The following is a 260,645-nucleotide window of genomic DNA, read 5'->3' as shown; positions in this document are numbered from 1 at the left end:
CCAGTCTCAGATATTCATCCTAAAATGTGATCAGTAAAGTCTCCGGGGGGAACACGGAGATCCCAGGAATATGATGTGTCCTGGTAAAGCTCAAAGACAAAGTTCATCTTTCAGTTTAGGAGAGGTGGGACGCACCCGGGAGAAATGATTCTGTGTACAGAAACCAGAGTCAAAGCATCTTGTGACATCACACTGACCTCACAGCTCCTCCTCCCATTGTCTCTCCATCCAGAGTCAGGCAATCCTATGACATCACACTGACCTCACAGCTCCTCCTCCCATTGTCTCTCCATCCAGAGTCAGGCAATTCTATGACATCACACTGACCTCACAGCTCCTCCTCCCAATCCCCCCATCCTCTTCTTTTTTATGATGGTCTTAGGATGTGGGTGGACCCTCTGCATCCTCACAACCAAAGCAGAATGGTTGATCCTGTATTTTATGTAATGATGTCAGAATTCTTTACGCCTTATGAAGTGGGGCGTTATTAAAACACAGCTGATTGGAGAGGTGAGGAGGATTCTGGGAATGTCATTTCATTTTACTAGTTGTGAAATCTGCTGCCGGGAGAGGTGAGCGGTGCTGGGAATTCTGGGACATTATCCAGTAACAGACAAGGGATGTGTCTGGATGGTGACGGTATCATTGTGTGTGTCAGGTTCCTATAAGGTGTCAGGATGTCACTGTCTATTTCTCCATGGAGGAGTGGGAGTATTTAGAAGGACACAAGGATCTCTACAAGGACGTCATGATGGACAATCAGCCGCCCCTCACATCACCGGGTAAGAGGAGACTTTATTGTAAAGGAGAGAGCAGTACGGAGGGTCCACCTAGATCCCCCATCATCTGATAAACACATAGAAACAATGTATTCAGTCAGTGTGTGTGTTTCCTACAGATGGATCCAGTAGTGGGAACCCACCAGAGAGATGTCCCCGTCCTCTGTATTCCCGGGATTCCACACAGGAAGGTCCCACCATCCCTCACCATCATCAGGTAGATGAGGAACAATCACTGATAGTTATGATTTATACACAATTTGTTTGATACAATGAATTTTTTATTATACAGTATATTCAGAGTGGAGACCTCGGGGATTATAATATTGACGTTAAAGAAGAGTATAAAGAGGAGGATGAGGACTATGGAGTGATGGAGCCAACTTATACCAGGAACCCACCAGACAGATGTCCCCGTCCTCTGTATTCCCGGGATTCCACACAGGAAGATCACACCATCCCCCACCATCATCAGGTAGATGATTGACAATTTATTGATAGTTCTGATTTATACACAGCATGTTTGTTACAATGAATGTTTTATTATATATTCAGAATGGAAACATCGGGGATGATAATATTGTTGTTAAAGAAGAGTATAAAGAGGAGGATGAGGAGTATGGAGTGATGGAGGAGATTTCACAAAGACACAAGGATATGATGGAGCCACCTAATACCAGGAACCCACCAGAGAGATGTCCCCGTCCTCTGTATTCCCGGGATTCCACACAGGAAGATCACACCATCCCTCACTGTTACAAGGTTGGTGGGACGGAGCATCTAGAACATGGACTTGTGGAGATGATGTGTGGATTTTTCATGTGAGCCTATATTTTACATATGATATATTTTTTCTCATTTTCTTGATGAGCATCTAGAACATGGACTTGTGGAGACAATGTGTAGATGTTTTATGTGATGTCACAATAATAAATCTTCTATCTTACAGATGATATTCTCTCTCATTTTCTTGGTTTAGAGTGGAGATCCAATCGATATAGAATTTGAGGTGAAATCAGAAGAAGAAGAGAGGTATGTGAGGGATGATCAGCAGTCTATGGAGGAGGATGGAATAACGGGGACATTTATAGAGGAGGACACTCCTACAGAGATCAGCACAGGTGGGTCATTAACACTAAATACATTCCTCCACCCATACTGCTCACTGATTGGTCCAGAGTAGGGCGGGGGCTGGGTGATATCAGCCTGTAATCCCCTGGTCACTTTCCTGAGCTGTGTTCCCCGTCCTGTATTCCTGGATTTCTCTCAGATAATCTTCCTTCTCTGTGCTGCAGACAAATTGCATGTAACTAGACTGGATTTAGGGAGATTCTGGAGTTCAGCTGACAGCAAAATGTTGATTCATGGGCATTATTGACCTTGGCACCCAGGGCATGTGATTTGGGCCTTCTTCCCCATGCTTGGGTCTAGTAAGATCTCTGACAGAACAATTCTCCCTGGGCTACTTGCTCTGTATTTTGCTGGCTGTGCCGGGTGGAGGGATATGTCTGTATAGTCTCAGACCCAAGTCACTGAGTGCAGTCTCAGGAGATTGGAGGCAGCGGTGTGGAACCTCTGCAACTTGTCTCATGTAAAAAAAGAATCTACCACTGATTAATGAATACCAATATTATGAGTCCTGACCCCTGCACTATATACTCTACGTTGTACATTACATCATTCTGATGTTATATAATCCTATCTGCTGTATTGTATGCAATATGTTGTACGTTACATAGTCCTGTTTTGTTAAACCCGTTTTCTACCAGCTGGACATTTTATTTCTGATGATTTAATTGGAGCACAGACTTTTACATGTTGATAATAATGTGAAAATATCCACAAACTTTGGAACCTTAAACAGAAAGTGATAATGAGGGAGGAGTCAATAACCCAATGATGGTGGTCTTCAGGATCAATCCAGTCTTCATCTTGGTTGTTCTCCCCCCATCCTCACTCTCTGACCTCTGGTGGGGCTCAGCCCCGCTGTTATTCTTCACTAAATCATGGACTAAATAAGGAAGTGCAGTACTGCTTGTGTTGGGAAGATGGCAATGAGTGATAGAGGGGGAGGGGACACTCGTCCTATAATCCCCTCATCACTGTCACTCCTATAAAAGACAGTTCTCGTTGTTTCCTCACTCTCTGACTAAGGTCCATGAATAAAGAAATGATCTGGTAGGAGATCAGAGGACCCATTTACTAGTTACCTTGAGGGGGGAGTTGTAAGATCCTCAGAGACAAAGCAGCCTGATGTGGGCGGAGTCCTGGTTTAGGGGAACCAATCAGCTCATGTCTAGTAATAATCTTTGTATTTCTATTTTAGTAGATGGACGGGAGATGAGGAAAACCTCAGAGGATTGTCTCACTTTGTCTCCAGACTGTAAAGTAGAAGATGAGGACATCACACAGTATAGTCCAGGAGAAAACCCGACTACCTCAAATGTCCTTCCGGCACCACACAGTGTAGATGGACCATCGTATTCCTCTTATCCTGAGGAACCTCAGACTGTGAGGGACGGCGCCGTCCTTGCAACAGAGAAGAGGTTTTCCTGTACTGAATGCGGGAAATGTTTCCATTCTAAATGCAATCTTGATGTGCATAAAAGATCTCACACAGGGGAGAAGCCGTATTCATGTCCTGAGTGTGGAAAATGTTTTGTACAAAAATCTGATCTTGTCACACATCAACGGTGTCACACAGGGGAGAAGCCATATTCCTGTGCTGAGTGTGGAAAATGTTTTTCAGACAAGTCCAATCTTTACAAACATCAGAGATCTCACACGGGGGAGAAGCCTTATTCCTGTCCTGAGTGTGGAAAATGTTTTTCACGGAAATCTTATCTTTACACACATCAGCGATCTCACACAGGGGAGAAGCCGTATACCTGTCCTGAGTGCGGGAAATGTTTTTTGCAGAAGTCCAGTCTTTCAGTACATCAGAGATCTCACACGGGCGAAAAGCCATATTCCTGTCTTGAGTGCGGGAAATGTTTTTCACGGAAGTCCCATCTTTACACACATCAGAGATCGCACACAGGGGAGAAGCCGTATTCCTGTCCTCAGTGTGGGAAATGTTTTTCACAGAAGTCTGATCTCTACAGACATCAGAGATCTCACAAAGGGAGAAGCCACTTTCCTGAGGGAATTGTTCGTCACTGAAGTCCTGTCTTCCTGTACATCGGGGATCCCACACAACCCTCGAGGTGTATTAGTGCCTTAAGTGCGGGAAATGTCTTCTATATGAATGTTGCTGGACATCACAGCTCTCATGTGGGGAAGAAGCACACCCTGATATACACCTCAGATATACTCCATGGCTGATCTTCATCATGTAAGAAACAGTTGATAAGGAGATCAGAGATCACCAAAGACATGGATGAAGTGTTGTACCGGGTTGGCCATTGATAGCAGTAGAAAAATAAAAATGGAGTCATTACCTTTCATTGGCTGAGTACATTTTGTGGTGTAAGATTTCACAAACACTTAGCCCTTGTACACACAGTCGGACATTCCGACGGAAAATGTCCGATCGGACCGTGTTGTCGGATAATCCGACTGTGTGTGGGCTCCATCGGACTGTTTCCGTCGGAATATCCGACGGACCAAGTTTTCCAGCTTGGCTATAAAATTTTCCGACAACCTATTTTTCTAAAAAAAAAAAAAATGTATTTGAACACATATGAAAAATATGTGTCCATCTGTGAGGAATGTTGGTGGTATATATTATATATTGTGATTTTCTATGATCATCAGCTCCATCTAATGTCCATAATGTGGTATTCAAGATTTTTTTTTCTAATGGAGATATTTCAGGAAAAAACTTCATTATGGCCACTAGATGGAGCTGACGATTATAGGAAATTCCTTGTTAATCTGCAGCCAGCATTTGTAACGTCTGGAGAAATGCTTGTTGTGGTGATAACGTGAACTGGGCACCCCAAAAGCTCTGTGAGAAGAAATAGGGCAGCCATGTTGTATAGAATTTAGAGGTGATGTGTATAGCATGTCCATGTGCACCTAAAAGCTGGTTATAGATTGGGGTGGTTGTCACCTATCTGCACAGCTTGTTGGCAGAATTTGGTGAGGGACACATTGGATGCCCTCAGCTGTTATTGTGCTCTTGCTGGGCATCCATTGTGTCTATGCCTTTAAGAAGGAGTTGGCTTCCTCCAGGCAAACCTTCCCTTAACCACTTGCTTACTGGGCACTTAAACCCCCCTCAGTCCCAGACCAATTTTCAGCTTTCAGCGCTGATGCACTTTGAGTGACAATTACGCGGTCATACAACACTGTACCCAAATGAATTTTTTATCATTTTTTTCCCACAAATAGAGCTTTCTTTTGGTGGTATTTAGTTACAGCTCGGAGTTTTATTTTTTGCTAAACAAACAAAAAAAGATGCAAAAAAAAAAAAATATCATGTTTTAATAGTTTGTTATAAAATTTTGCAAACGGGTCATTTTTCTCCTTCATTGAAGTGCGCTGATTAGGCGGCACTGATAGGCTGCATTGGTGGGCACTGATGGGCTGCATTGGTGGGCACTGATGGGCTGCATTGGTGGGCACTGATAGGCTGCACTGGTGGGCACTGATAGGCATAGTTAAGGCGGCACTAATAGGCACAGATAAGGCGGCACCGATGGGCACAGATAAGGCGGCACTGATGGGCAAAGATGGGCACAGATAAGATGGCACGGATGGGTGGCACGGATAAGTGGCACGGATGGGTGGCACGGATGGGCACTGATAGGTACCACAGATAGATGGGACTGATGGGCACTGATAGGTGGCACTGATAGGTGGCTCTGATAGGTGGCACTGCTGGGCACTGATGGGCGGCACTGCTGGGCACTGATGGGCGGCACTGCTGGGCACTGATGGGCGGCACTGGGGTGCAGCACCTGAGGCAGATTTTGGGTGGCACTGTGGGTGGCACTGCTGGGTGGCACTGTGGGTGGCACTGTGGGCACTGCTGGGTGGCACTGTGGGCACTGCTGGGTGGCACTGTGGGCACTATGGGCACTGCTGGGTGGCACTGACAGGGGGGCACTTACTTTATTTCAGGATGGCACTGCGGGTGGCAGGTGGGCACTGGCAGGGGGCAGGTGTCCTTTTAAATTGCTGGCCGTGATCGGGACTGATGTCCCGAACACGGCCGCCGGCGATCGGCTTTTTTTTTTTCTCCTCGCGCTGTCAGCGCGAGGAGGAATACTAGCCGATTACCGGCTCCGTTTTATCACATGATCAGCTGTCATTGGCTGACAGCTGATCACGTGATAAGGGGTCGGGATCGACCCCTTACACGGATCGGTGATCAGGCGAGTCTCACGGACTCGCCGATCACAGAGCGCGCCGCGCGCGCCCCTCAGGGGGCGCGCAGGCCGCTCGTAACCGGGACTACGTCAATAGACGTAGTCCCGAAAATGTGGGTCCGCGCTATTGCCGTCATTTTGCAATAGCGCGGATCCCAAGTGGTTAATCTACCCACTGCTATATGTCCTCCAACCTGGAGACTCTGAAGACTATAGAGTTAGGACCTCAGTATACAGAGGACATATATTTGAAATGTGTGCAAATAGAACCTGTTTTTAGTGTGAATTGTTAGACAGGGCAATTTGTTTTTTTTGTTTTTTTGCAGGCTGGCTGGTAAGTGTGCTGGGAAATGTTTATGTTGTGTGTGATGTAGAATAGGAGACACCTAACAGCAGTGATCTGCTTTCCATAATCCCGGGAAGACACATCTTCTGCAATTTACAAACAAACAAATTTTAGCTGAATTCCAACACATCCTTATCAGTCCATTGAGAGGACACTGCAGAACTTCTTATCCAAATCAACCAACAGCACAACAAAGCATGGCAGACAGGCAACCCTTTTATTTAGTCCTCATGAAACTCATTACCAGAAGCTAACACAATACACATCCCAGTCTGACTAATAGTCATCATAAACCCTTCAAGTCCAGGCTTAAGTAATTAGAACAGCAAGCTGATATCCGCCCTCGCTAATACTATCAGATTCATTGCCTGTCATAAATAGTTCAGCAAGTAGACAAGCCAAGTACACATTTCTGGATGGAGGCGTGGCCTTATGAGACATGTGAGCAGACCTGCTGCACGGAGCTCCCACTGGTGATCCTTCCTATTATCCTCTCCTTGCCACTGTTTTCGCTCGAATTTTGACTACAAAGCTGCCGCTGCTTCCTTGATATATCTGGACCCCCTGGCTAGAGGTTTTGAGCTGAGGCTGAACTGAGGGGATGCTGCAGCCGCGGTGGCCCAGGATGTCCAAGATGGTGCTTGGCAGTCTCAGCCTCAGAGAACACCACGAGGCAATGACAAGAAGACTGAACAGGGGAGTAAGTTCAACAAACCTCCGAAACCCAAAGAGCAGCCCAGAGACATTTTCCATTATACCCAGAAGCTGTCTGGCCCCACTGATCCCCCCTGGCTACAGCACAGCATGTCATACACTCCTGAGCCTGCAGCCAGGGAAAATACAGACATGCTAGATGACACAGTGCCTCTGGAGTCTGTGCTTGATCCTATGCCTGATTTGTTTGATCTGCCTGCAGAGGAAACGTCTCAACCCACATTTAGTGAGATCCTGCATGCGGTGCACAAATCCACTGCCTCAGTGGATGATTTAAAAGAGAAGTTTGGGGGGCCGAGGGAGACAGTGTCACTCCTCTGTCCAGAAGATCAAGGAGAGAACCATTGCTGTAGAGGGCAGAGTCAGTGATATGGAGGATCAGATGCCACATCTCACCAGGGATGTGAGAATAGCTACACGGCAAGCCTTTCAGGCTCTTAACAAAACAGATGACATATAGAACTGCCTGAGATGCAACAATGTCCATATAGTGGGGTTCCCGGAGAATATGGAGGGCAGGGACGCCACTGCATTTGTCAAAGGTTGGCTCCAGGAGGTGTTTGGCAAAGGGGCCTTCTCGCCAATCTACACTGTGGAAAGGGCCCACAGGGTGCCCCCGTGGCCTCTTCTACCCAGCAACCCACCCAGAAAAATACTAACCCAGCTCCTGAATGATAAGGATCGGGAGGTTGTGTTACGCCTGACCAGGGAAAAGGGGGCCATACACTTTAATGGCACCAAAATATCATTCTTCCCCGATTTCAATGCATAGGTGCAATGCAAACAATCGAAAATTCATAGATGTCAAAAAAAGGCTTCAAATGCTAGTTATCCTACGCCATGTTATTCCTGGCTAAGGTGAGAGTGACAGCCAGAGGTCAAAACCAGTTCTTCAAAGATGCACAAGATGCAGCTGTCTGATTGGATCAGAATGAACAAGACCTTCGTCACCGCGGACATGAGGAGGGCGCCGGGTGACATCCTGATTGGAATTACAAAAAATTTCATTGATGGGCACTAAGTTACCTTTACAGTTTGGCCCCCTTTTTCAGAGGAACTATACCTGCTACTCACCCACAGTGAGTGATTACGCATGTTTCAACTTTCTTGGCTACATCACCTATACAGGCCCACACGTGAGATGCTGACCTGTCTGACGTTTGTAAACTATTTGTGGAGGTCATGGGCTTCATGGCCTTTGTTTCGGTGCCCGGTTGGCACGAAAAGAGTTAACAGTAATCCCACCATACACCATCTGAGAGGCCTTAGATTGATCCAGTTGACACCGACCAACTCCCAGGATGCCTTACAATTCAGAATGTTGATGTGATTTTCAGTTCTATCTGCTGTACAGTTACACAATACCGACTACCTCCTATTTGCTATGTCTTCCCAATGTGCAGCACTCCTAGCGGACATGATATGTTTAGGGCATTTACTGCTGAATGCTCAAGGTTGTCGAGGTGCCCACCATGGTTCTTCCACTAGCGGAATACCAGTATTCACTGGGCATGCTTGTTTATATTCATGTACATGTCTGCTATGTCCAGGGGTTAATGATCCACTAAAGCGTACCATGATCATATCATGTCTGTGCAAATTCCACCTGTTGGGTTTCTGCGGTATGCATGGGTGGGTAAATCCTATCACTCCACTCACCCTGCTTATTCACGCAGATTGAGTGTATTGATACATAAAGCGTTGTCATATCAGGAACTGGACTCTGGTGGATGCTGTAGGCAGATTTGTATTCTTGTATATTATTCACTGTAACCCTGCTTCTAGGCTTTGTTTAAATCCCGCCACCATTCTCACGAAGTACTGCAGATGCTGTTGTCATACCTGGCAAATAAGCCTGATGTTCCGGTTTTGATTATGTTGATTATGGGGGACTTTAATTGCTACCTAGACCCCAGACTAGATAGACACCTCCACTCACCCCCCGCCAGGGGAGGCAGGAGTATTGCTCTAAGCCGCCTGCTTGCTGAAGTGGGTAGGACTGAAAAATGGCTCATAGGCAACCCATAAATAAAACAATTTTCATGTTTTTCAAAAACCCATGGCTCCCTGTCATGCATTGATGTGTGTGGGCACCCCAAACCTGGTTAGTTACACCTCAAAAGTGGAATACTTTCCGAGAGGAGTATCAGATCATTCCCCCTTAGCTCTGTGGATGGTCACACAGCATCCCACCTCTCTGCCTAGGGCCCTGTGGAAGTTTAATAACTTTTGGCTTAAGCTGTTCATCTCCCAGGAATGTATAGCCGCCCAAATTGATGAGTTTTTGCGGGTCCCATTGTCACTATACAGATCATATACAGCAGGGGGAGACATTTAAGGCATACCTTAGGGGGTTGTTCATTATGGAAATTGAAATTGTCAAGCGGAACTCCTCTACTCTGCTTGAACAAGTAGGGGATCAGGTACAACAGCTGGAACTGTCATATGTTACTGATCCATCAGACTCTGCAAGGGAGACATGGATGTTGGCTTAGGACTCCCTGGACCGTCTGAGATCCTCCTCTGCAGAACATAAGAGTTTTTTTTACAAAACTTGCTTTCTATGAGGAGGGGAGAAAAGAAGGGACGCCTACTGGCCAAGATTTGTAGATCCCAGCAGCAATCCCCGGCTACTAAGTCTATTCACTCATATAGTGGTCAGGTGGTCAACAACCCAGAACAGATAATCTCTGAGCTGGCGTTCTTCTATGCTGACTTTTATGGGTCGAAGGAGGCTTACTCAGATGCAGATCTTGACACCTACCTCTCCAACATAGACTTGCCATCCTTTTCTAATATGGCTATGCAACAACTAGATGCGCCCCTAACTCTGGAGGTACTCCAGGAGGGTGCCTGTTCCTTTACCATATGCAAGGCCCCAGGGAAGATGGCTTCCCAATGGAGGTCTATACTTAATACTGTGACCAGTTACTGCCGAGGCTGTTGGAGGTGCTTAACGCCTCACTGGAGGAGGGTTGCCTTCCATCTTCAATGGCCAGGGCAAATTTCATACCCCGGCTCCTACAGACCCATCTCTCTCCTCCAAAGTGATGTTAAGATCCTGGATAAGGACTTGGTGCTTCAGGTCAACAGGATTATATCCTCCATTATCCACCCTGACCAGGCAGGATTTATGCCTCATAAATCCACAGCCACCAACATTAGACAACTCTTTCTTAATGTGCAGCTGTAGGCTGATAACGGGGGTAGTAGGGCTCTATTATCCCTTAATGCCAACAAGACATTTGATAGTGTTGGATGGTGGTATCTATGGGCGGTGCTGTCCAAATTTGGTTTTGGTGACCGATTCATTGCATGGGTCAGATTGTTATATGCAAAGAAGAGATAATATTTTGTTCTGTTTTATGGTCTTACAAATATCTTGTTTGTCTATTGTATGGATTCTGACCAAATCATTTTGGGCAGTAACACCTGTGTCGTAGGTGGAGTCCTTTAGTTCTCCCATATTAGAGGAGTGTATGGCTCCCATGGTTCAGAAAAGCAGGATCTCCCATTCTATGGATAGCTTAGGACCCACTGATAATGGGGTACTTTGTCGCAGTAAGTGGGCTTAAGCACCATATAGCAATATGGTGTGACTAAATCCCCATATTTTTTGAAAATGTTTAGGTGTTTTAAATAGCCTTGCAGGAGGTAAATGTATTTTTTGCATGTGTGCGCTGTAATATTTTGTTCAGATTGTTATATGCATCCCCACAGGCGACTATAAGAATAGCTGGTCGGATGTCTCATGTATTTTCTTTGGGCAGGGAAATGAGGCAGCGGTGTCCACTGTCTCCCCTGCTCTTTGCTATCCCTATCGAGCCACTGGCAGCCCTGGTAGGGGCCAACTCACAGATTAATGGATTCAGGTATGGTGATCTACACATAAAGATCATGTTGTATGCAGACGACATGATGCTTTTTCTGGGGGACACCACTGCATCTTTAGAGGCTGTGATGAATATGATTTCCAGTTTTGGACATTATTCTGGCCTGACCATAAACTGGTCTAAATCAGCTTTAACCACTTAAGGACCGAGCCTCTTTTTGAGATTTGTTGCTTACAAGTTAAAAATGTTTTGTTTTTTTTTGCTATAAAATTACTTAGAACCCCCATACATTATAATTTTTTGCTCTAAAAATATTCAGAGTGCTTAATACCCTTTTTAGACGCCTACTGTGGAATTAAGTTAAGAATTAAGTTGGAGCAGCTACAGTAACTAAAGAACAGCGGAGGGTTGGCAGTACCCAACCCCTGGCTGTACTATCTGGCGGCCCAGCTGCAGCATCTGACTAGCTCCGTGGCCCATGATCCAGTGGGTTCGTTGGCACGGTTGAATCTAATGGGCACTGGGGCGGAAATTGTTCCGATGGGCCTGGAGGCGCAGGTGTTTCACAAATCCAATAGACAGGCGACCTACCCTTTTACTAATCCAAAAATTATGGAACAAGGGCAAACAGATGCAGGGGGTACAGGGGTTCACTGAATACAGCCCAATCTGGAATAACCTCTCCTATGTTGAATTGGCTAAGTTGCCTTAGGGGCCTAGGTGGGGAGCCTTTGGGGTGTCTCTTTTGTCCCACATATTCTGTAATGGTAAGCTGAAGTTCTTCCCTGAACTACAAAGTCAGTTTAATCTACCTCCCTCTGTGTTTTATTCCTACCTTCAGCTCAGGCATGCAGTGGGCACATAGGGAGATGCAGGTGGCTGGGTTATGTCATCTACCCCTATATTCCACCTATTGTAGTTTAGCACTGAAACTATTACTATCGCATTGTTACCAGATTTTGCTGACTCACTGAGGGCGCACCACATTGTGGCAGTATCTATGTGGTAAAGGGACCTGGGACCGCTCACGGGAGAGCACTGGGATGAAGCATTGCAAGCAATAACTATCTGCTCTTTAAATGTTGCACAAAAAGTATCACAATTATACATTGTATTCGGGGTGCATTACACCCTGCAAAGCTCCACAAGATGGGCAGGCTGGTGGAACTCTTGTGTGGTAGGTGTAGGCAGCACAATGTTATCCATCTACTCTGGCGATGCCCAAATCTTCACCGTTACTGGAGCCAGGTACTTGGAACACTCAACTGGGTTTTCCAAACTGCTGTACCTCTAAGCCCAACTCACTGTATACCGGGAGTTCTGGAAATGGTGGTCCCGGAGGAGATGGTGAGGACAGCTTTCTCCAGGATGTGGGTTTCCTCCGGGTACTCCGATTTCCTCCCACACTCCAAAAACATGCTGGTAGGTAATTAGATCCTGTCGAAAAAATTGGCCAAATATGTTGTATGTGTTTGTAAGCGCATTGGGGCCCCATGGGGGTAAAGGACCGCGCTATACTGCAAATGGACACCAGCGGCAAAAACACCCTGAGGCGATTCAGTTTACATAGGTAGCGCTATACAAGTCACTCATTCATTCATTCATTCAATTAGTGATGTCCAGGCTTCTACAATACCCTACAAGATAATTATGCGTTGCCTATGACACAATGTAACAGTTGTACTAATTTTATGACCAAGTTTTGATGTTTATAAGACCTTGGTTAGTATGTATAAAACATAGTGGATAATGTAGCGCTAACAAGTGTACACATATATTGATACATAAGTGAAGCCGGGCAAAGGTCAAATATACAAGAGTAACACATATAAAAAATGTGAGAAAGTCCAATAAATGAGGAAATCTATTGAAGAAGGCTTGTGCGTCAACCACCAAATGATGATGAATCAAAGATGGAATAAGCCAGCACTGTCCGGCATGAAAAACATCAAAGATGGTACATCTTCTACAGAGGGGAGAGGTATATATACTCTTACAGGTGGACTCAAATGTCAGCGACAAAGAGTCATAAAGGCAAAGGTGTCAAAATTAGCGGATCAACGGAACTCCAAAGGATCCAGGACCTCCAAAGAAGAATTCAGGAATGTTATGGATGACCACCAAATGTACCTCCGATGGAAGGAGCACCAAGGCTGGATCTGGGATGTCAAAGAAAAAATGCTTCCATATGGTGTAGGTCAAAAAGTAAGGTTTTTTTTTCTAAAAAACGGCATGCAGCAATAAAGATAAAAAAAACTGTGATCACGAGTTAAAATTCAGGGCAATGTGAGGAGCAATAAACCTAGCCCGATGCGTTTTGACCAAAAAGGCCTTCAACTGGGGCATATATCAGCTTCCTCACATTGCTGATATTTATAGACTACATAGGAAAAGGACCAATAATGGAGGACCAATCAGCCTTCAGAAATTCAGAGACCACTAATTGAAGCAGAGACGGTCACCTCACTGCATGAGCTCCAAGCCTCAATGTGAGGACCAGTGGTTTTAGTATGTATAATACTTTTGATGGCACTACGATAAACCTGATATGTACATTTTTGCAAGTGCAATGTATGTACATAGGAAATTGTTTACACATGTTTGATAAAAAAAATTTGATAAAAAAACGAACCTGCCTGCCTAATCTAGCATAATATATCTCCGTCCTCATTAGCCTTCCAGACCTCGAGCTATGCCATGATAAAGGTAAAATCTATGCCCAGAATTTTGTGAAACCTATGGCAGGTAACTAATTTCTTCGCTACAAGAGTTGCCACCACCCTAGGTGGATTAATAACATTCCACACAGCCAATTCTGCCGCCTTAGGAGAAATTGCACCAGGGACAGTGACTATGACCACCATGGTGCCCTCCTTACACAAAAATTCTTGACAAAGGATACCCAGCCATGCTGGTAGAGGAAGCCTGTGAGCATTACCGACAAGTCATTAACACTAACCGCACCAAGACTACCTCTAATACCAAACCACCCACATGCTTTGTTACTCAATTTCATGCAAGGTTTAAACAGATGGAGAGAATTCTATTCAATCATTGGTCCATACTTCTTGAGGATCTTCATCTCAAGTCTGGCATAGCCATCCATCCTAAGGTAGCTTATCGGAAAGCTTGCAATATCAAGAGCAAACTTGCCCCCAGCAAAGTTAAACATACCAAATCGACTAATCCATTGGTACTAATTCTCTTAATTGGCATGTTCCAGTGTAAGAAACCACTCTGCCTGATTTGCCAGTTTGTCCACCATGGACAAATGACATTTATAGCTAAGGGCAAAACATATACATTTAAAGAATTTTACAATTGCTCCACTGAATATGTAATCTATTGTCTCACATGCCCTTGTGGCCTCCTATACGTAGGAAGGACCATCATGCCCCTTATAGCACGTTTTGGATAACATAGGCATTTTATTGAGAAAGGACGAGACCATCAGAGTGTCTCCAAGCATTTTCTTTGCCAACACAAAAAATCTATGTCGGGATTGAATGTTTGGGTCCTGGAATCTATCCCTGGGACATTGCCTGCAGCTGAAGGGTTTAGACGCTTTTGCCAACAGGAATCCTATTTGATTTATTCTTTAGGGACTTTGGCACCTGGAGGGTTAAATTAAGAAATTGATACCCTCCTGTACCTATAGACTGTGTTTCTCCTGACGGAATTACTCATAACATTTCCATACTTTTTTTTCTTTCGCAGCTGACCCTTATGGTCCATTTTCCACATTCGATATCCTTCACATAGTAAGTAACATTCCATGTTACTGTTACTTATAGTATGCTGCACACATAGGCGATATTGATAGCGATTACACCTCTCTCCAGAGAATGGACACTGTATTTTAGCATTGATGATCGCACCAGAAGATTCTCTACCATTTAGCATATGATTGCCTTGTCTTTTTTCTGTATGGATGTTTGTATATATTCAGCGTATAACCATGCAGTGTGAACACGAGACCATTTATGTGTACACACCACACATGTATGTGTGTGTGTTTGTATTTTTGAATACCATTACTTGTACGTAACATTTCATTCAGTATGGGCCTCAATCGCTCTTAGGCCGCGTACACACGGGCGGACTATCCGTCCAACTAAGTCCGTCAGACAATCCGACAGACAGTCCGTCCTACTTTTGAATGAACGGACTTGACCACACACGACGAACAGACAGTCCGCTGAAAGCTTGCGCGATGACGTGTACAGCACGTACGACGGGACTAGAAATACGACGTCCAATACACTGCAATGCAACCTTCGGCCGTGTAAATCCTTTCTGAGCATGCGCCATACTTAGTCCGTCCAACTTGCCTACTCACGAGCGGACTGTCCGCTGAAACCAAGTTTGGACGGACAAAATTATGGAAATTCCGAAAGACTTAGTCCGCCAGACTGTCCGCTGAAAAAGTTCGCTGAAGCCCACACACGAGCGGATTGTCCGCTGAAACACGTTTCAGCGGACCAAGTCCGTCAGACAGTCCGCCCGTGTGCACGCGGCCTTACTCTTTTTGAACCCCTGTCCACGTACATACCTTTAATCATGCTCCCCCCCCCCCCTTTTTTTGTTACTATTGGTACACTTCGCATACCTCACTTCCACACATAGATTTATATGTATAACGATTTTAGTTTAAACTTTTATCTACCATATCTATTGTTTATACATGTGTGTGTGTGTAGATATATTTCTCTTACATATATTTTATACTAATGATGGATTTTTTTTAGATGTTTTATGTATGCATATATCATATTGTATTTTATTATTGTTTTCTGTGTGTGTGTATATATGTTTTAATGCATTTTACATCCAATGCAAGTCCATACATTTTACATACAGATGCAGGTACACACGTGCACCCTTTGGTGAAGGTGCATGTGTGTATATAACATATTAATTTAATTCCCATTTTGGTTTTAAATATAATTTTCTATTTTGACATATTTTCTTTTTAGTCTTTACCCCCCTTTTTTATTTTATTTTTTATTTTGATTCCTGTTCTTTGGCCACGCCTCCTGGTCCCGTCCTTTGGCCCCGCCCCCTGTTCCCTCGTTGGTCAGATCATGACATAAACATAAAAATACGAATAAAATTTTCTTTAATATTAATGACATTTCTCTGATATATTACATCCTTTAGTTATAAATCAACCATAATCCAATTCCTTTGTTCTTAAATATGTTGCTGTTAGTGGGATTATGGTGTGCTAGTGCCTGTTGTCCCACAAGCAGCTTGGCACATAAATAGCTCCTCACTAGCAGTACCCCTATATCCAACCCTTCTCACTTTGTGGAGTCCTCCCCCGGAAGTGATTCCTTGACCTGTGACCTCAGCTCCAGCTTCTTCCTGATGGCCATAGGATCTGATCCAGGCTGAGCAGCAACAACGACTGCAGTTTCCCATCTCTGCATAGAAAAACGGATCCAAATCTGAGGCTTCCCTACGGACCACTGACACACAGATGAGCCTGATTTTATTCACCTTTCTGTAAGTGCATTAATTGTTGTGTCATTAAAATCCTACTTAAATTATTGCACTTAGGTGGCGCTACCTTCTTGTTCCATTATCTCCATCCATACACTATACGCGGACGCTATGTAAGCAGCCTTATATATTGTGGGGCATGGACTTAGTCCCCCTGAGCCATGATTGGGCTCTCTCAGCAGAGCGCGCTGTGATTGGCCAAAGCATGCAGGTCAGGTGCATGCTTTGGCCAATCGTCCTACAGCAATGCACTGCGATGAGACGTTCTGCGCCGCTCTAATTTCCCGTAAACGCCCCATAATATTCGCTGTTCGGTGAACGGGTGACTCCCCCCAATCTTCGGGTCGAACTTATGTTCAATTCGAACATCGAGCTCATCCCTAGTCATGACAAGATCCCGGCAGAAACTGACCATACTTACCTGCCTGGCTTCAGCTGAACAGTTCTGGTGATCAGTCTTCAAGCCTTCCTCCAAAAGGATCCTGTATCTCCAAGCTCCAGCCTCAGCCTGCAGGCACCTGCACCCTTTCGTTGCCCCAGCACTCCCTGACTTCACTACCAGGGGTGTTGGGACCGGAACTGTGCAAGAGGCCACCCTCAGCATTGTGGACTCTGCTGTAAGGTACGTGACACGGACCTGGATGTCCCGTCACAGATCAATTATTCAAACATCACAGACTGGCGTTAGCTTTAGATAAAACAGCCCACAGAAATTTATGAGAGTTTGCAAGCATGTAAATTTGTTTTTCTGAACGGTTGGCTGAATTCAAAGATGGAAGTGACATTACTTGTGAGAAAATATTGGACTTTCAGAAATGAAATCGGCATTCAGGATGGCATACTTTACAAGGGGCCAAGAGTCATCATTCCTAAATCTCTAAGATCGGTGACAAGCATTCATGCCAGTCACATTGGTGGAGAAGCATCCTATAGGCAGGCACAAGATATCTTATATTGGCCCAACATGCAAACTGAGATTAGAGACTTTGTTAGCCGTTGCTCAGTATGCAATGAATATGCACAGGCACAACAGAAAGGACCCATAATGTCACATGTGCTGCCCACCCGGCCTTGGCAAATTGTAAGCATCGATTTACTGAATTATGTCGGGCAAAACGTTCTACTGATTGTGGATCACTATTCAGATTTTTGGGAGATTGAGCACCTTCCTGACCTGTCTGCTGAAACTACAATCAAGCGTTGTGAAGTACAGTTTGCACGTTATGGCCTGTCGGACAGAGTCATCTAGGATAATGGACCTCAATTTGCATGTAAGCAATTCAGGCAGTTCTCCACAGATTGGGGGATTTGAACCTCTTATCTCATCCCCGCGGCACCCACAAGCTAATGGCAAAGCAGAATCAGCTGTAAAGATAGTAAGGAATCTTTGCAAGAAGTCCCAATATGATGGTAAAATGACCCGTGGAAAGTCATTCTACATTGGAGGAACAACCCAACCGAAGGCATGGACAGTAGTCCTGCACAGCACTTGATGTCAAGGAGACTGAAGACTTCATTACCTGTGGCAAACAAATTGCTTGAACCTTGTGTGGTTACAGGTGTACTGCACTGGCATAGGAAACAGATCTACAAACTGACATTTGATGTGTCTGTCAAAGACTTACCCGAGCTAAGCATTGGAGAGTCAATCCGTATTAAGCTGCTGCCTGGAGACAGGACTGGTCACTGGAGACTGGGCACCTCTGTTCAGGGAGTTGCTCCTCACTCATATCTTGTGGATGTGGAAGGCAGTTTGTGAGAACAGCTCACAGCACTAGCTTATGAGCATCCTGCACATGATCCTCCTGAGGTGCTCAATGCCCCTGTCCTACTGGACCACCTAAACAAGGCAGAGCCAATACTACGGTCATATCTGAATAATACCATTAGGATGACATAATGAAGCCACATATACCAGTAAGTTCTTCTGTACCAAACACACCAGACAAAAAAGAGAGCAGCTCTTCAACACCTTCTGGAGCTGAACAGCATTCCCCAGGCAAAATCACTGTGGTCTTGTGCAGTGTTCGAGTTTCAAGACCGCCAAATATAATCAATCTGTAGTGTATCTACCAGTAACACAATATGTTATGTTTAAGACTGTTCACAATCTGTTTTTAGGTTGTTTACACAATTTTAGATTGAATGTAAAAAAATAGAGATGTTATGGACTTCTTATACAAATACAGTGACTCTATTGTAATATACTCTATGGTAATATTGCATTGTTTCCTGTTCTGTGTTTGCTATTCCTTTTATACAATTCAATGCGACTCCTCAGACAGCTTGCAGTGTCTTCATTTCTATACTTGAAACAGATATGTTCACACTACGAGACGTTTCTTGAGCTGCAGTTCCTCTGAGCTCCATAAGGTGGTGATCTCACCTCTACCCAGTAAAAAAAGTCTCTATGGAATACAGACAGGAAGTGATGTCAGATAAAGACGACGTTCCGTTTGGTAATACGTAGAGAAGACACTGCAGGATCTGGTGGCAGAGGAGGTAATATGTAGATTAACCCCTTCAGGGGTGATCAGTTGATGATGAATATATCTTCCTTCCAAAGCTGGCCATTCATGGTTCAGGTTTATCGTTCAGCCAGTGGGATGAGAGGAGAAATCTGAACCAATTTCCCTATCCGCACATTGGAGGGGGATGGGGGAATCCTCCCCTCTGCACTATTGTATTCTGACAATGGGGGGCGCTCCTCCGCTCTCAGAATACACAGATCAGTGATGAAGCTTTTGGCTGCAGCTGCTGATGGAGTGACTTTTATCTTGCAGTGACCACACATGGATGGAAATGTGACTGATCCCTGCTGAACCAGCTGAATTTCCATGTATCTATCGTCACCTTAAAGTGCTGGTAAGGTTTTTTTTTTAAAACAAACAAACATATAATACTTACCTTCACTGTGCAGCCAGTTTTGTACCTAATCTTCTGGTGGCTCTTGTGGCTCCTCCCCACATCAGATAACCCCCTAGGAGATGCGCTCTCATGAGGGTGTTACCCTGGCATGCTCAGAGTCCAGCATTTGGCGTCCATAGCCGCCGAATGTATGACTCGGCCCCGCTCCCGCATCATTGGATTTGATTGACAGCAGCGGGAGCCAATGGCTGCGCTGCTATCAATCTATCCAATCAAGAGCTGAGAATCCCGGGCAGAGAGACATCGCTCCCTGCCGGATCAAGTTCCAAGGCTCAGCTAAGTAAAATGGGGGGCTGGGGGGCCGGTCACTGCCGGGTGTTTTTTCACCTTAATGCATAGGATGCTTTAAGGTGAAAAAAACACGAGGGTCTACAACCCCTTTAAGTGACTTCCTCCCCTCCCCCTCATCTCCTTCATTATGTAAGTCATGCTGAGATCATCTCCCATTGGCTGAGCAATATTCTCATTTGTCTCTGAGCTCCTTCTTGCTATTCCTCGTCCTGCCTGTTGTTTCCTTGGATTGATTTTCTGTGTAGTGACCCCGGCTTCATCTCTTGGATGCGCTCGTCTGTTGCTTGTCCTGACCTTTATCCTGATTCCTGGATCTCCTCCTCATCTCTCCTCCATATCCTCTTACACAGCTTTTCTCCACACCTGCAGTGATCCTGTTGGGTGGAAACTTGGCACCAGCACTCAGCAAAATCCATCCCCACCATTAGGAGCTCTGGGGGAAATTGTCTGCTATTTACACTCCGTTCCTCCACACGTCACCTGATCACATGAGAGCTTACTTTCACACATTCCTGACAGATTTCTGTATCTGTATGGTAAAGGTCAAAGTTCACTCTTCAGTTTAGGAGAGGAAGGACGCACCCAGGAACAATGATTTGGTTTGCATGAGAGCCTCATATAGAGGACCCCTAAAATCTCCACATCCAAATGTCCCTCCATCCAGAGTCTATATGTCCTATGACATCACACTGACCTCCCAATGTCCCTCCATCTCTTTTTGTTTCTAATGCTCTTAGGATGTGGGCGGACCCTTGGCATCCTCACTAGCAAAGTGGGACTGTTGGTCCTGCATTGTATGTAATGATTTCAGAATATCTGCAACAAGCTTTGAACCTGCATAGTCTGTGTGGGTAAATTATACCTCAGTCTGAAGTGGGGCTTTAATAAAATGGAGACCTGAATGATGAGGTGAGGAGGATTCTGGGAATATCATTTGATTTTACTATTTGTGTTCCGATCCTTAGAGTTTTCCTCCTGTGAAGTCTGGAGATCATATGACATCACATTGCCTCCACCTCCCTCCCTGATAGAATAGAGAAATACAAAGAAGATTCTAGAAGTCACCAGAGAGATGATGGAGGAGAGGTGAGCGGTGGTGGGAATTCTGGGACATTATCCAGTAACAGACAAGGGATGTGTCTGGATGGTGACTGTATCATTGTGTGTGTCAGGTTCCTATAAGGTGTCAGGATGTCACTGTCTATTTCTCCATGGAGGAGTGGGAGTATTTAGAAGGACACAAGGATCTCTACAAGGACGTCATGATGGACAATCAGCCGCCCCTCACATCACCGGGTAAGAGGAGACTTTATTGTAAAGGAGAGAGCAGTACGGAGGCTCCACCTAGATCCCCCATCATCTGATAAACACATAGAAACAATGTATTCAGTCAGTGTGTGTGTTTCCTACAGATGGATCCAGTAATGGGAACCCACCAGAGAGATGTCCCCGTCCTCTGTATTCCCGGGATTCCACACAGGAAGATCACACCATCCCCCACCATCATCAGGTAGATGAGGAACAATCACTGATAATATCATTAGGATCTGTACATTATCTGCATTGTTACCATTGATGACATTTTTATTATATATTCAGAGAGGAAACCTGAGAGATTCTAAAGTTGAGGTTAAAGAAGAGATAAAAGAGGAGGATGATGAGGATGGGGTGATGGAGGAGTCTCTAAAAGAACACAAAGATCTGTACCAGGACACCATGGTGGAGTCATCCAGCTACAGAAACCCACCAGAGAGATGTCCCCGTCCTCTGTATTCCCGGGATTCCACACAGGAAGATCACACCATCCCTCACCATCATCAGGTAGATGATTGACAATTATTGGTAGTTCTGATTTATACACAGCATGTTTGTTACAATGAATGTTTTATTACATCTTTCAGAGTGGAAACCCCAAGGATGATAAAATTGATGTTAAAGAAGAGTATAAAGAGGAGGATGAAGAGTATGGAGTAATGGAGGAGTTTTCAGAAGGACACAAGGATAAGATGAAGCCACCTAATACCAGGAACCCACCAGAGAGATGTCCCCGTCCTCTGTATTCCCGGGATTCCACACAGGAAGATCACACCATCCCTCACTGTTACAAGGTTGGTGGGATAGAGCATCTAGAACATGGACTTGTGGAGACAATGTGTAGATGTTTTATGTGATGTCACAATAATAAAGCTTATATTTTACAGATGATATTCTCTTTAATTTTCTTGATTTAGAGTGGAGAGCCAATCGATATAGAATTTGAGGTTAAAGCAGAAGAAGAAGAGAGGCATGTGAGGGATGATCAGCAGTCTATGGAGGAGGATGAAATAACGGGGACATTTATAGAGGAGGACACTCCTACAGAGATCAGCACAGGTGGGTCATTAACACTAAATACATTACTCCACCCATACTGCTCACTGATTGGTCCAGAGTAGGGCAGGGACTGGGTGATATCAGACTGTAATACCCTGGTCACTTTCCCTAGCTGTGTTCCCCGTCCTGTATTACCTATAAAGGTAAACATAGCCAGAGTTCAGGAACCAGGAACGGATAGTCAGACAAGCCAAAACATCAGGGAGCCAGAGATGAGCGTAGTAGAACAGCAAGCAGGATCTGGATCCAGAAGGAATGTCAGCCAAGCAAGTCTTTAACAGGAACACAGGAGAGCATCTTTATGCCGCGTACACACGATCAAACAAGCGGGTGGAAAAGTCCGGCAAACTCAAGTCCGCCAAACAATCCCCCCGTGTGTAGCCTCCGGCATACTTTTTTGACCCGAAAGTACGGCGGACTTAGAATGTAGTTTTGCACTCCAATCTTCCCGCCGGACTCGCATTTCGGCAGACAATCCGGCCGTGTGTATGCCAGTCCGCCGTACTTTTGAAATGAACTGACTTTTCCCGCCCGGAGAAAAGTCCGCTCATTACGAGTGGGTCTCCAGGTAGGCGGGGCCCGCGAAGGAGACGTCGCTGGCCCCGCCACCTGGTATGGACTTAAAGGGGAACCCCAACGCCGAAAAAAATCGGCGTGGGGGTCCCCCCAAAGTCCACAACAGACCCTTGTCCGAGCACGCTACCCGGCTGGCCAGGAAAGGAGGGGCGAGCGAGTGCCCCCCCTCCTGAGCCGTACCAGGCCGCGTGCCCTCAACATGGGGGGTGCCTTGGGGAAGGGGGGGCCGCGTGGCCCCCCCACCCTAAAGCACCTTGTCCCCATGTTGATGAGGACAAGGGCCTCTTCCCGACAACCCTGGCCGTTGGTTGTCGGGGTCTGCGAGCGGGGGGCTTATCGGAATCCGGGAGCCCCCTTCAATAAGGGGGCCCCCGGATACCGACCCCCCCACCCTATGTGAATGAGTATGGGGTACAATGTACCCCTAACCATTCACCTGTAAAATAAAGTACAAAAAAAACACAACACACAAGATAAAATAATTTATTGCGCAGCTCCGGGGGTCTTCCGTCTTCGGGGGTCTTCTCGCCGGACTCCTCCGCTATCTTCTTGTAGCTCTTTTACTAGCGGAGGAGTCCGGCTTTCTTCCTCGCCACCGCCCTCTTCTTCCGACTTCGGGGGTCTTGTCCCCTCTTCTTCTGCCGGGCCACCGCGCCTTCTTATAGCTCTTTTACAGGCGGTGGCCCGGTCTTCTGTCGCCGCTGCCGCCTTCCGTTCTTCTTCTTCTTCTTCTCCTGGAGATGTTGACTCGACGCTCTCTCCGGCCGCAATGCCAGGGACGCGCTGCGCTGCAACTTATATAGGGACAAGGGGCGGTGTCCCATGGGTTGGTCACATGGGTTGATGTCAAATGGTGACAGTCCCAGCATCCTCCGGGACTGTGACATCGTAAGGGGGCGGGGTCACCATGTGACACCAACCCATGTGACATCAACCCATGTGACACCGCCCCTTGTCCCTATATAAGTCGCAGCGCGTCCCTGGCATTGCGGACGGAGAGAACGTCGAGTCAACATCTCCAGGAGAAGAAGAAGAAGAACGGAAGGCGGCGGCGGCGGCAGCGACAGAAGACCGGGCCACCACCTGTAAAAGAGCTATAAGAAGGCGCGGTGGCCCGGCAGAAGAACCGAAGAGGGGGGACAAGACCCCGGAAGTCGGAAGACGAGGGCGGCGGCGAGGAAGAAAGCCGGACTCCTCCGCTAGTAAAAGAGCTACAAGAAGATAGCGGAGGAGTCCGGCGAGAAGACCCCCGAAGACGGAAGACCCCCGGAGCTGTGCAATAAACTATTTTATCTTGTGTGTTGTGTTTTTTTTTGTACTTTATTTTACAGGTGAATGGGTAGGGGTACATTGTACCCCATACTCATTCACATAGGGTGGGGGGCCGGTATCCGGGGGCCCCCTTATTAAAGGGGGCTCCCGGATTCCGATAAGCCCCTCGCCCGCAGACCCCGACAACCAACGGCCAAGGTTGTCGGGAAGAGGCCCTTGTCCTCATCAACATGGGGACAAGGTGCTTTGGGGTGGGGGGGCCGCGTGGCCCCCCCTTCCCCAAGGCACCCCCCATGTTGAAGGCACGCGGCCTGGTACGGCTCAGGAGGGGGGGGGGGGGATGCGCTCGCTCGCCCCTCCTTTCCTGGCCGGCCGGGTAGCGTGCTCGGACAAGGGTCTTTTAAGTCCATACCAGGTGGCGGGGCCAGCGACGTCTCCTTCGCGGGCCCCGCCTACCTGGAGACGCGCTCGAAATGAGCGGACTTTCCTCCGCGTGCGTGGGCGAGTCCGTTCAGTAGGGCGGATAGTACAGCGGACTTAGTACGCCGTATTAGTCCACTGAAAAAGTGCCGTGTGTGGGCAAGTAGCCCGTTCGGAAAGTCCGATGGACAGTCTGGCCGGAAGTCCGCCAGACTAAGTACGTCGGATAGACGGCTCTAAGTACGTCGGACAGACGGCTACGTGTGTACGCGGCTTTAGAGATGTGACCAGGGTGAAGGCAGAGAGCATCTGGACTGGATGGCTTAAGTAGGCAGGACTGACGAGCAGGATATCATCAACAGGTGAGTCACTGTGGAGAGATAGAAGCTGGCAATTAGCCGACAGCTGAGTGGCCAGCTTTGAGAATGAAGGGCTTAGCCCACTATCCCCTCCTCAATGATCCCCCCACCCCCTCAGAGGACCACCAGGCTTGAGGGGGAAAATGCCTATGGAAATCACGGAGGAGGACAGGGGCATATATGTCCGAGTATGAGACCCAAGAGCGTTCCTCTGGACCGTACCCTTTCCAATGCACCAGGTATTGTATGCGTCCAGGGAACCTACAGGAGTCAACAATGTACAGGGTGAGGACAAGGCACCGAGGTGGTAAAGCGGTTTCAGACCAAAGGTTTTAATATGGGGCCATGAAATACATTCGAAATACGCATATTAGAAGGAACAGTGGAATAAAGACCACAGAGATGCTCCTCTAATGCAGGAATACCCTGTGGAACAAATGAGTCAGGCAACATGGACGGTTGGAAACCATAGTTCGCCATAAACGGGGACAATCGGGAAGCAGAATTCAAGGCATTATTGTGAGCAAACTCCACCCAAGGTAAGAGGTTTGACCAGTTGTTATGATGGTCAGAAATATAGCAACTTAGGAATTGCTCCAAGGACTGATTGGCTCGTTCTGCAGCCCCATTAGACTGCAAGGTATACACAGAGCAGAAAGCAAGCTGAATTCCCAACTGTGCACAAAAGGCTCGCCAGAACCAGGACACAAACTGACTACCCCTGTCCGAGACAATCACCTTGGGTAGCCCATGTAAGCAAAAGATCTCCCCGAGCAAAAATGGAAGCCAGTTCCTTAGAAGTCGGCAACGTCTTAAATGGAACACAATGACACATCTTTGAGAACCGGTCAACCGCCATAAGGATATCTGTGTTGCCCTGGGAGTAGGAGGCCCACTGATAGGTGTCTTGGAGTCTACCTCTGAGCACACACGGAGCAGGCAGCTATGAAGGCGGTTACATCAGCACGACTAGGCCACCAGAATTGTTGGGAAATGGCCCAAAAGAGTTGATTCTTCCCAGGGTGGCCAGCAGCCTTGGGAGAATGGTAAGTCTGGAGCGAACACAGGAGCAGAAACAAAGGCAGCCTTGAGACTCTCAAAGGCCTTAATGGACTCCGTAAACCAACTCTATGGGTTACCGTCCTTTCTGGTCATATCAGTCAGGGGCTTGACCAGAGATGAGACGTTACAAATAAACTCCTGATAATAGTTGGCAATGCCAAGAAAACGCTGCAGAGGATGTAAATCCATGGGTTGGGGCCACTGTAGGACTGCTGAAAGTTTCCCTGGGTCCATCGAAAAACCAGCAGTGGAAATGACATAACCCAGGATATAACCTGTTCACAATGGAATTCGCACTTCTCCAGTTTACAACAGAGATTGTTCTATCCTAGTTTCTGAAGCACACGACAGACATCGTTAATAAATTCCTAGAAAAAATTCCTAGAAAACTGCCGGGGCGTTACAAAGGCCAAAAGGCATTACGAGGTACTCATAATGGCCTGTTCTGGTATTAAACGCAGTTTTCTGCTCATTGCCCTCCTTAATCCTCACGAGATTGTATGCTCCTCTCAAATCAAGCTTTGTGAAAGCCGTTGGTCCCTTGAGGCGGTCAAATAACTCCGTAATCAACAGAATCAGAAGCATTCTTAATCGTGAAACGATTGAAACACCTATAATCAATACAAGGTCTCAGTTCATCACTCCCCTTCTTCACAAAGAAAAAACCAGCAGGAAACAAGCATTTGTGGATGAAACCTTGAGAAAGTATGTCTACAACATACTCCTCCATGGCCTTTTCCTCCCAAGACCGACAAGGGTAAATCCAGCCACGAAGGGGTATGGCACCAGGTTGAAGGTCAATTGCACAATCATAAGACCGGTGTGGAGGCAAACTACCTGCTTGACCTTTGTCAAAGACATTGCTAAAATTGCGGTACTCCTCCGGCAGAGAGGAGAGTGAAGAGGTGCACAGGACCTTGGCTCCTTTCTGGAAGCATCTCTTACTGTATTGTGGTGACCAGGAGAGAACCTCAGCATGGAGCCAATCAAAAGAGGTGTTGTGCCTCTGTAACCAAGGATAACAAATAACCAGTGGAAATTTAGGTGAGGAAATAACTTGGAACTGGATTATCTCATGGTGAAGAGCCCCTACGGCCATGGACAACAGAACCGTCTCATGAGTCACATGGGCAGGCTGTAGGCTTTTCCGTCAAGAGCCTTAATGGCAAGTGGAGTGTCACACAGCTGCAGCGGAATCGAGTGCTTCAATACAAAGGCAGAAACAATGAACAGGCCTGCAGCCCCAGAGTCGATTAGAGCATGTATCACAACGGATGACTCAGCCCAAGAAAGGGTAACCAAAACCAGGGGCTTATCTTTCTGGATAACTGGGGACGAAGCAACGCCACCTAAGGTCTGTCCATGACAGAACCTCAAGGTTCGGGCGTTCCCTGGACAGATAGGACAAGACTTCAAAAAGTGACCTGCCTGGCCACAATAAAGGCATAATCTCTCCCTCCTCCTAAGGGTTCTCTCATCCGCAAAGAGACGCGTGAAGCCCAAGTGCATGGGTTCATCTTCACAGATCGGCTCGGTACAAGGAGGCATGGGAGGTGAGAGAGGCAGGGGTGGCACTGCAAAGTTTGGAGACAAATGTACAGGAGGCTTCCGCAAGTGCTCTGTCAGCGAATCCCTGTGAGACGTCCGGTGCATAGTTTCCCTAAAAATGTCTAACAGGCACGCGCATGCGCACAATAGGTCATGGGCGCACATGTGCACGGGCATTATCCCTCTTGTCGCCAGATGGTTGATTTAAAGGGAGTCTTGCCTCCTATCCTTTGCTGACTGATCTTCAGGTGTGTCCTGTATCCTGATCTGTTCCTGTGTGCTTCTAGTTGCTGACCTGGCTTATACAGGTGTATCCTGTTCCTGTTCTGCTGCTCACTTCTGACCCGGCTCCGTTCTTGACTCTGGCTCTGTCTATGATTTGGTACCCCGCTGCCCGCATGCTGACGACCCTGGCTATTCCTGACACTCTGCTTCTGTCTATGATTCTGACTTCTGTTAACTCTCGGGTGCCTGCCTAGCTGTCTCCTGCTCCAGCTTTGCACATCGCTGCATACTCCAGTCTCTAGGATCCTGACAAGCTGCCGGCCTGAAATCATCCTCATCAGGCACTCGTTTCCCTCCTGTCCTTCGGCTTCTTCTGTCTCATCCTCAGTGGGGCCAGGACAGGAGATATATAAGAGAGGCCAACCTCATCAAGTCAGTCTCCTATCAGGTACATGACAGTATCAGTCAGCCAATGATGGCGTCTGAAAGGGAGGCCTCTCCATTGGAGGACATTTGTCAATCGATCTCCGCACTATCTTACACCATGCAAGGTCTACAAGGAAAACTTAATCGCATGGACGATCGATTGTCATCTGGCACAGAGATTTTTCCATCTTTGGGTCCTCCTGCTACCACAGATGAAGCTACTCAGACTGAGACCAGCACATCCAGAACCCTGAGTGCCTATCCCTGAACGCTTCTCTGGGGATTACAAGAAATTTCAGACTTTCCGCAACTCTTGTGAATTATACTTCTCCCTCCTGCCACAAACTTTCTCTACACAAGATGTTAAAGTGGAATTCATTATCTCTCTTCTTCTGGATGAATCCCAATCATGAGCTTATCACCTTCGTGAGCAACATGACCCAGCCCTGGCATTTATGGCATTTATGGACTTTTTTTCTCTGCCATGTCTCAGCTATACAGTGACCCCTTCCGTCATAGCAAACTGATCCATGCAGTGATCCTGCTCATCCAATCTGGAAAAAAATCTTACCAACAAGTAGATTGACTGTATCTTCTGAATTCATGGCCTTCGCCTACTGTCAGAAACCATGAATCAGAATGAGACAGAACAGTTAAATCACACTTATTTTTTATTTATTTTTTTTATTCAATTTTTTTAAGCATACAAATAACAACAAGCCACTCTTGCAACCAACACCCACCGGCTATAACACAGTTTCCGGTGGACATTTACATCCAAAACAAAAAGAAAAAAACAAGCGTGGAGTTAAGCCCCCCCCCCCCCCAAAATAATAGAACTTTTTCCTAGATATATACCGTTCAAGTTGGCCTCCAAACTGGAGGAAGGCATTAGGTGACCTCACACCCGCGTTGTCCGACATTTTGGGTCGTGATTCTAAATACAGTCCAAACGAGCAGGATATCATCAACAGGTGAGTCACTGTGGAGAGCTAGGAACTGGCAATTAGCTGACGGCTAAGTGGCCAGCTTTGAGAAGGAAGTGCTGAGCCCAGCCCTGACACAGGGACACTTGTTCTATTGTTTGCTGGCTGTGCCGGGTGGAGGGATATGTCTGTATAGTCTCAGACCCAAATCACTGAGTGCAGTCTCAGGAGATGGGAGGCAGCGGTGTGGGACCTCTGCAACTTGTCTCATGTAAACATTTAAGCTTCCACTGATTACTGAATACCAATATTATGAGTCCTGACCCCTGCACTATATACTCTATGTTGTACATTACATTATTCTGATACTATATAGTCCTATCTGTTGTATCTTATACAATATGTTGTACATTACATAGTCCTGACTTCTACTCTCTCCCCTCTACCCACTGCTATATATACACATAATATGTATTCTCTTTTGTTACACCCATTCTCTACCAGCTGGACATTTTACATCTGATGATTTGATTGGAGTACAAACTTTTACATATTGATATAAAAAAGTGATAACACCCTCAAACTTTGAAACCTTAACCTCCCTGACGGTATTCCCGAGTCTGGCTCGGGGTGGAATTTCAGAACCAAAAGCGGTAACCCCGAGCCAGACAAGGGATTGCATCACAGGATCCAGGAAGAGCTTACTTACCTTGTCCCCTGGATCCTGCGATGTCTCCCTGCATTGGGAGCGGCTCGTCCTCCGCTCGATTCATCATGGAGCTGGGGTCTGTTCCCTGCGAGCGCTGCGACGCACGGGGATGGAGAACGGCGCCAAATTCAAAAAGTGAAACACACACTATACATACAGTACACTGTAATCTTACAGATTACATTACTGTATGAAATTATTTTACATCCCTTTGTCCCTAGTGGTCTGCCCAGTGCCCTCCATGCAGTTTTATATTATATATACTGTTCTTTCTGCCTGGAAACTGGAGATTGTCCATAGCAACCAAAACCGTCCCTTTACATCAAAAGTGATTTTAGACCAGCTATGAAACAGCGATAATAAATTAGAATCGCTTGCAGAATTGAGTGATAGCGATTTATGGGGAGATCCGTCATCAAATACTGAAAAATAATGACAGCGACAATTCTGCAACTGAGCAAATGTCAGTGTTTTTGATTTGATTACATTATTGAATAATTTTTATTATTATTATTTGGTATAATTATTTATAGTTATTATAATTTATAATTTTGTTTTTCAAACTTTATCATACCCGGGATGTCTACTGGACTCTTGTTTGGACAGATTTAAGTGAGTTATTCCTAAGAATTACAGGACTACAATATAAAATGCCAAATTTCCATGCAAAATAGTGGTACCGCTTTCAGCACCAAAAATCTGAAATAATCATACCGCCAGGGAGATTAAACAGAAATAATGAAGGAGGAGTCAATAACCAAATGATGGTGGTCTTCAGGATCAGTCCAGTCTTCATCTTGGTTGTTCTCCCCCCTGTTGTGTAAATTTTTATTAATGTATGTTGTTAGATGTCCCACAGTGTCAGTTTTGCTGTAATGCGCTTATGCTTGTGTATTCACACATACAGACGTTGGTGGAAGACCATTGGAACCTTCACGTGGACACGGCAGATCTGTTTGCTCTTTTAGGGATGATTGTTTATGCCTCACCAAGAGACTGGCCACGTCATGGCGATTGCATTAATGCTCCTAGCAAATGTATCTGCGTACATGGGAACAATAGCATAACCATACAAAAATCATGGCCCACTGAGCCATGATAGAGTACGGCTCACATCATTGGTAGCAGTGGGAATGTGCACTTGATCGTATTCAGAGCCATGTAAGTAGTGTTCAAGAAGCTGGCCACATGGCTCTGCACACGACCATCTGCACACGTCACTACTGGAATTCTGTTTGAATATATACATGTGTGTGATTGGTTCTTTTGAAAAAATACAAGCGTCTGATTGGCTGATTCTGAAGCCACCACCTTCCTTTGTTATTCATGTTTACAGTATAAATAAAAACAGCTGATCCTCCTAGGAAGTATTTTTTGCTAAGCTCAGCGTGATACTTGGAGATAAACAAGCACGCTTTCCCGACATTATACAAGAGAGCTATGATTATGCTTATTAGCACATGGAATTATTTGCTTATACACCCCCGTCCTCACTCTCTGACCTCTGGTGGGGCTCAGCCCCGCTGTTATTCATGACTAAATCATGGACTAAATAAGGAAGTGCAGGACTTCTTGTGTTGGGAAGATGGCAATGAGTGATAGAGGGGGAGGGGACACTCGTCCTATAATCCCCTCATCACTGTCACTCCTATAGAAGACAGTTCTCGTTGTTTCCTCACTCTCTGACTAAGGTCCATGAATAAAGAAATGATCTGGTAGGAGATCAGAGGACCCATTTACTAGTTACCTTGAGGGGGGAATTGTAAGATCCTCAGAGACAAAGCTGCCTGATGTGGGCGGAGTCCTGGTTTAGGGGAACCAATTAGCTCATGTCTAGTAATAATCTTTTTATTTCTATTTTAGTAGATGGACGGGAGATGAGGAAAACCTCAGAGGATTGTCTCACTTTGTCTCCAGACTGTAAAGTAGAAGATGAGGACATCACACAGTATAGTCCAGGAGAAAACCCGACTACCTCAAATGTCCATCCGGCACCACACAGTGTAGATGGACCATCGTATTCCTCTTATCCTGAGGAACCGTATTCCTGTCCTGAGTGCGGGAAATGTTTCCCTTTTAAATCCAGTCTTGACGTGCATAAAAGATCTCACACAGGAGAGAAGCCGTATACCTGTCCTGAGTGCGCGAAATGTTTTTTTATGAAGTCCCATCTTAAAAGACATCAGAAATCTCACACGGGGGAAAAGCCTTATTCCTGCCCTAAGTGTGGAAAATGTTTTTCAGACAAGTCCAGTCTTTACAAACATCAGAGATTGCACACAGGGGAGAAGCCTTATTTCTGCCTTGAGTGTGGGAAATGTTTTACACAGAAGTCCAGTCTTTACAAACATCAGAGATCTCACATGGGGGAGAAGCCGCATTCCTGTCCTGAGTGCGGGAAATGTTTTTCACGGATGTCCAGTCTTTCCACACATCAGAGATCTCACACGGGGGAAAAGCCGCATTCCTGTCCTGAGTGCGGGAAATGTTTTTCACGGACCTCCAGTCTTTACAAACATCAGAGATTGCACACTGGGGAGAAGCCGTATTCCTGTCCTGAGTGTGAGAAATGTTTTTCAGTGACGTCCAGTCTTTACAGACATCAGCGATCTCACACGGGGGAGAAGCCATATTTCTGTCCTGAGTGTGGAAAATGTTTTTCACAGAAGTCCCATCTTAACACACATCAGAGATCTCACACGGGGGAGAAGCCGTATTCCTGTGCTGAGTGCGAGAAATGTTTTTCAGACAAGTTCATTCTTTACGCACATCAGAGATCTCACACGGGGGAAAAGCCATATTCCTGTGTTGAGTGCGGTAAATGCTTTTCACAGAAGTCCAGTCTTTCCACACATCAGAGATCTCACACGGGGGAGAAGCCGTATTCCTGTCCTGAGTGCGGGAAATGTTTTTCACTGAAGTCCACTCTTTCCAGACATCAGAGATCTCACACAAGGGAGAAGCCACTTTCCTGTCCTGAGTGAGGGAATTGTTCCTCACTGAAGTCCTGTCTTCCTGTACATCAGGGACCCCACACAACCCTTGAGGTGTATTAGTGCCTTGAGTGCGGGAAATGTCTTCTATATGAATGTTGCTGGACATCACAGCTCTCATGTGGGGAAGAAGCACACCCTGATATACACCTCAGATATACTCTATGGCTGATCTTCATCATGTAAGAAACATTTGATAAGGAGATCGGAGATCACCAAAGACATGGATGAAGTGTTGTACCGTGTTGGCCATTGATAGCAATAGAAAAATAAAAATTGAGTCATTACCTTTCATTGGCCGAGTACATTTTGTGGTGTAAGCTTTCACAAATGCTTAGAGGTCTATTTTCTAAAATATTATAAATGTGATTTACCCACCATTGATGAATATGGGTCATATTTTATGTCATACAGGGATTTCCTATAATCTTTGGCTCCATCTAGTGGTCATAATGTGATATTGCATTATTTTTCCTGATACAGGTATTTCAGGAAGAATACCTTTTTATGGCCACTAGATGGAGCTGATGACCATGGGAAATTATTTAAAGCGGGAGTTCCACCGTTTTTTTTTTTTAAAAGCCAGCAGCTACAAATACTGCAGCTGCTGACTTTTAAAATAAGGACACTTACCCGCCCAGCGCGCCTGCGATGTCGGCACCCGAAGCCGATCTCTCGATCGTCTCTCGGGTGCTGCCGCCGCCATCTTGGTTATGGCAATCAGGAAGTGGAGCTTTGCGGCTTCATTTCCCGGTTCCCAACTGCGCATGCGCGAGTCGCGCTGCGCAATAAGGATGGTCCCCGCTGTCTCTGGGATCCGTGTGTTTCCCAGCAGACAGCGGGTGACCTGCAGACAGCGGGGGACCTGCAGAAAGGGGCGTAAATATCCGTAGATTCTGCGGATAGCTATGCCGGAAGTGGGTGCAGATACTTGTACTGTACAGGTACCTGCACCCCCCCTCCCCCCAGAGAGGTGCCAATTGTGGCGCCGGAAGGGGGGAGGGTTCCAATGAGCGGAAGCTCCACTTTAGGGTGGAGCTCCGCTTTAAATGATGGAAAAAATTTCTCACAACTGGACAAATGCTTGTCACCCTCGTCCAGCAAACTTTTTTTTTATTAGTAGACCCCTTACTTTTCTTCATCAGACATGATTTCATACTAATACCGGAGATCATACTCGTACAGTTATGAATGCAGTAGGCATCGAAGAACATACGTTTATTAAAACAACAGTATTAATCCAACCGTTTAATATCAACAGTGATAACCACTTACTGCTCGCTGCACTTTCTTAGCCCCTATACACACGGTCAGAGAATCCGTTGGAATGTGTCCTATCGGACCGTGTTGTCGGATAATCCGACTGTGTGTGGTATGTATCGGACTGATTCCGTCGGACCCAATTTTCCAACTTGTTGGAAATATTTCCCGACCAACTGGGCCGGTCGGACATACTCCGATCATGTGTAGCGAATTTTGATCGGACCAAGTGCCACGCATGCTCAGATCAAATTCCTACATCAAAGCTATTGGCTACTAGCCTGAACGTAGTCCCATCGTAACAAAATTACGTCATCACGTTCTGAATGATCGGATTTTTCGACATAATTAGTCCGACCGTGTGTATGCAACAGTTTCGGACAAGATCCGATGGACAAAATCCGATGGACAAAATCCGACGGATTTGGTTGGCAGAATGTAAGACCATGTGTACAGGGGCTAATACATTGTACACAAAACCGCAGCATTAGAAAGACCAGGCCTGATCTCTGCTAGCACTAGCAGGTGAATTTTATTTGTAGCGGTTCAAGCAGTCCCTGACAGCCAGGAGCTCTTTTTCCCATGAGTCGCACTAGGTACCTGTAAATTTAGTGCCCAAAATGTCCCAACAAAGGTACCACTAGTGAAGAAGCCTACAGGATTCAGAGTATGTCAGCTGACAGCGAAAGGGAAGCCTCACTGACAGAATGAGCCTCACAATATGAACCTGTAGAAAGCAGCGGTACCCTAAGATCAGGCGTACCTGACCCCGGGTAGCTGTAGTGCCCAGAATACATGACTCGTCCAAGTATTAGTGCCTCACTACCTTCTGGTGAACTGGCAGGTACCAGTAGCTTAGTACATCCTGGCATTTTACAAACTAGCAGTCCAAGCTAGTGTGGTGGTGAGTCCTAAAAATGCAACCCTCAGCATTTTGTGAGTGGTTAGAGTAGGGACAGGTTACCCACCTTCTAGGGACAGTGAATAATGGTAAGGAAAGGTTTTGGATGAGTAGGGATAAGTCAGAGACATGCTATCCTCTATAGGAATCCTCCCAAGTTGGGCACAGACTCACCAGGCCGCATTCCACCCTCTGAGGAAGACGCAGTCAGTGCATCAGAACCTGCTCCACTTACATTGCCTCACAGAACTGTGAGTGCCCCAGTCAGGTGTCTTCCGCTGCACTGTTCGTACCATTGAACCATTACTTAAATACAAGTTTTATTATCTGAACTGGACTGAGGGTGATTGCTGCCACCACACTGCAGCCACCCACATCCTTATCACATATCCCAGGAGGCTGTAGGAACAGAGATACAAAGCTCCAGGTGGGCAGAGGTTGGGTACATCATCAGGGGCTGCCTGAACTCAGAAGAGGCAGCTGGGCGCCTGATGGCATCAGAGAAGAAGATGGCTGTTTGGGACCTGGGCTGTCGCACCTAAGCAGCAGAAAAATGCTGGTTTTGCTTGGTAGGTGAAAATGTAGAGCAAGGGCTTTCCTATATTACGGATAAAGCAGGATTTAACAAAAGCAGGATGGGTGATATTCCATTTTAAGTTAATCCTCACATCCCTCCCAAGGACACAATTGTCTATTGCATTTCATTGTCTCCCTCCATTGGCCCAATCCCTAATGCCGCGTACACACGAGCGAATTGTCCGGCGTACTTAGTCCACCGAAACGCATTTCAGCGGACAATTTGATCGCGTGTGGGCTTCAGCGGACTTTTCCAGCATAAAGTCCGGCAGACTTAGAAAGTAGTTTTGCACTCCAATCTTTCCGCCGGACTTGGGTTTCAGCGGACAATACGTTTGTGAGTATGCTAGTCCGGCGGACTAAGAATGACGCATGCTCAGAAGCAAGTACGAAAAGGAAGCTATTGGCTACTGGCTATTGAACTTCCCTTTTCTAGTCCCATCGTACGTGCTGTACGTCATCGTGCTAGCAAACACCGGACTTTCTGTGTGTCCGTGTGTGGCCAAGTCCATTCGGTAGAAAGTCCGCCGGACTATCCGCCGGATTGTTTGCCGGACTAAGTACACCGGACAATTCGCTCGTGTGTACGCAGCATTAGTCTGCTCTGTCCATCGTCCACCCTCTACATTGTAAACACCCCAGGACATCACCCATGTGCACAGCTGGAGCTCATCTTTCCAAGAATCATTCCACTGATGGAATGCACACCCCCAGATTAATACAACACATGTACTAGAGGTCCAAACAGAGCACTCCAGGCTGCCGCAGTGCACACCCCCAGATTAATATGACACGTGTACTGGTGGTCCAATCAGAATGCTCCAGGCCCCAGCAGTGCACACCACCAGATTAGTATGACAATAAACAATATTAACCACTTAAGGACCGCCGTATTGCCATTGTACGTCATCACAATGGCACAGGCAGGCACAAGCACGTAGATGTACGTGCCTGCCTTCCAGCGGGTGGGGGGTCCGATCGGACCCCCTCCCGCTGGATACGGCGGTCCGGTTCCCTCCATCTCGAGGAGATGTCATTCTCCTCGGGGCGGCCTTTTTGACCGGACTACGAGGAGAAGACTAAAAGTAAGTGCACCAAAACAATACACTGACACATAGGTACACAAACCCCCCCCGACTCCCCCCCCCCCCCGTCACAGTGTCACTGATTGCATTGATCATTTCTTTACTGATCACTGCATTCAGTGTCAGTTGTAACAGTAAAAACTGTCAGGGCAGTTAGTGTTAGGTCCAGGGTAGCCCCCTATCACCCCCCAATAAAGATTTAACCCCCTGATTGCCCCTAGAGTTAACCCTTTCACCCCCTTTTGCCAGTGTCACTAAGCGATCATTTTTCTGATTGCTGCTTTAGTGTCGCTACTGTCGCTAGGTAGCTAGTTATTTTTTTAGGTTCACCGCCAGGTTTTTATATCGCTAGGTACCCCGATATACTACCCAATAATGGTTTTAACCCCCTGATTGCCCCTAGTTAACCCTTTCACCCCCTTTTGCCAGTGTCACTAAGCGATCGTTTTTCTGATCGCTGCATTAGTGTCGCTACTGTCGCTAGGTAGCTAGTTATTTTTTAGGTTCACCGCCTGGTTTTTATAGCGCTAGGTACCCCGATATACTACCCAATAATGGTTTTAACCCCCTGATTGCCCCTAGTTAACCCTTTCACCCCCTTTTGCCAGTGTCACTAAGCGATCATTTTTCTGATCGCTGCATTACTGTCGCTAGGTAGCTAGGTAGCTAGTTATTTTTTTAGGTTCACCGCCAGGTTTTTATAGCGCTAGGTACCCCGATATACTACCCAATAATGGTTTTAACCCCCTGATTGCCCCTAGTTAACCCTTTCACCCCCTTTTGCCAGTGTCACTAAGCAATCATTTTTCTGATCGCTGCATTAGTGTCGCTAGGTAGCTAGTTTTTTTTTTAGGTTCACCGCCAGGTTTTTATAGCGCTAGGTACCCCGATATACTACCCAATAATGGTTTTAACCCCCTGATTGCCCCTAGTTAACCCTTTCACCCCCTTTTGCCAGTGTCACTAAGCAATCGTTTTTCTGATCGCTGCATTAGTGTCACTAGTGCCGCTAGGTAGCTAGTTATTTTTTTAGGTTCACTGCCAGGTTTTTATAGCGCTAGGTACCCCGATATACTACCCAATAATGGTTTTAACCCCCTGATTGCCCCTAGTTAACCCTTTCACCCCCTTTTGCCAGTGTCACTAAGCGATCGTTTTTCTGATCGCTGCATTAGTGTCACTGGTGTCGTTAGGTAGCTAGTTATTTTTTTAGGTTCACCGCCAGGTTTTTATAGCGTTAGGTACCCCCATATACTACCCAATAATGGTTTTAACCCCCTGATTGCCCCTAGTTAACCCTTTCACCAGCGATCACAGTATAAGTGTCACTGGTGATGCTGGTTAGCCAGTTAGTTATTTAGGTTCCCCATCAGGTTTTTATATAGCGCCAGGGACCCCCATATACTACCTAATAAAAATTTGAACCCCCTGATTGCCCCTAGTTAACCCTTTCACCACTGATCACCGTATAAGTGTTACGGGTGACTCTGGTTAGTTTGCTTTTTATAGCATCAGGGCACCCACCATTTATTACCCAATAAAGGTTTAACCCCCTGATCACCCGGCAGGTGATATCAATTAGGTTTTAGGGTCAGGGTCTGCGTCGCCCCAGGCAGCGCTAGGTTAGTGCCAGTACCGCTAACACTCACACGCAAAGCATAAACCTCCCATAGTGGTATAGAATCTGAACAGATCAATATCTGATCTGATCAGATCTATACTAGCGTCCCCAGCAGTTCAGGGTTCCAAAAAACGCATTGTTAGCGGGATCAGCCCAGATACCTGCTAGCACCTGCGTTTTGCCCCTCTGCCCAGCCCACCCAAGTGCAGTATCGATCGATCACTGTCACTTACAAAACACTAAACACATAACTGCAGCGATCGTAGAGTCAGGCCTGATCCCTGCGATCGCTAACAGTTTTTTTGGTAGCATTTTATATTTAAATCCGGAAGGCAGTGCTTGGTTTTCGGGGTCCCGTACGTGGCTAGGCTCCCAAAAAGTCCCCCACATGTGGTATCCCCGTACTCGGGAGAAGCAGCAGAATTTATTTTGGGGTGTAATTTGACTTATGCCCATAGCATGTGTGAGCAATATATCATTTAGTGACAACTTTGTGCAAAAAAAAAAAAAAAGTTTGTAATATTCCCGCAACTTGTGGCAAAATATAAAATATTCCATGGACTCAACATGCCTCTCAGTAAATAGCTTGGGGTGTCTACTTTCCAAAATGGGGTCATTTTGGGGGGTTTTGTGCTATTTTGGCATTTTATGGCCTTCGAAACTGTGATAGGTAGTGAGGAGTGAAATCAAAAATTTGCACCCTTAGAAATCCTGAAGGTGGTGATTGGTTTTCGGGGTGCCGTGCACGACTAGACTCCCCATACTCGGGAGAAGTAGCGGAATATATTTTGGGGTGCAATTCCACATATAACCATGGCATGTGTGAGCAATATATCATTTAGTGACAACTTTTTGTAAAAATATTTTTATTTTTTTTGTCATTATTCAATCCCTTAGAACAAAAAAAATAAATATTCAATGGGCTCAACATACCCATTAACAATTTCCTTGGGGTGTCTACTTTCCAAAATGGGGTCATTTGGGGGGGGGTTTGTACTGCCCTGCCATTTTAGCACCTCAAGAAATGAGATAGGCAGTCATAAATTAAAAGCTGTGTAAATTCCAGAAAATGTACTCTAGTTTGTAGACGCTATAACTTTTGCGCAAACCAAAAAATATACGATTATTGACATTTTTTTTACTAAAGACATGTGGCTGAATAAATTTTGCCCTCAATGTATGACTAAAATTTAGTTTATTCGATTTTTCTTATAACAAAAAGAAGAAAATATCTTTTTTTTTCAAAATTTTCGCTCTTTTTCCATTTATATCGCAAAAAATAAAAATCGCAGAGGCAATCAAATACCATCAAAAGAAAGCTCTATTTGTGGTAAGAAAAGAACGCAAATTTCGTTTGGGTGCAATATTGCATGACCGCGCAATTACCAGTTAAAGCAGCGCAGTGCGAAATTGGAAAAAGACCTCTGGTCCTTAAGGTGTTTGTTGGTCCGGGGCTGTAGTGATTAACCACTTGGGTACCGCGCTATTGCAAAATGACGGCAATAGCGCGGACCCACATTTCCGGGACTACGTCTATTGACGTAGTCCTGGTTACGAGCGGCCTGCGCGCCCCCTGAGGGGCGCGCGCGGCGCGCTCTGTGATCGGCGAGTCCGTGAGACTCGCCTGATCACCGATCCGTGTAAGGGGTCGATCCCGACCCCTTATCACATGATCAGCTGTCAGCCAATGACAGCTGATCATGTGATAAAACGGAGCCGGTAATCGGCTAGTATTCCTCCTCGCGCTGACAGCGCGAGGAGAAAAAAAAAAAGCCGATCGCCGGCGGCCGTGTTCGGGACATCAGTCCCGATCACGGCCAGCATATCCAGCGGACACCTGCCCCCTGCCAGTGCCCACCTGCCACCCGCAGTGCCATCCTGAAATAAAGTAAGTGCCCCCCTGTCAGTGCCACCCAGCAGTGCCCATAGTGCCCACAGTGCCACCCAGCAGTGCCCACAGTGCCACCCAGCAGTGCCCACAGTGCCACCCGCAGTGCCACCCACAGTGCCACCCAAAATCTGCCTCAAAGGTGCTGCACCCCAGTGCCGCCCATCAGTGCCCAGCAGTGCCGCCCATCAGTGCCCAGCAGTGCCGCCCATCAGTGCCCAGCAGTGCCACCTATCAGAGCCACCTATCAGTGCCACCTATCAGTGCCCATCAGTCCCATCTATCTGTGGTACCTATCAGTGCCCATCCGTGCCACCCATCCGTGCCACTTATCCGTGCCACCCATCTGTGCCATCTTATCTGTGCCCATCTTTGCCCATCAGTGCCGCCTTATCTGTGCCCATCGGTGCCGCCTTATCTGTGCCTATTAGTGCCGCCTTAACTATGCCTATCAGTGCCCACCAGTGCAGCCTATCAGTGCCCACCAATGCAGCCCATCAGTGCCCACCAATGCAGCCCATCAGTGCCCACCAATGCAGCCTATCAGTGCCGCCTAATCAGCGCACTTCAATGAAGGAGAAAAATGACCCGTTTGCAAAATTTTATAACAAACTATTAAAACATGATTTTTTTTTTTTTTTTTTTTGCATCTTTTTTTGTTTGTTTAGCAAAAAATAAAACTCCGAGCTGTAACTAAATACCACCAAAAGAAAGCTCTATTTGTGGGAAAAAAATGATAAAAATTTCATTTGGGTACAGTGTTGTATGCCCGCGCAATTGTCATTCAAAGTGCATCAGCGCTGAAAGCTGAAAATTGGTCTGGGACTGAGGGGGGTTTAAGTGCCCAGTAAGCAAGTGGTTAAACTTAGCGCTTCTCCTATATAAACAAATACAGTGGTGTGAAAAAGTGTTTGCCCCCTTCCTCATTTCCTGTTCCTTTGCATGTTTGTCACACTTAAGTGTTTCGGAACACCAAACCAATTTAAACAATAGTCAAGGACAACACAAGTAAACACAAAATGCAATTTGTAAATGAAGGTGTTTATTATTAAAGGTGAAAAAAAATCCAAACCATCATGGCCCTGTGTGAAAAAGTGATTGCCCCCTAAACCTAATAACTGGTTGGGCCACCCTTAGCAGCAACAACTGCAACCAAGCGTTTGCGATAACGTGCAATGAGGCTTTTACAGCGTCCTGGAGGAATTTTGGCCCACTCATCTTTGCAGAATTGTCCTAATTCAGTTACATTAGAGGGTTTTCGAGCATGAACGGCCTTTTTAAGGTCATACCACAACATCTCAATAGGATTCAGGTCAGGACTTTGGCTAGGCCACTCCAAAGTCTTCATTTTGTTTTTCTTCAGCCATTCGGTGGTGGACTTGCTAGTGTGCTTAGGATCATTGTCCTGCTGCAGAACCCAAGTTCGTTTCAGCTTGAGTACACGAACAGATGGTCGGACATTCTCCTTCAGGATCTCTTGGTAGACAGCAGAATTCATAGTTCCTTTTATCACGGCAAGTCTTCCAGGTCCTGAAGCAGCAAAACAGCCCCAGACCATCACACTACCACCACCATATTTTACTGTTGGTATAATGTTCTTTTTATGAAATGCAGTGTTCCTTCTACGCCAGATATACTTGGACACACACCTTCCAAAGAGTTCCACTTTTGTCTCATCGGTCCACAGAATGTTGTCCCAAAAGTCTTGGGGATCATCAAGATGTGTTGTGGAGAAATTGAGACGAGCTTTGATGTTCTTTTTGCTCAGCAGTGGTTTTCTCCTTGGAACTCTGCCATGCAGGCCATTTTTGCCCAGTCTTTTCCTGATGGTGGAGGCATGAACGCTGACCTTAACTGAGGCAAGTGAGGCCTGCAGTTCCTTGGACGTTGTTGTGGGGTCTTTTGTGACCTCTTGGATGAGTCGTCGCTGCGCTCTTGGGGTAATTTTGGGCGGCCGGCCACTCCTGGGAAGGTTCACCACTGTTCCATGTCTTCGCCATTTGTGGATAATGGCTCTCACTGTGGTTCGCTGGATTCCCAAAGCTTTGGAAATGGCTTTATAACCCTTTCCAGACTGATAGATCTCAATTACTTTCTTTCTCAATTGTTCCTGAATTTCTTTGGGTCTCGGCATGATGTGTAGCTTTTAAGGATCTTCTGGTGGACCTTACTGTGTCAAGCAGCTCCTATTTAAGTGATGCCTTGATTGTGAACAGGTGTGGCAATAATCAGGCCTGGGTGTGGCTAGAGAAATTGAACTCAGGTGTGGACAACCACAGTTATAGTATGTTTTAACAAGGGGGGCAATCACTTTTTCACACAGGGCCATGATGGTTTGGATTTTTTTTCACCTTTAATAATAAACACCTTCATTTATAAATTGCATTTTGTGTTTACTTGTGTTGTCCTTGACTATTGTTTAAATTGGTTTGATGTTCCGAAACACTTAAGTGTGACAAACATGCAAAGGAACAGGAAATGAGGAAGGGGGCAAACACTTTTTCACACCACTGTATAAAACAAACTAATAAAGTGCTAGTGCATCATAAAGTTCATATTAGTGCAATCATAAGTGAAAGTCCATCTTTGCAAATAAAGTACTAAACGTAGTTAGTTCCTGCTTGTGAGGATTCCAGTGCCACTCTGTGCTCCCCTCCTGGGTCCCCACTCACCAGAGATGATTTAAAAATGCAGTCTTTGTCCTTCATCAGTGCATGGGATATCTCCTTCCTGCTCCTCCAGTTACTAGGATTACATTGTGATGGTATAAAGTGTGCCATATACCAATGAAGAGAGAGATGTATATAGCACAATACTGTTTGGTTTATTGAAAAGGCTAAAAACAAATACACTTACAGCATAAAAAGATCATATGGGCATGTAAATACAAATCGCCGTGTTGACATGCGTTCCAGCCGTCAGTTGTGTCGTTTATCTCGTCACCCGCTTGATGCGTTTCACCCCTCCCACTGGGCATCTTCAGAAGTTTTGGGCACTCGCGATTGGCTGTCTTTTATGTGCTAAATCCCACCCACTACACCCAAACCTCCTACTCCTCTCATAGAGCTCTCATAGAGCTTAGTTAATGCTTATTTCTACTTCTGCTGGAAGTGTTGCGGCCACCATATTGGTACTCCCTTTATATTAATATTTTTTATGTTGTGGGCCCTGCATTCATCTACACTCTTTATATACATGATGTATCTATATTTTGTCATCACAATGCCACATATCAACTAGATATGCATGAACTGTTAGCGCTATGTAAATTGTGTATAGTAATAATAATCAGCGTAGCCTCCCCAGTGCCAATCAGTGCACCTTATCAGTGCTCCATGAGCACAGCTTATCAGTGCATCGGTGCAGCCACATCAGTGCAGCAAATCAGTGTGCAACCCCATCAGTGTAGTCCCATTAGTGCAGCCACATCAGTGCAGCATATCAGAGCTCATCTCTGTTGTCGCCCCTAGATAATCGTCCACCGTGTGATGCAGACGCTGCCAATGGGATGTGGAATATGACAGCCCTTGGCGGCGAGGACAAAAAAATTGAGAAAGGCATCACTTAGGCGGCCGTCTTCTCCACCACTCCTATGTTGGCCCACAGAATCCTCAAAACGACATTTTCCATGACACTGTACCCTATCAGAGTCAGGAAAAGCATTTGATAAACTCCTCTTTAAGGTGTCCTCAAGAGATTTCATCTTCTACACTCTCTGTGGGGATGGGATGAGTTCTGAGACTTTCCCAGTGATCAAGGAGGGTTGCCAACCATTAGTGATCCTTCTCCTTTGCACCATGTATTCTTGGGTCCTTTCGCAGGCTTTAAAGCATGAGGCAGCCCATGCACCACAAATTTGAGGAGGCATGAGAACCAGACTCCTCAGGGTCACTGAGGATTACAGTATCTGCCACTGCCTCCTCCCAGCCATGTACTACTCCCAAGGGTCCTGGGGATGGAAAACAATATCTCACTGACGCATGTCTTCTTCTACTTCAATGCCTCAGAAACTGCCAGAATCCTCCTCCTCCTCACTCTCCTCTTGCGTGTTTTGTGGCAGGGGAACAATAGTGTCTGCATAAAGTGAGCCTTGAGAGGAAAGGAAGTCCTTCCTCTTCATCACCCTGCTCTGCTTCGAGTGCCCTGTCCATAATGCCATGCAGAGTCTGCTCCAGAAGGAACACAACAGGGATTGAGTCACTGATGCATGCATTGTCACGGCTCACCATCCTTGTGGCCTTCTCAAATGGTGACAATACAGTGCATGCATCCTTTATGAGCAGCCATTGGCGTAGGGAAAAAAAGCCAAGCTAGCCTGAGCCTGTAGTTGTGCGATACTCACACGGGTACTCGTTGATGGCCCTCTGATGTATATGCAGCATTGCTAAAGTCGAGGTCCAAATGGTGGGCATTTCACAAATCAGGCGGTTTATGGGCAGGTAGAATTCCTGCTGTATTTCAGCCAACCGAGCACTGGATGTGTATGACTGCCTGAAATGGCTACAGACTCTTCTGGTCTGCTTTAGTAGATCTTCCAAACCTATTTAGAAAATGCTGCATCACCAAATGGAGTACATGTGCCAGGCATGGCATATTTGTCAACTCTCCCTGTCTAAGGGTGGACAGGAGGTTTGTGCCGTTATCACACACCACCATTCCTGGCTCCAGCTGGCATGGTGTGAACCAACTCTAGGCCTATCCCTGCAGAGCTGTAAGAATATCTGCTTCAGTGTGGTTCCTGTCCCCTAGACACACCAGTTGAAACACTGCATGGCACCTTTTAGCCTGACACATTGAATAGTCCTTTGAACGCGTATGGGGTACTTGAAGTTCATAGGACAATTCAGCAGAGGAGGGCGTGGAGGAGGAAGGGGAGAAGTAGGAGGAGGGGGTAGAGCTGATGAATCTGGCATCAACACCAGCTGTATGGAGACATGGGGGGCACAATAACCTGCAGCACTGAGACCTTTCCTGCATCCTTCTGAGTTGCAAGCAGAGTTACTCAGTGTACTGTGAACAAAATATATTGTCCCTGCCCATGCTTGTTGGACTACGTGTCAGCAGTAACGTGGACTTTGCGGCTGACTGCCTCAGCCAACGATGCCACAACATTGCCTTCCACGTGATGGTAGAGAGCTGGAATTGGCTTATGTGAAAAGAAATAGAGACTGGGAACATGCCATTGTGGTAAAGCACATTCTGCAAATTCACGGAAGGGGGCAGAATCCGCCAGATGAAAAGTCATAAGTTGTAGAGCCAGCAGCTTTGACAAGCTTGCATATAGATGCTGAGCATGTGAGTGGCAGTGACTATATATTTTTTTTTCGCTGCAGCAGATGTGGCAGAGAAATTTACCAGCTATAGTCTACAGCTGGTGGTGTGCTGCTGGCAGATGTGCTGCAAGTACCTGGGACACCCTGTGCTATACCATCATCCCTGTCAGTGGAGGCTGCTGAGAGGTCATGAGGTAAAGAAGGGGCAGACTTAGGTAGGTAAGGAGGAGGGACATATTTGTACCTCTTTTTTGTGTCTTTTAGGTGCTCTTGCCAACGTGGCAGAGTGGTACCCAAATGGTGTTTTTGCCACACTTAATGTGCTTGATACAAACTTTACAAACTTCAACAGTGCAATCGGCTGCACATGTACTAAAAAACCCAGATGGCTGAGCTGTGGGAAGTGGGTCGGGAGATAACAGCTCCACAATGTGATGGAATAGGGTGGCTGCTCTCTACTCTTCCATGATGGCTGCCTCGTTGGGGTTGTGCCTCACCCTCACTTTTCTCCTCTGCTCTATCCGGCACTCAAGTTGAGTCAGTGACCTCATCATCTCTTCCATCCTTATTACCACTGGAGACAACCTGGCAATATGCTGCGGCTGGGGGAACATGACTGCCAATTTGTGTACCAGTGTTCTCCCCTCTCTGTAGGCTCATGTTCCTGCCTTCCTCAACCTCAGAACCAACATCTGAATCGAGTAATGGCTGTGCATCATCAAGGAGCAAGTGGCTGACGCTGTGTTCAAATAACTCAGCTGACTCCTCCATGCCTTACGCTGGGGCTATGGCAGGAACAGCTGTGTACATAAAATTCACCAGTATCACAGTGAAGTTGCTTAGCCAACAGGCTCAACACCAGGTACAGGACCCAGCTACTAACAGGTTTCTACCTCCCCCCACCAATACCCAACCAAAACCTCCCCCTTCCTCCACTCCCCCGGGTTTTTCCTTCGAGTCCCCTTTCCCTTCCATCTTTTTTGCCCTCCCCTTCCTCACCCCTCTACATCATCCTTCCCTCTCCTGGTGCACTATATAATTTTTATGGTTATCATTCCACCAACCATTGTGTATATATATATATATATATATATATATATATATTTTTTTTTTTTCTTATCTAGATTTGTTATCCGCACAATCCCCTGTGTCCGCCGCAGGGGGGAAACCTTTGAGTAGCTGGGTCCTGTTCCTGGTGTTGAGCCTGTTGGGTAAGCAACTTCACAGTGATACTGCTGAGATTTATGTACTAATATGCTTTTGTATGTTTTGCCTTAAATTATTTGTTTTATAGATTATTCCTCCTGACAAAGCAGTCTGTGTACTGTGAAACTAGTAGAGGACTGGTTAATCTATGAAAAAAACTCCATCATCAGATACTTCTTGGGGAAACCTTTGAGTATTTGTACACTGTTTTGGAACTGTTATTGAGATCTATGTATGATTTTTATATATAATAAATGATTTTTACCCTAAAATTATTAATGTGTATCAGTACCGAGATAGTCCACCAAAACTGTTTTTTGGGTTAGAGTGCATGTTTGGACAACCTCAGCAACTGTCCTCACTCTCCTACCCTCCCCCCCTCTTTTCCTATATAAATTCTGGCTGTGTTATCTGAGGCTATACTCAAACATTTCTCCTACCTAGATTCACACTAAACTGATATTCTACACTGACAATAGAATCAGAATAGCACACTAAGCCCTTGTACACACGGTCAGAGATTCCGACAACCAAATCCATCGGATTTTGTCCGAAACTGTTGCATACACACGGTCGGATGAAGTTGTCGGGAAATCCGATCGTGCAGAACGTGATGACGTTATTTCATTACGACGGGACTACGTTCAGGCTAATAGCCAATAGCTTTGGTGTAGGAATTTGATCTGAGCATGCGTGGCACTTTGTTTGATCGCAATTTTCTACACATGATCGGAGTATGTCCGATCGGATCAGTTTGTCGGAAAATTTTACCAACAAGTTAGAAAACTTGGTCCGTCGGATACTCAGACGAAAACAGTCCGAAGGAGACCACACACAGTCGGAATATCCGACAAAACGGTCCGATCGGACACATTCCGTCGGAATCTCCGACCGTGTGTACAAGGGCAAAGAGCCCTTTCACACTGAGCTGCGCTGGGCTTTTCTGTTGTTTTAGCGGTGCTTTTCAGCCTCTAGCGGGCCGCTTTTAACCCCCGCTAGCGGCCAAAAAAAAGGGTTAAATGCATCTGAAAAGCGCGAAGCGCTTTTTAGGCGCTGCCCATTCATTTCAATGGGCAAGGGTGGTGTATACACTGCTCCTCCATCACTCCAAAGACCGCTGCTTGCAGGACTTTTTCTAACATCCTGCAAGCGCACCGCCCCAGTGGGAAAGGACACGGGCTCTCATACCGGGGCTGCAGGGGAGGAGTTTTTCAGGCGCTTTACAGCTTTTTTTTAGCCCAAAAGCGCCTGAAAATGCCCCAGTGTGAAAGGGGTCTAACTGTCTAATATCACTGAACAGATCCCTGTTCTATGTCTCTCCACTCCATATCACACTGAAAATGGCCGCTATTGAAAGAATACTTTTATAGTGTGGGGTGAGACTAAGAGCAATGAGCCATGATTAGCTAGAGTCATCATGACAGTGTCCAATCATGGCTCTGACAGTGCTCTGTTCCCTGATTGGGTGAAGCTTTCATTGCCTCAGCCAATCAGGGCTTTCATTGCGGTGGCGCAGAGAATTGTGGTCGTTCGGTGGGCCGGGCAATCGGTCGAACGACCCGATAACTCATGCTCGGGCCGAACCGTTTGCCCATCCCTATTCCTGACCCAGAAGCGACGTGTATGATGTCATTTCCAGGTCCCAGTTGACAGTTTCCCCGCTGTCAAGGCAGGGAAAGAATATAATGCAGTGTGATCTGTATTACATTACATTCAGTAGAACACAGGGGGGACATTGGGGGTCTTTTAGACCCTGGATATCTCATTAAAGAAAACCTGTCACAAAATTTTTTCACATTGGGGACTATTTGTCCTCCATGTCAGGGTTACTCAAACTTTTTTTTAGTCAAGGCACCCTCCAAATTTACGGACAGTCTTGAGGTGCTCTATTCTAAAATGTAAAAACTATTCTAATTGATTTATATAATGCAACAACATCAACACACGTAGGACACCCAACGTTATAAGTGATTTATTCTTCCAAAGCAAATACACTTTTGGAACTGGTACTGACTAGTATTCCAATGTTTCTCTTCTCCCTCACTTTTTCTCCATCACTCAGCTAATGAGACCCCAAAGCTGATGGAGAGAGGCGGAGGAGGGTCACACAATAATGATATTCAGGCAACAGGCACCCTCCTTATCAGCTCGTGATGTCATTGGTCATTATTAGGAGGTCGGCAGCTAGAAGGTTGTAATGGTGAACAATGAAAACCTGAGACTTTGTGTAACTAAAAGGCTTCATCCACCCTCCGGCTCGTATATAATTTTGAGGCAATTGTTCGGCATTTTGCCAAGGTGCCCCTAAAGCAACATCAAGGCACCCTGGTTGAAAAAGGCTGCTCGATGTAATGAAAAAAAATTTTTTTTTTAATTGTACAAAATTAAATTTGAACCCAGGCACATACCCCCCCCCCCCCAAAAAAAAACTCAGGCCCCGCCCCCACACATACGCATGTACAAACATAAACTCACACATTGGGACGGCCACGCCTGAAAACATTGATTGCAATACACATTACACATCGCCACGCAGGGCAGAATGAGAGCAATAATTCTACACCAGACACTACTCCATAACACTAAACTGATGACCTATAGGGGGCTTTTAAACCTTCACCTATAGAAAATATAGGGTAATGAAGTCTGTCACCATTTCACAGGTGCACACAAATTTAAGGTTTGAAATGTTGGGTATTTATTTACTCGGTGCAACCTCAGGTTTCATATGTAACCAAAAAATTGGGTAATTTATTGTGTTTTTGTGCCCCCTAAAATGACCTTTTTTTTTTCAGAAATTTTGCGTCTCCTAGACTTTTGCGTTAATATTGGGACATAAAAAATTGGAACTACCACCATTTAATTCTCTAGGGTGTCTGCTTTCACAAAATATTACATGGTTTGGGGGCTTTATATAATCTTCAGGGCTAAAATTATTTTTTAACTCCTTCCCGCCCGGCGTATAGCAGAATGACGGCCAGGCGGGGGGGTCCATTATCCTGACTGGATGTCATATGATGTCCAGAAGAATAAGTCGCTCGGTGATAGGTGGTGTGTTGTGTTGCTGACACACCGCATCTCCAATCTCGATAAAGAGCCGATGACGCAGGCACTTCATAAATTACACTTGCATTTATTTCAATGTAAAACAGCATGTAACATGATAAAAATCCAACCAGTCTCACGTATGTCACCGCCAGGCTCTACCTCTACGCGTTACGCCACCTACCTCGTGACTTCACCTGGAGGGCAAAAAAGAGGTAGAGCCTGGCGGTGACATACGGGAGACCAGTTGCATTTTTATCATGTCACATGCTGTTTTATATTTAAATAAATGTGAGTGTAATTTATGAAGCTGGGATGGTGAGGTTTCATTCCATTTAACACCTGGTACTGTACTATTGGAGGCACTTTATTTTTACATGCATGGTTTGGAGTTGCTGGTGATTACCACGGAGGCAACCATTAAAGGAGACGTACACGAGGTGCAAAGCGTGTTCGATACCTGCAGGATCTGTATGGGAACCATTTGAGACCAATGCGAAGCCATTTCCTGATGTGAATGAATATAAGTTCTGAGCGTGTTTGACCCTATTCAGGGTCTAGGAAAGAGGTGAGCGGCCATTGCATTTGGTGAAGTCACAGATTGCTGTCTCGGTTCAGAAGCACTTTTTCTTATTCTTTTCTTTCTTTTTACTTACTATTATTATTCTTATCTTTATTATAATATCATTTTATATTGGACTTTATTTAGCACATGCGTTTATATTTAACATTGCCATTGGATTCAATACACCTCAAGGGTTCTGTTCGGTCCCTGATGTACAGGAAGACAGGACTTCAGTGAGGAACAATTCCCTCACTCAGGACAGGAATACGGCTTCTCCTGCATGTGAGATCTCCGATGTTTGGTAAGATTGGATTTGACTGCAAAACATCTCCCACACTCAGGACAGGAATATGGTTTCTCCCCCGTGTGACATCTTTGATGTGTGTAAAGATGGGACGTCTGTGAGAAACATTTCCCGCACTCAAGACAGGAAAGTGGCTTCTCACCCGTGTGAGATCTCTGATGTGTGTAAAGACTGGACTTCTGTGAAAAACATTTCCCACACTCAGGACAGGAATATGGCTTCTCCCCTGTGTGAGATCTCTGATGTCTGTAAAGATGGGACTTCAATGAAAAACATTTCCCACACTCAGGACAGCAATACAGCTTCTCCCCCGTGTGAGATTTCTGATGTGTGTAAAGATCAGACTTCTGTAAAAAACATTTCCCACACTCAGGACAGGAATATGGCTTCTCCCCTGTGTGAGATCTCTGATGTCTGTAAAGATGGGACTTCACTGAAAAACACTTCCCACACTCAGGACAGGAAAGTGGCTTCTCCCCCGTGTGAGATCTCTGATGTATGTAAAGATCAGACTTCTGTGAAAAACATTTCCCACACTCAGGACAGGAATGCGGCTTTTCCCCTGTGTGAGATCTTTTATGTTTGTAAAGACTGGACTTCTCCGAGAAACATTTCCCACACTCAGGACAGCAAAACGGCTTCTCCCCTGTGTGAGATCTCAGATGTCTGTAAAGACCTGACTTCTGTGAAAAACATTTCCGGCACTCAGAACAGGAATACGGCTTCTCCCCTGTGTGAGATCTCTGATGTGTGTAAAGATCAGACTTCTGTGAAAAACATTTCCCGCACTCAGGACAGGAATATGGTTTCTCCCCTGTGTGAGTTCTTTTATGTACTTTAAGATTGTATTTAGAACAGAAAAACTTCCCGCACTCAGTACAGGAAAAGCTCTTCTCTGTTGGAAGGACGGCCCCGTCCCTCACAGTCTGAGGTTCCTCAGGATAAGAGGAATACGATGGTCCATCTACACTGTGTGGTGCCGGATGGACATTTGAGGTAGTCGGGTTTTCTCCTGGACTATACTGTGTGATGTCCTCATCTTCTACTTTACAGTCTGGAGACAAAGTGAGACGATCCTCTGAGGTTTTCCTCATCTCCCGTCCATCTACTAAAATAGAAATACAAAGATTATTACTAGACATGAGCCGATTGGTTCCCCTAAACCAGGACTCCGCCCACATCAGACAGCTTTGTCTCTGAGGATCTTACAATTCCCCCCTCAAGGTAACTAGTAAATGGGTCCTCTGTAGGGCGGAAGCTAATGATTATTTTCATAATTGATTAGTTGGCCGATTAATTGGATAAAAACCTCAAAAAAAGGTTGGTGTATAATTTAGTTAATATTCTTGAATATCTATATGCAGCAGTAAATATTAATATCCAGATATTCTCAGAGTAAATTAAATATCCAACTATATAACAGACAGACAGATCTATTATTAGAGGGAGAATCTGCTGCATATCAGAATCAGAGATCAACATTATTAAAATGTAAAAAAGAGGTAAAATGCTGTTTTGCAGATGATCAGACAGGAGTGTAATATAATATGATGGATGATAGACTCCCTTGTCATAGACAGGTAGGTGGGCACAAGCTCCCTGCACCTGATGTCACTTATGCTGGCCGTACACAAAGTGGGGTCAAATCAGCTTTCATTTCGACCATAGTGATGGGAAAATTCGAAGGAGCAGAACAGAAAACTTTTCTTGATCGAACAAATGCTTTCAAATAGTGTATGTGGTTTTTGCTCATAAGTTACATTCATTTTAAAATTAAATGTTAAAAGCAAGTGGACTTTTCAAACTTCACTCGTCCATTCATCGAATGTACAAATAATTTTCATACAAATATTTGTGTGAATATTCTTGTCCAAAAATCAATACGTGTATGGCCAGCATAGGACATTTAGAAGCAGCAGCATGATTTTTTTTATTTTTTTTTAAACGGATTATTACCCGTTAACGCTCTTTTCCAGGAGTCTTCCAGGACGGCTTACAGAGAGAGAGAGGCTCCTCCCGCCTAGTACAGGAAACACATGATCCACATTGAAAAAGCCCGCCCATAGGCCATGGCCTCTCAGTATTAACAAATAACCAGAGGGCACAGATAAAATAATAAACACTTCCATTGGTGCGACCCCCTTAGGGTTACATAATTATTCCTATGAAACAAGGGGGGGTGGACTCCATCCTGGAAGACTCCTGCAAAAGAGCGTTAACAGGTAATAACCTTGGTTTTTTTCCCAGTCATCTTCCAGGACGGCTTACAGAGAGGACCAATTAGAACTACCCGATCAGGGCGGGACCACAGCCTGCAGCACTCTCCCACCGAAGAAATGATCTTGATTTGCAAGCACATCCAGTGTATAGTGCTGTACAAATGTATGAAAGCTGGACCAGGTTGCCGCTTTGCATATCTGGAGGGGCGAAGCTCCAGCCCTTGCAGCCCAAGATGTAGATACGGCTCTTGTGGAATGAGCATTGACTCCTGTTGGTGGTGGTAGAGATGCTGTCTTGTATGTTTATGATTGCCGACTTCATCCACCTGCCGATAGTATTTTTTGACCTTTGTTGGGACCGGCGACTTTTGTACAAAAGTCCTATGGTTTTCTGTACACACGATCAGACTTTGCTCCATCGGACTTTTGTTGCCAGAAACTTTGTCCGTTCGCACAGCCAACAAAAGTCCCATGAAAACCAAAAAAGCTTGTCCGATGGAGCGTACACATGGTCGGATGTTGCTCCAAAACAGCTAATTTGCATGTTTGTTGTCAAAAAGTCTGATCGTGTGTATGGGCCTGAAGTACAAACTGAATGGAAAGAAAACACCCAGGTGGATGGCAAAAAATTCCTCCCTTAGATTTTTTAACACAAACACCCACCACCAGGACCTGTGATGCTATATGTGACTCAATCCTCAACCAGAGGGAGGTTACACCAATGCACCTACAAAAAAGGCCCACATAATCCCCCAGTGCCCGTCACCACAGGAGGGTAAGAAAAGAAGATAGGAGCGCCCTAGGCCCCCTTTTTTTTTACCTTAGGGCCAAAGTCAAGTGATTGTGCCCCCAGACCTTCATCTGCAGTCCCCTGCTCTTCCATATCCACCACCCAGGAAGCAACCCAGGGCCATCTTCTGCCAGTGCCCTTTATTTATACTGGCATGGAGAACCCGTGACATCGCTGTGGATCTGGCGCCGTCCCTGTGGATAGTGTGCCTGCCTTCCTCTCCTCAGTACAGGCTGGGTTTTCTCCTGCGGGTGCACCAAGATGGCCACCACATGACTTCCAGTAACTGCATCACTTCCTGCCTGTGCGCTGGAAGGGACTTCATCTGTCCGTGCCAGCAAGATGGATTCGGCCACACAAAGGTGCCAGCATGGAGACAGGCTTACCGTGCTCCCCACACTCCAGCATTGGCGGGAATGAAGGCTAACCCTTGCTATGAGAGACCAGCCTGCTGTCGGTATGCTACCACCAGGGATGAACTCATCTGAGCACACATCCTCCTGCACCAAGAAGGCACCTTACACTGAAGGTACAACCAACAGAGAGATGAGAGGGGGTCCCTTCTTACACATCCACGAGTCCCTAGCGGAGGGGCCCAGGATGACCCAAGCCAACCAGCTCCCCAGAAGCACAGTTAGAGGGACCTGGGGGGGGGGGGGAGGCCCCTGCTACCTAGCAGGTAGGCCAGGCAAAATAACAAACAACTTTCTGTAAATTCCTGTCTTATCGGCGGAAACACATACCCTGTTTTCCCGAAAATAAGACCTAATGTGATTGTCGGTGATGGCTGCATAAATATAAGCCCTACCCCCCCAAATAAAGTCCTTATAGGCCTTATTTACAGGGTAGGGCTTATTTTCGGGGAAACAGGGTAGGGCTTATTTGGTGGGTAGGGCTTATATTGCAGCCATCACCGACAATCATGCTAGGTCTTATTTTCGGGGAAACAGGGTAATACTGAGGGGCCACGGCCTATGGGCGCTCTTTTATGGATCATGTGTTTCCCGTACTAGGTGGGAGGAGCCTCTCTCTCTGTAAGCCATCCTGGAAGATGATTGGGAAAAGAAATAGTCCTTTATAGTACAAAAAACAGCAGATAATCACTACTATAAGGGATTCATTTATACTGTGAAATAGTGAAAGTAATATATCTAATTACACACAGACATATATATATATATACATATATATATATATATATATATATATACCCTGTATTTATCGGCGTATAACACGCACTTTTTTCCCCTTAAAATCAGGGGAAAAATCGGTGGTGCGTGTTATACGCCGATCCCCCGCCGTTCCTAACCTTCTCTGCTGCTCTCGGCGGCTTTCAGGTACTTTCGGCCATTCTCGGGTATTTTCGGACACACTCGGCCATTCTCGGGTATTTTCGGACACACTCGGCCATTCTCGGCGGCTTTCGGAAAGCCGAAAGCAGCTGAGAACGGCCGAAAACAGCCGAGAACGCCCGAAAATACCCGAAAGCCACCGAGAACGGCCGAGAATGAGTGCCGTCAAGATACACAGGACATCCGCTCTGTATCTCGGTGGTGCCATTTTTAAAATGGAAAAGACACAGATAAGGCTGGAAATAACCGACAAGGCTGCAAACGACTGACAAGGCTGCAATGCAAGGCTGCAAATGACTGATAAGGGAACAGTCATTGAAAGTCATTGATAAAAAATAAATAGGTCTGGATTATGCAGGCCTCAACCTAAAGAAAAAAGTTATATGAAAACTGTTACCGTGAGGCTCTCCGGCATAATCAACCAGGGCATATAGAGTCTAGAGATAATAAATGATGGCACTTGTGCCACATTAGAGGAGCAATCGATCCCGGTGGCCCATATACTGTAAAACTTTTCGTATCTGTCCTTCCACTTTGCCATCCATTCCTCTGCCACCATGATATTATTGACCAGACGAATCCAGTCAGATAGTCCAGGGACATGAGTCGACTTCCAATGTACGGGAATCAAGTGCCCGGCTGCAGTAAAAGGTGGGGCAAAACCGATTTACGGTGGATTCTAAAAGGCATGGATGGCACGTGAAGTAGAAACTCCAGTGGGGAGTCACTCATATCAATGTCCAGTATAACCTTTATCTGGGCTTTGATGTCTTTTCAAAAAGGCCGAAGCCGTGGGCATTTCCCACCATATGTGTAGGTAGGTACCATGTAGCCCACAAACCCTCCAACATACATCGGGAGCTGCCCGGTAAATTCTGGCCAGTGCGGCCGGAACTCTGTACCACCGAGTTAACAACTTAAAGCTATTTTCTTGCATCTTTGTGTACACAGAGCTCTTGTGGGTAAGGTTGTAGAAGTTATCCAGTTGTGTCTACGTATACTGCAGGTCCCTCTCCCACTCCCGTATATAGACCGGCCTACTCTGAGACTCAGCAGACTGTAGCACCTCATAAAGGATTGAGATAGAGTGAGGGAGGGACAGGGTCTGCAGATTTGCACAATTTCTCAGAGTCAGGGGTCTAATGGTATGAGGAAAACTATGAACAAAATGATGCAACTGTCTGTAACGCCACTCATCCATTGGAAATTGACCAACCTGAAAGCAGAGACAGTCCAAGGAAACTAGGCCCCCATTCATGTATGAACCTTCCACAGTGAATCACCATAGGCATAATGGGCTTTAGGCAATTCGCTAAGATCTTCGCCAATATCTTAATATCAGTGTTATACAATGAGATCGGTCTATAGCTACCTGAAGTTAGGTCATTAAAATATGCAACCATATGATTAGAAAGGAGTGGGGAGAACTTCCGATAGTAAGCATTGGTAAACCCGTCGAGACCCGGACTTTTACCCTGGGACAGGTACAGAACACAAATTGCAGAGGTCCCACACCGCTGCCTCCCACCTCCTGAGACTGCACTCAGTGACTTGCGTCTGAGACTATACAGACATATCCCTCCACCCGGCACAGCCAGCAGATAACAGAACAAGTAATCCTGGGGGGGATTGTTCTGTCAGAGATCTTACTAGAGCTGGGGACGGGGCAGAAGACGCAAAGCACACACCCCAGGTGCCTAGGTCTAGTAACATCTATGGTTAAAATTAACATTTTGCTGTCAGCTGAACCCCAGAATCTCCATAAATCCAGTCTAGATACATAAATTGTGTCTGCAACACAGAGAAGAAAGATTATCCGAGAGAAATCCAGGAATACAGGACGGGGAACACAGCTCAGGAAAGTGATCAGGGGATTACAGGCTGATATCACCCAGTCCCCGCCCTACTCTGGACCAATCAGTGAGCAGTATGGGTGGAGGAATGTATTTAGTGTTAATGACCCACCTGTGCTGATCTCTGTAGGAGTGTCCTCCTCTATAAATGTCCCCGTTATTCCATCCTCCTCCATAGAAGGCTGATCATCCCTCACATACCTCTCTTCTTCTTCTGATTTCACCTCAAATTCTATATCGATTGGATCTCCACTCTAAACCAAGAAAAAGAGAGAGAATATCATCTGTAAGATATAAGCTTTGATATTGTGACATCACATAAAAAATCCACACATTGTCTCTATAATTGTGATTTATAACCTCCTTCCTACCAACCTTGAGGTAACAGTGAGGGATCTCCTGATGTTCCTGTGTGGAATCCCGGGAATACAGAGGACGGGGACATCTCTCTGGTGGGTTCCTGGTATTAGGTGGCTCCATCATATCCTTGTGTCCTTCTGATAACTCCTCCATCACTCCATACTCCTCATCCTCCTCTTTATACTCTTCTTTAATATCAATATTATCAACCCCGAGATTTCCACTCTGAATATATAATAAAACATTCATTGTAACAAACATGCTGTGTATAAATCAGAACTACCAATAATTGTCACTCATCTACCTGATGATGGTGGGGGATGGTGTGACCTTCCTGTGTGGAATCCCGGGAATACAGAGGATGGGGACATCTCTCTGGTGGGTTCCCATTACTGGATCCATCTGTAGGAAACACACACACTGACTGAATACATTGTTTCTATGTGTTTATCAGATGATGGGGATCTAGGTGGAGCCTCCGTACTGCTCTCTCCTTTACAATAAAGTCTCCTCTTACCCGGTGATGTGAGGGGCGGCTGATTGTCCATCATGGCGTCCTTGTAGAGATCCTTGTGTCCTTCTAAATACTCCCACTCCTCCATGGAGAAATAGACAGTGACATCCTGACACCTTATAGGAACCTGACACACACAATGATACAGTCACCATCCAGACACATCCCTTGTCTGTTACTGGATAATGTCCCAGAATCCTCCTCACCTCTCCTCCATCATCTCTCTGGTGACTTCTAGAATCTTCTTTGTATTTCTCTATTCTATCAGGGAGGGAGGTGGAGGCAATGTGATGGTCATATGATCTCCAGACTTCACAGGAGGAAAACTCTAGATCTGAAAACCAATAGTAAAATCAAATGATTTTCCCAGAATCCTCCTCACCTCATCATTCAGGTTTGCATTTTATTAAAGCTCCACTTCAGACTGAGATATAATTTACCCACACAGGACCCCCACACTATGTAGGTTCAAAGCTGGTTTCAGGCATTCTGACATCATTACATACAATGCAGGACCAACAGTCCCACTTTGCTAGTGAGGATGCCAATTATCCGCCCACATCCTAAGATCATCAGAAAAAAAGCCAGATGGAGGGACATTGGGAGGAGGAACTGTGAGGTCAGTGTGATGTCATAGGACATATAGACTCTGGATGGAGGGACATTTGGATGGGGAGATTTGAGGGGTCCTCTATATGAGGCTCCTGTGCAAGCCAAATCATTGTTCCTGGGTGTGTCCTTCCTCTCCTAAACCGAAGAGTGAACTTTGACCTTTACCATACAGAAATCTGTCAGGAATGTGTGAAAGTAAGCTCTCATGTGATCAGGTGACGTGCGGAGGAACGGAGTGTAAATAGCAGACAATTTTCTCCAGAGCTCCTAATGGTGGGGATGGATTTTGCTGAGTGCTGGTGCCAAGTTTCCACCCCCCAGGATCACTGCAGGTGTGGAGAAAAGCTGTGTAAGAGGATATGGAGGAGAGATGAGGAGGAGATCCAGAAATCAGGATAAAGGTCAGGACAAGCAACAGACGAGCGCATCCAGGAGATGAAGCCGGGGTCACTACACAGAAAATCAATCCAAGGAAACAACAGGCAGGACGAGGAATAGCAAGAAGGAGCTCAGAGACAAATGAGAATATTGCTCAGCCAATGGGAGATGATCTCAGCATGACTTACATAATGAAGGAGATGAGGGGGAGGGGAGGAAGTCACTTATGGTGACCATAGAGACATGGAAATTCAGCTGGTTCAGCAGGGATCGGTCACATTTCCATCCATGTGTGGTCACTGCCGGATAAAAGTCACTCCATCAGCGGCTGCAGCCAATAGCATCACTGATCTGTGTATTCTGAGAGCGGAGGAGCGCCCCCTATTGTCAGAATACAATAGTGCAGTGGGGAGGATTCCCCCATCCCCTTCCAATGTGTGGATGGGGGAATCACTTCTGTTTTTTCCTCTCATCCCACTGGCTGAACGATAAAACTGAACCATGTATGGCCAGATTCGGAAGGAAGATATATTCAACATCAACTGATCCCCCTGAAGGGGTTAGTCTACATATTACCTCCTCTGCTGCCAGATCCAGCTAATGCCTCCTCTCTACTACTTCTCATGTGGAATTTACTGACATCACTTCCTGTCTGTCTTCCATAGAGACTTCCTGTCTGGGTAGAGGTGAGATCACCATCTTGTGGAGCTCAGAGGAATTGCAGCCCAGAGAAACATCTCGTAGTGTGAACATGGCCTTGTGCTGTGTGTGTATGTACTGTATATCCTTATAGATGGGTCATCTCCACTCCCACCAAGGGGGATAGAAATATATTACTGCTCGGGGGAGGAGACATTTTGGCCCCTTTGATTTTGCAGTAAAATTGATGTCAGATTTAGTCATGTAGAACATCTGTTATATTGATACAAAGAGCCCCAGCCGAGAGTAAAGGGTGGAAATGGCTCCTGATCCCCAGATTTGGGCAATTATGTCACCAATATAAATAGAATATAATAGGGATGGCCGAACTGTTCGCCCGGCGGCCGTTTTGCGGCAAATTTTGCGTGTTCGCGATTCGCCCGATCGGCGGACTATTGCCGCTGTTCGCCTGGTGGACATATGTGTTTACAGTGTGAAAGAACTTTGACCCATGATGACACATCCATCATGGGGTACAGGACAGCCAATGGAGACATTTCAGCACATGGACAATTGGACATTCCCCCTAACTTATAAATAGACCTGATCTGGCGGCCATTTTACATTCTTTCTTGTGTCATTATAGGGAGAGGTTGCTGTGTGGAGCAGGGAGAGACTGCATTGACACAAATCGCTAGCTATTAGGTCCACAAAAGTCCTTTTAAGGACTGGTATGGTGTAGGTGTAGTACAGGATATAGGGTTGAGTGCACTGCTGTGCTAGTGATTGTTGCAGCAGCCTGTCTTTTGTCAGTGCAGAGAGGGACAGGACACTGTGTGCAGCAGGGACAGTCAGTTTAATCACTAGCTGTTACTATTAGGTCCACAAAGGTTCTTTTAAGGACTGGTATTGGTGTACAGTATATAGTTTTCAGTGCACTGCTGTGCTTGTAATTGGAGCAGCCTATCTTTTGTCAGTGCAGCTGGGACAGTGAGGCCGCGTACACACGCGGGGACTGTCTGCCGAAACTAAGTTCGTCAAACAGTCCGCTCAAACTTTTGAATGAACGAACACGCCCACACACGGCACTTTTTGAGCGGACAAATACGGCAAACTTTGTTCGTCGTACTAAGTCCGCGCAACTTTTGAAATGAACGGACTCGCCCACACACGAGGCAACAGTCCGCTCATTTCGAGCGCGTGTGCAGGTAGGCGGGGCCCGCGACGGAGACGTCGCGGGCTCCGCCGCCTGGAATGTACTTAAAGGGAAACCCCAACGCCGAAAAAAATCGGCGTGGGGGTCCCCCCAAAGTCCACAACAGACCCTTGTCCGAGCACGCTACCCGGCCGGCCAGGAAAGGGGGGCGAGCGAGCGCCCTTGTCTGCGTACCCTCAACATGGGGGTGCCTTGGGGAAGGGGGGGGCCGCGCGGCCCCCCCACCCCAAAGCACCTTGTCCCCATGTTGATGAGGACAAGGGCCTCTTCCCGACAACCCTGGCCGTTGGTTGTTGGGGTCTGCGGGTCTGCTTATCGGAATCCGGGAGCCCCCTTTAATAAGGGGGCCCCCGGATACCGGCCCCCCACCCTATGTGAATGAGTATGGGGTACAATGTACCCCTACCCATTCACCTGTAAAATAAAAGTACCCAAAAAAAAAACACAACACACGAGATAAAATATTTTATTGCACAGCTCCGGGGGTCTTCCGGGGTCTTCTCGCCGGACTCCTCCGCTATCTTCTTGTAGCTCTTTTGCTAGCGGAGGAGTCCGGCTTTCTTCCTCCCCGCCGCCGGCCTCTTCTCCCTACTTCGGGGGTCTTGTCCCCCTCTTTGTTTCTTCTGCCGGGCCACCGCGCCTTCTTATAGCTCTTTTACAGGCGGTGGCCCGGTCTTCTGTCGCCGCCGCCTTCCGTTCTTCTGCCGGGCCACCGCGCCTTCTTATAGCTCTTTTAGAGGCGGTGGCCCAGTCTTCTGTCGCCGCTGTCGCCTTCCGTTCTTCTTCTTGTTCTTCTTGTTCTTCTTCTTCTCCAGGAGATGTTGACACGTCGCTCTCTCCGGCCGGAATGCCAGAGCCGCGCTGTGCGGCCACTTATATAGTGACAATGGGGCGGTGTCACATGGTATATGTCACATGGGTTGGTCACATGGTGACCCCGCCCCCTTACGATGTCATAGTCCCGATGTGACATCAACCCATGTGACCAACCCATGTGACATATACCATGTGACACCGCCCCATTGTCACTATATAAGTGGCCGCGCAGCGCGGCTCTGGCATTCCGGCCAGAGAGAGCGACGGGAAAGCTGTACGCAGGTAGACCAGGTCAGCCTTGATATCCGCGATCAGGTCCCTGACCGTTCGGACACCCAGGTCGTTACCTCCTGCATGAACGACCAACACATCCGGCGGTCTGTCCAAACCAACATATCTTTCCACTTCTGGGACCACCCTGCCCCACATCATACCCGGCCTACCCAGCCACCGGATGGACGCCTCCCGCCTGGAGATCCCCAACTGTCTCCCACCTGGTCTTGCGTCCCCTCTCCTGGTCCCCCAGCACACATACGAATGCCCCAGGATCCAGACGAGGCGTGTAGGCCCTCCATCTGAAACAACAAACAGAACATAGTGATCATTTACCAACCACTGTACAAAACCCTTTTTTTTTTTCTTTATTCACAAACCAACTGCGGTCTAACATAAGTACGAAATCGTTTGGATTCCTATCTCCCCAGCCTCTGCACTTCCGCTTCATCCAACCCGCGTCTGGCGGCCTCCGTGGCCGCCCCGATATGGAAGGAGTGGGAAGCGTATGCTGAACCATCCAAGCCCAACCTTTGTAAGCATTTGCGCAGTACCGCCACAAACTGGTATTTCGATAAGAAAGACCCATCCGCATGAACCAATAAAGGACCACCCCCTGCCGGTCTTTCACGTACAAAACTCCCAACTGCCCGTACTGGGCATGCCACACAGCCCGGCAACGCGTACAACGACAGTCGAACCCCCACACCTCGCTGGTCCGTTTTTGACCTCCTCAACAGCACCAATACTTTATCACCGAACACTTCTACATCGTGTGCCAACAAACCACCCCCAACAGCCCTAGAAGGGCTCACCAATTCCCCAATCCTGAATGCCCCAAAAAACGCCAGTGAAAAAGCCGCCAAAAACAACAACCTTTCGAAGTGTGACGAGCATACCGATCCCAATTGTGCGCACAACGCCAAAAGATTCACAAAAGTAATAGGCCGCCTCGCATCCTGACTCCTATGCTCCGTCCGATATCCCTTAACAGCCTGTTTCACCCAAAAATCCTTCGTCCAATCCACCATCCCACGCAGCTTGAACCAAAACGCCAACCCTGTCAATTTCCTATTAATGGATGAAACCAACTTCCCCTCCTCCATGTTCCTGGGCACCCAATACTACACCAAAAGCCTCAGCGCACGCTCCTCACCCCCCGACCTCTGCCTCCCGAACCAAAGTCAGCCATACCTTATTATAAGCCGACCATGTGGCCGCACTTACGGACCGCCGGATCCATCCCGCGGCGATTCCAACGCCAAATCCCAAATCCAGCCCGGGCAGGGGACTCCCTCCTTCTTCGTGTCCGGCGCCAGATTCCTGAACCTGTCCCACTGGAACCGAGACAAAGAATCAGCCAGGGCATTATCAACCCCCGGGATATGCACAGCATATAGCAAAATGTTTAACTGCAAGCAGCGCAACACCAACTGCCGCATCAGCCGTATGACGGGTTGTGAAGACGCCGACATGCTGTTGATCACCTGCACAACCCCCATATTATCGCAATTTAGCCGCAATTTCAAGTTCCGGCAAGCCTGCCCCCATAGTTCCAACGCCAGCACCACCGGAAAAAGTTCCAGCAGCACCAAATTCTTAAGGAAACTCGCCTCCACCCAAGATTGCGGCCATGGCTCTGCGCTCCAATGACCTTGAAAGAACGCTCCGTATCCTGTGGATCCCGCGGCGTCAGTAACCAATTCCACGTCGAAGTTACTCACCGGGCCCGACATCCACACTGACTTGCCATTGTACTCAGTCAGGAATCAATACCACACCAAAAGGTCTTCCCTATGTTCCCTAGACAATCTGATGAAGTGTGTAGGCGCCCTCACCCCGGATGTGGCCGCCGACAGCCTGCGACAAAATATCCTCCCCATGGGAATGATCCTACACGCAAAATTAAATTTACCCAACAACGATTGCAACGCACGCAACTGAACCTTTTTACAACCATGAATCTCCCGAATTTCCCTCTGCAAGTCCCTGAGCTTCCCCTCTGGCAATCTGCACTCCATCGCCATGGAGTCAATCACTATGCCCAAGAAGCTCAGCTCCGTACGTGGGCCCTCCGTCTTATCAGCTGCCAAAGGCACCCGAAATCTCTCCGCAATGTGCTGCAACGTGGACAGCAGAATCGCACACACATTAGAAGAAGGAGGGCCCACACAGAGAAAATCATAAGTAAAAGAAAAGAGACGGAAATCTAAGTGTGTATGAAGAGGCGGAGCTCTGAGTGTGTATGAAGAGGAGGAGCTCTGAGTGTGTATGAAGAGGCAGAGCCCTGAGTGTGTATGAAGAGGAGGAGCTCTGAGTGTGTTTGAAGAGGCGGAGCTCTGAGTGTGTTTGAAGAGGTGGAGCTCTGAGTGTGTATGAAGAGGCGGAGCTCTGAGTGTGTTTGAAGAGGTGGAGCTCTGAGTGTGTAGGAAGAGGCAGAGCTCTGAGTGTGTTTGAAGAGGGGGAGCTCTGAGTGTGTATGAAGAGGCGGAGCTCCTGCTGGAACAGCGGTCGGAGGAGGAGCCGGAGGAGTCTAGGAGGGAGACTGAAGGAAACCGCAGCAGACTTGCAGGAGTGAGCGAGGAGGATCCAGTTCCTTTGCCATCGGAGGTGGCGTGAGTGTGAAAGATATCTTTCATACTTAACAACTGTCCCCAATTTCCCAGGACATTTCCGGGATTTAGACCTTTGTCCCGGCCTTACCAATTCCTGTGAAATGTCCCAAGAAATCTTTTTTTCCCCCGATTTTTTTTTTTTTGCTTCCCCACCGCCACTAGAGGTCTGCGACTGACACGGCTCAAATCTGTCTCCGTCACCATTTTACAGAAGACCAGCGTGAGGAGGAAACAAGTAGTGGAGTCTGGGTGGCAATTAAAGTGGCTGCCAATAGAAATGGAGCATTTCTTTTGGCAGCCACTTTCGTACCAACCAGGCTCCGCCTCTTGGTTCTGTAAATGCTGCAGAGACAAACAGACTATCCTGAGTGGCTCAGAGGCCCAATCGAGCATCCTGGCTCCTGGCGCCGGTCTATCCCTGATTGGGACTGCTCTGTATCCCGTTAACTGGCTGCCTCCTTCCACAAGTGCGCCACCCAGAGAGTCAGTCACAGTCTGAGCAAGCAACTTTTCAGGCGGCTGCATGCTGAATCCTCCTCCACTCCCCATCCAGGTGCATAACAGGAGGAGGGTGAGTTGTCCTTGGGTGGGTCGAGTTGTCCTCAGGGGTTCTGTACTGATAGGGGGCTGAGTTGTCCTAGGGGGTTTGTACTGGTGGGGGCGTTGTCCTGGGGGGTTTGTACTGATGGGGGCTGAGTTGTCCTGGGGGGGGTTTGTACTGATGGGGGAGGTGAGATGTCCTGGGGGGTTTGTACTGATGGGGTGAGTTGTCCTGGGGGGTTTGTACTGATAGGGGGAGGTGATTTGTCCTCAGGGAAGTTTGTACTGATGGGGGTGGGGGACGTCCTGGGGGTTGTACTGATGGGGGGGTGAGTTATTCAGGGAGGTTTGTACTGATGGGGGGGGTGTTGTCCTGGAGGGGTTTGTACTGATGGGGGAGGTGAGTTGTCCTGGGGGTTTGTACTATGGAGGGAGGTGAGTTGTCTTGGGGGTTTGTACTGATGGGGGCTGGTGTGGTTTGTCCAGGGAGGGGGGTCTGTACTGATGGAGGAGGCGGTGGTATATCCTGAGGAGGGTCTATACTGATGGTGGGGGAGTCTATACTGATAAAGGGGGTCTGCACTGGGGGGATCTATACTGATGGAGGTGGGTCTGCACTGAGAGGGTCTATACTGATTGAGGGGAGTCTATACTGATGGAGGAAGATCTGCACTAAAGGGGATCTATACTGAGGGAGGGTGGTCTGTACTGTGCGAGGGGGGGTCTGTACTGTGAGAGGGGAGTCTGTACTGCAGGAGGGGGGTCTATACTGAGGGAGGGTGGTCTGTACTGAGGGAGAGGGGGTCTGTACTGAGGGAGGGGGATCTATACTGAGGGAGGACTATAGTGAGTGGGGGTGACACCATGTTTTTTCGCACTGGGTGCCACCAACCCTGGTGACTCCACTGGTAACTGGGTACACCTGATGTAAGCAGAGACTCTACTGGGGGACCTGATGAAACGAGGGACTTTGCTGGGAATGCCTGGTGAATTACGGAAAATTACAGAAAGGTAGGTATTCAATTTTCCATATTCCATTTTCCTGGTGCCTAGCTTGCTACAAGGAAGGGAATGTTGAAGAAAACAGAATTTTTAATTGCAAAATCAAAGGTGCCAAAATGTCTCCCCCCGATCAATAATATATCTCTATGCCCCTTGGTGGGAGTGGAGATGACCCCATCTATAAGGATATACAGTACATACACACACATAGCACAAGGCGATGATCATATTATGAGACATTTATCTGGGCTGCAGTTCCTATGAGCTCCACAAGGTGGTGATCTCACTTCTACCCAGACAGGAAGTCTCTATGGAATGCAGACAGGAAGTGATGTCAGGTACACGCAGGACGTTCCATAGGAAGCAGAGAGAAAACTCTGCTGGAACTGGCTGCAGAGGAGGTAATACATAGATTAACCCCCTTCAGGGGGATCAGTTGATGATTAATATATCTTGCTTCCCAAGCTATCCATCCATGGTTCAGTTTTATCGTTCAGCCAGCAGGCTGAGTGAAAAAAACTGAACCAATTCCCCCATCCACACATTGGAGGGGGATGGAGGAATCCTCCCCATTGCACTATTGTATTCTGACAATGGGGGGCGCTCCTCCGCTCTCAGAATACACAGATCAGTGATGAAGCTATTGGCTGCAGCCGCTGATGGAGTGACTTTTATCGGGCAGTGACCACACATGGATGGAAATGTGACCGATCCCTGCTGAACCCGCTGAATTTCCATGTATCTATGGTCACCTTAAAGAGGAGTTCTGCCTGGGGAAAAAAAAAGTCAGCAGCTACAAATACTGTAGCTTCTGACTTTTACCTGTCCAGGGAGCCCGCAAAGTTGGCACCCCAGCCGATTTTTGTATCAGCTGTCGGGTGCTGCTGCCGCCATCTCCACTAAGGGAAACCAGCAGTGGAGCCTTTCAGATTCACAGCCTCTTCCCTACTGCTCATGCTCGAAGCGCGCTGTGCTTTCTAATTGGCCCGGTGGTGGAGGAAGGAGGAGAGGAGCCGAGCTTCCGAGGGAACAGCACCGCCATCCAGAAGTGGGCACCGGAGGGGGAGGAGGAAGCAAATAAGCGGAGGTTCCACTTTTGGGTGGAACTCCGCTTTAGGTTGAGTTGTCCTTGGGGGGTTTGTACTGATGGCGGGTGGGCTGTCCTGGGGGGTTTGTATTGATGGGGGGGATGAGTTGTCCTGGGGGGGTTTGTAGTAATGGGGGGATGAGTTGTCCTGGGGGGGTTTGTACTAATGGGGGGGTGGGTTGTCCTGGGGGTTTGTATTGATGGGGAGGGAAGTTGTCATGGGGTTGCTTGTACTATGGGAGGTAGGTGAGTTGTCCTGAGGGTTTGTAATGATGTGGGGTGGTTTGTCCAGGGGGGCTGTACTGATGTAGGAGGGTCTGCACTAAAGGGGGTCTGTACTGAGGGAGGGCGGTCTGTACTGAGGGAGAGGGGGTCTGTACTGAGGGAGAGGGGGTCTGTACAGAGGGAGAGGGGGTCTGTATTGAGGGAGGACTATAGTGAGTGGGGGGTGACACAATTTTTTTTGCACTGGGTGACGCCACTGGTAACTGGGACACCTGGTGTAAGAAGAGACTCTCCTGGGGACAGCTGATGCAAGGAGGGACTCTGCTGGGCACAGCTAATATAAGGAGGGACTCTGCTGGGACACCTGATGTAAGGAAGGACTCTACTGGGGGCACCTGATGTAAGGAAGGACTCTACTGGGGGCACCTGATATAACGAAGGACTCTATTGGGGGGCACCTGATGTAAGGAAGGACTCTACTGGGGGGCACCTGATGTAAGGAAGGACTCTACTGGGGGGCACCTGATGTAAGGAAGGACTCTACTGGGGGACACCTGATGTAAGGTAGGACTCTACTGGGGGACACCTGATGAAAGGAGGGACTCTGCTGGGAATGCCTGGCGAATTACGGAAAGGTAAGTATTACATTTTCCTGGTGCCTAACTTGCTACCAGGGAGGGAATGCTAAAGAAAACAGAATTTTTAATTGCAAAATCAAAGGTGACAAAATGTCCCCCCCCCGAGCAGTAATATATTTCTATCCCCCTTGGTGGGAGTGGAGATGACCTATCTATAAGGATATACAGTACATACACACACACAGGGCAAGGCCATGTTCACACTATGAGACGTTTCTCGGGGCTGCAGTTCTTCTCAGCTCCACAAGGTGGTGATCTCACTTCTACCTAGACAGGAAGTCTCTATGGAAGACAGGAAGTGTAGTCAGGTACACAAAGGAAGTTCCATATGGGAGGAAGTAGAGGGGAGACATTGCTGGAAAGGAGGTAATAAGATCTTATTTTCTATTTACACCCAGTAACCCCCCCGTCATGTCGGTCCTCTTCCTCCATAGTCACTGTGATGTCTTTTATCTCCAGCAGATGATGATACACACATATATAGTGTGGAAACCTAAATTAACCCCTTCAGGGAGGATCAGCTGATGATTAATATATTTTGCTTCCAAAGTTGGCCATACATGGTTCCGTTTTATCGTTCAGACGCCGGGATAATACGTGAAAAAAACTGAAGTGATTCCCCCATCCACACATTGGAGGGGGATGGGGGAATCCTCCCCGCTGCACTATTGTATTCTGACAATGGGGGGCGCTCCTCCGCTCTCAGAATACACAGATCAGTGAGGAAGCTATTGGCTGCAGCCGCTGATGGAGTGACTTTTATCCGGCAGTGACCACACATGGATGGAAATGTGACCGATCCCTGCTGAACCAGCTGAATTTCCATGCATCTATGGTCACCTAAAAGAGGAGTTCTGCCTGGGGGAAAAAAAGCCAGTAGCTACAAATACTGTAGCTGCTGACTTTTAATATTAGGACACTTACTTGTCCAGGGAGCCCGCAATGTCGGCACCCCAGCAGATTTTTGTATCAGCTGTCGGGTGCTGCTGCCGCCATCTCCACTAAGGAAAACCGGCAGTGGAGCCTTTCAGATTCATAGCCTCCTCCCTACTGCTCGTGCCCAAAGCGCGCTGCCCTTTCTAATTAGCCCGGCAGTGGAGGAAGGAGGAAAGGGGCCACGCTTCCGAGGGACAGCGCCTTCTTCCCAGAAGTGGGCACCGGAGAGGGGGGGAAGCAAATAAGCAGAGGTTCCACTTTTGGGACTTCCTCCCCAGCCCCTCATTTCCTTCATTATGAAAGTCATGTTAAGCTTGCCTGAGCAATATTCTCATTTGTCTCTGAGCTCCTTCTTGCTATTCCTCGTCCTGCCTGTTGTTTCCTTGGATTGATTTTCTGTGTGATGACCCCGGCTTCGGCAGCAAAATCTATCCCCACCATTAGAAGCGCTGGTGAAAATTGTCAGGTATTTACACTCCGTTTCCCCGCACATAATTTGCTCACATGAGAGCTTACTTTCCGGGCGCATCATGGCAGCATACACAGAGTTGTGGCTCCAGAACCTGATAGGACTGGTTAACTATACGTTTTCAGCTAGGCCCAGCACAGTAGTCCCTTATTTTTTCCCCCAGATTGGGACTGGGACTGGATGGATCGCGTACTACCCCTTACCACATTTGTTCCAGCCAGGTTCAGCCTCTCCTGGGTGGAAGTCTCCTTTCTGTACAGCCTCTAAACAAGCTCTACGGAGGGAACCCTACGTCTCGTGGTCCCAGGGGTGTACTGGCCAGCATTGCAAAGCACTTTAAACAAGCCTGGTTGATTGCAGCAGTTCTCCTTTACTATGTTTCTGCTGTTGTTCTCATGAGCCCTGTAGGCCTCCTGTGATCATCTGCCCTTTTCCATGATGGTGTCCATGCCTGGAGGCTTCTGGGAATGCCGACAGGAAGTGACAACAGCGGGCACCTCCTTTGCTGGTTTTCAAGATGGCGCCGGTGTCTGATGGTCACATTGAGCATGCTCGGCAATGATATCACTTCCTGGTTGGCGCCACTTCTAAAAAACATTTTTTTTTTGCTTCACAGAGGCTGGGACCCTGCTTCTCTTCTGGTCTGTACCTTTGTATCATTTTTCCTGGCACAATGCACGTAAGTGTTTGGGGCCATGTTAGCTTGTCACTATGTTTTTCTTGTATTGTCTATTCATGGGCTTATTCGGCCCTAAGCTGGCGGTAAGTAAGGTCTAATTCTATCAGACAGCAAACCAAAAACCCCAGGGGGGTCCCTCCTACAGATGAAATCTTCCGGATAAGTACAGAGAGGCCAGATCCTACAGGCCAGGTAGGAGGAACTGGAAGAAGAAGAATCTTCTCCATTAGGCCTCTAGAAATCCAAGTCTTCTTCGGGGGCTGACCCTTGCGGTGGTAGGGGCCAGGCACAGACACTACACACAGGTGTGGGCAGAGCATGTGACTGTTCAAGGGAAAAACCTCAAGCGATCATATCCGATCAACCTGTCTTCCCTCAGTTGAGAGGAGAAAGAAGATAATGGTCAAATACATCATGGACCTTCTTCAGAAATGCGCTTTCTCTGAAGTGCCAATATCTCACCAGGGCAGAGGATTGTACTCCCCTTTGTTTCTAGTAAGGGAAAGGCAAGGGATTGTTACTAGACATGTGCGATTAGTTTCGTACGAATCTGAAATTCGTACGAATTTCCCAAAATTCGTACGTTCGGGAGGATCCGAAATAGGAATTGCCATGCGTCTGAATTCTGTACGCAATACAAACTTTTGTTTATGAATTTCGGATTTCAGATCAGTTGTCGTCGCATCGACAACTCAGTCATTATGCTTATTATGAGGGGCTCCTACCATCCCTGTGCTATGCTGACTTCCTCCTGGGGCTGTACCTCTGCTGTGCTCATTATGAGGGGCTCCCACCATCCCTGTGCTATGCTGACTTCCTCCTGGGGCTGCTTATTATGAGGGGCTCCCACCATCCCTGTGCTGTGCTGACTTCCTCCTGGGGCTGTACCTCTGCTGTGCTCATTATGAGGGGCTCCCACCATCCCTGTGCTGTGCTGACTTCCTCCTGGGGCTGCTTCCCCCTCATAATAAGCAGCCCCAGGAGGAAGTCAGCATAGCACAGGGATGGTGGGAGCCCCTAATAATGAGCACAGCAGAGGTACAGCCCCAGGAGGAAGTCAGCATAGCACAGGGATGGTGGGAGCCCCTCATAATAAGCAGCCCCAGGAGGAAGTCAGCATAGCACAGGGATGGTGGGAGCCCCTCATAATGAGCACAGCAGAGGTAGAGCCCCAGGAGGAAGTCAGCATAGCACAGGGATGGTGGGAGCCCCTCATAATAAGCAGCCCCAGGAGGAAGTCAGCATAGCACAGGGATGGTGGGAGCCCCTCATAATAAGCAGCCCCAGGAGGAAGTCAGCATAGCACAGGGATGGTGGGAGCCCCTCATAATAAGCAGCCCCAGGAGGAAGTCAGCATAGCACAGGGATGGTGGGAGCCCCTCATAATAAGCAGCCCCAGGAGGAAGTCAGCATAGCACAGGGATGGTGGGAGCCCCTCATAATAAGCAGCCCCAGGAGGAAGTCAGCATAGCACAGGGATGGTGGGAGCCCCTCATAATAAGCAGCCCCAGGACGAGCAGGCGAAAACTGGACCAGCGGTGCATGGCAGCAATCCGCTTCTCTCTTTCTCATCTAATGAAAAATCGTATTTCGGATAGGAAATTCTTCAACGGAATTTCGTATTTTGGATAAAAACCAAACTTCCATCAGCATCGACTGTCATTATATTGAGGTATATTTTTGCCTTTAAATTCATCGTAACGGACGTTCATACAAGTTAATGATCCTAACGACAATTCGTATTTCGTACGAAACGAAACGGATTTTCGGACACGAAATACGAAGTACGAATTAATTTTAATACGAACCGTAACGGAACAGAACGAAACGAATTTATTGACGGCGCCTATGTCTACTGGTCAGGAAGCGGGTAATTGGTTAAACTTCCCTTATCTACAGAGTTCTTTCCTTTGATAAAAGAACGAAAAGATACTTTGTTTCTACTTATTTGCATGTTGTAATAAAACTTGGCAGGCTGCCTGGATTTTTTTTTTCCAGCTGTGAGAACTCTCTGCACTTTTTAGAAAATTCGTGACATGCTGTTTTGAAGATCGGGAAGGGAAAAGACTGCAATTTCGATTCTTAATGATTAATCATGCAGGTCTACTAGACCTAAAAGGCCTCAACAGGAGCATTTGTCTGGACTCTATCAAGATGGAGAGCCTTCACTTAATACTGCTGGCAATAAATCTCAGTGACTGGATACTATCTAGACATATCCGAAGCATATCTCCATGTGCCAATTCATCCTGCTTTTCAGAGGTACTTGTGCTTCGGCATCAATCACCAGCACTTTCAATGCCTACCTTTTGAGCTTTCTACAGCCCCAAGAACTGTTACAAAGGTTCTGCTCCAGGGTATTGCGCTCATGAGAAAAAAGGGGCTGAGGGTCCACCATTATTTGCATGATATTTTGCTGCTTTCCAGCAGCAGGGATATTCTAGTTCTAGTGTAACCTTGGAGACTCCTATTTTATACCCTTCAGACCTTTAGGTGGATAGTAAACAGGAAGAGCAGCAACTTATGCCCTGCACAAAGGATAGTCTTTCTGGCCACATTACTGGACATGCAAGCCAACATGGTCCAACTTCCAAGGGAGAAGATAGGCCCTTTAATTCACAGAGTAAAAAAAGCATCATTGGCAGTAACTCTGCCCGTCAAATCTTGTCTCATCATACTAGGGTCATTGATCTCCACCTTACCTATGATTTAATGGGCCATATGCTATACAAAAACCATCCAGAGTTCCTTTCTTCCACAATGGGATGAGATATTAATGCAACAATCAATCATCATCCCCTACAGAGTGAAACAGAGTGGTGGACCCAGGTCTGCAACCAGCTGAAACATTGCCGATCATTCCCACGCAATCAGAGGTAATGACTTTGGAAGCCAGTCTATAGGGATGGGGTGCACATTACCAACAACAAGGCAGCCCAGGGGCGCTGAGCGTTCAACCCCCAGGTAATCATTTTAAATAACCTGGAACTCAGGACAGCTCTGCAAACCTTGCTAACTTTTGGTCCTGCATTGGAGGGCAAGAGGGTACTCCTATATCAGGACAAAAAGGTCACGGTAGCTTACATTCAGAGACAGGGGTACCAGGAGACCCACTTTAGTGAAAGAAGTCCGTCCCATTATGGACTGGGCCCAGACACACCTAATAGATCTAATTTCAGTATACATTTCAGCAGCAGAAAACAAACTGGCTGATTCATGGAGTCAGAATTTTCTATATAACAACGAGTGGTCTTTGAGCCCCCAGACCATTTCCTTTCTAACCCAAAGATGGGGCGCCCATGGAAAAAGACTTGGTGGCAACTTCAATGAACACCAAATGCTCAAGGTTTCTCCCGAGAGCTCTGGCTTCCTTGGCAGAGGGCATAGACTGCCTTCACCACCCTTGGAGATTCAGCCTGGGTTACATATTCCCTCAAATTCCTCTAATTGCAAAGTTTTTGGTGAGGCTCAAGAGGTCCTCGAACACAGTCATAGCGGTAATTCCATTTTGGGCCAGGAGGCCATGGTTCACGATGCTGCTGCAACTCAGTGTGGAAGATCAGATACCTCTTCTAGTATCCCCGGACCTTCTGGCTCAAGGGCAGTTTCTGCACCCAACTCCAGAAAGGCTACACCTGATGGCCTGGAAACTGAGAGGCAAAGGTTCACAGAGTTCGGTTGCTCCAACCAGGTGGTAACAGCTTTTCTTCAGGCTAGGAAAAGCTCCACAAACCGCACATATCAAAAAATATGGCAGCGCTTTCTCTCAATTACCCAGCGGCAGTCCTGGAATACGGCATCCCCGGAAGTGGCCCAAGTTCTGGAATTCTTGGAAATGGGGCTCGATAAGGGCCTGAATTCAAGTACCTTGAAAGTCCAGGTGTCACCCTGTCAGCCATTACAGGAATTAAATGGGCCACAATTCTCCTAGTCATCTTAATTCATGAGAGCATGTATAAAAATCAGGCCACCCAGAAAACCGATATTCCCTGCTTGGGATCTGTCAGTAGTCTTGGAACCATTATCACACTCTCCTTTTCATTCACCACAGTCAACCTTAGTATGGAACTTAACGCTAAAGGTGTGTTTCCTCATCGCCATAACTTCAGTGAAGCGAGTATCTGAAATTCAAGCTCTTGTTACTAAAGAGTCTCACCTTATATTCTATCCAGACAGAGTAATCCGAATACTGTCAAAGCGGGTTCCAAGGTAGCTCCTGCCTTCCATTTCAATCAGGAGATCATTTTGCCATCCTTTCTCAATGATTAACCACTTCAGCCCCGGAAGAATTTACGCACTTTCTGACCAGAGCACTTTTTGCGATTCGGCACTGCGCCGCTTTAACTGACAATTGCGCGGTCATGCGACATTGCACCCAAATAAAACGACCTTTTTTTCCCCCCACAAATAAAGCTTTCTTTTGTTTTTATTTGACCACCTCTGCAGTTTTTATTTTTTGTGCTATAAACAAAAAAAGAGCTACAATTTTGAAAAAAAAGCAATATTTTTTATATTTGCTATAATGAATATCCCCCAAAAATATATACAAACATTTTTTTTGGTAAAAAAAAAATCCCAATAAGCGTATATTGATTGGTTTCCACAAAAGTTATAGCGTCTACAAAATAGGGGATAGATTTATAGCATTTTTATTATTAATTTTTGTTTATAAGTGATAGCGATGATCTGCGATTTTTATCGGGACGGCAACATTATGGCGGACACTTTTGACACTATTTTGGGACCATTGTCATTTATACAGCGATCAGTGCTATAAAAATGCACTGCTTACTGTATAAATGGCACTGGCAGGGAAGGGGTTAAACACTAGGAGTCGATCAAGGGGTTAAGTGTGTCTTAGGGAACGATTCTAACTGTGGGGAGGGTGGGGGGGGGTGGGATACCTAGGACATGACAGGGAGCAGTAGATCTCTGTCATGTCACTAGGCAGAATGGGGAAATGCCTTGTTTACAATGTAAACATCCTTTGTAATAGAAAAAAAGCATGAGAGGACCTCTTAAATGTGATATTCGGGGTGAAAAATATCTCATATTTACACTAAAATGCAATAAATAAATAATTTTAAAAAAAAAATGTCCCTTTTAAGCCCCTGTACACACGGTCAGAGATTTCGACAACCAAATCCGTCGGATTTTGTCCATCGGATCTTGTCCGAAACTGTTGCATACACACGGTCGGACTAAGTTGTCGAAAAATCCGATCATTCAGAAGGTGATGACGTAATTTCGTTACGATGGGACTATGTTCAGGCTAGTAGCCAATAGCTTTGATGTAGGAATTTGATCTGAGCATGTGTGGCACTTTGTTCGATAAAAATTCTCTACACATGATCGGAGTATGTCCGATCGAACCAGTTGGTCGGGAAATATTTCCAACAAGTTGGAAAATTGGGTCCGATGGATATTCTGACGGAATCAGTCCGATGCATACCACACACAGTCGGATTATCCGACGACACGGTCCGATAGGACACATTCCGACGGATTCTCCGACCGTGTGTACAAGGGCTAAGAGCTATGGGCGGAAGTGATGTTTTGTCGTCGCTTCCGCCCTGCGTTATTATGGAGACAGGTGGGGGGCGATCTTCCCCTCACTCGTCTGCGTGCCCAGCAAGGGTGAAGATCCGATCGCCTCCACCGCTGCCGATGGCTCCGGTAAGAGGCGGAGGACACCAGAGCATGGCGGGAGGGGGGACCCTCTCCCGTCACCGATAAAAGTGATCTTGCGACTAATCCACCACAGAGACCACTCTATATCGGAAACCGGATCGCCGGCTGAAGAAGAGGATACCGGGGTTATGGCAGCTAGCTGCTGCCATAGCAACGATTTCCCCCTTCAGGACATATATCATTGTGCAGCGGTCCGGTAGTGGTTAATAAATGTGAGTTTTTTTTCTTTCACCCACCCGACTGGCGAGATATTTCCCAGTGTATTCTGCCATTATGCACCAGAAAAATTGAAAATTGTACACTCACCTTTCCGTAATTTTCCTTTCCTGGTGCATCTTCATAGCGGCATACAGATTCCCACCTTTAAGGTGATAGTTACAGAGAATGCTGTGCTGGGGCCTAGATGAATACGCATAGGTAACCAGTCATATCAGGTTGAGGGGGCAGAGCCACAACCCTGTGTATGCTGCCATGAAGATGCACCAGGAAATTAAAATGTGAGTGTACAATGTTCTGTTTTCACAGATTGCTGATAGGCTTTTGTATGGTAAAGGTCAAAGTTCACTCTTCAGTTTAGGAGAGGTAGGACACACCCAGGAACAATGTTTTGGCTTGTGTGGGAGCCTCATATGGAAGCCCCCTCAAATCTCCCCATCTAAGTGTCCATCCAGAGTCAATACGTTCTATGACATCACACTGACCTCACAGGTCCTCCTCTCAATGTGCCTACATTCAGAGTCTATATGTTCTTTTTCATCCAGAGTCAGAAAATGCCACTAGCAAACTGGTACTGTTGATGTCAGAATGCCTGCAACAAGCTTTAAACTTGCATAGTTAGGTAAATTATATCTTGGTCGAGGTGGGGCTTTGATAAAATGAGACCTGACCAAACAGGTGAGGAGGATTCTGGGAATATAGTTTGATTTTACTATTTGTGTTCAGATCTAGAGTTTTCCTCCTGTGAAGTCTGGAGATCATATGACCATCACATTGCCTCCACCTCCCTCCCTGATAGAATAGAGAAATACAAAGAAGATTCTAGAAGTCACCAGAGAGATGATGGAGGAGAGGTGAGGAGGATTCTGGGAATTCTGGGACATTATCCAGTAACAGACAAGGGATGTGTCTGGATGGTGACTGTATCATTGTGTGTGTCAGGTTCCTATAAGGTGTCAGGATGTCACTGTCTATTTCTCCATGGAGGAGTGGGAGTATTTATAAGGACACAAGGATCTCTACAAGGACGTCATGATGGACAATCAGCCGCCCCTCACATCACCGGGTAAGAGGAGACTTTATTGTAAAGGAGAGAGCAGTACGGAGGCTCCACCTAGATCCCCCATCATCTGATAAACACATAGAAACAATGTATTCAGTCAGTGTGTGTGTTTCCTACAGATGGATCCAGTAATGGGAACCCACCAGAGAGATGTCCCCGTCCTCTGTATTCCCGGGATTCCACACAGGAAGGTCACACCATCCCCCACCATCAGCAGGTAGATAAAGAACAATCACTGATAGTTCTGATTTATACACAGCATGTTTGTTACAATTAATGTATCATTATGGATTCAGAGTGGAAACCTTGGGGATGCTAGTATTGTTGTTAAAGAAGAGTGTAAAGAGGAGGATGAGGAGTATGGAGTGATGGAGGAGTTTTCAGAAGCACGCAAAAATAAGATGGAGCCACCTAATACCAGGAACCCACCAGAGAGTTGTCCCCGTCCTCTGTATTCCCGGGATTCCAAACAGGAAGGTCACACCATCCCCCACTATTACAAGGTTGGTGGGACAGAGCATCTAGAACATGGACTTGTAGAAATGATGTTTGGATTTTTTTTATGTGACCTTATATTTTACATATGATATTTTCTTGTTTTAGGATGCAGATCTGATAGCTATAAAAGTTGAGGTGAAATCAGAAGAAGAGAGGTATGTGAGGGATGATCAGCAGTCTATGGAGGAGGATGGAATAACGGGGACATTTATAGAGGAGGACACTCCTACAGAGATCAGCACAGGTGGGTCATTAACACTAAATACATTCCTCCACCCATACTGCTCACTGATTGGTCCAGAGTAGGGTGGGGACTGGGTGATATCAGCCTGTAATCCCCTGGTCACTTTCCTGAGCTGTGTTCCCCGTCCTGTATTCCTGTATTTCTCTGGGATAATCTTCCTTCTCTGTGCTGCCGACACAATTTATGTATCTAGACTGGATTTATGGAGATTCTGGGGTTCAGTTGGCAGCAAAATGTTGATTTCCACCTTAGTAGTTACTAGAACCTGAGGTATGTGCTGTGGGTCTTTTGCTCCATGCCCGGGTCTAGTAGGATCTCTCGTAGAACAATCCCCCCAGGATTACTTGCTCTGTTGTCTGCTGGCTGTGCCGGGTGGAGGGATATGTCTGTATAGTCTCAGACCCAAGTCACTGAGTGCAGTCTCAGGAGATGGGAGGCAGCGGTGTGGGACCTCTGCAACTTGTCTCATGTAAACATTTAATCTTCAACTGATTACTGAATACCAATATTATGAGTCCTTACCTTTAAATGCTCCTGACCCCTGCACTATACACCCTATGTTGTACATTACATTATTCTGATACTATATAGTCCTGTTGTATCCTATATGATATGCTGTACATTACATAGTCCTGACTTCTGCTCTCTCCCCTCTACCCACTGCTATAGATAAAATGTATTCTCTTTTGTTACACCATTTCCTGGACATTTTATATCTGATGATCTGATTGGAGCACAGACTTTTACATGTTGATAATAATGTGATAACATCCTCCAAATTGGGCACACTTATCCTGTAATCCCCTCATCACTGTCACTCCTATAAAAGACAGTTCTCATTGTTTCCTCACTCTGACTAAGGTCCATGAATAAAGAAATGATCTGGTAGGAGATCAGAGGACCCATTTACTAGTTACCTTGAGGGGGGAATTGTAAGATCCTCAGAGACAAAGCTGCCTGATGTGGGTGGAGTCCTGGTTTAGGGGAACCAATCAGCTCATGTCTAGTAATAATCTTTGTATTTCTATTTTAGTAGATGGACGGGAGATGAGGAAAACCTCAGAGGATTGTCTCACTTTGTCCCCAGACTGTAAAGTAGAAGATGAGGACATCACACAGTATAGTCCAGGAGAAAACCCGACTACCTCAAATGTCCATCCGGCACCACACAGTGTAGATGGACCATCGTATTCCTCTTATCCTGAGGAACCTCAGACTGTGAGGGACGGCGCCGTCCTTCCAACAGAGAAGAGGTTTTCCTGTGCTGAGTGCGGGAAATGTTTCCATTCTAAATCCAATCTTAAGGTACATAAAAGATCTCACACAGGAGAGAAGCCGTATTCCTGTCCTGAGTGTGGGAAATGTTTTTCAATGAAGTCTCATCTTGACAGACATCAGAAATTGCACACAGGGGAGAAGCAGTATTCCTGTTCTGAGTGCGGGAAATGTTTCATAGAAAAATCTGATTTTGTCATACATCAGAGGTCTCACACGGGAGAGAAGCCGTATTCCTGTCCTGAGTGTGGGAAATCTTTTTCAGTAAAGTCCAGTCTTTCTAAGCATCAGAGATTGCACACGGGGGAGAAACCGTATTCTTGTCCTGACTGCGGGAAATCTTTTTCAGTGAAGTCCAATCTTGACACACATCAGAGATCTCACATGGGGGAGAAGCCATATTCTTGTCTTGAGTGCGGGAAATGTTTTTCACAGAAATCCCATCTTGACACACATCAGAGATCTCACACGGGGGAGAAGCCGTATTCCTGTCCTGAGTGTGGCAAATCTTTTTCAGATAAGTCCAATCTTTACAGACATCAGAGATCTCACATGAGGGAGAATCCGCTTTCCTGTCCTGAGTGAGGGAATTGTTCGTCACTGAAGTCCTGTCTTCCTGTACATCAGGGATCCCACACAACCTTTGAGGTGCATTTGTTCATTGAGTGCGGGAAATGTCTTCTATATGAATGTTGCTGGACATCACAGCTCTCATGTGGGGAAGAAGCACACCCTGATATACACCTCAGATATACTCAATGGCTGATCTTCATCATGTAAGAAACACTTCATAAGGAGATCAGAGATCACCAAAGACATGGATGAAGTGTTGTACCGTGTTGGCCATTGATGGCAGTAGAAAAATAAAAATTGAGTCATTACGGTACCTTTCATTGGCTGAGTACATTTTGTGGTGCAAGCTTTCAAAAACACTTAAAGGTCTAATTTTTAAAAAGTTGATTGCACGAATGTGACCAGCATTCACCCAGCTGTGACAAGTTTTGGATATATTTTATTTCACGTGATCATTGGCTCCATCTAGTGGCCATAATGTTGTGTTGCATTATTTTTATATATGGAGGTATTTCAGGAGAAAAAACATAATTATGGACATTAGATGGAGCTGATGATCGTAGTGTAGCACCCTCTAGTGTGCTACTAGCAGTTGTGCAGGTAAACTAAAGTCTGATCCAAGGCTAAGCCTGCGCCATGGAATCTGGGCAAGATTTATTAGAGGTCAGGGCTGGGTGAGTAATCTAGGCAGCTCCTTGGTGTCTCCCCCTGGGTCTAGATTACAGGTCTAGATCTACATTGGAAAATATTCTAGAAATTAGGGGGCGAAAGCTAAGAGGATTGTCTTGCATATTTAGGGGCCCTTAGCCAATCTCCAGGAAATGGGCCTTGCAGGGAACTAAGGAGCCGTCATTTGGTCTATACAGATCACCTTGTAGACGGATACATTTGGGAGATAAAAGTAAGAATTATTTGGATGGTTTTGGTCATACAATAATAGGATGTGGATGTGAAGGGGGTAATAGGAGAGTTGCTGTATATTTAAGAAGTACTGCCCCCATGGAAAACCATTAAGTTTGGACTGCTTAGTGTTTGCTACAATTTGGAGGTTCTGGGACCCGCTTGGCCTGCTGGATCAGAAATTTATTTTTCTCTGTTGGGTTTGTTTGGTTTCTGAACTGGGTTTGATTAGTTTTAGATCTGCAGACAAGGAATGATAAATGTGATTCTTCCTTTGACTTGTTTGCTCTGAGGCAGTGCTGTGAGGTCAATGTCGGGTAATCATGATGTCCAGGAAGGGGAACTTGCTGACTTTTGGCAGGAGTTGCCGGTTAATCAGGATAATTGCCAGAACTCCGACTGCAAGGCTCCAATCTCCGACAGCCTGCTGACTGACAGGAGTGATGTCACTGTCTGCAGTAAGAGAAGGGATTGGATTCGATAGCAAGAGGATGGTGCTGGTGGAGTACAGAACTGTGGGGGAGGAGTCTGTTCTCTTCCCTCTAATGGCATGCCATTGTGGATAGGAGGAGGCAGGAGGGTTTGTTCTCTTGGTCTTTGTTCATTTTGCATCCTGCATCCGTTTTCTTGAACAAAGAGAAGGTGAGGTGAAGACTTCCTTCACTTGCTGGTAGGAGTTCTTTAAGAAGGTTATGAAAGTAAATGCAGGTGGGGTGGGAGGACCATCAGAGACCACCTCAGAGTCTTGCAGTTTGAGTACCCCCTCAGAGGCCCCCACAGCCCTTCAGCCCTACTAATCGCTCAGAGTTGTTCAGTCCCATTACTTCATAAGAGGCTCCCAAAGTACTTCATCTTCACCTCCTCTTCAGGGGTCACAGATTCCTTCTGATGCAGTAAACAATCAGAGGCTCCCAGAGTCCTTTAGTACCACTATCTCCTCAGAGACCCCTCAGCTTCTTTCCATCCCTCAGAATCCTCGGTATTTTCCTCCTTCAGACATCAATGATGGAACATATTCCTCATGGCAGGCTGGGGAATGTTTTTTTACCTCCTGACCAGCAATGTAAGGGGCTCTATGCGCCATACTCCTGACCCCAACATTTTGATGGCTGCATATTGTAAGTATTGCCCATTTGCTGCCTGCGTAGAGTAATAATTGCCCTTTGTAGGCCATGTATGGTCAGGATGGTCATTGTCTTGTCTATGTATTGTTGGTGCTGTATGTTTAGAGCAGGGATCCTCAAACTACGGCCCTCCAGCTGTTGCGGAACTACACATCCCATGATGCATTGTAAAACTCTGACATTCACAGACATGACTAGGCATGATGGGAATTGTAGTTCCTGAACAACTGGAGGGCCATAGTTTAAAGACCCCTGGTTTAGAGGAACATATTACTAGAATTTATCTCCAAAATTAAGAAAATGTTCCAGCCCCATAAATGGGGAAATGCTCTGACCCTGAAGGGGTTAATCTACAAATAATAAATGTTTGGGCAGCACTTGCACTATGGACAAAATATCTAAATCCACAACAATTCCAATAAAACTTTTTGATAACAAAGTGTCAGACAACTCCTGGCATAACCTGGCAGCACTAAATGGCTGTAGATGACTAGGTGTGCTGGGCTCTGTGGCCTCATAGTGGTTGTGGTGCCTGTGAAGCAATAGACACCTCTATAGCAGTAAATGGGGAATATCGGCATAAGGAGCAGAAGAGCCAATCCACCGCCAGAGTCCCGGCTGCAATTACTCCAGTGGATGGTGGGCCAGATACCACTTAGATGTAAACAGAGAGGGCACTTCTCCTAACCTGGTGACATCTGACGTGCTTGAATTGGAAAACACTGAACTTTGTCCAGGAGGGCTATAGGCAGGTGAAGAGGTCCTAAAAAAAATGCTCCTACCTCACCCATATTCCTTAAAGTGGAGTTTCACCCAAAAGTGGAAGTTCCACTTTAAGCACTCCTCATCCCCTTCTTTGTCCCATTTGGCATGTCATTTTTGCAGGGAGGAGTGGGTACCAAGTTTTGATAGGTATCTGCTCCCACTTCCGCCACCTAGGTGACTTAGACAGAAGTTTTCCTCTCCCCCTCTGCAATCTTTTGGGACACGTCACAGGTCCCAGAAGATTGAGGAGGTGCAGTGCATGCCCGGCTGTAAAGCCGCAAGCTGTCACAGCCAGGTACCCACACTTGTAATGCCAGTGTCAGGAAGAGGCAAGGGAGAGAACTAAGGGTTCAGGTGGCGTCATCGCTGGATCCTGGGGAGTGTGTTTTTATTAAAAGCCATCAGATACACTTTTTGTAGCTCCTGACTTTTAATAAACACAAAAACGACTGGAACTCTTTAACCATTTATGGCCCAGAATAGCTTAATACATCTTCTATATTACCATATAACACTAAATTCATACAAAAATAGGATTTTTGTACTCACCGTAAAACCCTGTAATTCGCCGACCGACGCAGCTCCTCTCTGTAACCAAAGGGGTTGTTAGCCCTATCACTTGAGATACTAGGCAAGTTGTAATACAACACTTCAGGGGGCGGCCCCTAGGCTACAACCCACAGCCTGCTCAGGCAGAACTCAGTACGTCAACAAGCAGTATAACGTAAAGAGAAACAGGAGGGGTGGGTGCTGTGTCAGTCGGTGAATTACAGAGAAAAGGATTTTATGGTGAGTACAAAAATCCTATTTTCTCTTATATTCACCGCCCGACACAGCTCCTCTCTCTGTAACCAAATGGGACGTCCCCAAGCAGTGCCAAACGAGGGGTGGGAAAAACAGCATAAAAACTTCATGCACCATGGAAAGTGGGAACTAGTGAAACTAAACCCACAAAAAAAATTGCAGAAGTAATGCAACAGTGCATTAACATAACAGTACTGCGTTTTTTATCGAAAAAACAGGAAAAAATAAAGATTGCATATTTAATTGCAACTACACAGCTGCCTGCAAAGCTTTGCGACCAAAACAGGCATCAGCCGATGCACTGACGTCTACCTTGTAGAACTTGGTAAACGTATGGACAGACGACCAGGTCGCTGCCTTACACACCTGAGCAACAGGCGCTTGGTGTCGGAAGGCCCAAGACGTTCCGATTGCCCTTGTAGAGTGGGCTGTGACTGGAAACGGGGGCACCTGCCCCTTCAAGGCGTAGGCTTGTACTACAATCTGTCTGATCCACCTGGAAATGGTGGCCGACGAGACTGCCATACCCTTCTTTGGACTAGCTACCGAAACAAACAGTGAGTCTGACTTCCGAAAGGGAGCCGTGGCAGACAAATACACCTTCAGAGCCCTAACCACGTCTAGAGCGTGAAGGGCCACCTCCTTAGGGTGCTTCGGCTTAGGACACAACGATGGTAATACAATGTCCTCATTGATATGAAAACCCGAGACCACCTTCGGTAGAAAGGACGGTTGCGGACGCAACAGCACCTTATCCCTGTGGATGACCAGATACGGCGACTTGCAAGACAAGGCTGCCAGTTCCAAAACCCTCCTGGCCGATGTGAAGGCCACTAGAAAGACCACTTTCAGGGAAAGAGTCAACAGGGGAATCTCCCTGATGTTTTCAAACGGCGGTTTTTGAAGCGCCGACAACACCAGGTTGGTAACCTGGGGGTAACGGTGGATATCCCATGGGGGTAACGGTGGACTCACTGGAGGGACTACATGTCGTACCCCCTGAACGAAGGTACTCACTAAGGAGTGCGATGCCAGGGGTGGTTGAAAAAAGACAACCAAAGCTGAAATTTGCCCTTTGATGGTGCTTAATGCCAATCTCTGGTCAACTCCTTGCTGGAGAAACAGCAGGATCCTGGATATGGAAAAAGAGCGCGGATGCCATCTGTTCTCCTCACACATGGAGATGTAGGCCTTCCAGGTACGATGGTATATCTTCCAAGAAGAAGATTTCCTCGCCCTCAACATAGTTGGGATCACTGAGTCTGACAGACCCCGGTACCTCAACACCTGGCTCTCAATAGCCATGCAGTTAAAGCCAGCGATGGTAAAGCAGGATGAAAGTTTGGACCTTGAGATAAGAGGTCCTCTCGCAATGGCAGTCGACAGGGAGCGCCTGCTACCAGACGCACCAGGTCCGCGCACTAGGCCTGCTGAGGCCAACCTGGGGCAACCAGGATTACTGGAATCCCCTGGGCTTCCATTCTGCGGAGCAGACGTGGAAACAGTTTCGGTGGAGGAAAGGCGTAGATCAGCTGGTACTGATCCCACGGAGCCACCAGCGCATCTGACGCGTCTGCCCGCTGATCTCTTGTCCTGGACACGAATCTTGTCACCTTCCGATTGAGACGGGAAGCCAATAGATCCACATCTGGTGTTCCCCACTTCAGGCACAGCTGCCTGAATATCTCCGGATACAGTGCCTATTCTCCTGGGTCCAGCATCTGGCGGCTCAGATAATCCGCCTGCCAATTTTCCACCCCCGGGATGTAAATGGCCGACAAGGCCGGTATGTGTCGCTCTGCCCACTGAAGTATGTGAGTGACCTCCTGAGCAGCGGCTGAGATTCTTGTTGCCCCCTGGTGATTTACGCACGGCACAGCCGTGGCATTGTCCGACTGAATCCTGATCGGATGCCCTTGAAGACTCAATGACCATGTGTGGAGGCACAGCCTGATCGCTCTCAATTCGAGCAGATTGTTCGGCAACTTTGATTCTCCCGTCGACCAGAGGCCCTGAGCCGACTGAATCCCCATCACTCCACCCCAGCCGGATAGACTGGCGTCCGTAGTGATCACCGTCCATTTCAGAGGAAGGAACGATTTTCCGGACTGAATCACCGGGGACCTCAACCACCAGATCAGGGACTACTGAGATTTGTCCCATTTCAACAAGATCTCCTTCTGCAGGACTCTGGTATATAACTGGGCATAAGGTACTGCCTCGAAGGAGGCCACCATAAGTCCCAGTATTCACATGCAAAAGCAGGGCGATGACCACTTGCGGTACAACAGTAGTTTGACCGCAGATCTGAGAGTCTGCAGTTTGTCTGAAGGGAGAAAAACTCTCGCTTCCCTGGAGTCCAATAGCAAACCTAGGTACACCAGATGCTGGGTCGGCACAATCACCGACTTCCTTAGGTTCAACAGCCACCCAAATTCTTGCAGGGTCTGCATGGTGATCGCCACATCCTCCTCTAATTCTGAGGCAGAAGATGCTCTCAGGAGGAGATCGTCCAGGTAGACCACGATCGCGATCTCGCGTTGTCGCAGCAACGCCAATACTGGAGCCAGTACTTTGGTAAAGACTCGGGGGGCTGATGCCAGGCCAAAGGGAAGAGCCACAAATTAGTAATGGGCTTCCCCGACTGCCAAAAGGAGAAATTTTTGATGCCGAAGGCATATGGGTATGTGCAGGTACGCATTCTGGATGTCCAAGGACGCCAGGGAGTCCCCTTGATGGAGTGCAGCGACTACTGAGCGAACTGATTCCATTCCGAACCTCTGCACTTTTACAAAGTGATTGAGGGCTTTTAAGTCCAAGATCAGACGTACCCCTTCCTTCTTGGGAACCACAAACAGATTTGAGTAGAATCCTTGGAAGCGTTCCGATTCCGGAACTGGTACAATCACCCCCTGATTCAGCAAGTCCCTTACCACCCCCAACAGGGCCTCCCGGCGAACCGGGGATACGGGTATGCTGGAGGGGAAGAATCTGTTTGGCGGCCAAGAGAGAAACTCTATCTTGTAGCCTGTGGAAATCAGATCGCAGACCCATTGGTCGGATAACCGGGAGGATCACCGGGCTGCAAACTCCCGAAGGCGACCCCCCCACCCGAGACATGAGTGGGGACAAACCTTAATACGGTAGCACTTTTGTTCGCAGGCTTGTTAGGCTTGCGGTTCCAGGGACACTTTTGACCGTCCGTGGGCGTCCTGCCGGGCTGGGGACATTTTGTCGAAGCACCGGGGCGGAAGAAAAAGCCGATTGTGAGCGGAAAAAGAGGGCCCTTGCCTACGGTGTGGCTCCTTAGCCTTCCTGGCCTGTGGAAGTAGAGTACTCTTACCACCAGCGGCATTTTTAATAATGTCATCCAACGAGGCTCCAAAGAGCCGGTCACCACAGAAGGGAAGATCCGTCAGGGCTTTCTTGGATGCCTGGTCAGCAGACCAGCATTTTAACCAAATCAGGCGCCTCAGCACCACAGCTGACACTGTAGCCCTGGATAGCAGAGGGAGAGTATCCAGGGGCGCGTCACAAATGTACTTAAGGCCTTGCACTAGTTGGTCTGCCAGTTCCACGCAGACAGGGGAGACCTGTTGCTCTTCCAATTCGCGGTGCAAAACTTTAGCCCACTCAGTCAGTGTCTGCGACACCAGTGCGGATGACAGTACAGGTCGCACGGCTGACCCCACAACTGCAAACAAGGAACGAGCCACCGTCTCGGCCTTCCTATCCGTGGGATCCTTGAATGCAGGAGTCCCCTCAACCGGGATCGTGGTTGCTTTATTTAACCTGGATACTGGGGGGTCCAGGACCGGAGGAGCTGACCATTTCTTGAGAAGGCTTTCCTCAAAGGGGTAACCCACCGCCATGTATTTGGGGACCGAAAAGGTCCATTGCAGGTGACCCCATTCCTTGTAAATGAACTTATCAAAATAAGTCAGATACGGGAACACCTTAGGTGAATGTGCTGGCTTGAGGGACCCAAAAGGGACCGGTACATCAGCAGAGGGATCCGCTGGCTCCTGAATCTTCAGGGTATCACGCACAGCTGTGATAAGTGCTCCAACTAGCGCTTTATCGCGCACGGACCCGGACGGGGACTCATCCTCACTGTCCAAACGGTCCTGGTCAGTGTCATCTGACAAGACAGAGCAGGGGTCACCAGCCTCACAGGTACCGAGTCTGCGTCAGAGCTCTCCCCAGAGGACGGGGGGGGGGGGGCAGGGGACGCTTTTTAGCACCTTTCTTCCCATGCACCGCCTCTATCTTGGCAACAAACGAATTGAGGACCATTGTAAGGGTGTCTATAGGGACCATGCAGTCCGCAGGTGACCCGGTTGCAATTGCCTGGATTTCGGGGGAAGAAACACCAGTTTCTGAAGCCATGCTGACCCTACCCTGTCTGCCACCCGAAGGGGACTTAGGACAGTGACAGTCCCATCCTTCTGCTGCCGCTGGCTGAGGGGCTCTAACCCGCTGGACTCAACACCCTGGGCCGTTCTGCGCTGTATTACCGCAATGCCTGAAGGTCCTGTGTCAGTGGCCGGCCGGTCGCACGATCGGTGAACGATCTGTGGGCGATCAAACACACATGTTCAGAGCACAGGAAAACCTTCCCAGCGCCCTGTGATGACCAAACAGGAAGCAGAGGGCACAGGGGCAGCTGCTAGAGCACAAAAACCTGGTCCGGCTACAAGAAAATGGCCGCCGGTGTTCTCAATATGGAATCACCAGGAAGATTGCCGACAGAAGCCAGTCTGACCCTTGCCCATAATTAAAATGGCCGCCGAACAGCACTATGAGGGACTAGAGAGAACATGTGGCAGGCACAGAGCAGCACCAACACAGGGGCATGACTACACAGGCATCCAGCGGGACTAAGCTTCAGGACCCAGGCACCCAGCACAGCTAAAACCCCAGGTGAGAACCCAGACACACCGCTCAGCACATGTACAGCCCCCCCCCACCCCGTGATGGGGGAAAGGAGGGAGGTAGGGACTGGGGAGAGAAGAGAGGGGGGGTGAGGGGGGCCCCCGAATCGAACTCCCAGGGAATGCCCAGCTGCTCCACCCTGCCAGGCAGGGAGAGCTGTACTTACCAGTCCTGAAGCTGGGAGACATTCCACAGTAGTCAACTCCTGATCAGTACAGGAAAGACTACTGGCCTCGGCATACTGTGACGCAGACATCAGTAGCCGGTCATATGTACGCCCTGGAGCATAAAGCTCACTGACCACCTCTGGAGCTGAGGTATGTCGTGGCCTGCCGAGCCTTAGCTGCGACCTGCACACGCTCACTGGCCGGACTGAGGAGACTACAAGGATAAGTGAACCAGCCTGTCACCCAGCCGGCTGTTGATAGAAGATCACAGGATCATTCATCTTGCGCAAAAAGCCAGGCTTCTGCATCAAAAAACACAGGCCTATGGGCCCACAGGGTTCCTAGGTCTATCTCCTTCGCTAGGCAAGAAAAAACTGAGTTCTGCCTGAGCAGGCTGTGGGTTGTAGCCTAGGGACCGCCCTATGGGCGGAACTAAAAGTTCTGAAGTGTTGTATTACAACTTGCCTAGTATCTCCAGTGGTAGGGCTGACAACCCATTTTGTTACAGAGAGGAGCTGTGTCGGTCGGTGAATATAAGAGAAACTTTATTTATAATCATCAATAACTGGAAAAACTATATAAAATACATAAATAAATAAGCATAAACTCCGACTTAGCCCAGCGACTTTAAGTACGACTTCAATTAACAGAGATCCAACTTTGATCCCCAATACCAGGCACTGTCTGGTATGAATCTTTAGGGGGAACTCCACACCAAGTTAAAAAAAAAAAACGGCATGGATTCCCCCTCCAAGAATATATCAGGCCCTTCGGTCTGGTATGGATTTTAAGGGGAACCCCTATGCCAAAAAATGGCGTGGGGCCCCCCAAATCCATACCAGACCTTTATCCGAGCACACATCCCGACAGGTCAGGAAATGGGGTGGGGACGAGCGAGCACCCCCCCTGAACCGTACCAGGCCGCACAGAGGGTGGGTGCTTTGAGGCAGGGGGGCCCTGCGCCCCCCACCCTAAGGCACCTTGTCCCCATGTTGATGAGGACAAGGGCCTCTTCCCAGCAACCCTGGCCGTTGGTTGTCAGGGTCTGTGGGCGGGGAGCTTATCGGAATCTGGACGACCCCTTTAACAAGTGGGCCCCACATTCCAGACCCTCCCCCTATGTGAATGAATATCGGGTACATTGTACCATTCACCTAAAAAAAGTGTCAAAAATAAAACACAGTACACATGTTTTTAGAGTCATTTATTAGGCAGCTCCGGGGTCTCTTCTGACTTTTTCTCTCCTCTTCTGCCTCCTCCGCTGATGTCTTTTGCGTCCTCCAGTTCTTCTCTTTCTACCCACTGTCTTCTCGCTCTTCTGCTGGCTCTTCTTTTGCTGTGTGCTGTTGCCAAGTTTCCTACCCCCAGGGTCACTGCAGGTGTGGAGAAAAGCTGTGTAAGAGGATATGGAGGAGAGATGAGGAGGAGATCCAGGAATCAGGATAAAGGTCAGGACAAGAAACAGACGAGGACATCCAAGAGATGATGCCGGGGTCACTACACTGAAAATCAGTCCAAGGAAACAACAGGCAGGACGAGGAATAGCAAGAAGGAGCTCAGAGACAAATGAGAATATTGCTCAGGCAATGAGAGATCATCTCAGCATGACTTACATAATGAAGGACTTACCTCATTTAAGGCGAGGCTTAATAAATTTGCTTTGAATCTAGGAGCCAGCTGAAAAAGTTAGGAGACAGTTTTTTTTAGGGCAGTGTGGGTTGTCAGGGGCCGGGCAGGTAATCTGTGAAGTGCAGAGCATAAGACATGGGGTGCAGGAGATGGATGCATGTAATGTAGTGCAGAACACAGGACATGGAGTGCAGAGTACCAGAGAAGGATGTAGGTCACTGCAGAGGCGTAGTGTACAGAATGCAGGACACTGGGTGCAGGGTGCAGAACACGGGACAGGGGGTGCAGGGTACCGTAGAAGGGTGTAGGTCACCACAGAGGTACAGTGTGCAGAATGCATGACATAGGGTGAAGGGTGCAGAACGTAGGACATGGGGTACAGGATAACGGAAAAGGGTGTGCAGGTCAAAGCAGGACATGGGATGCAAGACAAGGGAGCAAAATGCAGGACATGAGGTGCAGTGGAAGGGTACAGGGTGCAGAATGTAGGACATGGGGAACAGAGTGCAGAATACAGGACACAGGGTGTAGGTTCCAGAATGCAGGACATGGGGTACAGGGTACTGGAGAAGGGTGCAGGTCATGTGGAGCAGAATGCAGGACATGGGGTGCAGGTTATTGGAGAATGGTGCGGGACATGTGGTGCAGGGGAAGGGTACAGTGTGCTGGACATGGGCTGCAGGAGAAGGGTGCAGGACATGTGGTACAAAACACAGGACATGTGGTGCAGGTGCAGAACATTGGCCATGGGGTGCAGGACATATGGTGCAGAACACAAGACAAGGGGTGCAGTGTGCAGGACATGGGGTGCAGCACATGGGGTTCGGGTTGAAAAACATGAGATGCAGAAAGCAGGACATGTGGTGCAGGGTGTAGAACACAGGACATGGGGTGCAGGGTGGAGGTCACAGCAGGACATGGAGTACAGGAGAAGGGTGGCGTTCGCAGGACATGGGGTGCAGAATGCAGGCCATGATGTGCTGGGTGAGGCATGCAGGACATGTAGTTCAGGGTGCAGGTCACTGGAGGACATGGGGTGCAGAACATGGGGTACAGGGTGCAAAACACAGGACGTGGAGTGCAGGACAGTAATACAACCCCCCGTCCTCCTGCATGTCCTGTACATGTCCCTCAGCAGTGTGTGAGAGCAGAGTGGATAGAGAGGACATCTTGTGTACATAAAGCAGCATGTCCCTCCCTGGCTGGTTTCTTAGCTGGCTTCTTTGCAGGCTTGTCCTGGTTACTCCTGTAAGGACCCTGTAGTCCTGTTTCTCAGCACCTTGTGGGGATCTTTGTGGCAGTGCCGAGGTGGTGCCATGTTGGAGATTCGGTCCAGTTCCTTCTTCTCTGTTCTGCCGGAGGGCTCTGCAGGGACACAGGCAGCTGTGGGTGGAAGCAGGAGCCGATGGTGACAGTAATGCGGCCGTGGAAAGGAGAAAAATTGGCAGCGGGAGCTGTGAGATGAGTCCTCTCATGCCCCTGTCCTGCCCAGTACGCCCCTCACTTCCCAGGTCGGGTGCCATCATCTCCCACCTCCTCCCCTCACCCTCCTGCCTGGTCCTGCTCCGAGACACATTCCTGTCTGAATAATTGTGGTGGAGAGATTGGCTATACACTATACATAATCAATCTCACCTGCACTAACAAAACACCTCTCTCCAAACAACAGGAAGTTTTCCACTATCTAACGGATCTCAACCAGTGTCAGGCTGCCCCAGTCAGCTCTTTAGAGAGGGTTGCGGGAGAACTAACACTGGGAGACACTGTAACAATACATATTAAAATACATCTTCATAAAATTTCCACAATAATGTGTCCGGGTTTCAGGCAGAAACATTATTCAGACCAACAGTGAGAATGGGCTAACAAGAGCCCAGGGGCCAGGACGCCATTTCTAGTCACCATGGTGACCTGGGATTTGACCATAGAGACATGGAAATTCAGCTGGTTCAGCAGGGATCGGTCACATTTCCATCCATGTGTGGTCACTGCTGGATAAAAGTCACTCGAACAGCGGCTGCAGCCAATAGCTTCATCACTGATCTGTGTATTCTGAGAGCGGAGGAGCGCCCCCCATTGTCAGAATACAATAGTGCAGCGGGGAGGATTCCCCCATCCCCCTCCAATGTGTGGATGGGGGAATCGCTTCAGATTTTTCCTCTCATCCCGCTGGCTGAACGATAAAACTGAACCATGTATGGCCAGATTTGGAAGCAAGATGGTTCTGTTATCCTGACTGGGCGTCATATGGCGACCAACAGGATTACATGCCGGGGCTCACAGCGCGACGAGTCGGTCTGATCGTGATAAGAAGTCTCTGACAGAGGCTTCTTACCACATGATCAGCTGTGACCAATCACAGCTGATAGTCGCGTGAACCAGGAAGAGCCGGTAAATGGCACTCCTCAGTTCATACTGACAGGGAGAGCCGATCGGTGCCCAGTCAGTGCCCCATCATAACCCCCTGCCAGTGCCCAATAAACTGCCAATCACTGCCCACCACAGTGCATATCAGTGCCCACCATAGTGCCCATCAGTGCCCAGAATTAACACCTGTCAATACCCGCCCAATCAGTGCCATCTATTAGTGTCCATCAATGCCACCTGTCAGTGGCAATCAGTGCTGCCTATCAGTGCCCATCAGTTCCGCCTGTCTGTGCCACCTATTGATGCCCATCAGTTCTACATATCAATGCCTCCTCATCAGTGCCCACCAGTGACAACTCATCAGTGCCCACACATTAGTGCCCGTCAGTGCTGACTCATTAGTGTCAGTCAGTGAAGGAGAAAACAGAAACAAAGAAAACCTTTTTTTTCAAAAATGTCGGTCTTTTTTAGTTTGTTTAGCAAAACACAAAAACCGCAGAGGTGATCAAATACCACCAAAAGAAATCTGTTTGTGGGAAGAAAATTATAAAAATGTAGCTTGGGTACAGTGTAGCATGACTATGCAATTGTCATTCAAAGTGCGAGAGCGCTGAAAGCTGACAATTGGTCTGGGCAGGAAGGGGCGAAAGTGCCCGGTATTGAAGGGGTTAATCTAGGTTTCCACACTATATATGTGTATCATCATCTGCTGCAGATAAAAGACATCACAGTGACTATGGAGGAAGAGGACGGACATGACGGGGGGGGGGGGGGGGGGGTTACTGGGTGTAAATAGAAAATAAGATCTTATTTCCTCCTCTGCTGCCATTTCTAGCTCTCTAATTCCTCCCGACTCACCTCTCACATGGAACTTCCTGTCTGTATCTGACAGCATTTCCTGTTTGTATCTGACATCACTTCCTGTCTGTCTCCACATTTGACAGGAAACATGTGACCCCCATCCACATTTTTTATTTAATGAACTTTAATCTAACAAACGTTCAATAGTATATCAATGTATATATACAAAATTTAGTCTAGGAAGGACACAGGTTATATATATAAATCAACATCACAAAATAATATCTATATGGATACATGTATAATTCGTATCCAATTAATAATTATTTATCTAAACATATGTAGCACTGTTAAGGAATCCAATGTACATAATGATAATCAGAAAATGTCTATTTGCTTATGTGTATACATGTTCCCATGCTCCTTACTTATTATGTACCATACAGATTGACCCTGTTCTGCGGTAATATGGCGTCTATACCCTACATCCCCCGCGTTAGAAGAATGCATTCGAGATAAGGAAACCAGCTTCAACCAAACTTCAAGCATCAAGTTTCTTCGTTTCTCTTGTATTGTAACCAATAAGATGTACCAATTAGACTGACATAGTAATGACGTATCTTTCTGTATAAAATATAAACACCGCCCACCAATAAAGCAGAATTTAGAAGTAGCCGAGCTGAACATATCTCAGAGAGTGTTTACTTCTAATGTGCATGCACATTTATACTTTTTTAATTAGAAATAGCAGCAGATAACCAAGAACTAATTTGTAGTTCTTATCCATTTCAACTGGCGCCCGTGTGTGGGGCGGCTTTCAGGCCACAATCGAAGGGAGACCGTATTTCAGATTTCAGGACTGAACGGCTGGCCAGATCAGAGAAGGGGGTTAAGCGTGCAGCCCTAACAGTACGGTAAGCATATTTATCCTTACCATTTGTACGACTTCTCTGGTTTGGCTGGTTGATTTTGTCTTGTTGGCTCCTTTCGATTGTTCAAAGAGGCAGGTAACTTATTTCTCGCCTGAAGCCGTTTTAACAAACCTGCTAATGGTTTTCTGCTGACTATTATCTGTTCAGTGTCTGTCATTCTGAAGGGCTGCAAATTTAGCAGACTGAAAGTGCAGCTGCAGGCGTGTGTCCATCCTCACCCCTAGATTGTATCTCTGGTGGTGGGGTGGAATTCTGCAGGCGTTTATAGATGGGGTTACTCGAGGTTGGCTGTGTAGGACCTCTGAGGGTTAATCTCAAACTGTGAATTAGGGCAGTTTGAAAGAAGACTTGCGGAAGCGGCAGTCTTGCAACCGTCTATACACGTTCTTATCGGGTGAGATTTTCCTGAGGGTTTATCTCAAACTGTGAATTAGGGCAGTTTGAAAGAAGGCTAGCTGGAATTTGGCAGTCTTGTGACTCAGGTGAGCTTTTCCCGAGAGCTATCTTTGCAGTTCAAAGAGTGTCAGGTGTCATGTCCTGTACTGTGTGTGTATTTGTCCATTACTGTTTGATATACACGAAGAGGGTTGGAGAGAAGGTGGCTACCTGGAGTTAAGTTGGGCCATAAGCCACTGCTCCACACCACCTCTGATGTGCTAGTTTTGACCCTCGAAGAGATAGAACAGTCAGGAGTGTGGGAGGAGACAGATCTCTCACAGGGATGCGAGCCCCCACCCTAGGAATTCTTTGATAAGACAGCAGTCAGAGGAGTATTAACCAATTTGTTGCCTGTATTCTCCTCTTAAGCCGTCCGCTGAAAGAGAGAGAGAGAGAAGGGAATGCTAGAATGTGATATTAGAAGAGGAGAGAAGATGTTGCAAGAAGCAGAGGAATGGCATGTGCTGATAAGAAGACAAAGGGGAGTCTGTGTGATAACGGCTTATTGGATGTGGCAGAAGCATGGTACAGGACGGCAAGGGCATTGCACAAAGAAGGTTGGATAGAAGAGGAAATCAAGAAAGATGCAAATTGTACTATGTATGTGTATCACAGAGTTGATAATGTGGCTGTACCGCCCCCATATACAAAAACTGGAACGAAGGAGGAGAGGGACAACCCTGCTATCCGCCTAACGCCCACTCCCTTCTCACCACCCCAACCCGAGCACAACCCACTGTGACCACTCCCAGGAGGCCATCTTGGTACACCCAAGCCCTCACTTCAGGCACAGCCCAGTGCACTTCCTGCCGGCGGCCATCTTGGTACACCCAATAGGCCCAGCCATGGCATATAACCAGTTCTTCCCGTTTTAAACCAGGATGGTTCCTACCACACACCTGTCTTCCCTAATATGGAAGCACTACCTTCACAGGCCGGATATGTTAATGATGAAGAAGCGTCCGAGTGGGAAGACCAACAACAGGCAGCAAGGCCACCTGCTGATTTAACCCCTAATCCGGCTCCGGACTCACAGTTCCGAGAGGATTGCAAACATATGCTGACAACCATGAGAAACAGTGCCCATTCTCAGCCCCCCGCCCCAACACCAGTCTCGGTTACCAGAAGGGGCACTGGTGATGTATGTCGCTTTTACCCCATCACAAGCAGCAACCTTAGTGACAAGTCTGCCTGACCCAGAGAAACAGCCAATGCTCTTCTACCGCAGGATAGTGCAGATACAAGAAGCTTACTCAGCTGCCTGGAGAGACTTGATCAGCCTATGCCAAATTAAAGCAGGACATGTCTTTTGGCCAGTCATGCAGACAGCCTTCAATGATGCCTGCCTGGCAAGTGCCACTTCTTATACCTCAGGCTTGGAGTTCTGTGCACAACTCCGCGACTGGGCAAAGGAGAAATTGGCAGATCAGACCACCACAATCCAAGATATTGCCCAAGATAAAGGGGAGTCTGTGGAGAAGTATCATGCTAGACTCATACAGGCCTTTGAACATCTGGGCTTCTCCCTCTATGAAAAGACACACACACACGTGTTATCATCTGCTTTTGTCTCAGGACTCAGACAGGATATCAGAAAAAGCCTGATGGTGGCCCGCCCTGAATATCGCTCAATGAAAATGTCCAATTTACTGTTGGTGGCCAGAGGGATAGAAAACCAATAAGGAAAAAAAACAACGCCCCTCATGGTAACACAAGACGAAGATCCCGCCTACACTCGTCCACCACCACTGCCCAATACCAGGGAAAAGGTCATCTGTTACAACTGTGGAAAGCGGGGTCACGTCAGAAGAGTATGCAGAACCCCAAGACATCCGAGACAAGACAGGGATCCCCGTGAAGGGCAACATGGACATGAACCTCCACCACCACGCCCCAACTCATGCTAGGAAATGAGAAAACCCATGTCACCCCTTATGACAGTGTCCTCAAATGAGACTGGGGGACCCCTAGCAAAGGTCACGTTACCTATACAAGGAAAACCTACCACTTTTCTCATTGACACGGGTGCAGCCAGGAGTGTGTTGAGAGCTGAGGACCTACCTGATAATTCTTTTCTTTCCACTATTGATGTTTCCTGCGTGGGAGTGGATGGGGTGCCCCGCTCCAGTCCACTCACTGAGCCTCTCCAAGTGGGGACATTTCCTGATTTGCTTACCAGATTTGTGGCGTCCTCTACATGTCCCTTGAATCTACAAGGAGCTGATGTGCTGTCCAGACTACAGGCGTCATTCATCTTCACACCTGAAGGGGGCGGTGAAGTTACATACTCCCCTATCCTTGTAAGACTCACCTGCTTTGTGTTCTCTGCCTCTCCTGATGACACTTCATTAAGCAATAACTCCAAGTTCAATACCAAAAGAAGTACTTGACGGAATTCCTACGTGTCTATGGTCCACAGGCCCGGAAGACATTGGTCACTTAAAAGTGCCACCAGTTTCAGTCAAGCTCAAAGAGGGCGCATCATTGCCCCGGAAACCACAATAACCTCCCCTAAAGTTAGCTCAATCTGCAGCTATTTTGAAGCATGTCAAGGCCCTCGTGTCAGATGGAGCCCCGATACCCTGCACATCTCCATGCAACACACCTCTGTTCTCTAGGAAGAAGAGAACCCCTAAAAGAGAACAAGCTGGTTGCGGGGGTGTCCCTGACTGCAAAGTACCTCACAGTGGTGGACCATGCAAATGCTCTCTTCAGTGTCCACCCTCACCCCTCCTGCTGGTACCTTTTGCATTCACCCACGAAAAGACAGCAACGTACCTAGACAGTTATGCCAAAAAGGGGCACAGAACTCTCCAAGCTAGTTTGCAAACGCTATGGCTATCATCCTTGACACATAACAAGAGGATCACCTGGAAGTGACTCTCCTCCAATATGTTGATGACCTTCTCCACTGTGCAGCTGACTTACCCACTGTTGAAGTCACCTCAGAAAGCCAGTTGGGCTATCTTGCCACACAGGGTTGCAAAGCCTCAAAGCCCAAATTGCAGTGGTGCTCAACATCTGTAATTGTTCTTGGACACTGTCTTGTCCCATGGGACAAGACACCTCACTGAAGACAGGGTGTAAGCAATCTCTGACATCCCACTGCCACAAGGCCAGAAGCCCCTTCATTCCTTCCTTGGACTAATTTCGTATTGCAGAGCATGGATTCCAGAAGGCTCCCTACTGATGCAAGCTTTGTATGATGCCCTGAAAGCAGACCCCTTCCAGATGTCTCCTGAAGCAATATCCAACTTTGAGGCCTTCAAGCACACCATCTTTGGTGCTAGGGCTCCCAGACTACGACAAAACGTTCAAGCCCTTTGTATCTGAACATCTGGGACATGCTACAGGTGTACTCGCCCAATCACACGGCATCTGCCAATGCCCTATAGGATATTATTCCTGTCGGCTGGATGCGATAGCAAGAGGAGGCCCATCGTGTCTGTGAACTGTCTTTGCTGCACAAGCCTTGTTTGACAAAACTTTGGACTTGGCTCTCGGACTCTGCCTTGTTCTGCTTGCTCCCCATGACATTGCTCCCATACTCCACCAAGATCCAGCCGAAACATCTGTCCATTGCCAGACACTTGAGACTCCTGTGTTCCTACCTTCTAGACAGCATTACTCTATTACGTTGTCAAACACCGAAACCTGGCAGAGCTGCAAGCACTTACTACAGCATGTAAATTGGCAGAGGGAAAAAGAGCCAACATTTATACGGACTCAAGATATGCTTTCAGCGTTGCCCATGATTTTGGTGTTATCTGGAAGGACAGAGGGTTCCTGATGGCTGCAGGAACACCTGTGAAACATAGCTCAGCCATCAAGGACTTGATGGACGCCCTGCTTCTCCCAACCCAAGTGACTATTCTAAAAGTAAAAGCACACAACAAACTCAACTTGAAGGAAGCTCGAGGCAATCTAGCCAATTCAGCGGCCAAACAGACAGCCAATGGTCCACGGGAAGTGGACAGTAGGGTGGTAGAAGAAGACCACTCCATGCTTACCCTACAGACTCTCCCAGTGGACAGGGTTTATCTGAAATAATTACAGGAAGCAGCAAGTCTGGATGAGAAGGAAAGCTGGAAACGGAGAGGAGGAACTCTCAGAGATGGACTATTCGAGTGCAACAAGAAGCCTTGTCTACCCAGGAGTATGTACCCAGCCATGGTGCAATGGGGAAATGGAACTGCCCACTTGACAAAGACTCTTATGAACTTATGAGTTACTTCATTGACCAACAACTTCTGCAGATCATGCACTATCTGCAACAAATGTAACCCAGAATGTACAGAAAAGGCACAGAAGAAGCACCTGGCAAAAGCTCTATACCCCTTCCAGAGGATACAAATTGATCACTCCCAAATGCCAAAGGAGTGGCAGATTCGAATACGCCCTAGTGGAGGTGGACATGACTGCCAGGACCACAGCTAAGGAACTACTGAGTGAGATAGTATGTAGATTTGAGGTCCCAGAGGTGATAGAGAGCGATCAGGCCCAGCCTTCACAGCAACCCTTACAAAAGATTAGGGCAGCATTGGGGGTTCAGTTGGCTCTACACACCCCTTACCACCCTCAAAGTAGCGGGAAGGTAGAAAGGATAAAAGGGACACTAAAAAACAGGATGTTAAAGATGGCCCAAAAGACTAACATGAGTCGGCCAGACAGTTTGCCCATTGCCCTGTTCAGTGTCAGACACACTCCTCGGGGGTAACATGCCCTATCCCCTTATAAAATTTAGTTTGGTTCAGCCCCCAGACTTGGCTGTCACTTTCCACAACAGTTACAGTTGCAATCTGATGTGTTGACTAATTATGTAACCGCATTATCACGAGAATTAACCCAAATGCATGTCCAGGTGTTTTCTTCCATTCCAGATCCTGAATTAGATACAGGAACACACCAACTACTGCCTGGAGATTGGGAGCTGGTAAAGAAATTTGTGAGAAAACATTCTCTTGAACCCAGATATGATGGTCCATTCCAAGTTTTGCTGACCACAGCCACCTCAGTCGAACTGGCCGGGAAGAATACCTGAATACACGCTTCCCACTGCAAGAAAGCTCCACCCCCAATGACAAGATCCCGCCCACTTCATGACGACCATGCTGCATATCCTTTTTCTGTTTGGTCTAGGGGGGGGGGCCCAGGAGGTGACCATCACAAAAAAAAAAATTATAACATAATTACATTTTGGTATAACTCTTCAGGTACACATGTGACCACCTTTACCTTTGATTACTGTGACATAGTACCTTGTCCGTTTGACTCTTTCATGGCAATGCCATTGGTACAGTGACATCCCTGATGGTAAGGATATATATGTGTGTTTTACAGACAGTTACTGGGGCCAGAATTGTGGTTCCTGGGAGGGACAGTGGGTTGAAACATAGGACCAGATTAGAGGGTATCTGGACCGGTGAATGTGCCCTTGAAAAGGTCATTATGCCCCTCCATATCCTAGCAGAAGATACCCCTGATACATACACTGACCCAGCACACAGTCAGAGGAGGAAGCAAACAGCTCTCTTCGGAAGCTTTGACCCTCATGTATACATAGATGCTATAGGAGTTCCAAGGGGGTCCCTGATGAATTCAAAGCCAGGGATCAGGTAAAAGTTGGTTTTGAGTCTTTGATCCCCATAATAACTGAACAAGAATGTAGATTGGATCAATTACATATACTACAACCAACAAAGATTCGTGAATTACACTAAAGATGCCCTCCAGGGAATTGCTGACCAGTTACCCCCCCCCCCCCCCACTTCCTACATGATATTCCAGAACCGGATGGCCTTAGACATGGTGTTAGCTGAGAAAGGAAGTGTCTGTAAAATCATAGAAAAAATGGGAACCTGTTGCACCTACATTCCTGATAATAAGAACTCCGGTATTACAGACCCAAGGGATCAATATTTTAGCTGGATGAGTGGGTGGCAGAAGGTGCTCGCCCAGATAGGGGTAACGGTACTAATAATCCTGGTTCTTTTACCCCCCGATTGTATGCTGTATTCTACCTTTCGTAAAGAAGTTAATGAGCAAGGCTGTAGACAACAGCCCACCTACATCTTTCCACCAAGAAGAAGAGGACCCTCTTATGATGGAGGATGACAAACCCTTCCCTCCTCTACAGTCACTCCCTGTCCATAATCTCACAATCCTCTAGGGTTATAGGGGTAGATAGCACCTGATTGCCCTTCTCCAGCTGTATCGAGGGGGGTAGTGAACTAGTTGCTGCCTAACTCTATATACAGCTTAAAAAGAGTTGCTGAGGAGAATGGGCCAGGTGAGTAGGACCTTTAGATGAGGGACAGAAGAAAATAGCCATTTTAGGGGGGACTGTTAAGGAATCCAATGTACATAATGATAATCAGAAAATGTCTATTTGCTTATGTGTATACATGTTCCCATGCTCCTTACTTATTATGTACCATACAGATTGACCCTGTTCTGTGGTAAGATGGCGTCTATACCCTACATCCCCCGCGTTAGAAGAATGCATTCGAGATAAGGAAACCAGCTTCAACCAAACTTCAAGCATCAAGTTTCTTCATTTCTCTTGTATTGTAACCAATAAGATGTACCAATTAGACTGACATAGTAATGACGTATCTTTCTGTATAAAATATCAACACCGCCCACCAATAAAGCAGAATTTAGAAGTAGCCGAGCTGAACATATCTCAGAGAGTGTTTACTTCTAATGTGCATGCACATTTATACTTTTTTAATTAGAAATAGCAGCAGATAACCAAGAACTAATTTGTAGTTCTTATCCATTTCAGCACTAACCCCCGAAGGAGCTGCTGGTTATTTTTGGGCTTACCAGTTCCTTCTGTTCTCCTTGTTGTACGTCTAAAGCCCCGTACACACGAGAGGACTTATGTCCGACCAGGGGCGGATCCAGAGTCTAATCTCGGGAGGGGCACTGCTATAAAATATGTTTTTTGGGGGGCAATTTATATGGGAAATGGCTGGTATTGGCGCTTCAATCATTACGGCACCATGGTTGTTATGGTGTCAGGATGATTGAAGCGCATTATTTCTATTAATACATTGTAATATAAAATTAAATGGTTCAACTCACCATATTGCAGAATCAGTGGGAGCCCTGAGGATGTCACTTGCCATGTCGCCTGCCACCAAATGTGGATTGTCACTTGTCACCAAATGCGGATTGTTACTTGCCACGTCACCTGCCACACATTGCGGATTGTCACTTGCCACGTAGCCTGCCACACATTGCGGATTGTGACTTGCCACGTCACCTGCCACACATTGCGGATTGTCACTTGCCACGTCGCCTGCCACCAGATGCGGATTGCCACGTAGCCTGCCACACATTGCGGATTGCCACTTGCCACGTCACCTGCCACACATTGCGGATTGCCACTTGCCAGGTAGTCTGCCATACATTGTGGATTGCCACTTGCCACGTAGTCTGCCACACATTGCGGATTGTCACTTGCCACGTCACCTGCCACACATTGCGGATTGTCACTTGCCACGTCACCTGCCACACATTGCGGATTGTCACTTGCCACGTCACCTGCCACACATTGCGGATTGCCACTTGCCACGTAGTCTGCCACACATTGTGGATTGCCACTTGCCACGTAGTCTGCCACACATTGCGGATTGCCACTTGCCACGTAGCCTGCCACACATTGCGGATTGCCACTTGCCACGTAGCCTGCCACACATTGCGGATTGTCACCTACTGGTGGTCTTTTGTTGGGTCCCAGAGTGAAGATAGGCAGCAGAGAGATGATGCAATCTCTCTGCTGCACACAGCTTCCTACACAGTGAGGGTGGAACTGGAGGGATGCAGGGCAGTGAGAGATGATGTCATCTCCCTGCTCCCCTGCCTGCTGGCTTCCTGATTGGCCAGCAGCCCTCCTAAGCCGCCCAGCTGCCCCCCCTCACTCGTCCACTAAGCGCGGGTACCCGCGGAACCGGCCGCGCGGGTACCCGCGGAACCGACCGCGATTGGACCCGCGGAACCGGCCGCGGGTACCCGCGGAACCGCCCGCGATTGGACCCGCGGAACCGGCCGCGATTGGACCCGCGGAACCGGCCCGCGGGTACCCGAGGAACCGGCCGCGATTGGACCCGCGGAACCGGCCAAGCTGGCGGTATTCTCGGAGGGGGCAATTGACCCGTTGCCCCCCCCCTGGATCCGCCCCTGTGTCCGACAGACTTCCGAAGGAGTTCCGTCGGAGTTCTGCTGGAATTCCGACGGAGTTCTGACAGACTTTTCGGCTGAGCGGACTTGGCCACACACAATCACACTAAACTCCGACGGATTCGAACGTGATGACGTACGACTGGATTCGAATAAGGAAGTTCATAGCCAGTAGCCAATAGCTGCCCTAGCGTCGGTTTTAGTCCGTCGGAATAGCATACACACGAGCAAATTTTTCGAAGGGACAGGGTCCGGCGGAGTTCCTTCGGAAAAATTTGAAGCATGTTCTATATTCTAAAGTCCTTCGGACTTTGGCGAGTCAAAAGTCCGTTGCAGCCCACACACGATCGAATAGTCTGACGGACTCAGTCCATCGGACTTTGGATGTTGAAAAGTCCGCTCGTGTGTATGGGGCTTAAGGGTTGTCCTGTGGTAGATGGCCCAGTAACTTGAGACTGACAATAGGTCCACTTGAATGGATTTTATTTGCAAAACTCAGACAATTGAACAGCCTTTCAACTTGGGATCAGAGGGTTGGAAAGGAAAGTTCAGGTACTCTTATGCCGCGTACACACGGGCGGACTGTATGGCCTACTTAGTCTGTCGAAACACATTTCAGCGGACAGTCCGCTCGTGTGTGGGCTTCAGCGGACTTTTTCAGCGTGCAGTCTGGCGTACTAAGTATTTCGGATTTTTCGAAATTCTGTCCGTCATACTTTGGTTTCAGCGGACAATCCGCTCGTCAGTAGGCTAGTTCGACGGACTAAGAATGGCGCATGCTCAGAAAGGATTTACACGGCGGAAGGGTGCATTGCTGTGTATTGGACTTCCTATTTCTAGTCCCGTCGTACGTGCTGTACACGTCATCGCGCAAGCTTTCGACTGACTTTTTGTGCATCCGTGTGTGGTCAAGTCCGTTCATTCGAAAGTATGACGGACTGTCCATCGGATTGTATGACGGACTAAGTAGGCCATACAGTCCGCCCGTGTGTACGCAGCTATAGTGTCAAAGTAAAAAAAACGTTGAAGAACTTGCATACTTTGACTGCATCCAGAGAATAGCCATTTGCAACGGGATGATCACTCAGGTTGGACAGTCCTTCTCTCACAAGGCCTAGCAGCCAACATGGTACTTACTCATGAACAAGTCTCTGCCACTGACGTTGTTGTAGAAACGTACAAAATAATGTCTCTGCCACAGACGTTGTTGTATAACCCGTAGGAAAACTAAGCTTGAGAACACTTGTCGGATACCTGGATCTCTCAGCCTGCTTGGCAATATCCACAAGACCGGATTCTCTCGGTTACTTCAGCCCTTCCAGGCTCTTGCTAAGAAAACCAACCCATACGTGGTGTTCTTCTGAAGAGTACTACCCTGGAATGCTTGAAGTAGACTGGGTCTCTCCCGAACTGGAGACGGCACCCAACCACCTCAGAATCCTTCCTTTAGTTTCCTTGCCTCGGGCTAGCCAGCCCTCAGACATTGTAAAGTCTGGTGGATCCGCTCCCAAGGCCATAGACTTCCTGGGGGTTGGTCAGGAGGACCAGGACCACGGGGCGGGCTCCGAGAGAGAGTAACTTAAGCACCTGACCAGACCATAGTTCCATGCCTGCCAGAGGAGACAGTGCCCCCTGTGGCCAGGCTGAACATCTCACAGTCCAGTCAGACTGATCCCAAGGCCCAATTTAGATAATTGTACCCAAACCAAACTGCAGTTTAGGCAACCTTAACGCCAGAAAAAACGCATAGCGTGTGCTCTTCAAGAGCCGCCGCTACAAATAGGTTAAATTCTTATACAGTTATAATTAAGATAATATGTTTTTCATAATACTAATTCAATTCTTAAACACTTCTACTTATAATCACACTTTCATATATATTTTCTTTATAACACAGTTCTTAGATCATTAGATACTAAAATTATAATTATCTTTTGTGACTTACAAATATCATAGATAATCTAAATGATTTATCAAAGATATGGGTGACTCTAGTATATATTCCTTGATTCTTCTAACATCCATTGCAACATAACATATTCTATGTCCTTATCATATGTAGATACATGTATTTGTCATTTCACTTTGGTTTGTCATCCTGACGTATAATTAACTGGAGTCTCCTGCCATTGTTTTGGGGAACAAGCCTAAGTTGCAGTTTGACAAGGAAAGCAATATCATACATGATTCAAATGACTTATAATCACCATATAAGTATTTTGAAATATTTCTGACTTGCATATCCATTCACATCTCTCTAACACCATGTGCTGAGATAGACTTTGAGCAGTCCAATAAATGTTTAGATGGCTTAGCTGTGTCCGCAAGTTCCTAAAATTTCACACAATGAGTTGTTAGCCTAGGTGTTAGCTATTTAAACAGTTCATTACTCTAACACGATATTTTAGGCCATGGGAGGGTAATTTCGATGTGATAGAAGTCCAACAACCTTTTGTCTTCATGGCTGTATGTGTCGCTTGACCACTAAAACCAGTTAAATATCTCCTTGTTTTGGAATGAGATACACTATTGATCCATCGAGTTTCTGTCTCCATGCAGGCTTGTAAAAGTTTTCAATAGTTCATGTAGCAACAACTTGGAAAACGTGAGATCATGTATTTTGCTTTAAAGGTCTCCAAGAGGGTAACAGTTCAATGATATAAAAATGATGATTCATCCGTTTTGAGGTCTAAGCAAATCTCATATTTCTGCCAGTAAATATTAAATGTATTTCTTCATGAATTCATAACGGGTTAAATGTGTGTTACCTCAGTGTGTTCTAACTGTGTGGGGATGGGAGTGACTAGGAGTAGAGCCATATAATTTTTCGTACTTAGTAGTACTTAGAACTCAGAGCTCCGCCTCTTCATACACACTCAGAGCTCCGCCCCTTCATACAGACTCAGAGCTCCGCCTCTTCATACACACTCAGAGCTCCGCCTCTTCATACACACTCTGAGCTCCGCCTCCTTATACACACTCAGAGCCCCGCCTCTTCATACACAGTCAGAGCTCCACCTCTTCATACACACTCAGGGCTCCGCCTCTTCATACACACTCAGAGCTCTGCGTCTTTATACACACTCAGAGCTCCGTCTCTTTATACACACTCAGAACTCCACCTTTTTATACACAACCAGAGATCCGCCTCTTCATACACACTCAGAGCTCCGCTTCTTCATACACACTCAGAGCTCCGCCTCTTCACACACACTCAGAGCTCCGCCTCTTCACACAAACTCAGAGTTCCGCCTCTTCACACACACTCAGAGCTCCGCCACTTCACACACACTCAGAGCTCTGCCTCTTCATACACATTCAGAGCTCCTCCTCTTCATACACACTCAAAGCTCCTCCTCTTCATACACACTCAGAGCTCCACCTCTTTATACACACTCAGAGCTCAGCCTTTTCATACACAACCGGAGGCCTGGCTCTTCATACACACTCAGAGCTCCGCCTCTTCATACACACTCAGAGCTCTGCATCTTTATACACACTCAGAGCTCCTCCTCTTCATACACACTCAGAGCTCAGCCTCTTCATACACACTCAGGGCTCCGCCACTTCATACACACTCAGAGCTCCGCCTCTTCATACACACTCAGAGCTCCACCTCTTCATAAATACTCAGAGCTCCGCCTCTTCATACACACTTAGAGCTCCACCTCTTCATACACACTCATAGCTCCGCCTCTTCACACACACTCAGAGCTCCTCCTCTTCATACACACCCAGTGCTCCACCTCTTAATAAACACTCAGAGCTCCTCCGCTTCATACACACTCAGAGCTCTGCCTCTTCATAAACACTCAGAGCTCCGCCTCTTTATACACACTCAGAGCTCCGCCTCTTCATACACACTCAGAGCTCGGCCTCTTCATGCACACTCAGAGCTCCACCTCTTCATACACAATCATAACTCCGCCTCTTCATACACACTCAGAGCTCTGCCTCTTCATACACACTCAGAGCTCCGCCTCTTCATACACACTCAGAGCTCCGCCTCTTCATACACACTCAGAGCTCCCCCTCTTCATACACACTCAGAGCTCCACCTCTTCATACACGCTCAGAGCTCCGCCTCTTCATACACGCTCAGAGTTCCACCTCTTCATACAAACTCAGGGAGGAGAGAAAGGGGAAGGATATACAGTACATACACACAGCACAAGGCCGTGTTTACACTACGAGAGGTTTATAGTGCTGCAGTTCCTCTGAGCTCCACAAGGTGGTGATCTCACCTCTACCCAGACAGGAAGTCTCTATGAAACACAGACAGGAAGTGATGTCAGATACAGAGAAGACACCCCATTTGGAGGGACGTAGAGTGAAGACAATGCAGGATCTGGCGGCAGAGGAGGTAATATTTAGATTAACCCCTTCAGGGGGATCAGTGAATAGGATGAATATATCTTCCTTCCAAATCTGGCCATACATGGTTCAGTTTTATCATTCAATCAGTGGGCTGAGTAGAGTTGCCACCTCATCCCTTTAAAACCAAGCACATATGAATTACATGGGTTCTGTGGCTGTTTAAGGTAGTAATGGAACTCATTTGGTGCCTTATCTGCAATAAATTATCCTCAGAACCCGTTAGATTCATATGTGTTCAGGTTTAAAGAGATGAGGTGGCAACCCTAAAGCCCCATACACACTATCAGATTTTCTGCTGATTTTTTCCTTAAGATTTACCAAAACACTATAATAGAAGGTCAAACCTTATGAGTTTCAATTTGTAAGCAATCAGGCAGGCCCTTGCACTACATGGTTTTGGTAAATCTGAAGAAAAAATCCGCAGAAAATCTGAAAGTGTGTATGGGGCTTAAGGCTGAGTGAAAAAGCTGAACCAATTCCTCCATCCATCCACACATTGGAGGGGGATGGGGGAATCCTCCCCGCTGCACTATTGTATTCTGACAATGAGGGGTGCTCCTCCGCTCTCAGAATACACAGATCACTGATGAAGCTATTGGCTGCAGCCTCTGATGGAGTGACTTTTATCCGGCAGTGACCACACATGGATGGAAATGTGACCGATCCCTGCTGAACCAGCTGAATTTCCATGTCTCTATGGTCACCATAAGTGACTTCCTCCCCTCCCCCTCATCTCCTTCATTATGTAAGTCATACTGAGATCATCTCCCATTGGCTGAGCAATATTCTCATTGGTCTCTGAGCTCCTTCTTGCTATTCCTCGTCCTGCCTGTTGTTTCCTTGGATTGATTTTCTGTGTAGTGACCCCGGCTTCATCTCTTGGATGCGCTCGTCTGTTGCTTGTCCTGACCTTTATCCTGATTCCTGGATCTCCTCCTCATCTCTCCTCCATATCCTTATATGTCACATACACACGAGCAGATTTTCTGTCAGAAAAATCTTGGATGGTTTTTCCGATGGAATTCCGCTCAAGCTTGGCTTGCATACACACGGTCACACAAAAGTTTGCTGAACTTTCGACCGCCAGGAACGCAGTGATGTACATCACTACGACGAGCCGAGAAAATGAAGTTCAATACTTCCGAGCATGCATCGTATTGTTTCCGAGCATGCGTAGAAATTTTGTGCGTCAGAATTAATATAGATGATCAGAATTTCCGACGAAAACTTTTTCCGACCGAAAAATTGAAACCCTGCTCTCAAAATTTTGCCAGCAAAAGTCAAGATATAGCTTACACACGGTCGCATTTTCCGACCAAAAGTTCTCATCAGTCTTTTGCTGGCCGAATTTCCAATCGGGTGTATGTGGCATTACACAGCTTTTCTCCACACCTACAGTGATCCTGGAAGGTGGAAACTTGGCACCAGCACTCCGCAAAATCCATCCCCACCATTAGGAGCTCTGGAGAAAATTGTCTGCTATTTACACTCCGTTCCTCCGCACGTCACCTGATCACATGAGAGCTTACTTTCACACATTCCTGACAGATTTCTGTATGGTAAAGGTCAAACTTCACTCTTCAGTTTAGGAGAGGAAGGATGCACCCAGGAACAATGATTTGGTTTGCACAGGAGCCTCATATAGAGAACCCCTCATATCTCCCCATCCAAATGTCCCTCCATCCAGAGTCTATATGTCCTATGACATCACACCGACCTCACAGCTCCTCCTCCCAATGTCCCTCCATCTGGATTTTCTTCTGATGCTCTTAGGATGTGGGGGGATCCTTGGCATCCCCACTAGCAAAGTGAGACTGTTGGTTCTGTGTTGTATGTAATGATGGCAGAATGCCTGCAAAAATCTTTTAACCTGCGGAGTCCTGTGTGGGTAAGTAATACCTCAGTCTGAAATGGGACTTTATTATAATGCAAACCTGAATGGAGAGGTGAGGAGGGTTCTGGGAATATCATTAGATTTTTCTATTTGTGTTTAGATCAAGAGTTTTCCTCCTGTGAAGTCTGGAGATCATATGACCATCACATTGCCTCCACCTCCCTCCCTGATAGAATAGAGAAATACAAAGAAGATTCTAGAAGTCACCAGAGAGGTGATGGAGGAGAGGTGAGGAGGATTCCGGGAATTCTGGGACATTATCCAGTAACAGACAAGGGATGTGTCTGGATGGTGACTGTATCATTGTGTGTGTCAGGTTCCTATAAGGTGTCAGGATGTCACTGTCTATTTCTCCATGGAGGAGTGGGAGTATTTAGAAGGACACAAGGATCTCTACAAGGACGTCATGATGGACAATCAGCCGCCCCTCACATCACCGGGTAAGAGGAGACTTTATTGTAAAGGAGAGAGCAGTACGGAGGCTCCACCTAGATCCCCCATCATCTGATAAACACATAGAAACAATGTATTCAGTCAGTGTGTGTGTTTCCTACAGATGGATCCAGTAATGGGAACCCACCAGAGAGATGTCCCCGTCCTCTGTATTCCCGGGATTCTACACAGGAAGGTCACACCATCCCCCACCATCATCAGGTAGATGAGGAACAATCACTGATAGTATCATTAGGATCTGTACATTATCTGCATTGTTACCATTGATGTCATTTTTATTATATATTCAGAGTGGAAACCTGAGAGATTCTAAAGTTGAGGTTAAAGAAGAGATAAAAAAGGAGGATGATGAGGATGGGGTGATGGAGGAGTTTCTAAAAGAACACAAAGATCTGTACCAGGACACCATGGTGGAGTCATCCAGCTACAGAAACCCACCAGAGAGATGTCCCCGTCCTCTGTATTCCCGGGATTCCCCACAGGAAGGTCACACCATCCCCCACCATCATCAGGTAGATGATTGACAATTATTGGTAGTTCTGATTTATACACAGCATGATTGTTACAATGAATGTTTTATTATATATCCAGAGTGGAAACATCAGGGATGATAATATTGAAGTTAAAGAAGAGTATAAAGAGGAGGAAGAGGAGTATGGAGTGATGGAGGAGTTTTCAGAAGGACACAAGGATATGATGGAGCCACCAAATACCAGGAACCCACCAGAGAGATGTCCCCGTCCTCTGTATTCCCGGGATTCCACACAGGAAGGTCACACCATCCCCCACTGTTACAAGGTTGGTGGGATGGAGCATCTAGAACATGGACTCCTAGAGATGATATATAGATTTTTTATGTGATGTCACAATAATAAAGCTTATATTTTATAGATGATATTCACTTTCATTTTCTTGGTTTAGAGTGGAGATTCAATCGATATAGAATTTGAAGTCAAAGCAGAAGAAGAAGAGAGGTATGTGAGGGATGATCAGCAGTCTATGGAGGAGGATGGAATAACGGGGACATTTGTAGAGGAGGACACTCCTACAGAGATCAGCACAGGTGGGTCATTAACACTAAATCCATTCCTCCACCCATACTGATCACTGATTGGTCCAGAGAAGGGCAAGGGCTGGGTGATAATCTTCCTTCTTTGTGCTGTAGACACAATTTATGTCTCTAGACTGGACTTATGGAAATTCTGAGGATCAGCTGGCAGCAAAATGTTGATTTTCACCATAGGTGTTGCTCTACCTAGGCACCTTGGGCATGTGCTTTAGGTCTTCTGTCTCATGCCCAGGTCTAGCATGATCTCTAATAGAGCAATTCTCCCAGGATTACTTGCTCTATTGTTTGCTGGCTGTACCAGGTGGAGGGATATGTCTGTATAGTGTCAGACCTAAGTCACTGAGTGCAGTCTCAGGAGATGGGAGGCAGTGGTGTGGGACCTCTGCAACTTGTCTCATGTAATCATTTCATCTTCCACTGATTACTGAATACCAATATTATGAGTCCTGACCCTTACACTGTATAATTGATATTGCACTTTACATACCCCTGACCCCTGCACTATATACTCTATGTTGTACATTACATCATTCTGAAACTATATAGTCCTGTCTGCTGTATCTTATACAATATGTTGTACATTACATAGTCCTGACTTCTGCTCCCCACCCTCTACCCACTGCTATATATACACATAATATGTATTCTCCTTTGTTACACCCATTTTCTACCATCTGGATATGTTATACAGTATCTTATTATTTGATTGCACAGACTTTTACATGGTGATAATAATGTGATAACATCCTCAAACTTTGGAGCCTTCAACAGAAAGTGATAATGAGGGAGGAGTCAATAACCCAATGATGGGGGTCTTCAGGATCAGTCCAGTCTTCATCTTGGTTGTTCTCTCCCCATCCTCACTCTCTGACTAAGGTCCATGAATAAAGAAATGATCTGGTAGGAGATCAGAGGACCCATTTACTAGTTACCTTGAGGGGGGAATTGTAAGATCCTCAGAGACAAAGCTGCCTGATGTGGGCGGAGTCCTGGTTTAGGGGAACCAATCAGCTCATGTCTAGTAATAATCTTTGTATTTCTATTTTAGTAGATGGACGGGAGATGAGGAAAACCTCAGAGGATTGTCTCACTTTGTCTCCAGACTGTAAAGTAGAAGATGAGGACATCACACAGTATAGTCCAGGAGAAAACCCGACTACCTCAAATGTCCATCCAGCACCACACAGTGTAGATGGACCATCGTATTCCTCTTATCCTGAGGAACCTCAGACTGTGAGGGACGGTGCCCTCCTTCCAAAAAATAAGAGGTTTTCCTGTACTGAGTGTGGGAAGTGTTTCCGTTTTAAGTCCAAGCTTAATGAGCATAAAAGATCTCACACAGGAGAGAAGCCGTATTTCTGTCCTGAGTGCGGGAAGTGTTTCAGTTCTAAATTCAATCTTAATGTTCATATAAAATCTCACATAGGGGAGAAGCCGTATTCCTGTCCTGAGTGCCAGAAATGTTTTGTACAAAAATCAGACGTTGTCATACATCAGAGATCTCACACGGGGGAGAAGCCATATTCTTGTCCTGAGTGTGGAAAATGTTTTATAGGAAAATCAGACCTTGTAAAACATCAGAGGTGTCACACGGGGGAAAAACCGTATTCCTGTCCTGAGTGTGGGAAATGTTTTTCATTGAAGTCCAATCTTTACATACATCAGAGATCTCACACGGGGCAGAAGCCATATTCCTGTCTTGAATGTGGGAAATGTTTTTCGCAGAATTCCCATCTTTACACACATCAAAAATCTCACACGGGGGAGAAGCCGTATTCCTGTCCCGAGTGCGGGAAACGTTTTTCTGTGAAGTCCAGTCTTTGCAGACATCAGAGATCTCACACGGGGGAGAAGCCGTATTCCTGTCCTGAGTGCGGGAAATGTTACTCACAGAAGTATGATCTTTCTAGACATCAGAGATCTCACACGGGGAGAAGCCATTTTCCTGTCCTGAGTGAGGGAACTGTTATTCTCTGAAGTTCTGTCTTCCTGTACATCAGGGATCCCACACAACCCTTGAGGTGTATTAGTGCCTTGAGTGCGGGAAATGTCTTCTATATGAATGTTGCTGGACATCACAGCTCTCATGTGGGGAAGAAGCACACCCTGATATACACCTCAGATATACTCCATGGCTGATCTTCATCATGTAAGAAACTGTTCCAGGCGTGTTGAAATAAAAAAAATTAAAAACTACTTGTCCAAGGGATTAAATCAGGGTGACAATCTTCTTGCCCCTTATGACAATCTAGTTGTCTTGATTAAAATAAAAAATAATTTTAACCAAAACCGTATATAAATCTGAGGGGCTTTTAGGAATGTCTGGGGCTTTTATAAGTTGGGTGCTCAGTACAAGCGCATGCTGAACAGACAAATCACGCTCCGGTGTCCGCTCTGTTAAAGGTAAAGTGCACATTTTATGCAGGAAAAAAACTTTAATTTGCTATTTTTTTTTTTAGGATCCTGGAAAGCAGTGATGTGCTGATGGCTGGTGCTATGCAGGACTCCTGCAAACTGTTTGTATAATCTAAACAAGGCCAAGGATAAATCCATGGGGCCAACCACTGGTTGCATCTGAGCCACCTGGAAGGGTGCTCCTGGTGAGGATGGGTGCTGCATTGGGTCTGGCCAGAGGGTTGGGTCCCTGGCCTAGATTGGTGTAGCTCTAGCTCTGGTCAGTTTTTCGGGAGAGAACACCGGCTCCTCCTTAACAGGGGGGTTGTGATTAGTATCTCCTGAATGTAATTAGGTAGGAGTGATGGGAGCGACGGTTGAGCCTTCTGGTCAAGGGCTCTCCCTAAGCTCTTAGAACTTCAGGCCTTCCTGCCTGGGGTGGGGGCTGCACTGGCCTGGGCTGTTGGTCAGGGTTGGGACGAAAATCCTGTGGTGAATGTGCCGCTGTTGGTCAGGGTTGGGACGAAAAGCCTGTGGTGAATGTGCCCCTGAAGTGGCAGTTCAGGGGTGCAATACAATCACTGTGAGTGAGGGTCACTTTGATTTATGGCACCATGGTCACTTCAACATACATACGTTTTTCACACCTGCCTCTAGGGCCGAGCCTTTTGGCTAGGACCAGGGGAAATTTTTATTCCTTTAATAGTTGAGATATTTTGGCTGATTTCTCTGCCTTCAATCTAGCTCCATGTTTAATGAACAATCCACGCAGCACACCTTTTAATGTTTCCCATTTTTACATAGTTACATAGTTAGTAAGGTTGAATAAAGACACCAGTCCATCCAGTTCAACCTGAGTGAGTGTCTACAATTGTCCCTATCCCTGTACATTGCACACTCACATTGGTCCCTACCCTCAAGGTGCCCACAATCCAAGGTCCCCATTCATATACTAGGGCCGATTTTGGACAGAAGTCAATTAACCTCCCTGCATGTCTTTGGAGTGTGAGAGGAAACTGGAGTACCTGGAGGAAACACACGCAGGCACAGGGAGAACATGCAAACTCCAGGCAGGTAGTGTTGTGGTTGGGATTCAAACCAGCAACCCTTTTTACTGCTAGGCGAGAGTGCTAACCACTACACCACTGTGCCGCCCTGTATGGGAATTGACGTATTATCCATTTCATGAATCTGAAAAATTTCCTTTATCGCATCTCGCACATCCATTTCACACATCTTATCCCTAAGCAGGTTATCATTTAACCTCCATGATCCTTGCGGGTTTCCTATTTTCAGTCACCGCCAATTCCATAGTTTTTGGCGCGTGATCTGCCCACAGGAAACTCCCGATTTCAGAGGAGGGAGTCATCAACAATCCCATTTGACTAAAGAAATAATCCAATCTACGGTATGTGTTATGTATAGTCGAATAATATGAATACTTTTTCTCTGTCTGATGTTGAACCCTCTATAAATCCACCAATTGTTTTTTTTTTTTTTTTTTTCAAGTATCTGTTTAAACCAGGGGTCTGAAACTGGCGGCCCTCCAGCTGTTGCAAAACTACAAGTCCCATGAGGCATTGCAAGGCTGACAGTTACAAGCATGACTCCCAGAGGCATGATGGGACTTGTAGTTTTGCAACAGCTGGAGGGCCGTCAGTTTGAGACCCCTGGTTTAAACTCTTTCAGTTGGCCCTTATTTTTATATTAACGATTTGAAGTTGTATCTCATTTAGAATCCATTACAAAATGTATGTCTCCTCCAATAATTACCATTCCTTCTGCTTTTTCCATTGCCTTCGTAAAAACCTGTATTCCAATCTTAAACTGATCATAATTTGGCAAATAAAAATTAACAACTGTAAAGATCTTTCCATACACTGAAATTTTTAAGATTAAAGACCATCCATCTCTACCCTTCCATATTTGTAAAATTTGATGAGGTAAGGTTTTCTGGATTGCAATGGAAACTCCTTGAGATTTGTAATATGGAAATGAATCCCGGATCAATGTTGCTGTCTGAATGCTGTCTATTTATATATATCGGGAATATGGTCTGACCGAAAATGTGTTTCCTGTACTGTCAAATCTTGGGTGAGAACCTCCTTCCCTCAGCTAGGACATTGAAAATAGGTCGTGGATCGGTACTCCAGCATGACAATGACCCAAAACAAACGGCCAAGGCAACAAAGGAGTGGCTCAAGAAGAAGCACATTAAGTTCCTGGAGTGGCCCAGCCAGTCTCCAGACATTAATCCCATAGAAAATATGTAGAGGGAGCTGGAGGTTTGAGTTACCAAACATCAGCCTGGAAACCTTAATGACTTGGAGAGGATCTGCAAAGAGGAGTGGGACAAAATCCCTCCTGAGATGTGTGCAAACCTGGTGACCAACTACAAGAAACGTCTGACCTCTGTGATTGCCAACAAGGGTTTTGCCACCAAGTACTAAGTCATGTTTTGCGAAGGGGTCAAATACTTATTTCATCCTCCATTGAGAGTGACATATGTGGCGAAACGAGTATGAGGAGGTAAAGAGCTGACGTCACCACGCCATCTCGTGAGAAGGACGGGCGTTGGAATGTGTTACGCTATGGTCTGTGTTCTTTTTTGGGCTGATTGTCAAATCACCTCCCACGGATCTATGGTATCCATAGAGGGTTACATCAAGGAGAAGGGATCTCATCGCTCCAGGAGTACACATGCAGGCTGTAAACTGTCTCTTTGCCTGGGAAGCCACAGGTGCTGGCTATTACTACTAGCAACAGACGAAAAACAAGCTCTGGACTGCCGCACTCTTCAGAAGACCACTTTCTTTTATTGGAAAATCACATCACAGCTCAACAAACACAGCAAACAAGGAAAAATTGCTGACGTTTCGCACTAGCTGTAGTGCTTATTCATAGCAATTTTTCCTTGTTCGCTGTTTGTTGAGCTGTGATGTGATTTTCCAATAAAAGAAAGTGGTCTTCTGAAGAGTGCTGCAGTCCAGAGCTTGTTTTTTTTTTCGTCTGAGGGTTACATCAACTTATATGCTGAATCCTTATCATGGAAAGCAAAGGCCTGGGCTGGGTTAAAGCCCTAATTTTCTTACTATATGGTAAGCGTATTTTCTATGAGGTGGTGGGACATTTATCTGTGATAGCATCAGGGTGTTGCCTTTCTTTGAAATTTTTAAACCACATACAAACATTGGAACTGTTATTCCCTGCAATTGGATATATGGACTGTAATAAGCGCAATTATTCTCCTTCCTATTACGTTTGTGCTAAATCTCACATTTAATCGCTGCTTTTTGGACTGGTCCATCCAAAATCTATTATTGTTTCTTTTTATGTTTTTTTCTTAGCGCAGTTTTTCTCCTTTCTAAATACTTATTCCACTCATTAAAATGCAAATCAATTTATAACGTTTTTGAAATGCGTTTTTCTGGATATTTTTGTTGTTTTTCTGTCTCGCACTGGTAAAATAAACCCACCATTAAAATTATAGACTGATAATTTTTTTGTCGGTGGGTAAACGTACAAAATCAGCAGGGGATCAAATACTTTTTTCCCCTCGCTGTACGCATTTATTTGCAATTATGTGCAGACTAAACCCTTGTTTTAACGCATACTGTTAGGTTGATTCGGTTGTAAGCAGGCTGGTCAGTGAGTAAGCTTGGATTTTTCCTTGGCCTTGTTTGTATCATATGTTGCCTTCCAATGCTGCTTGCTGTAATGGCCAGTTATACTGTAGGTGGGGGCAGCGGACACTTTTTTTGTTTTACTGTTATATTAGTCAGGCAACGCATTCACACCTTTGCAGCCATTGTGCAACGTGCTGGGTGTTCAGTGTGCCCCTGTACCTTTTAAGCCCTTGTACACACGGTCGGAGAATCCGTCGGAATGTGTCCTATCGGACCGTGTCGTCGGATAATCCGACTGTGTGTGATATGCATCGGACTGATTACGTCGGAATATCCGTCGGACCCAATTTTCCAACATGCTGGAAATATTTCCCGACCAACTGGTTCGATCGGACATACTCCGATCATGTGTAGAGAATTTTGATCGGACCAAGTGCCACGCATGCTCAGATCAAATTCCTACATCAAAGCTATTGGCTACTAGCCGGAACATAGTCCCATCGTAACGAAATTACGTCATCACGTTCTGAATGATCGGATTTTTAGACAACTTAGTCCGACCGTGTGTATGCAACAGTTTCGGACAAGATCCAACGGACAAAATCCGACGGATTCGGATGTCGAAATCTCTGACCGTGTGTACAGGGGCTAAGAAGGTACACACTGAAGGATATACAGTGCCTTGAAAAAGTATTCATACCCCTGGAAATTTTCTACATTTATTTTATTTGGGATTTTATGTGCTAGACCAACACAAAGTGGCAAATAATTGTGAAGTGGAAGGAAAATGATAAATGGTCTTTAACATTTTTTACAAATAAATATATGAAAAGTGCGGAGGACATTTATATTCAGCCCCCTTTACTCCGATACCCCTAACTAAAATCTTTTGGAACCAATTGCCTTCAGAAGTCACTTAATTAGTAAATATAGTCTACCTGTGTGTAATTTAATCTCATTATAAATACAGCTGTTCTGTGAAACCCCCAGAGGTTTGTTAGAGAACCTTAGTGAACAAACAGCATCATGAAGGCCAAGGAGCACACAAGTTGTGGAGAAGTTTAAAGCAGGGTTAGGTTATACAAAAATATCCCAATCTTTAAACACCTCACGGAGCACTGTTTAATTCATCTTCCGCAAATGGAAAGAGTATGGCACAACTGCAAACCTACCATGATATGGCCGTCCATCTAAACTGACAGGCCGGGCAAGGAAAGCAGTCACCAGAGAAGCAGCCAAGAGGCCCATGGTAACTCTGGAGGAGCTGCAGAGATCCACAGCTCAGGTGGGAGAATCTGTACAGAGGACAGCTATTAGTCGTGCTCTCCACAAATCTGCCCTTTATGGAAGAGTGGTAAGAAGAAAGCCATTGTTGAAAGAAAGTCATAAGAAGTCCCGTTTGCAGTTTGTGAGAAGCCATGCGAGGGGACCCAGCAAATATGTGGAAAAAGGTGCTCTGATCACGAGACCGAAATTGAACTTTTTGGCCTAAAAGCAAAATGCTATGTGTGGCAAAAAACTAACACTGCACATCTCCCTGAACCTCCTCACCGTGAAACATGGCAGTGGCAGCATCATGTGGTGGGGATGCTTTTCTTCACCAGGGAAGCTGGTCAGAGTTGATGGGAAGATAGATGGAGCCAAATACAGGGCAATCTTAGAAGAAAACCTGTTAGTCTGCAAAAGACTTGAGACTGGGGCGTAGGTTCACCTTAAAGCGACCCTAAACATACAGCCAGAGTTACAATGGAATGGTTTAGATCAAAGCATATTAGAATGGCCCAGTCAAAGTCCAGACCTAAATCCAATTGAGACTCTATGGCAAGTCTTGAAAATTGCTGATCACAGACGCTCTGCATCCAATCTGACAGAGCTTGAAATATTTTGCAAAGAAAAATGGGCAAAAATAGCAATCTCTAGATGTGCAAAGCTGGTAGAGACAAGGGATGAGCCCGATGTTTGAGTTGAACGTAAGTTCGACTCGAACATCAGTTCAGTTGTTTGCCTAGTAGCAAACAATTTGGGGTGTTCACGGCAAATTCGAAAGCCACAGAACACCCTTTAAAAGTCTATGGGAGAAATCAAAAGTGCTAATTTTAAAGGCTATAATGCATGGTATTGTTATAAAAAGTGTTTGGGTCCTGCCCCAGGGGACATGTATCAATGCAAAAAAAAGTTTTAGAAATGGTCGTTTTTTCGGGAGCAGTGATTTTAATAATGCTTAACGTGAAACAATAAAAGTGAAATATTCCTTTAAATTTCGTACCTGGGAGGTGTCTATAGTATGCCTGGAAAGTGGCAAATTTTTCCCATATTTAGAACAGTCCCTGCACAAAATGACATTTCTAAAGGAAAAAAAGTAATTTAGAACTGCATAAACAGATGGCCCCGCCCCGTCTGACACCCCAGGAAAGCCATAGGGATTTCCTGTGCGTCAGAAGGGCGGGGTCATCTGGGAACATCATGGTGTGGCCCCTCCCTCGGTTATAAAATAACCGTCAAAGCGAAGACGCATCATACGGCGGAAGCCTCCGGTGGAGGCGGGTCAGTCACGTTTTTTTTTTTCCGGTCTGTCGGCGGAGCAAGAGAAGAAGAAGACTTTGTGGGACATCTTTTTTTTATTTTTTAATAAAGGACTTGTTCCAAGCCGTGTCTTGCCATTATTACCATTTTGAAACTTTTTTGTGAAATGGTAGGGGTACATTTGTACCCTGTTACCATTTCACACGGGAGGGAGGCCAGGATCTGGGAGTCCCCTTGTTAAAAAGGGCTTCCAGATTTTGATAAGCCCACCGCCCGCAGACCCCCACAACCACCGGGCAAGGGTTGTGGGGATGAGGCCCTTGTCCCCATCAACTTGGGGACAAGGTGCTTTAGGGGGCTACCCCAAAGCACCCTCCCCATGTTGAGGGCATGTGGCCTGGTATGGTTCAGGGGGGGCGCTCTCTCATCCCCCCTCTTTTCCTGCAGCCTGACAGGTTGCGTGCTTGGATGAGGGTCTGGTATGGATTTTTGGGGGCCCCCACGCCATTTTTTTTATTTTGGCATGGGGTTCTCCTTCAATTTAGGTCTAGTATGGATTTTGAGGGGACCCCCCACGCCATTTTTTTTTACATTTTGGCACGGGGTTCCCCTTAATATCCATACCAGACCTGAAGGGCCTGGTATGCAATTTGGGGGGACCCCCACACATTTTTTTTTTAATTTTGGTTAATATTCATACCAGACCCAAAGGGTCTGGGTGGATCCCATGCCGTTTTTTTTCAAAGACTTCTTTTGTATTGCCGGGACCGACAATTCATTATAGCTGCGAGTAGTATTAAATGACTTTTTTTCCTTTAGAAATGTCATTTTGTGCAGGGACTGTTCTAAACACGGGAAACATGTACCACTTTACAGGCATACTATAGACACCCCCAGGTACGAAATTTAAAGGAATATTTCACTTTTTATTGTTTCACTTTAAGCATTATTAAAATCACTGCCCCCCGAAAAAACTGACATTTTTAAAACTTTTTTTTGCAGTGATACATGTCCCCTGGGGCAGGACCCAGGTCCCTAAACACTTTTTATGACAATAACTGGCATATAAGCCTTTAAAATAAGCACTTTTGATTATTCATGTTTGTGTCCCATAGACTTTAACGGTGTTCGTCCAAATTTTTTGCCTGTTCGCATGTTCTGGATTCTAACTGAACTGAGGGGTGTTCGGCTCATCCCTAGTAGAGACATCTTCAAAAAGACTTGCAGTTGTAATTGCAGCAAAAGGGGGTTCTACAAAGTTTTGACTCAGGGGGGCTGAATACAAATGTCCCCCACACTTTTTACATATTTATTTGTAAAACATTTAAAAAAAACATTTATCATTTTCCTTCCACTTGACAATTATGTGCCACTTTGTGTTGGTCTATCACATAAAATCCCAATAAAATACATTTACATTTTTGGTTGTAACATGACAAAATGTGGAACATTTCAAGGGGTATGAATAATTTTTCAAAGCACTGTAAGTTAATCAAAGCAACTATATTTAACCAACCATTGATTTAAGCCTGAAAATTAGCATTTGGCTATTAGATGGCACTAAGTATCATAAAATAGTGATGGACGAACTTCCGACGGGACGTTTCGCGAACGCGGCCGATAGTTCGCGAACCGGAACGTTCGCGGCGGGCCCCATTGACTTCAATGGGAGGCGAACTTTGCAAACCTACAGGTCAAATTTGCAGCCACAAAATAATTACTAGCTGTGCAAACATAGTCCCACCACATGGCCAATGACATAACACATGTATGAGGTGAATCAGGGATCGACAACTACAAGCATTCTTTTTTTTATATGGGAAATTGTTGTGACAATTCAGGACTGTGGAGCGCATGAAGGCAATGGAGGAGAGGGAAGGTCAGGGTAGGCAAAGAAGAGGGTGCAGGAGATAATCACCAGCAGCGTGACATACAGCAATGACACCTGCACCGTGACAGAGTCATCTGACACCAGCACCGTGATAGAGAGCACTGACATCAGCAGCGTGACATAAAGCACTAACACCAGCACCGTGATATACAGCACTGACAGCAGCACCGTGATAGAGAGCACTGACATCAACAGCGTGACATAAAGCACTAACACCAGCACTGTGATATACAGCACTGACAGCAGCATCGTGATAGAGAGCACTGACATCAGCAGCGTGACATAAAGCACTAACACCAGCACCGTGATATACAGCACTGACAGCAGCACCGTGATAGAGAGCACTGACATCAGCAGCGTGACATACAGCAATGACACCTGCACCATGATAGAGTGATCTGACAACAGCACCGTAATAGAGAGCACTGACATCAGCAGCATGACATACAGCAATGACACCTGCACCGTGATAGAGTCATCTGACAACAACACCGTCATAGAGAGCACTGACATCAGCAGCGTGACATAAAGCACTAACACCAGCACCGTGATATACAGCACTGACAGCAGCACCGTGATAGAGAGCACTGACATCAGCAGCGTGACATAAAGCACTAACACCAGCACCGTGAAATACAGCACTGACAGCAGCACCGTGATAGAGAGCACTGACATCAGCAGCGTGACATAAAGCACCGACAGCAGCACCGTAAGCAGCCCCAGGAGGAAGTCAGCATAGCACAGGGATGGTGGGAGCCCCTCATAATGAGCATAGCACAGGGATGGTGGGAGCCCCTCATAATGAGCATAGCACAGGGATGGTGGGAGCCCCTCATAATAAGCAGCCCCAGGAGGATGTCAGCATAGCACAGGGATGGTGGGAGCCCCTCATAATAAGCAGCCCCAGGAGGATGTCAGCATAGCACAGGGATGGTGGGAGCCCCTCATAATAAGCAGCCCCAGGAGGAAGTCAGCACAGGGATGGTGGGAGCCCCCCATAATAAGCAGCCCCAGGAGGAAGTCAGCACAGCACAGGGATGGTGGGAGCCCCTCATAACGAGCATAGCACAGGGATGGTGGGAGCCCCTCATAATATGCACAGCAGAGGTACAGCCCCAGGAGGAAGTCAGCACAGTACAGGGATGGTGGCAGCCCCTCATAATAAGCAGCCCCAGTAGAAATATGACACCGCTCAACCTCTTCAAAGAGGAGGGTACGGGCATATAGTACGGTGTGCTTTTTTTGGACAAGGAAGTGAGCCAAATGAAGAAAGAAGGTCTCTGTGCTCGATTAAAAAAATTGTTTATAGACATATACATGGTCTACTGGTCACATGTGTTGAATTCCTCCAAGATCCATGCCTCATTCATTTTTAGTAATGTGAGGTAGTTAACACTGTCGTGAGCTAGGCGAGTACGCTTATCGGTCACGATCCCCCCTGCTGCGCTGAACGTCCTTTCGGACAGGACACTGGATGAGGGGCAAGCCAACAGTTCGATTGCAAATTGGGCAAGCTCTGGCCAGAGGTCAAGCCTGCCCACCCAATAGTCCAGGGGTTCATCACTCCTCAGAGCGTCCACATCGGCCGTTAACCCGATGTAGTCGGACATCTGACGGTCTAGGCATTCCCTGATGCTGGATCCGGATGACACCTGTCGATGGGTCGGCTGAAAGAATGACCTAATTTCCGAAGTCACCAACACATCTTCAAACCGGCCTCTTCTTGTAGGCGCTGTTGGATTGGTACCCGCAACTCCTTCTCTGGGAGTGGGAATTTCTCCTCTGCCAGCGCACGCAAAGGCAGAATGCAGCATTTCTCGAAGCAAGGCCTGGAAGTGCTTCATTCTGCCAGCCCTCTGTGACGGCGGTAACATTTCCGCCATTTTGTGTTTGTACCGGGGGTCTAAGTACGTTGCCACCCAGTACTGGTCCTTGACCCTTATGCTTTTTATACGGGGGTCCCTGTTAAAACACTGGAGCATGAAGGCCCCCATTTGCACTAAAGTGGAAGCGGTGTGGTGGCCTGGCTCCTGCTCATCATCCAGGATAATGTCGTCCTCTTCATTCTCCTCTCCCCATCCACGCACAACAACAGGGGTCCCAGAAAGGTTTAACGCATGCTCTTCTTGCTCCTCCTCATGCGCCCCGGCACCATCCTCCTCTTCAGACTCCTGTTGTTGACTTGTCTCAGATAGAGTAGCCCCCCCTGGAAATTCATCCAGCATTGCGACTTCCTCATCTTCCCGCTCCTGCTCCTCCACAGCTTGATCAATGACACGACGCAATGCACGCTCCATAAAGAAGGCATAAGGTACCATGTCACTGATGGCGCCATGGCTGCGACTGACCAGTTTGGTGATCTTCTCAAATGGGCGCAGCAGTCTGCATGCGTCGCGCATGAACAGCCACTGGCGCGGTGAAAAAAAACCCAGCTCCCCAGAACCTGTGCTGCCGCAGAGTTCATACAGGTAGACGTTAACTGCACGTTTCTGCTGGAGCTGCCTATCAAGCATATAGAAGGTTGAGTTCCATCGCGTCGGGCAATCGCAAATAAGACGTCTGACCGGCAGATTGTGTCGCCGCTGAATGTCAGCAAGGCGAGCCATGGCCGTGTAAGATCTTCTGAAATGGGCCGAGATTTTCCTTGCCTGCCGCAAGATGTCCTGGACCCCAGGGTATTTGACAAGGAATCGCTGCACGGCCAAGTTTAAGACGTGTGCCATGCATGGCACGTGCGTGATTTTGCCCTGTTTCAATGCGCTAAGCAGATTGGCACCATTGTCACACACCACTTTACCAACTGTCAAATTGAGCCGTGTTAGCCACTGATCTGCCTGTGAACGCAAAGCTGAAAGGAGTGCCGGGCCAGTGTGGCTCTTGGCTTCCAGGCACAACAGACGCAGCACGGCATGGCAACGTCTCACCTGGCATGTCGAATAGGTTCTGGGGAGCTTGGGCGGCGCAGCGGAAGAGACGCTAGCAGCGGAAAAGGAGGAGTGAGCTGAGGAGGAGAGGGAGGAGGATGGAGTAGGAGGAGGAGGAGGAGAAGAAGAGTCAGGCCTGCATGCAATCCGTGGTGGTAAAACCAAATCTACACGGGTGCCACAGGTTACATGCTTGACGGCCATCAGAAGGTTCACCCAGTGGGCAGTAAAAGTGATATACCTTCCCTGCCCGTGTTTGCTAGACCACGTGTCTGTGGTCAGATGTATCTTGGCACAGACACTGTGTGCCAGAGATACATTCACTTGCCGCTGAACATGGCCATATAGCTCTGGGATGCCCTTCTGTGAGAAATACTTCCTTCCTGGGACCTTCCATTGTGGTGTTCCAATGGCCACAAATTTGCGAAAGGCCTCCGAGTCCACCAGTTTATATGGCAGTAGTTGGCGGGCTATGAGTTCTGACAAGCCAGCCGTCAACCGTTGGGCAAGAGGGTTATCCGGCGTCATCATTTTTTTACTCTCGAACATTAGGCCCACGGAAGCCTGCCTTTTTGCAGAAAAACGTGAGCTTGGCGTAATGGAAGGTGGAGTGGAGGACAATTGTGAGGAGAGAGGAGAAGGAGAAGTAGAAGACGAGGCTGGACGGTGAGAGCCTGGAGTGTAGCTTTGTGTGTTCCGTTGCTCCCACTCGGCTCGGTGATGGCTGCTCATGTGCCTTCTTAAGGCGGTCGTCCCTAGCTGAGTGTTGGGCTTACCGCGACTAATGCGTTGACTGCAAAGATTGCAGATGGCAACGCTATTGTCAGCAGTGGACACGTTAAAAAAAGCCCACACTGCGGAGCCATGTGCCGGTGTCCTGGGAGCGCCAGATGTGACCGTACATGGTCGATGACTCGCTCCTGATACATTTGCAGTCTGCTTTGTCCCTCCTGTGCAAAGTAAGTTATTCCTGCTTCTCCTCCCTATCTGCTGGTCCATATCTCCCTCTGAACTCCCCTCCTCTTCCTCTCTTGTGGGCACCCATGTGACATCAGTAGACACGTCATCATCAACGTCACCTTCCCCACCGCTATAAGTAGAGATCTCGGAGTAGGCAGCAACACCAGGGACCAACCTCCTCCTTGGGCTAATCTGGGTACTGTCGTCAGACTGCTGAGTGGCGGTTGTTGCTACCTCCTCTTCCTGATCCAATACCAAGAGTGGCTGCGCATCAGAAATGTCTTGATATGGATCAGAAAATAATTCCTGTGACTCAAGCGGAAGGTATGTGGGTGTGGTGGTGTTGTTGGTGGTAGTGTCTTTGGGGGTGCACATAGCAGAGAGTGAAGAAGAGGGTGCAGATCAAGAGGATGAGGAGGGTGCAGAAGAGTAAGGCTGAGTGAGCCACTCAACCAAGTCTGGTGCGTCCTTTAAAGTAATTGAACGCACCTTCTGCAACTTCCCACTTTGGCTCAAGCCTGTTGCTCCTGCCCTACCCCTACCACCCCTGCGGAAGGGCCTGCTTCTTCCTCTGCCTGTCATTTTTTAAATGACCCTGTGACAAAACTCTCAGTCCCTATACCGATGAAGGACTGCTGCAGTATAGGGCAGCGGTCAGCAGTAGTGCACCTCAACCCTATGTATTGTGGACCTATACCAGTCCTTATAGAATGGCAGACTGTACCTCACTCAACCCTATGTACTGTAGTACCCTATAACTTACCAGTCCTTATAAGGACCTTTGTGGAACAAGTAGGTTGTGACTGATTAGCAGACTGTACGTCAGTCCCTATACCGATGAAGGACTGCTGCAGTATAGGGCAGCGGTCAGCAGTAGTGCACCTCAACCCTATGTATTGTGGACCTATACCAGTCCTTATAGAATAGCAGACTGTACCTCACTCAACCCTATGTACTATAGCACCCTACACCAGGTTATTACCAGTCCTTATAAAGGACCTTTGTGGAACAAGTAGGTTGTGAATGATTAGCAGACTGCAGCAGAAGGGCAGCAGTCAAGTATAATATTCTTTCTATATTTGGAAGAAAGAATATTATACGTGTACAAGCCTATTACCATACCACTGATACCAGTCCTGAAAAGAACCTTTGTGGACCTAATATAGTAACAGCTACTGATTAAACTGACCCTCACTGCCTCACACACTGCTTCCTGCCTGTCCCTATATAAACTGACAAAACAGAGGCTACTGGAACAATAACTGGAATATCACTTTTGTGGACCTGATAGTAACAGCTAATGACTAAACTGACTGTCCCTACAGCAGACACACCGTCCTGTCCCTTTTTCTAAACTGACAAAGACGCTCAGGCTGCTGCAACAATCAGTAGCACAGCAAACCTATATACACCTAACACCTATACCAGTCCTGAAAAGAACTTTTGTGTACCAAATAGCTAGCGATTTGGGTCACTGCAATCTCTCCCTGCTCCACACAGCAACCTCTCCCTATAGTGACAGAAGAAAGAATGTAAAATGGCCGCCGGATCGGGTGTATTTATAAGTTAGGGGGAATGTCCAAGTGTCCATGTGCTGTAATGTCTCAATTGGCTGTCCTGTACCCCATGATGGATGTGTCATCATAGGTCAAAGTTCTTTTACACAGTAAACACGGAAGTCCGCCGGGCGAACGGCGGCAATAGTCCGCCGATCGGGCGAATCACGAACAGCCGAAATTCGCCGCGAACCGTTCGGCCATCACTATCATAGAAGTTATCTCCATCTAATGAAAAAATTTTACATTTTTCATGTAACACTGGTATTTTTAAGACCGGACCGGGTGAGAACTCTGGAGAAAAGGTACATAGAGGGACTATATGTAAATATGTACCCACAGAGGAGTTACGGGACTCTGAGATAGACTCTCTCTCTGATATATCGGGAGATGATGACCTTTTTGAGACTATGTCCCAGGAGATGCTGTGGGCAAATGCTGATGATGTTGCCTCAACCTGTGATGTATCTGGCTGGCTAGCCATAAATTCGGGGAGTACATTGCCTCAGGCGGAAACCCCGGTCACTGTCAGCGAGACTTTGCCCAAGGATGCTAGTTTATTCGGGCCAAAGAAGTTACCCATTTATGCTATGGTGGCCATTGTATTACACAATGGTCACACTTTCACTCTCCTCTCCACTATCCCTTTCCTAACTTTTTATTTATTTTATTTGTGTTGTGTGAGTCACGTTTGTCACTTCATGTTTTGATGAGTAGGCTGTCGGTCCTCGGACCTATCCTGAAAGTCTTGTGGGAGGGTGGACATATGCCTTTTGGCTTGGTCCGCCCTCTATTGGGGGGTCTCCCTTCGGGGAAGCCCCATAGTACCTAGTACCTAGGAGGTTCTGTTTCGGCAGACCTTCCGGGGAAAGGAGGTCGTCCGGCTTCGGCTGGATGACCACTGATGAGTCTGGTACCTCAGTCCCTGTCTGGAGCCTAACGCCCCGGGGGATCAGGGTATGGTCCTTCCTAGGGAGGACATCAGACACCCATCTGCACTTTTTAGTGTGTCACTCTTTATGTGTGCGCACTTTTTTTATGCACCGGGTGGAAGTTTTTTGGGTGTGTTTTGCATGCCATGGGCTTTTTCAATTGAAAAAATGTATGCTATGGTGCAAAAGTCACCGATTTCATGTGTGCCCCCTGGATTGGGAAGTGCCTGATCTCTGCCGAGACTCGCCTGATCACAACGGTTACTAAACAAACGGGTGGCCATGGAGTATGGGCTGGAATTTCCTTACGTCCCCAAAGAAGTTATGCAGGAGATCGAGAGGAACAGAGAAAATTGGTACCCTGATGATGTTTGGGATTATTTAAAAGTGCCAAAGCCCTTCAGAAAGCCAGGGCGTTCTCCCAGCATGGATGATTGGTTTACTGGCTGTCTTCTACATTGGAGTTACGGGAGACACATCTATGCAGTAATCATTTGCCGGCCGGGTAAAGATAACATTGTGTACTTTATTACAACTGTGGATGCTAAAGGGAAAGCTGTAACTTTGCCTGATCCCCGCTTTTATTGGTGATCGATATTGGTGTCAGTTCTGGAAAGAACAATCTCTTAAAATGCAAGAACTGTGAGGAGTATAGCTAGGTAGTGTTAGCTCACAGAGAAAAGCTTCGGGTCAAGATTATCTACCAGCCACAGTACTTGCATAAAAGGACTTGTGTAATAATGTTTCTGCCACTAGATGGTGGAAGTTTGCACAACAGAGGTTGGACTTTTGCACTTAGTCTCTACAGACAAAGCAGGCGAAATAAAGTATAATTTCCACGGAAATGGGGCTTTGCTTCTTATTGTGTATACTGATTTGTACATTCTTGTTTTTTTCTGTGTGTTTTGTTTCAGGATTCAACTGGATCTACTATCAAGCTGCTGGAGAGTGGGTGGCCTAGATAGATAGTTAGGTGTGGGGAGTTATGTTGCTGTAACCGTTCTATGTGTGAAACTGTTAATTATATTATGTTTTGTCGACTTACCTTTTCCTCTTCCTATCCAAAATTTTGGAGTTCAGGTACTAGACTCTCAGGACTGAGAGTCTTTATTTTTTTTTCCAGATGATGGGGACATTGTCTAATGCAGAGGGGGGAGTATGTAGCGCTGGTATTTTTAATACCAATACTAGTGTATTTTTGTAAATTTAAGTTGTCTGAAGCTGCAGTTTGGCTCAGACTAATTATATCAAAGTTCTGGTTTCTGTACCAGTTCAGCTGGGTTGTGCTAGTTTCCACTTGGCTGTGGGTGTCGCTGTCACCACCTGTAAGTGTTGAAAATGCAACAGACTGAATGCATTGGGTACCCCTTTACTCAGAAATAGCCCAGTGGGAGTGGTTCACCTGCTGTGCATTCTGGGTAAGGGTACTTAAAGGGGTTGTAAAGGTACATTTTTTATTTTCTACATAGGTTCCTTTAAGCTATTGCATTGTTGGTTCACTTATCTTTTCCTTCGATTTCCCTTCTAAATGTTTTTTTTTCTTTGTTTTCTTTGTCTGAATTTCTCACTTCCTGTTCCTCCTCAGTAAGCTGTTCAGTAAGCTGTTCTGGCTGACTAACCACCAGCTCGGATGATGGTGAGAAGTTTACTGAGGAAAAACAGGAAGTGAGATATTCAGACGAAGCAAAAAAACATTTAGAAGGGAAATCAAAGGAAAAGGTAAGTGAACCAACAATGCACTAGCTTAAAGGAACCTATGTAGAAAATAAAAAATTTACCTTTACAACCCCTTTTAAGGTACAGGCGCCAAATTTTTGGGGTTCGTCATCCCAACCTCATGGCCCTCCTGGCCTGAGGTGTGTACTGCCTGTTTTTATGATGCTTCGGGGCCGGCTGGCCCGAGGCTTTGTAACTGAGAGGGTAAGCCCAAAAGTCTTGGGGCCTACCGATCCAGGGGTCGTCCTGTGCTGTCTTGCCTGTGGGGAGAAGCTAAGCGACTGGAGAATCCAGGGGAGGACTTTTTCAGGAGAGGACCGAGCAACAAGGCTGGTCTCTGGAAGGGCCTGGAGGACGCATCCCGGGTCACCTATCACACAGTATCGCTGGATCGGCTGAAACTGGTACAGTGTGACAACTCTTTAGTTTCTCAACAAGTTCCTAGTTGTGCTTTCCTGTGGCAGAAAATTGCACAACAATTTTGTTGAATTGACAAGTCTGTGCATCCCACCAGCTGCTAGGTCGGTGAGAGAGGCCTATCTGGTGATTGCTGGATCCAGTCTGTGGAAGCTGTTTGTCCTCTGGATCAAGTGAATACCTCTAACCCGCAATTACAAGGTACCTGAACTTCCCTTAACCCTCTATCCCTCTATTGCACAACTTCATGTTTCTTGAAAAATAAATCTTTGGAAAAAGGACTAAGGCCGCGTACACACGGGCGGACTATCCGTCCAACTAAGTCCGTCAGACAATCCGACAGACAGTCCGTCCTACTTTTGAATGAACGGACTTGACCACACACGACGAACAGACAGTCCGCTGAAAGCTTGCGCGATGACGTGTACAGCACGTACGACGGGACTAGAAATACGACGTCCAATACACTGCAATGCAACCTTCGGCCGTGTAAATCCTTTCTGAGCATGCGCCATACTTAGTCCGTCCAACTTGCCTACTCAGGAGCGGACTGTCCGCTGAAACCAAGTTTGGACGGACAATATTACGGAAATTCCGAAAGACTTAGTCCGCCAGACTGTCCGCTGAAAAAGTCAGCTGAAGCCCACACACGAGCGGATTGTCCGCTGAAACAAGTCCAAGTCCGTCAGACAGTCCGCCCGTGTGTACGCGGCCTAAGTGTCGGAGCTAACATTCTTTATTCCATTCCACAAAGGGACACCTAAGACGGACACAGTGGTACAGGTGAGGTAACGGTAAGCCCAATAAAAACCAGCAGCTCCTTCAGGGGTCAGTGCTACATTCATTTGATGGGAAAAATTTTAACCACCTCAGCAGATCCCTTAATTCCTTCACTCCCCCCATTCACACAGAAGGAATGTACATTTTCACCACACAGATTGCTATGCCAATCTTTTTGATGAATAGATCCCAAAATGTCAGATGTTTATATAAAGATGGGAAGTATGTAGCACATAAATGAATAGACCTCCTAGCAATGTTATTGCCAGCCTGCAGCTAGGGGGAGCTCAAAGGTTTAGAGTGTGACCACAGCAGAGTGATCCCATCTAGCTCTCATTAACCCTTTCACTGCCGGAGCTGGTTTTGCATTATTTTTGCACACATGGCAAAATGCAGATTTTGGGCCTGAAGATTAGATAAAACCCCCAAACATATGTTTTCTGAAAGCAGAAGCCATGGAGAGTAAAATGGTGGTCATTTTTAAGGTGTTCCTTGTACACAAATGTCACCTTCATATACGGGTTTATTTTCTACTTTCCTCATTTTCCATGGTGTGATCTTTTCTACAATACTTTGTTATAAGTACAAGTTATAAGTACAATAGTATAAAAATGAGTGTAATAACCACAACAACACCTCTCCATTCACATTGGTGCCATGATGAAAATATACAAACAGTAAAAAAAAGTGAAAAGATGTGCAAACATCACATTCCAAACATTCCTCAAAGTCCATTAATAAGTGTGAAGAAGAAATCTCTCCACTCCCTTATATATACACCACTTAGTGCTTGTGTCACCACCCCCCCCCCCCCATCCTGCTTTCACCTAACAACTGTACATTTATTTTCTCCATCAGCTCACCCCCCACAGCTATGACTAAGCACCGTGTTCGGTGTGAAACATGTCAGCGGCTGTGCAGTTAGTCTGTTTACCAGCCTAGATGCTATGATTGTAATTACATTTTTGAAATAAAGTTGAAAAATTCGGAGTGCGGCTATCCAGCTACATCTTTTCTACTTCAGCTCATCCCCCACAGTTATCACCTTTTTGTATCACTTGACCTTCCCTTCTAGATTGTAGCCTCTAATGATGAGGGCCTTCTGATTCCTCCTGAATTAAATTGTATTGTAAATGTACTGTCTGCCCTCATGTTGTAAAATGCTGCACAAACTTTTGGCGCTATATAAATCCTGTATAATAATAATATATGACTGCCTAATCCAGCCGTTCTCACCCAGGGTTCCTCCAAATGATTCTAGGGGTTCCTTGGGCTGTATATGGAAGTGTCACCTACCAGACGTTTCTGGATACTGAAGTTTATCATCATTGCACAACACAATTTTTTTCATTTAATATATTTTGTTTATTATAATTTTAATTTTAACAAGAGTAGAAATCAATAAAATAGTAAAGGAAGAAATCCAATTGGTCAGGAAAATGACTTGTCTTGGAACGTGGAGTAGTTATTTGTGTACAATAATATGCACAACAATAATATGTTACATTATTATAACAAAGTATTGTAGAAAAAAAAAATCACACCATAGAAAATGGGGAAATTAAAAAATAAGCCCGGATATGAAGGTGACATTTCTGTACAAGGAACACCTTAACAATTACCCCCAATTTTATTCTCCAGGGCCTCTGATTTCAGAAAATATATGTTTAAGGGTTTTATCTAATCTCCAGGCCCAAAATCTGCATTTTAACATGTTTGCAAAAATAATACAATTGCTCTGGCAGTGAAAGGGTTAATGTGAGCTAGATGGGATCACTCTGCTGTGGTCACACTCTAGACATTAGAGCTCCCCCTAGCTGCAGCCTGGTAATAACATTGCTTTCAGGTCTATTCATTTATCTGCTACATACTTCCCATCTTTATATAAACATCTCCTGATATTTAGGGGTCTATTCATAAAAAAAAAACATTTGCATAGCAATTTGCTCAGTGACGATTCATATACATTCCTTCTGTGTGAATGGGGAAACAAAGAATGTTATTAGGCTGTTTGCTGAGGTGGTTGAATATCTTTCATTGATTTAAAATGGAAAAAGTTGCATTTGGACACTAGATGGTGCTAATTGCTATGATACTTAGCGCCATCTAAAGGCCAAATTAGGTATTTTTGTTTTAAATCAATGATTGGTTTAATCCTGTGGTTTTATTTAATTTATGTCCTTCAATGTCTACTGTACTCATAAATGCATGAGTATGATCTCAGGTATTTGTATGAACCTCCCTGACATAGTTAACTAAGGGGTCTATGCAAAATAATATGTTAGGTGAGTGTGACAAACATGTGTCCAGCCATGACAAATTCTTGCCGTATTTTAATAAACACAAATAGTGGCCATAATGAGGTATTAGTTCTGTAGCACCTCAATCAGGAAAAATAGTTCAATACCGTATTATGACCACTAAATGGACCCAATGATTATAGGAAATCACTGTATGAAATAAAATAAGACCAACATGTGACATGGATGAATGAATGTTTGTCATATTTGTTAATTTATTATTTAAAAATTAAACATGTAAGTGAAGTGGTAACCATTGAGCCAATCACTTTATCAAACCACACATAATATCTCCCTTTAAAGTGAAAACAGAAACGATTTACACAAAATCAAACCTCTACCCAGACGAGATATGTAGAAATATAAAGACAAGCGGTGTTCCCTCTTATGCCGCACTCCGCCAAGCCACCCAAACCCACACAGGAGCAAAGGAAAGAAGTTCTCACCTAGTACATCTCCGGCTTCTCCTTCCCTCCTAATGGGGGATGGGAGAAGGATGGACTGAAGACAGAGAGATGCGCTTCGGGGTTACCACTGGTAAGTAGAGCCTTGAAATGAAGGACATCAACTTCACAATTTCTGTCTTGTCTGTGTAAAGTTTGCCGATAGATATATCCGATCTCACAGCTTCTAGCTCTGTAACCCGCTATATCATTATCAGTAAACCTCACACAGACAAGAAAGATATTCTGAAGGTGATGTCCTTCATTTCAAGGCTCTACTCACCTCTCTACACCCCAAAATGTACTCAGCCAATGAAAAGCCAACACCATACAACACTTCATCCATGTCTTTGGTGATCTCTGATCTCCTTATCAACTGTTTCTTCCATGATGAAGATCAGCCATGGAGTATATCTGAGGTGTATATCAGGGTGTGCTTCTTCCCCACATGAGAGCTGTGATGTCCAGCAACATTCATATAGAAGACATTTCCCGCACTCAAGGCACTAATACACCTCGAGGGTTGTGTGGGATCCTCGATGTAGAGGAAGACAGGACTTCAGTGAGGAGCAATTCCCTCACACAGGACAGGAAAGTGGCTTCTCCCCCGTGTACAATCTCTGATGTCTGTAAAGATGGGCCTTCCATGAAAAAAATTTCCCGCACTCAGTACAGGAAAAGCTCTTCTCTGTTGGAAGGACGGCACCGTCCCTCACAGTCTGAGGTTCCTCAGGATAAGAGGAATACGATGGTCCATCTACACTGTGTGGTGCCGGATGGACATTTGAGGTAGTCAGGTTTTCTCCTGGACTATACTGTGTGATGTCCTCATCTTCTACTTTACAGTCTGGAGACAAAGTGAGACAATCCTCTGAGGTTTTCCTCATCTCCCGTCCATCTACTAAAATAGAAATACAAAGATTATTACTAGACATGAGCTGATTGGTTCCCCTAAACCAGGACTCCGCCCACATCAGGCAGCTTTGTCTCTGAGGGTCTTACAATTCCCCCCTCAAGGTAACTAGTAAATGGGTCCTCTGATCTCCTACCAGATCATTTCTTTATTCATAAAAAAAATAAAAAATGAATAAAATAAATAAATAAAATGAGTAAAACAAAAAACTAAATTATGGCGTCGGATCCCCCTAAAATCCATACCAGACCCTTATCTGAGCATGAAGCCTGGCAGGTTAGGAAAGGGAGGGGACCAGTGAGTGCCCCCCCCCCCCCCCGAACCATACCCAACCCCACCTCAAAGCAACTTGCCCCATGCTGATGGAGCAAGGGCCTCTTCCCAGTGTAGTGGAAATATTAAAGCTTTGCCTATAAGCAAATAATTCCATGCGCTAATAAGCACAATCATAACTCTCTTGTATAATGCCAAGAAAAGCGCGTAACACAGACAGAAGCTGGTATCACGTTGAGCTTAGCAAAACCCTGCAATAGAATGCTCTACTGCTTTTATTTATACAGTAAACATGAATAACAAAAGAAGGTGGTGGCTTCAGAATCAGCCAGACACTTGTATTCTTTCAAATGAACCAATCACACACATGCATATATTCAAATAGAATTCCAGTAGTGATGTGTGCAGATGGTTCTGTGCAGAGCCATAAAAGTGTCCCACAATTTGAACACTACTTACAGGGCTCTTAACACGGTCGTTTGCACATTCCCACTGCTACCAATGATGTGAGCCGTACTCTATCATGGCACAGTGGGCCATCATTTTTGTATGGTTATGCTATTGTTCCCATGTACGCAGATTTGCTAGGAGCATTAATGCAGTCCACATGAAGTGGCCAGTGTTTTGGTGAGGCATAAATGAACATCCCTAAAAGAACAAACAGATCTGCCGTGTCCACAGAAAGGTTTCCACAGCCAATGGTCTTCCACCAACGTCTATATGTGAGAACATGCTCGCATGAGCATATTACAGCAAAACTGACACTGGGGGACATCTGACAACATACATTAATAAAAATGTCCACAACACCAGCAACCCTAGACTGTGGTTGTCAGGGTCTGCAGGCAGGGAGCTTATCGGAATCTGGAAGCCCCCTTTAACAAGGGGGTCCCCAGATCCAACCCCCTATCTGGGGCTACCCATTCACCCCAAAAAAAGGAGTGAAATGTCCTTTATTAAAAAAGAAACCCAAGCCATCTTCTCCCAGTGCCATCTTTTCCCGCCGCCGGTTACCCGCTAAAAACATAAAAAGGCCACTCTTCGTCCGTTGTGTTGTCCCCCCCGCTGTCTGGCACCTCTTATATAGCCATGATGTCACCTGGAGAGCCATCATCAGGGGGCGGGCTCTCCAGGTGATGTCATTGGATGGCCACGCTCCATGGTTATATAAGAGGTGCCAGGCAGCAGGGTACATCATAATGGAGGAAAACAGCCTCTGGAGAAGAGCAGCCTTTTTTGTTTTTAGTGAGTGAGGAAGAAGACAGCTCGGGGAGAAGACGGCACAAGGAGACAGCTCGGGAGGAAGATGGCGCAGAGAGAAGATGGCTCTGGGCTTTTTTAAAATAAAGGACTTGTCAAAAACTGGCTCTTGTTTTCTTAACTTTTCACTGCTTTGTGGGTTGAATGGGTAGGGGTACGATGTACCCGATACCCATTCACATGGGGGGGAATCTGGGGGCTTTAAAACGGTTTAAGAAGGGATGTCAGCGGATCAGATGTAAGCCGATATTATCCGCTAACATCCGTTTTTCGTCCGTTCTGTTTTTTTGCCGGATGAAAAATAGAGCTTTCATCCTCTCAAAACAATGGATGTTGTCGGCAGCGGATGAAAACGGATGCAAATGAATGATCATCCATTGTCATCTGTATTTCCATAGGAATACTTTGATGTCCGCTGGTAGTTTTTAATAAATTAAATGTTTAAAATAATCCACTCACACATGTCTGAGCGGGAAGCATGTCAGTCTGTGAAGTCCGATGCCAGCGTTCTCCTGATCCACGCTGCTCTGATCACTGAATCACTGGAGGAAGCCGGTATAAGGATACAGTCAGCCTGGGACACTGTGACCAATCAGAGCGTTCTGGAGGCTTAACCACACCTCCATCATCAGAGGCAGACAGTTCGCATGAGTTTCCTGCGGCTCTCTTTATCCTTACACCGGCTTCCTCCAGAGGATTCAGTGAACAGAGCAGTGTGGATCAGGAGAAAGCTGGCATCAAACTTCACAGCCTGACGTGCCCCCCACTGTGACATATGTGAGTGAATGCAGAACAGATTGTTTTTAAACATTAAATTTAAGAAAAACGACTGCACCAGCGGCTACCTGACACCTCTTTCTCCCTATTGTCTCCTCTGTAATTGTTCCCTGCATCCCACTGCATCGATTTACTGATGATCAGTGCCCTGATTACATTCCTAGAGGTCCCCCTGCATGGAGATTAGCTCTCCTCGCCACACACTCTGTCAGTCGAGGAGCGCTGATTACCAGCATCTCCGTGTTTACATGTGACCGGCTGTGATTGGACACAGCCGATCACATGGTTAAAGAGTCGGCTCTTTACAGACATCGTGGTTACTACCAACGTTGCGTGGCTGCGATCGCCAGGCTGCGTGCCCCCACAGGCGATGCCGTTCTGGGACGCTGTCGTATGATGTCATCCTAGAATGAGAGTCGCACCGCCCCGCCATCATTTGACGGCGGGCGGCAAGCAGTTAAACCCCTGGTGGTATTTCTGAGTGTGGCTCAGCCGGGATCGCATCGCAGGATCCAGGAAGAGTGTGCTTACCTTATCCCCTGGATCCTGCAATGTCTCCCCGCACTGTGAGCGCCTCGTCCTTCGCTCGATTCATCACGGAGCCAGGCTCCATTCCCTGCGAGCGTTGCGACGCACGGGGACGGAGAACAGCGCCAAATTCAAAAAGTGAAACACACACTATACATACAGTATAATGTAATCTTACAGATTACATTGCTGTATGAAATTATTTCACATCCTTTTTGCCCCTAGTGGTCTGTCCAGTGCCCTGCACGTAGTTTTATATTATATATACTGTTCTTTCTGCCTGGAAACTGGAGATTGTTCATAGCAACCAAAACTGTCCCTTTACATCAAAAGTGGTTTTAGACCAGCTATGAAACAGCGATAATAAATTAGAATCACTCACAGAATTGAGTGATACCGACTTGTGGGTAGATCTGTCATCAAACACTGAAAAGTAATGACAGCGACAATTCTGCAACTGAGCAAATTTCAGTGTTTTTGATTTGATTACATTATTGAATAATTTTTATTATTATTATTTGATATAATTATTTATAGTTATTTATTATATTATATGTATTGTATTCATTTATGATTTTGTTTTTCAAATTTTATCATACCCGGGATGTCTACTAGACTCTGGTTTGGACAGATTTAAGTGAGTTATTCCTAAGAATTACAGGACTACAATATAAAACGCCAAATTTCCATGCAAAATAATGGTACCGCTTTCAGCACCAAAAAATCTGAAATAATCATACCGCCAGGGAGGTTAAAAGGAACACTAAAGGTTTTTTAAAAAAAAGAAAAAAAAAGCAAACATGCCATACTTGCCTGCAATTTTAAAGATGTAAACCCTGATGGGTTTTACTTCCTCTTTTGCTCCCTGCAAATTAGACAAGCCCTGCAAATTAAAAGCATAATGATGCATACTAGCCCATTATGTGACACTTACCTGCAAACAAATCCATTGCTGTCCCCTGTGCAGGCTGCATCCATCTTAGCCCCTCTTCCTTCCGGGGCCGCGGACTTCGGCTCTGTGACTGGCCAGAACCGCTATCAGTCACAGCACACGCTGGGGGAAGAAACGGCACGGAGGTTCGTTTCTTCACAGCGCATGCTCTGATTACATCATCGGCACACTAAAAGTGAGATCTCTCCGAAACGGTGCACGTTTAGGAGATATTTCCGCTACCTATAGGTAAGCCTTATTCTAGGCTTACCTATAGTTAAAAGTCACTAGGGAGGGTTTACATCCACTTTAAGTGTATTATTATTATTATACAGGATTTATATAGCGCCAACAGTTTACCCAGTGCTTTACAATATAAAAGGGAGACAATACAGTTATAATACAATAAAATACAAGAGGATTAAGAGGGCCCTGCTCAGAAGAGCTTACAATCTAATAGAGTATGAGTACGATATCAGGTATTAGTATGAAGACATGTCTGATGCAGGGGACTAAGTAGGGTTGCCATCTTTTCTTCAAGCCAAACCCGAACACTTTTGCGGCACAGGGCAATGTTTTATTTATTTTTTCAGTAAACACTACAGGATTATAAAATACCTGGGATACATTTGGGTGCCCCAAGGAGAGTAGTAATGTGGCGCGCAGAGCGCGCCAGTGGGTGTGGCCAAATTGCTCTTGCTGACATCATCACCCCACCCTTCTGTGACGCCGAACCTGCCACCCAAACAGCCGCCCACAGCGGCAACAGATTTGTGTATGACTATCTTGGTTACTTAGGGAGCCACAGCCTGGTCTGAAAAATGTGCATGGGTTTCAGGTGGACTGAAACCCGGACACATGATTCAAAACCTGGACTGTCAGGGTGAATCCTGGACAGGTGGCAACCCTAGGACTAAGTGGTCAACTTATAGAAAATTCATGGGACGAATGTGACAATCATTCATCCAGCCATTACATGTTCTGGCCATAATGTAATACAGTGATTTCCTATGATGATCAGCTCCATCTAGTGGTCATAAAATTTTATTTTTCCTGACATACCTCCATTAGTAAAAATAACACAATAACGCATTATGGCCACTAGATGGAGCCAAGGAAATCAGTGTATGAAATAAAATACATCCAATATTCATCACAGCTGGGTGAATGCTGCTCACATACATTCAACTAATTGAAAATAAAAGAAGCCTCTAAGTGTCTGTGAAATCTTACACCACAAAATGTACTCAGCCAATGAAAGGTAATGACTCCATTTTTATTTTTCTACTTCTATCAATGGCCAACACGGTACAACACTTCATCCATGTCTTTGGTGATCTCTGATCTCCTTATGAACTCATAATGAAAATGAAAGTACTATGGGACTAACTAACAAATATCAAAATATATACGAAAAATAGAAATGTATTTGTATTGAAAAAGTGGTGCATACATCTCCATCACCGGGATGTTGGCAACCTCTAGGTCTATTTGGGTGGATTTCTATAATCCTTATGAACTCAGTGATGAACAATTCATATCGCCTGATACCCGGGACATGCAGTTTTGAGGGCTGGACAGGTCGTTTTTTTAAAAACATTTAGCCCTGCTGTGGGCGAGCAAGGAGCAGATTTACATGTTGGATGGAAGCATTCGGGTGGCTGAGTGAATGTTTCCACACCCCCGGTAAAGTGCCCCCATCCACCAACACACACACCTGCTATGTATCCCGGGCTCCTCTTGCCCATCTGTGGACCCGGGACCAGCATAGCGGGTGATGATGGGTAGAGGGGAGGGAGGAGAGAGAACACACATCCGCTCTCCTCCCCTTTCTGTTCCTGACCCGGTGTTTCATCACATATGGTGACCCATCGCATTTGGCTACCCGCTGGAGTGCACATGCACGACGCCTCCATATGTGTTCCAAGACTTTTAAAACTTTACGTTTTAAAAGTGACAAAAACACTTTTTAACACTTTTTATTTTTTTAAACAATTTTTAAAAAGTGTTAAAAGTGACAAAAGTTTTATAAGTGTTGGAACGCATATGGCGGCGGTAGCCAAATGTGATGGGTCGCCATATGTGACGAAATATCGGAAGCGACGTGCATGACATCACTTCCGGGTCCCTGTTGACAGTTTCCTCGGCCATCAAGGCCGGGAAAGAATATAAGCATAATCTGCATTACATTCAGTGGAGCACAGGGGAGACATTGGGGGGGGGCCTTTTAGACCCTGGATGTCTCATTAAAGAGAACCTGTCACCAAAAAAATCATCAAAGAGGGGACTTTTTATCCTCTATGTCAATGTTTCTCAACCTTTTTTTCAGTCAAGGCGCCATCCAAAATTATGGACAGTCTTGAGGCACCCTCCAAACTTATGGAGTCTTGAGGTGCCCCAATCTAAAATGTAAAAACTATTCTAATAGTTTTACATAATGCAACAACATCAACACACATAGGACACCCAACATTGTAAGTGATTTATTCTTCCAAAGCAAATACACTTTTGCAAACTGGTACTGACTAGTATTCCATTGTTTCTCTTCTCCCTCAGTTTTTCTCCACACTCAGCTAATGAGACTCCAAAGCTGATGGGGAGAGGCGGGGAGGGTCACACAAGGATAATATTCAGGCAACTGACATCCACCTTATCAGCTCATGATATCATTAGTCATTAGGAGGTCGGCAGTTAGAAGGTTGTAATGGTGTACAATGAAAACCTGAGACTTTGTGTAACTAAAAGGCTTCATCCACCCTCCGGCTTGTATACAATTTTGGGGTAATTTTTAGGTATTTCGCCAAGGCGCCCTTAAAGAGGGATTCCACCCAAAAAAATATATTAAAAGCCAGCAGCTATAAATACTACAGCTGCTGACTTTTAATAAATGGACACTCACCTGTCCCGGGTTCCAGCGATGCCGGCAGCCGAGGCCGATCGATCACTCGGCTCTCGGCTGCTGCCGCCATCATTCTAGGTGAGGGAATCAGGAAGTGAAGCGAATCGGCTTCACTTCCCGGTTCCCTACTGCGCATGCGCGAGTTGCGCCGCGCAATAGGAAATCTCCGCGCTGTCACTGGGACCCGTGTGTGTCCCAGCAGACAGCGTGGCAGGGAAGGAAATGGCGTAGACTCCCACGGGAGTCTATGCCCGGAAGTGGGTGTAAATACCTGTCTTTGACATGTATCTCCACCCCCCTCCCCCCTGAAAGGTGTCAATTGTGACACCGGAGGGGGGGAGGGATCCGATCAGCGGAGGTTCCACTTTAGGGTGGAATCCCACTTTAAAGAAACATCAAGGCACACTGGTTGAAAAAGTGAAAGGTTGAAAAAGCTTAATGTGATGAAAACAAAAAAAAAATTAAAAATGTTATTGAACAAAATGTAATTTAAACCCAGGCACATAACCCCCCGAAATAAAATCTGAGGCCCCACCCCCAAATATATGCATGTACAAACATAAACACACACATTTGGGCGCCTACGCCTGAAATTGATTGAGCTACACATGTTACATTTCACCGGGCACACCGGAATTTATACAGAATAGAGTTCTCACGTATAAGTGGTATATGGTATAGCGCCAGGTCTATTCCCCCCCCCCCCCCCTCCCCATCTTTATTTTTCCACCTGTTTGAGTGGAAATAAATAGAGGCTGCTCTTACCCAAATTTCTTTCACACTTTTTCTCAACCCTTTTTTCATTTTTTATATTGATTGGCCCATAGCGCGATCTAACCCCCCCTTAACACCGGAATGAGAGCTATAAGTCTACACCAGACCTCCTCCGTAACTCTAAACAAGGAGACAAGGGACAAGGAGATTGTCATAAGGGACACAGAGATTGGGACCCTGATTTAGTCCCTTGGACAAGTCGTTTTTTCAAAAAACTTCCATACCCCTGGAACTTTTTCTTACATTATGAAGATCAGTAAATAAATAATATATAGGGGGCGCTATTACTTACAAAATTACTGTGATTAAATTCACTATCCCTAATGATCAATAATAATTTTTACCACTAATCACCAAAATACAACATAATACAATGATCCATGATTAACTCCATTGGATATTCATATTTTTAAAACCCCAAAATACCATGCAATAACACCCCAGTTACACCAGATATTATAAGTATGTATATATGTATAAGTCCTTTAAGCGTAAAGTGATTCACACACAAAAAATGATGATAGATCTTTGAAATAGAAGAATGACTCCAACACCTTCCACGTGATCCTTCACCACAGCCTAGGTAATCGACACCCAAAAGTGACTGTAATACCAGATGTTATTGACTAATTTACTGAAAATAATCGCCTCTGCAGGATTGTGCCTGCTCACATATGACGACTTGAAGATGATTAAAACCTTCCTCCTCACAGACAAATATGGGATATGAAAAACAGATATAAAGCCTCCATAGCGTAACACAGTTTTTTTTTTTAAAGTTATAAAAATTGTTTAGCTAAATGGCTCCTTACTTCTAAAAGTGCCTTTACCCCAGCACTGGGGCTGCTGGCATTTATGGGACGAGCTGTGATGGAAAAGTTTCCAGTGAGACACCAATGGTTTGAAGAACCCGTCAAGATATTCTCCAACTCGGGGAAAAAAGGGAGTCTATCCCACTAATTATAGGTTGGCCAGGCGGTTTCTCTTTGTTTTTATGCACTTTAGGCACTATGTGAAGTACTGGAATTTTTGGGGCATTTATCATCAAATAATCTGCTTCCTTCTGGTTAAGAATTTTCTTATGCAATCCTTCTGCTATCTAACTGGACAGTTCTATTTCTAATTCTCCTGTAGGATCCCCTTTTAGTTTCTTATAAGTATCTTGATCACTGAGTAGTCTCTGTATTTCTTCATAGTAGTATTCTTTAGTAACAACCACCAACCCTCCTCCTTTGTCTGCCGGTCCGACAACTATTTGTTTATTTTCCTCACTTGATTTTATTCCTTCCCAATTGTTTTTACTGGAGGTGCATTTTTTAATTTTTAGTTCGCTAACCTCGTCCTGTACCATATTTCTAAAAACTTCTACATAGTGGTTTGCTCCCTTTTGGGGATTAAAAACAGACCGATTTTTCAAACCACTATGTACAAATCTAGTATCCTCGGTAGGTAGGTGGTGTAGAATTAACCGTAGCATTAGCAAAATGTTTTTTGATATTTAACTTTCTTATGTATTTTTCAAAGTCTATAAACAGATAAAATGTATCCACATCCTTATTCGGCTGAAATACTCACTGACGGGTTTGTTGAAAAGGGCTATAGAAGGCCTTCGGGACTGAAATATAGAATAGCTCGGAAGGTACCTGATCCTCCAGAGAAAAAAATTAACCTTATCAAAGTTCCACTTTATCCAGGGCACTTACAGTCATAAGATCTAAGTGGATGGAATCACGACCCTGATCCCTGTATAACCCCAGCTCCCCACACCTTTCCCTCTCCTATTCTATTCCCACTTTCTCCTTTCTCTCTTTACCTTCCTTACGCAGGATTTCTAACAATAAGATACTGGTCTGATGTTCTCTTCACCCTAGAGTTTTCGCCTTCTGTTAATCTTTGTTGAACTGACTGGAATTTAATAGTACTGAAAAAGTTTTCCGGAGAAGGCCTGGGAGCTCCAGAGTATGTCCATCTGTTTCCCTCCAGGGGGCACAACTTCTGAGTGCTCCCGGGGGGAGTGGAGGGACGCAGGTGGGGGCCTCACCAGCGGGAGCCCCCCCGAGCTATCCCACTCCACAGTGTGAGCCCATAGGGGTGGAGTGGTGATCTCGGGGGCTCCCGTGGGGGACACCTCCGGGTTTAAAGCAATACTTTCTAACCTCCCACTCCGGCCTTCTTTTATATCGTTGCTGAAAGGTTGAGCTTCGACAATATCGAAGCCTTATAGCGACAGACACCAAGACTAAGGAGAGCAAACCTGCCTCTAGCTATATGATGGTGGTCTACTCCACTTATCTAGTCGCCACTTGCCCTGGGGAAATCTTGATGGAAATTTTTTTTCCCTTTTTAAGGCCTTTTCCGTTCATGTCAAGTACACATAGTTTAAGACAGGGATTGGCTCCACCTCTTCAAACAATTTTTATGTTTTTTTTTAAGGTCCCGAGGGCCCAAGTACAGTCATGATACGATTTAGGTTGTTTATTACTGATTTACTATGGTTCTAGATCCCTAAACATATTTCTTACTTAGGGGCTGTTTATCTAGAGGAGATGCACCTTCGCACTCCAAGTCTCCCACGCTCTACTCTAGTCTCTCAAGAATGGGCGTGCGAGATACTGTTATACTTTGTTCTAAATTGGTTACTGAATCCTGTTTAGATTCTATCTTCTTTTATTTCATGTGATTGCTATATGATTGCTGTAGATGATACATGATGTATTTGTCAAAACTCAAAACTCAATAAAAACTATTGAAAGGGAAAAAAAATAACCTTTCTAGATGGATCAGGATTTCATTTCTGCACTAAGTGTAGACCATGTAAAATAACCAGGAAACCGGGAGGACCCAAAGAAAATTGCAGAATTTCAATCCTTGGTAACTGGAGAAAAATTTAAAATTAAGCCCCTTATAACATGTAATTCGGACCATGAGACCTTGGTGTTGGAGTGTCCATGTTCACTCCAATACATGGGTCGCACTATGAGACAACTGGGAGTCAGAATAAATGAGCATTTGAACAATATAAAAAAAAGGGTTTCCAAATCATAGTGTGTCTAGACATTTCAAAATGTACCATAATAGTGACCCCTCACTTTGTACCTTTTATGGAATAGATAGGATTTCAAAACATATGAAAAGAGAAATATCCAAAAATGAAACCAGGTGGCTGTATAAATTGAGAACAATGCAACCGTATGGCATGAATATTGAATTAGATCTAAACTGTTTTTTGAATGATGATTAAAAAATGGAATTACGTACCGGTAATGTCCTTTTCCAGGAGTCTTTCAGGACAGCCACCTTAGAGAGACACCGGCTCCTCCCCTCTGAGGAAACACCGCCTTCAATTTCATAATTTAAGCCTCCTCCTCCCTTCGTTCCTCAGTTCTTCCAGAGTACCTCCGGCCAAACTGGGGAGACACAAGAACACGTCAAACAAATAAACTTTTTAAGTCTTACCTGACGATCTCATGTAATGAGTTCCCGATGATCTGCAACAATTTGGGTGGGAACCGGTGCTGTCCTGAAAGACTCCAGGAAAAGGACATTACCGGTACGTAATTCCATTTTTCCCCAATCGTCTTTCAGGACAGCCACCTTAGAGAGGATAAGCGAGTATATTACCTTAGGGTGGGACTACTGCCTGTAGCACCTTACGACCAAAGGCTTGGTCTTTGGCTGACAGAAGATCCAGTCTATAGTGTCTCACAAACGTAGAAAAACTGGACCACGTTGCAGCTCTACAGATCTGTTCCGGAGACGCACCAGCCCACTCTGCCTGAGAAGTTGCCACGGCCCTGGTTGAGTGTGCTCTAATACCAGCTGGAGGATCTAATCCCCCTGCCACGTATGCCTGCCCAATGGCTAACCTTAACCATCTAGCTATGGTACGTCTAGAGGCTTTGGAACCCTTCCTGGCCCCTGAAAATAAAACAAAAAGTGAATCTGTCTTTCTGAACTGACTTGTGCAGTCTAAATAATAAAGAACACATCTTCTAACATCTAGTCTGTGAAACATGTGTTCCTGTTCTCTAACTGGATTTGAACAAAATGTAGGTAGCACAATCTCCTGCATCCTGTGGAAACTAGAGGCTACCTTAGGCAAAAAGGCCGGATCTATCTTCAAAACCAGACGATCCGGAAAAACCTGAAAAAAGGGAGCCCTGACAGAAAGGGCTTCGAGTTCACTTACTCTTCTTGCTGTAGTGATCGCCACCAAAAACACCGTTTTGAGAGTGATCAGCTTTAATGAGCAAGATTCTAACGGCTCAAAAGGTTCCCCTGTGAGAACCTGTAAAACTAAAGAAAGATCCCAAACCGGGAAGGGGGAGCTTGAAGCTGGTCTTTGCCTACCTAGGGCCCTGAAGAACCTTACGACCCAAGGATCTGACGCTAGATGTTTCTCTAAAAACACGCTCAAAGCGGAAACCTGAGCTTTTAGTGTTCCAAGCGCTAACCCCTTATCCGCCCCTGCCTGTAGGAACTCTAGAACGGCTATAGGGCTATGCACGTTGAAGGAACCCTCTGAACACCAGCTGTTAAACCGTTTCCATACCTTTAAGTAAATGGACTGGGTTTCCTTTTTCCTACAGTTTAGAAGAGTGGCTACCAACCGGTCTGAGAAGCCCTTGGCTTTTAGCAATTCTTCCTCAGAAGCCACGCTGCCAGGTTCCATCGTCCTACCTGAGGGCAGAACACCGGACCTTGAGACAGGAGATCCTCCTGCACTGGGAGAATCCAGGGGGGTTCTACAGACAGGCCCTTCAAGATCGAGAACCACGGCCTCCTGGGCCAGTGAGGTGCAATTAGAATGAGGGTAGTATTCTCCACTTGAAATTTCCTTAATACTGCTGGAATGAGCACTGGAGGGGGGAAAGCATAGCACCTGGAGAAACCCCAACTCTGTGCTAGTGCGTCCACCGCCAATGCCCCGTCCCCCCTGTTTATGGAGAAGAACGTTGCTACCTTCGCGTTTTCCCTTGCGGCAAAGAGATCTATTGCAGGAATCCCCCATCTCCGGGTGATCATTTCGAATATTTCCTGCTTGAGAACCCAATTGCCTTCTCTCAGAGTTCTCCTGCTGAGAAAATCTGCCACCTGATTTTGTTCTCCCTTCAAGTGGATTGCTGAAAGGGACAGGATATTTGCTTCGGCCCATCTGAGGATGGCTTCCGCTAGGGCCCATAAGGACTTGCTCCTGGTGCCCCCCTGTCTGTTGATGTAAGCTACCACCGAGGAGTTGTCCGACCTTACCCTTACGTGATTCCCCCGGAGCTCCTTCTGAAAGGTTCTGAGAGCTAGATCTACTGCCCTCAGCTCCCTCCAATTCGAGGATCTCCTCGAGTCCCTCTTTTCCCAAATACCCTGTATTAATTGGGAGTCTAGGTGTGCCCCCCAACCTGAGCTGCTTGCATCGGTCGTGACCACCCTGGAGGTTGGCATGACCCACTCTAGACCTTGGGACAAATTCGCTCCCTTCCTCCACCACCAGAGGGACCTCTTTACCTGATCTGGAATCGAAACCAGAGAATCCAAAGATTCCTGGCTGTGATCCCAAACCTTCAGCACAAATAATTGTAGAGGGCGGTAATGTAACCCTGCCCACTGAACCGCTGGAAGAGCGGATGTCAGCAACCCTAGCGCTGACATGATCTTCCTTATGGAGATCTGGTGGTTGCCCTGAAGAAACAACAGAGCCCTGTCTATCTTTTGAATTTTTTCCAAAGGAAGAAAGACCCTTTGTACTGTTGAGTCCAACTCGTACCCTAGGAAAGTGACCCTCTGGGAAGGGATTAAGTTGGATTTCTCCAGGTTCAGGAGCCAACCCAGGCTTACTAACAGGTTTCTTGTGACCTGTAAATCCTGAATTAATTGTGCTGGGGAAGGGGCAAACAGAAGGAGATCGTCGAGATATGCGATCACCGAGATTCCCCTGAGACGCAGAAATGCCAGAACTTCTGCAATCACTTTGGTGAAGATTCGGGGGGAAGAGGATAGTCCGAAAGGAAGCGCTCTGAACTGAAGGTGTAGTACTTCCATTGGAGTTCTCACTGCCAGTCTGAGAAAACGCTGGTGGGACTCTGCGATTGGAATATGCAGGTATGCATCTTTCAGATCTATTGATGCCATGAAGCAGTTCGGAGGTAGGAGTGCTTTTACTGAGTAAACCGAATCCATCCGAAACCTTCTGTAGGTAACTGAGACATTCAGGGGCTTCAGGTTCAGGATGAGCCTGAACTTTCCCGAAGGCTTGCGAATCACGAAGACGTGAGAGTAGAAGCCTCTGCTTGTCTCTCCTACTGGAACCCGTACTACCACCTCCTGTTCTTCCAACTCCTGAAGAGAGGAAAGAAGGGCAGATGATTTTTCTGTGCATTTTGGCAGCTCGGTGACAAGGAACCTCAGAGGAGGGAGTTCCGAAAACTCCAAATGGTAACCTCCTCTGACGATCCCCAAGACAAACTGATTGGAGGAAATCATTTCCCACTGTGGGAGGAAGGCCCCCAATCTTCCTCCCACCGTGACCCTGTCACTGAGATTTTTTGGGCTGTTCAGGAGGGCGAAAAATTGCTCCCCCGGGGCCCTTGCTTTTGAGTCCCCAACTTTTCTTCTGCTGAACCGTACGGGGTGGTACAACCCTTTTCTGGGGACGAGTCTTTCTTTTGGCTTGTTCCCCAAATTTCCTTTTAACAGGAAAGGCCTTTCTTTTGTCTGCTGTGCGATCTAGCACTGTTTCAAGACCTGGTCCAAACAGTAGATCTCCTGTAAAGGGGATTCCACAAAGTTTAAGTTTGGATGCATTGTCTCCAGGCCAGGTCTTCAACCATAAGGCTCTCCTGGCAGAGTTGGTCAGGGCCAAGGACCTTGCCGACACCCTCACGGATTCCGCCGAAGCGTCCGCTATGTAGGCTATCCCTTTAAGAAGCATGGGAAAGGAGGATAGAATAGTCTCCTTTGCTGTCCCTGCTTCAATGTGTGCGCTAATCTGGGTGAGCCAATACTCCATGTTGCGGGCCACCACCGTGGTTGCCATGGCTGGCTTAAGATTTCCCTGTGACGAATCCCAGGCCTTCTTAAGAAGGTAATCCATCCTTCGATCCATAGGGTTAGACAGTACCCCCATATCCTCAAAGGATAGATCAGTGTGTCTGGACACCTGGGAAAAAGCAGCGTCTAGTCTGGGAGATTTATTCCAGACGAGAGTCTCTTCCTCCGAAAAAGGAAACCTACGTCTTAATGCCCCAGAAAAGAAAGGTTTCCTTTCGGGATCCCGCCATTCCTTCTTGATGGTATCGATCAAGACGTTATGCACTGGGAACACCCGCTTCTTTTGTTCCCCCATGCCCTTGTACATCCGATCATGGAGTGACAATGTCTTAGTTTCTTCTTGAATGCCTAAAGTGGTATGAATCGCTCCCAAGAGCTCATCCACATCCTCCAGGGAAAGCTTATACCGCGAGATTCTGCTGGATTCCCCATCCAACATCTCTGCGTCAGACTCCCCCTGGGAGTCTGAAACGACACTGTCAATTTCCTCCTCAGCTTCCTCCCTGGGACCCTCTGAATTCTCTCCCCTTGCAGGAGGAACATCCACAGGGCTGGATGGTACACTCTGCTGCGCTGGTGTAGGAGTGCTCGGAGGCTGGGGCCACTGAAAACTGGAAAAAAAGTTTTGGAAGGACTGAAAGGTACCAGAGAGTTCCTTCATAGAAGCTACCAGATCTGCACCCTGCTCTACTGCCTGTTCCTTAAGTAAATCCTCAATACATTGTTTGCAAATAGCTTTAGACCAAGAGTCTCCCATAGACGTTCTACATGAAGGGCACTTCTTCTTAGAACCATGGGGGGACTTGCTCGTGGCTTTCTGAAAGACACAAAACACAGGAAGGGGCAGCATGAGCCTAAAAAACAGCAACACCAGCGCTACATAGAGGACCACCGGGAGTGCCCCCCCTAGGATCAACCATCACCAGGATCCCAGACACACTACCCTTCCCCCCGACCACCAAGGAGGAACACCAGTGGAGCTACTGGATACAAGTAAGGGAACACCTCCCCAGGTTTCCTCTTACCTTCGAGTGGCTGGTGCTATTATCTCCAGGAGTTTTTGAAGCCTCTGCCTCGGACATTCTCCCGTTGAGGAAGCGTGGTACGAATGCGCCTCTAACAGCTACCTGTGCAACTGTGAAAAGAGAGGCTGCACCAGCCGAACGCTAGGTTCCCTTTCACGTGCCGCGTCCGGAACCGGAAGACGCGGATCGAACGAAGGGGTCCGCCCCCACCGGAACTGACGTCGCCCGCCTACCGGTCCGGCTTCCAGCTCCCAGCCGGCTGCGTACACAGGGGGGCCCTGGACGCCTTCGTTCAGCACCCCACTGGGCGAAACGCAAGGATGAACCTCTCCAAAGACTTCCTGCTTTCCCCAAGCGAAGATTGGAGTGCGTGTAAAGGTCAGTCGAGTATTCAGCTTCCCCAGCCGACTGGACTGTTTGTTCCGTTGAAACCCCCGCGGGTGAACGAACGGACGACCCCATAAACTTCCCGCTTTCCCCAAGCGGAGTTTAGGGTATATGGACAGTACGAACACTTCAGCTCCCCGCTGATAGGACTGTCCTGGACCGACCGATGAACGGTCGGATAGCCGAACGGGGCCAGGGCTCCGCTCGGATGGCTTCAGTTTCACCAACCGAATTTAGCCTTAAGGTTCCTTGGCGATGTCTCCCCGCCGGAGGAAACACCATAACTGAGGAACGAAGGGAGGAGGAGGCTTAAATTATGAAATTGAAGGCGGTGTTTCCTCAGAGGGGAGGAGCCGGTGTCTCTCTAAGGTGGCTGTCCTGAAAGACGATTGGGGAAAATTAATTAAGGTTGGAAAAGGTGAGGGTGTTAACATGAGAGGTTCAAACAACTGACATAAAAAATTAGGTGGCTAAATATTGAAAGAGAGGCAAAATAATAAATAAAAAGAAAACTAGCTGCGCCAAAAAGTAAAGATTACTAAAGATTAAACCCTTATGAACAATGATTCCATATAGTCAAAAAAGTTTTTTATAACCGATAATCTCCAATATCAATCATCAGTTAATAAAGTCAGTTATCATCAGTTAATAAAATTTGGAGGAGATGACTTCCACATAGCAACAGTTCATTCACAAAAGAAGGGGTTATTGCAAGAACACAATCCTCTCTGATAACTCTTATTGTAACACCACGGTGATTCACACATATACAGGTGAAAAAGGGATGCCCTACCACTGAGATGCAGATATGCTTACCAGATGGCAAACAATAGGGAGCATTTAAATATAATTTTTCCACATCCTTAGGATTGGACCAGGAACTATAGATCACCTTGGAACAGACCCTCTAAACAGTCACTGTGGACTCCCTGACACCATACTTCTATCATCAATTGGGTATATCACTATGGTGACTCAAAGAGAAGGGAAGCCTCCCATAGTGTAAAACCATTAAAACATTTTATTAAATACGTTCAATTATTGCACTTGTTCTTTGTATAGTTGTATTGCAACTAGTTCCCCATTGACAACGTCATCTATGACAAAACGCATCTGGTAAGGCACGCAGTGACGCCACCACGTCATACGCGGGGAGGACGGGCTTTTGAAAAAAACGCTCTTTGAGTCACCATAGTGATATACCCAATTGATGATAGAAGTACTGAGGCTGCGCATTATAATTAGGTCAATTCAAAACGTACATATTCGAGTATAAATAACGTGACGCATAGTGACCTGGCACGCCTCCCTTAAGACGTTAAACAACAAAACCTACGACGGAAGCAGTGCTTGGTCACGTTATTTCGAAGGATATCTGGTTCCCTTGGTTAGCGGCGCGGAAGGTGTTGGAGTCATTCTTCTATGTCAAAGATAATTCATCGTTTTTTTGTGTGTGAATCACATTACGCTTAACCCCCCTGGCGGTATTCCCGAGTCTGGCTCGGGGTGGAATTTTCATACCAAAAGTGGTATCCCCGAGCCAGACTCGGGACTGCATCGCTGGATCCAGGAGGAGGTTTACTTACCTTCTCCCTCGGATCCAGCGTTGTCTCCCCGCTGTACGAGCGAGCCGTGTCTCGCTCGATGCATCACATCGCCGATCTCCGTGCCCTGCGAGCGTTGCGACGCACGGGGACGGAGATCGGCGCCAAATTCAAAAAGTGAAACAAACAGTATAATGTAATCTTACAGATTACATTGCTGTATGTAAATATTTCACATCCCCGTTGTCCCTAGTGGTCTGGCCAGTGTCCTGCATGCAGTTTTATGTAATAAAAAGTGTTCTTTATGCCTGGAAACTGGAAATTGTCCATAGCAACCAAAACTGTCCCTTTACATCAAAAATGGTTTTAGACCAGCTAGAAAACAGCGATAATAAATTGGAATCACTCGCAGAATTGAGTGATAGCAATTTGTGGGGAGATCCGTCATCAAATACTGAAAAGTAATGACAGTGACAATTCTGCAACTGAGCAAATTTCAGTGTTTTTGATTTGATTACATTATTGAATAATTTTTATTATTGTTATATTATTATTTGGTACAATTATTTATAATTATTAATTATATTATAATTTATGATTTCATTTTTCAAACTTTATTATACCCGGGATGTCTGCTAGTCTTTGGTTTGGACAGATATAAGTGAGTTATTCCTAAGAATTGCAGGACTATTTATTCACGGTAATATTGTAATTAATAGGGCCCCCTATATATTATTTATTTACTAATTGGTCGTTTCTCACTCTTTGTCAGGGGAGCAGTACTAGAATAATTTTAATAATTGTATATTAATTTAATTATTTGGCGCAGAGTTTTACACCAATTTTCACATGATGAAGATCAGCCATAGAGTATATCTGAGGTGTATATCAGGGTGTGCTTCTTCCCCACATGAGAGCTGTGATGTCCAGCAACATTTGTTTAGAAGACATTTCCCACACTCAAGGCACTAATACACCTCAAGGGTTCTGTGGGATCCCTGATGTACAGGAAGACAGGACTTCAGTGATGAACAATTCCCTCACTCAGGACTTCTCCCCCATGTGAGATCTCTGATGTTTGTAAAGATGGGACGTCTGTGAAAAACATTTCCCGCACTCAGGACAGGAATACGGCTTCTCCCCTGTATGAGATCTCTGATGTCTGGAAAAACTGGACTTCTTTAAAAAACATTTCCCGCACTCAGGACAGGAATATGGCTTCTCCCCTGTGTGAGATCTCTGATGTGTGGAAAGATTGGACTTCTGTGAAAAACATTTTCCACACTCAGGACAGGAATGCAGCTTCTGCCCCCTGTGAGATCTCTGATGTCTGTAAAGGCTGGACTTGTCTGAAAAATATTTCCTGCACTCAGGACAGGAATACGGCTTCTCCCCCGTGTGAGTTCTTTGATGTGTAGAAAGACTGGCCTTCTGTGAAAAACACTTCCCACACTCAGGACAAGAATACGGCTTCTCCCCTGTGTGAGATCTCTGATGTGTGGAAAGTTTGGTCTTCACTGAAAAACATTTGCCACACTCAGGACAGGAATATGGCTTCTCCCCTGTGTGAGATCTCTGATGTGTGCAGAGACTGGACTTCCGTGAAAAACATTTCCCACACTCAGGACAGGTATACGGCTTCTCCCCCGTGTGAGATCTCTGATGTGTGTAAAGACTGGACCTCTGTGAAAAACATTTCCCACACTCAGGACAAGAATATGGCTTCTCTCCCATGTGAGATCTCAGATGTTTGTAAAGACTGGACTTGTCTGAAAAACATTTCCCGCACTCAGAACAGGAATACGGCTTCTCCCCTGTGTGAGTTCTCTGATGTGTGTGAAGACGGGACTTCATTGAAAAACATTTCCTGCACTCAGGACAGGTATATGGCTTCTCTGCGTGAGATCTTTGATGTTTGTAAAGACTGGACTTATCTGATAAACATTTCCCGCACTCAGAACAGCAATACGGCTTCTCCCTTATGTGAGATTTCTGATGTGTGCAAAGATGGGACTTCTGTGAAAAACATTTCCCGCACTCAGGACAGGAATACGGCTTCTGCCCCGTGTGAGATCTCTGATGCCTGTAAAGATGAGACTTCACTGAAAAACATTTCCTGCAATCAGGGCAGGAATACGGCTTCTCCCCTGTGTGAGATCTTTTATGCACACCAAGATTGTATTTAGAATGGAAACTCTTCCTGCACTCAGTACAGGAAAACCTCTTCTCTGTTGGAAGGACGGCCCCGTCCCTCACAGTCTGAGGTTCCTCAGGATAAGAGGAATACGATGGTCCATCTACACTGTGTGGTGCCGGATGGACATTTGAGGTAGTCGGGTTTTCTCCTGGACTATACTGTGTGATGTCCTCATCTTCTACTTTACAGTCTGGAGACAAAGTGAGACAATCCTCTGAGGTTTTCCTCATCTCCAGTCCATCTACTAAAATAGAAATAAAAGATTATTACTAGACATGAGCTGATTGGTTCCCCTAAACCAGGACTCCGCCCACATCAGGCAGCTTTGTCTCTGAGGATCTTACAATTCCCCCCTCAAGGTAACTAGTAAATGGGTCCTCTCTAGGGCGGCAACTAATGATTATTTTCAAATTGATTAGTTGGCCGATTATTGTTTCGATTAATTGGATGAAAACTTCAAAAAAAGGTTGGTGTATAATTTAGTTAATATTTTTGAATATCTATATACAGCGGTAAATATAAATATCCAGTTATATAGTTGGATATTTAATCAACTTGTAGAATAACAGACAGATAGATGTATTATTAGAGGGAGAATCTGCTACATATCAGAATCAGAGATCAACATTATTAAATATATAAAAAAGATGTAAAACGCTGTTTTGCAGAAGATCAGACAGGAGTGTAATATAATATGATGGATGACAGACTCCCTTGTCATAGACAGGTAGGTAGGTACAAGCTCCCTGCACCTGATGTCACTTATGCTAGCCGTACACAAACTCATTTTTCTTTCAAAAAAACATTCATCCAATTTGCTGACCATTAGTGGGGTCAAATCAGCGTTCATTATCGACCGCAGTGATGGGAAAATTCGAAGGAGGAGAACAGAAAACTTTTCTCCATCGAAAATTTTTTCACATTGTCTATGTGATTTTTGCTCAGAAGTTACATTCATTTTAAGATTGAATGTTAAAAGCAAAAAAAAAAAAAATGATACGTGTATGGCCAACATAGGACATTTAGTAGCAGCAACATGATTTTTTTTTTAATCATCTGTTATGATGGGGTTAAAAAAAAAATAGTCCTTTATATTACAAAAACAGCAGATATACAGCAATATTGGTATTCAGTAATCAGTGGAAGATGAAATGATTACATGAGACAAGTTGCAGAGGTCCCACACCGCTGCCTCCCATCTCCTGAGACTGCACTCAGTGACTTGGGTCTGAGACTAAACAGACATATCCCTCCACCCGGCACAGCCAGCAGACAACAGAACAAGTAATCCTGGGGGGATTGTTCTGTCAGAGATCTAACTAGACCCGGATATGAGGCAGAAACCCAAATCACATACCCCAGGTGCCAAGATCTAGTAACATCTATGGTAAAAATGAACATTTTGCTATCAGCTGAACCTCAGAATCTCCATAAATCCAGTCTAGATACATAAATTGTGTCGGCAGCACAGAGAAGGAAGATTATCGGAGAGAAATACAGGAATACAGGACGGGGAAACACAGCTCAGGAAAGTGACCAGGGGATTACAGGCTGATATCACCCAGTCCCCGCCCTACTCTGGACCAATCAGTGAGCAGTATGGGTGGAGGAATGTATTTAGTGTTAATGACCCACCTGTGCTGATCTCTGTATGAGTGTCCTCCTCTATAAATGTCCCCGTTATTCCATCCTCCTCCATAGACTGCTGATCATCCCTCACATACCTCTCTTCTTCTTCTGATTTCACCTCAAATTCTATATCGATTGGATCTCCACTCTAAATCAAGAAAATGAGAGAGAATATCATCTGTAAGATATAAGCTTTAATATTGTGACATCACTTAAAAAATTCACACGTTGCCTCTAGAAGTCTATGTTTTTATAACCTCCGTCCCACCAACCTTGTACCAGTGGGGGATGGTGTGATCTTCCTGTGTGGAATCCCGGGAATACAGAGGACGGGAACATCTCTCTGGTGGGTTCCTGGTATTAGGTGGCTCCATCACATCTTTGTGTCCTTCTGAAAACTCCTCCATCACTCCATACTCCTCATCCTCCTCTTTATACTCTTCTTTAACAACAATATTACCACCCCCGAGGTTTCCACTCTGAATATATAATAAAACATTCATTGTAACAAACATGCTGTGTATAAATTAGAACTACCAATAATTGTCAATCATCTACCTGATGATGGTGGGGGATGGTGTGACCTTCCTGTGTGGAATCCCGGGAATACAGAGGACGGGGACATCTCTCTGGTGGGTTTCTGTAGCTGGATGACTCCACCATGGTGTCCTGGTACAGATCTTTGTGTTCTTTTAGAAACTCCAACTCCTCCATCACTCCATCCTCCTTTTTTATCTCTTCTTTAACTTCAACTTTAGAATCTCTCAGGTTTCCTCCCTGAATATAGAATAAAAATGACATAAATTGTAACAATGCAGATAACGTACAGATCCTAATGATACTATCAGTGATTGTTCCTCATCTACCTGATGATGGTGGGGGATGGTGTGATCTTCATGTGTGGAATCCCGGGAATACAGAGGACGGGGACATCTCTCTGGTGGGTTCCCATTACTGGATCCATCTGTAGGACACACACACACTGACTGAATACATTGTTTCTATGCGTTTATCAGAAAATGGGGGATCTAGGTAGAGCCTCCGTACTGCTCTCTCCTTTACAATAAAGTCTCCTCTTACCCGGTGATGTGAGGGGCGGCTTATGGTCCATCATGATGTCCTTCCCAGCACTGCTCACGTCTCCTGTCAGCAAGAGGAAAACTATATATTTGAACACATATAGTAAAATCAAGTGACATTCCCAGAATCCTCCTCACCTCACCAATCAGATCTCCATTTTTATCAAAACTCCACCGGGATATAATTTACCCAGACAGGGCCCCCCACTCTGTAGGTTACAAGCTTGTTGCAAGGAATTCTGGGACCAACAATCTTGCTTTTGCTTGTGAGAGGGACATTGGGAGGAGGAACTGTGAGGTCAGTGTGATGTCATATGATTCTCTGACTTGGATTGGAGGGCGCTCTATGAGGTATCTGTACACACAGAGTCATTTCTCCTGGGTGCGACACACATCACTTAAATAAAAGATGACCTTTGTCTTTGGACTTTGCCAAGACACATCATATTCCTGTGATCTCCGTGTACTCCGGAGACTTTACTGATCACATTTTAGAACGAATATCTGAGATTGGGATCATTGTGGAGACATTAGTTTTCAGGACATTTACTACAAATTATATTTATTCCACTTTCTTCCTATTTGAATCTTATAAAATAAAGAAATACATATTCCAATCCTCCCTAAATAAACCCCCATCCCCCACCACTAATAAAAGTCATATAACGGAAAATTGTATCATGCTTGCCATACTTTTCCTTTTCTGGTGCCAGTCCATGGCAGCATACATGCGATAGAGCTCCGCCTCTACTCCGCCTTCAGGACTAGTGAATAGCATAAATGAAAGGACATTGTCCCTCCCCCAACATTCTTCGTAATATAGAATACCGAGGGTTAGGAGTGTATGCTGCTATGGATTGGCACCATGAAAGGAAAATTACGGTAAGTATGATACAATTTTCCGTTTTCCTGGTGCCTCCATTGCAGCATACATGTGATAAATAACTAGCTCACACGGGTGGGTTTAATGCTTTAACGAAAAAATCTTTTAATCAGATACAGAAGTGCTCTTCTCCCGAACTCTACGGTCGTAAGAGCTCCAGGATCAACACGATAATGTTTAAGGAACGTGTGTCGAGAAGACCAAGTGGCGGCCCTGCATACTGTTTCCAAAGAAACGTTAGCCCTCTCTGCCCAAGAAGCTGATATCGCACTTGTTGAGTGAGCATTCACCTGAGCTGGAGGTTCCAAGTTCTTCACCCTGTATGCCTTCTGATATAGCTTGACAACCCAGGATGCCAAGGTTCTGGTTGAAGCTTCCTTCCCTCTATTTTTGCCCCATGGGATGATGAGTAATCTTTTAGAATTCCTGAAACTTGCTGTGGCTTCCAAGTAGGCCCTGAGGACTTTGGATATGTCCAACTTGTGACAGGAGTTTGATTCTGAGTCCATGAAAACTGGTAATGCCCATGGCTCTGACAGGTTATCCGTTGAGGTGACCTTCGGCGTAAACCCTCTGAGAGGGCGAAGTTCTACCCTATCTGGAAAAAATTATATATGTTCATCCCCGATGCCCAGGAAGTGGAGCTCTGAAATCCTCCTGCCAGATGTAACGGCCAATAGAAAAGTTGTTTTTAAAGTTAAATTCCAAATTGAAACCAGCACAAACGGATGATTAGATAGAATTTCCGATACTAAAGGAAGATCCCACTTTGCGAAGGAATGTCTGGATGGAGGACGCATCTTCAATACTCCCCTAAGGAACGTAACCACTAGAGGGTCTTCTGCCCACTTGGTGTTGGTTGCTGCAGAAATTGCGGACACTTGTACCTTGAGAGAACTCTGGCTGAGCCCCAAATCGAGACCAGTTTGCAGGAAACTTAGCACATCAGCAGTGGAAGGCGAGATAGGATCAAATCCTTTCCCTGTGGCATACGATAAGAACTTGTCCCAAATTCTTCCATAGATTGTGTTGGTTGTATGCTTTCTAGCTTTCATCGGGGTGGATATGACCTCTTGGGAACAGCTTAATGATTCAAACCTCCTCCTTTCAACTTCCATACACGAAGATCCAGCTTCTGTAGGTCTGGATGGGCCAGCCTGCCCTGGGTCAACAACTGTGGGAAGGGAGGAAGTCTGATAGGAGGACCCACACTGAGGTGCATGGCTAGTGGAAACCACAGTCTCTTCGGCCAATAGGGTAGCACTGCTAGCACTTGGACTGGTTCGTTCAGAAGTCTGAGGAGAAACCTCAAAATTTGTGGGCGAGGAGGAAAGGCGTAAGCTGTCTTGAAGGTCCATGGACAAGATAGCGCATCTACCCCTTCCACCTGTGGATGTGGAAGGAAAGAGAAAAATCTCCTGATTTTGCAATTCTCCTGCGTAGGAAAAAGATCCACCTGTGGGGTCTGCCATAGATAGGAGATTTGGTTGAACACAGAGAGACCACTTGTTGTCCCCAAAACTTCTTGATAAGACATCTGCCTCAGTGTTCATCTTGCCTGGGAGATACATTGCACTGAGGTCTACCAGCTTCCTCTCTGCCCAGAGCATCACAGGTTCCACCTCCCTGAGAAGTCTTGCTGTGCCCCCTTGTTTCTGAAGGTACGAGACCGCCGCCTTGTTGTTCAAATGTAGAAGTACTCTCTGTCCCTTAACCTGAGATGCAAAAGAGGTTAAGGCTAGAAATGCTGCTCTCATTTCTAGGACGTTGGACACTATCCCTCTGGTGGGAAAGGGTCATCTTCCCTGAATCCGGAATTCTCTGCAATGGGCACCCCACCACTGGCCACTCGCATCTGACATAATTGTGGTCCATGAGTGGGAACCCAAAATGATGGAACAAGGAGAGATTCTCTGGATTCGTCCACCAGTGTAGACTCCTGCTCATTAGCGTTGTTAAACGGATTGTCTGAGACAGATGTTGCCATCTCCATTGTATTAAGAATCCCATCTGGAAGTGTCTCAGATGCCAGTGAGACCATGGGACTAGAGGTATGCACGAGGACATTGTGCCAATAAGGCTAAGAGACTGCAAGGCTGATAGATGGGATCTCTGTATGATCTTGGATACCTTGTGAATGATGCCCTCCATCTTCATCTGGGTTAAAGAGATTGTGCCTAGGAGCATATCGAACATTGCTCCTAAGTAAACCATCTGCTTTGTTGGAACCCATTGGCTCTTCCGATGGTTCACTAGTCACCCAAACTCCATCAATGACTGAAGAAGAATTTCCCTGTGGACTATAAGCTGGCTTGGGTTGTTTGACAGCAAGAGAATATCGTGCAGGTAGTGATAAATCCTTAATCCTTTATCTCTCAGAGGGGCCAAGACGGATATCAACACTTTTGTGAACACCCGAGGGGAGGTGCACAGCCCGAAGGGCAGAGCTTGAAATTGCAGGTGGACATGACCCACTGGGAACCTTAAATATTTTTGGAAGGATGGTAGAATAGGGATGTGGAGGTAAGCATCCTGCAGGTCTATCGAGATTAACCAATCTCCTGGTTGTATAGTTTGGATGATCTTTTGGAGCGATTCCATCTTGAAGCTTTCGAGATGGATATATTGATTTAGCTTTTTCAGATCTATTACAGGTCTCCAGTCGCCTGTCTTTTTCTGCACCAGGAAAAGGGTGGAATAAACACCTGTAAATCGCTCCGATGGGGGGACAGGTATTACTGACCCTTGACGCTGCAGGGACTCCAAAAATTGGTTTAAGGCTAGGGCTTTCTGTGGAGAGGATGTTAACTGTCTCTTTGAAGGACGTGTGAGGAGGCTGCAGAGAGAAAGTCCAGAAGTGACCGTACCAGATCGTTGATAGGACCCATGGGTCTTGACACTTGGAGGTCCAGATGGGGAAAACGTTTTTTTAACCAGGCTCCCACTGGAGGCGTCTCCGCCCCTCTGATGTCAAAAAGACTTTGTCCCCTCCTGGGGAGCGGTGAGGGACTTGTTCTTTCTGGCTCCCAAAAAAGAAGTCTGGGTGCCTCTCCATGATTTCTTGTTGTCCCTAAAGGGTCGAGACTGCCTGAAGTCTCTAGAATTTGATTGCCGGAATCGTGATAAATAGGCCTTTGTTCTTCCCCGGACCTTCCTGTCCTGAAGAAGTAAGCCAGATTTTCCCCCTGTTACTCTGGAGATTGCTTTGTCAAGTTTCTCGCCAAAAAAGGATTTTCCATCAAAGGGAATCTTTCACCAATTCTGCTTTGATGCTAGATCGGCTGTCCAAGGCTTTAGTCATAAGGCTGCTTTGCCATAACAGAGTGCAGCATTGAATTGGCTGAACACTGGATTGTGTCAATTGCAGCTTCTGCAACAAAATCTGCCACCAACTTAAGCTCCTCCAGAGCTTTGATTATGTCATTTTTGGGAACGTCTTGGTGCAGGGCTGTCTCAACATTTTCCATCCAAGACCTGATGGCATTGGAAACGGATGTCAGCGCAATCGCTGGTCTGCAAGCCGCCCCTGCCACTAAATAACTCCTCTTGAGGTCTAGGTCAATACGTCTATCCAGGGGATCCTTGAAGGACATTGAATCCTCCATTGGCAGTGTTACATTTTTTGCCAGACGCACTACAGCCGCATCAACCACTGGCATTGAGCTCAAGGACTCAGTATCTGAATCTGCCAGAGGATACAGTTTGGTTAAAGGGGCTAGATAAAACTTCTTGTCAGTTTTGTTCCACTCATCCTCTATGATCTCCCCCATTAATGGGAAGAAGATCTGCTTTCTCTTGAGGAATGGGAAATAGGTTTTTGATTTTTGAGGAGGTTCTTCCGGGTCTTCGCAGGTAATGGCGCTCCTCACTGGTTGTACAAAGGGTTGAACCAGGGAGAAATTGAAACCAGATGGTTCAGTATCATCTGAGGACTCCTCTGATGAATCTACCGGTGTAGTTTGTTTAGCCATTTTCCCTGATGGAGGCAAAGGAGTACTAACAGCTGATGGACCTGGTATGTTGGGATCTACATCCAATACTTGTGCAGCTTGTGAAACCGGATGAGCGGGAATCGTGGCCGTCAATTCAGAAATAGTGTCTCTCATGGTTTGCTTAAGTAGGTCAACCACCTGTTGGCCTTCTAATTCCCGGTTAGCTGCGTAATCCCTGAGACTGTCTCTGCAGACAAGCTTATCAGGGAGTGGAACCTCGCCACAGGCCCAGCATTTTTTCCTTGATGCCCGCGGTGGAGGCGAAGGTGAATGACGATGTCTATAAGATCCTGATTTTCTGGAAGATTTATGGTGAGAAGAGCGTGACCTCCGCTCGGGACTATCATCATTGTCAATAGCGCCTTGAGGATTTTCTGGACCGTTTTGAAGGAACAGGGCTGACACAAACCAAGTTTGTTTATCAGTGGCACACTCTTTTTTTTTTTTAAATACTCACATACAGGTGGTCCACATACCTATTGGATACAAGAGGATCTTGGCTATGAGACGAATGGCTCATGGTGAATTATGGGCAAGAGGATCAGCTGAGGAAATAAAGAAAAAAAAAAGTAGAACCCCAAAGAGATACCTAAACAAAATTCATAATGGCAGTGAGATTTAAAGTTGATACATACCTGTTTGTTGAAATGCTTTTGAGCTGCAGGGCACACACTGGTTATGAGGCCCAGCCCTGAACTCACAAAGGCATCAACTTTTATAGGGCAAGAGGGTGGGAACACTCCATTAATTAATTAAATAAATTAAAACCTGAAATCTTTTTAATTTAGCCCTTACTGGCAACAACTACTGGGTTGGGCAGACTGGGAATAAAAGTCTTAAAGGGGACAAACTTTACTTTGGTCTGAACACCTCACTAATTTTTCTCCTATTTATTTTTCTTAAAGAAAAAAAATACTTGTCACTAACAATTAAACCCTGCCACTCTTATTTAAAGGGAACAAAATCTAACCTGACCCAAGGAACCGGAAAGAAAGCTGATCCTCCTGCTGTCTCCACCAACATTCGTTCGTTCTTGAATTTATCAACAGATTGCGTTCCTGTGAGGAAACTCTGCAAGACCCCAAAAGATCCTCAGAAGGGGTTCCCAGTCTTATCAGCGCTAATAGCGGCCCAAGAACAGGGACTGCGCACAGGAGAGGCTGAACCCGGCGGACGCTGCCGACTGCAGAGGTATGGACATACTGCTACTCTTCACTAGTCAAGAGGTATGAGGAAAAAAAAGGAGAATGTTGGGGGAGGGACAATGTCCTTTCATTTATGGTTTCACTAGACCTGAAGGTGGAGTAGAGGCGGAGCTCTATCACATGTATGCTGCCATGGAGGCAGCAGCAAAAATCCATTAGTATAGACTGATGAGGTGAGAAGGTGATTGGTGGGAAAGGTGACACATCTCCAAAATTAGGAAAATGTTCCGGCCCCACAAGTGGGAAAGTGTTCGGACCCCAAAGGGTTTAATCTAAGTTTCCACACTATATATGTGTGTATCATCATCTTTGAGGGATAAAAAACAACACAGTAACTGTGAAGGATGAGGACAGACATGACGGGAGGGTTACTGGGTATAAATAAAACATAAGCTCTTATTACCTCCTCTACTGCCACTTACAGTAACGTCTTCTCTCTTCCAGCAATGTCTCCTCTCTACTTCCTCCTGACTGACCCCTCACCCGGAACTTCCTACCTGTTCCTGAACTCACTTCCTGTCTTCCATAGAGACTTCCTGTCTAGGTAGAAGTGAGATCTCCATCTTGTGGATATCAGAAGAACTGCAGCCCAGAGAAACATTGAGCTGTGTGTGTATGTACTGTATATCCTTATAGATGGGGTCATCTCCACTCCCACCAAGGGGGAAAGAAATATATTACGGCCTAGTCCAGCCTTTCTCAGCCAGGGTTCCTCCAAGGGTTTTTAGGGGTTCTTTAAGCAATAAACAATTTCTGTAAATAATAACGGCCTAGCACTAGACGAGGGTGGGTTTCCCTGCGCACCAAAAGGCCACTTAACTAAAGCTTAACATTTATTGTAAATCATAAAAGGTGTGTAAATTACGATATCAGGTATATCTATAGGACGAGGTCAATGCCATTATATATGAATTAATGTTTTATCTCTATGTGGTAATATTAACCACTTCCCGCCTGCCATATAACAGAATGACATACACAAAGTGGTTAAGTTGTCCTGACTGGATGTCATCATATGACATCCAGCAGGATAAGCCACGTTCACGCTGTGGGGGTGCGCAGTTCGGCGATCGTTGGTGTGATGTCTCAATCTGATCATAGTGTAAACAGAAAGAGCCATGTATCGGCTTTTCCTGCACTCATGCTGACAGACGCGAGTAGAAGAGAGCCGATTGGCTGCTCACCTGACAGGCGGGGGTCTTGCGCTGATAGATGCCCACCCAGGTCCACCAGGGATGCCCAACATGGCTGCCCACCCAGGGCCACCTGGGATGTCACTCAGAACCACCAAGTCTGACCATTAGTGGCGCCAATTGGTGCCCATCAGTAATGCCTGCCAGTGCCTCCTCATCAGTGCTGCCTATCAGGGCCATCTATTAGTGCCCAACAGTGCCACTTATGAGTGCCCATCAGTGACATCTATCAATGCCCATCAGTGCTGCCTATTAGTGCCTCATCATCAGTGCCACCTCACTAGTGCCTGTCAGTTCAGCCCCACCTGCGCCCATCCGTGAAGGAGAAAACGTACTTATTTACAAAAAAAGAACATAAACAAAGAAAAGCTTTTTTTTTCTTTTCGGTCTTTTTTATTTGTTTTGGAAAAAAAAAAAAAAAATCCCAGTGGTGATCAAATACCACCAAAAGAAAGCTCTATTTGTGGGAACAAAGTGATACAAATTGTGCTTGGGTCCAGTCTTGCATGACCACTAAATTGTCATTCAATGTGCAACATCGCTGCAAAGCTAAAAATTGGCCTCGGTGGGGGGGGGGGGGGGGGGGGTGCCCTGTATTGAAGTGGTTAACATCTACCAAGTTTAAATAGTGAAACTTCTCTCGATATATACATATAGACAATATGAGGGTTATAATCTCCTCCTACATTCAAATTAAGGCTCCAGGCTGTATAGAGGATGTGTAAATTCAAGGTCCACTCACCAACACCACCTGGTATCAAGAGATGGGGGTATATCTGTCTCTCCTCCCATCTATTGGCCACATATAAAAATGAGATGAACAGAAAAAGAGAAAGTATGCCAGTAAATGTCTTACTGAAGATATGGGCTATCGGTCTTCTGCCCTATGAAATGATCTCTCAGATATGTAATACGGGTACAACTCATCCATGTGGACACAAATAACCACTAATGGACAAGCCCCATATATCATCATATCCACAAAAAACTTCTCTCTTAATCAAGACTGCATTAATTGAAACAAGGCATGGGGTGAGATATGCATTGTATATATACCTCGGGGGGGGGGGGGCTTATGTGATGTTTTGACAATTATAAGTGTATGAGTATGATCTCAGGTATTTGTATGAAGACATGTCTGATGAAAAAGGGATCTACTAATAGAAAATTCATGGGATGAAACATTCATCCAGCCATTACATATTCTGGCCATAATGTAGCAAAATGATTGACACTTACCTTGGAGGTGAGCCTGACATGCAGAGGGAGACCTCTTGTACAGCCCTGGCTCCAGAGTCACTGGAGTTGTGACTGTAGGAGCACAGTGAGGTGTGAGTGCCTGAAGAGTTCTCTTGGCTGGAGATGATGGCAGCTGAACAAGAGCTGGCTTAGGTGCTGTGGATGCAGGATATAGGATGCAGGTGCGCTTGCGGATGCAGGACAGTGGATGCAGGAGCACTGAGGGACAGCAAATGCAGATGCATTAAAGATGCAAGACAGCAGGCAGGAGAAAGGTCAGACAAGCTAGGTCATACACAGTGGATCAGTAAGCAGAGACGGCAGACAAGGGATGGTCAGAGTTCAGGCTGGGTTGGTAACAGAGGATCAGGCAGACAAGTAAAAAGAGCAATGTTAAGGAAGCCAAGGGTCAGGATTGGAGACAGCAGCGAGGTCAGGAAGCGGGGTCAGTATTAGATCAGTTGCAGGCACAGGAATAGGTCACAGGGTAAAGCTGCAAATCGAACAGAAAAGAACTATAGCAGTTGAAGCCCCTTTTAAAGGCCACTGGCCGCCAAGGAATAGATCCCCACGATCTGCGCACGTGCATTGGCGTGAGTCTGTTCGCCGCTGGATGCCTATTGTTCCTCTGGGATCCTGTGTGCCTTAGACTAGCTGCAGAACTATGATCAGTCTGTTCATGACAGTGATTTCCTATGATTGTCATCTCCATCTAGTGACCATAATGGGGTATTTTTCACAATACCGCATTATGGCCACTAGATGGAGCCAAGAAAATCAGTGTATAAAATCGAATACATCCAATATTCATCACAGGTGGGTGAATGCTGTTCACATTCATTCAAATATTTTTTTTTAATAGACCTCTAATGGTGCGTACACACGACCGGACTTTTCAACGGACTTGGTCTGGCGGACTGGAATCCGTCTGACAATTCGATCGTTTGTGGGCTCCAGCAGACTTTTTCTTCCCAAAAGTCCGGCGGACCTAGAAATTAAACTTGCTTCAAATCTTTCCGACGGACTCGAGTCCGGATGAAAAATCTGGTCGTCTGTGTGCTAGTCCGAGGGACTAAAACCGACGCTAGGGGAGCTATTGGCTACTGGTTATGAACTTCCTTATTCTATGTCATCACGTTCAAATCTGTCACACTTTTGGAGTGATTGTGTTTGGCCAAGTCTGTTCGCTTGAAAGTCCGGCGGACCTCAGCTGCAAAGTCCGTCGGATTGTCCACTGGACAAAGTCCGTCGAAAAGTCTGGTCATGTGTACGCATAAGTGTTTGTGAAAGCTTATATCACAAAAATAGTATTTTTATAACAGCTTACCTGTAAAATCTTTTTCTTTTGAGGTACATCACAGGACACAGAGACTCAGTAATTACTGATGGGTTATAGGGTATCACTAAGTGATTGGACACTGGCACACCCTAGACAAGAACTTCAATCCCCCATATAACCCCTCCCTCTATTGGAGTTACCTCAGTTTTGTAGCAAAGCAATATAAGTGTATTAGAAGAGGGGAGGGACCTCTGTGTCCCGCGATGTACCTCAAAAGAAAATGATTTTACAGGTAAGCTGTTATAAAAATCTTATTTTCTTTCTCGTACATCATGGGACACAGAGACTCAGTAATTACTGATGGGATGTCCCAGAGCAATGCTATCTGAGGGGAGGGGAACCACACAACATAGGGTGTAATCAGACCTGAGGACCCTGTACCACTGCCTGCAGCACACTATGCCCAAAGGCGATATCCTCATGCCTTCTCAAATCCACCTGTTAAAATTTGGTGAATGTATGGACTGATGACCAGGTTGCGGCCTTGCAGATTTGAGCCATGGAGGCCTGGTGATGCAATGCTCACAAAGCACTAATAGCCCTAGTGGAGTGCACCTTGATTTGAAAAGGCGGAATTTTTTGCTTCAAACCATAAGCTTGAACAATTACACGTCAAATCCATTTAGCAATGGTAGATTTCGACGCTGCCTGTTCTATTTTAGGACCCTCTGGCAATATGAACAAAACACCAGTTTTGCGAACCTCAGCAGTCACCTGAGAGTGACTGCTCTCACTACATCCAAAGAATGTAGTGACTTCTCTTCCATAGAGCAGGGATTTGGAAAAAAGGAAGGCAGAACAATATCTTGGTTTAGATGAAAACCTGAGACCACCTTCGGTAGAAAACTAGGATGAGGGCGTAACACCACTCTATCCTTGTGCATTATCAGATATACAGTTCTTTACAAGAGAGGGCCGCTAATTCTGATACTCTTCTGGCAGAATAAATGGCCACCAGAAAAATTAGGGAATTTGATGTATCGGTTCAAAATGCTGGTCTGTAAAGCTTACAGAACCAAATTCAAATCCCAGGGGTTCAGAGGCGCCCTAACTGGAGGATTAAGGCGCGTTACCCCTTGTATAAAGCTTCGGACCAAAGAATGCAAAGCAAGTGGACGTTGAGACAGAACTGATAAGGCTGAGACTTGGCCCTTGATGGTACTCAAGGCCAGTTTCATCTCTAACCCATTTTGCAGAAATTCGAGGATTCTGCTTCTGACATATTTTTTGGGGTGCCAACCCCTGGATTCACACCAGGAGACATATGATTTCCAGACTCTGTGATAAATCATTCTGGAAGCTGGCTTTCTTGCATTAATCAAGGCAGATATCACAGGGCCCGAAAGCCCACAATTCTTCAGAATGTGGGTTTCAAGAGCCAAATCGTTAAATTTAGCATTTGTAAGGTAGGATGGAATACTGGTCCCTGGGATAGGAGGTCTGGATGGGACTGTAGGGTCCAAGGAGAGCCTTCCGCCATCTTCACTATTTCTGCATACCAAGCTCTTCTGGGCCATGCTGGAGCCACCAGAAGCACCGACTTCTTTTCCTGCCTGATCCTGCAAATAAGTCGTGGCAGTAGCAGAATAGGAGGGGATGCATAAATCAGAGAGAACTGATGCCACGGAGTTACCAACGCATCTTTCCTGCATGCAAGAGGATCCCTCGTTCTTGACACAAAGTTGTCGACCTTGTTGTTGAACCTGGACGCAAAGAGATCTACATCCAGAACCCCCATCTCTGGCATATGGCCAAGAAGACGTCGGGGCGAAGAGACCATTCCCCTGGGACTAACTGCTGGCGGCTCAAGTAGTCCGCCTGCCGGTTCTCTACCCCCGTAATGAAGACTGCCGATATGCATAGCACACGTCTTTCTGCCCAGATTAAGATCTGGTTTACTTCTTTCTGAGCTGCACGACTCTTGGTGCCCCCTTGGTGATTGAAATAAGCCACTGCTGTGGCATTGTCGGACTGGATCTTGTCAGGGCAACTCTGCAACCTGAGTGTCCAGGCTTTCAGGGCTAGATACGCCGCCCGGATCTCCAGAATGTTGATGGGTAAGGCCCTCTCGGTCTTGGACCATCTCCCTTGGACAGTTAACTGTTCCAGGACTGCCCCCCAACCCGAAAGACTGGCATCTGTTGTTACCACTGTCCAGGTAACTGGTAAAAAGGATTTTCCTTTCCGCAGATTATCGGGCATCAACCACCAGCTGAGGCTCTGACACATTGTAAGGGACAGATGCATCGGAAAATCTAACGCCTGAACCTTCTTGTGCCAGGCCGATAGGATGCTGTTTTGCAGCAGCCTTGAATGAAACTGAGCGTAGGGAACTGCTTTGAATGAAGCCACCATCTTCCCCAACAACCTCATACAAAGACGAATAAAAGGACCCTTCTTTGCCCTGACTACCTGAATAAGTTCTCTTATAGCACTGATCTTTGCTTGGGGTAGGAATACCCTCTGCTGGGCTGCATCTATGACCAGACCCAAATACTCTAGTCTTCTTACTGGTTTTAAAAAAAGGTCTCCTCCTTGCAGGATGGATACTACCGATCGGATGGATTCCATGCGAAATGACCGTATCTTTAGAAATTGGTTTAGATCTTTGAGATCTAGAATGGGTCTGACATCTCCGTTTGGCTTTGGTACTGTGAAAAGGTTTGAATAAAACCCCATTCCCTGCTCTTGCATGGGAACTTCCATGATACCTTTTTGCGACAATAGTCGCTCCAACGCTAGAAGGAGAGACTTTTTTTTCTCTGGGTCTCTGGGTACATTTGATCTGAGGAAACGAGGAGAAGGGAATTCTCGGAATTCTAGTTTGTAACCTACAGTTATTGTGGAGACCACCCATTTGTCCCGAAATTCCTCCTGCCAGAGCCCTGAGAACTTTAGTAGTCTTCCCCCCACTCGAGTGAGCGGGGGTGCCCCTTCATAAGGAGGTCTTAGCGTTTTGTCTTGAAGACCTTCTCTCCCAGGACTTCATTTGTCCCTGGGGTTGACTCTGAGTTTTAACCTTTGAGCCTGACGGAGGAGGCCGTCGTGACTGCCTGGAGGCTGAAGACCCTGGCACTGGAGAAAGAGCCCGTTTAACAGAGGGATGTTTACTCCTTTTCTTGACTGGTAAAAGGGTGCTTTTGCCACCAGAGATCCTTTGGATATAATTGTCAAAATCCTCTCCAAACAGTTTTGCACCACAAAAGGGAAATCCCGCCAGGAGTTTCTTACATGGTGATTCGGCTGACCAATTTTTCAGCCATAAGATTCTACGCATGTGTACCAATCCAAGTGTAAGGGGAGAGGTCTGAAGGATAGAATCTCTGATAGCATCAACAGCAAAACACAAAGCCGCTGGTAGGTTAGCTAACCCCCGGGCTTGCTGTTCAGGTAAAGCTTTAAGCACCTGTTTAACATGGTCTCTCAAATATTGACAGACTCCAATTGCTGCCACTGCAGGTTGAGCTACTGAACCTGCTAAGGAGAAAACGTTTTTTAATAGGAATTACATTTTCTTATCAGTTGGATCCCTAAGCATCTGAGTGTTGTCAACAGGACAAGTTAGGCTTTTGTTTACGAAGGAAATGACGACGTCAAAACTGCCTGTATACCCCACATCTTAGTACATTTTTCCTCCATAGGATAAAGTGTAGAAAACTTTTTAGGAGGAAAAAAATGATTATCTGGGTAATCCCATTCAGAATAGATAAGCTTTTCCCATAAACCATGAACAGGAAAGGCATGTGCAGTTTGTGGAGGTTTCAGTGAACCCAGAGAAGTAGTGGGTTCTTTAACTGACTCAGGTACGGGTAACTTAAATGTGGAATGACCAATCCAGCAAGAATTTGCACCAACATTTTTTCATCCTGAGAAGCTGAAGAGGGCCCTTCTCCACTAGACTCCTCAGAAGTAGAATCATCAGTCTCCTCCCGATCCTCTGAGGGGGATTCCTCTCCTTTATCCCAGAATTCCTCACTCTGAGTGTCCTGGGTGACAGAGTTGGGCCTAGTGCGTTTTCTTCTACTGAGTCAAGATGTGATTAAGGCCACTAATCTTTCCTCTAAACTGTTTATGGTTGAGGAAAAAACCTCCTGTGTAATGTATACAGGGGCTGAAGTGCCAGAAGCAGCGGCAGCCCCTGACCCCGACGGCTCTCCCTGGCGAGCCTCCCCGGGTCCTGTAGGGGGGGGAAGGTGCTGCAGAGGGGGGTCCTCAGAGCCTGAAGGGGCCCCTATTCTTCGGGGTACTTGTACCTCTTCTACCCATAGTGCAAAGAAACAAAAGGTAGAGGTACCAAAAAAAAATGCACTGACTCCTGAGCACTGTAGTTCAGCAACTGCCACTGCTACCAAGACTCAGTCATGCTGAGTAAATGCTGCCTGGGAATGCCTGTGTCCTCCACACTCACATGCGCCTGTCAGCTCTGTGTCCCTCCATAGGCTGTGTGCATCTGAAAAAGAGTGCAATTTAAAGCCTGTGTAGCCTAGTGCGCCACCCCCGCCCCCCTCCTCCAACCACTTCCGCCCCGGCTCGTTTTTTTAAAAACGAGCGTTTCCCACATGAGCAGAGGCTCTAACCCTGCTGACAAGAATGGAGGGGAGGCTGGGGCTGAGGAGAGGGAAGGACCAGTGGACGTGAAGTCGCTGTAATGGCGGTGGTGCGGTATGTTACCGCTCTCTGCCCAGGCCTGTCTCAGTCCCCTAATCCGTGGAGGGAGAATCCCAGAAGGAAAAAAAACCCTTACCTTCATCCTTCCTGGAGCATGGCTGGAGGAGCATAGAGCGTGGACACCAAGCAGACAGATCAGGCATGAAAGGTATGTGCTCTTGGCAGCCCCCGGTGGTGACTATAGGCATAGCATACATTTATTTAAAAGGAGAAAAACAACTAGAATTAGAAAAATTCTTGAGGAGTCTCCCTTACCTTATCCAGCTGCATGGTTTGAATAACAGACCCAATTTTCACCTCTCACGGTGGGCTCCGTTAGGAAATAAACCTTCACAGACTGGGGCCCCCTTAAATAGGGAGATCCGCAGTTCTGGCCCTGTAAAGCACCCTGCCAGGAATATGTCTGAAAAAAACAAATACTGGGTCCCAGGGTCCAGCTCTCTAAAAAGAGAAGCGTTACAGGTAAAACCTCGTTTCTTCAGACACGAGGCCCGGGTACCATCCAATTCGGTCTGGAAAAAACACTTTGAATGGATCCGGTTGCATAGTTTGCCCCAGTAAGGATACTCCAGCGGAGCTCAGCACATCTTTACTTGTGACCAACACCTAAGACACTGACGAAAAAACTGAGGTACCTCCAGTAGGGGGAGGGGTTATATGGGGGATTGAACTTCCTGTCTAGGGTGTGCCAGTGTCCAATCACCTAGTGATACCCTATAACCCATCAGTAATTACTGAGTCTCTGTGTCCCATGGTGTACGAGAAAGAAATGTACTCAGCCAATGAAAGGTAAGGTAATTTTTATTTTTCTACTGCTACTGTATCAATGGGCAACACGGTACAACACTTCATCCATGTCTTTGGTGATCTCTGATCTCCTTATGAACTCAGGGATGTACAATTCCTATGGCCTGACACCCGGGACAGGTAGTTCTGAGGGACGGACAGAGACGTTTTTTTAACATTTAGCCCTGCTGTGGGCAAGCAAGGAGTAGATTTACTTTTTGGATGGAAGCATTCAGGTGGCTCAGCGAATGTTTCCACACCCCCGTTAAAGTGCCCGAACCCCGACACACACCCGATATGTATCACAGGCTTCTCTTGCCCATCTGGGACCCGGGACCAGCATAGCGTGTGATGGGTAGAGGGGAGGGAGTACACACAACCGCTCTCCTCCCCTTCTCCCCCTCCTCTATGTCAGTGTTTCTCAATGTTTTTTCAGTCAAGGCACTCTCCAAAATTATGAACAGTCTTGAGGCACCCCAATCTAGTCTAATAGTTTTAAATGATGCAACGACATCGACATACGTAGGACACCCGATGTCATAAGTGATTTATTCTTCCAAAGCAAATAGACTTTGGCAAACTGGTACTGACTAGTATTCCAATGTTGCTCTTCTCCCTCATTTTTTTCTCCATCACTCATCTAATGAAAGTAGAGTAGAGGAGAGCCAATCAGTGACTCACGTGACGGGGGGGACCTGTACTGATATTCAGCATTGATTATCGGTACAGGCCCATCAGCAGTGATCACCAGTGAAGCCCAGCAGTGCCCACCTTTGATGCCAATCAGTGCCCATCAGGGATGCTTCTTGTTCCTGACATGGAAGTGACATGTATGACATCACTTCCGTGTCACTGTTGACAGTTTCTTTGGCCATCAAGGCCAGGAAAGAATATAATGCAGTGCGATCTGTATTACATTACATTCAGTGGAGCACAGGGGAGACATTGGGACTTTTTGTCTTCTATGTCAGTGTTTCTCAATGTTTTTTCAGTCAAGACACCCTCCAAAATTATGGACAGTCATGAGGCACCCCAATCTAGTCAAATAGTTTTACATAATGCAACAACATCGACACATGTAGGACACCCAATGTCATAAGTGATTTATTCTTCCAAAGCAAATAGACTTTGGCAAACTGGTACTGACTAGTATTCCAATGTTGCTCTTCTCCCTCATTTTGTTCTCCATCACTCAGCTAATGAGACCCCAAAGCGGATGGAGAGAGGTGGGGGAGGGTCACAAAAGGATGATATTCAAGCAACTGACATCCTCCTTATCAGCTCATGTGGTCATTCGTCCGTAGAAGGTTGGCAGCTAGAAGGTTGTAATGCTGTACAATGAAAACCTGGAGGCTTTGTGTAACTAAAATGCTTCATCCACCCTCCAGCTTGTATACAATTTTGGGGCAATTGTTTGGCATTTTACCAAGGCGCCCCTGAAGAAACCTCAAGGCACCCTGGTTGAAAAAGGCTGCTCTATGTGATGAAAACCCCCCTTTTTTTCTAATTGTACAAATTTAAGATTAAACCCAGGCACCTAACCCCACCCAAAAAGACTTTTGCGATAATATTGTGTAACAAAAAAATGGAACTACCACTATTTAATTCTCTAGGGTGTCTGCTTTCAGAAAATATATGTTTTGAGAGTTTTATATAATCTTCAGGCCTAAAATTATTTTTTTAACTCCTTCCCGCCCATCCTATAGCAGAATAATGACCATGCGGGGGTTCCATTATCCTGACGGGACATCATATGACATCCAGAAGAATAAGCCGATTGGCTGCAGGTGATCGGTGGTGTGTTGTGTTGCTATGACACACCTCATCTCCAATCTTGGTAAAGAGCCTATGATGTAGGCTCTTTACTAAGGATGAGCCGAAGACACCCCCCTGTTCGGTTCGCACCAGAACCTGCGAACAGACCTAAACTTTGTGTGAACTTTAGAACCCTATTAAAGTCTATGGGACTCGAACGTTCAAAATCTAAAGTGCTAATTTTAAAGGCTAATATGCAAGTTACTGTCCTAAAAAGTGTTTGGGGACCTGGGTCCTGCCCCAGGGGACATGGATCAATGCAAACTGACGTTTTTTCAGGAGCAGTGATTTTAATAATGATTAAAGTGAAACAATAAAAGTGTAATATTCCTTAAAATTTCGTACCTGGGGGGTGTCTATAGTATGCCTGTGAAGGGGCGCATGTTTCTCGTGCTTAGAACTGTCCCTGCACAAAGTGTCATTTCGCAAGGAAAAAAAGTCTTTTAAAATCACTTTGAATTGTCGGCTCCCGTAATACAGAGAACACTCAACGAGTGTTCTCTGTATTACGGAGCCGACAATTCATTCATTCATAAAAAATTTTTTTTAAAAAGCGTGGGGTTCCCTTAAATTCAATTACCAGGCCCTTCAGGTCTGGTATGGATATTAAGGGGAACCCTTCGTCAAATTGAAAAAAAAATGGACGTGGGGGTCCCCCTAAATATCCATACCAACTTATAAACAAAAATCCCCTGGGGGTGGATTTTAATTTTCAGGTACAACTTAGTAAGACAGTAAATATTTTATTACATAAAGCAAAAGTAATAAATTACAATATGCATAAAAGAAATATGTCTAGATAACAACTGTATAGAAACACCATTTATGGCATTGTAAACAACATGAGCCTATACATCATCTAAGTACATGTAGTCACCCTACGCGTTTCGGAGCTGCTATAGAGTCTCCTTCTTCAGGGATGTGGGTGTAACAATTACAGAGAATCTGATGGGTAACAGAAGACAGAACGTTAAAACATTGAGGTAACCACACAAATACTTTGGTAGGAACAGGAACAGAAAATTGAAAACATACTCACAAGGCTCAAAAGAACAATCAGATGTATACCAACATTATTATTTGTTAAAAACAAAAAGCAGTAGATGGACTCGCATTGGTTGGTTGACTTTGCCAGTGCTCGGGATTCTCAATGAAAAAGTCAAAATAATGAGATTACACAAGTGCGCTCAAGATCTTGTGTCATTAATGGGGTCAAAAGAAGTCCAAAAGGAGATCCAAGCAAGACCACCCTGGAGCACCCCTAAAGAAAAAGGATAAACCAAGAAGAATGGTAAGAAAATGGAGGTGAAGAAAAAAAAAAGGAGGGGAAAGGGGCCAATTTGCAGAGAAACACTGGGGCTGAATAAATATTGCTGGGTCAAAGATGGGAAAAAAATAAAAAAATAAACAAAAACACTACACTTGGATAAGTCAAATAAAGTAAGAGTACTAATAGGAAGGGGTTACATGTGTGTACACACATATCCAATGTGCACACACACATGCACAACCGATATCTAGGCGTAAATGTCAATATGCATTGAACGTTAAATTTATGGTGAGCGAGCCCCAAATGATTTAAATAAATCATAACAGACAGTTTAAAAAAAAAAAAAAAAAGATTCCACTTCCTCAATAGGTAAATATGGGGCACAAGAGCAGCTCACAGATGAAGGATTCTTACTTGTAATTATAGACAGATGTCCCCAGGCAACTCGTCCGACCGGCGTCCCGCATGTAGAGTCTGCAGGACGCCAGAAGGTAGAGTGCCACATATAAAGGCGAGAGAATTCCCATCAGCTGGCGCTAAGACAATTGCGCCAGCTGATGGGGGAGGGAGGACCCAGCTGACGTCAGCCCCCTGAGTGGTGTGCGCGGGGCCCCCGCCCTCTCCGTGCCCGTCCATGGAGTAAAGACGCCACCACGGGGCCCCGCCCACTACACCCAGCGCCATGTAATTGCCACAAAAGCAGACAGCGCATGTCCGCGAGAGCGGCAAGATGTCGCCCGGACAGCGCACACTCGCCCCCGCCCACGGCGCGCACACCAAGGATCACAGCGCCGGAGTAGGGCCCCGCCCACTACACCCACCGACACACAATTGCTGCCCGGGCGGACAACACATGTCCGCTCAGGCAGGAGAATGGGAGACAGGTGGTAAAGACAGTGCCAACCATGATTCCAGTGCCAACCAATAACCGCCGCCCATAGAGACAATCTAGAGCGGCTTAGTGTGCCGGGCGTACCCCGCAAATGGCATGATGGGGACTTGTCGATGTACTCGGACCACATATTGTGTTGGTACCGGTACATCGACGACATCTTCATCATCTGGGACGGCCCGTGTGATCTCCTAGAACAGTGGCTTCTGAGAATCAATAAGAACGATTTTAATTTACATTTTACTATGAACTCGGATCCTGACCATATCACTTTTCTTGATGTGGAGGTCTACAGGGGTGAATCAGGCAGAGTACTGAGTAAATTATATAGGAAACCAACAGCAGGAAACTCTATTCTATACACGTCAAGTTTTCATCCTAAACCCCTAATTAACTCCATCCTTTACAGCCAGTACCTTCGAGTTAGGCGCAATTGCTCGGATGAAGCCGTCTTTTCCGGGAGGAGGCGAATCAGCTCCGCAATAGACTTCTTATGCGTGGCTATTCCCATACCTCCCTGAAACGTGCCTTCAAATGGGCTTGCCTTCACACTAGAGTTGACCTGATACATCGTAACCAACCTAAAAGGGAAACCGATGAAACCGGAATCATAACTAAGTTTTGTAATCAACAGGATAAGATTAAGAGAATAGTTGAAATATATTGGCATCTCCTTACCTGTGAACCCTTTTTAGGCAAATATGTGACATCCAAACCTTTTTTACTTTCAAACGAGCTACATCTATTGGTGACACACTTGTTATGCCCCGTACACACGAGCGGACTTTTCAACATCCAAACTCCGACGGACTGAGTCCGTCAGACTATTCGATCGTGTGTGGGCTGCAACGGACTTTTGATTCGCCAAAGTCTGACGGACTTTAGAAATGAAGCATGCTTCAAATTTTCCCGACGGAACTCCGCCGGACCCGGTCCCCTTCGAAAAATCCGCTCGTGTGTATGCTACTCCGACGGACTAAAACCGACGCTAGGGCAGCTATTGGCTACTGGCTATGAACTTCCTTATTCGAATCCAGTCGTACGTCATCACGTTCGACTCCGTCGGAGTTTGGTGTGATGGTGTGTGTCCAAGTCCGTTCGGTCGAAAAGTCCGCCAGAACTCCGCCAGAACTCCGTCGGAACTCCGGCGGAACTCCTTTGGAGGTCTGTCGGACATAAGTCCTCTCGTGTGTACGCGGCATTAGAAGTGAATTTCAAGGTGAAACCAGCCTTACACATTGCAAATATAAAGGCACCTTCGTGTGTGGCAAATGCCACTATTGCAGATTTATGCTGACACAAAAAAAAAAAACACTCTTACCCAATGCAAAAATCTTTTATCCAAGTCACTTTGCCAACTGCCGCACATTTGGAGTAATTTACTTGCTCCTGTGTGAGTGCAATTGCTTCTATGTTGGCAAAACCAAACAAGAATTTTGGAAACGCGCATAGAGACATATTACTAGCATGCGCACCTGCGATCCAGATCTTCCTTTAGGCCGCCATACTAGTTTAGTACATGGAGGTAAATTGCCCAAAATTAAATTTCTTATTTTAGATAGAGTTCACCCAAACCATCGGGGGGGGGGGGGGGGGGGGGCTGACTGGAATACAATTCTTTTGCAGATGGAATCCAGATGGATTCACTCTCTGAAAGCCACCCAGCCTCCGGTTCTCAACGATACCATCTGGTTCAAGCCATTCTTGGCAGGGTTTGTTTCAGGTGGCAGGGAACAATAGATAACTATCTACTCACCAACGTTTACAATGTATTTATATATATGTATATATATTTGGTGTTTCATGTTACTCCATGCGTTTTTTTTGTTTTTTCCCCTATGTTTATATTTATATATATATATATATATATATATATAATATTATATTGTTTATTAATTAATGCGTATTAATTTATTGCTGGTTTTATCTTTGCCAGTGCCCGGGGTGTTCCAAGTTTTTGCCCTGTACCTTTAAGGAAGCATATGGCTGAAAGTATTTCAGGCTGTTTCCACATATTACTATATTATATAACTATTTTTCCCCTTTTTATTGTGAATTTTTCCCCCGGGCAGCGATTGTGTCGGTGGGTGTAGTGGGCGGGGCCCCGCTCTGGCGCTGTGATCCTTGGTGTGCGCGCCGTGGGAGGGGCCACGTGTGCGCCGCCCGGGCGCCATCTTGCCACTCTCGCGGACATGTGCTTTCCGCTTTTGTAGCAATTACATGGCACTGGGTGTAGTGGGCGGGGCCCTGTGGCGGTGTCTTTACTCCATGGACGGGCGCGGAGGGGGCGGGGCCCTGCGCACTCCACTCAGGGGGCTGACGTCAGCTGGGTCCTCCCTCCCCCATCAGCTGGCGCAATTGTCTTAGCGCCAGCTGATTGGAATTCTCTCGCCTTTATATGTGGCACTCTGCCTTCTGGCGTCCTGCAGACTCTACATGTGGGACGCCGGTCGGACGAGTTGCCTGGGGACATCTGTCTATAATTACAAGTAAGAATCCTTCATCTGTGAGCTGCTCTTGTGCCCCATATTTACCTATTGATGAAGTGGAATCTTTTTTTTTTTTAAACTGTCTGTTATGATTTATTTAAATAATTTGGGGCTCGCTCACCATAAATTTAACGTTCAATGCATATTGACATTTACGCCTAGATATTGGTTGTGCATGTGTGTGTGCACAGTGGTAACCCCTTCTTATTAGTACTCTTACTTTATTTGACTTTATCCAAGTGTAGTGGTTTTTTTTCCCATCTTTGACCCAGCAATATTTATTCAGCCCCAGTGTTTCTCTGCAAATTGGCCCCTTTCCCCTCCTTTTTTTTTTCTTCACCTCCATTTTCTTACCATTCTTCTTGGTTTATCCTTTTGCTTTAGGGGTGCTCCAGGGTGGTCTTACTTGGATCTCCTTTTGGACTTCTTTTGACCTCATTAATGACACAAGATCTTGAGCGCACTTGTGTAATCTCATTGTTTTGACTTTTTCGTTGAGAATCCCGAGCACTGGCAAAGTCAACCAAGCAATGCGAGTCCATCTACTGCTTTTTGTTTTTAACAAATAATAATGTTGGTATACATCTGATTGTTCTTTTGAACCTTGTGAGTATTTTTTCAATTCTCTGTTCCTGTTCCTACCAAAGTATTTGTGTGGTTACCTCAATGTTCTAACATTCTGTCTTCTGTTACCCATCAGATTCTCTGTAATTGTTACACCCACACCCCTGAAGAAGGAGACTCTATAGCAGCCCCGAAACGCGTAGGGTGACTACATGTACTTAGATGATGTATAGGCTCATGTTGTTTACAATGCCATAAATGGTGTTTCTATACAGTTGTTATCTAGACATATTTCTTTTATGTATATTGTAGTTTATTACTTTTGCTTTATGTAATAAAATATTTACTGTCTTACTAAGTTGTACGTGCCATTAAAATCCACCCTCAGGGGATTTTTGTTTATAAGATTCTATTTCGGATGTGGCACAATCAATTTCACACAGTCCTGCCGCACCACCCCTTTTCAAATATCCATACCAGACCCTTCAGGTCTGGTATGGATATTAAGGGGAACTCCGCGTCAAGGGGAAGGGGAACCCCGCATTGTGGGGGTCTGCCCCCCCACCCGCAGACCCCCACAACCAGCCAGGGTTGTGGGGATGAGGCCCTTTTCCCCATCAACATGAGGACATGGTGCTTTGAGGGGTCACAGACCCCCAAAGCATCCTCCCAATGTTGAAGGCATGTGGCCTGGTACGGTTCAGGAGGGGGGCGCTCTCTCGTCCCCCCCTCTTTTCCTGTGGCCTGCCAGGTTGCATGCTCTAAAAAGGGTCTGGTATGGATTTTTAGGGGGACCCCACGTCATTTTTTTTTCATTTGACGCGGGGTTCCCCTTAATATCCATACCAGACCTGAAGGGTCTGGAATGGATATTTAGGGGGACCCCACGTCAAATTTTTTTTTAATTTGACGGGGGTTACCCTTAATATCCATACCAGACCTGAAGGGCCTGATAATTGAATTTAGGGGAACCCCACGCTTTTTTTTTTATCAATGAATGAATTGTCAGCTCCACTTTTATTGTTTCACTTTAATCATTATTAAAATCACTGCTCCTGAAAAAACATCAGTTTTTAAAACTTTTTTTTGCATTGATCCATGTCCCCTGGGGCAGGACCCGGGTCCCGAAACATTTTTTAGGACAGTAACTTGCATATTATCCTTTAAAATTAGCACATTAGATTTCTCCCATAGACTTGTACAGGGTGTTCCGCCTTTTCGAATTTGCAGCGAACAGCCCAAATTGTTCACTGTTCGCTGAACAGGCGAACAGGCAATGTTCGAGTCGAACATGAGTTCGACTCGAACTCAAAGCTCATCCCTATTCTTTACCATGTGATCAGCTGTGTCCAATCAAAGCTAATCACACTGTAGCCAGGAAGTGACATTATCGGCTTTCCTTTATTCATGCTGACAAGGTGCGAGTAGAGGAGAGCCAATCAGTAACTCACCTGACAGGGGGGGATCTGCAATGATTTTCAGCATTGATTATCAGTACAGGCCCATCAGCGGTGATCACCAGTGATGCCCAGCAGTGCTCACTTTTGATGCCAGTCAGTGCCCATCAGGGATGCTTGTCAGTACCTCTTCATCAGTCCTGCATAATAGAGCCGCCAAATTTACAACATTTTATAACAGAAACAAAGAAAAAATATTTTTTTTTATTTAGTTTTTCTTATTTGTACCACAAAAAATAAAAACCCAGTGGTGATCAAATACCACCAAAAAAGGTCTATTTGTGGGGAAAAAAAGATAAAATTTACAGTGTTAAATGACCGCACAATTGTCATTCAAAGTGCGAGAGCACTGAAAGATGAAAATTGGCCTGGGCAGGAAGGGGGTGAAAGTGTCCTGTATTGACTGGATTAAACATGTGGGAACCCCCCCCTGGAAAAACAGGTCCGGCAGTGAAAGGGTTAAAGGAAACGTTCACCTTCGGGAAGATGCTACATATTGCTGTTTCTGCAGCGGCACAGCGATCCGAGACCTCTGTGTGACAGCCGTGCGGGGAGAAGTTCCCCGTACCGGCTGTCACTTTATGAAAAGAGCGCGGCCATGCCATTCATTCACAGAGATCTGTCCTTTGCCGATGTCAGCTTGTAGTTTTCCATGAACTCCCACACCGCTGCTGAACTCTATGGTAGATGAGGAACAAGGAGATTGTCATAAGGGAGAAGGAGATTGTCACCCTGATTTAGTTCAGTTGGAACTGTTTCTTACATGTTGAAAATCAGCCATGGAGTATAACTGAGATGTATATCAGGGTGTGCTTCTTCCCCACATGAGAGCTGTGATGTCCAGCAACATTCATATAGAAGACATTTCCCACACTCAAGGCACTAATACACCTCAAGGGTTGTGTGGGATCCCTGATGTACAGGAAGACAGGACATCAGTGAGGAACAATTCCCTCACTCAGGACAGGAATACGGCTTCTCCCCTGTGTGACATCTCTGATGTTTGTAAAGATGGGACTTCTGTGAAAAACATTTCCCACACTCAGGACAAGAATATGGCTTCTGCCCTGTGTGAGATCTCTGATGTGTGTAAAGATTGGACTTCTGTGAAAAACATTTTCCGCACTCAGGACAGGAACACAGCTTTTCCCCCGTGTGAGATCTCTGATGTGTGTAAAGATCAGACTTCTGTGAAAAACATTTCCCACACTCAGGACAGGAATGTGGCTTCTCCCCAGTGTGAGATCTCTGATGTTTGTAAAGACTGGACTTCTCTGAAAAACATTTCCCACACTCAGGACAGGAATGTGGCTTCTCCCCTGTGTGAGATCTCTGATGTGTGTAAAGTTTGGACTTCTGTGAAAAACATTTCCCACACTCAGAACAGGAATATGGCAGCTGCCCTGTGTGAGATTTCTGATGTATGGAAAGATTGGTCTTCTGTGAAAAACATTTCCCACACTCAGGACAGGAATACGGCTTCTCCCCTGTGTGAGATCTTGTATGAACATTAAGATTGTATTTAGAATGGAAACACTTCCCACAGTCAGTACAGGAATACGGCTTCTCCCCTGTGTGAGATCTTATGTGTTCATTAAGATGGCATTTATAACGGAAACCCTTCCCACACTCAGTACAGGAAAGCCTCTTATCTGTTGGAAGGACGGCACCGTCCCTCACGGTCTGAGGTTCCTCAGGATAAGAGGAATACGATGATCCATCTACACTGTGTGGTGCCGGATGGACATTTGAGGTAGTCGGGTTTTCTCCTGGACTATACTGTGTGATGTCCTCATCTTCTACTTTACAGTCTGGAGACAAAGTGAGACAATCCTCTGAGGTTTTCCTCATCTCCCGTCCATCTACTAAAATAGAAATACAAAGATTATTACTAGACATCAGCTGATTGGTTCCCCTAAACCAGGACTCCGCCCACATCAGGCAGCTTTGTCTCTGAGGATCTTACAATTCCCCCCTCAAGGTAACTAGTAAATGGGTCCTCTGATTCTGATTCATGGACCTTAGTCAGAGAGTGAGAAAACAACGAGAACTGTCTTTTATAGGAGTTACAGTGGTGAGGGGATTATAGGATGAATGTCTCCACCCAGGCATGAGGTAGAAAATCCAAGGTATGTGCCTAGGTTGAGTAACGCCTATTTTTAAAATGAACATTTTAAAATATTTGTGTCAATATTTTCATCCAAAAATCGATCTGTGTATGGCCAGCATAGGACATTTAGTAGTAGCAGCATGATTTTATTTAATCATCTGTTATGATGGGGTTAAATAAAATAGTCCTTTATAGTACAAAAAACAGCAGATAATCAATACAATAAGGGATTCATTTATACTGTGAAATAGTGAAAGAATATATAATAATAAATATACCCAGAAGTAGGATATATGGGGATTTTACCTGGGAGTCAGACATGAAGATATATGGAAGTTGGAGGGGGGACTTTTATATTAAAGTAGTAAAAAGCTGAGACTTTTTTTCATGGATATAATCATTTTATATATAATGCACAATACTGGTAAACTTTTACTTTATGCAATAGTAATGCCTTCTATTACCTCCAGTCTATCAGCCTCCACCTTCTCTGGGGTCAGATGCTGATCTTCCCTGTGCAGAGATCTTAAAGCGGAGTCCACCCTAAAATGGACCTTCCGCTCATCGGAATCCTCCCCCCCTCCGGCGCCACAATTGGCACCTTTCAGGGGGGAGGGGGGTGCAGTTACCTGGATAATCCAGGTAACTGCACCCACTTCCGGGATAGCTCTCTGCGGAAAGGGCCGTAGATTACGCCCCTTTCCGCAAATGCCCCGCTGCCTGCTGGGAAACACACAGATCCCAGAGGCAGCGGGGACCGTCCTTATTGCGCAGCGGAACTCGCGCATGCGCAGTAGGGAACCGGGAAATTAAGCCGAAAGGCTCCATTTCCTGATTTCCTGATTCCCATAGACAAGATGGCGGCGGCAGCACCCGAGTGACGATCTAAAGATCGGCTTCGGGTGCCGACATCGCGGGCGCGCTGGACAGTTAAGTGTCACTATTTTAAAAGTCAGCAGCTGCAGTATTTGTAGCTGCTGGCTTTTAAAAAAAAAAAAAAGGGGGAGTCCCGGCGGACTCCCGCTTTAAAGTCATTGGACATATTGGATTTTTTTTTAACCACCTCAATGCTGGGCACTTTCACCCCCTTCCTGCCCAGGCCAATGTTCAGCTTTCAGTGCTGTCACATTTTGAATGGCAAATTGCGGGGTCATGTAACACTGTACCCATATGACATTTTTATAATTTTTTCACACAAATAGGGCTTACTTGGTAGTATTTATCACTGCTGGGATTTTTATTTTTGCTTTAGAAAAAAAAAGAAACTGATAATTTTGAAAAAAACTGTTTCATAGTTTGTTATACAATTTTGAAAACAGGTAATTTTCCCCCTTCATTGATGTGCGCTGATGAGGCTGCACTGATGGGCACTGATAGCTTGCACTGATGGGCGGCACTGATAAAGCGACACTGAGAGGTAGCACTGATGGTTGACACTGATGGGTGGCACTGAAGAGCACTGATAGGTGATACTGATAGACAGCACTGATGGGCATTGATTGGCATTGTGGGCACTGGTAGGTGGCACTGGTGGGTACTGATAGGTGGCACTGGTAGTCTCAGAAAATGCAGCCATGGCTCTCTGTGTGAGGAACCCAGGTCCCTCTGTGATCAGCTTTTTTTCCCCCTCACGCTAACAGCATGAGGGAAAAAAAATAAAGATTATCAATCTTCTGTTTACATAACGTGATCAGCTGTAATTGGCTGACAACTGATCACATGGTAAGGGGCCAAGAGGGCCCCTTACTCCAATCTGTGATCACAGAGTCTCATAGATTCGGTGATCACAGAGTGCGCCGCTCGTGACCCATGACCTGCAGGGACACACAGGCAGCGCATGCACAGGAGGATGTCCATGGATGCCCTCCCGGCATTAAGGCCCATGCTGTAGCCATCTTTCAGCTATAGCACGGGTGGCAAGGTGTAAAACTAACTTGTCATACTTAATTGATCTGTGCAATGGTTTTGCACAGAGCAGTACCGATTCTCCACTTCTGACCCCCTATACTTCTGGCTCCTCCTGCCTTCAGAGTTCCCGTATAGGAAGCCGCAAAGTATAGTATAGAGTTACCCTATAGGAAGCCACATAGTATATTATGACATTCCCATATAGAAAGTCACAAAGTATAGTATAGATTTCCCCTATAGGAAGCAGCAAAGTATAGTATAGAGTTCCCCTATAGGAAGGTACAAAAATGTCCGCCTTTAGAATTACTTACTTCCTTCCTTCTCTTGCACAGGACTACATGTTCAATGAGGCATTGCTCCTCATGCATTCAAGTTATCAGGCATTTACTGACATGTATGGATGGTGTACTGAGCTGTATTTTCTGATATGTAAATTAATTATGCATTCTGTATACAGGCCAATTAATCGACTGACCAACTAATCAATTAGGAAAATATATATTTTCATACTCAATTAGTTGTTTAAGCTCAACATCTCTGATCTCCTACCAGTTCATTTCTTTATTCATGGACCTTAGTCAGAGAGTGAGGAAACAACGAGAACTGTCTTTTATAGGAGTGACAGTGATAAGGAGATTATAGGAGGAGTGTCCCCACCTCCTCTATCACTCATTGCCATCTTCCCAACACAAGTATTACTGCACTATTTAGTCCATGATTTAGTCATGAATAACAGCGGGGCTGAGCCCCAGCAGAAGTCAGAGAGTGAGGATGAGGGGGGGGAGCAAACAAGATGAAGACTTGACTGATCCTGAAGACCACCATCATTGGGTTGACTCTCTGTTTAAGGTTCCAAAGTTTGAGGATGTTACCACATTATTATCAACATGTAATAGTCTGTGCTCCAATCACATCATCAGATATAAAATGTCCAGGTGGTAGAAAATGGGTGCAAAAGAGGTAAGGCCTATCTATGTAAAATGTACAACTTATTATAGAGAATACAACAGTTAGGAATTTATAGTATCCGAATAATGTAATGTACAACATAGAGTATGTAGTGCAGGGATGAGGAGTAAGTAATATACAATATAAATTATACAGTGTAAGGAAATAAACATATTGCTGACAGCTGAACCCCAGAATCTCCATAAATCGAGTCTAGATACAGAATTTGTGTCTGCAGCACAGGGAAGGGAAATTATTTGAGATAAATACAGGAATACAGGACGGGGAACACAGCTCAGGAAAGTGACCAGGGTATTAAAGGCTGATATCACCCAGTGCCCACCCTACTCTGGATCAATCAGTGAGCAGTATGGGTGGAGGAATGTATTTAGTGTTAATAACCCACCTGTGCTGATCTCTGTAGGAGTGTCCTCCTCTATAAATGTCCCCGTTATTCCATCCTCCTCCATAGACTGCTGATCATCCCTCACATACATATCTTCTTCTTCTGCTTTAACCTCAAATTCTATATCGATTGGGTCTCCACTCTAAATCAAGAAAAAGAGAGAGAATATCATCTGTAAAATATACAGTAAGGTTTAATAGTGTGACATCACATATAAATTCCACACATTGTCTTTATAAGTGTGTTTTAAAACCTCTGTCCCACCAACCTTGTAACAGTGGGGGATGGTGTGATCTTCCTGTGTGGAATCCCAGGAATACAGAGGACGGGGACATCTCTCTAGTGGGTTCCTGGTATTGAGTGGCTCCATCTTATCCTTGTGTCTTTCTGATAATTCCTCCATCACTCCATATTCCTCATCCTCCTCCTTATACTCTTCTTTAACATCAATATTATCATCCCCGAGGTTTCCACTCTGAATATATAATAACATATTCAACGTAACAAACATGCTGTGTATAAGACAGAACTACCACAAATTGGAAATCATCTACCTGATGATGGTGGGGGATGGTGTGATCTTTCTGTGTGGAATCCCAGGAATACAGAGGATGGGGACATATCTCTGGTGGGTTTCTGTAGCTGGATGACTCCACCATGGTGTCCTGGTAAAGATCTTTGTGTTCTTTTAGAGACTCCTCCATCACCCCATCCTCATCATCCTCCTCTTTTATCTCTTTTTTAACCTCAACTTTAGACTCTCTCAGGTTTCCACTCTGAATATAGAATAAAAATGACATCAAAAGGTAACAAAGCAAATAATGTACAGATCCTAATGATACTATCAGTGATTGTTCCTCATCTACCTGATGATGGTGGGGGATGGTGTGACCTTCCTGCATGGAATCCCGGGAATACAGAGGACGGGGACATCTCTCTGGTGGGTTCCCATTACTGGATCCATCTGTAGGAAACACACACACTGACTGAATACATTGTTTCTATGTGTTTATCAGATGATGGGGGATCTAGGTGGATCCTCCGTACTGCTCTCTCCTTTACAATAAAGTCTCCTCTTACCCGGTGATGTGAGGGGCGGCTGATTGTCCATCATGATGTCCTTGTAGAGATCCTGGTGTCCTTTTAAATATTCCCACTCCTCCATGGAGAAATAGACAGTGACATCCTGACACCTCATAGGAACCTGACACACACAATGATACAGTCACCATCCAGACACATCCCTTGTCTGTTACTGGATAATGTCCCAGAATTCCCAGCACCGCTCCCCTCTCCTTGATGATCTCTCTGGTGACTTATAGAATCTTCTTTGTATTTCTCTAGTCTATCAGGGAGGGAGGTGGAGGCAGTGTGATGGTCATATGATCTCCAGACTTCACAGGAGGAAAACTGATCTGAACACAATAAGCAAAATCAAATGATATTTCCAGAATCCTGCTCACCTCACCATTCAGATCTATGCAGGTTAAAAAAAGTGTTGCAGGCATTCTAATGTCATTATATACACGCTTGAGGATGCCAAGGGTCCACCCACCTTCTAAGAGCATCAGTAAAAAGCTAGATGGAGGGACATTGGGAGTATGAACTGTGAGGTCAGTATGATGTCATAGGACATACAGACTCTGGTTGGAGGGACATTAGGATGGGGAGATTTCAGGGGTCCTCTATATTTGGCTCTCATGCAAACCAAATCATTGTTCATGGGTGCGTCCTTCCTCTCCTAAACTGAAGAGTGAACTTTGACCTTTACCATATAGAAATCTGTCAGGAATGTGTGAAAGTAAGCTCTCATGTGATCAGGTGACGTGCGGAGGAACGAGTGTAAATAGAAGACAATTTTCTCCTGCACTCCTAATGGTGCGGATGGATTTTGCTGAGTGCTGGTTAGAGGTTGACCGATATATCGGCCGATATTTGGCGAAATGACTTCTGTAATAGAAGTCAATGCAAGTTGCCTGAAGACTTCAGTGGAATGATTTTGTTGCCTCTCTGGGCAGTCTGTCAAGAAAAGACCAAAGAGATACAATGTTTATAATTATTAATGAACTAAACTCAGTGTGAAGAGTTCTCAGTTTACCCATTTAAAAACTAAATATTTTCTGACACTTGATGCTTACAAGTAAAAATCCTGTATTTTCCGCTAGAAAATCATTTAGAACCCCCAAAAATTATATATATATATTATTTTAGCAGAGATCCTAGGAAATAAAATAGCGGTTGTTGCAATATTTTATGTCACACGGTATTTGTGCAGAGGTCTTTCACACGCAATTTTTTTGGAAAAAATACACTAATGATTTAAAAAGAAAAAAACAAACACACAGTAAAGTTAGCCCATTTTTTTCATCCAAAAGTTTTGATTACCTGTTTTTGTGTATTTAATATATAGTTTTTTATTTTTATTTTTTTATCTAAATGATATATACAAGTAAACTGATTGGAGGTTTGTTTTGTTTAATAACTGTTTAAATGTAAGAAATTTTCTGTATCACTTATTAAAGTGGTGTTGCCTCCAAAAAAAATGCTTAAAATTCATTAAAAAATGTAAAAACAAATAATTAGAAAAAAAAAATGTTTCCTCACCTTTAAATGCCTGTTGCTAGGGGGTCCCTCGTAGTCTGCCTCCTTCATTGCCCGGGCTGGTGACATCACTTCCCTCCGGCGCCGTACAGTCATCTGGGACCTGTCACGCATGCGCAGTGGGTGCCCAGCTGTGAAGCCACAGCCGGGTGCCCATAGTAAGAATGCCGGCGCCGCAAGTGAATCGGGGAACAGGGGGGGGGGCTTCGTTCCCCCGCATCGCTGGACCCTGGGACAGGTAAGTGTCCAATTATTAAAAGTCAGCGGCTGCAGTATTTGTAGTTGCTGACTTTTAAAAAATTTTTAGGGGGCACCCCACTTTTTTTTTTTTTTTTTTAAATTCTTTTTATTGAGTTTGCAATTGAAACATAAAACAACTTACAGCCTATTGGGCATACCCAGGCTGATTACTACTACAACCCCCTGAGTCAACAATAACAACAAACCCCCCCACCTCCCCCCCCCCAAGATACCGCCACCGGCGTATACAACCAAAGAAAAAACCCACCGTACACTCTAGCACCACTGCTCACTGCTCAGGACAATCTTCAAGTTCGCTCATGCTCTACTGCAGGCTGTAGGCCATCCCCGGATGAAGCATGCAAGCCTTCGCCCCCCCAACCAACCCCCCACTGCCCCTGTAAGGAGGACCCAGGGCTACAGACGTGTTAATACCCTAGAACACCTCCACTAAGTCCTAATGAAACATTGTCAGTCAGCACTCGAGTCAGCATTGGTGTCTCGTGACTCCGTCCAAATGTCCCATACTTTATTAAATTTAGCTCCGCAGCCACACGAAAGATAGGTGGCCTTGTATAGTGGAAGAGCCGTGTTCACTAAACTCTTCCAAAAATTAATAGAGGGGGCCAACGGAGCCTTCCACTTCAGAACAATAGACTTACGGGCATAATATAACAATAATCCCAGGAGTGTTCTGATCGCTCGGCGTGGGGCCAGCGATCCGACCAAACCCAATAGACATATTTCAACAGACAACGGTACCGTTACAGTGGTAACCGACCGAATAAAGTTAGTCACCTCCACCCAAAAAATAGCTATTTGAGGACAGCCCCAGAATACATGTATAAAATCCGCTGAGAGTGAGTTGCATCTCCAACAGGAGGCAGGGACAGATGGGTAGATTCTATGGAGACGTTGCGGAGTATAATATACCCTATGCACTATTTTAAATTGCACTAATCTGTCCCTGGCTGACACTAACTGTAAGAAAGGATACTCCCAGACGTCCTCCCAGTCCTCTGTGTCCAAAGAGGAGGAATCTGCCTCCCACTTTGCCCTCAGGAGCTCGAGACCGGTATGAACATTCGGGAGCAAAACCTTGTATATGGCCGACAGAGGTTTAGACAGATCATCGTCTCTGAGCAGAGTCTCTAGCCTCGAAGTGTAGAACGCCACTGGGGCATTTCCAAACTGTGTTCGAAAGGCATGGCTAAGTTGCAGGAATCTGAATAAATGTGAGTTAGGCAAAGCGTACTGTTGCTTCAGCCTGTCAAAGGTCTGTAATTTACCTTCAAAACAAAGTTGCTCGATATATTTGATGCCCCTGTTAGCCCACACACTAGGATCAGGAATAGAACCAAATTCCGGTAAATTGGGGTTAAACCAAAGAGGACTATGCGGAGAGATGTGCCCCGAAGGTACGGGGCGCATCGAGCTAGCTATGTTCCATGCCCTCACAACCGCCCGCATTGCGGCAGTAAGAGGGAACGGGGCCCGAAGACCGCAATACATTAAGTTCCTCAATGCTTCATATGACCCCAACCACGCCGCCTCCAGAACCACCGCCGCATTGGACTCATCCGAAACCAGCCAACTGTGGGCATGGGACAGAAGGGCCGTCACATAATAGGAGTGTAGGTCTGGGCAAGCCAAACCACCCTCCCCCCAAGGCCTTTGCAACACCGTCAGCCGAAACCTCGGCTGACCAGCGCCCCAGAGAAACGACACCAGGAGAGAGTTGATCATGCGGAATATTTTTTTAGGAATCCAGATTGGAGCATGTCTGAGAACATAGAGGAAAGCAGGCAAAAGCTTCATCTTGAATAAATTAATCCTCCCAATCAAGGTGAGAGGGAGATGTGACCACGCCTTCAGTCTAGTCATCTTCTGCACCAATGGATCCAGATTAAGGGCACAAAAATCAGAGGTAGAGGAGGAGATATAAATCCCCAAGTATTTGATTGTGTCCGTCCACACTAATGTTAGGTCGGGATCCGCTGCTGCTTTAGCCCCCCTGTCTATGGGCATGATTTGAGACTTGTCCCAATTTACCTTCAACCCCGAACACTCAGTGAAGTGGGAAAGAATGAGTAGTGTCTCCCGGAGAGACTGGGCAGGGTCACTTAAAAAAAGTATGAGATCGTCTGCATATAAAGCTACCTTTTCTCGTATGGAACCCACCCGTATCCCACGAATCCCCTCCGCCCTCCTGAGGGCCGACGCGAGCGGCTCCATCACCAGGGCAAAAAGAGCTGGTGACAATGGGCAACCCTGCCTCGTACCCCTCCGGACAGCGAAAGGCGCTGACAAGGCACCACCTATCTTAATCTGTGCCAAGGGCTCCTTATATAAAACATGAATCCAATTACGGAATTCCTCTCCAAAACCCATAACCTCCAGCACCAGGGACATAAACTGCCATGCCACAGAATCGAAAGCTTTTTCGATATCCAATGACACTATTACCCTCGTGGAAGACTCAGTGGATGGCAACTGCAAATGAGTAAAAACTCTTCGCAAATTTATATCTGTGGACTTCCCTGGCATAAATCCGGTCTGGTCTATATCAATCAGGGATGGCAGGACCGTTCGTAACCTGGTGGCCAGCATTTTCGTCAAAATCTTCAAGTAAAAAATTTAGCAGAGAAATCGGTCTATAGGAAGCACAGAGGGAGATGTCCTTGCCAGGCTTGGGGATAAGCACTATGTGTGCTTGATACATGGACGGAGGGAGTGCCATCCGAGTTTTACTGTCAGAGAACACTTTCAACAATTTGGGAGCGACCAGCGGGGCGTACAACCTGTACCACTCGCCAGGTAGGCCATCGGGTCCAGGTGTCTTCCCGCCAGGGAACGAGAAAATTGCCTCTTCTATTTCCTCCAAAGTAAAATCCCGGTCTAGAAATGCCCAATCCTCTTGTGATAGAGTGGGCAAATCCAGAGAGGAGAGAAACTCCCTCTGCTCCTCCACCGATCCCCCTGGGACTTCAGCATACAGTTTTTCATAAAAGGTTCTAAATTCAGTAAGTATCTGATCAGGTGCAGACACTAACTGACCATCAGACCCTCGGATCTCCGAAACCACTGTCTGAAATTTAGAGTCAGCCACTAAATTCGCAAGAAGCTTACTGTTTTTGTCCCCGGATTCAAAGATTTTCCCCGCCAGGGACTTCAAATCTAAGTGAGTAGCCTCAGCAAGGTGAAGGGACAAGGCCCGCCGTGATTCAGCCAATCGAGTAAAGCGCTCCAAGGTCGGCGAGTCGGAAAACGCCTCAGCCTCTCCCCCCTCGAGCGTCTGCAGCTGGGATGACAGCTCAGAGCGGATCGCCTTAATGGCCGAAATATATTCTCCTCTGGTGTTGGCCTTAAAGGCGTCCCAAACCATCTGTGCTGAGGTAGAACCTTCGTTCAACTCCCAGTATTGTTTCAGTTTAGGAGTGACCTCCTCCCCCACCCGCAAATCCTGCAACCATTTGGGCGCCAGGCGCCAACAAGCATTACCTCTGGCGTTCGACAACTGTAAGGTAACCTCCAAAGGTGCATGATCAGAGAGACCTGCAGGCAAATACAGTGCCCCCCTCACCAAGTCAGGGCCCCAGAGTTGCCGAAGGCCATGTCTATCCTGGAGCCCGATTTATGTGTAAAAGAGTGGAAAGAGTAGGCCCTAGCACCCGCGTGCTTCCATCTCTAGATCTCAGTATAGTTAAAAGTTTGAGCCCATTGCAGCAGCTCTGGCGAAAATACCCTATTTGGGTTGGACGAATCCAGGGATGGATCCAAGATGGAATTAAAATCCCCTGATATATACAACCTGGAGAATTGGAGGGGAGCCAGCAGTTCACTAATCTTATACAAGATCTGCGGATGGAAGGGGGGGGCAGGTATACATTAACGAAGGCATAAACCACCTGGCCAATCTCTAATAACAGGATAAGGAATCTGCCTCCTTGATCAGTGTGCAGGTGAACAACTTTATAAGCCAAAGACTTACTTAGCAAGATGGCCACACCCCTCGCATAGCTAGAATACGTAGCATGGAACACTTGTCTCACCCAGGGCCTGCGCAGTGCTAGTATTTTATTCCCCAGAAGGTGAGTCTCCTGGAGAAAAAGGACATGGGGTCTATGACTATTCAGGTATTTAAACATCAAGGCCCTCTTAACCTTATCATTAAGACCCCGAACATTCCAAGACACCAGTCTCAAATCCCTTGGAACAGCTGGTAACATATTATAACATAGCAATAGCTACACAATAACCCCTTATCCCGCCAGTGAGCATGACACATGGAAGTATAGCATACAGAACAGATGCGATAAACAGTGGATTCAGAGTGCACATTGAAAAAAAAAGAAAAAAAAAGGGAATTAAAATACCAAAAGAGAAGAAAAAAAAATAACCCACAACTCCCTACCGGCCAAGAGTGCCCCAATTGGGGAAAAACAAAAAACAATTGGGCACTAAAAATCATGGCCAGTTTGATACCCAAAACCTAACCAAAACTTAAACCTCCAGACTTTTAAACAAAAAAAGTTCCGAAGCAGCGGCCGCTCCAAACCGCTTACTCCTTGTCAGGTCAAAAAACCCTGTAATGAGGGGGAAGAACTGATAAGTCCTTAAGTGTCCCGCGTCCGGGGAGCTCCGAGCTAAAAGGAAGTAGCTAAAAGGACAAGACCTATAACAGAAAAAACAAAGCGGAGTCAGGAAGGATCAACATTGAGCAATGGCAAAGCACCGCAGATGTCCTAGGAGAGGTGGAGGTCAGTACGCCATCCGCTGGCAGGAAGGATGAAAAAGCGCCCACCCATCCAGTGGGTAAGTAGAATCCCATGAGTTCCGCAGCAGCAGTATCAACAAACCGCCAGAAGAAACAAAAAAAACAAAAAGGCCGGGAGCCCATAACAGGATAATAATTCAGGCAAGTAGTACCCCCCATCAACGTAGGGATAGCTGTAGAAAATTAACGTAGAGTGATCAGCCAGTCATTCGCTTCCTCAGGCGTGTCAAAGAATTTCACCGATCCGTTATAAGGCACCCGAAGGTGGCTGGGGTATAACATGCTGTATTTAATATCCTTGTCCCGTAGGCGCCTGCGGACATCATTAAAGGACCTTCTCTTGCGCTGCAAGTCTGCCGAGAAGTCCGGGAACAGTAGGATTGAGGAGTTGCCATATGGTAGAGAAGGGAGCTTACGAGCTGCGGAAAGGATCCTATCCCGGTCCCTGAAATTCAAAAAGCGGACCAGGAAGGGTCGGGGAATTGCCCCTGGGATGTAACGTCCTGTAGGAACACGATGAGCACGCTCAACAACATATGTCGGGGAGACTTCCGGGAGGCTCAACAGCTTCTTGAAAAAGTCTTCAGCAAACTCCGCTGGTCGGTCACCCTCCTCTCCCTCCGGCAGTCCTAAGACACGGATATTGTTGCGTCTTGCTCTATTCTCCGCATCATCAGCCTTAGCGACGAGCAGTTGCACCGTGCGTTGCAGGCCCGCTATGTTGTTGGTGTGGGTAGCCATGAGGTCCTCAGCTGCAGAGATTCGCGATTCTGATTCAGTCAGCCTGCCCCTGATCTTGTCCAGGTCATTCCTAATAAGATTACATTCTTCTGCAAGGCGATCTATTCGTACCAGCATAGAGGTTTTACTCTGTTCGATAGCAGCTAGTATCACCGCAGTACTGTCCTGGGAGGGAGGGGTAGGCATAGCCACCCCGGAGGGAGAACCGGACTCCATGGCTAATTCCGCAAGCAGCGACTGCACCCTCCCAATAAGAGAGGGATCTGGTTGAGCGGGCGGATCAGGAGCAGGACAGCTCAGTGCAGAAGAGCTCTTAGGCCGGTGTTTAGGGCCCATGAAGGGATGGGGGCTGTAGGCGTCCGTGAGCCTCCGCTCCTCACAGTAGCAATCCTTTGGCAGCAAGGCTCAGGCAGTGACTCTATATGGCAGGGCCCAGGGAGCTGGATGGATGGATGCAATGTCCGTCAGGAAGGGAGGATTGCCAGGGCCCTCAGTCAGTGCACCAGATCAGCCCCCCCTAAAAAGGGTAGCAGTGTCCAGCAATAGAGAAAAGGAGCAGGTACCAAATTACAGGGGTCAGGCCGACCACAGCACCTCCCCTCCAGCCACTGGGCAAAGGCTGCAATTGACTCCCAGGTTGCAATAGGCCGGACTAGGCCAGGGCAATTATAATGGCTCCACAGCCCCCCCACCAGCTCCCGCCAGGATGGTTATGGAGGAGACAGTCCCCCACCGGCCGACAGCCACCTCCGCCGCTCCGCTGGCCGATCGTGGCGCTCCCCCGCCGGCCAGGAAAGTCCGGTCCGCGGCAGGCTTCACTAGGCCGCGCTAGGCCTCAGGCCCGAAATTCAACGCAGGCGGTCCGCGGAACCACGGGACAATCCAGGGGCGCAAGGGGGCAGTGGATGGATGGAGAGGAGCCTCTTACCTCTCCCACAGGCACCGGGTCAGCCCCGATTGCCCCGCAGAGGCTGGGAAGATGGCGTCCGGCACGGGGAGGATGAGCGGCCGTATCCCGGGCTCCACGGTCCCCCACTCCACAATCTCCCCTCGGGATACAGTGCAGCAGGGCAGTAGTCCCTCTGGCCGAAAAAGCTCTCCGTTGGGGCCGTTAGAACAACAGGATGGCACAGGATTCTGAATCGGACGGCCGGAGCTCCCCAAACACACGTCCGCTCTTATTTACATGCGGACACGCCCCCCCGGGGCACCCCACTTTAAGGCTGCTTTCACACTGGAGTGGGCAGGCGTTGACGGTAAAACGCTGCTAGTTTTAGCGGCCATTTACCATCATTTTAGCGGCGCTATTTGGCTGTTAGCGGGGCACTTATAATCCATCTAGTGGCCGAGGAAGGGGTTAAATGTGCCATGAAGTGCCACTGCCAAATCGCATTGCCGTCGCTTCAGCAGCGTTACCCATTCATTTCAATGGGCAGGAGTGGTGGAGGAGCGGTATACACCGCTCCAAAGATGCTGCTTGCAGGACTTTTTTTTTTTTTAACGTCCTGCCAGCACATCACCTCAGTGTGAAAGCACTCGGGGCTTCCACACAGACTGCAGGGGAGCCAATTTGCAGGCACTTTACAGGTGCTATTTTTAGCCCAAAAGCGCCTGAAAAACGCCCCAGTGTGAAAAGTGAAAGGTGTGAAAGGTGTCTAACTGTTAGATTTAATGAGATGAAGGGGAGCAAAAAAAAAAATCGGCCTAACATATCGGCCCAAAAAAAATCGGAATCATCTATCGGCTGCCGCGATTTAGAATTATCGATATCGACATTGGCCAGAGAAAAACCCATACCGGTTGACCTCTAGTGCTGGTGCCAAGTTTCCACCCCCCAGGATCACTGCAGGTGTGGAGAAAAGCTGTGTAAGAGGATATGGAGGAGAGATGAGGAGGAGATCCAGGAATCAGGATAAAGGTCAGGACAAGCAACAGACGAGCGCATCCAAGAGATGAAGCCGGGGTCACTACACAGAAAATCAATCCAAGGAAACAACAGGCAGGACGAGGAATAGCAAGAAGGAGCTCAGAGACCAATGAGAATATTGCTCAGCCAATGGGAGTGTGATGGATTAGAACTATGTATAGACCCCATCTTGGCTCCGAACAGAACAGGGTCAATCTGTATGCTACATAATAAGTAAGGAGCATGGGAACATGTATACACATAAGCAAATAGACATTTTCTGATTATCATTATGTACATTGGATTCCTTAACAGGAGATGATCTCAGCATGACTTACATAATGAAGGAGATGAGGGGGAGGGGAGGAAGTCACTTATGGTGACCACAGAGACATGGAAATTCAGCTGGTTCAGCAGGGATCGGTCACATTTCCATCCATGTGTGGTCACTGCCGGATAAAAGTCACTCCATCAGCAGCTGCAGCCAATAGCTTCATCACTGATCTGTGTATTCTGAGAGCGGAGGAGCGCCCCCCATTGTCAGAATACAATAGTGCAGCGGTGAGGATTCCCCTATCCCCCTCCAATGTGTGGATGGGGGAATCACTTCAGTTTTTTCCTCTCATGCCGCTGGATGAATGATAAAACTGACCCATGTATGGCCAGATTTGGAAGGAAGATATATTCATCATCAACTGATCCCCCTGAAGGGGTTAATCTACATATTACCTCCTCTGCCGCCAGACCCAGCAGTGTCTTCTCTCTACGTCCTTCCAAATGGAATGTCTGCCACTACCTGACATCACTTCCTGTCTGTATCTAACATCACTTCCTGTCTGTATCTGACATCACTTCCTGTCTGTATTCAATAGAGACTTCCTGTCTGGGTAGAGATGAGATCACCATCTTGTGGAGCTCAGAGGAACTGCAGCTCAAGAAACGTGTGTGAGCACAGCCTTGTGCTGTGTGCATCTACTGTATATCCTTCCCCTTTCTCTCCTCCCTGATTGTATATGAAGAGGCGGAGCTCTGAGTGTGTATGAAGAGGCGGAGCTCCTGCTGGAACAGCGGTCGGAGGAGGAGGAGTCTAGGAGGGAGTTGACAGAAAGCGCAGCAGACTTGCAGGAGTGAGCGAGGAGGATCCGGTTCCTTTGCCATCGGAGGAGAGGAGAGTGTGAAGGATGTTGGTGACTCTGGTAGATGAAAAGCTGGGAGTCATATTGCTCTGGTGAGTGGGGAAGCATCACTAAGGGGGCGCCCTCACCATCACGTGTGTAAGAGGAGGAAGAAGGCGTGGCTACACTACAGCTGCCACAGTTTGGAGCACCGAGAACTTTACACCTTATCAACTTTTCACTGATTGGTGGATTTTTTTAGTAAAATAAGTTAATTGAAGTAGATGCAAAGTGGAAGCAGTGGACTTGCAGGGAACACTATATTGAGTACAAAATATGGTATGATTATATGAATTTGCACAGATTTTTTGTTTATTTAATATAGCAGCAAATATTATAAGATCAAAGAAGTAGGTGCAAAGTGGAAGCAGTGGATCTGCAGGGAACATCATCTTGAGCACAAAACACTTTATGTTGTATATGAATTTGCACATGGATCAGTTTATTTTATTTATTGACAAACACCATAAGATCAGTGAAGTAGGTGTAAAGTGGAAGCAGTGGATCTGCAGAGAATATTATTTGAGCCCCTAGCACTTTATAAATGAATGTCTCCACATATTGTAGTGTATTTGTGATGATTTATGTGCACACACAATAGGACAGCGCTGTGACACATAATGCTCTTCTAGTTGATAAAGGGAACACTTACCTTTGTTACAGCAGCAGTCCGGTATAAGTTATTTCTGTAGGTATTTGAGTTGTTACACATAGCGCAGGTTTTATTCTATTTATATTGGTGACATAATTACCCAAATCTGGGGATCAGGAGCCATTTCCACCCTTTACTCTCGGCTGGGGCTCTTTGTATCCATATAACAGATGTTCTACATGACTAAATCTGACATCAATTTTACTGCAAAATCAAAGGGGCCAAAATGTCTCCCCCCCGAGCAGTAATATATTTCTAACCCCCTTGGTGGGAGTGGAGATGACCCATCTATAAGGATATACAGTACATACACACACAGCACAAGGCCGTGCTCACACTGTGAGATGTTTCTCAGGGCTGCAGTTCCTCTGAGCTCCACAAGGTGGTGATCTCATATCTTCCCAGACAGGAAGTCTCTATGGAAGACAGGAAGTGATGTCAGATACAGACGGGGCATTCCATAGGAAGTAGAGAGAAGACATTGCTGGAAGTCGCAGCAGAGGAGGTAATAAGATCTTATTTTCTATTTACACCCAGTAACCCCCCCCGTCATGTCCGTCCTCTTCCTCCATAGTCACTGTGATGTCTTTTATCTCCAGCAGATGATGATACACACATATATAGTGTGGAAATGTAGAATATCCCTGTATATTACAATGAGGGGATTTCTGGTCTGTACCACGAGGGGAGTTATTGATGTCAGTAAATGTCGGTTGCAGACATTGTATGTGGGGGGAATGAAATGATAATAAAGGTCGGGATTAGGGAAGATTTTGTAAGATTTTACATGGGAATGATCAGCGATCCCTCCAGAGACACTATGATGAGTCTCACAATAGGGGTCTGAAAGGGACGGGATTTCGGGTGGATGAGATGGTGAACCCGGAGGGGGGGGCAATTTTATCAAAAAGATGTCTCGGCATCCACATTATTATCTGTGACTGGGACCCTGGCGGTGGATTATTGCTTCTGCTCCTTATGCCGGTATTCCCCATTTACTGCTATAGAGGTTTCTATTGGTTCACAGGCACCATGAACTCTGTGGGACTACAGAGCCCAGCACACCTAATCATCTACAGCCTGGGGTTTTCTGAGTAATTGCTGCCAGGTTACCCCAGGAGTTGTCTGACACTTTGTTATCAGAAAGTTTTATTGGAACAATCGTGTTGTGGATTCACATATTTTGTCCATAGTGCAAGTACTGCCCAAACATTTATTATTTTATTATTTGTAGGTTAACCCCTTCAGGGTCAGAACATTTCCCCATTTAGGGAGTCAGAGCATTCTCTTCATTTTAAAGTTAAGTTCTAGAAATATGTGTTATTGTTTCCCCGATCACCTCCACACCAGTTATTGTGTCCCCCCGATCACCTCCACACCAGTTATTGTGTCCCCGATCACCTCCACACCAGTTATTGTGTCCCCCGATCACCTCCACACCAGTTATTGTGTCCCCCGATCACCTCCACACCAGTTATTGTGTCCCCCGATCACCTCCACACCAGTTATTGTGTCCCCCGATCACCTCCACACCAGTTATTGTGTCCCCCCGATCACCTCCACACCAGTTATTGTGTCCCCCGATCACCTCCACACCAGTTATTGTGTCCCCTGATCACCTCCACACCAGTTATTGTGTCCCCCGATCACCTCCACACCAGTTATTGTGTCCCCCGATCACCTCCACACCAGTTATTGTGTCCCCCGATCACCTCCACACCAGTTATTGTGTCCCCCGATCACCTCCACACCAGTTATTGTGTCCCCCGATCACCTCCACGCCAGTTATTGTGTCCCCCCGATCACCTCCACGCCAGTTATTGTGTCCCCGATCACCTCCACGCTAGTTATTGTGTCCCCCCGATCACCTCCACGCCAGTTATTGTGTCCCCCCGATCACCTCCACGCCAGTTATTGTGTCCCCCCGATCACCTCCACGCCAGTTATTGTGTCCCCCCGATCACCTCCACACCATTTATTGTGTCCCCCCGATCACCTCCACGCCATTTATTGTGTCCCCCCGATCACCTCCACGCCAGTTATTGTGTCCCCCCGATCACCTCCACACCAGTTATTGTGTCCCCCCGATCACCTCCACACCAGTTATTGTGTCCCCCCGATCACCTCCACACCAGTTATTGTGTCCCCCGATCACCTCCACACCAGTTATTGTGTCCCCCCCCCCCGATCAGCTCCACACCAGTTATTGTGTCTATGATATCCTCCACACCAGTTATTGTGTCCCCCGATCACCTCCACACCAGTTATTGTGTCCCCCCGATCACCTCCACGCCAGTTATTGTGTCCCCCGATCACCTCCACACCAGTTATTGTGTCCCCCCCCCCGATCAGCTCCACACCAGTTATTGTGTCTATGATATCCTCCACACCAGTTATTGTGTCCCCGATCTCCTCCACACCAGTTATTGTGTCCCCCGATCACCTCTACACCAGTTATTGGCCCTAAAAAAATGGAGTGGGGTCCCCATCAAAATCCATACCAGACTCTTATCCAAGCATGCAGTCCTTGCACCCCCTCCTGAACAACACCAGACCACATGCCATCAACATGGGGGCAGGAGAGCTCCACCCAAAACCCTTTATCTCCATGTTGATGAGGACAAGGGCCTCTTCCCCACAATCCTTGCCCAGTGGTTGTGGGGGTCTGTGGGTAAGGGGCTTATTGGAATATGGAAGCCCCAGGGGGGCCCCCAGATCCAACTTCCCCATGTGAATGAGTATGGGGTACATAATCCCCCTACTTATTCACCAGAAAAGTGGTTAAGTTTTTTTTTTAAATCTGTTTATTGAAGTATTATACGGACAACAAAAGAAAACAAATGTAAACAGACAAAAACACCGCTTAGAATGAAGTATAAGAGTGCAGCCCACATGCGTGTAGTACATACATAACAAAAAAAGTGGTTACATTTAGTAAAAACACACAGCCAGTTAAATTAAACGACCCCTGAAGAAGATACAGCGTCAATCAGGAAGAATACCAGCCGCCACCCCAAACAGAAAAAAAAAACCTGACCCATACTGATACTTGAATAATGAAGTCATTGGGGGACCCTGCCCTCTTATGACATCATCGAGCCAGCATGCCATGTTCAGCGGGGGCTTAGTATGGATTGGGACCCCGTGGTGATATTTTATCTTAATTTTTAAATGCTGGCAATTCTTTTGTTTACATTCTGTTATCAGTGGGGAATCCCGCTGACAAGGAAAGGGAAAACACCGTGCTACCATACAACCATACACAATTTTGTACTCTGTGAATGTGTGTCAGCTGCTTGGCTGTGTCAAACAAGTCCAAATTACAATATAACAAAAAGTGCAGTGCAAAATACACCTGTACAAAAATATAAGTGTGTATAAAATTACTAAAGTAAGTGACTCTTATCCCAGAAGGGGGTAAATCATAAAGACTTCTTTTGAGTGATAACATATATAATGAGTATTAAACCCTCAAACCTCAAAATGAATGCTCGGGTGTGCTTAAGTGAAATCAATAAGCAAAAAATGAAATGATGTAACAGTGACAAATATTCTCTAAACTTATAACTATAAAATGTCCACTGATATCAATTTGAAAACAGGAGGTTCAGATATTCTGGTAACCCAGACCACAGGAAAACTTGTAATCATCTACAGCAGGGATCCTCAAACTATGGCCCTCCAGCTGTTGTGAAACTACACATCCCATGAGGCATTGTAAAACTCTGACATTCACAGCCATGACTAGGCATTATGGGAATTGTAGTTCCTGAACAACTGGAGGGCCATAGTTTGAAGACCTATGATCTACAGGGTATTCACTGAAAGAGGTAGGTACTCTTACCAGAGAGGATGGACACAAATACCATATAGCAATGTGTCATGAAGGCTCAAAGGGGGCTCAGAAGGCCAACAGAAGCAAATTTACAGCGGATGATGGATCTCCTCAGGGTTGACTGTCACACTCCTTGCTCTCCAATTTTTATCGGTCGGCTTTCCAGGGTGTAGACCTCCACAGACTTCCATGGACCTCCACAGGTCTCCACAGAGCTTGTTCCAGAATGGCTCCAAAAAGGCTCACCATACAGGGGAAAGCATAAACAAGGTGCTTTGCATAGTGAAGTTCAACCACTGAAGGTTTATTCATAAAAAAAATGTACATAAAAAAGCACAAGTATGCAGAGAATCACGTGATAAAAAATAATATAAAATTAAAAGAAAAGCAATATAGGGAGCAGGTGTATCTAAAGACTTCTGCGCTCTATGGAAAAAATTATGACAAGGTGAAAATAGCTAGTGAAAAAAGCAGCAGTCACTGAATGAGTTGTCTCTCACTACTGGAAAATAAAATAGAAAAAATGTGATGCGCTAATTTCAAACTATTCGATAATCGCAGTGAACCACTAATGTGCAATTATAAAATTATATAAAGTGCAACTGTGCGTGAATAAATCACAGAATGCCTCTGTGCATATAATACAGTGATAACTAGTGCATAGACCATAAAGTGACTCTATGTGCAAAAAACGCAAATTTACCATATAGACCAAAATACATATATAGGCTGTGTAAACATATTACAATGTGTATATAATGAGGTAAAAACAGGTATAAAAAAGGAAAAAATATATATAAAATATTAAATATTAAATCCAAGTGACCAACGTGAAAAATGTCCCATACACAATCAAATCAAATCGTGCAATTCGGTAGGCACACTAAATTAAACGTGCAACGTGCTGGGCAGTCAATCCATCCGTGATGATCCGTGCAAAAAGTGCAAATGCTATGCAATTACCTCACTGCTGTGGGTAAACAGCAAAATAAGTAATGGACACCAGGATGATTGCAGGGACGGCTGTGAAACACAATCTTTAGGAGACTTCTCTAACTTGTACTGTGGGCACTGATTCGTGGCATTGGCAGGCGGTATTGGTGGGCACATATGAGGCTCTTCCTCCCTTCAAACAGAAGCCGGTGATCAGCTTTTTTTTCCCTGCCTTAAAATTGAGGACAACTTCTCTGGATATTCCTGTGGGATCCTGCTGAGCCACGTGGCATCACATTTTTTCTATTTTAATATAGGGAGCAGGAAATGCTAGCCCTACACATTTTAACCGCAAAGTCGTCTACTGGGGCATTACCTGTCCCCCCCCACATTGCTTAAGTATATATATACACTACCCAATTAAGAAGCAATAGGAACCTGTGGAAGGCCACCTCCTCCACAATTAACCCTATCATGTGTACACCCATTGTTAAGGACACCGCCATCCAGGGCATCTCACATCCCACATATACATCATCTCGTATATAGATACACTACCTCTCCATCCAATGACACTATATATAATAGAAATTTGCAATCTCAGTGTCTTACAGAAGCTGGCGTCCATTCCTGGAACGCAAGCGTGAACAAGATGTCCGCTCCGCGTGCATTCCACCAATATTGCCGGAACCAGAAGTGATCAACAATCCCACTGACAGCAGATGACTCATGGTTATTAAGAACATGGCAGCCGCCCAATCATTAACAACCATGAGAGTTACTGGTTGTTAAGTACGCTGGCGGCCGCCCACTCCTTAACAACCAGCTATTTACTGCTTGTTAAGGACGCTGGCTATCGCCAACTTTAAAGTACCGCAAGCTTTAACTACTAAAATAGCACATCACTTAATAAAATGGCTCATGCTGTATTTTAGTTCCATTTTTTTAATCGCAAAAATGCTAAGCTGTGTTTTGTACCGCTTAGTGAATGGAGCCAATGTCTGATATATAATCAGTTCAGACAGTGAAAAAGTCTCTCATATTTGGTATCGTCCTACTCAGAAGGAGTAGCAGAATGTGTTTTGGGGTGTAATTCTAAGTATGTCCATGCTGCGTGTGAGAAATATCTTATTAAACTGTTTGTGTAGAGAAAAAAAAGAAATTATATATATTTATATTTATATTTATATTCATTTTCTTTCCTGCATTCTCCAAAACCTTGTATCCAAAAATGACATTTTAAAAAAAAAAACTCATTATGCTTTTCAGAAACTATCTGTTATGCCGCGTACACACGAACGGACTTGACCACACACGGATGCACAAACAGTCCGTCGAAAGCTTGCGCGATGACGTGTACAGCACGTACGACGGGACTAGAAATAGGAAGTCCAATACACAGCAATGCAACTTTCCGCCGTGTAAATCCTTTCTGAGCATGCGCCATTCTTAGTCCGTCGAACTAGCCTACTGACGAGCGGATTGTCCGCTGAAACCAAAGTACGACGGACAGAATTTCCGAAAATCCGAAATACTTAGTACACCAGACTGCACGCTGAAAAAGTCCGCTGAAGCCCACACACGAGCGGACTGTCCGCTGAAATGTGTTTCGGCGGACTAAGTAGGCCATACAGTCCGCCCGTGTGTACGCGGCATAACTGTTTACTTTACAAAATGGGGTCATTTTGTGGGTGTTTCTGCTTTCTACTGTCCTGGCTCCCGAGGGCCTCCAAAAATCTGATAGGTAGTCAGGAAAATAGACGCGCAATTTGTGCTCCTTGGAAGCCCGAAGGTGGTCATTGGATTTTGGGTCCCTCTATGCATCTGGGCACCTACTGTATGTGGTACCCTCCTATTTGGGCAGCATAGCAGAATGTGTTTGGGGTGTTATTCTAAGTATGCCTATGTTGTGTGTAAGAAATAATTGGTTAAATATAAACTTAAAATAAAAAAAAATCTTAATTTAAAAAAAAATATACAGCTTAAAAAAACTCCCCATACCTCTTACTAAATAACTTGGACCTTTACTTTCCTTTTCAGAATCAACATTTTCTATGGGACTCTATAATACAAAATACTCCCGCAAATGCGGCCCATTGATTGCAACTACAATTTGTTAATTTGCACACATAAAAAAAGTATTTTTCCTAACAAATTCATTCAAGACCAAAAATGAATACACCCCAATGAAAGTCTAATGCCGTGTACACACGACCGGACTGTTCGACGGACTTGGTCCGGTGGACAGCCCGACGGACTTTGCAACTGAGGTCCGCCGGACTTTCAAACAAACAGACTTGGCCCCACACGATCACCCCAAAAGTCTGACAGATTCGAACGTGATGACATAGAATAACCACTTAAGGACCGCCGTATTGCCATTGTACGTCATCACAATGGCACAGGCAGGCACAAGCACGTACATGTACGTGCCTGCCTTCCAGCGGGTGGGGAGTCCGATCGGACCCCCTCCCGCTGGATACGGCGGTCCGTTTCCCTCCAGCAGCGATCCGTGATGAGGGGATGGCCGTTGGTTTCTGGCCACCCCCTCTGGATCGCTCCTGGCCAATGACGAACTTCCTCCCACTGTGTATTGTTTACACAGGAAGGAGGAAGTGATGTCATTCTCCTCGGGGCGGTCTTTTTGACCGGACTACGAGGAGAAGACTAATAGTAAGTGTGCACCAACACTACACTGACATGTAGGTACACACAGGCACACAAACCCCCCTCCCCCCCCAGTCACAGTGTCACTGATTGCAGTGATCATTTCTTTACTGATCACTGTATTCAGTGTCAGTTGTGACAGTAAAAACTGTCAGGGCAGTTAGTGTTAGGTCCAGGGTACCCCCCTATCACCCCCCAATAAACATTTAACCCCCTGATTGCCCCTAGAGTTAACCCTTTCACCCCCTTTTGCCAGTGTCACTAAGCGATCATTTTTCTGATCGCTGCATCAGTGTCGCTAGGTAGCTAGTTATTTTTTTTAGGTTCACCGCCAGGTTTTTATAGCGCTAGGTACCCCGATATACTACCCAATAATGGTTTTAACCCCCTGATTGCCCCTAGTTAACCCTTTCACCCCCTTTTGCCAGTGTCACTAAGCAATCATTTTTCTGATCGCTGCATTAGTGTCGCTAGTGTCGTTAGGTAGCTAGTTATTTTTTTAGGTTCACCGCCAGGTTTTTATAGCGTTAGGTACCCCCATATACTACCCGATAATGGTTTTAACCCCCTGATTCCCCCTAGTTAACCCTTTCACCAGCGATCACAGTATAAGTGTCACTGGTGACGCTGGTTAGCCAGTTAGTTATTTAGGTTCCCCGTCATGTTTTTATATAGCGCCAGGGACCCCCATATACTACCTAATAAAAATTTGAACCCCCTGATTGCCCCTAGTTAACCCTTTCACCACTGATCACCGTATAAGTGTTACGGGTGACTCTGGTTAGTTTGTTTTTTATAGCATCAGGGCACCCACCATTTATTACCCAATAAAGGTTTAACCCCCTGATCACCCGGCGGGTGATATCAATTAGGTTTTAGGGTCAGGGTCTGCGTCGCCCCAGGCAGCGATAGGTTAGTGCCAGTACCGCTAACACCCACACGCAAAGCATAAACCTCCCGTAGTGGTATAGAATCTGAACAGATCAATATCTGATCTGATCAGATGTATACTAGCGTCTCCAGCAGTTTAGGGTTCCAAAAAAACGCATTGTTAGCGGGATCAGCCCAGATACCTGCTAGCACCTGCGTTTTGCCCCTCCGCCCAGCCCACCCAAGTGCAGTATCGATCGATCACTGTCACTTACAAAACACTAAACACATAACTGCAGCGATCGCAGAGTCAGGCCTGATCCCTGCGATCGCTAACAGTTTTTTTGGTAGCATTTTATATTTAAATCCAGAAGGCAGTGCTTGGTTTTCGGGGTCCCGTACGTGGCTAGGCTCCCAAAAAGTCCCCCACATGTGGTATTCCCGTACTAGGGAGAAGCAGCAGAATTTATTTTGGGGTGTAATTTGACTTATGCCCATAGCATGTGTAAGCAATATATCATTTAGTGACAACTTTGTGCAAAAAAAAAAAGTTTGTAATATTCCCGCAACTTGTGGCAAAATATAAAATATTCCATGGACTCAACATGCCTCTCAGTAAATAGCTTGGGGTGTCTACTTTCCAAAATGGGGTAATTTTGGGGGGTTTTGTGCTATTTTGGCATTTTATGGCCTTCGAAACTGTGATGGGTAGTGAGGAGTGAAATCAAAAATTTGCACCCTTAGAAATCCTGAAGGTGGTGATTGGTTTTCGGGGTGTCGTGCGCGACTAGACTCCCAAAAAGTCCCACACATATGGTATCCCCATACTCGGGAGAAGTAGCGGAATATATTTTGGGGTGCAATTCCACATATAACCATGGCATGTGTGAGCAATATATCATTTAGTGACAACTTTTTGTAAAAAAAAATGTTTTTTTTATTTTTTTATCATTATTCAATCCCTTGGGACAAAAAAAAAATATTCAATGGTCTCAACATGGCCCTCAGCAAATAGCTTGGGGTGTCTACTTTCCAAAATGGGGTCATTTGGGGGGGGGTTTGTGCCATCTTGGCATTTTATGGCCTTCAAAACTGTGATAGGTAGTGAGGAGTAAAATAAAAAATGTATGCCCTTAGAAATCCTGAAGGCGGTGCTTGGATTTCGGGGCCCCGTACGCGGCTAGGCTCCCAAAAAGTCCCACACATGTGGTATCCCTGTACTCAGGAGAAGCAGCAGAATGTATTTTGGGGTGTCATTTCACATATGCCCATAGCATGTGTGAGCAATATATCATTTAGTGACAACTTTTTGTAAAATATATATATTTTTTTTGTCATTATTCAATCCCTTAGGACAAAAAAAATAAATATTCAATGGGCTCAACATACCCATCAGCAACTTCCTTGGGGTGTCTACTTTCCAAAATGGGGTCATTTGGGGGGGTTTGTACTGCCCTGCCATTTTAGCACCTCAAGAAATGAGATAGGCAGTCATAAATTAAAAGCTGTGTAAATTCCAGAAAATTTACTCTAGTTTGTAGACGCTATAACTTTTGCGCAAACCAAAAAATATACGCTTATTGACATTTTTTTTACTAAAGACATGTGGCTGAATAAATTTTGCCCTCAATGTATGACTAAAATTTAGTTTATTCGATTTTTCTTATAACAAAAAGAAGAAAATATCTTTTTCCTGACAGACTCCATGGCAGCCTACGTGTGGGTTTAGTCCCGCCTCCATTACCCTATAGGACGATACTCCCATAAATCTTTGCTCCCTGCCAGAGGCCGTGTTCTTTTTTTGTCCTCCTCCATAGGACCTAGCATGTGTCTTTTTACCCTGAAGACTTGCATTTTTTTCTGCGATACGGACCGGCCGAGCGACTTGGAGTCGCATATTTCCAATAAGCTCTAGCTACTAGCGGAGTATGGAAAAGGGGCATATGGAAGAGGCACTGAAGAGGTGTATGCCTGGTCACTGACAGGTGAAGCCGCGTGATTAGTCGTGAGCCTAGCTACTAGCAGGTGACTTTCGCCCCCCCCCTCCCAGAAGTCCGGCATGTGTGGGGACCTACCTCGGCTGGTGTCCGTCTACAGGAGTGGTGAGCTGTTTGTTTTTTCCATGGCAGCCTTTCTGTGTCAGTTCTGTATGTTTCTTTGCTGTTTTGCAGTGGCTTTTCTTTCCCCATACACCGCACAGCGCTGTATCTGGCTTGCTGGGCGGCTGGTTTCCTTGCGTTCCAGCTGCCCAGTTACTTCCTCGTTCGCCGCTCGGTCATTCTGCGCATGCGCGAGACCGGCGCGAGGACGAGGCTTGGTTCGCGCATGCGCGTTGCGGGCTTCGTGCATGCGCACTAGCATTTTTATGACGAAATTCGTGACGTCATTAAGGCGGCAGTTTTAAAAACAGAAAACAACTTGCAGTGATTCTGGGATACTTGTAAAGCCTGCAGTGCCATTCCTGAGCCCTGGTTTTTCAGCATTAGGTATGTGTCTCTGTTAAGGTCAGTTTATCTCTGCCTCCTCAGCTGTTTTCTGTGTTTAATTAAGGCTGTTTTATCTCCAGCCCTGATGGATCCTTTGGATACCTCACCGCCTGCTAGTGGCCAGCCCTCTCAGAGAAGGTACTTGTTTTTTTGGGTTACCTGCCGGGGGGGGGGGGGGGGGGGCGACAGTGGAACATTAGGGAATGTTCCACTAACACTGCTGGGGTTTTCCCTTTTTCAGCCCTTCTAGGTCTACTCAGCGACGGAGTTCTCACCGAGGAAGTGATTCGTCTAAATCCCACCGCCGGCATTCCTCTTCCAGATCCAGATGACATGATTCTCCTGCAAGATCCAGTCTCCATAGCCGGGAATCTTCCCGCCCTTCAACAGCCTGCCCAGGTAACGCAGCTGAAGGTTTATGCTGGGGATGCAGGACGCAGGTTCCTGCTGACAAGTCCCTTTGTGATGCCTGTTATGTTAAAGCGACAGGTGAAAGGAGTGACTCTGACCAACAGCTGAGGTCTATGGTGGAAAGATTGGTCAAGGACAGTCTAAAGAAATTTGAAGCCCCCCAGTTGTCTCCCTTAGAGTCTCCAAGGTCTCCGGGGAGGGATGCTCAGGCCCAGGACACATGGGATTCCTCGTTGCCTAGCCATCCGTCTGCTGTCCTCTCAGAGAGTGAATCTGAGGAGGAAGAGTCTGGTTCGGGTTTTGACTTTGCCCTGCTCCCTCCCTTGGTCAAAGCTATCAAGGAAACACTGAACTGGGAGGAGCCGGTAGTGGCCCCGGCGAAACAAAGAGAGTTTTTTAAGCAGTTAAAGAAGGAGCGTATTAGCTTCCCTTTCCTCTCAGAGTTGGGAGAAGTGATCTCGGATGATTGGAGTAAGGTAGAGAAAAAGAATTCTCTTCTATCTAAAATTCAGAGACTTTTCCCTTCTAAGGTAAGGACACTCTGGATAGGAGATTTGATTCTGACCTGAAGAGGATCTATCTTACGGCTGGCATGGCCTGTAAGCCGACCCTGGCCTTAGCGGCTCTGTCTAGAGCGATGGAAGTTTGGTCCAATAGTGTTGATGAAACGCTCAGGAATGTTTCTGAAGATCTGGCCAAGAGTTCTCCCATTCAAGAACTAAGACTAGCTTCAGCCTTCTTAGGAGAGGCCTCGATCGATATTATCCGACTGGTGGCTCGAGTTATGCTCTCTTCTGTAATTGCCAGGCGTGCCCTGTGGCTCTGTCCTTGGCTAGCCAATCCTGCTTCTAAGCAGGTTTGGTGCCGTATTCCCTTTTGATGGTTCTTCCCTTTTCAGCAATAAGCTGGATAGTGCTATGACTCGAGCCACTGGGGGTAGGTCGGGATTTCTCCCCCAGGATAGGCACCTGCAGAATCAAAGGAGATTGTTCCCAGGAAAGCAGGGTCAAGATCATGCCAGGGAGGCACGCACTTACAGGCCTGGATGGGAATTTTCCAGATCTTGGAGGTCCAGACAGACATCTCTCAAAAAATTCGCAAAGGGCAGTTCGATGGGGAAAAGGAGCCTACTAAGTCCTTTTGAGATCGTGCCCGTCCAGGTGGTCCGGGTAGGAGCTCGTTTGTTCCGCTTTCGGCACGTCTGGGCGGCCTTGATCCAGGACTTTTGGACCGTCAAGACGGTTTCCTCCGGGCACACGTGGTCGTTCAGCAGTGTCCCCAAACTCAAGTGTGTTCCCACATCCTTTCCGTAGTTGGAAGAAAAAAGACAAATTCTTCTAACCTACATAAAATCTTTGTTGGATCAAGGCGCCGCTATTCCTGTTCCAGACGATCAACGCGGCTTGGGAATGTACTCCCCTCTTTTCCTGGTCCAGAAAAAGAACGGTACGTGGAGACCTGTAATAGACTTGACGCGTCTAAATCGCTTCATAAGAAATTCAAAATGGAAACGCTGTCCACGATTCAACATTCAGGGCAGTCAGGAGACTGGCTTGTCTCAATAGACCTCAAAGACGCCTATTTTCACGTCCCAGTGGCCACAGAGTTCCAACAGTTTATTTGTTTCTCCATTGGCCAGCTTCATTTACAGTTTACCTGCCTTCCTTTTGGTCTGTCAACCTCTCCTCGCACATTCTCGAGGGTCCTTCTAGCAGTTGTAGCATTGTTGAGAGTCAGGAAAATCCGGATTCATCATTATCTGGACGATTTGCTTCTTCTTGCTCAGGACAAGGATTGTCTCTTGAAACACAGGGATCAAGTCATTGCAACCCTCAAGGAACTCGGGTGGCTCCTGAAATTAGAGAAGAGCCAGTTAGTTCCTACACAGTCTCTCGTGTTCCTCTGCGCCCTGTTCAATACGGCAAAAGGTACCATCTCTCTGCCCGAGGAGAAGATTGCAGTAGTACGGGACAGGATCCACCTTACTCTCTCTTCGTCTCGTCTCAGTGCTCTTCATTGCCTAAAGATCATAGGCACCATGGTGTCTACTATACCGATGGTGAAGGGGGCACAGTGGTGGATGCGTCCCTTTCAAATGGGTTTTCTTCGCCAATGGTCGGGAGAAAAGGTCCAGTCCAGCGAAATTACTCAGACCATGAGAGGTTCCCCCCTCTGGTGGCTTCGTCGGGAGAATCTATTGAATTGCCACTCTCTTTTTCCAATCAAATGGATCTCAGTAACGTCAGATGCCAGCAATAAGGGCTGGGGGGCACATTGTCTATCGGAAGTGGCTCAGGGCATTTGGGGTCTTTCCCTCTCGGGGAATAGTGTCAAATGTGTTAGAACTTTGAGCAGCCTACCTAGCGCTGTTGGCATTTCCGCATCTGATAATGGGTGCATCCATAGTCCTCAGGCTGGACAATACGGCTGCGGTCGCATACGTAAGGAAGCAAGGGGGCACCAGAAGTCGGTCTCTGCTGAGGGAAGTGGATCCAATAATGCGTTGGGCCCAGAGGAATCTGGCCAACCTAACAGCAGCTTATGTGCCTGGAGTTCTCAGTGTCCAAGCGGACTTTCTATCACGAGTCCACTTGGACAACAATGAGCGGACCCTTCACGAAGATGTGTTTCAGTGGGTTCTATCCCTGGGGATGTCTCCAGAAGTGGATCTCTTTGCCTCCTGTTTCAACAGGAAGCTAACAAGGTTTTATTCAAGGTTCAAGGATCAGCAGGCCTTCAGGATAAATGCCCTAACAGAGCAGTGGTGGTTCCACAAGGCATACGCCTTCCCTCCAATTCCAATTATCTTTCAGTTCCTGAAGAGACTCAGATGGGAAGAAGTGGAGGTGTTGGCAATAATTCCGCATTGGCCCAACAGGCCTTGGTTTCCTCTCCTATCCCTCCTCAGCTTTCGGGACCCAGTTCCTCTTCCGTCCGGAGGGGACCTGCTCTCCCAGGGGTTGATTCTCCATCCATGCCCGGCTCACCTTCAGTTGAGGGTCTGGTTCTTGAGAGGGGAAGGTTGGAAGCACTGGGGTGTCCTTAGGAAGCCTTTTCCACCCTCTTAAGTGCAAGGAGAAGAAATACTAATAAGATGTATGAACGGATCTGGACCAAATTTTTATCTTATGTGTCCTCCAGAACCAGTTCCTACGTTTTACCCACAGTTCAAGACGTTTTGGGTTTCCTGCAATCAGGCTTGGGCTTACCCTTATCAGTTAGCTCCCTTCGGGTTCAAGTCTTGGCTATTTCCACATTTACAGGGGTTCTGTGGGCTAAGCATGCCCTTATCCAGCAGTTCTTCAAAGGCGCAGAAAGATTGAGGCCCCAGAGAAAGCCCAGATTCCCTAAATGGGATCTGCCTCTAGTGCTGGGCTTCTTTTCTCTTCTCAGTAAGGCTCTTTCCATCAGAGAACTCACCTTGAAAACTGCATTCCTGGTGGCGGTCACCTCGGCGAAACGAGTATCAGAGATTCAAGCTCTAGGAGTCAAGGAGCCTTTTCTAACCTTTTTCCGGACAGAATGGTCCCAGTTCCAAAGTTGGGGTCAAACCCTAAGGTCACTTCGGTTTTTCATGAAAATCAAGAAATCTCTCTACCCTTATTCAGATCCTCGAATTCCTCGGAAATTCATCCTCTTGATGTTGGACGCTCATTAAAGCTCTATTTGGGAGCTACAGCTCCATTCCGGCAGTCAGACTTCCTGTTCGTTCTGTTCTGTTGGAAGAACAAGGGCACTAGAGCATCAGTCAGGTCAATTGCGGCATGGATAGTTCAAGCGATCCAGTAGGCATACAGAGTAAGGGGCTTGGCTCCTCCTCAGGCGGTGTCGGCGTATTCGACCAGAAGTCTTTCTATCTCGTGGGCGGCCTCTCGCCACGTGGCTCCTGATGCGATTTGCAGGGCGGCCTCGTGGTCTTCAATTCACACCTTTATGTCTCATTATTGTGTTGAGCCGGCGGCTCTATCCTCAGTTGACTTTGGAGTCAAAGTTTTGTCGGTTGAAGGTGTCAAATAAATCTTTGTTAAGCAGCCTTTTTGCCCACCCGGGTGTGTTTTGGCGAGTTATTTGCCACACGTAGGCTGCCATGGAGTCTGTCAGGAAAACTGAAAATTTATGTCAAATACTTACCGTAATTTTCCTTTCCTGATGGACTCCATGGCAGCAGGAGTTCCCTCCCAAATGGCTGGAGTAGGATAGTTACCGAACACGGCCTCTGGCAGGGAGCAAAGCTTTATGGGAGTATCGTCCTATAGGGTAATGGAGGCGGGACTAAACCCACACGTAGGCTGCCATGGAGTCCATCAGGAAAGGAAAATTACGGTAAGTATTTGACATAAATTTTCCGTTTTTTTTTTTCAAAATTTTCGCTCTTTTTCCATTTTATATCGCAAAAAATAAAAATCGCAGAGGCAATAAAATACCATCAAAAGAAAGCTCTATTTGTGGGAAGAAAAGGACACAAATTTTGTTTGGGTGCAATTTTGCATGACCGCGCAATTACCAGTTAAAGCAGTGCAGTGCGAAATTGGAAAAAGACCTCTGGTCCTTAAGGTGTTTATTGGTCCGGGGCTGAAGTGGTTAAGGAAGTTCATAGCCAATAGCTGCCCTAGCGTCAGTTTTAGTCCGTCGGACTAGCACACAGACGACCGGAGTTTTTGACCGGACTCGAGTCCGTCGGAAAGATTTGAAGCAAGTTTTATTTCTAGGTCTGCCGGACTTTTGGGAAGAAAAAGTCTGCTGGAGCCCACACACGATCAAATTGTCCAACGGAAAAGTTTGGTCGTGTTTACGCGGCATTAGCTAAAGCTAAATTGTAGACATAAAAAAACCCTAATTAACAAGAATTCAACTACAGGTGAGTCTAATTATTCATTAAACAGGTGTCCAGCAGACAGGTGATTATAAAAGGGCGTTACCTAACAAATAAAACCCCTTCCGGGTTCATGCTGTCAGCAATGGCACTACATGGAGGAGAAATGTCACAAGGCCTGAGAATGAGAAAATTATTTCTTTAGACAAGAAAGATGAAGGCTACAAGAAGGCCAGCAAAGCTTTACTTACAGTCAGAATACTGGAGCAAAAGTGATACAAAAACGTAACGAAGATGGAACTGCAACCATCCCACAGAAACGTCCAGGCCGTCAACAGAAGTTATCACCTCAACAGGAGCGTCTTCTGATAAGAAGGGTTGAAGAAAATCATCATGCCAGTTTACTGCAGTTAGCTAAAGAAGTAGAAAGCAGAACTGGGGTGATTGTTTCCCATGACACAATACGGCATACACTGCAGAGGAATGGCATGCATAGGTGTCGTCCATGGAGGAAGCCTCTCCTAAAGCCTAAAGCCTATACCTTATACTAGAAACCTATCTGTTTGTGAGTATTCAATCCGTTTTTATGAATAAACTTCAATATTGTTGAAAAACTATTACACTATGGGGCTCCCTTCCTTATGTGTTTAACCCCTTACATAAACACCCACCGCCGAGGTACCCCCCCCACGCTGAAGTACTGCTGAGTGACCACATAAAGAGTCCAGTACGGCAGAATAGGGAGGAGACGGCAGGAGACGCCACGACCCGGGGACATAAGAACAGTACCTCGAGGGATAACGATCACCAGGAACCCTGAGGACATATATATCATACGCTGTTACCTTACAGCCCTAAGGTAAGGGGACACCCATATTTCGATCACACAGGACCACGTGGGATACATTCACCATCACTATTACCACCACCGCTTAAGCTGTTACTTTGTAGTGCACAGATATTTAAAGCACCAGCACTGTATGCGATTACTTCGTTACATGCGATTTTCGAGATAATCGCTATCGGGTGTCGCACAAGTTGAATGGACATTTTTAACAAAGATTATTGCTCAATTTTCTGTATTTACTAAGTTTTAAAACATTGTGCACACCCCCTTCTCTTGTTCGGATTATATTTATTTTTTAGTAGGTTCTTTCCTTTCCCCCAACACCAAGATTAATTTATGTGTTTTTTCTATATTTTTTTCTGCTTTGGATTTAATATTCTGTTGTGTTTGATGATAGTATTTAACTGATACTACTCTTTACCACATAGGACACTTGCACATATTCACTCCCCCCCCCCCCTTTTTTTTGCATTTGTCACTTTAATGCGATTTCTTCAGTCACAAGTCAACCATTATTTGCACCATTGTTTTATTTAGTTAGTGACTGTTTTTTGTACATTATATTTTCATATTTGGATGCAATAGATATTTTCACAGACCTATTTTCTGTCTGGCACTGGCACTTTTATGCGACTTTGTCAGTTTGAACAAATCGCATTGGGAATCACCATATATCTTGTCGACTGTTTCATATATATTATTTAAATCACTATATGATGTAGTAGTTACCTGCACGGACCTTCTTTATATCCAGCACTGCCACTTTATGCAACTTCGCTAACCTTATAAAATCGCATTGGGAATTATGTTTTAAACTATTGGAATTTTTTTGAACATTCACATGATTTTTACTCAAAATACTATTACGGTATAGCTGTGAGGGCTCCTCACTATTCTTCAAACACATATTGGCTTTTATGTTCTTATATAGCACCTTTTAGGACGAACGATACTATATTTATTACCTAATTATTTGAGAGCCTAGTGTACCTATTAACCTGTTCCGGCCAGATCTTCCATTATAGTACTGCGCATCACTACTTCTCTGCCCCCTTTTTTTCTTTTATTGGGGTTCTAGTACCCCATCCCAGTGTGTGCAGCGGTACAACAATCAGACTTCTTCCTGATTAGGCGCAGGAATAATTCCCTTTACATTCTGCATGAGTGCTATTGGTGTCGGGGAACTGCATTTCATTGATGGTATCATGAATTTACAGATGTTCTGCTCTATATTGAAAGAGAGGATGCTACTATTACTCTGTGCCCTTGGTCGTCGTCCACTTTTCCAAAATGACAATGATCCAAAACACACATCTAAGGCCACTGTTACATTGCAGAACCTGGTGAAAGTGGTTCAGTGGCCATCTCCTGATCTGAACCCAATCTAACACCTTTGGAAAATTCTAAAAAGAAGAGCATCACTCTCTATCCAGCAGCCAAGGTCTAAAAGAGGTTGTTCTTGAAGACTGGAAAAAGATTGATGTTGTCACCATCTTGTTCATTCCATGCCTAGAAGACTTGGTGCTGTCCTTACAGATCATGGAGGTCATACAAAATTATAGATGCAGTAGTTTTTGTTGTGGGGTGTATTCATTTTTGCATCAACTAATTTGAGTAAAACTGAAAAATTTGCACTCTAAGTTATATTATTAACCTTATTTTCATGTAATCAGCTAAACAAATGTTCTATGAACACAGTTTTGTCACAATGATGGAAATTTGAGTTGTAAGGATCCACCCAGTAAGGCTGTCAGAAACCATGAAATCAAGCCATGACAGAAGTACAGTTAAATCACACTTGTTTAATAATAAAAGTAAAAAGAGCAAACATAGTCAAAACATAGCCAAAGTTCAGTAACCGGATAGTCAGCCAAGCCAGAAGTCAGGGATCAATGTAGTGGAACAGCAAGTGGGATCCGGAGCCAGAAGGGACTTCAGCAAAGCAAGTCTTGAACAGGATCGCAGGAGATAGTTTCTGTGATGTTGACCAAGGCGAATGCAGAGATCCTCTGGACTGGACAGCTTAAGTAGGCAGAACTGAGGAGCAGGATCATCAATAGCTGAGTAACTGTGGATAGATAGGAGCTGGCAATTAGCCGACAGCTGAGTGACCAGCTCAGAGAAAGAAGGGCTGAGCCCAGTCTTGACAAAGGCCCAAGGGTTGCCAACATCCCAATTCAAGGAACCATGTAAAGAAGGTACCCCCCCAAAAATGTACTCTGGGGACTTTAAGGGCAACTAATAAGCAATAGAATTATAATATACACATTTTATTAGAAATGTGGTGCATACATCACCATATAGAAAAATACATAAGAACAATAGCAGACTTGGATCATATGAATATATATTCTTAGTATTGAACCCGACGCGTTTCAGGACAGATAAGGAGTCCTTTCTTCAGAGGCATTCCATACGCAGTGTTTTTACTATATAATAATATAATATGAAACCTAACACAGATTAGAATCAAATTACAAAGACAAAAGAACAGGAGCATTGGCATTGTTAGAAGCAAGTTTGAAAGAACATACCAATCAAAAATGGGATCCTCGCTTTGAGTGCCACCAGATGCCGAGCAAAGGATTGGAAGTGCTCTGGTATCTCACGGGAACCCTGATGGATGGTACAATTGGAGCAATCTTTATCTCTTTTGAGTTTTGTGAACATCCAACAATATTACAGAGGAGGAGGTATTTCAATAAACAACCGACTTTAACAGTCCTGTTAGTTTATTTAGAAATGTATCCACATACCACAGAGGATGAAGAGTATTTCTGTGAAAAGATATACAAGAATCAACCATTAGTAACTTTCAGCGTGCTTTTAGGCAGTGTATTTTGTACTATACATTCTTTTTTATTATTTGGAGCATAAATCTCAATTTTGTTAAATGTTTTAAAATTTTTGGTGTGGAGATGTTTGTCGGGTAGGGCCGCATATTATTATCCACCCTTCCCTGTAGTCATGTTCCTAGTAATTAAAGAAAAAGAGCAACAAAAATGGACTTTGTAGGCACCAATTATAAAAAAAATATATGTATCAATTTATTTATTATACACATAATACAACAATACACATTAAAAACATTATGCAAATGTAGTGCTGGCTTCTGACGAGTAGGCGCTATTGTTTTTGAAAAGTTAAGTTGCCTGAAGCCACAGTTGGGCTTCGGGACTAATTTCTCGAAATTTCTGGTTTCAGTACCAGTCCAGCTGGGTTGCACTGCATTCTCCTTGACTGCAGGTGTCGCTGTCTACGCCGGCAAGAGTAGGAACGCAGTCTAGCTGGGCGCATTGAATGCCACTTATCTCTCTGAACCAGCCCAGTGGGAGTTTTTACCTGCTGTGCATTCTGGGGAGTGGTATTTAAGGTACTGGTGCCATGTTGGCGGGGGATTATTTTCTGTCTGTTTGGTTCTGGTGATCCTCCTGACCCAGCCCCATGGCCCTCCTGGCCTGGGGTGCAGAACTATGCATCCTGTGTCTCGTGGTCGTCTGGTCCGAGGCGACACAACTGCAGGGACAGGCCGAGCGAATTTCGAGGCCTACTGATCCAGGGATGGTCCGGTGCTGTCTCATCTGAAGGGAGAGGCCCAGCAACTGGAGAACCCCAGGGGAGGATTCTTTCAGGAGAAAACGTGCGCAAGGCTGGTTTCTCTGAAGGAGCCTGGAGGCTTAGTTGAAGGACTCAACCTGGATCAACATTCATATGGTATCGCCGGATCAACTGAGAGAAACTTGTACTGTATGTCAGTTCTTTAAATTATCCACATCCCTCAGTAACGCTCAAGTGTATCTCACAAGTCTGTGGCAGAGACTTTGTCGAGCACCCTACCGGCTGCTAGATCTAGTGAGAGAGGTCTATCCGGGGGTTGTTAAATCCAGTTGTGAAACAGTTTTTATTCTCTGGATTTTCTCAAGACTTCCATCTTGCAATCTAAGTGCCTGAACTCACTCCTAACCCTCTACCCTTTATTGAGAGACTTTGTTTTGTTCTAAATAAATAACCCAAAAGAGGATTAATTGTCAGTTTCAACATTCTTTGGGCCATCTACCACAGGATCCCCCAAGACAGAGAAGCAATCAGGTGAGGTAACGGTAAGCCCAAATAAAACCAGCAGCTCCTTCGGGGGCCAGTGCTACACAAATAAAGTGCAAAGAATTATTGGCTAAATCTCTCTATTTAATGAGTACAATGCAGGGACAGAATCCTGTACTCATAGTAGTTAATGCAGGAAAAGCTCTACATGTTTTGCAGTCTTCTTCGGGAGCTTATTAAATATTCTACAGGAGTGAGACACAAAATATATAATATTAAACAATACAAAAATTGGTAAGGAGTCTCAGATTTTTTGCGGTGAGTACCAAAAAGCAATCACAACGGGGGCTACTTTTTGGACCTTTTGGAATTCCATTGTTGGACTTTCATGGCGTGTTGGTGTTGTGAGTTAGACGTGCGGCCGAGTAGGTGCATCTCAGTCCCATTTGGGGCTTTCACTTGTGGTGTCCTGTCCAGGTCTATCAGCCTCAACCCCTTTTCCATCTCCAGTGTGTCATTTCTATCTCCGCCCTTTATTGGACTTTCCAATAGCCACCATCGAGGGGTCCTTTTCCATCTACCTCATCCAGCGTCATTTTGACACTGTCATTTGCGGAGCATCCACTGGGGGGGAAGTTCCTAGCCCTGTGACTTCTGGGGATGCCCTCCTCTCACACACGAAAGCTCATTACAGTTACTTCCATCTACCGCGCATGCGCGTTCGTGTTGGGGTGCACGCGCATCCCTATCCCGGCCGAATCAGCTGTTGCGGTGATTCCACACACCTGATTGGGACGTGTATATAGGGTTGCATAGTTATCCCTATAACACGGCACCTCTCCTAGGCGGCGGTTCGTTCCTGGACTATTCTTTTATCATCAGATTCACATAGAAAAGGTATTTTTATGACACTTTACCCTGGGTACTTTTATAGGGGGATATATATATTTTTTTATAATTGGTGCCTACAAAGTCCATTCTTGTTGCTCTTTTTCTTTCACTATTATCTAGGACATAGTTAGTAAGGTTGAATAAAGACACTAGTCCATCCAGTTCAACCTGAGTGAATGTCTACAATTGTCTCTATCCCTGTACATTGCACACTCAAATCGGTCCCTACCCTCATGGAGCCCACAATCCAAGGTCCCCATTTATATACTAGGGCCAATTTTGGACAGAATCCAATTAACCTACCTGCATGTCTTTGGAGTGTGGGAGGAAACCGGAGAACCCGGAGGAAACCCATGCAGGCACAGGGAGAACATGCAAACTCCAGGCAGGTAGTGTCGTGGTTGGGATTTTTACTGCTAGACGAGAGTGCTAACCACTACACCACTGTGCCGCCCACACAAATATCAATATAAGTATGAATATAAAATGGAGCCATCACAGCAGATCATCAGCTCCATCCATGCCAGTCACCAGTGTGGCATCAAACGGCCTTCACGGGTACATTTCTTTCCTCTGTTGCATTGTATATAGATGTGGAGTAATACTCCATACTAACCTCCTGATCTCCAAGTAATGGAGTGTCTGTCAGAGCCAGCTAGGATCAGGTTTGCCTCGTGGTGGGGTAGTAGCAAGTGAGGATAATGGAGGATCCTCTATTTATATATGTCTCTATAAGGATGCCCACGCATGCGCACACAAATAGTGCGTGGGCGGCGTCATAGGGGATTCTCGTCATCTCCTGTATGGGCATTGCTGTTCAAGAGTGTGTGTGGGGCCAACGATCACGTGGTGCGTGGCGTCGTCGATGGAAACTGTTGCTGCCAACGCCAAGACAGTAGATTATGAAAACAATTCCCTTCCACAGGCGGTGGTCTCAGTTGGGGGGTCGATAGTTTCAAGAAACTATTAGATAAGCACCTGAACGACCACAACATATGGGGATATACAATGTAATACTGACATATAATCACACACATAGGTTGTACTTGTGACTTTTTTCGACCTCCCCTACTATGTAACTAGATGCAGTGTTCTCCAGATAGGGTAGCGCGTCATCAGGGTAGGGACCCGCCCCAATCCATGATGTCCCCCGCCTCCTCCCCCTCTCTCTGTATATCCCTGCACCAGGAGAATGCTGTGACATGAGTCATCGGAGGGACATCGTATCCGAGTTCGCTATGTCTCTCGTATCCGAGTTCGCCATGTCTCCCGGCTCCTCCCCTCTCTCTCCACCTACTCCTGTATTGGGAGAGCGAGAAAGAAAGGAGACACATCTTTGGACGTCATGTATAAGGCCCACCCTAACTTGTGACACTCTCCAGACACTCCCTATCCCTCCATATCTCCTGTGCAGGGAGGGGAAGGGTGGGCCTGAGTGTGGCAGGCTGAGCCTGGCATCTTAATGCAGATCCCGCAGCCCTAAATGGATGGGATTAAGTCCTCTGGCCACACTGCCTCCTCTGGACTGAAGCCATGTGCAATCACATGACCAGCACCAGCCAGGGCAGGACCAAACAGCCATCCCATGTCTACCCATTGTGGAGATGCGACCCCGTGTCACAGGTGCATATGAGCAGTGTATGCCTGATTTTGGTAGGCTTGCTAATTGCACACCTGTGCGCTGGCTTCATAATCATCCCAGGAATAGAGGTCAGTGCTCATCCTTAGAGACAGCTTCGCCCGGCAGACAGGAGTTCTGGCCTAGAAGTCAGGAGGGAGCCAGTGCAGCACGAAGTTGCAAGCACAGAGGTGATGAACGTCCAGTCTGGGGAAGACAGGCCAAGGCCTAAGGTGTAAGGCCTGAGCAGGAGTGCTGTGTTTTTAGCCAGGAAGGCTGAATGCTGGTTGTTCTGAAGCAGGACTGTAATGCTGACTAAGGATGAGCTCAGGCGTGTTCGCAGCTCGCGCAGAGCCTGCCAGGAAGTCGGTACTGCAGAGCACTAATCACAGGCAGTGAGACCTTGTCCTGATTCGCGGCTGCAGAAATCAGGAAATGTCTCACTGCCTGTGATTAGCGCTGTGCAGTGCCGACTTCCTGGTGGGATCGGCACGTGCTGTTTGTGACCCTGCCGGAGCTCATCCTTAATGCTAAATACCCCTGCGAGGGAATGTGCTGTTTATTTTTGAAATTTGTTTCTTGTGAAAAAAAAAATGGGCTGCCATGCCCTTGAAAATGCAGTCGGGATTGACACAATTTCTTTAACTCGGACGCACCACTAGAGCTTAATCACCCCGGATCGTCACACTATCCAAACCACAAAACACCACGCATATGTAACCATAACAGGCCCCAGAGTAATTCACAGCAGCATCCCTACATTATTACTCATCATCATAGCAGAAAATGAAGTAATCCCATCATATCCCCCCAACAAACAAGAGGCTCAAAACATAGTAACTCTCAAAGTCAACAGAGGGATCAGGAGTTCATAAACTCATTGGCAACCCATGTATTGATCATTGACTTCCAAACTTACCTCCAAGGGATTATACGGCCCGAAGATATAGAGCCCAAAACGTGTCAAGCTCAATACTAATAGAATATATATTAATTTGATCCAAGTCTGCTATTGTTCTTATGTATTTTGCTATATGGTGATATATGCACCACATTTTTTACATTTCTAATAAAATGTGTATATTATTATAATTCTATTGCTTATATTAGTTGCCCTTAAAGTCCCCAGAGTACATTTTTTTTTTTGGGGGGGGTACCTCGTTTATATGGTTCAATGTTGGTAATTGTTCTTGTGTTTATTTAGATATTGATTACAATCTTACTTTTCGCATAGTGGTGTACTCATTTATGCTGAGCACTGTATATCCCATAGTTTGTGGACTCTAGAACTTTCCTACAGACTAAATAATATAATATATTTTTACCAAAGAAATGTTGCAGAATACAGTTTGATCTAAATTTATGAAGAAAATTATTTATTTGCAAAATGTTATAGCGAAATTTTTTTAATTTTTTTTTCAAAATTGTGGTATTTTTTAAATTTATATGGCAAAAAACAAATTAAAAAATAAGTATTAAATATCGCCAAAAGAAAGCACTATCTGTCTTAAAAAGTGTTACACGACTGAGTAATTGTCATTCAAGGTGTGCAAACGCTGAAAGCTGAAAATTGGTCTGGACAGGAAGGAGGTGAAAGTGTCCGCTATTGAGGTGGTTAAATGTCCAGCAACCCTCCTATTACCCCCCTCACATCCACATCCTATTATTGTGTGACCAATACCATCCAAATAATTCTTACTTTCATTTCCCAAAGTTATCCGTCTACAAGGAGACCTGTATAGATCAAATGACGGCACCAATGAGGATGGAGGAGGACCGGAGTCACATGACTGAGAAGATACTAAACCTCACCCTGGAGATCATCTACCTGCTGACCGGAGAGGTGAGGAGGATTCTGGGAGATCACATGACATCCCTCTTATCTCTGTTAATAAAACACAGACCTGTCCGGAGAGGTGAGGAGGATTCTGGGATTCTAACATGATATTCCTATTGGTTCCCCAATACAGAGATTTCCTCTTGTGAAGTCAGGTGATCATATGACCATCACAGTGCCTCCATGTGACTCCCTAAAACCTGAGAGACACAACATGGAGAAGATTCTAGAAGTCACCAAGAAGATGATGGAGCTGCTGACAGGAGAGGTGAGCGGTGCTGGGAATTCTGGGACATTATCCAGTAACAGACAAGGGATGTGTCTAGAACATGGACTCATAGAGGTGGTGAGTGGATTTTTTATTATTATTTTTTTTTTACAGTATGTGATATTACAAGATTAACCATTTTTACAAGTGATCTTATATATATTGTATATATTTTTTGGTTTAGGGTGAAGATCTGATAGATATAAAAGTTGAGGTTAAAGCAGAAGAAGAAGAGACATATGTGAGGGATGATGAGAAGGATGGAATAACGGGGACATTTATAGAGGAGGACACTCCTACAGAGATCAGCACAGGTGGGTCATTAACACTAAATACATTCCTCCACCCATACTGCTCACTGATTGGTCCAGAGTAGGGGGTGGGGACTGGGTGATATCAGCCTGTAATCCCCTGGTCACTTTCCTGAGCTGTGTTCCCCATCCTGTATTCCTGGATTTCTCTCCGATAATCTTCCTTCTCTGTGCTGCCGACACAATTTATGTATCTAGACTGGATTTATGGAGCTTCTGGGGTTCAGCTGGCAGTAAAATGTTAATTTTGCTGCCAGCTGAAGGGTCACAAGGGTCTGGTATGGATTTGGAAGGGAACCCCACACCAACCTGATACCCATTTACATAGGGGGCCACCCTTGTTAAAGGGGCTTCCAGATTTTTTAAGCCCCCAGCCCCCAACAACCACAGCCCAGGGTTGTCAGGAAGAGGCCCTTGTCCCCATCAATATGGGGACCACAAGATTTGGGTTGGGTGGGCAGATCCCCCCCTGTCCCTAAGCACCCACCCTCCATGTTAGGGGAATGTATCCTGGTATAGTTCTGAAGGGGGCGCTCGCTTGTCCCCCCTTTTCCTGACCTACCAGGCTACATGCCTGTATAAAGATCTGGAATGGACTGGGGGGGATCCCCATGTCGTCGAGTCATTATCAGTGTGATTTGACCCCTTTTTTTTTTTTTTTTTTCGAAATTTTATTTTTCCTTCAGCGTGCTTCATGCATGCTACAGATGGGCCACTTTACAGGCACATGAAGGGGGCCCCAGGCACTATAAGTAAAGGTATTTACTATTTTTATTGATGCACATTAAGCATAATTAAAGTCGCTGCTCCTTAAAAAATATTGTATATATGAGTACCCAGACCCCCATAAATCTTTTATGGCCAATAACTTGCATATAAGCCTTCAAAATGGCAACTTTTTATTTTTTATGTTCCGTTCCCATAGACTTCAATGGGTTTCACCATTTGGGTTAGAACATTTCCCCTGTTCGGCAGTTCTGCTGTAAACCGAACAGGGAGGTGTTTGGCCCCTCCCTACTCCTGACCCTAACACTATATAATTTATATTGTACATTACATACTCCTGACCCCTGCACTATATACTCTGTTGTATATTACACATACTCCTGATCCCTGCACTATATACTCTGTTGTACATTATATGGTCCTGATACTGTACAGACCTAACTGTTAAACAGAAAGTGATAATGAGGGCATAGTCAATAACCCAATGATGGTGGTCTTGTGTCTTTTGTTGCGACCATTTTCTACCAGCTGAACTTTTTATATCTGATGATTTGATTGGAGAACAGACTTTTACATGTTGATAAATTCCTCAAACTTTGGAACTTTAAACAAAAAGGGATAATGAGGGAGGAGTCAATAACCCAATGATGGTGGTCTTCAGAATCAGTCTAGTCTTTGTCTTGGTTGTTCTCCCCCATCCTCACTCTCTGACCTCTGGTGGGGCTCAGCCCCACTGTTATTCATGACTAAATCATGGACTAAATAAGGAAATGCAGGACTTCTTGTGTTGGGAAGATGACAATCATTGATAGAGGTGGTGGGAACACTCGTCCTTTAAGCCCCTCATCACTGTCACTGAGGGGAGAGGCCCTTCTAAGTGTAGGGGTTAAAAAACCTAATATACAATTGGCAACTCACATGTGTGGGAAAATTAAAAGGCATATCTGTAAGTATAAGTCCTAAGGAAAGTCATCGGTGGAAAGTCACAGTTTCTACGCCCCTGTCTCTGCCGAGCTTTGAGGCCCCACTGATCACCACTGAGATGGAAGAACGGCCGTACAGTGGAAGGAACCAGAGTGAGGCTTGGTGCGTGGATGGCTGGGCGGCGTGAAGAGATGATGTCACCAGAGTGCAGTGCATTTTCAAGCATTCGCGCACTATATATTGCTGCGTATGTTGTGGCAGCTGCGCTCCTTTGGCAAGCAATACCTTGCTTGAGAAAGGAGAGCGGCTGGCACAACATACACAGAGATTGAACTAATTAGGACCTGGAGGATGGGAAAAACAGTTCAATCTCTGTATTTGCGGACAATACTAAGTTAAGCAGGGCAATAACTTCTCCATAGGATGTGGAAACCTTGCAAAAAGATCTGAACAAATGAATGGGGTGGGCGACTACATGGCAAATGAGGTTCAATGTAGAAAAATGTAAGATAATGCATTTGGGTGGAAAAAATATGAATGCAATCTATACACTGGGGGGAGAACCTCTGGGGGAGTCTAGGATGGAAAAGGACCTGGGGGTCCTAGTAGATGATAGGCTCAGCAATGGCATGCAATGCCAAGCTGCTGCTAACAAAGCAAACAGAATATTGGCATGCATTAAAAAGGGGATCAACTCCAGAGATAAAACGATAATTCTCCCACTCTACAAGACTCTGGTCCGGCCGCACCTGGACTATGCTGTCCAGTTCTGGGCACCAGTCCTCAGGAAGGATGTACTGGAAATGGAGCGAGTACAAAGAAGGGCAACAAAGCTAATAAAGGGTCTGGAGGATATTAGTTATGAGGAAAGGTTGCGAGCACTGAACTTATTCTCTCTGGAGAAGAGACGCTTGAGAGGGGATATGATTTCAATAAACCAATACTGTACTGGTGACCCCACAATAGATAAAACTTTTTCGCAGAAAGGAGTTTTTAACAAGGCTCGTGACCACTCATTAAAATTAGAAGAAAAGAGGTTTAACCTTAAACTACGTTGAGGGTTCTTTGCTGTAAGAGCGGCAAGGATGTGGAATTCCCTTCCACAGGCGGTGGTCTCAGTGGGGAGCATCAATAGTTTCAAGAAACTATTATGCCCTGTACACATGAGCGGATTTTTCGTCAAAAAAAAAAACATGGATGGGTTTTCTGACGGAATTCCACTCAAGCTTGGCTTGCATACACACGGTCACACAAAAGTTCTCTGAACTTTTGACCGTCAAGAACACGGTGACGTACAACACTACGACGAGCCGAGAAAATGAAGTTCAATGCTTCCGAGCATGCATCGGAATTTCCACAGACGATCGGAATTTCCGATCGGAACTTTTTCCGAACAAAAAATAGAGAACCTGCTCTCAATCTTTTGCTGGCGGGAATTCTGCCAGCAAAAGTCTGATGGAGCATACACACAGTCAGAATTTCTAACCAAAAGTTCACATCCGACTTTTGCTGGCAGAATTTCTGATTATGTGTATGGGGCTTTAGATAAGCACCTGAATGAAAACAACATACAGGGATATACAATGTACTACTCAGATATAATATCACACCTAGGTTGGACTTGTGTCTTTTTTCAACTCACCTACTATGTAACTATGCATGCTCGGAAACATGTCACACTCCGGTCACATCATCTGCTCACGCTGCGTATCTCCATTAAATTGTTTGTAACTTCTAGACTTAGAGGTACCTTTTTATTTTCAGCCTTGCTGGAATCTGGCTTCTATTCCCATGTAGTGGCAGCCCTTAGTGTATGGACTTATCACATTTATATTTCATAGACGCTCTATGGACTTCCTACATATCAATTAGGTTGTAGTAGAACCTAAGTATTTGCGCCTTTTACTTGTATTACTCCTATAAAAGACAGTTCTCGTTGTTTCCTCACTCTCTGACTAAGGTCCACGAATAAAGAAATTAACTGGTAGGAGATCAGAGGGCCATTTACTAGTTACCTTGAGGGGGGAATTGTAAGATCCTCAGAGACAAAGCTGCCTGATGTGGGCGAAGTCCTGGTTTAGGGGAACCAATCAGCTCATGTCTAGTAATAATCTTTGTATTTCTATTTTAGTAGATGGACGGGAGATGAGGAAAACCTCAGAGGATTGTCTCACTTTGTCTCCAGACTGTAAAGTAGAAGATGAGGACATCACACAGTATAGTCCAGGAGAAAACCCGACTACCTCAAATGTCCATCCGGCACCACACAGTGTAGATGAACCATCGTATTCCTCTTATCCTGAGGAACCTCAGACTGTGAGGGACGGTGCCGTCCTTCCAACAGAGAAGAGGTTTTCCTGTACTGAGTGTGGGAAGGGTTTCCATTTTAAATCCAAACTTAATGAGCATAATAGATCTCACATAGGAGAGAAGCCGTATTCTTGTCCTGAGTGCAGAAAATGTTTTTCAGCGAACTCCAGTCTTCGTAGACATCAGAGGTCTCACACGGGAGAGAAGCCATATTCCTGTCCTGAATGCGGGAAATGTTTCTCAGAGAAGTCCAGCCTTTATAGACATCAGACGTTTCACACGGGGGCAAAGCTGTATTCCTGTCCTGAGTGTGGGAAACGTTTTTCACAGAAGTCTGATCTCTACAAACATCAGAGATTTCACACGGGAGAGAAGCCACATTCCTGTTCTGAGTGCGGGAAATGTTTTTCAGAGACATCCAGTCTTTATAAACATCAGAGATCTCACACAGGGGAGAAGCCATACTCCTGTATGGAGTGTGGGAAATGTTTTTCAGAGACATCCAGTCTTTACAGACATCACAGATCTCACACGGGGGAGAAGCCATATTCCTGTCCTGAGTGTGGGAAATGTTTTTCACAGAAGTGTGATCTCTACAAACATCAGAGATTTCACACGGGAGAGAAGCCACATTCCTGTTCTGAGTGCGGGAGATGTTTTTCAGATAAGTCCAATCTTTCCAGACATCAGAGATCTCACACGGGGGAGAATACAATTTCCTGTCCTGAGTGAGGGAATTGTTCCTCACTGAAGTCTTGTCTTCCTGTACATCAGGGACCCCACACAACCCTTGAGGTGTATTAGTGCCTTGAGTGTGGGAAATGTCTTGTATAAGAATGTTCCTGGACATCACAGCTCTCATGTGGGGAAGAAGCACACCCTGATATACACCTCAGATATACTCCATGGCTGATCTTCATCATGGAAGAAACAGTTGATAAGGAGATCAGAGATCACCAAAGACATGGATGAAGTGTTGTACCGTGTTGGCCATTGATAGCAGTAGAGAAATAAAAATTGAGTCATTACCTTTCATTGGCTGAGTACATTTTGTGGCGTAAGCTTTCACAAACACTTAGAGGTCTATTTAGTTGAATGAATGTGATCAGCATTTGCCCAGCCATAATGAATATTGGATGTATTTTATTTCATACACTGATTTCCTTGGCTCCATCTAGTGGCCATAATGGCGCTTTCAAGTGAAATCGGGACTGTTAATATTACAGGTATAATAAGGGATGGAAGCGTGATAATACAACATGCAGTAGTAAGTGTGTCCTATTACGTACGGGCAGTGCACATGTTGTGGCCAGTCTAGGGACCGTTATTCAAGATGGCAGATAACAGTGTTGGTGCGTGCGTGGAACAGAGTGTAGTAATGAAGTTTCTTGTGAAGGAAGGTGTAAAACCCACGGATATCTACAGAAGACTTCAAGCACAGTACGGTGATGAGACGTATAGGTGTATGTTATATTCTTAATATCTACATTTTAATTGGCTTTATTATACTTTATTTAGAATATAAATTCTCCATTGTGTGAAAGGAAAACTTTGAATCAATTAATCCTATGTTATGACATGCGATAATTGAAAAAGTTGACATTTAAAACCTGTCAGGATTTTGATGAATATTGTATATCATATATATGCTTTTAAAAGATATATTCTTATGTAATTGATACATTGTTTAGTTTTTACTTCCCCACCTCATTATATATATACCGTATATACTCGAGTATAGGCCGACCCGAGTATAAGCCGAGGCCCCCAATTTACCCCCAAAAAACTGGAAAACTTATTGACTCGTGTATAAGCCGAGGGTGAGACATGGCTGTCCATCCCTGTGTGTCCGTCCATCCCTGTGTGTGTGTCCGTCCATCCATCCCTGTGTGTGTGTCCATCCATCCATCCATCCCTGTGTGTGTATCCATCCATCCATCCATCCCTGTGTGTGTGTGTGTGTGTGTGTGTGTGTGTGTGTGTGTGTCCATCCATCCATCCATCCCTGTGTGTGTGTGTGTGTGTGTATCCATCCATCCATCCCTGTGTGTGTGTGTGTGTGTGTGTGTGTGTGTGTGTGTGTGTGTGTGTGTGTGTGTCCGTGCAGCCTTGTGTGTGTGTCCAGCCTACCTGTGTCCCAAGCCTCCGTCCCGAGCCGCCGTCGTCCCGAGCCTCCTCCGTCCCGTGCCGTGCCTCCTCCGTCCCGTGCCTCCCCCGTGCCGTGCCTCCTCCGTCCCGTGTCTCCTCCGTCCCGTGCCGTGCCGTGCCTCCTCCGTCCCGTGCCGATGGATCGCCGCTCTTCTCGGCGGCCATTCTACAATTGAAAATTCCGCCTCCGCCTGTGATAGGCGGAACACTCAATTTCCCAGCAGCCTGTGTTCCGCCTATCACAGACATCCTCTCATACTCGTCCGTAGTATGAGAATGAGCGGATGTCCGTGATAGGCGGAACACTGCCTGCTGGGAAATTCAGTGTTCCGCCTATCACAGGCGGAGGCGGAGAAGGAGGCGCGGCTTTTGAAAATTAATGTCCGCCGTCTGTCTGCTCGATACGCTGATCGAGCAGTCAGACAGCGGCGACTCGAGTATAAGCCGAGGGGGCACTTTCAGCCTCAAAAAAGAGGCTGAAAATCTCGGCTTATACTCGAGTATATACGGTATATGCTTTTAAGAGATATATTCTTATGTAATTGATACATTGTTTAGTTTTTACTTCCCCCCACTGTGTTGAGTATTAACAGATGGTAGCTTTACTATAGTAACCACTCTTTAGCCCACACCCTTGTGAAGGAGGGTTTATTCTTTTGGAGCAGAAAGCAGAAACTTGTGTTGATATAATCAAAAGGCGGAAGAGCGGACGCTCTCTTGGAATTCCTACAGATGTGAAAGAAACATCTCAGCAAACATACATCTCAGCTACATTCAGCATACAAAGGGTTATTCGACCATCTTAGATAGAACAATAGAGCACACATTAGCTTGAAGAAATATTTTTAACGATACTAATAATTTTATCATTGTACTATTTTTGTAAGTATTATTTTCTATTTAAGTGTGTACAATAAAAACACACTTTTTGATTTACGCTGACTCAGAACTAATTAACCACTTGAGGACCGCCGTATTGCCATTGTACGTCAGCACAATGGCACAGGCAGGCATAATCACGTACATCTACGTGATTGCCTTCCAGCGGGTGGGGGGTCCCATCGGACCCCCTCCCGCTGGTTACGGCGGTCCGATTCGGTCCAGGAGCGCTCCGTGATGAGGGGATGGCCGTTCGTTTTCGGCCACCCCCTCTGGATCGCTCCTGGCCAATGAGAAGCTTCCTCCCCTGTGTATTGTTTACACAGGAAGGAGGAAGTGATGTCATTCTCCTCGGGGCGGTCTTTTTGACCGGACTACGAGGAGAAGAGTAAAAGTAAGTGTGCACGAACACTACACTGACATGTAGGTACACACAGGCACACAAACCCCCCCCGATCGCCCCCCCGATCACCCCCCGATCCCCCCCGCCCCCCCTCCCCCCCCAGTCACAGTGTCACTGATTGCATTGATCATTTCTTTACTGATCAATGCATTCAGTGTCAGTTGTGACAGTAAAAACTGTCAGGACAGTTAGTGTTAGGTCCAGGGTAGCCCCCTATCACCCCCCAATAAAGATTTAACCCCCTGATTGCCCCTAGAGTTAACCCTTTCACCCCCTTTTGCCAGTGTCACTAAGCGATCATTTTTCTGATCGCTGCATGTGTCGCTAGGTAGCTAGTTATTTTTTTAGGTTCACCGCCAGGTTTTTATATCGCTAGGTACCCCGATATACTACCCAATAATGTTTTTAACCCCCTGATTGCCGCTAGTTAACCCTTTCACCCCCTTTTGCCAGTGTCACTAAGCGATCGTTTTTCTGATCGCTGCATTAGTGTCGCTACAGTCGCTAGGTAGCTAGTTATTTTTTTAGGTTCACCGCCAGGTTTTTATAGCGCTAGGTACCCCGATATACTACCCAATAATGTTTTTAACCCCCTGATTGCCGCTAGTTAACCCTTTCACCCCCTTTTGCCAGTGTCACTAAGCGATCATTTTTCTGATCGCTGCATGTGTCGCTAGGTAGCTAGTTATTTTTTTAGGTTCACCGCCAGGTTTTTATATCGCTAGGTACCCCGATATACTACCCAATAATGTTTTTAACCCCCTGATTGCCGCTAGTTAACCCTTTCACCCCCTTTTGCCAGTGTCACTAAGCGATAATTTTTCTGAACGCTGCATCAGTGTCGCTAGTGTCGCTAGGTAGCTAGTTAACTAGGCTCCCAAAAAGTCCCCCACATGTGGTATCCCCGTACTCGGGAGAAGCAGCAGAATTTATTTTGGGGTGTAATTTGACTTCTGCCCATAGCATGTGTGAGCAATATATCATTTAGTGACAACTTTGTGCAAAAAAAAAAAAGTTTGTAATATTCCCGCAACTTTTGGCAAAATATAAAATATTCCATGGACTCAACATGCCTCTCAGTAAATAGCTTGGGGTGTCTACTTTCCAAAATGGGGTCATTTGGGGGGGTTTTGTGCTATTTTGGCATTTTATGGCCTTCGAAACTGTGATAGGTAGTGAGGAGTTAAATCAAAAATTTGCACCCTTAGAAATCCTGAAGGTGGTTATTGGTTTTCGGGGTGCCGTGCGCGACTAGACTCCCAAAAAGTCCCACACATGTGGTATCCCCGTACTCGGGAGAAGCAGCAGAATGTATTTTGGGGTGTCATTTCACATATAACCATGGCATGTGTGAGCAATATATCATTTAGTGACAACTTTTTGTCATTATTCAATCCCTTAGGACAAAAAAATAAATATTCAATGGGCTCAACATACCCATCAGCAATTTCCTTGGGGTGTCTACTTTCCAAAATGGGGTCATTTGGGGGGGATTTGTACTGCCCTGCCATTTTAGCACCTCAAGAAATGAGATCGGCAGTCATAAATTAAAAGCTGTGTAAATTCCAGAAAATGTACTCTAGTTTGTAGACGCTATAACTTTTGCGCAAACCAAAAAATATACGCTTATTGACATTTTTTTTACTAAAGACATGTGGCTGAATAAATTTTGCCCTCAATGTATGACTAAAATTTAGTTTATTCGATTTTTCTTATAACAAAAAGAAGAAAATATCTTTTTTTTTCAAAATTTTCGCTCTTTTTCCATTTATATCGCAAAAAAAAAAAATCGCAGAGGCAATCAAATACCATCAAAAGAAAGCTCTATTTGTGGGAAGAAAAGGACGCAAATTTCGTTTGGGTGCAATATTGCATGACCGCGCAATTACCAGTTAAAGCAGCGCAGTGCGAAATTGCAAAAAGACCTCTGGTCCTTAAGGTGTTTATTGGTCCGGAGCTGAAGTGGTTAAGGAAATTCATCTCACAATCTCAATCAATCTCACCAGATATATATAAGAGATATATATACATTTTCAAATATTTTTACAGTGTAAATATTACTAAGATAGCAGTACATCCGTCAGTGACGATCCCGGTCATGGTGGTTCCCAGCCCACAGCAGTAATTCCTGTCATCATTCAGCATGTGGAATGTCTGATCCTGGATAATAACACATAACCTGTCCTGACATTGTACAAGAGAAGAATCTTTCTGTGGGAACCCATTATCCTGGTGTAGCAAAGTCCCGGAACTCTTTAGGCCTAATAGTTACCTCCAGAATTAGGGAAAGCTGACATCCTTGAGTGTGGAGTGGGTTTCAAATATTTTTACATTGGCTCAGCCATCCAGTCAACCATAAGTCGGAAGTTTTTTTTTCAACTTCCTTCCTTTGATCAGAGGGGAAAGAAGTGATGAACAGAAATTAACTTCGCAAAGATTGAAAAGAACCTAGAAGGAAATTTGATCGATTGATTGTGAAAGACCGGAGAATTTCAGATATACAGAAGTCTTGCGAGTCCAGCGGAGTCCAGCGGCAAAACTGATAAGTTTTATATTTGGTGAGTAGAAAAGTAATATGGATTTTGTAGATGTTTTAGCTGATGAAAGTAAATTAGAATTTACAGGTTTATCGAAACAGGTCTCTGATGCTGTTTTATGGAAATCTATGTATAGTCAATGCTCGCAAGCAAATACTGAAATTGAGAAAGCTAAATTTTCATTAACGAAAACTAAGAGGAAATTACTAATGTAATGAAGTTCATTTCAATTTTTAATTCAATGATATTTAATGAGCCAGAAAAACAAATGATTTGTGTAATGAATCAAACAGCAAGTGTAACTGAAAATATGCAAACACATGAAAATGTATTTTTTGAACCTAGTTGTTCAGGTTGTGAAACTTTTTGTACGTATATTGAGCATTTAGAGAATGAAGTAGAATTGCAGAATAATGCAACTTCAAAAAACAAACATATCTCGGTAATTTCAAAGAGAGATGAGAAAAAGCAGTCAGATGCAGCAAAATCATCGTTTATACCGGACAACCCTGTTGACATACAGGATCCTTCTTTGGATGATGTTCGAAAACAGAAATTGTTAGAAAGAGCATCTAGACTTAAGTTGCAAATACATGATCAGCTGATGAAAATTTTGAAAGATATCCCTCGTTATGATTCAAGAGCAGATGTGTTTTTCAACGGGGATGTCTTTGAAAGTTTTTGTGATCGTTTCAACTTGAGTGACGAACAAAGGAATAACATTTTTTGTTTATGGGTTCCTAGTCACATAGCAAGACGTTTAATCAAATCACCCTATCTTGATAATTATGGTGCTGAAGTTCATAGTAATGCATCTGAAAGACTGCGTCAGTTGTGTATTACTGGGGAAGAAACCCCAACAGCTGAGTTATTGGATTCTTTAAAAGTAACAACACACGATGATCCGTTTCATTTTAGTGAAACATTTGCGAAGGCATTCAAAATGGTGTATGCAGTGGATGAAGAGAATTCTGCATTAATAAGGGCATTTGTTTGAAAATTTACAAATTTAGACCCTGCATCAATGGTGTTAGCTAGTCAAAAGGAAACTTGGATGATGCTACCTCAGTTATAGATCTTGTAAGAAGACAATTAAAGCGGAGTAATTTAAAATCAAAAATTTCTGTCATTCAGGATAGCAATTCTGAAAAAGACAATCAGAAGGATGTTAAAGCAGGCAATACTGCCACCTTTAGGAATGGCAGGGCAAGACAGTTTGATAACAAAAAGACAATTACTTGTTTTTTTTGTCAAAAGCTTGGTTATTATAAATCTCAATGTAGACAGTATTTAAAACATATTGAGTTGAAAAACATTGGAAAAGAAAATGGATTAGTATCCAATAAACCTTCTGCCCCACCTTCAACAGAAGAAGTTAGAAATTTTTCTCCTTATGCCCCTCTGAGGAGAGAGTTAAAAGAGATTGGAATGAATATGAACGCACATTCAAACAGTGATAGCAATGGGAGACAGCCTTTGTTATCTGCTCCATGACAGATAGAGGAAAAGGAAATAATTTATCATTCTCTAGTTCATGTTGCCCCTATATTTTTAGACAAAAGTGGACGCCCTTATTTAAAAGCTAAAATTAATGGACAAAAAGTGAAAACTCTTTTAGATACAGGTGCTCAGATTAGTGTCACTGGTTTGAATTTACCTGTTTTATCAGACGCAGCAGTTTGTTCAATTGTCGGGTTTAATGGAACATGTGATTCTCAAGCTAAAATGTGTTAAAATATTTCTTTTGAAATCCCAGGTTGTTTGCAAACTGAAATAGACATGTGGTTTTGTAAGGGATCTGAAAATATCATCGGAACTGATATTTTGTATCAAAGAGGATGGATTATTGATTTAGGCAATGGAGTGATTTGGAAGGGTTCAGCTAATCGTAAGCCTGTGGTAATTGATCCAGCTGATTATTCAGAAGTGGGAAGCATTTGTTTAACAGAAGCAGTTGACACTGATTACAAATGGCCTGATACAGGAGAGAATTTGAAGTTAAAACAAGTGATACAGTCACACAAAAAACTTTGGAGTCAAAAAAAAATGTTGTTGGCTTATTTAAGGATATTTTAGTCAATGTCGAAGGAAAGGATCATCCCTTTGTGAAGCCATATAAATTACCACCAGATTCTGATGAACCTGTTTCATTGATCATACAAGAGTTTTTGGAACAGGGTATTATCAGGAAAGCAAATTCGATAACAAATAATCCTGTATGGGTAGTGGCTAAACGAGATGACCCTAGTGCATACAGATTTTGGTTGATCTAAGAATGCTAAACAAATACATACCCTGTTGTTCGCCTATTGTAGCAGAAACACCAGATATCATGTCACAGTTAAATGCTAATGCAAAAGTTTTTTCTGTATTAGATATTGCAAATGGATTTTTTAGCATTCCTTTGGCCAAAAGCTGTCCAATATAAATTTTTCATTTGTTTTCAAAAATATATCATATGTTTTCACAAGACTTCCCCAAGGCTTTCATAGCTCCCCATCTATATTTCATCAGGCGTTGGAAAATGTTTTATCAAGGTTCTCTAGACCTGATTTTTTGATTCATTATGTAGATAACATACTTCTTTCAAGTGAAAATGAGGAGGAGCATTTGACTCTTCTGGCAGAATTGCTGACACTTCTGCAGGAAGAAGGTCTAAAGCTGAATACACGCAAAGTTCAGCTCATGAAAAGTGAGGTAAAATTTTGAGGAATTTTGATTGGTCCAGGGAAAAAGCAGCCTTTGCAGGAACGTATAGAGGCTATTGCATCTTTACCTGTACCAACTACATTCAAAGCATTGAGACAATTTTTGGGATTGGTGAATTTTTCCAGAGATTTTATTGAGTCATTGGCAGAGAAGGCGAAACTGCTATATGACTTGTTAAAACATACAGAGGATAATGAATTTGGTCCCTGGACAGAAGTCCAACAAAAAGCTTTTGAAATGTTGCAGTAAAAGTTTTTGACCTTGCAGAGAGTAATCCTCTTGCATATGCTATTGTAAAAATTCCAGCACATAAAAAGAGATGATAGTGAGTTATCTGTAGGTAATACGGTAGAACAGCAGATTCATTGGCAAAGGAAGCAGCTTTGCATGGGAAGTTAGTAGTTCAACCTGAAATGGTATCAATTAATGTTGTGAAGAAAACAGACACACAGATTCCTTCATTTTCAGAGGAACATAAAAGGGACACGTCACTTTTTTCTTCTTCATCGGTTGACACAGGTTCTTTGGTTTATGAAAACGGGATCTTATGTCATGACTCAGACGGAATTCTATGTCCTGTTATACCACAACACCTACAGGTTGAATTCACAAAATTTAACTATGACAGTTTAGGTCACATTGGTAAGCAAAAATTACTTGAAATTCTTAAAGAGAAATTCTATTGGGACAAAATGGAGGAGACCGTAGACAGTGTAGTTAAATCTTGTCTAATTTGTGCACAGGTGAATCCTAGACCAAAGGGTCAAAAACCTCCATTGCAAAGAATTCCTCCAGCAGATGGACCTTGGTCTTCTATACAAATAGATTATATAGGGCCATTACCATCAGGAAAATATGGATACAGGTTTGCTTTGGTGTTGGTGGACATTTTCTCAAAATGGATAGAAATACTCCCAGTACGCAGAGATGATGCTTTAACAACTGCTAGGATGTTGATTAATCATGTTTTTCCAGTTTGGGGTATACCAGCAAACCTCAGTAGTGACAGAGGATCCCATTTTACAGGTAAAATCATGCAGACAATGTGTACAATTTTGGGTATAGAACAGAGATTTCATGTACCATATCATCCACAGTCTGCAGGTATTGTTGAGAGGATGAATCGGACAATTAAATCTAGAATTGCAAAAATGTTGTTGGACAGAGGAAATACTTGGGTTGATGCTGTTCCATTTATTCTAATGGGTGTAAGAAGCACAATTTCTGCTGCTACAAAGCTTCTCCGTTTGAATTAATGACAGGAAGAAAAATGCCACTTTTTCTCCATGAACCTTTTTTGTCTACACTTCAAAGAGAGGCGATAGAAAAGTCAAAATGGTTGCAGATGTTACAAGATAATTTGAACAGTATCTTGCCACATGCAGCTACCTGTATGCAAAAAAATGGTTCTTCCACATATTTCTAAGTTTGAGAAAGGAGGCCAACTCATGGTAAAGAGTTTCAGGAAAAGTGGGCTATGGCAAAGTAATTGGGAAGGTCCATTTGACATCCTGGATGTTCAAGGGGTGATGGTACAGGTACAAAGACCTCTTAATTCAGTGAAAAAACGCACGTAGACAACAAAAAACCTGGGTACACACTGAACAATGCAAACTTTATATTCCGAGATAATGATGCTGCATTTCTTTTTTCAGGAATTAAATATAAAAATCGAACCTGAAGAAATTGCGTATTCCAAAAGAAGAAAAGATGTCAGCACAACAAATGAAAAGTGTAAAAGAGAGAAAATTTATCCTCATCACAGGATTCATCTTTTCCCTAATGACAATTTTATTTGTGATAATATATATCAAGAACTGCTCAAGTTATGCAGAAATTAACAGAATTGAAGAATTACACAACAAAGATCACGTATTTTTCAGAAATAAGAGAGATGTAGACACTGATGTCAATACAGATGAAAAAAAAGATAACAATGCTGATATCATTACAAAGGACAAAAACGATACTGATATTAATGCACATGATAAAAACCATGATTTTAGATATGTTGATATAAATACAGCAGAAGATTTGTATGGATATATATGTGTAGGACAGGGATATGATTTCTGTTTACAATTGTATTTCATTCACCGCAATAATATTAAAATCAAAGTTAAAATAGAATCCAAAACAAATTTTGTTAAAATGCAGGGATCTTATAGACTAAATAACACAACCGGAACTTTTGAATGTAACATATTGTTGAGGAGTTTCTGGTCTATCTATTTAAAAGGTAATGAGTCAACAATTTGGTCTGGAGATGTGGATAATAGTATGTCAAGATCTGGAAAATCACTTTATCCTTTAGATCAATTTTTTTATCTTTTTCAAAGTTTCGTAAACATATTAGATCCAGAACATTTAAACATCATTGGAGATGAAAAAGGAGACGTTGTAAGAACATGGGATTTTAAAGTAACAAGAAAATTTACTCAAATAAGGGTCAAAATTGATATTTTTATAGTTGATAGGATTGTTCCAGAAATTAATATTTTCCCACAATCTTTGGAAATTATGGAAGATAAAGATAATTTGCATTTGATATGTGATACAAAAATATCTTTACCTCAAAATTCATTGTTAACGTGGAAAAGGAATGATGAGTTTTTGGGTAGTTTTCTTTACAGTTCTACTATCCTAATTCATAAAGGAATTTTTGGTAGTGTGAATTGGATCAATGATACATTTGTTTATCAACAAATGAGAGTATCTTTGAATGATACTGGTATATATGAATGTTGCATGTCAATAGGAAATTATCCGGTGAAATGTGCTAAGGCAAGTGTTATTGTTATGTCTCCAAGGAAAACTCCATGTGTCAATAAGAAAAGTTTCTCTGCAAGTCTTTTTCAGATTAACCATTTCCAATCCAGAACTCTTTTGAGAGAGGGAAAGTTTGTCATTATTTTGTGGAACTTTAATGTTTCAGAATGGAAATTTCTACAAGGTCAAGGACATTTGGTTAATATGGAATTGGGTATTGAGAGATGGTTTGGAATGAATAATAGAAATGATAACAGAAATAAGCGTGGTATTGTTGAAGGTATTTTAGGAGGGATTGGCACAATCGGGAGTATAACAAATAGTATGGATATTAATACTTTAAAGTCTGATCTAGAAACCGCTGGTTTAGTGGGAAGTAATGGTATTAAAATACAAAGACATTTAAATTAGATTTTAGAAAATATGGTAATTAAAACTGCTAATATAATGGGTCCATCTATTTTACATCTTCAAAATATTACTCTTGATTTGATGATAAGTGAACAACATTCTCATATAGCCAGAGCATGCTTAGAGATTCAAACTGAATATTCCACTAATTTTAAAATAATTGCGCAAGCATTTCAGAGTGCAATAACTGCTCTTGGCATTTTACAGTATTTGCCCAAAGAATATTTATATGCGATAAATCATACAGATTTATGGGTAAATAAATGGATAGGATGCAAGCAGGACATATGTTATAGTTCTTCTATGATTCCAATAGCCGGAAAAGAACAAATTTTGGTTCCAATCACTGTTTTGGGATTACCTGTCAGCAATACACAATTATTATACTATAAATTACAGTATACAGATTTTGTATTTAACAATGACAAATCTAATTGTTCTAATTCAGAATTTTCATCATGTTTACAATTCCAGTCTAAAGTTATTTGTTTACCTAATCAAGATAAAAGTATATTTCACTCTTGTTATCATAATCACGCATTATGTTCCGCATGAATAGAAAACGTTGAAACAATTTCTGAATTAATTACTCGTGTAGATAAAAAGAAGGTTTGTTTTCAGATTATGTCAGATACAGAAAGGGTTAAAACTTTTTTCTCTTCTTGTACAAATACAGAAAACCTAAATCAAGGGTTGTATTGTATAGAAGGAGACATTGTTGCAATTAGTATTAATGGGTTGAGAACAAATTTAACAAATATGTTTCTGAAAAATATTAGCGCTCTTCCTACACAGTATAATATTTCACAAATAGATGAATTTCCATGGGAAAAATGGGCAAATATAATTCAAAAGGATCAAGGTTTATTAATAGCTTTGGCTAAGGAATTGCAAAATGCAGAAGTATTGTTTAAACATGAACAAGGTAATTTGCAAGAAATATCACATCAATGGTCAGAATTTTCTGAAAGTAATTGGTGGAAAAAATTTACTAATAGTGTATCCATTTGGGGAAAAACTTTGATAACTTCAGCAGCAGGAAATATTTTATCACATCCTATTGTAATTATTTTTATTATTATTATGTTATTTCTTATATTCCAGTTCTGTTTGATGTTTAGAATGAAAAAATTATATTATCGAATTAGAAGTGAAATTAAGAAAGGAGATGATTTGCTGCAAAACAAGCTTAAAATGGGTTTTGGAGTTACAAATTCAGTTACACATGACAGAACATTTGGAGTTATTGAGTCAAAGTTTGTTTGAATGAGACATGAATGTTGTGAATGGATTTAAATCTGAAAAATATGATTAGTATTCATATTTCAGAGGGGAATGTTATATTCTTAATATCTAAATTTTAATTGGCTTTATTATACTTTATTTAGAATATGAATTCTCCATTGTGTGAAAGGAAAACTTTGAATCAATTAGTCCTATGACATACGATAATTGAAAAAGTAAACATTTAAAACCTGTCAGGATTTTGATGAATATTGTATATCATATATATGCTTTTAAGAGATATATTCTTATGTAATTGATACATTTTTTCGTTTTTACTTCCCCACCTCATTATATATATGCTTTTAAGAGATATATTCTTATGTAATTGATACATTGTTTCGTTTTTACTTCCCCCACTGTGTTGAGTATTAACAGATGGTAGCTTTACTATAGTAACCACTCTTTAGCCCACACCCTTGTGAAGGAGGGTTTATTCTTTTGGCGCAAAATCAGAAACTTGTGTTGATATAATCAAAAGGCAGAAGAGCGGACGCTCTCTTGGAATTCCTACAGCTCTGAAAGAAACATTTCAGCTACATTCAGCATACAAAGGGTTATTTGGCCATTTTAGATAGAACAATAGAGCACACATTAGCTTGAAGAAATATTTTTAACGATACTAATAATTTTATCATTGTACTATTTTTGTAAGTATTATTTTCCATTTAAGTGTGTACAATAAAAACACACTTTTTGATTTACGCTGACTCAGAACTAATTAAGGAAATTCGTCTCACAATCTCAATCAATCTCACCAGATATATATAAGAGATATATATATACATTTTCAAATATTTTTACAGTGTAAATATTACTAAGATAGCAGTACATCCGTCAGTGACGATCCCGGTCATGGTGGTTCCCAGCCCACAGCAGTAATTCCTGTCATCATTCAGCATGTGGAATGTCTGATCCTGGATAATAATAACACATAACCTGTCCTGACATTGTACAAGAGAAGAATCTTTCTGTGGGAACGCATTATCCTGGTGTAGCAAAGTCCCGGAACTCTTTAGGCCTAATAGTTACCTCCAGAATTAGGGAAAGCTGACATCCTTGAGCGTGGAGTGGGTTACAAGCCATGGTGGGTATAATGCAAGATGAACAGGTGGGCGCCAGACACTTTTTGAATGCATAGGGATTTAAACAGAACTGTGAAAGAGAGAATTAGGGCCAGGACACCCTTAGGTAGATGCAAAGATAATTAGCAGATTCTGAGACTTCTATATGTAGACAGCTATACAGGTGAAGGCCTCCAGCTGGACCCCACATCTGTATAGGTAAGACCGCTGTCTCCTATGGCAACAATCTTGGAGCTGTTACTAACGGTAAGGGTATTCAACTATCTGCAACACGAACAGTTCTTTTTACCCCACACTCACTCACTGTGGGTCTTCACTCAATGAGCACCCGGTCTCTCACACTAGACTTCAGATACACTAGCCACTGGATCCCTTGAGCTCTTTCACTGTAGCACTCAGTATCTTCCTCAAACGTCACCCCTGCTTCACTACTGGATCCCTGGCTTGGCACTCACAGATACTCTTCAAGCTTCACCCCTGCTGACATGTTAGGTCCCTGGCTTGGCACTTCACAACTGTCACCTCTGCTGTCCCGCTGGTTCCCTGACTTGGCACTTGCTGAAGTTTTTCCAATTCTTCACCGTCCCCGGGTGGTGAGAATTCGGCTCTGGTACTGTCCCCAGCTTACTGACAATGACCTCCAGTAGCAAGGTGGATGGACCTTTGGTGGCAACAGCTTCCCTTCTACCTCCGACTACAACTGGTTCCCCAACCGGTGGAACTGTTACATCTGGTTGGACTACAAGCCCATAGTCCCAACCCTATGCTGCTTCTCCAACTTTTGGATAGGTCCTCAGACAGCCTAGCAGCCAGATGTCCCCACGATAGGCCTTAGGTTTCTGGCCTAGTAGCTCGGGGCAATACAACATGCGTCCACCCATACAGGTGGCACAGAACCCTGATCACCTGACTCCATCCAAATAAATAGGTTATCCCAGCAGACCAAAAATGGGTCTCAGCAATACAGCCAACAGGAATGTTCTCCACTAGCAACAATTTTCTGTCCAAAGGTGGAGTGACTTTTCAGCATAGCATCTTATCAGCACTAAGTACATATTTGTAATCCACATGGTGTCAGTAAAACACTGTTCTACCACTGTTCAACAATGGCATGTAATTACAATTCTTGATATAATCGTTCACAGCAGGGCGCTCCAGCGCCCACCAAGAGTCACTTTGAGGGCTTACAATGTTGTGGCAAAACCAACACCTTGTTCCGCCATTTCTGCAGAGCATATAGGGCAGGCCCCTACTTTCAAACATCCAACTTACAAACATCTCCTACTTGCAAATGGAAGGAGACAACAGCAAGTGAGATGAAAAAAGATGGACGACAAAACAAATTATACAGGGGTGATAACCCTTCCCTATATTTTCCAAAAACCTTAAAAAATTGTTTTATTTGACTAGAGCTACACTTTAAAAATGTACCAGTTGAAAATTACAAACAGATTCAACTTAACACAACAAACCTACACAGTCCCTGTCTTGTTTGCACCGCCTGTATACTGCTGTTCTGAGTATATAGGGCCTGGGGGCCACACGTATTTCCTTTTTTTAATATGGGTACGGGGTTCCCCTTGATATGCGTACAAGACCCAAAGGGGCTGGTAATGGGCAGGGAGGGCTACCCATGCCATTTTTCTCAATGATTTTCAACCATATTGCAGGAACCAGATATAACATTAAAACCGCAAGCAGTTTTAAATGGTGTTATTTCCGTTTAATGTCATTTTGTGCAGGGACTGTTCTAAACACGGGAAACACGTGGCACTTCACAGGCATACTACAGACACCCCCCAGGCACCATATTTAAAGGAATATTTCACTTTTTTTTTCACTTTTATCGTCATTAAAATCAGTGCTCCCGCCAAAACGGCCATTTTTAAAAACATTTTAGGCATTGACCCATGTCCCCTGGGGCAGGAGCCTGGTTCCCAAACCCTTTTTAGGACAGCATCTTGCATATTAGCCGTTAAAATTAGCACTTTTAATTTCGAACGTTCGAGTCCCATAGACTTCAATGGGGTTCTAAAGTTCGTACGAATTTGGGGTCCGTTCGAAAGTTCTGGTGCGAACCGAACCGGGGGGTGTTCGGCTCATCCCTAGTGATCACATATTATCACTGGGTGTGTGCCTGTGAGTCTGATAGAAGAGGAAGGAACAGATAAATCACATCACGGTGGTGGAGGAAACATTGATTTATTGGACATTGAAGGACCATTATATCTTTTGAATGAAGGACTGTCACATTATTGGATGGGATTGCTCTGCATTGTGGAGAATGTTATCAATTTATTTATCTCAATGACAACAATGATGTTTACTTATTTTATCTCACTGACACCAGTAATGGAGCTTATTTTTCCCCTTTGACACCAACAATGGGCCTCATTTTATCTCACTGACACCATAGATCTCACTGATGTTTATCTCTCTGACACCATAGATGCCAGGGAAATCGTGCCCATATTGATTTGCCAATTGGAATGAGATCCTTGATTGGTGGAGGAGGAATGAGGGGAGAGCTTTCTCACATAGTTCACATAGTTCTCACAGCCTGCAGTACTGCTGACCACCACTGGAGGGAGACTCTCCCACATTTATCTGGCTGGACACACACAGGTAGATACAAATCCTTCATACAATCTGATGCAATCTAAGGAGTGTGGAGCAGACGTACCCCAGATGATGTCTGCTTAAGACGAAACGCGTCGGGACTTCACTGCAGCCTGAGATTTTATTGAAAAAGCGCTTATGTTCTTTGTACACGTGAGTTTGATAACTTTTTATTAAATTATTTTAAACGAAAAACGGAGTTACACTATTGTGGTCCCTGCTTCCTTCCTTTATATCTACCCCATTACCTATGATGATTTATGTGGATGGAGACATACTGTAGAGGAAATAGCCACACTTGAAAGTCTTCCAGAAAAGGACAACACCGAAAAAGCCTATGTATATCTACAAGCATATATGATCCTCCAAATATAATTTTGAGTAGGATCCATTAAGTCTGGTAAGCCCCCATTTCATGTGGTGGAGGGTTCACGCGGTGATTGTGCGATCATTCCTTGGAGAAGGTGTAGGACTGTTTACACTTCATCGTATCATACACAGAAAATTTGGAGAACTTTTCACTTGTTTTCCTATTTTTGATATATATATATTTTTTCATATATTTGTTTGGACATTCCAGCTTTGTTTATCATATACAGCAAAGAGTGTTTAAATGTATTTATTTGTTTGCACAGTTTAATGTATGCACTGATTACATTGGTCACATTGTAATGTGGTAAAAACAAATAAGCGCTACACTGTTTTTCACAAAATTTATTATGCCACATTTGTACACCTAGATGTTGTGTTAGCTGCTGTTTGTATACCGTCTACACATTTGAATAGCGCAGTGTTTTTGGTTCTTTTTGAAAAAAGTACATAGGGTTGAGTGAGGTACAGTCTGCTATTCCTTAAGGACTGGTATAGGTCCACAATATATAGGGTTGAGGTGCACTACTGCTGACTGCTGCCCTATATGGCAGCAGTCCTTTATCAGTATAGGGACTGAGGTACAGTCTGCTAATCATTCACAACCTACTAGTTCCACAAAGGTCCTTATAAGGACTGGTAAGGTATAGGGTACTACAGTACATAGGGTTGAGTGAGGTACAGTCTGCTATTCCTTAAGGACTGGTATAGGTCCACAATATATAGGGTTGAGGTGCACTACTGCTGACTGCTGCCCTATACTGCAGCAGTCCTTTATCAGTATAGGGACTGAGGTACAGTCTGCTAATCATTCACAACCTACTAGTTCCACAAAGGTCCTTATAAGGACTGGTAAGGTATAGGGTACTACAGTACATAGGGTTGAGTGAGGTACAGTCTGCTATTCCTTAAGGACTGGTATAGGTCCACAATATATAGGGTTGAGGTGCACTACTGCTGACCTATACTGCAGCAGTCCTTTATCAGTATAGGGACTGAGGTACAGTCTGCTAATCATTCACAACCTACTAGTTCCACAAAGGTCCTTATAAGGACTGGTAAGGTATAGGGTACTACAGTACATAGGGTTGAGTGAGGTACAGTCTGCTATTCCTTAAGGACTGGTATAGGTCCACAATATATAGGGTTGAGGTGCACTACTGCTGACTGCTGCCCTTCTGCTGCAGCAGTCCTTTATCAGTATAGGGACTGAGGTACAGTCTGCTAATCCCTAGCTACTAGTTCCACAAAGGTCCTTAAGGACTGGTATAGGTGTACTATTTGGTGTGCAGTATATAGTTGTGTAATACACGTATAAAATACTTGCACATACTTGACTTCCTCCTGGGGCTGCTTATTATGAGGGGCTCCCACCATCCCTGTGCTGTGCTGACTTCCTCCTGGGGCTGTACCTCTGCTGTGCATATTACGAGGGGCTCCCTCCATCCCTGTGCTATGCTCATTATGAAGGGCTCCCACCATCCTTGTGCTATGCTCATTATGAGGGGCTCCCACCATCCCTGTGCTGTGCTGACTTCCTCCTGGGGCTGCTTATTATGAGGGGCTCCCACCATCCCTGTGCTGACTTCCTCCTGGGGCTGCTTATTATGAGGGGCTCCCACCATCCCTGTGCTGTACTAACTTCCTCCTGGGGCTGCTTATTATGAGGGGCTCCCACCATCCCTGTGCTGACTTCCTCCTGGGGCTGTACCTCTGCTGTGCATATTATGAGGGGCTCCCACCATCCCTGTGCTATGCTCATTATGAGGGGCTCCCACCATCCCTGTGCTGTGCTGACTTCCTCCTGGGGATGCTTATTATGAGGGGCTCCCACCATCCCTGTGCTATGCTGACATCCTCCTGGGGCTGCTTATTATGAGGGGCTCCCACCATCCCTGTGCTGTGCATATTATGAGGGGCTCCCACCATCCCTGTGCTGTGATGACTTCCTCCTGGGGCTGCTTATTATGAGGGGCTCCCACCATCCCTGTGCTATGCTGACTTCCTCCTGGGGCTGCTTACGGTGCAGGTGTCAGTGCTGTATATCACAGTGCTGTATATCACGATGCTGGTGTCAGTGCTTTATGTCACGCTGCTGATGTCAGTGCTCTCTATCACGGTGCTGGTGTCAGATCACTCTATCACGGTGCAGGTGTCATTGCTGTATGTCACGCTGCTGATGTCAGTGCTGTCTATCACGGTGCTGGTGTCAGTGCTGTATATCACGGTGCTGGTGTCAGTGCTCTCTATCACGGTGCTGGTGTCAGATGACTCTATCACGGTGCAGGTGTCATTGCTGTATGTCACAATGCTGATGTCAGTGCTCTCTATCACGGTGCTGGTGTCAGATCACTCTATCACGGTGCAGGTGTCATTGCTGTATGTCACGCTGCTGATGTCAGTGCTGTATATCACGGTGCTGGTGTCAGTGCTCTCTATCACGGTGCTGGTGTCAGGTGACTCTATCACGGTGCAGGTGTCATTGCTGTATATCACAATGCTGATGTCAGTGCTGTATATCACGGTGCTGGTGTCAGTGCTTTATGTCACGCTGCTGATGTCAGTGCTCTCTATCACGGTGCTGGTGTCAGATCACTCTATCACGGTGCAGGTGTCATTGCTGTATGTCACGCTGCTGATGTCAGTGCTGTATATCACGGTGCTGGTGTCAGTGCTTTATGTCACGCTGCTGATGTCAGTGCTCTCTATCACGGTGCTGGTGTCAGATGACTCTATCACGGTGCAGGTGTCATTGCTGTATATCACAATGCTGATGTCAGTGCTGTATATCACGGTGCTGGTGTCAGTGCTGTATATCACGGTGCTGGTGTCAGTGCTTTATGTCACGCTGCTGATGTCAGTGCTCTCTATCAAGGTGCTGGTGTCAGATCACTCTATCACAGTGCAGGTGTCATTGCTGTATGTCACGCTGCTGATGTCAGTGCTGTATATCACGGTGCTGGTGTCAGTGCTGTATATCACGGTGCTGGTGTCAGTGCTTTATGTCACGCTGCTGATGTCAGTGCTCTCTATCACGGTGCTGGTGTCAGATGACTCTATCACGTTACAGGTGTCATTGCTGTATGTCATGCTGCTGGTGATCATCTCCTGCACCCTCTTCTTTGCCTACCCTGACCTTCCCTCTCCTCCATTGCCTTCATGCGCTCCACAGTCCTGAATTGTCACAACAATTTCACATATAAAAAAAGAATGCTTGTAGTTGTCAATCCCAGATTCACCTCATACATGTGTTATGTCATTGGCCATGTGGTGGGACTATGTTTGCACAGCTAGTAATTATTTTGTGGCTGCAAATTTGACCTGTAGGTTTGCAAAGTTCGCCTCCCATTGAAGTCAATGGGGCCCGCCGCGAACGTTGTGGTTCGCGAACTATCGGCCGCGTGCGCGAAACGTCCCGTCGGAAGTTCGTCCATCACTAATTAGGAGGGCATGCGTGCCCGTGGTGCAATGTCTGCTGGGCACCCTCGATCGCTCCTGAGAGAGACAGAATGGAGGTTTGTCAATGTAAACAGACAGAGCTCCATTCTCTCAGGGGAGTTGAGACTGATCTGTTGTTCCTAATGTTTAGGAACAACGATTGGTCTCCTCCCCAGTCATTCCCATCCCCCACAGTTCGGTTCATTCCCTAGGACACACATTTAACCCCTTGATCGCACCCTAGTGTTAACCCCTTTCCTGTCAATGACATTTTTATAGCACTGATCGTATAAATGTCAATGGTCCCAAAAATGTGTCAAAAATATCTAATCTGTCTGCCGCAATGTTGCAGTCCCAATAAAAAAATCACAAATCACCGCCATTACTAGTAAAAAATAAATAAATAATGAAAATGCCATAAATCTATCCCATATTTTGTAGATGCTATAACTTTTGCACAAACCAATCAATATACGCTTATTGCAGTTTTTTTTACAAAAAATATGTAGAAAAATACATATCAGCTTAAAGAGGAACTAAACCCTGATGGGTTTACTTCCTCTTTGATTCCCTGCAAAGGTAAAGCATAATGGACTACTATGCATCGCATAGTAGTCCATTATGTGTTACTTACCTGACACAGGAGCCAGCGAAGTCACCGCTGTCCTCGTGTGGAAGGAGCCTCCATCTTCTCGGTGGGTCTCGCTGCTCTGGCGCTGTCATTCGACGAAGCCGCGATGATGTCACTCCCGCGCATGCACACGGGAGCCGCCACTCGCAGCATATCGCCATTGACAGCGCCGCCTGTGTTTTGGCAAATATCTCCTAAACCTACACGGTTTCTTGGACCTACAGGTAAGCCTTAATCTAGGCTTACCTGTAGGTCAAAGTGGTTTGTAATGGTTTACAACCACTTTAAAGTGGTTGTAAAGTTTTTTTTTTTTTAAATAACAAACATGTTATACTTATACTTCATTCATGCGAGCTCCCTCGCATGGTGAGAAGCACTTGCGGGTGCACTGCCGTGATACAGCCGGCGGCTATAGCCTCTCACTCTATCACCCCCCCCCCGATGCGCCACGTCATTGGATGTGATTGACAGCAGTGCGAGCCAATGGCTGCGCTGCTTTCAATCCATCCACTCTAGCCAATCAGCAGCCAGGCTGAGCGGCGAAGAGGACGTCGGGGGCGAGCGCGGGATATTCGAGGGGTCAGGTAAGTAAAATGGGTGGCTGGGGGGGGCGGCGCTGTCAGATGTTTTTTCAACTTAATGCATAGAATGCATTAAGGTGAAAAAATATTTACCTTTACAACCCCTTTAAACTAAGCAAGACATTTTTTCTTTTTTTTTTAAATTGGGATATTTATTATAGTGCAAAAAATAAAACTGCAGAGGTGGTCAAATAGCACAAAAAGAAATCTCTATTTGTGGGGAAAAAAGGCCATAAATTGTTTGGGTACAATGTCGCACAACTGTGCAATTTTCAGTTAAAGCGATGCAGTGCCGAATTGCACAAAATGGCCTCCTCCAGAAGGGGGCAAATCTTTCTGGTCCTTAAGTGGTTAATAAATGACGTTGAGGGTCTTTATTGCTTTATATATATTTTTTGGTGAATGCGTAGGTGCTCTATGTACTTAGTACCCCAAAATCATTCATGTAGGGGGCAGTATCTGTAGGGCCCCTAATATTAAAGATGGATTCCAGATTCTCATAAGCCCCCCTGCCCACAGACCCCCAGAATCACCAAGCCAGGGTTGTGAGGATGAGGCCCTTGTCCTTATCAACATGGGAACAAGGTGCTTTACAATGAGGGGTCCCCCCTGGGAAGGCCCCCCATGTTGAGGACACATGGCCTGGTATGGTTGAGGAGAAGGGGGTGGAGCCACACGCTTGTTCTTCCCCATTTCCTGGTCAGCGAGGCTGCATACTTGGATTAAGGGCCTGGTATGGGTTTCCTGGGGGGCACAAACTTTTTTTGTATGAGTACCCCCCTTTAATACCTAGCTTAGACTCAAAGGGTCTGGTATGTATTTGGGGGCTCTATACATTTTCTCATTCTTGCTGTAGGACTGGCTACAGAAAAAGTGAAATTTACAAAGAAAAAATGAATCAGTTTAAAATGCCAGAAAATTACATTTCATTGCCGGCGACTTTTTGTTTTTATACAGACCCTCCAGAGGTCCCCAAAATACATAGAAGAACCTGGGGGGGGGGGGGGTCTGTGTGCTCTTTTTGCAATTTTTTGTGTATGAGTATGATCTCAGGTATTAGTATGAAGACATGTCTGATGAAGGAAACTAAAAGGTCTACTTATAGAAAATTCATGGGATGAATGTGACAATCACTCATCCAGCCATTACATATTCTGGCCATAATGTAGCAAAGTGATATCCTATGAGATTGCAAGGTCCACCTAGTGACCATAATGGAGTATTTTCCCAACATACCTCCATTAGTAAAAATATCACAATACTGCATTATGGCCACTAGATGGAGCCAAGGAAATCAGTGTATGAAATAAAATACATCCAATATTCATCACAGCTGGGTGAACGCCGTTCACATTCATTCAACAATTATTATTTTTTTAAACAGACCTCTAAGGCCGCGTACACACGCGGGGACTGTTCGCTCAACTTTGTCCGCTGAACAGTGTTTCGGCGGACAGTCCGCTCGTGTGTGGGCTTCAGCGGACAGTTTCAGCGAACAGTCTGCTGAACAAAGTTTTTCGGAATTTCCGAAAAACTGTCCGCTGAAACTTTGTTTGAGCGGACAGTCCCCTCGTGTGTAGGCTTGTTTGTCAAACTAAGTTCCGTGCATACTCAGAAAGGATTTACACGCCGAAGGTTGCATTGCAGTGTATAGGACGTCGTTTTCTAGTCCCGTCGTACGTGCCATTCACGTCATCGCACACGGTTTCAGCGGACTGTTCGTTCGTCGTGTGTGGCCAAGTCCGTCCATGCTAATTTTGAGCGGACTGTCCGCTCAAACTGTTTGACGAACAAAGTTGAGCGAACAGTCCCCGCGTGTGTACGCGGCCTTAGTGTTTGTGAAATCTTACACCACAAAATGTACTCAGCCAATGAAAGGTAATGACTCCATTTTTTTTTTTACTGCTATCAATGGCCAACACGGTACAACACTTCATCCATGTCTTTGGTGATCTCTGATCTCCTTATGAACTCAGGGATGAACAATTCCTATCGCCTGACACTCGGGACATGCAGTTCTGAGGGCTGGACAGGTAGGTTTTTTAACATTTAGCCCTGCTGTGGGCGAGCCAGGAGAAGGTTTACTTGTCGGATGGAAGCATTCGGGTAGCTGAGCGAATGTTTCCACACCCCCCTGGTAAAGTGGCCCCATCCCGACACACACCCGCTATGTATCCCGGGCTCCTCTTGCCCATCTGTGGACCCGGGACCAGCATAGTGGGTGACGATTGGTAGAGGGGAAGGAGTATGGTTGCCACCTCCTCCCTTTAACCACTTTCAGACCGGACCATTTTGCTGGTCAATGACCAGAGGTCTTTTTACAATTTGGCACTGCGCTGCTTTAACTGGTAATTGCGCGGTCATGCAATGTTGTACCCAAACAAAATTTGCGTCCTTTTTTTCCCACAAATAGAGCTTTCTTTTAAAGGTATTTGACTGACTCTGCGATTTTATTTTTTGCGATATAAACGTAAAAAGACCGCAAATTTTGAAAATAAATGATATTTTCTACTTTTTGTTATTAGAAAAATCCAATAAACTCAATTTTAGTCATACATTTAGGCCAAAATGTATTCAGCCACATGTCTTTGGTAAAAAAAAAAGTCAATAACTGTATATTTATTGGTTTGCGCAAAAGTTGTCACATCTACAAACTAAGGTACGTTTTCTGGAATTTACGCAGCTTTTAGTTTATGACTGCCTATCTCATTTCTTGAGGTGCTAAAATGGCAGGGCAGTACAAAACCCCCCCAAATGACCCCATTTTGGAAAGTAGACACCCTAAGGAAATTGATAAGAGGCATGTTGAGCCCATTGAATATTTTATTTTTTTGCCTCAAGCGATTGAATAATGACAAAAAAAATTTTTTTTTTTTTTTTTTACACAAAGTTGTCACTAAATGATATATTGCTCACACATGCCATGGTTATATGTGGAATTGTACCCCAAAATACATTCTGCTGCTTCTCCTGAGTACGGGGATACCACATGTGGTCGACTTTTTGGAAGCCTAGCCGCGTACGGGGCCCCGAAAGCCAAGCACCGCCTTCAGGATTTCTAAGGGCATACATTTGTAATTTCACTCCTCACTACCTATCACAGTTTTGAAGGCCATAAAATGCCACGATGGCACAAAACACCCACAAATGACCCCATTTTAGAAAGTAGACACCCCAAGCTATTTGCTGAGAGGCATGTTGAGTCCATGGAATATTTTATATTTTGCCACAAGTTGCGGGAAAATTACAAACTTTTATTTTTTTTTTTCACAAAGTTGTCACTAAATGATATATTGCTCACACATGCCATGGGCATATGTAAAATGACACCCCAAAATAAATTCTGCTGCTTCTCCTGAGTACGGGGATACCACATATGTGGGACTTTTTGGGAGCCTAGCCGCGTACGGGGCCCCAAAACCAAGCACCGCCTTCAGGCTTTCTAAGGGCGTAAATTTTTGACTTCACTCCTCACTACCTATTACAGTTTTGAAGGCCATAAAATGCCAAGATGGCACAAAACCCCCACAAATGACCCCATTTTAGAAAGTAGACACCCCTAAATTTAGAGGTACACTAGTGAGACTCACAGGTAAAAAAGCACCTAGGCTGTCAGCAACTGTATCAAAACGCTACAAAAAAAACTGTTAGCGATCGCAGGGATCAGGCCTGACTCTGCGAACGCTGCAGTAATGTGTGTTGTGTTTTGTAAGTGACAGTGATCGATCGATACTGCACTTGGGTGGGCTGGGCTGGGCTTGGCGGAGGGGCTAAACGCAGGTGCTAGCAGGTATCTGGGCTGATCCCGCTAACAATGCGTTTTGGGAAACCTAAACTGCTGGCGACGCTAATATAGATCTGATCAGATACTATATTACTAAGGAAGGTGTATGCTTTGCGTGTGGGTGTTAGCGGTACTGGCACTAACCTGACGCTGCCTGGGGCGACGCAGACCTTATCTGACCCTCAAACTTATATCACCCGCCGGGTGATCAGGGGGTTAAACCTTTATTAGGTAATAAATGGCGGGTGCCCTGAAACTATAAAAAAATAACTAACCAACCAGCGTCACCTGTAACAGTTATATGGTGATCACTGGTGAAAGGGTTAACTAGGGGGCAATCAGGGGGCTTTATGCGGTAGTATATGGGGGTCCCTGGCGCTATAAAAAGCTGCAGCGAACCTAAATACCTACCTGCCTAACTAGCGTCACCTGTGACACTAATACAGCGATCAGAAAAACGATCGCTTATTAGGCTGGGTTCACACTGGAGTGATGCGGGAACGCCACGAATCCGCGGCGGGTTCCCGCATCACACTGCCCTATGCAAACTGCTGGGAGTGTCAGTGAAATGTTAATGACACCCCCAGATCAGTTCGCATATCGCAGTGCGATCTGCAAACTCGGACAGGAATCGGATCGCATGGTGTGAACACCCATGCGATCCGATTCTGCTGCGGACCAAAAAAAGGGTCCCGTGCGAGTTTGCGGCGGGTGCGATGCGAATTCAGCCATACTATCTGTATGGCTGAACTCGAATCGCACAGAGATCGGATGTGATTTGCACTGCAGTGCGGTGCGAATCACATCCGTTCTCATAAACCGCTGCAATGTGAACCCAGCCTTAGTGACACTGGCGACGGGGAGTGATCAAGGGGTTAAACCTTTATTGGGGGGGTTAGGGGGGTACCCTAGAACTAAAGGGGGCTAACCCTAACTGCCCTAACAGTTATTACAGTCACAAATTACACCAATGCAAAAAAAAAAAAAATGCAATTGGTGTCACTGTGACTGGGGGTGCAGGGGTGATTGGGGGGGTGATCGGGGGGTGAAGGGGGGGTGAGAGTGTGCCTGGCATGTTCTACTGTATTGTGTAGTGTTGGTGCAACTCACCGATCCTCTCTCCTCGGTGCCGGAAACGAAAAATACCGACACGGAGGGGAGATTACATCACTTCCTCTGCCTGTGTTTACATTACAGGAGAGGAAGTGATGTCACGCTTCACTTCCATTCGTCAGGAGCGATCGCGAGGGGGTGGCCATGAACGAATGGCCGCCCCCTCATCCCGGATCGCTCCTGAACGGATACCGACTGCCGCTGGCACCGGGGGGGGGCCCGATCGGGCCCCCCACCCGCGGGAAGGCAGGGATGTACATGTACGCCCATATGCCTGCCCGTGCCATTCTGTCGACGTACATCGTCGTGCGGCGGTCGGCAAGTGGTTAAACCCCGAACACATTTGAATTATACAGGTTCCATGGCTGATTAAGGTGTGTTAGGTGTGACCTCAACAAGTCACCTATTTGTCAGGTTATGTTACCGTTTCCCAATTGTTAGTTAGAGTTCTTATCTAAGCAAAGAGACACGGAGGTATTCAGTATTTCTGCTCAGAAGTCCGTCGTAACTCTGACTCTCTCTGACTGACTGACTCTGAGCTCTTTATTACTTCTCTTTTATAGACAGAAAAGAGCAAACATCAGCAGTGTAAAAAAACAACATTTTGCAAAGAAAAAGCAATTCTCCGGGTGTTATCAGCTGATAAGACAATCTTCTGGGCGTAGACTGCTTTTTAGGGCTGATGCGGCCTCTTATGCGTACGTGACTAAAGATGACGAGTCCTTATTTTACTGAGAAGGATAGAGAAAGACAAGTATTTAGTAAGACATATTGTCAACCATTTTGTTTAGACACCCCTTAATCCTTACATTTCCCCCTTTGACATCACCCCTCCCTCTTGCCCTGGGTCCACCTGAACAAGTTCTAGTCGGCCTATATCCAGAGTACTCTCCCTGACCGCGAGTTGTCAGAGGGGTATACACCCATCCCCCTGGACAGTACCAACATCTAAAATTCAGGAAGAGTGGCTTTTCTGACAGATGGGTGATGTCAAGGATCTAAATCCACCTATCTTCACAAAAGTTCCATCTTTTCCGCATCATTTACCTTGGCTTTCTTGCAAAAGCACATGAGCAGTTTAAAGCATGCATAAAAGAAAAATACGAATAAGAGCACCACTATAATCGTCATTGCTGCCTTCTTAACCCAAGAGAATAACCCTGAGAAACTAAAAGTTCCACCAAACGGATCCCAGTCGCGACCAATATTTCGGGCCTTCTCTTGTAAATTCTTTACTTCCGTACGGTGTTGTGCAATGATGTCATAATAGTCAGGTACCTCAATGCTGGTGTTATGTATCCAAGTACAGCACTCATAGTCCTCAGTAGTTTCACAGAGTCCTGTCAGTGCTGCACTCATACTTTCAATTGCTAATTCATGTAATTCTAATTGTTGTCTGATGGCTCTGGTCTCCAGATTTAACTTAGTAATGTCATCAGAGTTTTTCTCCAAAACATCATTAATAATTCCTGTATAGTTATTTAGTCGTTTCATTAAGTCTATACCCCATCCTGTCCAGGACGGGAACCAAGCCCATGCCATGTCCTTCTTCAGGAATATTTCTCTTTTACTACGATACCTGAGGGGATATCTAGGGTGCATGCTAGCTTCTAATAGGTGATCACCTCGTTCATCACCTACTACTCCCATTACTGGTACTAAACTTGCGAGGTAGCACCATCCCTGAGCTCTTCTAGGTATCCAAGTATAACATTTATCCTCACAACAGATGTATATATTGTTTCCTAGAGCTACTGATCTTGAACTGATATCATTTCTATAACGAGAGGTGTATCCATAGAGGGATAAGTTGGATACTAACCACCTAACATTATTATCCACAATGTTAGTGAGGAAGTCAGATAATGTCTGGTGTGTGCTGGAATTACTGGGATAGAAGCTTCCATTTAATACGACAATGGACAAATTAAACTTGCTGTCTTGGCATTCTCCATTTCCTCCCGTTGTGTTCCCTAAGTTGAAACACCAGGCAGGGGAAAAGGCGAGACCATTTGACTTAAACATTACTGTCTCGCTGGTATTTGTTCTAATTATGTTAATGCTACTGTTAGCAAGATCAGTATAGTTTATAGGAACTGCCATCAGTGGTATACTTGCTGTGCTGGGGTGTAATTTGCTACAAATCCAACATTTCTCATATCCTGACTTCTGGACATAAGCATATTTAAACTTCAGTAATAACATTTTTTTAGAAAATCCTTCATCCTTGTGTATTTTATTCTGTGAGGTAACCAAACTATTAGCCAGAATTACTGAAACAAAAAGAATAAAAAGATACATGTTGTCATTTGCCAACTGGCTCCTTTTTACAGTGAGAAGCGTGGATCCAGGTAGGTTTCCCTTCCAATTTCACTGAGGTTGCTGTAATCAATAGCACCTGGAAAGGACCTTCAAACCTTGGTTCCAGTGTCTTTCTGGTATGTTTCTTTACATACACATAGTCTCCTGGTTGTAGATCATGAGTACCTGTGACAGAATTAGGGTCTGGAAGAGAAGAATACACACTCTTGTGGATTTTAGTCAGACGCTGTTGCAACTGTATTACATACGTAGTTAACCTATCACATTGTAATTGCATACTTTGAGGAAAATATAAACCTAATCTAGGTGCACTTCCAAACAGTATTTCATATGGGGATAACCCGGTTTTTCCTGTTGGGGTGTACCTAATAGAGAACAAAGCTAAGGGTAGGCACTCAGGCCATGGTTTGTTCAACTCCTGCATAGCTTTTTGTATTTTCAGCTTGATTGTACCATTTACTCTTTCTACTGATCCTGAACTCTGTGGGTGGTAAGGAGTATGAAAACTTTGTTGAACCCCTAACATTGCCATCACATTTTGCATTATTTCTCCCGTGAAATGTGTCCCCCTATCTGATTCTATTGTTTCTGGGAGACCAAACCTAGGTATCAGCTCAGTAATCAGTTTCTTGGCGGTGGCTTTTGCCGTAGCTGATTTTACAAGATAACTTTCGGACCAGCCTGAAAAATAGGCAGATGCACACGAGAACAAATTCAAAGGGGCCGCTCTTAGGCATTTGTATGTAGTCAATCTGCAGTCTCTGAAAGGGATATTGGGCCCGGACCTGATGTTTACGTGGGGTTTTCACTCTCTGTCCTGGGTTATTAATCAGACAGATTTGGCATGCAGCACAGTAGTTCCTTGCAGTACTACTGAATCCAGGGGCTAGCCATCCTTGGCTTACAATCCTATACATAGAATTGGAGCTGACATGAGTGGGTAAGTGGACAGCCGCTGCCATTGCGGGGTATAGAGAAGCGGGTAGACATATTTTGTCTCCTTCTCTCCATACATTGTCAAGGCCTGGTGCAGCTCCCTCCTTAACCCAACGGTCCTTCTCAATAGCCCCTGCTTGTTCCTGTAGTTCGATTAGCTGCTGCCATGTGGTTTCGGGCATACTCACCTGTACCGTGGCTAAGGTCTCAGGGCTTACTTCCCCTAGAGCTGCCTTCTTTGCAGTTAAATCTGCAAATGCGTTTCCTTTTGCCTCAGTTGTTTTTGCGCTCGTGTGTGCCGCTATCTTCATGATGGCTACTCTTATAACCTTTTGAAGATTGTTCAGGACTCTTTTGATTCCTTCACCATGTTTAACAGGTGTGCCTGCTGCTGTAAGGTAACCTCTAGCTTTCCATATGTGGCCATAATCATGTGCCACACCGTAGGCGTATGCGGAATCAGTGTAAATGTTCCCTTCTTGTCCCTCCAAGTGTTCTAGGGCTTTCTCTAGAGCGGTTAGTTCCGCTTCTTGTGCCGACATGTGTGCTGGTAGTGACTTTGCCTCAATTACCTGTGTGTCCGTTACCACAGCATAACCTGTGTGATATTTACCTTTGTCATCGGCAAATCTACTACCATCTATGTACAGTGTGTGTTCTGCATTTGCAATGGGTATGTCTGTGACATGTGGGAACCCCGTGGTTTCTTGTTCCATAAGTTGAAAACAATCGTGTTCATCAGATGTTATGTCATGAAATGAAAGTGTGTCAGAATCCTGAGTATCTTGTGCTGTGTCTACACCATTATCATCATTACTCCCCCCTGTCAAATCTGTCTGTAATGGTAAAAGCTGTGCTAAGTTAAAAGAAGTGCATCGCTGAAAGGTAACATTGGGGGGTAGGAGCAAAGTGCATTGTAGACGCAGCTGCCTTGCCATTGATATGTGTTTTGGCTGGACCTGTGACAAGATGGCGTGTATGTCATGTGTGGTATGTACCACTACAGGATTGTCTAAGACAATTTCTGAGGATTTGTCAATGATAATTGACACTGCTGCAACTGCTCGTACACAGGACGGTGATCCTCTAGAGACAGGATCGAGAGCCGCCGAGAAGTATGCTACCGGCCTTTGTTTGATGTGTTGTTGTGTCAACACCCCTGTTGCGTGTCCCGTGATTTCAGCAATGTACAAATGAAATGTTTTGGTATAATCAGGGATCCCGATCGCAGGTGCCGAAATTAGTAACCTTTTTAAGGTGCTAAAAGATTCATGACCTGCTTCTGTGAGTACATAGGGTACTATTTTCAAGCAATCATATAATGGCTGCATCAGAGAACTGGCATGTGGTATCCATTGTCTACAATATGACACCATTCCCAGAAACATACGAAGTTGCTTAAAGTTGCGTGGGATATTCATTTGTCTTATGGCCTGGACTCGGTCTTCAGTGAGGTGTTGAGTACCCTGGGATATACAGTGGCCCAAAAAGACAACCTTTTTCTGACATACCTGTAACTTAGTTCTATTCACCTTGCACCCTTTTTCAGCCAGGAATTGTAACAATGATAGAGTGGCTTTTAAACAAGTATCGTTATCCGGACAACATAACAATAGGTCATCTACATATTGCAACAATACACAAGTGTCAGGCGGTAGCCATTCCCCCTATTTTTACTTTTTAAGGTTTAGTCAGTGGGGCATCGGACAAAAGACCGTCATAACCACTTATGGGTATGGTGTCACGGGATGTCATGTGTGGAGGGACTACTGAATCAGACAACAGACTGCGTGACGCTCCTGTGTCAACCAAACAAGGAATATGTTTACCTTCCACCTTCATCAACATGTGGAGCATTTTGTTCTCTGATTCAGCTAGGACTGGGGCAAGTCATGCGGTTGGATCGTCCCTATCATTGGTACGCCTCTGTCTGTAGTCCCTCGTGTCTCTGTCCGTGTTTCCTTCCTGGTCGTCTTTTATCCCTTTCCTACAGTCTCTTTTTATATGTCCCACCTTGTTGCAGTAATAACAGGTAAGAGGTTTACGGGAGGAATTCCCTCCTTCATTGACCCGGGCAACAGTGTTAACTCCCGGTGTCCTTCTGGGTTTAGTTTCTGCTAAATCAGCCTCTATGCCTTGTGCTTTCTGCAACAATGTTCCTCTGTCCCGTATGGCTCTCCATTCGGGAGTACATGCCTTCAGTTTGTCACCTATTTGGGGTACTAGTCCTTCCATAAACTGTCGATTGAAAGCCCTAATGGTGACGGGTAAGGCTAAATCTAGACCTTCGTCAGCCATCATGCTTTCCATGTTGAGGTAAAATTCTGTAACAGTCTGACCTGGGGCCTGTTTTATGGGCGCTGTCGAACCCCTTTCCTGCTGTTTCCCTTGGCAAAATTCTCGTAACTGAGCAATAAACAGGGGTCTAGAGTCTATATGACGGGGGTGTATTCCTGGTGGATCTGCCGCTGGATCCCCTTGTGGTCTATGTGGAGCAATTTCATTCATAAATTGATTAAACATCGTTAGTGTCATTTTATGTCTACACAAATCTTCCCCATCTTGCCAAGTTGCTTCATGTGTGTCTAGTAATTGTGTCACGAATCTACAGAATGCGGCAGGTTTTGCTACGGGATCAGGAGCATTCTGTATTAATGCCATAAGAGTGTTAGCCGACCAAGGTGTCCATGTCCTCAGAACGACTTGTCGGGTCACTGTAGGTGGCTGTCCTGCTTGACCCGCATTTGGATTATTTACTTGTATTACCCTAGTCCGACTATGGACTGGAGCTACGGGCTCTGGGCTTTGAGCGCCGCAATGCACACATTCCTGTGCCCAGTCTGGGTTCTGGGTACCGCATACTCGGCATACCCATCCTCTTCCTCTTAAGGAAGGATAAAGTTTTGGTCTTTCATTACCTGGTGTGGTGGTGTTATAAGGAGGTGGAGTATCTCCCGTATTTACCCTATCGCCGGGAGCAGAAGGAAGACTTTTGTGTCGGACCTTCATATCCCATCCACCCTTTTCCTGACAATACTCCCATCCCTCCTCTTCAGCCCTGTTGGAAACCTTAATTAAACATTGTATTTGTGATACCCATCTGTTCTGCAGGACCTCCCCCTGTCTGTCTCTCTTTATATTCTCCCAACCTTCTACACTTAATCCATTTTCTCCATCCATCCCCAATTTCTTGAGAATCCTATTTGTGCCCTGTGCCTTATCCTTCCCATACAACATTGTAATTATGTCTTTAACAGCATAACATTTCTGAGATTCCTCCTGGGGTTTACCATGTGTCTGGCCCATTTTGACAGTCCTGCCTAGGTGGCGTTTGGATCACTTACTAAGTGTCTCGTTGCCTTCTCCTCCTAGGGTGCCAAAATACTAAAAAACCTCTCCTGGATGAGATCGAATTACTTTATATGCTAGCCAACTGACAAATATTATGACCAGACTGACAGCTACAACATATACAAGCATTCCCTTTTGGTGGCCAAACACATATGACTAGGTCTCCGGGCTTTGTGGAGACCTTTATTCCCTTCCCATTACCATGGAATCTCTCAGCATTCGTTTCTTATTCCTGCTTTATTGAGGCAGTCAGGACTTATACTTTCAACCCGTTTTTAGGCTCATGAATCAAAAAGCGTATATCAAACTTAAGTGTCGGACCCCCAAAGTACTCTTACGAGTTAAGGGCGCATTCCGTTACCCATTGGGATGATATATGTTTCAATTCACACCATACAAACAGGGCTTATCTCATTCACAACAGACAGATGACAAGTAGACAGACAAGAAACAACGGTAACATAAGCCAAAATATTAAGTTCAAGACCCGCTTACTACAGAGGTTGGTGTTTACCTGAAGAACAATTCAGACAGATCAGGTGGGCACAAATCTAAGAAGCACAGAGTTTAT

At 45.5% G+C, this 260,645-nt stretch overlaps 6 protein-coding genes across 6 annotated transcripts in view; 5 read left to right on the top strand and 1 right to left on the bottom strand.

The window, feature by feature from the left end:
- The window catches only part of LOC143989676 (uncharacterized), a 4,716-nt gene extending 493 nt beyond the window's left edge, over positions 1 to 4,223 (top strand). The window contains exons 2-7 of the mRNA XM_077489940.1: positions 659 to 782; positions 899 to 996; positions 1,072 to 1,254; positions 1,335 to 1,541; positions 1,759 to 1,900; positions 3,106 to 4,223. Of these exons, the coding sequence (XP_077346066.1) occupies positions 698 to 782; positions 899 to 996; positions 1,072 to 1,254; positions 1,335 to 1,541; positions 1,759 to 1,900; positions 3,106 to 3,941 (1,551 nt within the window). The 5' untranslated portion in view covers positions 659 to 697 and the 3' untranslated portion in view covers positions 3,942 to 4,223. The remainder of the gene's footprint in view (positions 1 to 658; positions 783 to 898; positions 997 to 1,071; positions 1,255 to 1,334; positions 1,542 to 1,758; positions 1,901 to 3,105) is intronic.
- Positions 4,224 to 18,719: 14,496 nt separating this feature from the next.
- On the top strand, positions 18,720 to 32,894 carry LOC143989653 (uncharacterized). Its single transcript, XM_077489910.1, has 7 exons — positions 18,720 to 18,994; positions 20,677 to 20,797; positions 20,884 to 21,007; positions 21,124 to 21,221; positions 21,613 to 21,819; positions 21,943 to 22,084; positions 31,471 to 32,894. The coding sequence occupies exons 3-7, from the start codon at positions 20,923 to 20,925 to the stop codon at positions 32,589 to 32,591; spliced, it is 1,653 nt and encodes a 550-aa protein (XP_077346036.1). The 5' UTR covers positions 18,720 to 18,994; positions 20,677 to 20,797; positions 20,884 to 20,922; the 3' UTR covers positions 32,592 to 32,894.
- A 17,245-nt stretch (positions 32,895 to 50,139) lies between these two features.
- LOC143986882 (uncharacterized) lies at positions 50,140 to 187,775 on the bottom strand. The gene is made up of 18 exons (XM_077485288.1): positions 185,906 to 187,775; positions 185,692 to 185,789; positions 185,380 to 185,601; positions 185,094 to 185,300; positions 184,826 to 184,967; positions 180,411 to 181,318; positions 176,139 to 176,236; positions 175,360 to 175,524; positions 175,028 to 175,149; positions 164,174 to 164,392; positions 159,859 to 160,934; positions 157,432 to 158,259; positions 155,141 to 155,356; positions 154,855 to 155,061; positions 154,589 to 154,730; positions 151,850 to 153,197; positions 121,989 to 122,002; positions 50,140 to 51,159 (listed from the first exon to the last, which is right to left on the bottom strand). The coding sequence occupies exons 1-18, from the start codon at positions 186,021 to 186,023 to the stop codon at positions 50,270 to 50,272; spliced, it is 7,020 nt and encodes a 2,339-aa protein (XP_077341414.1). The 5' UTR covers positions 186,024 to 187,775; the 3' UTR covers positions 50,140 to 50,269.
- On the top strand, positions 67,716 to 79,410 carry LOC143989720 (uncharacterized). Its single transcript, XM_077489993.1, has 7 exons — positions 67,716 to 67,819; positions 76,171 to 76,298; positions 76,387 to 76,510; positions 76,627 to 76,724; positions 76,804 to 77,010; positions 77,111 to 77,249; positions 78,283 to 79,410. Exons 3-7 carry the CDS (start codon positions 76,477 to 76,479, stop codon positions 79,107 to 79,109), a joined length of 1,305 nt encoding a protein of 434 aa, XP_077346119.1. The 5' UTR covers positions 67,716 to 67,819; positions 76,171 to 76,298; positions 76,387 to 76,476; the 3' UTR covers positions 79,110 to 79,410.
- Positions 109,941 to 112,135, top strand: LOC143989786 (uncharacterized). Its single transcript, XM_077490055.1, has one exon. The coding sequence runs from the start codon at positions 110,915 to 110,917 to the stop codon at positions 111,914 to 111,916; it is 1,002 nt and encodes a 333-aa protein (XP_077346181.1). The 5' UTR covers positions 109,941 to 110,914; the 3' UTR covers positions 111,917 to 112,135.
- Positions 187,776 to 197,339: 9,564 nt separating the features above from the next.
- On the top strand, positions 197,340 to 227,740 carry LOC143989714 (uncharacterized). The gene is made up of 5 exons (XM_077489988.1): positions 197,340 to 197,422; positions 222,044 to 222,172; positions 222,300 to 222,512; positions 222,619 to 222,748; positions 226,527 to 227,740. Exons 2-5 carry the CDS (start codon positions 222,077 to 222,079, stop codon positions 227,435 to 227,437), a joined length of 1,350 nt encoding a protein of 449 aa, XP_077346114.1. The 5' UTR covers positions 197,340 to 197,422; positions 222,044 to 222,076; the 3' UTR covers positions 227,438 to 227,740.
- The last annotated feature ends 32,905 nt before the right edge of the window (positions 227,741 to 260,645 follow it).

Source organism: Lithobates pipiens, unplaced genomic scaffold (genome assembly GCF_037356315.1).
Source record: "Lithobates pipiens isolate NorthernLeopardFrog02 unplaced genomic scaffold, aLitPip1_a1.2 Scaffold_18, whole genome shotgun sequence".
In the NCBI taxonomy this organism is placed as follows: Eukaryota; Metazoa; Chordata; class Amphibia; order Anura; family Ranidae; genus Lithobates; species Lithobates pipiens.
This window is presented reverse-complemented; position numbering and strand designations above follow the sequence as displayed.

What these genes read in the sequence shown, in the direction of transcription:
- LOC143986882 (XM_077485288.1), bottom strand. Translation starts at nt 186,023, where the DNA reads ATGAGGTGTCAGGATGTCACTGTCTATTTCTCCATGGAGGAGTGGGAA. An exon ending in CAATGCTGCACTCTGTTATG is followed by an intron (nt 158,260 to 159,858) that starts GCAAAGCAGCCT and finishes TTTGCATCTCAG; the next exon opens with GTTAAGGGACAGAGAGTACT. An exon ending in TCATACAGAGATCAGCACAG is followed by an intron (nt 153,198 to 154,588) that starts GTGGGTCATTAA and finishes TTTCTATTTTAG; the next exon opens with TAGATGGACTGGAGATGAGG.
- LOC143989653 (XM_077489910.1), top strand. Translation starts at nt 20,923, where the DNA reads ATGGAGGAGTGGGAGTATTTAGAAGGACACAAGGATCTCTACAAGGAC. An exon ending in CCATCCCTCACTGTTACAAG is followed by an intron (nt 21,820 to 21,942) that starts GTTGGTGGGATA and finishes TTCTTGATTTAG; the next exon opens with AGTGGAGAGCCAATCGATAT. An exon ending in TCCTACAGAGATCAGCACAG is followed by an intron (nt 22,085 to 31,470) that starts GTGGGTCATTAA and finishes TTTCTATTTTAG; the next exon opens with TAGATGGACGGGAGATGAGG.
- LOC143989786 (XM_077490055.1), top strand. Translation starts at nt 110,915, where the DNA reads ATGTGGGCGGAGTCCTGGTTTAGGGGAACCAATCAGCTCATGTCTAGT.
- LOC143989714 (XM_077489988.1), top strand. Translation starts at nt 222,077, where the DNA reads ATGACGGCACCAATGAGGATGGAGGAGGACCGGAGTCACATGACTGAG. An exon ending in TCTACCTGCTGACCGGAGAG is followed by an intron (nt 222,173 to 222,299) that starts GTGAGGAGGATT and finishes TCCCCAATACAG; the next exon opens with AGATTTCCTCTTGTGAAGTC. An exon ending in TCCTACAGAGATCAGCACAG is followed by an intron (nt 222,749 to 226,526) that starts GTGGGTCATTAA and finishes TTTCTATTTTAG; the next exon opens with TAGATGGACGGGAGATGAGG.
- LOC143989720 (XM_077489993.1), top strand. Translation starts at nt 76,477, where the DNA reads ATGATGGACAATCAGCCGCCCCTCACATCACCGG. An exon ending in GCCGCCCCTCACATCACCGG is followed by an intron (nt 76,511 to 76,626) that starts GTAAGAGGAGAC and finishes TGTTTCCTACAG; the next exon opens with ATGGATCCAGTAATGGGAAC. An exon ending in CCATCCCCCACTATTACAAG is followed by an intron (nt 77,011 to 77,110) that starts GTTGGTGGGACA and finishes TTCTTGTTTTAG; the next exon opens with GATGCAGATCTGATAGCTAT.